This window comes from Sminthopsis crassicaudata, chromosome 6 (assembly GCF_048593235.1).
Source record: "Sminthopsis crassicaudata isolate SCR6 chromosome 6, ASM4859323v1, whole genome shotgun sequence".
Taxonomy (NCBI): domain Eukaryota; kingdom Metazoa; phylum Chordata; class Mammalia; order Dasyuromorphia; family Dasyuridae; genus Sminthopsis; species Sminthopsis crassicaudata.
In genome coordinates this window covers 163,142,855-163,431,212 of record NC_133622.1, presented here as the reverse complement: position 1 = coordinate 163,431,212, position 288,358 = coordinate 163,142,855, and the positions used below count along the sequence as shown (strand labels likewise).

Genomic DNA, 288,358 nt, shown 5'->3' with positions numbered 1-288,358 from the left:
TAATGAATGGGGGAACGATAAACACTTTTATAGCTTTTCAGACAAAGGAAAGGAAGAAGAGCGGGAAAAGTTAGAAGTGCTTGGTTCTGTCAGGATGGGGGGGGTAAGGCTGTAAATTTTTACTAAAAGCCAGAGTCAGAATGTTTGAATAACAGAAGTAAAGATGTCAGTGAAGTATTGGAGATAGTCTTATCTTTTGGAATATCTTAGAGGGGCAGTGTCATAAATTCTTGGGGGCAGAAGGAGCTAGGAGCCAGAAAGTCTGATTTGCTCCTCATCTCCCATTGACAATTATAACCTTAGAGCAAATGGTCCTCAGTCTTAATGAACCAGGGGGGGTTTACGACTTAAGGGACTGAGGCAGAACAGTTAAGGAAACTGAGATAGAACAATTCAGGGAAACTCAGTCAGGACAATGAGGGAAACTAGTGCAGGGAAACTGAGGTAGAACAGCTCGAGGAGACTGTGGCATAACACCTTCAGAGATCAACTCATGTACTGCCTCTTCTGCAGGCCTTTCTGCATTTTCGTCTTCACTTGTGTTTTCTTCCTATCCAAATGTTCTTCTAGTTATTTATGTCTCTCTATGTATAAATCCTTTGAGGGCAGAGTGGCCAGTTTTGTTTCTGTCTTTATATTCCCAATACCTATCACACTAGGCATTTTATAAATGTTTCTTGAATTGCACTGGATTTTGCTTTACTAAATCATATATATTTAAAAATAGTCAACCAAAATTATAATGGGAGTCTGTAGTATTTGTATAGGTCAGTAAAATTTCTTATTGTAAAGATGTGTTCTAAATCAGAATGTACTTTAGAAAGCCTGCTATTTCCTTTTTTAAAATTTCATCTTTGGCAGGGGTAGAGGGGAAGAGGAGGAGTGGTAAAAAAGGGAATTTCCATGATAACTTTGTTTAGTATTTAGATTTCCAGTTTCACACAAAATAATGTTTTTATTATACATAGTTATGGAAATGCTTGTTTTGTCCCATAAATTAAAACTTAAAAACATTAAAAAATAACTTTATCAAGTATATTCTTTATATATATATATATATTCATAATGATTTTGTAGTAGTGGGAAAAGTAAGCTTCTAGGGCAGTAGTTATTAAGATTTTTCCAATCATGTTTTTCGGCAATAATAATACTAATGATAGTTACCTTTTATATAGGGGAACTGGGTAACGTAATGGATAGAATGCCAGGTCTGGAGTCAGGAAGGTTCATCTTTATGAGTTCAAATCTGGCCTCAGATATGTCTACCTCAATTTTCTCATCTGGGAAATGAGCTGGAGAAGGTAAGTATTTTGATGTCTTTGCCAAGGAAAACCTAAATGGAATTATTTTGTTAGACATGGATAAAGTGACTGAATAACAACCAATCTTTTATATAGTCTGTTAAGGTTTGCAAAATGATTTTCAAATATAATCTCATTCGATTCCCCTCTACAACCTTAGGGGAATTTCCTAGGATCACACAATTAGTAAGTATGTGGGGCTGGATTTTATTTTCTGACTTGAGGATAATTCCAGTGTTCTTCCATTGTGCCAATTAGCTTCTATGATTAGCATTTTTACACTTTTCTTATTTTAAAAATTAATTCCTCAGCATCCTCAAAACTGCCACCTTTAGAATGAACCTTTTTCATTCTGGCTTTTTCTTCTCTTGCTTTTCTTGCTATTTTTGTTCCCTGTATTGGCATATATATTTCCCCATGCTGCACATGAGGTATTGCAATATTAGTATTCCATTATAGTGGCTTGCTGTATAATTGAGTTTGTTATATAATGCTACCAACTAGGTGGCAGATTAATCACTTTTTCCAATTTTTTCACAACCCTTGTACCCCTAAAACGAATTATTCAACAGAAAGAGAAAGGTAATACTGAACCCATAGTAGAAGATCAGAAACTCTCCAAAGTTGAATCTATTAGGAATTGATAATGGATAATTCTTAATGTTTAGAAAGATTACATTCAGCCCCCTAATGCACAAACTTGTCATATTGCTTGTATAAGGCCTCACATTTAGCTGCAATGTCCCTTTCCAAATATTTCTACACTTCCTCTATTCTGCAAGAAGAGGCAAAAGCTGATCTTGCCCAATCATCTTTTGAAGAAAATGGGAATGAAATCCATATAGGGTTAATTTTATACTTGTAAATTAGTTGGGCAGGGATCCAACTAATCCCTAGTGAACTAGGAGTAGTGCAGAAAAGTCCATATTATCTATTGGAAGTGACCGAAGTAGTCCCCATCCTGACCAGTCTGCAGAGTCTTTAGTATCAGTAAAGAGAAAGTGTCCAGAGACTGAATGGGAAAAGTAGAAATGCAGAATATATTTATCACGGGGCAAACACCTAGGACATAATAATACAAACCAACAGAGAAGGAAACATGAGCAAAACTGAAAAGAGAAGCTAAATCTAGTTAGCGAGTGTAATTCAGAAGAGAGTGAACTGGTTGAAAGAGAGAATGTGTCAGTTGAAAAGCAGAATCATGTGAATCTTTCCATAGATCATGAAAAAACTTGAAACTTCCAAAGAGAAACAAAAGAAACAAAAAAGTTCATAAAAAGAATAATTAGGAATTAATTTAAAAGTTAGAACTCTTAATGTAGAAATTACTGTATTTAATATAGGATTTAAAAACACAATTAGCAGTTTAGGAAAAATGGAATGCACAATGAAGAATTTCTCTAAAGAAGTAAAAGTGATATGTTAATGAAATAAGGAGTGGACTCAAGAAGAGAAAAAATTGATAGAAGAGAAATAAAAGGCAACAACATTAAGACAACATGGAGAATAGATAAACAGATTCTGGTATATAATTGTAATGGAATATTATTTTGTTCTAAGAAAGGATTATGAAGGCTGCTTCAGAGAATTCTGGGTATATGAGTTGATGCAGAGTGAAGTGAGTATAACTAAGTAAACAAATTATACAATGATAACAGCACTGTAATATTCTGTAATCACTTATCTTTTGGACGTTGGCTTTTGGAGTTATACATCTGCGTAAATTCCTTATATTTTTTCTGTAACAGAGTTTTGGTGATATTTCATAAGTATTTTCCCTATTTTATCACTTCTTTTTAAATATCTTTTCATTGTACAACTTCGGATAAAAAGAATAACTCCATCAAGCATCCAAAAGACCTATTATAAAAGATGCAAAAAGAGACATGGTTTTTAATATGACTGCTTTGTTTATTTTGCTTGATTATGATTATTTATTACAAGGGTCTTTCTTTTCCTTCCACTTTCACCTCCCCTTATATCTTTTGCTAAGAAAATATAATAATGTTTTCCCCTTAAAGGAGCAACCTTTTTGGTATGGCTACCCAAGATATCACTGCCATCTGGTGGCAGCTATCATAATTAAGAGCATACAATTCCTAGAGCAAATAAACATCCTTTAATCATATTTCAAACTCTCTTCATGAGAAGCAAATATTTTACCCTCTGCAATAAATGATCCCATATTCTTTCAGCAGCATTTTCAAAGTAGCTTTGTCATCACTTTTTCATTTGGGTTTTTATTATTTTATTATTATTCACTTTTAATTTTGAAATATATTAGTACCTATTTTAGAATAAGGAACTCATAACCCTAAATCTCATAGATTCTTAAAAGTCTACTAATTTTGCCCAACTTCAATCATCAAGTATTTGTTATATTTTTCGTATATTTTTAGTACTTTGAGAGGAATTGTGAGTGATGCTAAATATATCTAAGATATTGTTCCCACTCCAAAACTGTATACTGTCTTTTAGGAAATTTGAAACCTAGGAAATAATTAAAATATCTTCATAAGTAATAAAATGTCACTAGATAAAGTCTTAAATTATATTGGTGTAGACTATGTATGCAATAGGTAGTTGAAAAAAGGGAGTGGTGAATATGGGCAGAGATATTTAAAGAAGGCTTTATTTAAAATGGTTCAATCAATAAGCACTTACTTCATTCGGTTCTTTGTTGCCACAAGAAGAGCTATTATAAATATTTTATATATTGCACCCTTTTTCTGTCTTTTATTCCCTTAGGATATATGACCAATAGAGAAATTTCTGGGTCAGAGTATATGAGATATTTTAGACACTTTTCTTGCATAATCCCTAATTGAAATCCAGTATGGTTAGAACTCTTTAAAGTTCTAAAAGTAATTTCTGTTTCCTTAGTTCTTCCAGCATTGATTCAAAGACAATAAAAGATGCAGTTATCTTTTTTCATCTTTGTCAATTTACACAAAGTGAGACAAAATCTGAATAATTTTAATTTGTATTTCTTAATTATTTAATAATTAATTAATTTAAAATTTGCATAAAATAGTGTTTCAATTAGAGCTTGGCTTCATGTGTAAGATGGCCCTGTGAGTAAGAAGACCTTTGCACTCAAGTCAAGAAGAGCTGGATTCAAATTCCCCTTCAAACACTTAGCAGTTGCATAATCTCAGAGAAGTCAGCTATTTTCTTTCAATGTCTTTGCTTCTCTGTAAAATGGGACTTTCAGGTTGGGCTTTGTTTTTATAGGTTTATTATAAGGATCAAGTGAGATAAAGGAAGTAGAGGTTCTTGGAAAACCTTAAAGCACTGTAAACCCATATGTGTGTATACACACACACACATACACACACACAAATATATATATATATATATATATACATATATATGTATGATATTTATATATATGCACATATATAGATTATATAACATATATACATATATATATAATATATTGAATTCATGCTAGCTATTATTATTTTTAGTGTTGTAAATCTTGAAACCTGTTCATATTCTATAATCATTTATCTCTTGGAGGATGGTTTTTAGAGTTATACATCTGTCAGTTCCTTATATTTTTTTTCTGTAACAGAGTTTTAGTGATATTTCACAATTATTTTTCCTACTTTATCACTTCTTTTTAAATTTCTCTTAATCAATTTTATTCATACTTAAAAAAAATCAGATCACGGGAATTTGAAACTCTCAATTAGGAAACTCCTGCCTTTTATATGCTATTGCATCATTCAATATTCCTTTCAAGTATCACATGCCACATGAAGCCTTTCTCTAGCTCCCCACAGCTCCTAATGCATTCTTTCCAAAATTATATCATTTTCATTTTGGATATATTATGTATATATTAGTTTTCGTACCATCCTTATATTCTTGACTTTAGGAACTATTTAATTTCTTTCTTTGCATCTCCAGTGCTAAGTAGATGACTGACACATAGTGGGTGGTTAATAAATGCTTTTGAGCTGATGGATGGGGGGGTAGAATTTTGAAATCTTGAAATTATAAAGTTATTTGAAAAATTCACTTGTTTGATTTCACTAGCTTACAAATTCAGATCAGTTCCTAACTTCATGAAAAAAAACTATGGAAGGATAAGGTACAAAATTACTCTTTTCAAATCTGTCCCCTCTTACAATGAGAAGATAAATCTGAATTTATGTAGGATTTTTAGGTTTGCTCATCTCTTTACCCAGACAAATATATTCCATATATTTTAGTGAGATTTTTGGTAGGGCATTTCTTTGAGGGATGAGATTTTTGGAGGTCTAAAGAAAGAACAAAAGAAATGAGACTGAAGAGAAAAGAAAATGATTTATTTCTTTTCTAGCAATGAAGAGAGGCAATGGAACGAGAAAAAAAAAACTGGCAGAAAACACTTTTGTAATAGAAATAGCACCAAGGGTAGTGTTTACGTAGTATTTCCATGTCCATGTCTCACCGATGCTAAGGGTAGGAGAGATGTGAGAGAAGTGGCAAGGTATAAAATCACATTTCATTGTGGCTACTTGCATATATGGTTAGAATGTTTGTTAGAAGCAGGTGCATTGTGGGAAACATGGAGGAAGAGGCCATACTTTACACTTATCCTGTATAAAACTGAACAGGACTGGCATTCATTTTTATGATCATTTATTTCTCTTGTTATAAATTGTATTTTCTTACTAAATTTCCAAACATGTACATTTTCTTGCATTTGTTCACAATCTAAGTATTAATGGCAATAGAGCTTATAGTTATACGAAAAAGGCACTAGGGGAATTGATCTCCTGGTTCTAAACTTGGAATCTCAATTCCTGGTTCATTTTTAAAATCCTATCTACATGAGGACATATACCACAAACCATTTATCTTAAAATTTTTCAAAACATCATAAGCTAACAAAATCAGAACATCAAAAGGAAATTGCAAGTCATTCATTTCTTTAGCTGAAGAATTTAATTTTCATGGTTGTTGTGACACCTAGAGGTTGCAAATGGGAATTTTGGCTTAGGATCATCTATATTTAAAATTTTTTTTCTACAGTGAAATCCAATATCATTCAATTATTTTTCTTCCATTACATCTTTTGAATTGTATTGTTTTTATCACACTGTTCAACTATTCTAGAATTTGTTATCCCAATACTACCAGGGTTTTAATTCAGATCCTGATTTTTTTAATTTAAAAAAGCAATTCATATAATTTTTATAATTTGAACTTAAAGCTGAATTAAGCATGATAATAATTTTTGTGTGCATTTGTGCCTGGGTCACTATGTCTCACCCTGGTCAGAAATTCATTTTGCCTAGGATGGAATTGTTGGCCCCAATTCTATTACAGAACAATGGGGGAACTTTGACTTGATCAGTTTCTTACCTGGGATGGTTTGCTCCTTAGCAGCCTATTGATCAACACCCCGCAATCACCATAATCATCACCATATTTGTACTGGAGTTGTTGTGAAGTCTTATTGATGTTAGCTCCACTATATCTCAGAACATTCTGAGCTCATGCAATCCACCAGACTCAAGTGAAAAGAACAATAAATATGTACCATCATTCCTGACTTCAATGGCTAATTTTAAGGAGGATTATTTATATTTCATCATCTTTTGTTTTATACATATATATATATATATATTTGGGGTTTTTTGCTTATTTTTTCTGTTGTATTGAGATTTAAACTTATTTGGAAAATTCATTTGTTTCTGAATTTCACCAAATGTATCTCCATTGACCTAACTTCTATATTTGATTGCATATGAATATTAATAGTTATTAATCAATGATGAAAAATCTCAGCTATTATATATAAATGTTATTTTGGTATATCTGTGTTTTTATGTACCTGGATGAATGAACTAAATCATTTGGTCAGCTAATGAATTGTTGTTTAGTGATTGGCTAAATATTGGTATAATGAATTGAGATCATGAATCTTGGAGAATGATGTTTAGAAGACCATCATCACATACATGCTAATATTCTTAACTGGTTACTGATGCTAGGAATATACCCAGAGTAGGAGAATGAGAATTTTATGTTTTTAAGCATAATGCAAAAGAGTTGAGGAAAATTACAATATCTCAAGTAATAATATCAGTAGCATTGAACATTAATAATGTGTTTAAGATACAGATTCAATAAAAATACACTAATAGTCTAAGCAAAGTACAATGTGGGAACAATACTTGGATACTGTCTATGATAGGAAACATTAACAAATGAAGATCATGATCTTAAACAATGTGTGAGGTCTAAATCTGGAATTACCTTTGTGTTGTCCCCTATGCAGAAAGTTAAACCAAGATACCTAAGCAGAGGTTCTGATGATTCTAATTATCAGAAGCATACACTTCATGTATGAGTAATGCTAAATCTATATGCTCACTACCTTCTATGCCTAGGTATCCATGGAGGAAGATTTCCTTACTGCAAACAGCAGTGTATCATCAAGAAAATAATCCAAAGAAGGGAAAGAGAATAGAATCTTCTGAGCTGCACTGATAGGACACAATATGTATATATTGAAAAGAAAAAGGTACTATATTTTAAAAATTATCATTTAAATCTAAGTATTGCTACCATGAAGTATTTTTTTCTTTCTTTTTTTAAAAATTTTTATTTTATTTTATAATTATAACATTTTTTTGACAGTACATATGCATGGGTAATTTTTTACAACATTATCCCTTGCACTTACTTCTATTCAGATTTTTTCCCTTCCTCCCCCAACCCCCTCCCCCAGATGGCAAGCAGTCTTATATATGTTAAATATATTACAGTATATTCTAGATACAACATATGTGTGTAGAACCGAATTTTTTTTTGCACATGAAGAATTGGATTCAGAAGGTAAAAATAACAGTTTACATTCATTTCCCAGTGTTCCTTCTCTGGATGTAGCTGGTTCTGTCCATCATTAATCAATTGGAATTGGATTAGCTCTTCTCTATGTTGAAGAAATCCACTTCCATCAGCATACATCTTCGTACAGTATCATTGTTGAAGTGTATAATGATCTTCTGGTTCTGCTCGTTTCACTCAGCATCAGTTGATGTAAGTCTCTCCAAGCCTCTCTGTATTTCTCCTGTTGGTCATTTCTTATAGAACAATAATATTCCATAACATTCATATACCATAGTTTACCCAACCATTCTCCAATTGATGGACATCCATTCAACTTCCAGTTTCTAGCCATTATGAAAAGGGCTGCCACAAACATTTTGGCACATACAGGTCCCTTTCCCTTCTTTAGTAGTTCCTTGGGGTATAAGCCCAGTAGTAGTATGGCTGGGTCAAAGGGTATGCACATTTTGATAACTTTTTGGGCATAATTCCAGATTGCTCTCCAGAATGGTTGGATTCTTTCACAACTCCACCAACAATGCATCAGTGTCCCAGTTTTCCCACAGCCCCTCCAACATTCATCGTTATTTATTCCTGTCATCTTAGCCAATCTGACAGGTGTGTAATGATACCTCAGAGTTGTCTTAATTTGCATTTCTCTGATCAATAGTGATTTGGAACACTCTTTCATATGAGTGGAAATAGTTTTAATTTCATCATCTGAAAATTGTCTGTTCATATCCTTTGACCATTTATCAATTGGAGAATGGCTTGATTTCTTATAAATTAAAGTCAATTCTCTGTATATTTTGGAGATGAGGCCTTTATCAGAACCTTTAACTGTAAAAATTTTTCCCAATTTGTTACTTCCCTTCTAATCTTGTTTGCATTAGTTTTGTTTGTGCAGAAACTTTTTAATTTGGTGTAATCAAAATGTTCTATTTTGTGATCAATAATGGTCTCTAGTTCTCCCTTGGACACAAACTCCTTCCTCCTCCACAAGTCTGAGAGGTAAACCATCCCATGTTCCTCCAATTTATTTATGATTTCATTCTTTATGCCTAAATCTTGGACCCATTTTGATCTAATCTTAGTATGTGGTGTTAAATGTGGGTCCATGCCTAGTTTCTGCCACACTAATTTCCAGTTTTCCCAGCAGTTTTTGTCAAATAATGAATTCTTATCCCAAAATTTGGGATCTTTTGGTTTGTCAAAGATTAGATTGCTATTTTTATTCACTATCTTGCCCTGTGAACCTAACCTATGCCACTGATCAACTAGTCTATTTCTTAGCCAATACCAAATGGTTTTGGTGACTGTTGCTTTATAATATAGCTTTAAATCAGGTACACTTAGACCACCTTCCTCTGACTTTTTTTTTCATTAGTTCCCTTGCAATTCTCTACCTTTTATTCTTCCATATGAATTTTGTTATTATTTTTTCTAGGTCATTAAAATAGTTTCTTGGGAGTCTGATTGGTATAGCACTAAATAAATAGATTAGTTTGGGGAGTATTGTCATCTTTATTATATTCGCTCGGCCTATTCAAGAACACTGAATGTCTTTCCAATTATTTAAATCTGACTTTATTTTTGTGGCAAGTGTTTTGTAATTTTGCTCATATAATTCCTGACTCTCCTTTGGTAGATATATTCCCAAATATTTTATACTATCGACTGTTATTTTGAATGGAATTTCTCTTTGTATCTCTTGCTGCTGGATTGTGTTGGTAATGTATAAAAATCCTGAGGATTTATGTGGATTTATTTTGTATCCTGCGACTTTGCTAAAATTCTGAATTAATTCTAATACCATGAAGTATTTATTTAGCAAAGGCTACCAAAACAAACAAAAGTTCTAGAAGCACCAAAAATTTGCATTTGACATTTTTATATATACAGAAATTTGTTGATTCTATCCTGGAAAAGTACTATAAAGAATTATTAAATTTTGAGTTGCTTTGCATTTTTCTTTTACCCAAAGATAAGAATCTCAAATTTGTTGATGATGGCAAGTAGCTACTAATAATGCAATACTCAGCAGACATTAAAACACCAACATACTTAATTTATCTCTTCTAGGTAAAGGTATAATTTAAAAAAACTACTTTTGTTTCTCTCTTTTTCTATACAGAGAATTAGTCCTTATTTAAAAAAATAAAAGAGGAAATAAAAACCAATAAATATAATTAATTAATAGATCAATTAAATTTTATAGTATATGTAGAATTTCTACACCTATACTTCCCCTACATCTTCAAAGAAGGGTAGAAAATGTAATTTCATATCTCTTCTTTGGAGCAAATCTTCATTATTGAAATGAAAAGAAAGGGAGTTTTGATTTGGATTGTGTGGTTAATCTTTCTATTTACATTGTGATCATGTGAATATTATTTTGTTAGTTCTCATTTCTTTGTGTCAGTTCATATAAACCTTCCATGACTTCTTTTATTTTTCACATTCATTGTTTCCTCTAGTCCAGAAATATTCCATCACATCATGTACCACAATATTTTTTAGCCATTCCCAACTTTGGGTGTGATTTTTATTTCCAGGTCTACAAATAAAACTTATCTTTGTGATGTGAATATTTTAGTCATTGTTTTAATATCATTTAAATATGCTTTTCAGAATAGTTCAATGAATTTGAATCTCCATTAGCAGTGCATTAGTGTTCTTGACTTTTTACAACCTTTCCAAAATTGAGTGTTTTCATCTTTTGTCATTCTTGCTAATTTGCCAAGTGTTCTGTGAAACCTCAACATTTTAATATTAGTGATTTGGAGTTAACTTTCCCTGAATGGTCAATGGTCTCTTTTGAGAATGATTTTTTTTGACCAGGTATGCATTAAAGGATGACTTTTGATTTTATCAAATAAAATTATTTTCTTTATAATAAGTGGAAAAGTAACTGCTTATTAATTTGCTTTTCTCTAATTGGTAGTGATTTGGAGCATTTTTTTTCATTTGGCCATCGATTGCTTGCATTTCTTTCCTCAAGGTACACCTCTTCAAATCCTTAGAAAACACAAAGTAAATCAATTGAGAAATCTTTTCTTTTTAGAAATTTGAATACATTTTTTCATATTTGAAAATAATACCTTTATCGGGGAAACTAGATGAAAAAAATTCCCATTTACTTATTTATTTTTACATATGTATTTTATTAAGCATTTGTAAAAAAAAAAAATTGAACATTTAATGTAATTAAAATTTTCAATATTATATTTTTTTATATTTTCCATTCCATATTTGGTCATGAATTCTGATTCTATCCATCTATCTAAAGTAATTTTTCATAACATTTCTCTAATTTGTTGGTCATGTGACCTTTTATATCTAGATCACATGTCCATTTAGAACCTATTTTTGTAGAAGGAATGAGGTATCAGTCTATATAGAATTTCTTCTATACTGTTCTCCAATTTCCCCAATAGTTTTCACTAATAGTAAACCCTCAACCAAGAATTCAGGGCAGTTAAATTATATAGTGGATAGAATGCTAATCCTGGAGTCAAGATGACTTATCTTTCTGAATTCAGATTTGGCCTCAGACAATTACTTGTTAGCTGTGTGACCCTGGAGAAGATATTTAACTGTGTTTGCCTCAGTTTCCTCATCTATAAAATGAGTTGGAGAAAGAAATGGTAAACCACTTCAATATCTTTGTCAAGAAAACCCCAAATGAAGTCACAAAGAGACTGAAAAATGAATGAAATAAATGCAAGTAATAGGAGATTTTGTGTCTATAATTACTAGGGATCTTACATTTGTTTATTTCTGTATGTTGTATCCCTAACATGTTCTACTGATTAATCGCTTCATTTTAAAAATGTATTTTATTTTTCCCGAGTTACATACCAAGAAAAAATTTAGCATTCTTTCTCACAAGATTTTTTTTATCCATCCCTATCTCCCTTCCCCGCTTCCAAAATAGTAGGCTATAATTTATAGAAGTGCTATTATGTCACACACACACACACACACACACACACACACACACACACACATATATATTTATATATATTAGTCACAGTTGTAAAGAAGAAACAGAACAAAAGGAAAAAATAATATGAGAAAGGATAAAGTAAGTGAAAAAATATGCTTTGATCTTCATTGAGTCCAACAGTTCTTTAATTGTATATTGATAATGTTTTCCTTCTGGAGTCCTCTGTAATGACTTAGGTCATTTTGTTGTTGAGAAGAGCTGAGACATTCATAGTTAATCATCATAAAATTTGTTTATACTGTGTACAGTGTCTCCCTGGTTCTCTTCATATCACTTTGCATCAGTTCACAAAGGTCTTTTTAGATTGCATCTGATATTGCTCTATCTATTGATTGGTCATGAATTTTCACTTCCCATAGATAGGACAGGTAAACTCTTCTTTGCTCTTTTAATTTGCATAAGGTGTCGGTCTTTATGTCTAAATCATGCAACCTTTTAAAACTTATTTGGGTACACAGTTTGGGATGTTGAACTATCCTTACTTTGTGTCTCACTATTTTCTGGTTTTCAAAGCAGGTTTTGTCAAATAGTGAGCTTTTGGTTTATCAAATACTAAGTTATTATAGTCATTGACTACTGTGTCTTTTGTGCAAATATATTCCATTGATCTACCACAGTCAATATCAAATAGTTTTAAGGATTACTGCTTTATAATATAGTTTGAGATCTTGTATTGCTAGGCCACCTTTCTTAAATTTTTTTTCATTAATTCCCTTGATGTTTCTTACCTTTGATTCTTCCAGATGAATTTTGGTTTTTTTTTTTTTAGCTCTATTAGATAATTTTTGGTAGTTTGATTGGTATGGTTCTGAATAAGTAAATTAGTTTAGGCAAACTTGTCATTTTTATTATTTCAGCTCAGCCTTCCCATGAACAATTGATATTTTTCCTATAGTTTAGATCTGATTTTATTTGTATGAAAAGTATTTTGTAATTGTGTTTATATAGTTCCTAGATTTGTCTTGACAGGTATACTCCTAGATATTTTATGTTGTTTACAGTTATTTTAAATAAAATCTCACTATCTATTGCTGCTGCACTTTTTTGTGCCATATAAAGAAATAAAGAAGGCAGAGCCAAGATGGCTGTGTAAAGTCAGGAACTCATCCAACATCTCCCCTAAACTGCTCCAAATTCCTTTAAATAATGATTCCAACTTTCAGAGCATTTCAGAACATTCACAAAAACAGAGTAGAACATTTTCCATCTGAAGGCAACTTAGAAGGTTAGCAGAAAAAGTGGTACCAGGGTAGGAGTCAAGTGTGCAGTCCTGATGCAGACCATGCCAATGTAGCCCCAACTCTAGTTCTACCCCAGTAAAGTAGAAACGGGTCTAGAGACCTCTGAATAAGCAGAAGTACTGGCGACTTTCAGACCTTTCAATCAAGAGACCCCAAAGAAGACTTGAAAAGTCAGCAGAAAAGGTCTGTGGCAATAAGGTAGGAGTCCAAAACATAATCCCAGCACAAGATGCACCAACAGAGGTGCAGCCCCAGTCCCAGACTCAGTGTCAACAAAGTAGGACTCTGTTGCTTTAGCACACTAGATCTAACAGCTACAGTGAGGCAGGGATATTTCTAACATCTTCAGGGCAGAAAAGAGTGCTTGTGATCAGATACCTAGAAGCATCTCTGAAAAAATCTGTATAAAATCCCTGCAGATTGGTACAATGCACCCTCCACACTGGCAACAGAGCCCTACTTTAACAAATAGTTAAAAAGCAGAGTAGTAGACTAGGGAAAAGAGCAGACAACAGAAAAAGTTTCTGACCATAGAAAGTTACTATGGTGGCAAGGAAGATCAAAACACACACTCAGAAAATATAACAAAGGCAAAGCTCCAACATCCAAAGCCTCTCAGAAAAAGAAGAATTTGGTTCAGGCCATGGAAGAGCTCGCAAAGAATTTTGAAAATCAAGTAAAAAAGATAGAGGAAAATTTTGTGAAAAAATTGATAGTGCAAAAGGAAATACAAAAAGCTAATGAGGAAAAGAATGCTTTAAAAAACAAAATTGGACAATTGGGAATGATGGTACAAAAATTCATTGCAGATAACAATTCCTTAAAAATTAAAATTGAATAAATGAAAGCTAATGATTTTATGAGAAATCAAGATAAAATAAAGCAAAACCAAAAAAGTGAAAAGTAGAAAAATGTGAAATATGTTACTGGAAACACAACTGCCCTGGAAAATAGATCCTGGAGAGAGCACTTTAAAAATATTGGTCTATTTGAAAGACAAGATAAAAAAAAAAAGATCTTAAACATCATCTTTCAAAAATTTTTTCAAAGAAAACTGTCCTTATATTCTATGACCAGAAGCATGAGGAGGTAATCAGCAAAGTTATATCATAAGGGACTCAATAAGATTTATCTGTTCACATTCTTATATGGAAGGATGATTCTTGTAACTTTAGAATTTTCTCATGATTATGGTATAGATGGAGGGCATAAGTGTGAGTTGAATATGAAGGGATAATATTTTTAAATGATAAAATTAAAGGGTAAGAGATAAATGTACTGGGAGAAAAGGAAAGGGAAAAGTGGAATGTTGTAAATTATCTGCCAAAAAAAGAGGGTAGAGGAAGCTTTTTTCAGTGGAGGGAATAAGGGGAAGAGAGGGTGAGTAAGTGAATCTTACTTGCATTAGAATTGGCTTACTTGCATTAGAATTGGCTTAAAGATGGTCCAGTCCAATTCCAATGATCTTATAATGATGACAGCCATCTATACCCAGAGAGAGGACTGTGAGAACTGAAGATTTTTACTCTTTTTGTTGTGGTTTGCTTGAATTTTATTTTCTTTCTCATTTTTTTCCTTTTTGATCTGATTTTTTTTGTACAAGATAATTATATAAATATGCATGCTTATATTGGATTTAACATATATTTTTATCATGTTTTACATATATTGGATTACTTGCCATTTAGGGAAGCAGGTGGGGGAAAGGAGGGGAAAAATTGGAATGCAAGGTTTTTCAAAGGTCATTGTTGAAAAATCACACCCTTGCATATGTTTTGAAAATTAAAAAAAAAACTTCAATAATTTTTTTTAAAAAGAATTGGTTCAAAGAGGAAATAATATACACACTCATATGGATATAAAAATCTATCTTCCCCTATGTGAAAAAGAAGGGGAATAAAATACAGGAAGGAAGGAGAGTGATAAAAGATAGGGCATATTGAAAGAGGAAGTGGTCAGTACCAAAAAACTTTTGAAGATGGATAGGATGAAAGGAGAGAGAAAATTGTATAAATATGGGAAATAAAGTTAACAAAAATAATTGTAAAAAATAATTTTGAAGCAAGTTTCTTTGATAAGGCCTTTAAACACAAAGAGAACTGAGTCAAATTTATAAAAAATGAGATGCATGCCCCAATTAATAAATAATCAAAAGATATGATCTGTGCCCAAAGAGTTATAAATTCATGCATATCCTTTGACCTAATGTTTCCACAACTAAGCATGAATACCAAAAGATATATATTTTTAAAAATGAAAAGGATCTGTATGTACAGGGATATTTGAATCACTCTCTTCCCAAACCTGATATTAAATAAATCCACATAAATCATCAGCATTTCTATATGTTACAAACAAAGTCCAACAGCAAGAGATACAAAGAGGTATTCCATTTAAAATAACTGTAGATAATATAAAATATGTGGGAATCTACCTGCCAAGACAAAGTCAGCAACTCTATGAATATAATTACAAAACATTTTCCATACAAATGAAGTCAAATCTAGTTAATTGGAAGAATATGAAATGCTTATAGTTGGGTTGATCTATTATAACAAAAATGACAATTCTGCCTAAATCAATCTACTTATTCAGTACCATACAAACCAAAGTGCCAAGAAATTATTTTACTGAGGTAGAAAATATCATAACAAACTTCATCTGGAAGAACAAAAGGTCAAAATTTCAAGGAAATTAATGAAAAATGCAAATTAAGATGCCTTGCTATAAGAAACCTATAAGTGTATTATAAAGCTATGCTCCTCAAAGCCATTTGGTACTAGTTAAGTATAGAGTAGTTGATTAGTGGAATTGGTTAGGTTCCTAAGACACGATAGCCAATGACTATTTATCTTGTGTTTGACAAACCCAAAGATCCCAGCTTCTGGGATAAGAATTAACTATTTGACAAAAACTGCTGTGAAAATTAGAAAATAGTATAGCAGAAACTAGGCATTAACCAACACCCAACACCCTATACTAAGATAAGCTTGAAATAGGTTCATGATTTAGACATAAAGAATGATACTATAAGCAAACTAGAAGAACAAAGGATAGTCTATTTCTCAGATCTGTTGAGAAGGAAGAAATTTGTGAACAAAGAAAAAATAGAGTAAATTATAAAATACAAAATGGACTGTTTTGATTATATTAAGTTAAAAAGTTTTTGTGGGAAAAAGTTTTTATATCCAAGAGTTCTGAGAAAGGCCTTATTTCTAAAACAGATAGAGAATTGACTCTAATTTATGAGAATACAAGCCATTCTTTAATTGATAAATGGTATACAGATATGAGCAATTTCTAGTTACATAAAAAATGCTCCAAATCACCATTAATCAGAGGAATCCAAATTAAGACAATTCTGAGGTACCACTATACTATCTTTCAGATTAGCTAAGGTGACAGGAAAATATAATGATAAATGTTGAAGGGAATGTGGTAAAACTGGGACACTAATGCATTGTTGGTGGAGTTGTAAACTGATCCAACCATTATGGAGAGAATTATGAAGCTATATTCAAAGAGCTATCAAACTGTGCATACCCTTTGATCCAGTTGTATCACAAAAATATCAAAAAAAGGGATAAGGACCCACATGTGCAAAATGCACATTTTAGCAACCCTTTCTGTAGTGGCAAGAAACTGGAAACTGGATGGATGCCCATCAGTGGAGGATGGCTAAAAAGTTATGATATATGAATATTATGGAATATTATTGTTCTATAAGAAATGATCAGCAGGATGATTTTAGAAAGGTCTGGAGAGACTTACATGAACTAACCCTAAATGAAGTGAGTAGAACAAGAGAACATTGTTTTACTGGATAGGTGATTCTTGATTGTAATCCTAGCTGAATTGCTCTCCAGAATATCATATTTCAAGCCCTGTGGACCTTTAATGTAGAAGCTGCTAAATTTTGTGTTTTTCCATCTTGAATGCATGCAATATTTCATTGACCTAAGAGTTCTGGGATTTGGTTATAATATTCCTTTTTATTAAAGTTTTTTTTTTATTTACAAAACATATGCATGGGTAATTTTTCAACACTGACTCTTGCAAAATGTTATGTTCTAAATTTTCCTCTCCTTTCCCCTCCCCTCCCCTAGATGGCAGGCAATCCTATACATTTTAAATATGTTTAAATATATGTTAAATTCAACATATAGACACATATTTATGCAGTTATTTGCTGCACCAAAAAATTGAATCAAAAAGGAAGAAAAACTGAGAAAAATGCAAGCAAACAATAACAGAAAGAGTGAAAATGCTATTTTGTGGTCCATGCTCAGTTTCCACAGTCCTCTTTATGGGTGTAAATGACTGTCTTCATCACAAGATTATTGGAACTGATCTGAATCATCTCATTGTTGGAAAGAGCCATGTCCATCAGAATTAATTATCATATAATCTTTTTATTGCTATGTACAATGATCTCCTGGTTCTGCTCATTTCACTCAGCATTAGTTCATATAAGGCTCCCCAGGCCTTTCTGAAATCATCCTTCTGATCTTTTTTTATAGAACAATAATATTCCATAACATTCATATACCATAACTTATTCAGCCATTTTCCAACTGATGAGTATCCACTCAGTTTCCAGTTTCTTGCCACTACTAAAAGGGCTGACATAAACATTTTTGCACATGTGAGTCTCCTTTAAGATCTCTCTTGGATATATGACTATAATATTCCTGAAAGTATTTTGGGATCTCTTTCAGGAAATTATTGGTGGATTCTTTCAATTTCTATTTTACCTTTTGGTTCTAGAATATCAGGACAATTTTCTTTGACAAATTCTTGAAAGATGATGTCCACAATTTTTTTTTATTTTAACTTTCAAATAGACAAATAATTTTAAGTGATCACTCCTGGATCTATTTTCCAAGTCAATTGTTTTTTCCAATGAGATATTTTACTTTTTTCACTTTTATTTTATTGTATCTTGATTTCTCATAAAGCACCAGCTTATATTTATTCAGTTTTAATTTTTAAGGAATTATTTTCTTCAGTGAGTTTTTGTACCATCTTTCCCAGTTAGCCAATTTTGCTTTTTAAGAATTCTTCTCCTTTTTAGCTCTTTGTATTTTCTTTTGCACTACTCTCAATTATTTTCCTAATTTTCTCTCTATCTCTTTTAATTTATTTTCAAAATCCTTTTTGAGATCTTACATGGCCTGAGCCCTCTTTTAATTTTTTTTGGAGGCTTTGACTTTGTTATCATCTTTTGAGTGTGTGTTTTGATTTTCTTTGTCACCCTAATAACTTTTTATGTCAGAAAATGTTTTTGTTGTTTGCTCATTTTCCTAGCCTATTACTCCGTGTTTAACTCTTTGTTAAAGTAGAATTCTATATTTGGGTTGGAAGGTATATTGTCTCAAGCTTCAAGGGTTTTATGCAGCTCTTTTCAGAGATCCTTCTAGGTACCTGACCACAAGCACTCTTTTCTGCCCTGGAGCTCTTAGAAGTATACTGGCTCCACTGTAACTGTAAGATCTAATGTGCTCGCAGTCACCAAAATCATTTGGTATTGCCTAAGAAATAGACCGGTAGATCAGTGGAACAGATTAGATACAAAGGACAAAAAAGGGTACATCTATAGCAATCTAATCTTTGACAAACCCAAAGATACCAACATTAGGGATAAAAATTCATTATTTGGAAAAAACTGTTGGGAAAACTGGAAATTAATATGGCAGAAATTAGATATGGATCCACACTTAACACCATATACCAAGATAAGATCAAAATGGGTCCATGATTTAGGCATAAAGAATGAAATCATAAACAGATTAGAGGAACAGAGGATAGTCTACCTCTCAGACCTGTGGAGGAGGAAGGAATTTATGACCAGAGGAGAACTAGAGATCATTATTGATCACAAAATAGAAGATTTTGATTACATCAAACTAAAAAGTTTCTGTACAAATAATACTAATGCAAACAAGATTAGAAGGAAAGTAACAAATTGGGAAAATATTTTTAAAAGCAAAGGTTCTGACAAAGGTCTCATTTCCAAAATATATAGAGAACTGACCCTAATTTATAAGAAACCGAACCATTCTCCAATTGATAAATGGTCAAAGGATATGAACAGACAATTCTCAGATAATGAAATTGAAACTATATCCACTCCCATGAAAGAGTGTTCCAAATCACTACTGATCAGAGAAATGCAAATTAAGACAACTCTGAGATACCACTACACACCTGTCAGATTGGCTAAAATGACAGGAACAAATAATGATGAATGTTGGAGGGGATATGGGAAAATTGGGACACTAATACATTGCTGGTGGAGTTGTGAAAGAATCCAGCCATTCTGGAGAGTAATTTGGAACTATGCCCAAAAAGTTATCAAACTGTGCATACCCTTTGACCCAGCAGTGCTACTACTGGGCTTATATCCCAAAGAAATACTAAAGAGTGGAAAGAGACATATATGTGCCAAAATGTTTGTGGCAGCTCTTTTTGTTGTAGCTAGAAACTGGAAGATGAATGGATGTCCATCAGTTGGAGAATGGTTGGGTAAATTATGGTATATGAAGGTTATGGAATATTATTGCTCAGTAAGAAATGACCAGCAGGAGGAATACAGAGAGGCTTGGAGAGACTTACATCAACTGATGCTGAGTGAAATGAGCAAAACCAGAAGATCACTATACACTTCAACAACAATATTGTATGAGGATATATTCTGATGGTAGTGGAAATCTTCAACATAAAGAAGAGCCAACTCACTTCCAGTTGATCAATGATGGACAGAGGTAGCTACACCCAGAGAAGAAACACTGGGAAGTGAATGTAAATTGTTAGCACTAATATCTGTCTGCCCAGGTCACATGTACCTTTGGAATCTAATGCTTATTGTGCAACAAGAAAATGGTATTTACACACATGTATTGTATCTAGGTTATATTGTAACACATGTAAAATGTATGGGATTGCCTGTCATCGGGGGGAGGGAGTAGAGGGAGGGGGGGATAATTTGGAAAAATGAATACAAGGGATAATATTATAAAATATATATAATAAAAAATTATTAAAAAAAATTCTAAGCCCTGTTAAGATAGTATACTTCAGACCCTTATTGCCCATTGTGTCACTAATACATTGACTACATCTGGCATAAAATCTTGTACTCCAAGTACCCATGACTCAAATACCCATTTGGAGACTCACCTCCCATTCCTTGGACTAGAAACTATTGAAGGCAAAAAGTCAAAGCCCCAGTGATATTTCTGGTCATCTAGTTTGAATAAATAGAACTACTGATTAAAGAATGGAAAGAAAATATCTGGGAACTTAGGAGATACTTTAAGAACAAAAATAAAATACCCTTTGAAATGTCAAAACTTCATTTGGTTCTTAAAAGCCAAAACATATATTTTTTAATTTTATGTAAAGCAAGCATCTGATATATTTTTTCTTCAGGGAAAATAAATTTTCTTAATAAATAAATTAATTTCTTAATGTACAATGTAATTTATATTTTACTTCTTAATTCCGGAACTATTTATTTGAATGATTATTGCTTCTAACTATAAATATGACCAACTCCTGAAATGATGCTTATGAAATTCCAGCAGTACAATTTAAGATTAGGTGTCAGCTTTGTCACTTTATTGTCTGTCTGACTTGAGTAAGTAACTTAGTCCCTCAACCTCTCTTTTCTCATCTATAAAATGGGTAAATTAATATTCATATTAAAATCTTTACTATTTGGCGGCATTTGGGGGGAGTATATACCATGGTAATATACAAGGTTAAGCTATTCTGAACATATCATTAAGACCTTTGGAGACACTTTCCAGTATTTGCTAAGACAAATCAAATTGGAAATGGAGTTTAAAATGTATTTAATTGTGATTTTGTGACAGAAATGGAAATATCCATGTTTCTGCTGACACTAGGATGACTCAAAATGGTTGACTTTGAGCAGATAAAACTAGATTGAGCTTTTTAGTCTACTTTTTTATGAGTTTACTCAGTTGAATGGTGAATGTGCAATAGACGTGTATTTGTTCATTTCTACCATGTTTTTAGTTTTGCAGCATTTAACAAAGAATATTTCTCCAACAAAATAACCTAAAATTAAAAACTAATTTTTTCAAAAAAAAAAAAAAAGATCTAGTGTGCTCAAGCAACAGAGTCCTGCTTTGTTGAAGCCTTTAGCATGTTCTGTGCTGGGATTGCATCCTAGACTCTCTCTCCATTGTCACAGACTCTTTATACTGATCTTGCAGCCTTTTTTTGGTGTCCCCAAGCTGAGAAGTCCAGAAGACACCAGCACCACTGCCAATACAAAGGCTCTGTCTCACTGAAGCTGGGGCCTGGGCTGGGACAAATGTCAGGACTAAGTTGTGTTGGCTGGCTTGCACTGGGATTATGCACTGGGCTCCCACTCTAGTGTATAGATCTCTTCTGCTGACCTTCCAAGTTTACTCTGGGGTTTCTGAGCTGAGAGTCTGGAAGACACCAGTACTGCTGCTGATTCAGAGGTGGGGCTGGGGCTGGAGTCAGAAGCTGTCATGGAACCACCTGCATTAGGAGTGCATAGTAGACTCCAACTCTGGTGTCACAGATCTTTGTTGCTGACCATAACTGATTTAATGAGCCATTCGCAGTTTCACTATACCGGCCGTATGTACTTAGACATGCATGGCTTAATCTTTGAGACAAGCATATGCTACTGGCAGGATCAACCAGTTGCCTTCAGGTAGAAAATGTCCTACTCCATCTTTTTGGTTGTTCTGTTGTGCTAAAATTTGTTTAGAGTCATTATTTAAAGGAATTTGGAGCTGTTTGGGAGAGAGGTTGGGCAATTTCCTGCCTTTACTCCACCATCTTAGCTCTCAAATGAATCACTTTTTTGAAAAAAAAATACTATATAGAGAACATTTATAGAATGAATATGTATAAATATTTTACCATTATATTATTGTGTGATACTATGTTATGCAAATGTGTCATTTATTAAAATTTAACACTTTAAAACTTGGAGTCAAAATTCTTAAACTTGGTGATAAAATCATTTGCATTTGGATTTTGAACATATTTGCTGACTATATAAAGATGTAAAACCTTATTAGTGAGAAAGAATAAATGATTGATATCATGGAATATGGAAACTAGCTAGCTGCTTTTAAATAAAATCAAACTTTACATAACCGTTTAATGGAAAATTGGAAAATGAATGATTTAGTAAGAATGTTGTGCTTTTAAAGTCTGTGTATTGTTGTACTGTATTTCTTTTAATTTCTTTTGATATCAATGGGGTAAGAATAGTTTTATTTGAAGAAATATAAAACAAAATTCATCACCCACTCATTAATCTGATCTGTATATAGGTTAATGAATGTTATTAAATAATAATAATGAATAAATTCACTTATTTAATTAAAATTTTTAAACCCCTACATACAGAGGCATATGAAGGAGAATGAGAAGAAAAAAACTTATGGTAGATTCCCTCACAAATGTCAATCTTTTTTAAAAGAAAATTAAGCAATTAATTATTCTAAGGCTAAAAAAGTAGTTTATATGAGAAGCTTAATGCACCCCTTCCTCAGTTTCATAAAACCAATAGATTCCTTTTTAAGAATATTTTAATGAATAATAACAAAATACTTAGAATTACAAAGAAAAATCAATTTTATTAACATGAAGTTACCAAAATATTTTAGAAAAACGAAACAAGAAGTTCATGTGTTCCCTTACATTTCTAGGTTAAATACTCCTGGTTTAGAAGATAGAAGACAGGCCAGATTCAGGAAGACCTTCATTTAAGTCTTTCCTGTAACACATATATATATTCTTCACTTGACCTGAGCATCTGTAAATGAATGTAAACTTTTACTTGCTTAAAAACTGTCATTGACTTTGTTGTTGCTATTTATAACTGAAAACTGATTTGAACTTCCTCAAAGGAAAAAAAATAGAATGTTCTGTTGTTTCTGTTAAGAGCTTTATTTAGTCAGCGTTATAGATTTGGTCACATTACAGAACAAAATAAAGACCAAAATTTACAGTTCTTTGGGGAAAAATGTCCATTGACGTAAACTGGAACATTATTTTCTAAAGAGAAAACCAGCTGTTTATACAATTCACAATGTGATGTTTGCAGGTTAGAATTAACACTGCTTTAGAAATCAAAACAAGACTGAAATCATGCCCAGCAGTAAACAAACCAAAGGAAATGAATCACTTTAAATTATTTTTCTTTTTCTGCTTATGTCTTGGGTACAAGAAAAAGTATAAACAAATGAAAGTTAAGCAAATAAGTCTCCATATTACATTGGATAACATTTAACAACTGGTTATAAACTTTAACAGTGGCTTAGGAAGATTCCTCATTATGGAAGAGAAAGGACACAAAGTAGCCAGAACACACTCAGGGCAGGATACTTAAACTCAAGCAGTATCTACATTGATTCTGTCAAAAGGACTATTTGTTTAAGGCCAGATTAAGTACAAAGATGCTCATCACCAGTAACAGATGATGAATTATTTTTCCATGACTAGTCATGAAATGAAGGAAAATGTTCTCATTTCTGTGCGACTTTTCCCTTCTTTGGTGGAGATGGTATACTTACATGTTAATACTCTCAAAGTGAGATCCTTGATTAATGACCAATTAATCAATCAATAAGCATCTATGAAGCATCTGTTATATGCCAGGCACTATGTTGGATAATAGAGATACTATACAAGGAACAAAATAATTGCCATTAAGAAGGAGCTTCTATTTTTATTATTATAAAGTTTTTAAAATTACCATTTATTTTTCTCTCTATTTCCTTGTCCCCTAAAATAAGAAAAAAAGAAAAGAAAAATCATTGACTTGTAGCAAAAATGCATAATCAAGTAAGAAAATTACCACATTGGCCATGTCCAAAAATGTATCCCTTTTTCACTGACTCTATTACTTCTGTTAGATCCTATGAAATCATAGATGGCCATTGTGCTAAATAGAGTTCTTGGTTTTCAAAGGGGTGTGTGTGTGTGTGTGTGTGTGTGTGTGTGTTTGTGTGTGTGTGTGTGTGTGTGTGTGTGTGTTTGCAGAGACAATTGGGGTTAAGTGACTTGCCCAGGATCCCACAACTAGGAAGTGTTAAGTATCTGAGAGCAAATTTAAATTCAGGTCCTCCTGACTTCAGGGCTGGTACTCTATCCATTTCGCCATCTAGCTGTCCTGAAAGTTATGTTTTTGTAATATTTTGTCTTAGTTGTTCTCTAGTTATGCTTTCTTCACTCTGTATTAATTAATATGTCTTTCCTTGCCTCCTTTTATTTTTCACATTCATTGTTCCCTCTGATTCAGTTAATATTTCATCATATTCAAATCTTTGATGAAAAGAGAACATATACATATATAAGTATGTATAGAATAAAAATGTCAATAAATATAAGATAGTTTGGGAGGGAGGACATTCGAGGAATATTTTATGTTTGAGAAAGCAAGGGACTCTTTGAGGCAGAAGTGAAGGGAGAATACATTCCAGGCATGTAGAGTAGCCAAAGCAAAGACATTGAAATAAGAGGTTAAGTGACATGTCTGATGAAAAGAAAGAAGGGCAGTTTGGCTGCATCTTAGGGTGTGTGCAGGAAAGTAAAAGCATAATTAGGCTAGAGAGTTAGAACAGGATAAAGTTATGAAAAACCTTAAAATCTAAACTTGGAAATTTTTATTAGATCCTGCAGGCAATAAGGAATCATTGGCATTTATTTACTAGAAGAGTGATATTGTCAGATTTTCACTTAAGGAAAATTTTGGGTCAAAGGATATGAACACATAGTTTTTAGATGAAGAAATTAAAAAACATTTCTAGTTACATGAAAGATGCTTTAATTCACTATTGATCAGAAAAATCTAAATTAAGATAACTCTGAAGTTCTACCACACATCTTTCAGATTGACTAAGATAAACAGGAAAAGATAACGATAAATGTTGGAGGGGATATGGGAAAACTAGGACATTAATAAATTGTTGGTGAAGTTGTGAACTGATCCAGCCATTCTGGAGAGCAAATATTATACCCAAAGAGTTATCAAACTGCGCATACTGTTTTATCCATCAATGCTTCTACTGTGCTTGTATCCTAAAGAGATCACAAAAAGGGGAAAAGAACTTACATGTGCAAAAATATTTGTAACAGACAGCCCTTTTGGTAGTGGCAAAAAACTGGAAATTGAGTGGATACCCATCAGTTGAGGAATGGCTGAATAAGTTGTGGTATATGAATGTTATGGAATATTCTATCAACAGTATAATTTCAGAAAAGCCTAGAGAGACTAACATGAAATGATGCTACATGAAGCAAGTAGAACCAAGAGTACATTGTATATAGCAACAGCAAGATTATCTTATGATTAGTTCTGATAGATGTGATTCTTTTCCACAGCAAGGTGATTAAGGCCACTTTCAGTGGTCTTGTGATGCAGAGAGCCATCTTCATCCAGAAAGGGTATTATGGGGACTGAATGTGGATCACAACATAGTATTTTCACCTTTTTTCTTGTTTTTTGCTTACTTCTTTTTTCTTTCTCATTTTTTCTCTTTTTGATCTGGTTTTTCTTGTGCAGCAAGATAAATGTGGAAATATGTTTAGAAGAATTGCACATGTTTAACCTATATTGGGTTACTAGCTTTTTAGAGAGTGAAATGGAGGGAAGAGAGGGAGAAAAATTTGGAATGCAAAGTTTTTCAGGGTTGATTGATAAAAACTATCTTTACGTGAATTTTAAAAATGAAAAGATATTTTTATGGGAAAAATTTAGAATTTTAAATTCTCTCATCCATCCCATCACTCCCCTATGCACTGAGAAGGTAAGTGATATGTATAAAATAATGTAAAACATATTTCCATAGTAGTCATATTTTAAATGAGTCAAAAAATGTTATAATTATAAAATTAATTTTAAAAATATTTTAAATGAAAGAAAAAGTTTATCGCTTTCCTTCTAATCTTCTAATTTTGTCTTCATAGACTTTGTACAAAAACTTTTTAACAATATCAGAATTATCCATTTTGCATTCAACAATGTATTCAAGTTCTTCAGAATCATGAATCAAATCTAATCATGATTAATCAAATTGATTAGATTAATTAATAAGGAAGAATCAAATCTAATCATGAACCCATTTCGATCTTATCTTGGTATAGGAGCCTAGTTTCTGCCATATTAACTTACAATCTTCTCAGCAGTTTTTGTCAAACAGTAAGTTTTTATTCCAAAAACTGGGGTCTTTGGGTTTGTCAAACACTAGATTACTGTAGTCATTGACAGTTTTGCCCTGTGAACATAACCTATTCCACTGATCAACTACTTATTTCTTAGTCAGAACCAAATGATTTTGATGACCATTGCTTTATAGTCTGATACAGTTAGGCCACCTTTATTTGCATTATTTCATTAATTCCCTTCAAATTCTTGATCTTTTGTTCTTTCAGATGAATTTTGTTATTATTTTTTCTAGCTGTGTAAAGTAATTTCTTTGGAGTTTGGTTGGTATAGCACTTAATAAGTAGATTAATTTAGATAATATTGACATTTTTATTAGATCTGCTTGGCCTACACATGAGCACTTGATATTTTTCCAAGAGATTAAATCTGACTTTATTTGTGTGGAAAGTGTTTTGTAATTGTGTTCATATATAGTTCTCGACTTTGCCTTGGCAGGTAGGCTCCCAAATATTTTATATTTTCAACATTTATTTTAAATGGAATATCTCTTTGTATCTCTCACTGCTGGACTTTGTTGTTAATATATAAAAATGCTGATGCTTTATGTGGATTTATTTTATATTCTACAATTTTGCTAAAGTTGTGAATCGTTTCTAGTTTTTTAGTTGATTCTCTAGGGTTCTCTTAAGTATACTATCATATCATCTTCAAAGAGTACTAGTTTGGTTTCCTCATTATCTATTCTAATTTCTTTAATCTCTTTTTTCTTCTCTCATTGCCAAAGCTAACATTTCTAATGCAATATTGAATAGTAATGGTGATAATGGGCAAGCTTGTTTCACTCCTGATCTTATTGGGAATGTTTCCAGTTTATTCCCATTACATATGATGCTTCCTGGTGGCTTTAAATAAATGCTATTGATCGTTTTAAGGAAAACTCATTTATTTCCATACTATCTAATTTAAAAAAAAAATAGAAATGTGGGTGGGATTTTGTCAAATGCCTTTTCTGCATCTATTGAGATAATCATATGATTTTTGTTAGTTTACTGATGTAGTCGATTATGCTAATGGGTTTCCTAAAACTGAACTAGCCCTGCATTCCTGATATAAATCCTGCTTGGTCGTGATATATTATCTTGGAGACAACTTGCTGTAATCTCTTTACTTATATTTTATTTAAGATTTTTGCATTAATAGTAATTAGGGAAATTGTTCTATAATTTTATTTCTCTGTTTTGACCCTACCTGCACCATGTCTGTGAAATACACCTTTTTCTCTGCAGTACATGACTCTTACACAAAAATTGACCATGTTAATATATGGCATCAACCCCTCACAATCAAATACAGAAAGGCACGAATAGTAAATGGTTCTTTTTCAGATCACAATAAAAATTCTATTCAGTAAAGGGTTGGGAAAGATAGAATAAAAACCAATTGGAAATTAAATAATGTAATTCTAAAAAAATGAGTGGGTCAAACAACAAATCACAGAAACAATCCATAATTTCATTCAATAGGACAATAATGAGACAACATACCAAAACGAATGGGATACAGCTAAAGTAGTTCTTAGGGGACATTTTACATACCTAAATAACAACATGGAAAAAAATAGAGAAAGAAGAAATCAATTAATTGGGTGTGCAACTAAAAAACTTAGAAAAAGAACAAATATAAAACCCCTAATTAAATACCAAATTAGAAATTCTGAAATTCAAACAAGAGATTAATAAAATTCAAAGTAAGAAATCTATTAAAGTAATAAATAAAATTGAGTTGGTTTTATGGGGAAAAAAAACCCAAGAAATTAGATAAACTTTTGATTAATGAATAAGGTGAACTTTCAACCAAGGAAAAAGAAATTAAAGCAATAATTAGGAGCTATTTTGTCCAAATGTATGGCAGCAAGTCTGATAATCTAATCAAAATAGATGAATATTTTCAAAAATGTAAATTGTCCAGATTAACAGAAAAAGAAATAAATTATTTCAATAGTCACATTTTATAAAAATAAATTGAACAAGCCATCAATGAATTCCCTAAGGAAAAAAAATCTCCAGGGCCAGATGATTTTAGAAGTGAATTCTAATGAACATTTAAAGAACAGTTAATTCCATTACTATGTATGCTATTTGGAAAAATAGGTAAATAAGGAGTCCTGCACAATTCCTTCTCTGACACAAATATGGTACTAACATCTAAAGCAGAAAAAGCCAAAACAGAGAAAGAAAATTATAGACCTATCTCCTTGATGAATATTATGCAAAAATTTTAAATACAATATTAGGAAAAAGATTACAGAAACTTATCAGCAGGATAATATACTGTGACCAAGTGGGATTTATACCAGGAATGCAGGGCTGGTTCAATATCAGGAAAACTATTTCTATAATTGATCATAACAAAACCATCAGAAATCATGATAATCTCAATGGAAGCAGAAAAAGCTTTTAACAAAAAACAGCACTCGTTGCTACTAAAAACACTAGAGAACATAGGGATGAAAGTAGCTAATAATGTCGTAAATTTGTCATAGATCTACATCTCACACCCCAGACCAAAATAAAGTCAAAATGAATACATAATAAAACTTTGATTACATTAAATTAAAAAAGTTTTGCACAAACAAAACTAACAGAAACAAGATTAAAAAGGAATTATAAAGATGTGGGGGAAATTGTTACAGTCAGTATTTCTGAAAAAGGTCTCCTTTCTAAAATATATAAAAAAATAATATCAAATATATAAGAATACAAATCATTATCCAATTGATAAGTAGTCAATGGATATGAACAGACAATTTTCAGATGATGAAATTAAAGTCATCTATAGTTATATTAAAAAAAGTTCTGAATCACTATTAATTAGCTAAAAGCAAATTAAAACACCTCTGAGGTACCACGCCATACCTCTCAGAATGGGAAAAGATAATGATAAGTTGGAGGAGATGTGGGAAAACTGGGACACTAATGAATTGTTAGTAGAGTTGTGAAATGATCCAATCATCCTGGAGAGTAATTTGGAACTATGCCCAAAGGGCTATAAAACTGCACATACCCTTTGACTCAGCAATGCCATTATTGCGTCTGTAATCCAATGAGATCATAAAGGAGAGAAAAGGACGCACATGAGCAAAAGTGTTTCTAACAACATTTTTTTCTATTAGCAAAAAAAATGGAAAATGAATAGATATCTGCCCATCCATTGGGAAATGGCTGAACAAATTATGACAAAAGGAGATAATGGAATATTATTGTTCTGTAAAAATGGTGCACAAACCAATTTTAGAAAAACCTGGAAAGATTTATATGAACTGATGCTGAGTGAAACAAGTGAATCAGTAATACAATTTATAAAATAGCAGCAGGAATGTATGATGATCAGCTATGAAAGACTTGGTTCTTCTCAGTGGTTTCTGTCATCCAAAGCAATCCTAATAGATTTTGGCCAGACAATGTCATCTGCATCCAGAAAAAGAGGTATGGAAACTGAATGTAAATCAACACATGCTATGTTAACTTTTTTTTTCTACTTTTTTTTTCTCCCATGTTTTTTTTCCCCTTTTGTTCTAATTTTTCTCTTTCAACATGATTCATAAAACAATGTGTATTAAAAATAAATAAATTTAAAGTTAATAGCAGAGAACCAATGAAAATACACAAGAAGACAGAGAAAAACTGGGCAGCTTTGGAAACAATATATAGTATTTATTACATAGGTTTTCTTGAAAGGGAAATGTAGTGTTTTATACTGAATCCTCTCTAACATTTTGCTGCATACATAGTAATGTTTTTTTCTCATTTTCTATTGTTTAAATTAAAGTTCAAAAGAAAGAAGGAGGAGGAGGAGGAAAAGAAGAAAAAGAAGAAAGGAAATTGTCACACAATTTCCCACAATCTTAAGGAACTTTATATTAAATAATATTTACTATTAATATTTAATAATATAATTTAATAAAAATAAAAATTGGAAAAATTAATACATTTTAATTTTTCAAATTACTCAAATGATAGTTTTAGTAACTTTGGGAAATTGCCTCAATAACTGTTATTTTTTTTTTGGTCAAATGAAATACACATGTCAATTATGCCTTACTATTTGTTGTATAGCATCTCTAGTCAGAATCTTTTCTAAAATAAATAGCCTGATCTTATCCTATTAGCACATTATTGCTAATATTTCCTCAATATACCCGTTCTTTTAAGTCATTTCACATATTGCTCAGTGCCTTCGTAGAATAAAAATTCATGGGTTTAATATTACTATCTTTTTGCAGTTGTCAGTGTGGTTTTTTCAATACATAGTTATTTTAAAAGATCCCATGCATTGTTGAGAATTATGCATACTCACTTTTATTACCTTCATTTATTATCAGAAGTCTATACTGTCTAACTTCTAAAACCTTCATAATAATTTTTGATTTATTTTAAATTAGATTTCTCTGGTTCTTGGAGGAGTATTTTGAAGTTACTAAAGGCAAACATTTTAATGCATTACTGGTAGAATTGTGAGTTGGCTCAACCATTCTACATATCAGTCTGGAGCTATACAAAACAAAAAGTGTGGTACAAAAACATTACTAAAACTTAACAAAGGATAAATCAATGATGAACAACATAAGTTTATCATGGTGAATGAAATGATATTCTCGATGACTACGTACCATGTGGCAAAAGTAAGTTTAATTAACAAAAACATTGATTCAGTTGATGGCAACTCCCTTTACTTTTTCATTTTCCATGGTCACATAACTGGCCAGAAGAGTATGTCTGGTCTGAAGAGAACATGACTCCTTATAAACTCAGTTTTTAATCCTTAAACCAATTAAATTAGAATATGATTGCATTGCCTTTTGAGGAAAAACAAATAAACAAACAAAAAACTAGTTTAGCTAAATGGAGAAGACATTAATACTACTACATTTCCATCCCTTGATGGAAAAAATACTAAAAGATTTTTCTTCTTAAATAGTATTAAGATCAGAGAAGCAAAAAGTCTGGCATGAGTGATCCTGGAGGATGAGTATTCCTCAAAGAAAAAGAAAACAGAAAATAGAACAAAAGGACATTAAGAAATGACTGACTCATGGAGGAATGGAATTCATATGTTGGGGGGTAGCCAGAGTGGGTCTCATGATGTAAAATGTTAATGTTGAACAAGTGCCGTAGTACATATGGTAACACTTCTGGCACAATCACAGATTCTTAACACAAGTCATGGTAGTTTTCCTCTAGCAAATCTTTGCCTTCTGCCTTCTCAGAAATATCTGCCACAAGATTGCTCTTCTTCTTTCATTAGACCTCAGTAGCTATGCAGGGACATTTTCACCTCCTTTCTCTTTTTAGAAAGCAATACACTTACCAATAATTCTCTATCTTGGTCTTAGTTATGGACAATTATGAGTTTTACCTTAAGTATTATAATGGTATTAATGTGTAGGGGACTGATGACTTCAAGATTAAAATAAGCAAAAATAACACAGTGGGCCTGCCTATATTGCTCCTCATATTGGTACATTTTACACTGTAACTTGTCACTACCAACATGCTCTGTGCTACCTATCACTGAGACTATGGGCCACGATATCAGTGTCCTTAGCTAACCAACCATACCTCTAAGTTAAGAAATACACTAACTCATGCAGAATAATTCACACAACTCCAACAAACTCTCACCAGTCAGAATTAACATATTAAAAGAAGCATCTATTTGTTTCCATTGCATCTCTCTCTCTTCCCCCATTCCATTAAATACTTTATATCTACAGGAAATCAATATATTTGACAAATTTGTTCACATTTCCACTTCTGGAAAGATCTCTGGGATCCTGGAAATGTCTTTTCATTTCATGTCTTTGTCATTTCAAATGTCTTCCCCAGTGCCTTACATTAAATGCTCTTCCCAAAGTTCTTGTTTCCCAATTAGTGCTCTATTAAATTCTATAGAAAGAGTCCCAAGTAGTCCATTCAGCACAATTTTTAGATAATCCATAAATCAGTAGTCCTTCATGAGGGCCTATGTTACTAAAGATTATATTTGGCCCTACTTAACTAGGATTGAACTCCTAAGAGCTCATGGTGGTCTTGATTGGTAGATTTTCCCAACACTATCCATTAAAAACTGGGACATCATTGAGGATTCCATGGTATGCCAAATGGGATGGAGTCTTTTTATTTATTTAACATTTTATTTATCCATAGTTTGTCCTTGTAAAAACAATTTTTAACATTTATTTTTAAAATTCCAGATTTTTTTCCTTCTTTCCTCCCTAATTCTCCTCATTGAAAAGGCAAGCAATTTTATATAGCTTATGCATGAGCTGTCATACAAAACATGTCCATAACAGTCATGTTGTAAAACATAGACCAAACTCTCAAGAAAAGCAAACAAATAAAAAAGTATGTTTCAGTCTAAATTCAGACATCATCAGTTCTTTCTCTGGGGAAGGATAGTAGAGTATTTTAGGGATGCCTTAGATCTGGGTGGGGATAAAGAGCTTTTGTGGCTTCAATGATTGACAATAATATAATTTTACCAGCACCCCCATAAGCTAGTGATTGATTTTCTCTTTAACTCTATTTTCAGGGAAGATTATAATCACCTCTCTATACCAAATAAGACTATAAGATCGGTACCTAATTCCTACCCTCATATTTGAGCTGTATTTTATAACTGTCTCTAATACTGCTTCAAATTTTATGAGATGACCTGCTCATACCTGCATGGTAGTGTGATGGCAGAGGCCCATAGTTAAAGTTTTGGCAAGATTTGGATGCTCCAAAATTCTGTGGGGTCATGTTAGGGTGGCATAGATTTATTCTACCAAATTCATATCTTTTAGAAATTTCAATATCTCTTCCCTTGCTGAACCTCATCAGAGAACTATCTTCAAAAGCAGTTATCTTTATAGGATCAAGCATATGGAAGTCCCATCTTAGAAACCTTAAAAAGAATAATAGATTGACTCCATTCAGAGATACTAGCTTATTTAACTTGACTTCATAAAAGCAAGTGTTTAACGTAGATTCCATAAGCCTATGGAACTCTATGGCTCTACTGAATCACACTCACATCAAGTTCTAATAATTTATGAAGCTGTTGTTCAAACTTCTGTAATCTTTTAAGTTTCTAGGTGGTAAAAGCCTCTTCACCTGGAGGAAATGATCTCCCTTCACCCAGTAATGTAGTAAACCTAAAATTCTTTCTTATCACTGAGGCAGGTTCTAGTTTCTATCAACTTCTGCTCCCATTAAATTCTCTAATTTCAGTTGATTTCAGCACATTTTCCAGAGAGATTGCTAGATTCATAATCTGAACTCACACTTCCTGACTATGGCCAGATTTCTGCTTCCTATAATATCATTCTTTTCACTAATATTATTAATAAGTCCATGAGTTGTCCCTCTGCCCTCAGTACACATTATTTACAAACCAAGACCACCTGTATTTCTATTTATGGTTCATGAATATATGAGCCCATATTTGATAAGAATCACTGAATCTGTTAGTCACAAGTTCAGGTGAAATGATGACATAGAAGAAAGTGATCAAACTTTCTCCCAAATTCTCATATCTAGTAACAAACCCAAGTTTCAAAAATAGTCTCAACTCATAATCTCAAATCCAAAAAATAATAATAATTAAAGTAAAAAAGAAAGGCTCTCCCAAGAATTGACCAAAGAATGACACATTCCTGTCCTGACAAAGGATTCACCTAATCTCCTTGTATTGTGAAGATGTTTGTTAGGGCTCAGAGAAGTCAATTGACTTAGAATGCCTTGCTAGAGAAATAATACTAGTATATTTTAGATCTGAGGTAGTTTCCTTACTTCTGCAGAGAGAAAAGAGTATCTTGAATGAAAATGAGAGGAGAAACATAGAAGCATGTCCTATAAAGGGAAAAGCAAAGGTGAGTTCCTTTTCTATCTAGTTATTTTTGAAATAGGATCTGTTTTGTCACCAATTTCTAACCCAGTTATCTTGAGAACTGAGAGATATTTACAAAGAACTAGATAAACTAAATAATGTATAAAGCAATAGATTTTTATTGTGGCACATTTTGCTCCCATAAAAGAAAGCAGAAGTCCTACTTTAAGATCTTATTGTATAAAGAGGAGTATGGGGGGAAAGGGAGTTCAGGCAAAGGATTCTCTGGATCCCAACTAGATCCAGGGTAAAGATACAACTGGAATTCAGTTAATGAAGAACCAAGTCAATAGTGCTTGAGCATGAAACTTAAGATGAAGGTGTTTTGGAGTCCTTTTCATAAGGCTTTCTTAAGAAGCTTTACCTAAATATTTCTGTTATTCATTATTAAAGTATAGGTTCTATCCATTCTATCTCAGGATATCTATTAACTAATATGTGCTTAGAAGAAGAGACAAAACAGAAGCCAATTCATATTCTCTCACTGCCATTTTCAAGGATTCCAATAGTCACTATTTCTGTTGGATTCAACAATTTAGTGGAATTTACCTTGTAAAGGAAGAAAGAATTAATCCCATCCCTCCCTTATTTCAACATTAGGATCAGGGCAACTATTGAGCATCTGGTAAGAGTTTGATTTCCTTCTCTGAAGTCATAAATGTAGAATGATTTTTCCATAGGTCATGAATGGTTGCTAGGAATAATGAGAAAAGAATGTGTTTTCAGCTGAATTAACTTCATTTTTATTTCAGCAAACATTTATGAAGTGCCAACTATAGATTCAGCATTATCTATATGAAGACAAAAACTGAAATAGTTCCTGCTTACTTAGAACATATATTCTACTAAGTGAGATTGGGTCAATGGGTACATAGAAAAGCAAATAAAATATTTGAGTGGGATGTGGAAGCACAAACATTTGGGGAAATCAGGAAAGTCCAAATGTAGGAAGTGGGACTTGTCTCATGAGCTTTGAAGGAAAGGAAAGGATCTCAGGATGTGGAGATGAGGAGAGAGTATTCAAGTCACAAGATATAGCTTATGCAAATGCCTACAGAGGTAGGAGATGGAATGTTATGTTTAGCAAACAACATGGAAGATAGTCTGGCAAGAATTAGGAGTACTTGATGTATAATCAGCCTAAAAAGGTAGAGTACAGCCAGGTTGTGAAGGGTAGCAAAACAGAAGAATGTATGTTTTATCAAGCATGTTTATAAGTATATTATAAAGATGAAGAAAATATCTAAGAAAAGGGGGTAGACCTTACAGGAGGATCCACTCTTGGCCAATGTCTACTACAAATAAATCAGTTCCAATACTGACCAACTATCTAATCTATATTTTTCTCCTCAGCTTCCTGTAGAGTCTATTATGTCATGATGAATGTAGCACAATTTTGAGACTGATTTAGCAGGAAAGCAGAGATTTAAAAACACTTTCTGCCTGCATTTCCTTAATAATTCTCATAACAAATTTGAATAGCCAGTACCTAATAGATAGGATTTCTGACTGTCTATTGATCTTCTCCTGATAGCATATGTCAGCTAACAATACTATATTCTGTCAGAAATCAGTTACTCTTGAGGCAATTTTAATGTCTGACCCAAATGCAATACTCAGAGAATTGTAGAATATAAAGTGTTAGATGGGATTTCAGAAATCATCACTCCCTAGTTTTGTAGCTGGCAAAACCAAGGTTCAGAATATCAAAGTTTCTGGTGCAGTGTAATCATTAACTAGTAAGTCCTTCTGATCAGCAGAGATCATTGCAGAGGGCCTTATTCCAAGATTCAACTGTTATCACCATTTGCATTTTCAGTTATACTTAACTGGGAACATGTCTGAGGGAAGAGAATGGTAGCTTTATTATCATCTATGCCAAGCTGAGTTTATAATGAGTTAATACTAAATGCATAAGTATAATATAAAATATAATATATTTTATATATTTATTTATATTATATTATATTTATATATATTTATATTATATATATTTAATATATAATAATAAGTATAATATAAAATAATGTCCTGTCTTTCCTCAAACAATTGCAGTGAATGAAGAATTTCATCATAAATAAGGTATAATGACAATCAGTGAAAGCCATCTGAAGCTATGGTAGTGAGATCTAGGCATTTATGAGCCTCAGAATAGCAGAGCTGATAAGAAACTTAGAGGTTATATAATCTAATGCAAACAAGACACTCCATCTCAGAATTTAGGGCATTTTCTCTGGCTAACTCCCCCTCCCTCAAACTTAAATGCTCTTCCCCTTTATCTTCAGATTTCCAGGCTTCCCTAATTTCATTTAAGTGGCAACTAAAATTCCACCTTCTACAATAAGTCTTTCCCAAATACTCTTAATTCTAATAACCTTCTTCTGTTAATTGTTTCCTATTTTTGAGCTCACATTGGTCTGATCAGCCACAGTTGGACTCAATGTAACTCTATTCTAACATAGTGATGTCATTTTGGTCCTCCTTGAACCCAAAGGACAACAACCAACCATTTCTCCTCTATATGTTTTGTTTGTATATATGTTTTATTGCTATCTTCTCCCATTAGATTATTAACTCCTTGAGGATGGGAACTACACAATCATGATGGATTTCAACCCTACTCATTTTCATTTTTTAATGAGTTGCCTAAACTGTAACATTCATGAGTCACAGAAGGGTTCTTTAAAATGCTCAGGGGAATACTGTCATGTCTTATTATTTAGAATAATAACTCAAAGGCATCACAATTTTCCTGGGTGTTTTCACTTGAGCACCTTCAATGAGAAAATATAGCTGACTCATGCTTTTGCTAACTCCCCCCATATTATTTCCTCAGCATTTAGCACGCTATATCTTGGCACATAGTAGGTACTTTTAACTTATATTCTTTTAACTTATATTATATATATTATACATAACTTATATATAAAAAGCCTTTTAACTTATATTCTCATTTTACAAATGAGGAAAGTAAGGTGATAAAACAAGGTCATATAAAATACTCTCATTTTATAGACAAAGAAATGAGATTTAGCTGATAGGATCATTAATATGGGAATGAAAGGGAGCTGGGAAGTTATCTGATCGAGTATTCTCTTTTACTGTGAAGGAAATTGAAGTCCATAGAAATTACATAAATTACATAATTTATTCAGGATCATGCAACTACTTAACGGCAGATCCAAAATTTGAACACACATCTGGCTCCAATTTTATATATACATACATATATATATATATATATATATTTTAAACAAAGCTCTGTACCTTCCAAATCATCTCAGATCCAAGGTTTACTCATTTCAGTCAGCAGAAGTATGAGTCAACTGTATTTTCTTATTGAAGATACTGAAGTGAAAACACCCAAGAAAATTATGGTTTTCATGAGTTATTATTCTAAAAATTAAGTCCATGACATTATTCCCCCAAGCATTTTTAAGCCTTTTTGTGACTCATGAGTATTACACTTTAGGCACATCATGAAGCACAAAATGAAAATACGTAAAGATTTGAAGTTGACGTTCAGTTATGATGGTATAAGTCCATGGAGGTCCTTTTAAAATATCAACATCCCTGTGATAAATAGGTGCATTGAAGTTTTCCCCCACCACCTCACAGTTCCTAATGGAAGGATATTTACAATGAGAAAACTTCCTGTTTACAAAAAACTTTACTAACAGGAAATCCTTTCACTACAAAGAATGTGCTTGTTGCAGAATTTGTGAAACTTGGAAAACAAAGCACAAGATGAGTGGTTTAGCATAAAACTGACATAAATCAAATAAATACAAACTTAATCCATTGGATTAACACAAAGAAAATATTTCAAAGTCATATGACAAACACTGGCCTTTCTTATAATATGTAATAGTATCTTGTGCAATTTTAATGACCAAGCTAGTCTATGAACAAGAGATAAAAATTGTTACCTTGTCCCCCTTCTTTGCAGATTTTAGGGACTATTGCTATCACTTATTAATTACTTTTTCCTTTTTTCCCTCTCTTTTTTCTTCTTTGTCATAATCAATGGAATGCTGGAATATATTAGGAAGTAAAAGTCTAATCAAAACAAAATATATCAATATAATTTAATTATATATGTAAATGCATATGTATATATTATGTGTATGTATATATATATATATATTTATATTTAATTCAATAAAATATGTGGGTATATTTATGTATTTGATGCATAAACATATATGCACACACACACACATATATATATATATATATATATTTCTAAATTAAATTTAAACATATAAACATAAATTTAAAGCTAGTTGAACAAGTTAATAAATTACCAGGCAACTAGAAATTTCTGTTTTAAAAAGTCTGATTAGGCATTGTGTTGATGTTCATAGAAAAAACTTTTGAATCCTATCCAAAAACCATTTGGGGGTCTATTTTCAATTAGGTGAATTTGTCAATATCTTTCTTTCCTTTTCTCTATTTTATTTTATTTTTTGAATATTTATGTATTTAAAACCAAATACAAAATTAAAAAAAAAGAAAAAAATCTAAAAAGGAAAAACAACAACAATCAAAACATCACCATTTGCCCAGCAAAAAAAAAAAAATCAGGGAAGATTCAAAATATATAACAATCAATTTCCATTTCGAGAAAACATATATAATAAGATATTATATTCAGGGCTGTTCATCTTTTCTTTGATTCTTTGTGTTCTTTGCTGTCCACTCTTTATTCTTTTTTTTTTCTTTAAACATATGCATAAATGTTTTGTCAACAATGACTCTTGCATAGCCTTGTGTTTCAGACTTTTCTCCTTTTCCCCCCATTCCCTTCCCTAGATGGCAAGTAATCCAGCATAACGTTAAACATGTTAAAATGTATGTTAAATGTTAAATCCAATATGTGTAAACATATTTAAACATTTCTGCACAAGAAAACCAGACCAAAAGGGAAAGTAAATAAGTAAGAAAACAAAATGCAAGTGAACAACAACAAAAAGTGAGAATGTTATGTTGTAATCCACATTCAGTTCCCACAGACCTCTCTTGGAGCGTAGATGACTCTTTTCATCACAAGGTTATTTGGAACTGGCATCAGCCATTTCATTGGAAAGAGTCATACTCATCAGAATTGGTTGTCGTATAATATTGATGTTGCTGTACACAACAATCTCCTGCTTCTGCACATTCACTTAGCGTCAGTTTCTGTAAGTCTCCCTGGGCCTTTCTAAAATCATCCTCTGTTAAGGACCATGCTTAAATGAAGGGGCAGATCAATTCTCCAAGAGCCTCCACATCTGTGAATCATAACACTTGAAGGAGTTGCAAAGCAGCCTTCATATATGTTTCTTATGAATGGATTGGGAATGAAATAAATTGGAGGGAAGAGGAAGAGGAGAGAGGTCAGACAATACAACAGCCTCTCAGTGAAGAGGTCAGAGAACGCAAATGCCTCTCAGTCTCCTTGTGCCATCATCATCCTCTCACATGAAGAGATCCATTCTACAGGACTGATTAAACTTCTAGCAGCAGGTGGCTTCCGTATCACAACAACCCTCCTGATTATTTCTTATAGAACAAGAATATTCCATAACATTCATATATCATAATTTATTCAGCTGTTCTCCAACTGATGGGCATCTACTCAGTTTCCACTTTCTTGCCACTATGAAAAGGGCTACCACAAACATTTTTGTACATGTGGGTCTCTTTCCCTCTTTAAAATCTCTGGGAAATAAGCCCAGTAGAAACATAGCTTTATCAAAAAGTATGCACTGTTTGATAACTTTTTGAACATGGTTCCAAATTGCTCTCCAGAATGGCTAGATTCATTCACAGTTGCACCAAGAATATATTAGTGTTCCAATTTTCCACATCCCTTTCAATATTCATCATTATTTTTTTCATGTCATTTTAGCCAATTTGAGAGGTGTGTAGTGTTATCTCAGAGTTGCCTTCATTTGCATTTTTGATAAATAGCATCTTTTCATGACTAGAATTGGTTTTAATTTCTTCATCTGAAAATTGTCTGTTCATATCCTTTGACCATTTATCAATTGGAGGAATGACTTGAATTCTTATAAATTTGAATCAATTCTCTATATTTTTTTAGAAATGAGACTTTTATCACAACCCTTAAATGTAAAAATTGTTTCCCAATTTATTGCTGGAAGCAATATTATAGAAAGAATTTTTGTTCACATGAAGATTAGAAAGGGTGACTTTCAGAGACCCTTCCAACTCTCATATTCTACAATTCTATGTTGACTTTTCTCACCCTCTCATTAAACCCTAAGTTTTTCTTCTCTTCATTTTACAATCTTTGTTCCAGAGAATTCAATTCATCAAACGGGTTCAATTATCTCCTATATGTTAATCACTCCTGTCTGATTAATCTAGCTTCAATCCAGAATCTCCAATTTTTCTTCATGATTATATTATAAGCTCTTTAAGGACAGGCAGTACCCAATTTATTGCCTCTCCAACCTCACAAAATATTTATTTTGTCGTTCTGAGACATATGTAATATTGTGCATCATAGGTATCTGTGTTGATGCCTTAAGCTCCTATTAAGAGTATAAGTTCTATGAGGTTAAAGAACATGTCTTATTTAAACACTGTATTTCCACCAATACTTTTTAGTACCCTGAGCAATCTAGAAATGTTTGGGGAATGGATGAATGAATAGATGTGTTACATTTCTGTTCCATAACCACTACCATACCCTTTCAGTTGATGCAAAAAAAAAAAAAAAAAAAAAAAAAAAAAAAGGCAGGGGTAGAAATTATGATCTCAGACAAAGTTATAGCTAAAAATGATTTCATTAAAAGATAAATGTTTCTTTTAAAACATTTGAAAGCATTGGTGTACATGAATTTTTCCTTAAATTGATAAAAAAAAGCATTTATCTAAAACCATCGCAAACATTATATGTAATGGAGATAAGCTAGAAGCATTCTCAATATGACAAGGTATGGAACAAAGATATGCACTATCACCAATATTATTCAATATTGTGCTGGAAATACTATCAATATAAATAACAAAAAGAAAAAATCCTTCCTATTACATTTCTCCCAATGCATTTCTCTATGCACTCATTAATTTTATTTTTTAATATCATCACTTCCTATTTAACTCATATTTGTACTTTCTAACTGCCCTAATAATGAGAAAGTTATCATGAGTTTCATTTATTATCTTCCCATGATGGAATGTTAACAGTTTAATTTTATTAAGTCTCTTAGGATTTTTCTTTGCTGTTTGTTTATTCTTTTTTGCTTCCCTTGAATCTCATATAAGAAGGTCAAATTTTCTATCCAGTTGTGGATTTTTCATCAGGAATGCTTGAACATTCTCTATTTCACTGAATATCCAATTTTTCTTCTAAGTGATTATACTCAGTTTTGCTGGGTAGGTGATTCTTGCTTGCAATTCTAGCTCCATTGCTCTTTGGAATATTTCAAGCCTTCTGACCCTTTAATGCAGAAGCTGCTAAATCTTGTGTTTTCTGTGACTGTGTGATTCCATGATATTTAAATTGTTTCTTTCTGGCTGCTTGCAATATTTTTTCATTGACCTGGGATTTCTGGAATTTGGTTATAATATTTCTGGGAATTTTCATTCTAGGATCTCTTCTAGAATTTGATCTACAAATTCTTTCAATTTTGATTTAACCCTCTTGTTCTAGAATATCATTGAAGTTTTCCTTGACAATTTCTTGAAAGATCATGCCTAGGCCCTTTTTTCTGATCATGACCCTCAGGAAATCCAATGATTTTTAAATTATTTCTACTGGATCTGTTTTCCAGATCAGTTGTGTGTGTTTCTTTTTTTTAATTAGATATTTCACATATTTTTCCATCCCTTTGGTTTTATTCTTGATGTCTCATAGAACCATTAGCTTCCACTTGTTCAAATCTATTTTTTCAATTCTAATTTTAAAGGAACCATTTTCTTCAGGAAGCTTTTGTACCTTATTTTCCATTTGGCTATTTTACTTTTTAAAGAGTTTTTTTTTTTCAGTGAATTTTTGTACCACTTTTTCCATTTGGCCAATTCTGCTTTATAAGGAGTTATTTTGATGAATTTTTGTATGTCTCTTTCTATACGGTCACTTTTCAAGTCATTCTTCTCAACGGATTTTTGTATTTCTTTAATCATTTGGCCTATTCTGTTTTAAAGGTGATATTTTCTTCAGTTTTTTTGTGCCTTTACTACACAATTAATTCTTTACTTCATGATTTTCCTCATGTCACTCTCATTTCTCCTCCAAATTTTTTCCACTACCTCTTTTACTTTATTTGTGAAATTCTTCTTGAGTTTTTCCATAGTCTAGTCCTTCTTTTTTGAAACTATGGATGCAGGAACTTTGACTTCATTTCCTTGTAAGTGTATGTTTTAATTTTCCTTGTCACTAGTATTATTCTATAGTCAGATTTTTTTCTGTTATTTTCTCAATTTTATTATCTATTTTTTGATTTTTAACTTTTTGCTAAAGTGGGATTTTGCTTCCAGGGAGGAAGGTACACTATCCCAAGCTTAAAGAGTTTTATGTAGCTGTTTTCAGAAATACTTCTACATACATAGAAGTTTTTAGTTCTTCCAAGGTGGTATGATCTCAGGAGATGTGTGTTGACTACTTTACTGACCTGTGAATCTGTAAGTGATCACAAGCACTTTTTTTCTACCCTGGAATTATCATGAGGGTTCTGCTCTACTGTGGCTACAAGCTCTGGTATGTTAGTGCTCCTCCTCACCTTAGTACTGTTGCCCAAGACTCCAACCTGGATCTGAATATGGGCAAAGCAGCAGGGTCCTGCCCCCAGTGCTAGCAAAGAGATTTTTGTAATCTCCTTCTGACCAATAATTTCACCCTTTTATATTCTGTTGATTCTGGAAGCCACTGCTGCCATTACTCAGTGGCTCTCCAAGACTGCTCCTGATTTGTTGGGCTTGATCTGCACTGATAGTACTCCATTTTCATCCTAGTCCAGAAACCTTCTATGTTATCTTGAAAATACTTTCACCCTTTTGTGGGAATCTGTTTCTCCAGAATTTGTTTTAGAGCAATATTGAAAAGTATTTACAGAGATTTGGGAGAAAGGTCAATTTCACCATCTTCCCCACCCATTACCATTATTGTTTTAAGAACAACTTTAAGGAAGTCATTTTATCTATTGTTTAAAATATGTTAAAATATATGTTAAATACAATATATGTATACATATCCATACAGTTATTTGGCTGCACAAGGAAAGTCGGACTTAAACATAAGGTAAAAATAACCTGAGAAGGAAATCAAAAATGCAGGTGGACAAAAACAGAGGTGGTGGAAATGCTATGTTGTGGTTCATATTCATTTCCCATAGTTCTTTTGCTGGGTGTAGCTGGATTCTCTTCATTGTTGAACAAATGGAACTGATTTGATTCATCTCATTGTTGAAAAGAGCCATGTCCATCAGAATTGATCATCATATAGTATTGTTGTTGAAGTATATAATGATCTCTTGGTCCTGCTCATTTCACTCAGCATCAGTTCATGTCAGTCTCTCCAGGCCTTTATGAAATCATCCTGGTATTCATTTCTTACAGAACAATAATATTCTGTAACATTAATACACCACAATTTATTCAGCCATTCTCCAGTTAATAGGCATCCACCCAGTTTCCAGTTTCTGATCACTACAAAAAAAGCTGCCATGAACATTTTTGCACATTCAGGTCCCTTTCCCTTTTTTAAGATCTCTTTAGCATATAAGCCCAGTAGTAACACTGTGGACCAAAGGGTATGTACAGTTTGATAACTTTTTGAGTATAGTTCCTCTCTCTCCAGAAATGATTGGATTGCTCTCCAGAATGGTTGGATTCATTCACAAATCCACCAACAATGCATCAGTGTCCCAGTTTTCCCACATCTCCTCCAACATTGTGCATTATCTTTTCCTGTCATCCTAACCAATCTGACAGGTGTAGTAGTAGTAGTATCTCAGAGTTGTTTTAATTTGCATTTCTCTGATTAATAATGATTTGGAGCATCTTTTCATATGGTTAGAAATAGTTTCCATTTCTTCATCCAAACATTGTCTCTTCATATCGTTTGACCATTTATCATTTGGAGAATGGCTTGATTTCTTATAAATTAGAGTCAATTCTCTATATATTTTGGAAATGAGGCCTTTATCAGTACCTTTGACTGTAAAAAATGTTTTCACAGTTTATTGCTTCTCTTCTAATCTTTTCTGCATTAGTTTTGTTTGTACAAAAGCTTTTTAGTTTGATATATTCAAATTTTTCTATTTTGTGAACAATAATGACCTCTAATTCTTCTTTGGTCATAAATTTCTTCCTCCTCCACAAGTCTGAGAGGTAAACTATCCTATTTTCTTCTAATTTATTTATAATCTCATTCTTTATGCCTGGGTCATGAACCCATTTTGACCTTATCTTGGTGTATGGTGTTAAGTGTGGGTCAATGCCTAGTTTCTACTACACTAATATCCAACTTTCCCAGCAGTTTTTGTCAAACAGTGAATTCTTATTTCAAAAGCTGAGGCCTTTGGGTTTGTCAAACACTAGATTATTAAAATTATTGACTGTTTTGTCTTGTGAACCTAACTTATTCCACTGATCAATTAGTCTGTTTCTTAGTATCAAATATTTTTGATGACTGCTGCTTTATAATATATTCTTAGATCTGGTACAGCTAGGCCACCTTCATTGATTTTTCTTTCATTAGTTCCCTTGAAAGTCTTGACCTTTTATTCTTCCAGATAAATTTTGTGTTATTTTTTTTCTAGGTCATTAAAATAGTTTTTTGGGAGTCTGATTGGTATAGCACTAAATACATAGATTAGTTTAGGTAGTATTGTAATCTTTATCATATTCTCTCGACCTATCCAAGAGCATTTAATATTTTTTCAATTGGTTAGATCTGACTTTATTTGTGTGGAAAGTGCTTTGTAGTTTTGCTCAAATAGTTCCTGACTTTCCCTTGGTAGATAGATTCCTAAATATTTTATACTATCGGCAGTTGCTTTAAATGGAATTTCGCTTTGTGTCTTTAACTGTTGGATTTTTTTTTTAGTGATATATAAGAATGCTGATAGTTTATGTGGGTTTATTTTGTATCCTGCAACTTTGCTAAAGGTGTGGATTATTTCTAATAGCTTTTTAGTGGAATCTCTGGGGTTCTCTAAGTATGCCATTGTATCATCTACAAAGAGTGATAATTTGTTTTCCTCATTACCTACTCTAATTACTTTAATCTTTTTCGCAACTCTTATTGCTGAAGCTAGCATTTCTAATATAATATTGAATAGTAATAGTGATAGTGGACAACCTTGCTGCACTCCTGATCTGGGAATGGTTCCAGTTTATCTCCATTATGTATGATGCTTACTGATAATTTTAAATATATGCTACTGACTATTTTAAGAAGAAGCTCATTTATTCCTATACCCTCAAGTGTTTTTAATAGGAATGGATGTTGGATTTTATCAAATGCTTTTTCTGCATCTATTGAGATGATCATATGGTTTTTGTTAATTTGGTTATTGATATAGTCAATTATGCTAATACTTTTCCTAATATTGAACCAGCCCTGCATTCCTGGTGTAAATCCCACTTGGTCATGGTATATTATCCTGGGGATGATTTTCTGTAGTATTTTTGCTAATATTTTATTTAAGATTTTTGCATCAATATTCATTAGGGAGATTTGTCTATAATTTTCTTTCTCCATTTTCAACCTACCTGATTTAGGTATCAGTACCATGTCTATGTCATAAAAGGAATTTGGTAGAAGTCCTTCATTCCCTATTTTTTTCAAATAGTTTATATAACATTGGAGTTAATTGTTATTTAAATGTTTGGTAGAATTCACATGGAAATCCATCTTGTCCGGGATTTTTTCTTGGGGAGTTGGTTAATAGCTTTTTCTATTTCTTTTTCTGAAATGGTACTATTTAAGCAATTTACTTCCTCCTCTGTTAATCTGGGCACCTATATTTTTGAAGGCATCATCCATTTCACTTAGGTTCTCAAATTTATTGGCATAAAGTTGGGCAAAGTAACTCCTAATTATTGCTCTAATTTTTTCTTCATTGGTGGAAAGTTCTCCCTTTTCATTTTTAAGACTAACAATTTGATTTTCCTCTTTTCTAATCAGATTTACCAAAGGTTTATCTATTTTGTTGTGTTTTTTTTTTCAAAAAATGAACTCTTAATTTTATTTATGAATTCAATAAGTTTTTTTTTTACTTTCAATTTTAGAAATTTCTCCTTTTAATTTTAGAATTTCAGGTTTAATATTTGATTGGGGTTTTAAAATTTGTTCTTTTTCTAGCATTTTTAGTAAAAGATCTCATAAAACACAAAATGTTAGAACTGAAAAAAGATCTTAAATTCTTAATTCAATCAATGGAATTTTAAAGATAAGGATTCCAAGGCACCAACTGTAATTGATTTATTAAACATCTCAGAGATTAGAGGCAAAATCATAACCAGTGCTATATTTTTTCACTATATTTCCATTGTGGATATTTATGCCTCTGTATATATATATATATATGTGCAGATGCACATACATACAAGTATGTATGTATTTGTTGTTGTTGTATCATCATTTTGGGTGTGTCAAATTCTCTGTGGACCCATTTGGGATTTTGTTGGCAAAGAAAATAGAGTGGTTTACTATTGCCTTCTTTTACTTATTTTATAGATGATGAAACTGTAAAGTTGCACTTAGTAAAAAGTTATGGCTCATCTTAGCTGACATTTTTCAAGCTCTTTGTTACAAGATTAGGCCGAGTGATTTTAAGACGAATCTTTGCAGTGAAACTAATTTTATAAGATCAGGCCTGATAGTCTTGAGACCATCATAACAATCCCACCATAAGACAGACTGAAAGCTTATGGACTCTAGGCATAGAAAAATACTGGCAATAGTATTTTTAAGGTAAGTATAGCTGTGTGATCTAAAATAATATATTTTAGTAATTCTCTTGTTTTCTCTATATATCTGGGTACCCTCAAAATTCCCTGTGTTCCCTGAACTTTGACATGCAAATCTGCCAACTCCAAGTGGCCATTCAAAATCAAGGTATAAGTAAACCTGTCTCAAAAGGGTACCTGAAAAACAATTTTCCCAGTTGAATGGATTTGTATCTCTGTGCTGTCCAACATAGCACTTCATTTATATGAGTTTTACTCTCTGTCAGAGTGTGTGCCTGAGTAGTATATTGAGTCTCTTTTTCCTTCTCCCCTTCTTACTTTCTCTCTCTGGCTCTATCACTTGTCAAAAAGATAGCATCGAACTTGTTTTATACATTATGCCTCTATACCTGAACTCATTAAGGAATTTGTTTTCCTAATATATCTGAATGACTTAAAGGACTTTTTTTTTTACACATAAACAGAACATAGATCAACAGGGAAAGTATATCTCCTCCTGAGAGGGATTCCCTTATGTCAGAGGACTATCACAGAACAACTAGCAACACTTGGCAGAATGAACAGGATACCAGAATAATATGGGCATTATGGAGAGTTCAATGCAAAAAACAATCACAAGATAAAAGAAAAAAAATAAAATGGGGTAAAAGTTGTGTTTCTTATATATTTTAAATAGTTCATTTCCTATTTTGAATATCGTTGTGTTGTCAATGAGATGTGAGAAAAAGCTCCCCTTCCAGTTTACATACAGTGACACTGTTGATTTTGCTCACTTCACAATCAGTTCATTCAAGGCTTCCTAGAATTTCTGAAGCCATTCCTTTAATAATTTCATATCAAAATCATATGACTTACACACACATGTGAATATATATATATATATATATATATATATATATATATATATATATATATATATATATATATATATATATATATTCAAATAATGATTTTGTTCAACCAATCACCAATTGATGGGCACCCCTTTAGTTTCCAATTATTTACTACCACAAAAAGAGTGACTACAAATATTTGTGTGTGTGTGTATGTGGTTTTATATATATATATATATATATATATATATATATATATATATATATATAACCACATATATATATATATATAGATCTTTTATTTTTAATTTATTTATATATATATATATATATATATATATATATATATATATATATAGATAGATAGATAGATAGATCTTTTATCTCTTTCCTTCAGTTCTTTGGGGAATACACCTAGTACAAATATTCCTTGTTTGATGAATATACATAGTCTAATGGATTTTTTTTTTATATAATTGACTATTCTTTTGCTATTTATCTATTAGGGTAATAACTATTTCTTATTTATTTGAAATATTTCATTAATTATTTTGAAAATTGTTCCTTTGTCAGAGAGACTTGCTGCAAAGCTCTCCCTCCAGTTAATAGTTTTCCTTCTGATTTAAGTTGCACTGATTTTGTTTTGTTCAAAACTATTTCAATTTCATGTAATCAAAACTATTCATTTTTATCTTTGGTGATCTTTTCTATCCTATATTTGGTCATCATTTCATTCCTATCAATACTTGTGATTGAGAATAACAATAATAACAACATTCCTATTTTGTTCCTTGCTCCTTAATTTTTGTTTATGATCTTTAGCAGCTCATACATTTGGAACTTATCTTAGTACAAGATATGAGGTGTTGGTCTACACCTAACTTCTAATTTTGTCAGCAATTCTTCTGACAAGTGAGTACATTTGGAAGCACTTCTTATTAGTGGTGAGATCCAGTTGTTAAATTTTCAATGTGAGCATTTACACTTTAGAAATGAACAAATGTTATAAAATAGTCTCTCTCACTCTCACTCTCTCTTTCATTCTCTCTCTCAATCTCTGTCCTCTCAATCTCTTCTCTCTTTCACTCTGTCTTTCTGTCTGTCTGTCTCTCTCTCTCTCTCTCTCTCTCTCTCTCTCTCTCTCTCTCTCTCTGTCTCTCACACACACACACACACAATTCCTATGCTTTTTATTATACCTAATAAGAATAAATAGTCCAATTTATCAAAAGCTTGATATTCTGATATAATTTTTATATTAATATGATCTGTTATCATTATATTTGCCCTGATATTGAACAAACCATGAATTCCTTTTATAAAATAAACATAATTATATAATCCCTTTGATATTGCCTTTATTCTCTTTATTATTTTTTCATTTTAAATGTTTGCATCAAGATTTATTTTGATTTTCTTTCTTTGTTTTGTCTCTTCTTCATATGTAAAGACCATGTTTATATCATAGAAAGAATTGGTCAGAGCCAATTTTTTTGCAAATGGTTTATTTAATATTAAAATCAGTGGTTTTATTTATGTATAGACTATTGATATAAAAATCAAGAATTTTAGAGTCAATGTTAAACATTTACTAGAATGGTAACCTTGGGCAAGTCACTTAGCTTTTTTTTTTGGTCTCAGTTTTTTCCTCTGCAAAATGGGGATAATACTAACGTCTTTCCTTTTAGTGTTGTTAAGATAAAATAATTCTAAAGATTTTTGAAAACATTAAAGTATTATGGTAAATTCTTGCTGTTGTTACTGTCATCATCATCATCATTGTAACTATAAATCCATTTCATTCTAGACCTTTATATAAGTTACTAATTTATGACCTTATCTTTTTCTGAGACTGGATTATCTAAATTTTCATTTTCTCATTGTATTAATCTGGATATTTTGATATTTTTTGAAAATATTCATCCATTTCACTTAAGTGAAATTAGTTTTATTGACATATAATTAGACAAAAAGTGAATGTTTTTAGTAATTTATTTTCATTTATTATGAATTCTTTTTTATTTTGAGGACATTTTGTTTTCCTCATTTAAAAAAATCAACTAAAAAGAAAAAGAAAAAAATCAACTGGTTAATTTTTCTATTTCTTTTTTCCAATATAAACTAATAGTTAATTAGTTAATAGTAATATAATAGCTTTATTATTCATTTTTGAACAAATTTGGACAAAATTTTATCTTCTCTAATCTTGAAGTACCTCTCTTATTTTTTTTTCCTGAGGCATTGGGGTTAAATGACTTGCCCAGGGTCATATAGCTCACAAGTGTTAAGTGTCTGAGGATATTTCAAACATCAACAGAGCTCTGTAATCCCATCTGCCAGGATTTCTTTCAGAATATGAGGATATAATTCATCTAGGTCATGTGATTTGAATTCTTCAAGGGCTACTAAGTATTCTTGTTTTATTTCCTTATTAGTTTTAGGAATTAATTTACTTATACTCATTTTTGTCCTGTAATTTTCAATGTATAAGGTCAGTCATGCAAAAAGGTTTTATTAAATGATAAGTATGTGCCAAGTAATTTTCTAAAGTTAAAAAAGTTGCCTCAATATCCGTGATCAGATAATCATCAATGAATATTGTTATTTTTTTTTTCTCTATCTGCCCCTTATTGGATTATCTCTCACATGATAGCTTCTGTGGATCTGTTTTTAACATTCTTGAGCGTTTTAAATAGCTTACTCCTTCTTAGTGGATTCAACTCTCTTCTCTTAAGGAAGAACCTTATTTTTAAAGCCCTAATTGTACCATTGCACTTTTATTTCACTTTCTTCTCTAAGAGTTTTCCATTCTTCATCATTCTGACAAAGATCAAGCCTATTATTCTCCACCTATAATCCCTCCCATTTTTTTCATTAAAACCTAGCAACAGTTTCCTTTAGGAGTTCTTCATTCTATATAACAGCCTATTGTGTGAAATATTTTGAGTTCCTTTATCTTTTTCTGTAAGATGGGATAAAGTGTATAAATTGATCTGCTTTTTCTATTTTGTTGATTAAAGTATTCTTTTATGTGCTCTAATTGCTTGTATTTGATAAAATTATCCCCTGTTTCTATAATTAGTTCTTTCATTCATCAATTTTTAAAGATCAAATTATTTCATAGCCATTTAATTTTTATTTTGTTCTTCAATAATTCTTTATTGGATGTAATTTTATTATATTGTGGTCAGTAAAAAATGAGCTTAATATTTCTGCTTTTCTGAATTTGTTTGTGATGTTTTTATGTCCTAATGGTTCATTTTTATAAATGTCATATTTATCTGAGAAATATTTATACTTATTTTTATTACCATTATTAATTACCTGAGATTTACTATATCTAATTTTTTAAAAATTCTATTCATGTTCTTAATGTTTTCATATGTATGTGTGTGTGTTTTGTTAAATTTGTCTAAGTCTGAAAGAGGTAAATTGAGATGCTCAATTCTTATAGTTTTACCATTTCTCCTTATAGCTTATTTCAGTGTTTCTTTAAGCATTCAGATATCACTTCATCATTGACTAACATATTATGTATTGATATTAATTTGTTGCCTGACACCATAAACTTTCCCAGTTTATCTCCATTAAATAAATCTACTTTTGCCTTGTCTAAGGCCATGATTTTGCCATCCTGATTTTGAATTTACAACAACAAAGACTTTCCAGTCTCTTACTTCAATTTTGTGTTAATATTTGTGTTTAATATGTGTTTCTTATAAACAACATATTCTTGGATTACATTTTCTAAAGTAGTCTGTTATCCTCTTTTAGTATGTTTGTCTCATTAACATTCAGTTGTGATTATTAATTATATATATATATATGTATATATATATATATATATATATATATATATATTCTATCCCATGTACTTTTCATTCTATTTTCCCCATTCTCATTTTTACAAAGAATAAGAGGACAATGAAAGATAAAAGTATTTCTATCATTAGTGATCTTTTCTTGATGCAGTTTGCTTCATTCCTTTTCCCCTTTTCTTTCTCCCACACACAAGTCTCATACCAAATGTTTTTCCTTTTCAGCCTCTCTTTTCAAATCCACTGGAGCTTATTTTATTAATGCAAATTCTAACCTGAATATACCTACTTTCTAATCTGTCCTTTCTCTTCTCTCCATTTTCTCCCATTTCTCTGTTGAGCTGAATATATTTATACACCAAATTCTTATGTACTATTGTATGTGCTTATTTTCTACCTTCCTTTAATCAGTTCAAAAGAAAGTAATGTTTAAGGGTGATTCACTCTCATCAACCTTTCTTCTAGGTTTTATAATCTTCCTATGTACTCTTAATGTGTTAGTGAATTCTCCCTTCTCCCCTTTTTTGTTCTCTAGCACATTGCTTCTTTTGTTTCTTCTCTTCTCTTAAGGAAGAACCTGGATTTTGGCTATAATGTCACTGGAGATTTTCAATTTGGGGTTTCTTTTAAGAGTTAATCAAAGGGTCCTTTCTATTTTTACTTCATCCTCTGGTCCTAATATATCTAAGGAGTTTACATTTATGGCCTTCTTAAATATTGTTCCTGGGTTCTCTTTATTTGTGGCTTTCAAGTAGTTCAATGATTCCTAGATTTTTCTCTCTTCATTTTCCAGTTTTTGTACTACAAGAGAGATTTATCTTCTATTTTTTTCAACAGTTTAACTTTTAAAAAATAATTTTATTGTCTCATGGAACCATTTAGTCATTTTTCAATCCATTCTATTTTTTATGAAGTGTGTTACATTAAAAAAGTTTTGCACCTTTTATAATAATGTATTAATCCTTCTTTCAAGTCTATCCTCATGAATGCTCATGTTTTCCATTTTTTTTCTCCTTCTAGAGCTCTCATTTAATTTAAAATGTAATTAAATAACATTTAGATAGCATTTACTATGTGCCAGGGACCTTGCAAAAGCACTAAACAAGTATTTTCTTATTTGATCTTCACAATAATTCTGGAAGGTAGGTGCAATTGTTATATTTATTTTGAGTTGAGGAAGCCAAGGCAAACAGAAATTAAATTACTTGTCCAAGGTCACACAATTTCTAAATGTCTATGGTCAGATTTGAGCTAAGATGTTCTTGATGCCTGGCCCATTGCTTTTCCACTTTTCCACTTAACTGCATTTTAGTACAAGCTTTGTGTTTTTTTAGGAATTCTAATTAAGTTTATATCCAAACTATGTTCTGACTTAAGGCTTTGCTTATAGTTATATTGTCATTTTCTTTTACTGGATATATATCTGGGGCATTGGTTTCACCACATTTGTTTGTTGTTTAGTAATTTTTTCTAACTTTAGTTAGATTTTCTGTCAGTTCCGGATTCTGCATATTTGGGACTATCAAATTAATTAAATTAAACTATATTATATGGATTCCTGCTGCTACTGTGATTGGTATTGAGGATTGTGGTCCTCAAGTCTTCCAAAAGTGCAGGCTTCCAAGAGTTAGTATGTTTTATATAGTTCACAGATTGTGATCTGATTGCTCTTCTGTACTGACTTTTAGAAGCTTCTTATCTCAGTACAGGGTGTAGGTCACACAATTATGCATGTGACTTCTCAATAGAATGTAAGTTCTTTGAAGGCAGAGACTATTTTTGTTTTAGTATCCCTATACCTAGCTCCATACTTTGTAGGTATTTAATAGATATTTGTTTTCTGATTGATTGATAATTACTAATTATTTCTCAGTAATTTTTCCTTGGTAAGGATATGATATCCATTTCCTTACACACAAGAGTTTTTTAATTCTTTTCTTTGCTATACCTTGTACATTGTTTTCTTGAGGATTCTTTTTTTTTTTTTTTTTTTTTTAATTTTAGGCTGGGGTTAAGTGACTTGCCCAGGGTCACACAGCTAGGAAGTGTTAAGTGTCTGAGACTAGATTTGAACTTGGGTCCTCCTGAATTCAAGGCTGGTGCTCCATCCACTGCGCCACCTAGCTGCCCCGTCTTGAGGATTCTTAAAATTGTGTTGCCTCTAGCATGGATTTCTTCTGATTGTGCTTCGTCTGGCCATTCTTCTTAATTTTAATTTCTTGAGGGTCAGTCATTTCTACTTTTTCACACATGATGATGCTATTATGTTCTGTATTGCTAAAGACACACCACTGAATCAATTCCATTTCATCTCTGTTTTCGACCTCTTTCATTTAAAATATGAGCTAAGGTAATTTCTGTACTCTTCTAGCCTTCTGCATGGGTTAAATATTCTAAAGTTTAATTCTGATGTTTCATCACGGTATAGATCTGACTCCAAGCTTTTGGAGGCTCTGACAACAGGTTCTATGATGGTAGGGACAAAGTGGTGAAATAGATATCTTTCATCCAAGGGCCAATCTAATTAAATTAAAAAATACTTATTGTATTGCTTCCAGGTCACTAACTTTTAAATTATAGCAACTCTCAAAGAGCTTCTCAGTCTTAAAGGAACTGCATGTTATATGGGTCTCCTGCTTGAATGAAATCATAAGGATTAATGTACACTATAATGTCTATAAGATATGGTGATAGTGAGTCATTACTTTTCAGGATCAGTAACTTGTTTAAATGGGACAGGTAGGAACTTTTCAGTGTCAATCTTCTCATCTTCATCTTTTTTGGTGTTAAAATTTGCTGTTAAATTTCACTTTTGTCCTAATTTATCAGTGATCTTACTGCCTATATACAGCTTCTTTGAAAATGATCCCAATAAATCAGTCTGTTTTCTGTATATTAAGTAAGATATATTTACTTCACTTATTTTGTGATATTATTCAATGCTCACTTCATCCTACATTATTTTCATGAATAACTATACTTGTGTCCTCCATACCTAACAAATTGCTTGGCACTAAGTAGATACATAATAAATACTTGTCAGTTGATTAACTGATTGATATATAGGTATGAGGCCCCTGAAGAAATATACAAATTGTTGTTCCTTCTATTTCTTAGCCCTGACCCATGTTTGGCAACATATTTTTTTTTTTACCATCTACCTTCATTTCCACCTTCCCATTTCAGAATTATCAATGAATATATTGAGGCTTTCAGCATTTTATGAAGTTCTTCATACATTTTTTTCTGCTACTTTATCCAATTTTTGTGCACAAATACAACTATCTTTAAAGTGGATCTCTTGGTTACATTCAATAATGGCCATTGAAATTCAATATGTCCATATGTCCCAGGACATCTCGTGAATGGATAACTTGGGTGCAAAATGAAATCAACTGGACCAACTTTTTTATTACTCCTATTAATAAAATGTCACAAGCCATCCTTCTAGTTAGTCATGAGATTTTCATTACTTTTGTTTTGACTTTAATCAGGAAAGTATGTAGTTCATTTGAATATGATTTCTTTATTCTTGTTATTTGTCTGAAGTCATTGAACAGATGTCTCCTATTTAAAACATCATAAGTTAAGTTAATGTGAATAGATGGTCTAAAAATGATTTTCATCACTTTTTATTCACTGTTTCACCTCTTTCATCATTTCCATAGTGTATGAGAGACTGCATGACATTAATATGCATTTTGTACTTTTATCTGTTTCATGTGATGTCATGTATAAATAATTCATCCCCTATGATGAGATTTTACTTTTTACTTTGCTAGAATGGTCCCCAAACAACAAATCTGTCACTAGAACCATACTTTATAACTTTTCTACTAACTTGAAAAATAAATTAATAACGTGGTAAATGAATGTGAGGAAATTAATGATTTAAACAAGAAACAAAATATGAAAGTCAATATTTCTATGAATTTAAAGATTACCAAATATGCATGATGAAGCTTAAGGGGCTAGCTCTTTGAATATGTCACTTCCTAAATGCTATTACTATTTGTAAAGAAACAAAATCATGTTTCTAAGAGATGACTTGCCATCATAACACAGATGGAGTATGTTTCTGGTGTTTGAAAGAGACTTCATTCTATTGCATATGTGCATTTCTCCGTTTACACATAAGCCTAATAACCATCAGATTTTCTTTCTACCATAGACTTGAACTTAAGCATAACTTCACAGATGGAAGATGTATACATACATGCCAAATTACTTTTTAAGGTTTATGATTGTAATAGAATATTACTGTGGTATAAGAAATGACAAGCAGAATAATTTCAAAAAACTTGGAAAGATTCACATAGCCTGATGCATGGAAAAGTGAACAGAACCAGGAAAATATTGTACACAGTAAGAACAATGAACTGAAGAATTGTGATGATTTAGTGGTTCTCAACAAAACAAAGATCCAAGTTAATCCCAAAAGATAATGATGAAGCATATTATTCATCTCTAAAGAAGGAACTGATAATGATTGAATACAGATGAAAGCATGATATTTTCACTTTTTTGCTTTTATTGTTTTCCTTTTTTATTCAAGATTTCTTGTACAAAATGACTAATGTGAAAATATTCTACATAATTGAAATGTATGACTTATATCTGATTTCTTACCATTTTAGAGAGAGGTGGGAGGGAAAATTCGTACTTAAAATGTTTAAAAATTGGGGGGAAAGTGTAAATGTTACCTTTTATTACATTCTAAGGAGAGGAAGACTAAGAATATGAAAATAGTCTTCCACCTAAGGTTAAAAGGAAATTGTAGAGGTTCTTTCTCCAATTAAAAAAAAAATTTGTGTTGCAAGCTTTATTGATGTGTTTTATTTTTACATTACAAACATTTATACATTACTCCCACCTAATTACTCCCACTTTATTACAAGTCTTTTATAACGAAATAAACCAGTTGAGTAAAATAATACAGTGACCTCATCTGAAAGTGTGTGTAATAGTTCACTTCTGTTGCATACCCCTTTTCTGTTTAAAAAAAAAAATAACAAATCTATTTTTACCTCTCTTCTACCTCCTACACACCACTGGAAAAAGAAATAAAAGAAAGGAAAAAAAAGTGTTGTAATAAAAATTACATTATTAATAAAACCAAATTATACAAAAGTATATATGTGTTATTCCGTATCCTAAATCCAAAAGATTTCTGCAGTGGGTAACATATTTTATTTTCCATCCTTTGGAATCATGGCTGGTCATTATATATTAATTGTAGTTCTTACTGCTTTCAAAGTTAATTGTCTTTACAATTACTACACAATTTGTTTTCCTAGTTCTGCTCATTTCACTCTTCATTATTTTATAAAAATCTTCAAAATAGCTCTTTTTATCATCTTGATATCAGCCTTTGTTGTTTTGATTATATTCACTTCACTATGCACCAGTTCATATTTCTTTGTTTTTTGTTTAAATCATGAAATTCCTCACATTCATTTACCACAAGTCATTTTCAAGTATTGCATAAAATAGAACTCAAACATACATTCTTCCCTGGAGGTCATCCAAGTCTCTTGAATTGTTTCATTTTATTTTGTTTTTTAAAGGAAAAGTTACAAACAAAAGGTGGTTGATAATAATAGATAGTGTTAATACCTTGAGATAGAGTACAACAATTTAAAGATGGACTGGATTTATGACTTTACTGCTATAGGAAATTCCCCAGGTGAAGAAACTCCCTCTACCAATATAGAACAGTACCTGCTCTGCAACTTAAAGGCTTAGGATGCTGCTCATGGTATTGAGAGATGAAGTGCCTTGCCTACTAGTAGTCACATAACTAGTATGTGCTAGACGTAGACTTGAAACTAAATCTTCCTAATGAAGTTAAGACCATCTTTCCCCACCATACTGTGTTCCTTGGACTCTGATAGAATTGGACTTCTGATCTTACATTTCAGATTTTATAACTTGATCTTAGGCAAGATACCAAAAATTTCAAAACTCAAACTATAATAATAAAGTCCAATAATACATGTGAACAATTATGTATATTATTATTAAATGCCTTTATTAGAACTTTAAGATTTCAAAGTACTTTACATAGCTCATTGGATTTCAAGAAGCAACTAACAAGCCTTTATAATCAATTAAAGATTTAAATTCACATTCATTAACATGGTTATTTCCTAATAAAAATAACATTTTTTTTTACATTCCAAATTCCAGCTATAAGTGACCCTAGTATAATGAACCACCAAAACATTAAATGGGTCTTAGAAAGAAGAATTGTAGGATCTAATATAGTGATTTGGTGGAGGAGGTAAAGAGTGGTTATAGTTTTTGACTAGGAAATGTGATGATTTGCATACTTGTTACTGATAATCTGAATTCTAGCCTTATGTGACCTTGAATAACAAAATTTTCTTGGCTTTAAGCTCATTTGTCAAATGAGAGGGTTGAACTAGATCAAGATCTTAAAGTTGGTTCACAGACCCTTAAGGAGACCATGGATAGATTTCAAAGGATCTGTGAACATTTATGGACAATAAAATAACTTTATTTCAATATAATTGCTTTGCTTTCTAGTCCTATGTATTTTATTTTACATTATATGTTTAAAAATATTATTCTAGGAGGACTTCGCACTGAAATCTAAGAGCATACTCATAGCTCAAACCATTACTTTTTTTTTTTTTTAAACAGGCTGTATCCTTTTTCTAAATATTTTTGTTCAAGTATATTTATATTTATCCTGGTTTTTTTTTTCAAATATAATGCCAAAACTATTATGGGTTAGAAGAAGAATTTTTATTTCTAATTTCACATTCTTAAGAGAGTAGAGACCTAATTGTTGTTTCTTTTTATTTTTGTCTTTTTTTTTTTCTTATGAAGAACTCCATGTAATCGATTCATCAGATTGCTAAAGGGGTTTATGTCACAAAAAATAAGATTCCTGGGAGATGATCTTAAGGTCCCTCCAACTTCACCTTCCTTTTAATTTGAATCTCAAAAGTTCTTACACAATCATTTCTTAAAATATGTTTTGAATTCTTTAAGATTACCAAGATGATATTGCCTATGCATGTACGTGAATACAAATCTGTGCTTTATAGTTCTTGGCTTAAGAGGGAGAAAAAGCCTAAAAAGAATATGTAATAAGGAATACTAGTTCAGTCAGGGGCCAATGTGATTCTAAATGTGTTGTGAAGAAGCCATTCGTACAAGTTCATGACTAACAAATTGAGCAAATATAGAGCCCAAAAAAAGAAATGTTTCCTCACACCACATGAAATCAAACTGTGTTGTGAAAAATTTTGGAATCAAGGTTGCAATTCTTTTTCAAATAGATAAGTGCTATGTTTATAGGCAGATGAAATAATTCTTCTCTACAAATTAATATATCGACTAATTGCATCTTGAACCCATTCTCCTTATTTCCTCCTCTACCTCATCTTTCTCTTAAACATACAGCACTGTTTTAGTTGAACTAAAATGTATTCAAATCAAATACATTTTTCCTTCCTGTCGCTGCTTGTAAAGACTTGACAGACTTCACATTTGAAATCTAAGGATATGCAGCTCAGCCACACCATGCTTTTTATAGTATGTATCCTTTTCTCCCAAACAATTTTGTTTAAGGCTATGTATACTTTTTTTTTAATATAATACCAAAACCATCATGGAATAGTAGCATAATTTTATGTCTGATTTCACAAACCAGAGAGTTTTTTAAACAAATTTTAAAAAATCAATCCCTTGGATCTGTGATTTCATTGGTATGTAGGGAGTTCCTCTACCAGTGCAAATAGGTACCTTCTATATAATTTATGGTCTTAAGAGAGCTAGCTGGTGATAGGAAACTGAGAGGTTAAGTAATCTGCTTAGAGTCCCACATCTAAGACATGTCAAAGGGAAGACTTGTACCAAGTTCTACCTAACTCCAAATTTGACTTTCTAATAAATAAAAGAGAGAGAAAGGGAGACAGGCAGATAGACCCAGTCACAAACAACAGAGACAGAGGAACAGAATAACACACACACACACACACACACACACACACACACACACACACACACAGAGTCAGAAAGAAACAGAAAGACAGAGAAGAACAAAGAAGAGAGAGAAAAAGAAAGGGATAAGATTGATTCATTAAACAGTACTCCTTTGCCTCTAAGATGTCCCAATCTATTATACATCTCAGATTTATTGTTCTTGGATTTCATGTCACAAAAGAACATAGAATGATATAAGGATTTGATGACAAATCAGTTTGAAGGATTCCAAAGGGTGAGTTGAAAGACTTAAGCTTTAAATACAAATTCTATTTTTTTTTTACCGTTTTTGTTTACTGTGAGGAAATTTCTGGGATGGGAAAGAGATGTGAAAGAGGAAAATAAGAAATGGGAATCATCAATTTACTTATTCAATACATACTTATCGAAGGCTTTGAGAGGCACAAAGTTTCAGTTCTTGCCCTCATGAACTTTTTTCCCATCTAGATAGGAAAACAACATATACTCAAATGAAAAATTATATAGTACTAAAATCGTGTCTTAATAAAATTGTAAAATCTTACCATATGATTGGATCTCAAGTAATTTATATAGGCTATAAGTCTGGGAAGATTTTAACAAAGAAAAAGGCTATTGTAACAAGTTAAGAAATACTTTCTGAAGCTAAAACTAGCTATTTAAGAATGAATGATAATTTTTGTCAAATCTTATGCAAAAGAGGGGAATGTATTCAAGGGTACAGAGGTGAGAATGAACAAAGAAAAATGACCAAATATAATGAGTAAATGGACCAGTTTATGCTGCAGAGTTTGAGTTAAGGTTGGAAAAGGAGAATGGTTCTAAATAAAATATCAAGCTAAGGGGGAAGAATGATCTCTCCTTTTCTGCCTACTCTATCTCAATGACTTTACTAAGTTTATCTCATTTGATTCTTACAACAATCCTTATTACTCCAAGTTTATAGTTGAGGAAACAGGCAGCCAGCTTTGGTGACTTATTCAGGGTCACCCAGGCAATGCACGAGGACAAATTTGAACTCAGATCCTCTTGATTCCAGGACTTTATCCCCTGTTCTACCTAGGTTTTGAACATAGAAATGAGATGGTAAAACAACTTTTTGGAAGGTTATTTAACATTATATAACATATGTATATATATATATATATATATATATATAAATAGACATATATAAATATAAAAATTTAACATTAATATTTAATTTAATAACAGTATGCAAGATTAGATTGGAGTGGGAGAAAAAATGGATACAGGAAACACTTAGGAGATAACAATCGATCTCCTAGTTTGGAAGGGGACAGGGCAAAGAATAGGAAAAGATTAAAAACAGCTGCAGTGGTCTATGCTTGGATGATTGAAAAACTGATCAAATACCCACTGAACCCAAACACGGTGAGGTGTCTATTTTTGGTGGAACTCACAGGTAACTAACACCTACATGCAAAGGCTTTCTTTCTCGGGAACTTTGCCTCATTCCCTTGGATAGTCTAAATCTCCTTTAATTGTCCCACTGTTTTGTTTTGTTGTTGTTGTTGTTGTTGATTTTTATTTTTATTTTTTTAACCTTCCGATCCTTGAATACAGAAGCCCATCCAAAAAAGACTTGGACCTTCAGCGGGTCCCAACCACTGTTTCCTTTGCTCCTCCCACCAGCTCACTGAGTGCTCAGCTCTTTACAGCTTCACTTAGCGGCGGAATTCCGGACTTTTCCAGTACCTCGGCTGCGGTCCCTGCCCTTCTTTCCTAAATCGAGGAGAACGTTCCTGTCGGCGGAATTAGCCAAGCGGTCACCCTCCCCAAGGGGAGAAGCAGATTGTTTTCGCCTTAGACAGATCCCGGTGGGCGAGGATAGAGGGAGGAGCACACAAACGCCCTCCATCCTTACTTACAATGGCAGTGTCCGGGGCAGGATCCTCGGCCACTCCTCCCCCGGCCCCCACCCCAACCCAGCTGGGACACAGCGGCTGTCCCCAAAATGATTACGACATTTTGGGAAGTTTGTGTCAAATGTCCCTTGAGGTTTCTGCCGAAGCCCCTCCCACTGGACGTATAAAAACAAGGCACCGGTCGGGTCCACCTCACTGGTCGGACAGGATAGGCTGCATTGTCCCACACACTGTCCGAGGAAGGCACACCTGAGCCTGACCGTCCGTCGCGAGCCTGTCCGCCCCATAGCTACTCGGGATCGACCCTACCTACCAGCCGCGAAAAAGGCCGGTTGCTGGGATTGCCGGGTCAGCCAGGAGGTCACGAGGCGGGACCTCGCTCAGCTCCGACCAGCTAGCCCAGACTTGACGTCCCGATTGTCCCATTCATTCGCAGCCGAGGACGCTCCTCCGAGATGGACAGCTACTTCTGGAAGATCTCTATTGTGTTGCTCACCATCGGTAAGGCTACCTACCCTCTCTGCCTGGTCTCTTTGGTTCGGTTTGCTTTTGAAAATAGGTCACAAAATGATGGATCTAGGCTCGGAAGGGACAGTAGAGATCATCTAAGACAGTTCTCAGCACCCCTTTACTCTCCTGAAAATTACTGAGGACCCTACAGAGAAGTTTCATTTATGTGACTTCTATCTTCACTCACTATGTTGGAAAACTAAAATGTTTGAATTCATTGTTGTGAGTACAGTTTTAGACTAGAGGACTCCCAGGGGTTTTCAGATCTTTCTTATTTAAGGAAAAAAAAAAAAAAAAAAAAAACCGCGGATCTAGTTCGACCCTATCTTTTTAAAGAGAAAAAGTGAAGTTTATTTAGAGGACTGAAAGGACCTGTCTAAAGCCGATCAGGTAGAAGAGGCAGAATCGGTATTTGAACCCGGGTCTCCCAGATAAAGTGAAAAAATTAAAAAAAAAAAAAATTAAAAATTAAAAACCCGCTGATCTAGTTCGACCCTATCTTTTTAAAGAGAGAAAGTGAAGTTTAGAGGAATGAAAGGACCTGTCTAAAACCGATCGAGGAGAAGTGGCAGAATCGGTATTTGAACCTGGGTCTCCCAGATAAAGTAATCTCACTTTCTGTCTGTCCCTTGTCTCCATCTGAAGTAGCCTTTTGGGGGTAAAAATAGAACCAAGAAGGACAAACAAGAAAGATCTTTGCTTTCCGTTCTAATACTTGAAAAAAAAGAAAAGAAAGTCATTTATTAAACGTTGTGGGGGCGTGCCCTCTTTGCCTGCTTGCCAGAGTGGATGACAGTAAAAGAGTGGCTGGCATTCCCAAGCACGGGAGACCGAGAAGTGTGTAGGTTTTTCTCCCCACCTCCCACGCTTTCCTCTCTTGAGACTTCACTCGAGCTTCCTCCTCACCTGCGCTCGTCAGGTGTCTGCAGAGTCTCGTTCTGCTCCCCGCTTAGGCTCATTGCTTTCTCTACTATGTGGTCAGTAAATGTGTCGCTTCCAGTTAGGTTTTTCTCCAGTGGGTTTATGGGCTAATCTTCACTTATTAGAGCGTTGAGATGATAAGTCTATATCTCACAGAGCTCCTCGGGGGGGGGGGGCGGGGGAAATCAGACTTGTTGGGGTTCAGCTTTAGCAGAAGGCTGAAGTGTTTCCCAATAGTCCTGCTGAAAAGGAGAGCGATTGTTCTCGCCTTCTCTGAGATTCGAGTGAAATTCCACTGATGTTCCGAGCCCACATACTGCACTTAAATCATCCTTTGGCCACCTTGGCCTCAGAAGTAGGTAGACCAGTTGAAAAACATGCTATGCATATTTCCAATTTACATTACGAGGGCAGGGACTGCGTCTAAATCTTCGGGGAATTCTTCCTGAAGGAAACAAGTTATGATAATCACTCCGATTTTCTTCTGCTACATCTTAAGAAGAAAGAAAGAAAGAGGAAGGAAGAAAGGAAGAAAGGAAAGGAAGGAAGGAAGGAAAGGAAGGAAGGAAGGAAGGAAGGAAGGAAGGAAGGAAGGAAGGAAGGAAGGAAGGAAGGAAGGAAGGAAGGAAGGAAGGAAGGAAGGAAGGAAGGAAGGAAGGAAGGAAGGAAGGAAGGAAGGAAGGAAGGAAGGAAGGAAGGAAGGAAGGAAGGAAAGGAAGGAAGGAAGGAAGGAAGGAAGGAAGGAAGGAAGGAAGGAAGGAAGGAAGGAAGGAAGGAAGGAAGGAAGGAAGGAAGGAAGGAAGGAAGGAAGGAAGGAAGGAAGGAAGGAAGGAAGGAAGGAAGGAAGGAAGGAAGGAAGGAAGGAAGGAAGGAAGGAAGGAAGGAAGGAAGGAAGGAAGGAAGGAAGGAAGGAAGGGAAGGAAGGGGGAGGGAGGGAGGGGGAGAAGGAGGGAGGGAGAAGAGGAAGAAAGGGGGGAAAAACCAAATAGTTTGCCCTCTTGTATATTGGTAATCAGGACTGAGAGTTGGCATAGTAGAGAGAGCGTCAGACCAAATGTCAGGGAGAGTCATATTCCAGAGTTCAAATTGGGCCTCAGATACTGTGTGTGAACCTAAGGAAGTCATTTAACCCTGTTTGCCTCAGTTTCCTCATGTGTAAAATGAGCTGGAAAGGGAAACTGGCAAGCCATTATAGAATCTTCACTAAGAAAACCCCAAATGGGGTCACAAAAAAAGAAAACAAAACAACTCAACAACAGCATGTTGACAATCTTTTGTGAAGATGGGGGTTAGAAAAGAAAAATTTTCAATTATCAAGTTGTTTTTTTTTTTGTCTTTTTTTTTTTTTTAATGAACTTAGGAAATTATCTTCTCTTGGCACTACCTTTCCCCCTTACATGAAGGGGATGCTGTTCAGCAACTAAAAATTTAATATTTAAATTTGAAACTCTAAGATCTAAGAAACTACTGGTTAGTACCTGTGTAGTGTGTTTTTGTTTTTGTCATGAAAATACTTAACCACTTTATTGCTCTACTTAATTAATTATAGTTGACCTGTTTCATCAGCTACCCAAGCCTGTTTCCAAATAAGCCACTTCAGTTTCTGTTTTCCCAGTTTGTTTAGATATTTCTTTGCCTCTCAGAAAATTCTGATTTAAAGTTTAATTCTTTCTGTTCTAGTCATTTGTAGTAATCTGATTGCCAAAGTCAATAAATTAGGCAATGCCATCTAAGAATTAGAAATATTAGCTCTGTTTTTAATGTGATTATTTACATAGAAAGAGGGAGTAAAGGGATAGAAACATGGAATTAGAGTTGGAATGATTTTTAGAGATAAATCCCCACTATATCGTAACAACAACAACAAAAAAAAAGCACTTCTCAAATGTCAGGAGGAGATTACATTTCCTTGTTTTCTTTATGTGCTGGAATAAATTGCTGAATACTATAAAAATTTTCTTTTGAAAAGAAAGGCACATTTAGCTTTTTGGTATCACTTGTGAAAATTCCTTTGCTATTCTGGGGAAAAGGTACAGAATATTGTCAAGATAAATACAATATAAATCAATGCTTCTAGGTTTCAATTAGTGTTCCATTTTATCTGATATAGCTTTGTTACTTACTTTTGCAAAATGTAAGTGTGTGTGTATGTGTGTGTGTGTGTGTGTGTGTGTGTGTGTGTGTGTGTGTGTGTGTGTGTGTGTGTTCTGGCTATATACTTCGATTTCTCAACTATATAAATTGGAACATTGATTACCAGGGAAGTTACATAATTTATCTCAAGTCATAAAGTACAAAAATGGAAAGAGAACAGATTCCTTCGGTTTCATTTCTTTGAGCAACAAATGAAAGGATAAACAAGTATCTTAAAAAACTAAAAGATCAGAAATTGCTTCCTCAATTGGTCAAATCAGCTGTGTTTGAGCCAATGGTTCTTGGATGATAGTCTCAGAAATCTGAAGGAAATTCCTTCTCAATTCTTATTGATGCCATAAAGATAATAAACACAGTCCAAACTAAAAGAGTTTTGCCATGAGTTCTTTTAAAAAAGATGTATTCCATTTGAGAATCAATCAGAAGAAAGTTTTCTTAAAATTAAGAAGTTTCAGTATTTGTTGTCTTAATTTTCAGCATGACTCTAGAGCAGAGAGTTTCAGTTCAGGAGAGTGACAATCAAACATTGGGAGTATACTTAGGAACTTGCAAGAGAAAATTCTCCAAAGAATTATGCTATTTCTAAGAAGTACTCACTCTGTCATCCTCAGTTTACTTGGAATTATGTCCAGAGTCAGAGGGACTTAAAACATTCCCAACAAATCTACCTGAACCTTTGGTTGTTCTGATGTCAAATTAACATAAGAAGGTAGTTATGTTCCAGGAATCTAATCCATTTATGGAAAGAAGGATCATTGTAGAGTAGAATTGTCCTGTTTCAAGATAATCCTGGGCTTTGAGTTCATTTAATATTAAGCAACAAGAACCTTGCAGTTTTTTTCTTTGTGTTATATATTGTAATACTTGGTTGAAATGCATATGCTAAGAAAACAATATTTTCAACAAAAACATATTGCTAGCTAGTATGCATATGATGCTTTAAAGTTTTCAAAGTTTTTTTATAAATATTGTCTCATTTGATTCTAACAACAGTCTTAAGAGGTGATTCCCATTTTACAAACAAGAAAACTGAGCACAATAATAGTTAAGGGACTTGCTCAGACTCACAACAGTTATTAAAATTCTTAGGCAGGGTTTGAATTCAGGTCTTTAACTTCTTCTTAATTCAATTTATACCCAATAGATCTCTGTGACATCTCGTTAATTTATCATGCATTATAATAATTTGCATATATAATCTACCCCCCACTCCCAAGTGAACCAGGACTCCTCCTTTTCTCAATTTTGTATTTAGTACAAACTTTTTTCTTTTCTTTCTCAGTGCATAGTGAAATGCTTAGAATGCATTAGATGTATAATAATATTTTCTTAAGATGATTTTACATTAAATCATAAACAACTGCAGATATCTCTTTCCTAAGTGGTGTCAAACAGTTTAATACTGGTGAGAGATTGATGAGGTAATATGACATTATTTAGGATATTACTGAAGGAGATGATTTGAAATAAACACAACTTACTCAGAAAAAAAGCAATTTTCTCTAAAAATTGATTAATTAGGAAGTAATTTCTTAGACCCACAAATGAGAACAAATTTCCAAAAGGAAATTTCATGGTATATCTCTGATTATTACTTATAGATTTTCAGAATACTATCACTGACATTAATGAATTGTTTTATAATATGAAATAATATTTGAATAGAGATTTATAAATTCTTTTTCAGATGGAGGGAGGGAAGCCTGTATGCCACAAATTTTAATTAACATTTTCTAAACTTCTCTATTATGTTTAAAAGTTTTACTTTAGCAAATAACTTTTGGAAAGCAAGATTGTCTCTATATTTGACATGCTGAACACACAAAAATCAGATCAAAAGGAAAAGAAACAAGAAAAGAAAAAATAAATACAAGCAAACAAACAACAAAAAGGTGAAAATACAGTGTTTGGCCCCCTTTCATTCTCCATAGCTCTCTCTATGGATGTGGATAACACTCTCCATCACAAATCTATTTTTCAGCCCTGTTCTTTAGAAACAACAATTTGGAAATTTTGGACTGGGGAAAAGAGAAATGGGGTCCTCACAAAGATGATAAGGACTTGCTCATAATGGTGTAGATAGGAAAGAGGTAGATGGAAGATGTGTCTTTAGGAAGGTAACTATTGAGAAATAAAGTTAATATTAATGTCACTTCAGGAAGGATCTCTGATTTTACCATTATGGGAAATTCAGAGTACAGAAATTTCTTCCCCAAGTGCAGATACCAACCCATATATATCTTAGGAGCTTTATTAAACATCTCCCATGCAACCATCCCATAGGGTATAAAGACAAAAATGAAAGTGCCAGCACTGGAGAAACTTATATTTTACTATGGGGGAAACAAGGCTCATATAAATCAATAGATGTTAAGTATGACTCAGACTTTGGAGCAGGTCTGCAATGAATAAAATAGAAGTTTCTTTGTCCCCTGCCACTCGACAGGGAGTAAATTCCTTTGATTAGTTGGCTTTATCTTCCGCACTATTTGACACACTCTCTCTCACTATCCTCTTTCATCTTCATTCTTGTCAGAAGCTCTGATATTGTGGGATAGATGGAAGGTGGAATTCAGAAACTCCAATTTAGATGCCATAAACTGAACTAGGATTCTCCTTCATCTGCTACCTCTCAGTTTTGGAGAGGGGAAGGGCTTAATAATAGAGGAAATTGGGAAAATGGGAATAAATGATGCCATTTAAGCTGAGTCTTCAAGGGAAAGCTAAAAAGGAGAATTTTAGAGAAGTGATCCTTTCTATAATGGAATACATCATATCCAAACCCATTCAGGAGAAGGAATGTGATATATAGTAGGAGAAAGAAGGAGGTCAGTTGGTCAGAAGGGCTGTGGGGAAGTTGGGGGTAGGGATGGGGCTGTGTTCAGAAGGTACAATGGAAGCCAGTGTGGGAAAAATGGGGGAAAAGTTGGTAATTTTTCCCAAGAATCAATAGGGAGAAACAGTTTTTTTTTCATAGGAAGAGTGGCCTGGTCCAACTTGTGCTTTTTTTTTTAACAATATAAATTTGCCAGTTATTTGAAGGATGAATAAGAATAAAGAAGTTACATGCAGAAAGGCAACAAAACAAAACTGAAGAAGTATCCAAAATACAGAATTTAAATGGCATTGACTTAATTCAGCGGATAATTTTAAACCATGTTTTCTATCTCCAAGTGTTATGAGGGGAGCGGAAAAAGACATAGTCTTTGCCCTCAGGAAGCTTCTTGTAATCTAGTAGGAGGATAAGATTAAAACAGTCTATCCTTATGCCATAATCCATCTTTTAAAAATTATTTTATATTACATCTAATTAATATATAAGTAGATGAAGTTATACACATAATCCTTGGTGATATCTTGTATTTATTAAGGACATATAGGAAGTAGTTAAATTTGGTTCTCTCTCCTGAGCTGCTTTCTCTCATCACCAGCTGCTCATTGGAAAGCTCCACCTGAATATTCCATAAGCATCTCAAGTCTACAGGACCAATTCACTTTCTTCACCTTTGAACCTGAACTCTTCCTAACTTCCCCATTTTTTTATTGAGAGCACCACTATTTTTTCAGTCACCTAACTTAGCAACCCAAGAGTCATCAATTACTTTTCCTGGTCACCTTCTACCTTTCCAGTCTTCTAGATCTTACTCATCTCCAAATATTCTGTGACCCAGTGACTCTAGCCTCCTTGTTCTTCCTCAATCAAGATACTCCATTTCCTGACTACATCTATTTTCACTCTCTTGTCTGCACATTGAGAATTTTTCTTCTTTTTTTTCTGGATTTCCTGCCTTCCTTCTCATTTCAGCTGAAATCTCACCTTACCAAGTATCTTCTAGTCTTTTTCTGTGACTTCTTTATCATCTGTCCCCTTCCCATTATCCATATGGCCATTGTTCTAGTTCAAGTGCTTCTTACATTTCACATGGATTGCTCCAATAGCTTCTTCTTTTTCTCCTATACTTAATTTCTACCATCTCTAAATTGTTCTTCACATTTAGTAGCCTAAATAGTCTAGTCTTAAAGTTTTAAATAGTTTTAAATCCGGAATCTGGCATAGCACAGTGTTTAGAGATTTGGAGAAAGAGTTCAAAACCTGACTCAGTTACTAGCTGTCACCCAGGACAAATTCCAGGTTCTTAATCAGTAAAATGGAAGTAATAAAAGTGCTTGCTTTTCAGTATTATTGTGAGGACCAAATGAGATAATGACTATAAATGTTATCTTAGCAATTTTTTTTTTGAGAGCCAATTGGGCTTAAGAGATTATTGCTTAGGATAACACAGTTAGAGTGTTAAGTGTCTGAACTAGGATTTGAACTCAGAGTCCTCCTGATATGAGACCCGTGTACCATCTAGCTGCCCCTATCTTTGCAAATCTTAAAGTGCTATTTTAATAAGTATTAGAATTATGTTCACCTGCAATAGATACTATCCTTGGAGACAGGAAGACATGATCCATGTAAATTGGATAACCAAAGGCAACCCACTAAAAATTTTCCAATGCCCCAGGCAAAAGACTAAATTTCAGAGAAGACACCATTCTGGACTGATAGAGGAAGTTTCCTCATTTTTCATTGATAGAGGGATTTTCTCTATCTGGATATCTGTCTCCATTGAAAGAGCTAGAGAAAAATTCTCTTTCAATGAAAGAGATGAAAATATGTTGTTCCCAAAATCTCCATGCAGTTTTATATTGTAGAATGCAATAAAACTTGAAATTTCTCTAGTACTTTAGCATTTGCAAGGTATTTTACATACATCAAGCTTGTTTTATAAGTGATGTTAAGAGATTTGCCCTTGATCATAAAGCTAATGCATCAAAAGCAGAGTTGGAATCCCAGTTTTCCTGATCTAAGTCTAGTCCTCTATCATCTCATACCATATAACATTTCAGTGAGGATAGGAATTGCTTTTCCCTTTGTCTTTTTGTTTTATTTTCTCTTTTTTTGTTTTTACTTTTGGGGACTTGGGATTTGTGGAAAGAGAGGGAAATGATTTTTATCAGTATAGATAGCTTTCAGTGAAAAAAATTACTCTAACAATGTCGATCAGCCATTGTTCCATAAGTTGTCATTTTAGTCAGTTGTCTGGGGGCTTTGAGGGGTTGAGACTAGGCCCATCACACAACCAGCATGTGTCAAAGGTGGGATTTGAACCTTTTTTTACCTGCTCCAGAGCTGTTTTCTTATCCACTATGCCATGCTATTTTTAACCTTGAGCCTAAAAAGCATTTAAGAAGAGTTTGATGAAAGAAGGAAAAAAATTAAGGAAAAATTCATAAAATCCAACAACTAAAAAAAAGAAAACCTAATTAGGGCAGCTAGATGGCAAAGTTGATAGAATACTAAATTTGGAATCAGGAAGACTCATTCTTATGAGTGCAAATCCAGCCTCTGACACTTTGAACTCAAGTCATTTTGCCCTGATTGCCTCAATTTTCTCCTCTCTAAAATGAGCTAGAGAAGGAAATGGCAAACCATTCCAATATCTCTGCCAAGCAAACTCCAAATGAAATGACTCAACAACAACAGCAGCAATAACAATTAAATATGCATTTGAACCACACATTTTATACAACAGGGATTTTCTTCCCTCAGTGAATTATATTTCCATGAATCGTAGTTAACTACGATATAGCTTCACCTTTAAAAATGTGCTGGTGTTTTGTATGAATGTGTGTGCCCAACACTGCATTAAACTATAAAAATAAAAATACAACAAGGTTTTAATATACTGAGAAGTATTGTAAATTACTAGTAAAGCACAGTAATAAAGCATTATGTCTCAATGAGCCTCTTCAGGGTAATGCTATGCTACCTCTGAATGAAAGAACAATATATATTTATTGAGAGTTCTTGTCTTCTTACATAAGAACTATTTGAGGAGTTAGTTTTTAAAAGTAAATATCTGCAATTTCCTCTTATTCTTATCAAGATCTAGATTCATTTAAAATATTTCTTAGGGTTTTTTTGCATTTAACTTTTAATGAAACATAATTATATGTTTGTTGGCAGACGGTAGGAATAAGAATCATTTATAGCCAAATCAAAGCCTTGCAAAAACTCTTACATTTGCATTCTTCTATAAAAATAAACATGTTGCAAATTGAAAAGTGCTAGTAGAAAATAGCACTTATTCATATTAATACTAAAGTGAGATTATCAGTTTATAGTAGGCAAAGTATGACCTTATACTTGTAAATAGAATTTTATAACAAATTGAGGATTTAGACAGACTTATTCCCTTTATGTTAAAAAAAATGATATTTTGTGCAAATATAAAAATCCTAAAATGCCAAGGAAGAAATATTGTTAACAAGCAGTAAGTAAGGAGTTGATTAGTTTTCATAGAAGAGAAAAGATTTCGTGATTTTATGTGGTTGGGCTGGGTTTTAAATGTTTCTTACCTACTTGAATTCTCCTGGAATCTGTGGTGAGTATTCCCTCTATGGAAGTAGATCAGAGCTCTTCTGTGAGTATTGCTTCATAAATCCATGTGGGCAAAATGCATCGATCTAATGACCGGCCTTCTGATGACAAACCTCTCTAAATTGGGCTTGCTAGTTTTGAGGTGACATACATACATCTCTGGACCTGTAGGTGAAACTTTTCCAATTTGGGAGGACCTGCGGATGCTTGTACTGCACAGTCATGACAGTTGAGAATCTCCAAAACAGAATAAGGCAGCAGAGGAGGATCATGGTACTGGAATTTTTTGTTTTTGTTTTATTTTGTTCTTTGATGAAATCCAATTAGGTAAAATTAGAAAAATAAGACCCATTCCCCTTCCGTACCACAATTATTTCTGAGAAAGACAATTTTTCAACTGTGCCTGGTTTAACTCATCCCAATATTATTGTCTTTACTAATTGTGCTCCATAATGTATTTTTTTTTAAGAATAAAGCTAAAGAGAGTCATATACAATTAAGAATAGCATTTCCGACCCCCAGAATTCCTGTGAATGATGGGACTAGGACCTTCTGAAGTAGCGAATGCTCCAGGGAAGTCAGTGTTTAGTAATAGGGCTTTGCCCCCATTCCAAAGGATGGCACTCACGCCTCCCACACACCACAGCCCCTAGACCTGGGTAAAGGGTGTGGGTTGGATCCTGACTCAGAGGGAAGAGGTAGCTTGTCTACTCTGAGTCACCCACCACACTTCCTGCTCTTGGACCTGAGTTTTCACTGATGTAGAACCATTCAGAGTTTTGTACCCATCAGATTTTTGAGACCGGAAAAGTATAGGACCCAAGCATGCTTTCAACAGATTTATTATGTCTTTATGAAAAAAAAAAAAAGAGTGGGAGGTAGGTGGAGGAAAAGAGACATGCCAAACGAACTAGATTTTGAGAGAAACTTTGCTTAGCTTGGGCAAGAGTCTACACTCTAGTCGTTTTCTTTTTCATGCTGTAGAGACTCTTTCTGTCTGTCTGTCCATCTCTGTCTCTCTTTCTATCTCCATATCTCTCTTTTCCTCTCTCCCTTCCTCCTTTGCTCCTCCCTCCATCCCCTCTCTGTCTTTCCTCTACCTTCTCTTTCTCCTCCTCCTCTCTCTCCCTCCTTTCTTCCCTCTCTTTCTGTCTCTGTTCTCTGTCTCTCCTTCTCTCTCTCTCTTACTCTTTTGCACCCTGTTCCCCAACCCCCTCTCTCTTTTCTACCTTTTCTTCCTCCTCCTTCTCTTTTTTCTTCCTCCTTACCTCCCTCCCTCTCTTTCTCTATCTCTAATTTCTCTGTCTCTCTCTTACTCTATGACTTCACAGGTATAAATATGCATACACATATAGCTTTAAATACATACATACACATGATACTTTTATTTATTAGCTATCCCTAGAAGGCAGCAATGATATACTATATATCACAGGTATGACTTCTATTACCAGGAACAAGTACATGATCTCTCGGAGCCTCAGTTTCCTCATCTATATAATGAAATGTAGGTTTGGACTCAAAGGCCTCCAGAATTACTTCTATCCCTCAGTCTATGATTCTGGGACCCTATCAAACAGGTATAGCCTATCCCAACAAAGTAGAAGCTGGACCAGTGTGTAGAATCACAGTCTGTATACACCATTAGGGAAGAATGATCACAGTATAAGCTGTTTCAGTCAAGGATTGAAAGCTCTACCAGGATGTAAATAATTGAATGATAGAATGGTTCTTCTGTTCCCATAATCCAAAGGAACTGAACTATTCAGGAAATTCAAAGGCAAAGCATTTATACCACCCTTAATTGATTGAATTTTAGTTTAAGGCATTGTGGTGTCTTTGTAATGTAACATAACTGGTTCAGTTCCATGTTTATTAGGCATCTACTTGGAGATATAATGGAAGATGAGCTGGATTTGAACTCCAGGAGACCTAGATTTGAATCCCAGGTCAGCCACTTAGTCACTATGCGGACTCAGAAATTTGTTCCACCTCTCTAGGACTTAGTTTTGTCATCTGTAAAATGAGGGTACTACATCAGATGATTTCCAATGCTTCTACTAGCTCCAAAGACTGTGATTTTATATATTCTATGTATTTTTTTTAAATTTTGTCCTCATGTTGCCATTTTCTAATAATTACAGTCAACTAAATGAAAAATGGTAATCAATACAGATGATGAGAGGAGCTTTTGACATGAATTAAAATTAGATTTAAAATGAAATCTTTGCTGTATTATTAATCTAGCAATTCAGTGGCAAGTCTCTCTTGATCACTGGACTAGCTCCAAGGGAGGGCCACAGGTAAGGAAAGCCCAGTTCTCAGGCTGACACACCCTAAAGTGAACATTCTTTAATTAACAAAGACAAATATTTCACCTGTGGCCTGAATGAACTGGAACCAAGTTTCCGACAGTGGAAAAATTAACAACAGAAAGGCTAGTATCTGGTTTCCATAAAGTATAGAATCTACATACTCTGTGTGTGTGTGTGTGTGTGTGTGTGTGTGTGTGTGTGTGTGTTTTACAGAATTGTTATTTCTTGTGGGAACACTTGATAATAAACTCTTTTGGATTAATATAAGTTGTGGATAGATTGAATGAAAATAGGCAACAATATAGATAAGCATTAAATTTAAATACATATGACCATATGAGCTAACAAGAAGGGTACAAATCCATGAGAGTATTATATTAATAATACTAAACATTGAAAACATTGAAATGAGAATTGAAATTATCTCCTGCTATCAGCAATGAGGATTAGAGTCATTTTTTCTTCTTCTTCCCCTTAGTACATTTGGGTGAAAATAAAATAAGAAATAAAGATTATGTGTATGTATTTTGTCCTCAAATTAATTGTTTGCCATTTACAAGTTTTTGTTTTTGTTTTTGTTTTGAGGGAAGGGGGGGAATAAATTAGACAAATCAATGGGTGAAATATTTCAGTTCTCTGGACAACAGTTTCTTCCTTCATAAAAATGAAATTTTTGGCATAGATGCTTATATGGTTTCTGCTACCTTTGAAATTGTAGGAATCCAAGAAATGCATGGGACAGTAAAAGATAAACCAGTGTTCTATTATTCCTAACACTGTTTGGGTTCAGGAACTTGGACCTGATACATGTAGTTTTAGTAAGTGAAAAGCATAGTATTCAGTTTAACAAACATACCCACCTGGCATTTTAGGAAGAGAGAATATCCATCCACCAGTCATAGGCATGACTTTCAAAAATGCTAAATAGAATTCTGGATGGGCAAGGTTGGGGAATTATTTCCTCTTGAATGAGATGATATTAATTTTACTGTGTGACAGTAGAGGGCACTCTCAGCACACCCTGCCTATAAACAAACACATTTCAGCATCCTTATATATATTCTTGTATACATGCATGCATGCATGCATAAATACATACACAAATAGATATCTAAATTAATTAATTAATGAGTCATTAAGTAAACTAGCTAGATTCCTTGAGAAGGAAATCCCAATTATATACATACATACATACATATATATATATATATATATATATATATATATATATATATATATATATATATATATATATATATATGGTATTTTTTTAATTCTAAACTTCACATACACCAAATAAATAGTACTTCCATATACATTGAGAAACAGAAGGAAAGGATTGCATATAAAACTGAGAACTTCTATTGCATAGAGTTGGCTTTCCAACCTGTCTTGCTTGTTTGTGGTTATCTCTGATCTTTCTGCTTCCAGTTATAACTTCTGAGATCCTATTATCTGACCCTCCTTTAGTTTAGCTCATAGGATTTAGAGGCACAAGAGGTCTGGATGATTTTCTGAATCAAATACCTCATTTTCCAAATGAGCAGATTGAACCCTTAGAGTCTTAGACATTAAAATGACTGTTAAAAAAATCACAATTTTAACACAATTTGCTGATTCCAAATAGAATAGGAGAAGAAAATACCTTTGCCCATTTCCAATCTCTATGTCTATTATCTGATGGCTATTTCTGTGAAATGGAACTAGTCCCAGAGGTTAACATACAGGTCATCACTTTAACAGAAATGGTTTTATATTATTACCCGTATCCCCATTAAGTAAATATGCAGCAAGCCTCTTTTCCTGACCTTGCATTTTGCCACCTCCTTGAGTAGGATTTTATATGTCCTTTATTGGAAGACCCCAGGATTAAACAATGTCTTATGGAAACCGTTCAAGATTCAGGGAACTGTACCTTGTATTTCTACATGTGTTTCTCTAATTGAGGCTCAGGTAATGGAAGTTACCTGCCTTCTTGACTACCTGACAATTAAGATATAGTATTAGAAAGCTAGAACTGAGTATCAGAAGGCTTAAGTTTTACCTATCCAAAGTATCTAATCAGGCATTTCTTATATACAATAATCTATATATTGAATTTTACTTCAAGTTTATGGATTGTGTGTTTTTTAAATTTTAAATTATCTAAATGTAAAACAATATGAAATGTACTTTAAAAAAGAACATTGAAAATATTTTAAGGTTTAGTTTCCATATCAGTTGTCAGTGGGAGATCTGAGTTCAAATCCAACCTCAGACAGTTACTAGTTGTGTGACTCCATACAGGTCACTTGACCTCCATTTGCCACAATCACCTCAACTGCAAAATGGAGATAATATCAGCACTTACCTTGAAGCATTATTGAGAGATTCAAATGAGATAATATTTGTTAATCGCTTAGCACAAATCCTTGTACACAGTAGGTGCTTAATAAATGCTAATTCCTTTCCCTCAGTATACATAGCATACATAGTTTAGTCTTTCTTTAACACCCATCTTAGTTTTATGTCTCCAATAGACAGATATTTATTTTATTGCTGTCATTTTTCATTTTTGCCTGATTCTTTGTGACCCCATTTGGGGTTTTCTTGGCAAAGATAATGGACTGTCATTTCCTTCTCAAGCTCATTTTATAGATGAAGAAACTGAGGCAAACAGAATTAAGTGATTTGCCCAAGGTCACACAATTAGCAAGTGACTGAAACCAGATCTGAACTCGTAAAGATGAGTCTTTCTTACTGGACCATTTAACTTTCAAAAGCATTCATGTTATGGTAGAATTAACAGAGTTTCTGGAGTTGAATTTGCATATTAAGAATTCTACCCTCTATCCCTATAGCGGGGTAACATAAATCTTCAATTTATGTTCTTAATTTATTTAACTTGACTTGTATGACTTAATTTTCTTTCTTTGGAAAAGTTACTTATGACATATTAGTTAACAAAAGAATATATGCAACTACCTAAATATAATGAAGACTGCATTGCTTTAGTTTATGCTGAAATTGAATTCTTATTTTCATTAATTTTATTGATCTTGAGATGATACATATGTCCAAAAATGTTTGAAAAGCTTCTTTGAAAACTGTTATTATTTAAAAGACTATCCAAATTTTTCTTATACTTGAAATATTAATTGAAATCTCTTGTCTTTTGTTTTTTTGGAAATAGGTATGTACCTTTTGCAAAATGCTCATAGTACAACTGTGATTCCAACGTGTATCCCAGAAGAATCAAATGACAACTGCACTGCTTTAGGTATGGTCATCTTTCAAAAATATAATTTCTAGAATTATACATGTTTAATCTATACTGGGTTACTTGCTATTCTGGGGAGGGAGGAAGAGACGAGAGAGGGAGAAAAATGGAAAAATGTGAAACATAAGGTTTTGCAAGGGTGAATGTTGAAAACTATCTTTGCATGTATTCTGAAAAACAAAACACTATTATTAAAATGAATAAACATTATTTCTACATGCATTCATAAATAATCTCTCAATCCCACTACTCTTCTCCTATAGAACCAAAACAACTCTCCCTCCCCCCCCAAAATCTTCTCATTATAAGCACGAATAGTTCTGCAAAGTAAATTTTCACATTGTCCATCCCTGATAATATAGGTCTCTCTCTACATTTTAAGACTATTACCTCTCTGTCAGGGTTAAGTGTCACATTCCCTCTTCAGTCCTCAGGCAATCCTCTGGACTTTTATCTTCGCATTGATCAGAGCAGTAAAGGCTTTCATAATTACTTTTCTTTACAATGTTATTGTAATTGCTCATTTAGGTCTGAATTGATTAGTAAAAGAACTTCCCAGCTTCCTTTGAAATGTTCCTGTCTTTTATGGCACAATAATATTGCATTTATGTTCATATGGCATAATCTGTTCAGCCACTCTTTGATAGAAACCTGGTCTCTTAGTTTTCATATTTTAGTTCTTACCAAAAAAGCCATTATGAATGTCTGTCTACTTTCTGTTTCTTTGATCAATTTGGGATATAGACCAAGTAGTATCACTTGACAAAGTAAAGTACAGTATACTACATTTCTGAACACAATTCCAAATTGCTCTTCAAAATGGCTAGACCAATTCAATGTTTCACCAATAATGTACCTATATGGGGCAGCTAGGTGTGACCCTGAGCAAGTCACTTAAAACTATTTGCTTCATTTTCCTCATTTATAAAATGAGCTGGAAAAGGAAATGGAAAACCATTCCAGTAACTTGCCAATAAAATCCCAAATGGAGTCATGAGATGTCAGAGAAGATCAGAAATACTGAATAACAATAAAAACAAAAATTGCCCTATTTATATGTTCAACTCTAGTAATGTCATCTCTATGAATTAAACAGATTGAAAAACAACAAAAACTCAAAAATGTTAAACTTGTAATATAGATATATAACATCTCTTTATGTAGGTTTACATGTGTACCTTTTATACAACACATACTTACATATATGTATTTATACACATATATTCCTACATAGAGAGAAACAGAGACAGAAAGAAAGAGAGAGAAGTGTCAAAGAGAGAAAGACAGAGATACAGACATAGAAACAGAGACAGAGACAGAGACAGAGACAGAGGGGAAATGTACTGGAGCTCTGCATCAGAACTATTTTTAGCAAATATTCTCCTGAGAGAAGTAATCAATGAATTGGGCAAGGGAAGATCTGCACTTGGAATGTGTGTATGTATGTATGTGTACTTAGCCTTCCCCAAACTTATTTCTGTTTTCAACCTTTACCACATTTGGGACTCTCAAGTTTCATAAAGCTTGTCGTAACCTGACATGCCAGGAAATAAAAGGATTAAGGAGCCATGAAGATGATAATGAGGGAAGAGGTGATACCCACAGACACTGGGGTTACCGAATTGTCAGCAGCAAAAGCTTGGAGTTTGTGAAGTCTGGAAGCCAGGAAGTCCAACTGAAGCAGGAGAAAGGGGTCCAACGTTATAGATCAAGGATCAGAGTCAAGGAGAGAGGTTGAGAAAGTTTCTAACACAAAGTAGATGGGAATAATAGTAATCATATCTTCTTGCCCATCACATAATTTCCTAGAAGTGTAGGAGAGAGAATGGGAGGGACCTCAGAGGCCATCTGGTCTAACACCTTCAAATTACAGAGGAAACAAAGATGGGTGTATTAAGTTATTTGACCAAAGTCACCCAAAAGAGAGTTTTAGAACCTCTGAATAGAAAGCCAGTGTTTTTCCTACTGTACATACACTGTTTTCATTCCTGGACTCAGTTGCCTTATCTGTAAAATGAGGATAATAACAGCACCTATTTCCCAGGGTTATTATCTTCAATTATTATTTCTAATTTATCCTGTTTACATCTTGTTTGTATGTAGTTGTTTATGGGTCATCTCCCTCATTCGACTGTTCTACTTGAAGAAGAGGTAGCCAGGTGGCTCTGTAGTATGTAGAAAGCTGGGCCTGGAATCAGACCTGAATTTAAATCCAACCTCAGACATTTACTAGCTGTTTGACTTCTGTCTGACACAGTTTCTTCAACTGTAAAATAGAGACAATAATGGCGTCTATCTTGCTGGAGTAGTTATAAGGATTAAATGAAGTAATATTTTTAAAGGACTTAACAGGGACTTCATAAATTAAGCTTGTCTCCTTCCTTGAGAGCATAAACAATTCTCTGACCTTTTTTGTCTGACCAGACCATAGCACAGTCCCTGGCACATTGTTTTATCTTTGGTTAGTGTTTTCCAGTCCTGTCTGACTTTTTGTGACCCCATTTGGGGTTTTCTTGACATTGATATTGGAGTGGTTTTGCCATTTCCTTCTTCAGTTCATTTTACAAATTAGGAACCTGAGGCAAACAGGATTAAGTAACTTGCCCAGACTCACACAGCTAGTGACAGATTTGCACTTAGAAAGATGAGTCTTCCTTATTCCAGACACAGCACTCTATTTACTGGGACTATTTGCTGCTCCATGGAATATACTAGGCATTTGATAAATTGTTGTTGACTTGTGAGGATAAAACGAGATAATTCAAAAGATTTTATAAATTCTATTTTTCATTTTATCATCATCATTGTCTCTGAGGGTCCCCTACAAGTTTAGATATTGCTTTGTGAAAAAAAAATTTAATTTACAAAGCACTTGCTTCCCCCAACAATGCCTTTCTTACCTCATAACTGTCTTCTTCCAATATTTATTCTTGTTTTTAAAATGAGGAAATTGAGTCCCTAAGTAGGGAAGAGTAGAGAAAATCAGTCATTATTCCCCCATCCCACGCTTCCTTTTAGAACGGGTGCCAGACGTCTCTATCAGACAAAATTGGAAATGGAAATTGGGGCTTCCTTATATCACCTAATTCTTGAATTCCCTCTGGCCCTTGACTTGGACCTGACAAAAGTCCTACAGACCTTTCTTATGGTGCTATCCCAAAATGGACACCTTAAGGACAATTGGGCAGGTGGGCTTCAGTAAATCTTCCCTTGCTTGGGGATATCCACATACTTGTTGGAATATCTCACAATAGCAATGGTCATGGTGAAGGAAATGTCCCTGCAAGGTCTTCAAGCTCCTCTCCCCCACCCTCCCCCTACGCAGCAGCATCTAAGTACTAGCCTGCAACCACCTAGGTGCTGCATTGGAGAATCAGGTCCTTCCTGTTCTGCTTCATACCAGGCTACACCCAGGGCTCAGCACTTGGTAGCTGCTGGTAGGATCTCTTCATTGGGGATGACAATGGGAGAACTGCAAGGGGAATGGCAGCCCAAAGGCAATGTCTACAGGTCGTGGGAAGTCGTCTGCTCCTACATTCTCTTTTTAAAAATTAACTTTTGTGTCCAATGAATAAACACTTATTTTCTTTCTCTCCTACTGGGACAAATAAAAGAATAAAAAAAATCCTAATAATAAATTTCTACATTGACCATGTCCAAAAACATGTGTCTAATTCTGCATTTTGAATCTATCCCTCCTCTATCAGGATGTGGGCAGCATCTTTGTTCCTTGAAAGACGATTCCCATAGTCCAAAAGGGAGTGAATATTTGGAAGAATTCAAATGTTACCTGTCACACTAATAACTCACATTTCAATCGGGTTTTGTTCCTCTTCAAAGAGTAAGGATAAGCTAAAGTTAAAGGATAAGTTAAAAAGAGTGAGCCTGGTGATTTGAGAGAAAAATGGTTGTTGCATTCAAGTGTCTTTAAGGTTTGGAATCAGGAAGAAATTGGCATTAAATACCACCTCAGATACTTCCTACAAATGTTTGCTTCTATTTCCCTATCTGGCAAACAGGAATAAAATAGCACCTATCTTCCAGGGTTGTTGTGAGAATAAATAAAATAATTTTTGTTAAGCATTTTGCAAACTTTAAACTGATACAGTATTTAATTATATATTCACACATTAATTAATTAATATAGGTTATATATAATTGATAATATATTTTTAAATTGATAATATAGTAATACAGTATTATTATTAAGCTAAGAATAACAGGTAAAACATAAAGTATCATATAATTTCCATCATTATTATTAAACTAAGACTAACATGTAGAAATTTTACAAAGTGTAACAGTAACTACCAAGCAGAAGTTACATAAAGTGCTACAGAAATTCTAATATTACTAAGCAATGGTTTTGTAAAATGCTATATAAATACCATTTATTATTATTATTATTAAATTAGGAGTAATGGATGAAAGTTATATAAAGAATAAATTCTATCATCATCTTCATTTTAAACTAAGAGCAATGAATAACAATTATATAAAGTGCCATATAAATTCTACTATTATTAAGATTAGATTAATGGATGGACATTGCATAGAAATAGTCAAACTTAACATCAGATTGTTGTATTCTTTCAGCCTATCCAAGTTTTTGTGACCTCATTTAGGGTTTTCTTGGCAAAGATACTAGCCTGGCTTGCCATTGCCTTCTTCAGCTCATTTTACAAATGAGGAAACTGAGGCAAGCAGAGTTATGTGATTTGTCCAGGGTCACACAATGAGTAAGCATTTGAACTCACTAAGATGAATCTTCATGGTTCCAAGCACAGTGTGCCTTCCATTCTGCCATCTAGCTAACCTGCTTACCATCAGGAAAACCTTCCTAAAAATTAGATTAGGAAGAGCAGATTGTCTTGTCAGATGCCCTTTTATTTCCCATCAATACTGCTTTTCAGGAATAGCTAGATCACTACTTAGTGATCTTGGTAGCTATGAGAGTTTTTGCTCAGAGACAAATTGCAGTGGGGGCCCCTGAACAGGCCCATAATTGGCTATTCAAAAACTGTGCTTTCCTATCCCACAGTTATGACATTCTTGGCCCAGAGGATGGCTGCTTTGTATATTTTTCTATGTCTCTCTTTTGAGGATGACGTACCTAAAATTCTTCAATTTCCTCACTTTAATCACTCCCTCCACCTCAGAGATTCTCTGTTTCTGTACAAAACAAAAAGTCCAACAAGTCTGTCATCTTGGCAGATTCACCTGCTTGTAATAATGGCTTGATGACATGTATGATTGTAGTAACACTAACAGTTTTTAAAAGACTGAAACAAAATAACTCATCTGTTTTCCATTCTTTCCACAGTTCAGATAGAAAATAATCCTCCGGTGGGTCCAGTGGCAATTACAAAATGTGGCGAGGACATGCAAGGTTTCTGTTTTCATGGGCAATGCATCTACCTAGTGGATATGAGTCAACACGTCTGCAGGTGAGTGACCGTCATCGCCTCTTGCTTGGATAATTTATTTTTAATTGTTTTACTTGCTTTCGGACTCTCCTCTTCCCAATTCGTTCTTCACAGATCTTCACAGAAGATGGCCAAAGCCATCTTCTTAAGATTTTCCAAGTCTGCCCCTACCACATTCAACATTTCTCAATGTCTCTCAATGTCTGGCACATAGTAGGCTTGCTGGGTTGAATTGAACTAATGTGTATTTTATGTGTATTTTGTATGAATTTTTACAATTTCAGGCAATTAAAAAATAGAAAATGGGAATGTTTTCTAGAATTGCTGTTGAGGAGGATTCTAGAATTGTTGAGAATTTCAGTCATGTTCAACTCTTTCTGTGACTGTGATACTGGAATAATTTGCCATTTCCTTCTCTGGTTCAATTTACAAATGGGGAAACTGAGTTAAATAAAGCTAACTGACTTGTCCAGGAGTCACACAGCTAGTAAGTACTGAAGTTGGATTTGTACTTGGGTTTTCCTGATTCCAGGACTGACATTCTATCCACTATGTCACATAGTTGCCCTACTCTAGTATTCAGTTAATTACTCTGTTGAAAGAAGCCAATTATCTCCATAAAATCACCATTTATTTCAGAAATTGAAATAACACCTGAGAGGGTTTAAACATTCTACAGTATTTGTTCTTTTATTAAAAGCCAGCCTTTGTAAAGCACTTTAAAATTTGCAAAGTATTTTGCAAATACCTCATTTGAGCCTCTCAAAAATCTATAAACAACAATAAGGGCTGTAATTAACCCTATTTTACAAGTGAGAAAATTGAGGCAGACAACAGTGAAGTAACTTGTCTGCCCAGGATCACATAGTTAATAAGTGCCTGAAACCAGATATGAACTCAGATATTCCTGAATCTAACTCCACTATGTCATTTAGCTATCCCTAAGACTGCTGTATGAAATGTAACGCTCAGTTTTTGACATAAAATAATGGTTTCTTTTATAGCCATTCGTGTGCATGAGAAATTATTTTATTTCTTCCATTGTTTAATTTTGTGTGTTTGTTCTTTTAATTTAACAAATTAAGCAATTATTCTCTGCCAAGCACTAGAAATTCAAGTGCAAAACAACAACAACAACAAAAGAAAAAACAGCCCAAAATAATAATTAATAAAGCCCTGCCTTCAGGGAGCTTATATTTTAAGGGAGTGAGGAATATCTACAAGATCACAAGATTGTGGCTTCTGCATTTCCAAGCCTTCATGATTTCTTTTCCCTCCAAGATGACTTTTGTATGTGTGTATGAATGTACATATATGTGAGTGTACATATATATATATAGTATATATCTTATTTAATCATGTCTATTTTTTCTATTTTTTCTTAGGTGTGAAGTAGGCTACACAGGCAGCAGATGTGAGCATTTTTTGCTAACTGTTCATCAACCCTTAAGTAAAGAATATGTAGTATTGACTGTCATTCTGGTTTTTCTGTTCCTGATCATCATTGTTGGGGGCACATATTACTTCCTTAGATGGTAAGATACAATTTCATTACACAAGCTATTTATTTGTTTGTTTGTTTGTTTGTTTACTTATTTATTTTTAGTTAGGAATAATAGTTATGGTTTGGGTGAAAATCTAGACAAAACTTTCAACAAGTCTTAACAAACATAGGAGTTAATCCCTGAGGCTCAGTTTCTTCTTTCTTAAAAACTGGGGATGATTTAAAGCAGAGAGACCACAGAATTTTGAGTTCAGAGACTTAGGCTCAGAACTTGATTCTCCAAGTTATCTGCTGTGTTATTTTGAGCAAGTTGATAAACTTTTCTGAGCATTTAAGTTTCTTGTTTATAAAATAGCACAGACTTAATATTGAAAAAAGCATGTTTTTATTCTTCTAAATATTATATGATAGCTAGCTCTAATTATCCGACTCACATAGATTGTCGTGAAACAACAGGAAAAAAAAACAGAACGGGGGTTAGGTCCCAAGCTTGTGATGTTATTAGCATTAGGAACTCCCAGGTGAGGAAAGTTCCTCTCCTTAGGAAGGTTGACACTTTCTCTATAACTATAACTTAGATTCCTCCATGTTCTCCAGAGCACCCAGACATCAGGTAACTCCCTCAGGACTATGTATCCTGGCAAATCCAAGAGATAGTGAGTAAGGTCCTAAGTACATTAAGGTGACTTCATGGACAAGATGGAGCAAGCATGAATGGGTTATTATGAGCGTGACTGTATGAAACATCCAAATTATTGAGATTAGACATGAGTGTTTGAGATGAAAAGAGTGATATTTAGTAGTAGGGAGGGAGTAAGTACTGTGTACAAACATACCTAAAAGTCCTTTGAAAAGAGATTCCAAGTGTATTTGTGCAAGAGAACATAGAACTAAGGGCTCTGTCTCTTTTCTCTTATTTCTCTCTTTTGTTATAAGGGGAGAGATATATGGGGAAAGATGAGTGATGTCAAAAGAAATTATATCAAACATATATATATATATATATATATATATATATATATATATATATATATATATATATGTTCATATATATATGTTCATATATATGTATATCTCTATATATTAGCCAAAGAGACAGAAGAAGTAGGAGAGTGAATGTGAGAGAAAAAAGCAATAAATAAAATGATTGATTTTAACCTTCATTGATGATTAATGACATTACTTGATATAAATACTTGCTTCCAAGAAGTATATTATTATATAACTAATGAGAAAAAATAATATTGGTAGTAATTGAAAGTTCTAGCAACTGAATTGAAGGAATAAGGATGACCAAAGGATAATGGGGGAAATGCCCAGAATTTTGTATCCAAAGTCTTCTATTCACTGTCTATATATCCTTGGGCAAATCACTTAATCTATGTTGCCTCAATTTCCTCATCTGTAACATAAGGAAAGTGTACTAGATGACTTTTAAAGTCCATTCCAACTCTAAAACTAAAATCCCATAGCTTAAATGTGTTTTTTCATTTAAAAAAATTCATGCTATATGTCCCATCAAGCTTTGGATTCTTGAGATAAGGTCTGATGGGCATTTCTCTTTGTTATTCAACGGTATAGTTCTGGTTTTGATCATATAAAATCAACAGCATCAACAATTTAAAAAAAAAAAGTTATCCTGTACCCCTGACTGATGATTATCATCAGTCAAGCCCTAGCTATTTATCTTGAACTGAACTTGAACTGGAACTTGGTCAAGCCCATCTGTCTAAAGTCTGAAATAGATGATTGATAGCACTGATTATATGAGATGGGGGTCCATGCAGCTTTTGAGTCCACATAATTGTTTTTTGCTAACTATGGAAAACTTACTTTGCTCTAGCCTGTGCTGACTGAAGTATTAATAGTTTTCTTTTTCCATTTTGCATCTTCCCAGGTACAAAAACAGAAAAAGCAAAGAATCAAACAAGGAATATGAAAGAGTGACTTTGAATGATGAAAAGAACTCAATATTTTTACAAGTCTGAAAGAAGCAAATGGCACATCCTTACTACTTGCCTGGTGGCAATCTCTTAGTGTTACTAGTTTTGTTTTATTAATAATTATTAATAATATTTATGTTAAAAACAAAAAAGGGTCAAACCATATATTTTTTTCTTTTAAAAGAAGTCCATGGAGATTTTATTTTTATTTTTTATTTTATTATTTTTGTATGATGGAATGTTTGCTAGTGTATAAAGTGCATGTAGTATTTTATACATAAAATCAGTTTTTTTATAAGAAATACGAACTCCTGGGCTAAGTGCTTTATTGAAAGCCATAAAGCTTGCAAGCTTGTATAGGAATATTTTCCAAAGCCATCTCCTGTAATGTGTCCAGGATACTCAAGTGAATGATGACAAAAGACAGCAAATACATTTCTTAAGTTATAATTTGTTGGAAAGCATGGTTCACTGAAAACTGACATCAAAGGAATGGGATTGGAAGATGAAGATATAAATTGCCTTGGAGTCCTGTGGCAAGCAAAACATTAAAAAATGGAAAATATGGACAATGGGAATGATCTGGGAAAAGACTTTTTCCGTTTTCTAGTAACAACTGAATATTTATTTACCACAAGCAACTGTGCTCGTATTCCATTTTAGGACTTAACTGTAGAAATTCAAAAATCAAATATGCAACTAGGTCTCGATTAGTGTGAATAACAAATCCTGGTATTCAAATTCTCACTAACATTATAATTATGTAAAATCTGGTAATTGCTTCATTGTCTTGCAATGCAAAATTGAATAATGCAACAATTTCAGGAGATTCATTATTTACATTAATCAGGGGCCTAGATGCATTCTTCCCAATGAAGATTTTAAAGATGCTTTGCTATAATTTTAATTTTTGATTATCTTTTGTAACTAGAAGCAACTTAGAATCTTACCAGTTTTCTTCATTATATATTTGGATATTTCAAAAAGTTTGGAATTTCCTCACGGTGAATTTCTCCAACAACAGACAACATATTCTACACTTTCACAGTCAGTTATCATCAGTTACTACAACCAAAGTAATTCTTTACATGGGGCACCAGTTGTCAGCCTTTGGGTAGTGAATGTCTTGGAACTTGACTAGATAGCTCATTTATCAATCAATAGACATTTAGTAAATTTGCACCAAACTTGTGTTATAGCTAGACTCATATTTAGAAGTCTTTCTAGCCTGGTTACATATACTCTTCTGTAGACTATAAGTGCCCAGGTTGACCCTCCATTCCAATGAAAATTTGGAGTAGAATTTAATTTCAGTAATGATCCTATTTGAGTAATATTGTATTTACAAGAGTCTATAGATGCTCATCAACATATTTTGGTTATTTTTATGTTGCTGTTGTTGTTGAATTATCAGAGGTGAAAATCCCTTAACAAGAGAATATATTCCATGCCCCTTTCTCCAATGTTTATTTTCACTAAAACTTCATTTAAGTAGGATAAGAACTAGATCCTACATGATATACGGGCAGACAAATTTAATTTAATATTTCAAAGTATAATAGTGTTCAATTGTTGGTTTTATAATAAATAGAAAAGCAACGCAATGCAAAGTCAGTCTGAAATTATTTCCTACCAGCAGTGAACTAAAGTTACCATGAGGTATTAAATCACTGAATATATGTACATAACTTTGGTTTTCTTATTTACAAAATGAATGCTACCCTATTTCTATGTGCAGCATGATGAGATTCTTCAAGGTTTAATACTCCTTGATGCTAATGGAGCTAAGATGTCATCCTCTTGCAATGTCCTCCAGAGATGCAAATCATACCCTGTCCTATGCAACTCCTGTCCTGTCTTCCATAGTCTGCCACAGAGGGTTTTCCCAATGTGCTAGTGGCAAATGAGTATTATAAATAAATCCTTGATGAGAAGTGGCATTTTCCCAATTTAAAAACTTGATGACTACACAGGTACAACCATTAGCCAGATAAGGCAAACATAAAGCCAAATTGTCCCCTTTTTCCCAGTGGTTTAACTTAAAGCAATTTCACAGCCTTAGAGATGTAAGTCATGAGTTTTTATGATATATTGCTATGAAGGCTGCTCTTCACAAAGGGATATATGTAAAATAATAGATAACATTTTTCCATTGGATCTAGACTAATAGTTTATAGGGACTGCAAATCAGTTACTAGGAATAGTAACTTTTAGCAGCCCAATTCATTCAACAAATCTTAAAATTCAAAAATTATTAAATATGAGGAGAGGGCCACTCAGAACTATGTGTCAAGTGAATACCCTTCTTTTTTCTCTAAAATTTTATTTGCCTTGTGTTCAGAGGCATAGACCTCCAGGCCACAGGGTAGCAACACCAGTCATTAGATCCAGGAGCTTCAAAACTTTCTACCTTTGATAGCTATAAATTGGACCATGGTGTTTGTAAAAAAAAAAAAAAAAAAAAAAAAAAATTAAAGCACACAGCTGTACCTTGGATTTAGTGGAGTTTTTTTTTTCTTGTTGACTTACGTATGCATCATAATTTGAGTTTTGAGTGAGTTACTGTTTTTAAAAAATATATCTAAAAGATATAAAGGTAAAATTAAATAAAGTTAGGGTAATAAGAATCAGTGACATGCCAAATGGCATAATTGTATTTGGTTGCGCAAATTAAATCAAGTTGTGCTTCAATTATTTTAAACATTTCATTCATTCCACAGATTTGAACATCAACTATATAAACACTAAACACCATGTTTTCAGTCAGAGTCAATTTGCTTTCACCTATATTTCTGCCTTGGCAATTTTATCTATTGTTTTATTAAAATAATTGCTCAATGGCAATCCACTCATTTAACTTACAGACATGACCTCTATTGAATTCAGTACAGGAAAGTCAATTCAGAATAAAGCAAAAAATCAGTACTGCTTGATCTTGGTTCTGATTCTAACAGTTCCCATTCCATCCTTATCCCACCCTTTACTCCAGCTTTACAATACAGTTAAACAACTCACCTCCAAATGTAATTGGATCTTTTCTTGAGAAAACATATGAAAGAAAGAAATACAAATTGAAAGTGGTATTAGAAAAGAAAGTAAATCAACATGGCTAAGGATTTTATTTTCAAATAAAAGTCACTCATCACTTAGTAGCCACATTGGGAAGTTCCATTTTCACATTCTTCATACAGTTTCAAAGTATCCCACATTCAAGATGTCTATAAAATACCTTCTATATAACTTCAATAGTTACATTATTCACTATGGATGTCTTGTCTGTATCAAAGATATAACTTTAAAAGGACCTATATGTGTGGAAGATATGGATATATGAAAGGGGACAAGCTTTTAAAGCTTCATACTAAACACATGATTTCCCAGAAAGCTGTAATATAATCCACTATACATTCTAAAACTAAAAGAGAGAAAAAAATCCTAAAATAATCAAGATCTGTAATTGAATTAAAAGTTCTGAAAACTTATAACTAAATATTTAATCTTCACCAATTCCTATTTTAATACATTCTATTCTTATTTGCTTAAGTAATGTCACTCTTTGGACATTATTATTGAGTTCCCTAAAATCTCATGTCATCTCTCAAATGGCACCTTTTTTTATTGTAAGGATTATAGTTAACTAAATTCCAGCTGTTTGTTTTATGAAAGTAAGTTATACTTTCTGCAGTGACTACAGTGCTAATATCTCATTTCTCTTTAGTTCAAAGAATGCTATTTACCATGGAAGTAATGTTGAAATCTTACCCACTTTTCATTATTATTTTAAGGTCTATTTTGTTCATTAGTTTTAGAGTATCAAAACTTTGGCCTAAATATTTACTGTGTTTTCCCAATTTCATTGAGATTTGGGGAGAGAATAAGAGGATAAGCCACTATGTCTTTACAATATGTCTTAATATTTTCACTTCCTCCCCTCAAAAGAATCCTGAATAGTATCTGACTTTCAAATGTTATATTTTGTATATAAGATGTATATTTTTTCTCACTTGCCTTCAAATGATATAATTGTATATTTTAATTCTGTAAAACATTCTAAAATTCAGTTTACATTGAAAATCCTATTAAACATAAAATTGTATTGTATGCAATTTGTTGCTTATGATTGTCTGAACAGTAAGAACCTACTGAATTGTATCAATTTGTTGTTTATGTCCAGTATCAGCTTTGATAGTAATGTACCTTAACGTATTGAAGGAAAATGTCAAGACTACAAACAATTGCAATCTTAAACAAATCTATTGGGAGAAAAAATCTATTTACGTGAAAACAATATTGATTCATGGTGTTTATTCTAAATATTATTTTGTTCTTTGTTTTTATAAATTGTTTTGGATATTGAATGTGTTTTCCCATTGATATTGATAGATCCTTAGGTATTTGGGTTGAGAACACCAGTAAAAGACAGTTACAAGGGAGATCAGTTATTGTAGCGGTCTCCAACTGACAAATGGGAAAAAAATTGTAAATTGTAAAAACCTGAATAACAAAAAAGCAACCAGTGGGTTGTTGAGCATGGCAATATAACATCTTTACACCCAGGTGAATCTAGGATGGCACAAGACCCATTTATAGAGTGGGAAAGGGGGAGAAATAGCTGTAAAAGAGGGAAGAGAGCTCAAAGGAACACTTCAGTATAGTAAAGTGAGAGTAAAATCAAGAGGAATTAATTTGAGGGAAGATGGGTTAGCTAGAATTTTACATTAAGGAGATATCCCCAAGTGAGGAAATCCATGAACTTGAAGGGAAAAAGCTGGATGGAGAAAATAGATATCAAAATTAACCTGATCAGCAATAGAAGATCATAAAAGGATAGGACAATTAAGACTGAAAGTAGAAATGGTTCAGGAAAAAAGTCCCAAGTCTGTGATGAAAGTATGAGATGGTAGTGCTGGTAGATTTAAATTACTTGTATATCTGCCATATATATATATATATATCGCTTCTCTCTGAAGAGGCCAAAAACAAGATAGACAATACTAATTTGAATAACTTTGAAACTACTCAAATTAGTATTGTCTATCTTGTTTAAGAAGAAACTATAAAGGGGAATATCTATCCTGGTTCTGATTCTCACAAATAAGAAAGTATTGATTGTTGGCTTGTTGATTGGTTGTTGAATTAGAAGGGAGTAAAAAAAAGTGAATATTACATCTTAGAATTTGAGATAAAGATAATCTGACCACAATCTGATATGCACTCTAGTTTTACACAGATTAGATTTCAAAGTTTCCTAGGAAAGATAGGCAAATTCCTATGAAGTAACAACCTCCATAAAGAGGAAAAGAAAGTTCAAAAATGATGTTTATATACATGGAACTCAACAATCAAACAGGATTGTTTGTAGAAAAAAATAAAGCCAGAGCAGGAAATGGAGAATAGATACAAAAATATGACCAGGGAAATCAGGTTTGCTAAATCTCAGAATGACCAGACCAAAACAGCTAAAGACATCAATTTCATTGTTTTAAATTAGAGGGGAATCTAGCATGTATTTCAACATATTTAACATATATTGGACTACCTGCCAGCTAGAAGAAGGGATGGGGGGGTAGGAGAGGAAAATTTGGAACAAAAGGTTTTGCAAGAGTCAATGCTGGAAAAATTCCCCATGCATATGCTTTGTAAATAAAATGAACAAACAAACAAATGAATGAATGAATGTATGAATTACAGGGGAAAGGTAGGGGAAAGATGGAACAATTTGGTGGGTTAAATGAGTTTGGACTGACATTCGTTCATTCAGAATTAAGACAGCTCAACCTTGGAATGGATTTCCAGAGCTGCATTAATTTATTCATTCAGGGAACAGAGCAATATCTCTAAAGAATAGATCTTTAATTTCAATTCCAAATCATATGAAGGGGACATTAGAAGTGGAGATGGTGATATATCTCAGTTTCATGAGTTTAAAGCACACACACACACACACACACACACACACACACACACACACTTATTTTTTAAGACAAACTCCTAAGTAGCCATGCCTTCACCATCTGGACGTTTTGGAGCATATTTTCTAAACAAAAGTATGTGGCTTTGCATTATCTCTGTGGCATTTTATCTGATTACAGTCATTTCCCATCTCTTAGATTTTGAGATCTTCTTAGCTTCTGAATCCAGCACGTAGTGAGTTAGCTTTGTGTCCTTTGTCAATGTGATGTACGTGCCATCCAGGCCCCTCAAGGTATAACCTTTGATCCAGCAGTGTCTCTCCTGAACCTGTATCCCAAGATCTTAAAGGAGGGAAAGGGACCCACATGTGCAAATTTATTGTATAGGTTTTCTTAAAATTAAAATTTATTGTGTTACGTTTTGAATAGTCTCATGTTCTGTTGTGCACGTGGAAATTAATTTTTTTTCTATTTTGTATTTAAAACAAATAAATTTAATAATTAATAAAATGAAATTTCTTCCCTTCTCAATGATGGGGCAAGGGAGGTATGGTGAAAGATTTTGGAATTCAAAATTATAAAAAAGAAATGAAAAAAGACAAAAATTGTTTTTACATATAATTGGTAAAAATAAATATTAAGATTTTTTAAAGCCCTAGTTTATCATCAAGGCCAATTACCTACTGAATGATTAAGATATTCTGGCAGAAGGCTTATGTGATGATATTCATGAGACAACCTGCAGATGTGTTTATGTTTGTTTGGGAAAATGAGAGAAGAGAAAGCAACAAAAATCAATGAGAAGAAAACATTTAGGGGGAGAGAGATTTAAGAATGACTCCATTAAAACAAATACTACTATCTAAACTTCTATAAGAAAGTACTTCTCTTTTATTCCAAAACAAACAAAAACCAACCATGTTGATAATGAAAATCTGAAGCAAAGATAAATACTTGAAAAATCAAAAAGATGACTCTAAGAAAATATTTCTTCTTGATTTGATAAAGAAAAAGCTACTTCCTGCTTTTATTAATATCTTTAGATAATAAAATAATTTATGGGGCTTTGTTATAAAAATAAGCCTTATAGAACTCAAAATAAAATTTTATTTCATAATTAATCATAATTTTTCAAAATTATTTTCTTACTCATACTTAATGTAAGAATGTTGGACTTATAAGGAAAAGGTCTGGGTTTTACATAAATAATTTATTATTTCTGGACCTCAATATAATGAGAACATAGGGAGCACTTGAAAACACTTGAAGGATAAGATATCTTCTGGTAGTATCAAGTAACCTGTTTACTAAAAGTCACATTCTCTGGCTTTCTGAGAAGTCAGACATTAATATAAATTCATTGAACTTTTGATTCATAAATTCCCCTTTGAGGGTACAATGTATGAAACTGAGAACACTCCAAAAGTACCTATTCTTCCAGAGAAATATTATAGCTACTTTTAAGAAGCTAGTTATCATAAATATATTATACTTATAACCAAAGAGTTCCACAAACATGCCATGTATGTAAAGGACTCTTGCTCTTTATTTTTGTTTTTAATTAGAAAAATATTTTCCTCTCCTGACACTTATTACCTTTCCATTTTCTCTTACAATGGCTCAGCAGTTACATATCCTAATTTCTTCAGCATCTAGAATTCAACTGAATTTAGATCAGTACTAATAAGTGATCATGTTATTAAAATTCTTATTATAAATTTCCATTAATTTAGAATCAATCACAATATTTTATATGATTATAATAGCAAATAGTGAAAATTCAAATATAAATTAATTGATTAATTGATTTGAAGTCAGAGTTCTTCCCCATCGTATCTTAGGTAACTTTGAAAAATCAATTAACTTTTCTAGACCTTAATTTCATATCTGCCAAATGAAGGAAGATCCTCTTTGAGGTCTGAATCTATGGTCCCATGTCATCTTCGTCAGAATATATATCAGAAATTACTCTAAATCTGAATTTCAGGAGAGGAACTGGTGAATATGAATCATGAGCTTGCTTTAGATGAAGAAGATACTAAAGTGGGAAAAACTGGTATGAGAATATAAATAGATATAAATATAAATACCGTACCAGTAGACTTGTTCTTTCAATAAAATATTGACTATACTAGAAAACAGAATTTTGAACTGGAAAACTCATTCAAGAGCTATATCAAGAATGACATCCCTTCTCCACTTTAATTCCTGGTTCAGGTGTCATATAACTGCAAAGCCAGTGACATGCTATTATGGTAGGATGCTATGTACATTTTTTAAACCCATAACTTTAAGATTTGCATATATCAAACAGCTGACTTGTCACAGTACAGATTTGCCTTACCTTAATCTGAACTATGAGAAAATAACATCAGATTGAAACTGAAACCTTAGGTTAAGTCACAGTAATAGTTTTTGTCTCTTCATATATATCTTTGTAAAAGCTTCTGTAAAGAGACACTGATTGTTGCAAATGTTTAGCCTATTTTGCATTGCTTGCTATCTTGGGAAGAGGTGGAAAGAGCACAAGATTTTGCAAAGATGAATGTTGAAAACTTGTGGTTTGGGACTAGCAGCAACCCCCTTCTTTCCACCCCTAAGGCCAGAGATAAGGACCTTTACCTTCTTTTACAGATATCCTCGAAGGATAGCCTGATGGTGTAAAGATATTATACCTTACTCCCTCGTGGCAAAACACATTTTTAAAATTTAGCAAAATTCCTTGAGGCAAGAATAGAATGGTAATTATCAAGAGAACTGGATTTCTAAATTTAACCCATTAGAGGCTGGCTTGAATTCTGAACTAAATTCAAAGACAGGCAATTATAGGACATCAATTAATTGCAATTAGGATCAATAAGAAAACAATACAAGATCAATTTCAATTTTTTTCATGTTTCATTTTTCTTTATGTTCTTATCCTGTGACAGTCATCATGGCATAGTAGATTGAAGACTAACGTCAGAGTCAGAAATTGTTGAATACTCTTCTAACTATGTGACTATGGTCAAATAACTTAAACTCTCAGTGCTTCAGGCAATTATTTATATTTAAGCAAAAATTCTGATATTCATTGCTCTTTTTCTTTTCTCTCTATGCTCTCTCATTTGATGATCTTATTCCCTCTCATGGATTCAACCTTAAATTTTATGCAGATGATTCCCAGGTATAGATTGATCCAATCCTAGTATCTCTCTGGAGTTCTACTCCTACAAGACCATTGGACATCTTGAACTGGATATCTCATCTCAAACTTTGTATTCTCAAAACTAAACTCATTATCTTACATCCCCTCCCTTCCAAGAAACAAGCAAACAAACCAACCTTGATCAATTTACAAATTTCCCTATTATTATCAAGGGTGTTATCATTCTTCTAAGTCATCCAAGTCTGTAACTTCATTGACCATCCTTGGCCCATCTTGACCAATATCTGATAACTTGCCAAATCTTATAACTGATTTCCTTATCTCATATTTCTTCCCATTTCCATTCATCCTTCCTGATGCTGTAAAAGTGATTTTCTTAAAGCTCAAGTGTGCCTGTCTGAACTTCCTACTCAATAAAGTTCAGTGACTGCATATTACCTTCTAGGATCCAATAGAAAATTCTTTAGCCTTTAAGTCTTCACAACTTATTATATAAATTAGCTTATTTAAACAGGGACAACAGAATGCCCATAAGGTCCATATGCTTTTCACTTCTTCACCTTTAGGAAATTTGCTTTCTTAAATTTAAATTTAATTCCATTCATCCTATCTTAAGTCAAAATGCAATATTTTATAAAACTTCAGAACAATATATATTGACAGAAAATTTAAAAAGAATTATTAAATATGAAGAAACTTCAACATCAGAAGCTTTAAACTCTATCAGCAGTGGTCCATCAAAAGCCCCCACTTAAAAAAAAAAAAAAAGGTTCTGCTTACAGTGCATCAATCACATCTCCCATACACAAGTCTATACAGTTTTTACCTTGAAACTAGTAGTGAGTTGTTCTTGACTTTGTATTCTTATCAAAATCACCTTCATAGCTGCACAAAAAAAAAACATCTTTCCAGTAATATACTAATTTGTTCCTTATCCTCATCCTCAAAAATTATCCTTAAAAATTCCATTTTTCTTAGATCAAGCCTTTCTTTATACCTCCCTTGTTCTTGGCAAAATATGCTACAGTATTCTTTTCATATTTTTTTCCTTTTATTTAGCTATTCTTTTCTTGTCTTTGATTGTTTAGACTTCATAGTTCACTCAATTTGAAGTATGTCCAATAGGTGAGCTTGGATATTTGATATTTGTTCAATGTTTAGTATTCAATGTTTAGTGCAGAAGAGGAAATGGTGATCATTTTAGAGGCATTTGGATTGCTTTTCTTGTCCTTTTTGGGAGGAATATATATTTTCATTTTTTGGACATACTGAGCTTTGTCACCTTTTGCAAAGTCTTCAGAATTTGATTTTTTTAAATGTGGTTTTCCATTTCACAAAACACTTTTTTGCAGAACTCTGCAAAGTATACAAGGATGTCTTTGACCTGACTCTCATATTGTTCCTGATAGGTCTGCAAGAAGAAAGCATAAAAGTATTACTCTGCTTATGAGAATATTCTTTACTTATTCTGATTCATGCTTCTCTCCCCCCAATTATGGGAATTGATCTTCATTCCTCACTATGTATAGTTCCCACTTTCCCAGAGGCTCCTTCATCAAATTGGTTTCGCCACCATCCTTAACTGCACATGTAAGAATCCATTCTCAGTACTCATCTCTCTTGACCTTTCTGTAGCATTTAGCACTGATAATATCTCCCCAGCCCCTATGCATTCTTTTCCCTGGGGCTTCCTAGTTCTCTCCTATCTGATTCTTCTCACTCCCTTCTGCATGTTATATTTTGATGCATCCCAGGAGTCCAGGGCTCTATTTTTTCCTGTTTCTATTCAGTGCCAAAGCTCATCTATCTCTGTTGATTCTAAGAACTACATTTCACTAGGACATTTCCTATTATATGTCTCATAGATTTCTTGGATTAAACATGTTCAAAACAGAATTTATCATATACTTTTTTCTTAACTTGTCTATTTCTATCAAGGATAACATCGTTCTTCCAGTAATCCATGTTGTAAAACCTCAGAATAATTAATCAGCTGCCAAATCTTGTTGAGTCTAACATCTCTTGCATCTTTTCCCTTTATTCCACTCTCATAAACGCTAAACCTGACAAACAAGAAAAAGCTATCTTTTCTCACTCCTACCTCTCCCTCCTTTTGAGAAAAAAGAAAAGTAAAAAGATCTGGTGCAAATGAAATAAACCAATGAAAGAACTGCCTATATTGGCCATGTCCAAAAAATGTTTCAATGTGAACTCTAAACTATCACTTTTCTCTCTATGAGTCATTTATATTGATATTTAACCACTGCATTGATCATAGTTCCAAAGTCTTTCAGAATTGTTTGTTTTGTCCAACAGTATATCATTTTTTTCATCTGGTTCTTCTCACTTAACTTTGCATCACTTTATATATTTTTCTGGGTTTCTCTGAAATTACAACATAATAGTATTTCATCACATTTATATACCATATTTTGTTCAATCATTCCAATTGATGATCATATTTTTCTCCCTCCTCATCCCTCTTTAATCCTCAAGAGAGCAATTAATCTGATCAAGGTTATACATGTACAATCATGTTAAACAGATTTCCACCTTAGTCATCTTGTAGGAAAAGAAACAGAAAGGGGGAAAACACAAGTAACAAAAAAGTGAGAATACTATGCTTTAGTCTGCATTTAAATTCCATAGTTCTTTCTGTGAATGTGATCAGCATTTTTCATCAAGTCCCTTGGAATTCTATTGTGAGCGATCTTAATAGGCAAAAGCCATAACAAGAATTTCAGGAGTCACATTATTGGAGTAAAAGTCATTACAAGGACACAGAGTCCAGCAAATAACATTGTATGTCTGGGAACTTCCTTACCCTGACCAGAACACACAGCCTAACATCTAACCATCTGCATTAGCCTTGAACCTGAATTCTGCAACCAGGTCCAGTAATGAGAAATAAGTAAAAACTTTAGCTAATATATTCAGTGACTCTCAATAGTCCCTCCTCTCTGTTTGCTTTCTATAATTGCTATGGGATTTTGAGGGATCTATTTGGGGATCCACTAGATAATCTGACTGCTATCCCAGGCTTAAAATTTATCCCTTGATTGAGGGTACCTCTTGTTTGAGGGAGGCTCAGATTTCCCCTTGGTTGGGGAAGTCTGGAACTGATCACATGGCAGAGATCAGGATCCCTTGAATCATCTGGCAACCCTACAGACTGTGCCCCTCTGTAAGTAATCCATATCATTAAATGGATTGTATAATCATACTGGAGCTTCCAGACTCTTTGTTTAGTATATTGGCCCCTTTGCTGGAAGGGTTTCACTTGGGAAGACGGGCAAAGCTCAGGTCCCTTGGTTGGGGAACTCCAAACTCTACAAATGGCAGCGTAAGCAGGATATCAAAGAAATGGAGGAAGCAAGTGGGAAGTCAGGAGAAATTCTGGGATGGTCTGAGTGGAGCACCTTCTGGGTACAGGGAAATCCCCCAGCGCCAAAGGGCCTGGAGTCCTTCCTCCCAGAGATATGCTTCATGAGACTGGGCAATGAGGGAAAGAAGGCCGTGACTGATGTGGGATGGCTGTTGCTTACTGCATTAAGGGAAGCCATCAATAGCTGGCTTGACTTGGAGAGTGAAATCTAGAAGCAAGCGGAGGAAATGAAACTCCGCTAGAAACTAAAAACTAGAAAGAAATATGGGAAAAGTCACATCTGCTGGGGATTTAACAGGCAAGGTGGAAACTCTGGCTTGCTGGCTAACCTGGCTGAAGGAACGTACTGACTGAACGTACTGGCTGAAGAGACAGAAAGAGTAGAAAGATAGAGACAAGAGAGAGAGAGACAAAGAGAGAGACAAAGAGAAAGAAAGATAGAGAGAGACTATGCTCAGCGCAGTGAAGATTATTTGAGATACAATGATGAAAGCAAATAAAGAAGATAAAAGTGCAGTTTTCAAGGGGATTTGATTAAATTTCACTAAAGGGATATGACTGCAGAAGGTAAGGTGAGAAAGTTTAAGCATGTAGGAGTGAGAGGAGCAAGGGCAGAAAGAAAGTTGTAATTTGTACCCATAATGTAAACAGAGGACTTGAGAGTTTGGAAACTTGTGAGAAAAGAGAAAGTTTACTCTTACTTTAAGGTTCTGGAAGTAAATAGCCTGTATTTACATGATTATCAAGAGGCAGGTTCTGGGGCCTTGTCAGTGAATGTTTCCTGGTGAAATATAGGCCTACACTTTGGAACTGAATGGGCTCTTAATCCCTTCCTGGCTCACAAAAAGAGAAACAGTTTGTGTGGATCAGGACACCACCTAAAGGTAATTGAGTTTAATTGAAATATTTTGTTAAAATTTACTGAGTTTTACAAAGTAAAGTTAAATATTGGTCAATTTAAAAATAACGATTTTAATTGGCATGTATGTGTGTTAAAATTGGAAATTTGATTTTATATATATGAGACTCCTACCATTTCTGTAATAGATTATGTCTTATCTAAATTCTAAGACTTGCCTTGTTTCCTCTTTAAAATGAAAGAGAAGCCTATTTAAGGGAATAGGAGGGGCAAGCCCAAACCTTTTTGAGAACCTCCAGAGGTACAATAGTTTGGGAAAAGAAAATCTTACCAGTTGGGTCTATTACTGAGTGATGAGACTCGTAAATACTAGATGAACTATGGAAAAGGAAAGGTGGGGGAGGCATGTAATTACTATGTGTGGATTTGAGGAGATTAAATGAAAGCTCTTATTCAGAGCAGTTTGTCAGGTATATAAGGGTGGGCAGCAGGGTGTGTGGGGAAGAGTGATGGGGGGGAGGGGATCAGAGAGCATAGCCCATGGCAGCTCTAAGGGTAGATAGGTGAACTGGCAGGGTCAGCAGGCTCATCCCCTTCTCAAGGGTCCTTGTAGACTCCCCCTAATTTGTAAACTTGCCAGGTTTCTTGAAACCATATTGAGAGCAAGGTCATCAGCCCTGGGAAATCATATAGTTTGGATTATGGAGTTCTCAACCAAGTAATGGGTTTACCAAGAATTTACAAGTTAGTTTGTTATATTGAAGTGATTTTGAATGATTGATCTTCACACCAGGATTATTTTAAACTCAAGAAAAAAAGAAAAGAAAAACAAATTAAAGATATGAAATCTCTTAGGTGTATGAGTGCCAGTAAAATGGTATTGCTTGTTGCAAATCCATAAAAGTAAAAATAACTGTATCAGCCTTAACCTGTGATTAGTGAAATTGCTATCTTACATAAAATCTCTTAACTGATATTGTTTAGAGTCTTCATTTTAGGTATAATTGTCTGATGGATCATGAAGTCAGTAATTTAGTATTTCAGAGAAATGGCACAGGCTACTTAAAGAGAATGTGATATTGAATTGTTACAAGTCTGTGTCTGGGCAAAAGCCACGAGAGCAACTTTAGATCTTTCTGCCACAATTTCCCTATTGTGTTCCTCTAACCAAGAATGTTTCCCACCTGATTATTCTTGAGTCTGGCTATGAGATGGAATTGCATGTCTAGCTGTCAATTCTACAGTAAAACAGAGTGTATGCTGCTTGATTCTGCTAGATATGGGCCCTTAGGCTTAAGTGTGAACGACCAGTTGGATACTGTTATAAGCATGTCCCTGCTATTTTTTTTTCTTTTATAATAAATTTTTATAAACAGGGCAAATAGATGATACAAGCACAATGAATATACAAGAGCTTGCTATTTTCTTTTCTTTTTTTTTTTTTTTTTTTTTAGGCTGGGGTTAAGTGACTTGCCCAGGGTCACACAGCTAGGAAGTGTTAAGTGTCTGAGACCAGATTTGAACTCCGGTCCTCCTGAATTCAAGGCTGGTGCTCTATCCACTGCACCACCTAGCTGCCCCTAGAGTTGTCTATTTTCAATATGAATGTGTAGTCATTTCATATCCCAAATAATTAGGCAAATTAGTACTTATCCAAGTCATCTAGATATATATGTCTGTATGATATAATTTAAATGTTTCAAATGAATTGATACAAGTGTTTGATACAATACAATCGATACAATTCTATTGGTTACTGAAACTATATCAGAAAAATCCTCAGTCTGATTTGGAGAAGAGAATTTTAGTAAAATCAGTTTTCTTAAAGAATTTGTAATTTATGGAGTATTTTTGTAACACCCATGAAAAAGTCAATTGTATTCAAGTTTATTATTACTAATGTGGAAATACCATCTATTTGTACTATTTGTCCTGTAGTAGAGATGTATTTTCTTATAAGCAACTTATTTGATATGAATTGTTTTGGAATTAATTACTTAAGAACTCTCCCAAGTCTTTTATTATAATTTGAGTAAATTCAACCTTGTTAAATAAGTTCATTTGTATAATTATTGAATTTAGAGATAGAAAGCCTCTATCTGCAAGAGTATTGTTATCTATGTTTTCATGTAGAGGATTGAATCCTCAATAGCATCTTATCTTCTTCAAGGAATTTGAATCAAAGTTAAAAAAATTGAGAAACAATAAGATCAGTCAATCTTTTATGTCAAATATTCAAATATATGTGATTCTCATGGGACTTGTAAAGAGCTAAGTTCCCTGAAGCCAAGTGCTCTGAGTTTCTAATTTGGTGTTCCCCCTTTTAATGTTATTATCGATTAGATAGAACTATGAGTTCTAATTAGAACTGTGAGTTGGTTTTCCCAACATAAACTTGTTATTGGAGAAATAAAATTTGTGCCAACGTGTTAATATCTGTTTGGTAAGAGATCTTTGCAGGAACATCTGAAGAATGAGTCTACTAGTAATTTGGGACCAGAAAAACAATTCTATGGCAGAGTTGCCCCTAAAGAAGAACATTTTTCAGCCGTTCCAGAGAGCAGACAACTATTTGGGATGTTTGACTTTCATGATAAAATTTGCTAATTAAATAGACATTTGGAGTGGATTGATGGTCATTACTGTGATATCAAATGCCAATGGAATGGAAGAAAATTATAACAAATGCGTTAATTTTCTTATTGGTCATGTTATCCTGTTTGGGATTGCTTATATGGCTATACGCTTTCCTTATGGTAATACCAAGAAAGGGCCTTAAACCGCCCCCCCCCCTTGAGGTGAAAGCCATAACAAGGTGGAAAAACCATTACAAGGACACAGTGTCCAGAAAATAACATTGTTTGTGTCTAGGAACTTGCTCAAAACAATCTGCACATAGCTTTGAGTGTCTGAACATCTAACCACCTGCACTGGCCACAACCCAGGTTCTGCAAACAGACCCAGTACTGAGCAGTGCATCAAAACTCTAGCCAAAACCACACTAATGTATGAGAGGATGCTCTATAGCTCCCCCTCTCTTTGTTTGCTTTCTATAATTGTCATGGGGCTTTTGGGGGGCTTTGTGTAGATCCACAGAATAATCTGACTGCTGCTCTAGATTGCAAAATTGCCTCTTGATTGAGGGAGGCTCAAAGTTTTCTGGATTGGGGAACTCTGGACCTGACTGCATGGCAGAGATCCAGATCTATTGAATCATCTGGCAACCATCCCAGACTGTGCCCCTTTGTATGTAATGCAGATTACATAATTATATTAGAGCTCCCATCTCTTTCTTTGATATCAGTCTGCTCCTTTGCTAAATGAGTTCCTTTTGGGAGGGTATGGGTGGGCAGGGAAGCTCAGAGTTCCCTTGATTGAGGAACTCTGGACCCTCTATAAGTCCAAATTAGTTAATCATTACACAATGTTGCTGTAGAATGTTTTTCTGGTTCTGCTCACTTTACTCAGCATCAGTTCATGAAATTCTTCCCAGGTTTTTCTGAATTTTTTTCTGCTCATCATTTCTTATAAAATAATAATATTCCATTATATTCATATACCAAAACTTGTTCAACCATTTTCCATTTGATGGACATCTCAATTTTCAATTCTTTGTCACCACAAAAAGAGCTACTATGATTATTTTTGTATATAGGAATCCTTTTCAATTTTTTTTATCTCTTTGGGATACAGAGCTACTATGAATATTTTTGTACATAGGAATCCTTTTCCATTTTTTTGTCTCTTTGGGATACAGACCTAGTAGTGATATTGCTGGATCACAGGGGATGCACAATTTTATAGACCTTTGGGTATTGTTTCAAATTGCTCTCCACAATGGTTGGATCTGTTCACAACTCCACCAACAATGTATTAGTGTCCCAGTTGCATTTATCACATTCTTTTTCTGTCTTGTTAACCAATATGATAGTTGTAGTTCCTCAGACTTATTTTAATTTTAATTTCTCTAAGCAATAATGATTTACAACATGTTTATATGACTATAGATAACTAATTTCTTCATTTGAAAACTTCCTGTTTACATCCTCTGACCATTTATTAATTGGGTAATGACTTGTATTCTTATAAATTTGATTCAGTTTTCTGTGTAATTTAGAAATGAGGCCTTTATTAGAAACACTAACTTTAAAATTTGTTTCCCAGATTTCTGCTTTCCTTCTAAACTTGGTTGCATTGGTTTTGTTTATATAAAAAAAAATTAGCATGATGGTCTCTTTCTTGTTTAGTTATAATTAATTCTCTTCTCCATAGATCTGATGTGTAAATTTTGACCTTATCTTGGTATAGGATATGCGATATTGGTCTATACCTAATTTTTGCTCTATTGTTTTCCAGTTTTCCCAGAAGTTTTGTCAAATACTGAGTTCTTATCCCAATGGTTGGGGTCTTTGGGTTTATCAAACACTAATTTGCCATAGATATTTCTTAATTTGCTTTGTGTAACTAACCTATTTCCCTGATCCACCATTGTATTTCTTAGCAAGTATTAAATTGTTTTGAAGTTTGACACTGTATTATATAGTTTTAATCTGATATGGCTAGGCCCCCCCTTCCTTTACATTTTTCCCATTAATTTCTTTGATATTCTTAAGCTCTTGTTATTCCAGATCAATTTCATTATTTTTTAAAGCTCTATAAAATAAAATTTTAGTTCTTTGATTGGAATGGTATGATATGGTATGAGGAACTAGCAATATAGCGTACTTTGTGAATACTCTTTCCTATGCTAATGGAAGAGAAGATAAAGATAATATTGGAAAGAATAAGTAAGTTAATTTTGGTAAAATTGTCACTTTTGTTATATTAGCTCAGGGAACCCAGTGGCAATCTTTTTTTTCCCAATTTTCCAATTTGTGTGAAAAGTATTTTGTAATTGTATTCATATAGTTTCTGACTTATCATGGTGGATAGGCTTTCAAATATTTTGTATTGTGTACTGTTATTTTAAATGGAAATACTCTTTCTATCGCTTTTGCTCCTGGTCTTTTTTGTTGATATATAGAAATGGTGATGATTTATATGGGTTTATTTTATATCCTATAACTTCACAAAAGTTGTTAATTGTTTCAAGTAGATTTTAAGTTGATTCTCTAGGATTCTGTAAATATACCATCATGAAATCTGCAAAGAATGATAGTTTTGTTTCCTCTTTGACTATTCTAATTCCTTCAATTTCTATTTCTTTCCTTATTGCTAAATATTTCTTATTGCTAACATTTCTAGTACAATATTTAATAATAATAGTGATAATGGGCACACTTTGTTTCACTCTGATCTTATTGGAAATGCTTCTAGACTATTCCTATTACATATAATGCTAGCTGATGGTTTATATATGATATTGTATATCATTTAAAGGAAAAACTCCATTTATTCCTATGCTTTGGTGCTTTTAATAGGAATAAGTGTTGTGTTTTATCAAAAGATCTTTATGCATAAGGTTTTGCAAAGATGAATGTTGAAAATTTGGAAAAATATAAAGCTATTATAATAAAATAAAAGAATGATTTTGAACCAATTTACCTACACAAAGTTTTTATGTATCTATAAAGATGATCATATGATTTGTTAGTTTGCTTATTGATATGGTCAATTATGTTGATAGTTTTCCTAATATTGAACCAGCTCTGTATTCCTAGTGTAAATCTCCCTTGAGCACAGTGTGTTATCCTAATGATAAATTAATGTAAAGAATAAAGCTAACTAATTAGTTGGGGTCTCATTCCAGTTGTTAAAATCTCAGTTATTCAGTGAACTAGAACATCTTCCTTTAAATTAGTAATTTCTCCTATTTCTTTACATTTAAATAACAAAATCACAAAAATCTGATTAGTAAACAAATAAAATCTCCAATAAACATAGAGTTCCCCAAATTCCCACAGTCATTATGCTTAGTCCTCTGTGTATGTGTGTGTGTGTATACAAGTATAAATGTATGTACATGCTTACAGTAATTTGGCTATAATCTGTGTCATTGACACCCAGACATTCTAAATATGAGTAGTTGCCTCTATTTTGGTAACTCAGTCACAAATCATTCATTTCAGTTCAGATAATGAATAAAATCTATTAAATATATTCTTCATATTTATTTTCAATATTATCTTTATTTTCTCTTCCCATTAGCATAGGAAAGAGTATTCACAAAATACGCTACATTGCTAGTTCTTCATGAACTCTTCTTAAAATTATTTGTAAAATTGCTTTAGAATATAGTAATTGAAATAGATCCCAAAAGGAGATATTTCTCTTCACCTTTTTCCTGTCTTTCCCACAGTTTCTTCATATATCCTCCCAGTTAACAGATAAACTCATATAAGTTTTCCCAAAGTCTTAGTACAGTTTTAAACTAAAAAAAAATTAGATGACTTAAAGACTTGTAAATATACATGAATACAAATATATATTTATATTTATTATGGTCTTATATATGTTCGTGAATATGTAAATATAAAATGCAAAGCTTTTAATAGTAAAACTGCATTAAGATATTTGAGACAGTCTGTATGTATGGGTGAGTATGCATATGTATCACTTTATGGCACAAGGGCTTGTGCAGTTCAATGAAAATATAATCTATGCTATTCAGGCTTAACTAAAATGGATAGGTCATAGGGGAGAACTCTGACCAAAAAAAAAAAATGGTGATTCACTGGAAAAGGAAATAGGAAACCATTTTAGTATCTTTGACAAGAAAATCCCATGAACCAGAAAGGTTTGGAGTACTATGGTCCTTGGGATTGCAAAGAGTCTGAATTGCTGAACAGTAATAACAATGCGTATGTATACATTCTATAGAAATATACATAAGTTCTGTACTTTATATGAAGTGATGCTATAGACCCATTGCAATAAGATTGCTCGATTCTACTTGCCTATTCCATATAGACATTTTATCCAGTCTTTCATGTGATTAATAACATACCACAGTTAGGGAGCATTTTGTGTCCATGGAAAATGAGAAGCAGACTAAACTATTAGTCTGAATGAAGCCATAAGGAAAGATATAGTAGAAATCATTGCTGTAGTCTGAGAAATTATATTCTCCACTATCCATCTCACAGGGCTATACACATTCCTGAATAGCATCTGATGTTATAAACCAATTGGTAGTCTCAGTAAGAGGTAGGTAGGAGGGAAGTAGACAGACACAATCACCATTATATAATTCCATTCCACCCATTGAAATGATTTCTTGGCGTCCACAGAGGTCTAAACACAATGACTGTGGGAATTCTGAGAACTGCATGTGAAACATTGAGAAATATCTCTACTAGTTTAACCAGCTTTTGTTTGGTATAAAACCACTGTTATCCTTCCAAAGTAAGGTTGGGTAAACTCCTATCTCCTGTTGGAAAGGAAAAAAAAAAAAAGAACAAGAATTTGTAGGTCAGATAATGATATGGGAGGAGGAACATTCTTGCATGACATTGGGTAGGGCATGAGGATGTAATTGTTTGCCTCCTCCTGCCAATTTTTAATGGGCCAAAATCTCTTGGATGAGTAAGATACTCCTGGCATATAAACTAGGAACCTTTGGAGATACAAATATTCTGTAGAACTCCAGGGTAGATAATCAAGGGCAATAGTCCTAAGCTATGGATGCTGCAAATTAGTAACTAGTAATTAGTAACCTAATGGCATCATGTGAAATAGTCATTTGATTCAGTCTTCCTATAGGATCAATTCCAGACAGACTGGAATTTTCCACTATCTCAGTGTCTGTGTCAAATTACTTGTACTCTGATCAGCTGCAGAGTTTAGCCATCTTTTCAAAACATTGATCTATTAGGTATGGAAACCTTAACAAATCCAAAACAGAACTTAAATTTTCTCACCCTTCTTCTAATTCACGCTGTCTTTTCAGGGCACTTTCCAGTCTTCTAAATTTATAATTTCAATGTTATTCTTGCCTCTCAACATCCCTTAGCCAACAAGAGTTAGCTGCCAAATCCTATTGATTCACAACATCCTCTTCTTTCCATTCACAGAACCACTGTCATAGTTTATGTCCCCATCACCTCTGGTCTCAACTTTAGTAATATACCCTAAGTTCCCTTGATTCATTTTTCTTCTCTCCATTCCATTCTCTATTTATTTTTGGTCTTCTAAAAGCATAGGTCTTATTATGTCACCTCCCCAATGACTCCTCATTACTTTTAGATTCACATATGAATTTCTTTCAATACTTAAAAGTCTTTCATGATATGGATCCAACTCACTTTTCCAGACAATATATCCCCTTTCATGTACTCTTTAATCAAGCTACATTATTCCATACACATGACAGTCCTTCTCCTATCTCTGTGCCTTTCCACAATATGTCTTCCAAACCCAAATTGCACACCTTCCTCCTTACCAAATTTTTGCTATACTAATTTCCTTTCAACTTAAACTTAAAAATAACTTCCTTTGTGACATCCTTTCTGATTTCTGCAGCTGCTAGTGTCTACCCTCTAAATCACTTTATACTTTTGTATGTAGTTATTTATGCATGTATGTAGATATTCTCTTTCCTTGGCAGAACTCCCTCATTTTCATCTGTGTTTCTTCAACAACTAGCATAGTGCTTTATACAGGAGTTCAGTAAATAGTAGTCATTTGACTTATCTGAGAACTCATTGACATGAATATGTACATCAAAAGTTACAAGTTACATCATAATTTATATATACTAAGAAATAAATACTCCAAGAGGAGTTTCTTCAATATCCTGGATACCTTCCTAGGGAATATCTGCTGACATCTATTGAGTAAATATCCATACACATTGTTATTTCCCATGTCCTCTTACTATATAATAAATTCATTTCCCTTTCTGGTAATATTTCTAATTAAATCTTTTATGTGGTTTATTTAATTCCTCTTTGGAAATAAGGTACAATCTACTCACTAGCCACTAGAAACCTCTCCATTGTCTTTTAGGTGAATCTTTAAGTGTTTGGAGACAGTGAAATTTCATTACTTCTAGTCATAAAAGCTCTAAAAATATTGGTGTTTATAAGTTGTGTCTTTATGTCAAAGAGAAGCTTGGTACTTCAAAATTGATGTTGTTAACATAAACTTACCAGATATATATACACACAATCTAATCCATTGAATATAACTTTAGAAAATGTGACCTCAAAGCCATCAATTTAGTGACTCTGCATGATAAACACCTATTAAAATCCTCCTTTTTCTCAAAAGTGATATGATCTGAATTCATTATACCTCAATATTCTTCAGGTTCCATTTTTGATTATATGAAATATTTCTCCATGTTACTTTCAATAAATGAGAACACCAATACAAACACATTGGGAAGCATCTTAGCATTTTAAATTATCTTGGCATCAAATATGTTTTTATAACAAAAATGTCAACTAAAAAAAGAGAAATAAAAAACTACCACATATTTTTATTTAAGTTTTATTTGCTATTTAAGTCTGAAAAAGAAGATTAATCTTAAAAGTATTCTTAGTCCTTTCCAATGGTAGATGTGTAAGAAACAATTTTCCAAAGGTGAACAGCAGGTTTTCAACAATATGTGTGCTGTCTATCTCTTTGCCATTCACCTTGTGGCTGGTTCCTTCAAGTTAACCAGGTCTTATGTTCTCTATAATTTAATCTGTTTAGCTTTGGAATCACTCCTCCATAGTGAGTGGTTCTAATTGGTGAGTCAGCCTAAATCAATATACATGTCCAACTATACCTAGGCTAGCCCCAGAATTTAGACCATGCTTTGATCTCTATCCAACAATCTTTTCTAGCTTTCTTCATGCCATCTGCCTGTACTATACAATACTACTCCTTGCCTTCCATGTCTTACTCTTGAAGAGCCTTGAGACTACCACTGCTTCCAAAATGGACACAATAACTGACTCCCTGTGACTTCATTAACCAAAATAAACTTTTCTGGTCACTATTCCCTTATATATGTTTTCTTCTGCTGCTAGAATTTAAGATTATTGAACGAAGGAACTGTTTTTGCTTCTTAAAATTTATATCCTCAGTACTAAACATACAAAAAGTGTTTAATGTTCATTAATTAAATTAATGATTTAATGTTAATTAATTCATTAATTTCAATGAAAAGGCTAGGGGGAGATTAGGAGTTTAAAAGAGAAAAGGGATTGACAGTTTCTCTGAAGCAGTTAGAAATAGGACAGAATTGCAAAGTAACCATACTTTGTTGGAATTATGATTTTTATCAATCTTTTCCTCTCCATTGATAGAGATTTTATCCTTCTCATGCCTTCTTATCTGTTACAGTTCAAGTTCTTATCTTCCTATAAATTCTCTAGTAAGGATGAACTCTCCATTCTTTGTTTCATGGATACCATTGTCAAAATTGTGACATTCATCTCCCTATATGACCAGAATCTCCACCTTTTCTACCACGTATGGCAACAATGATATCTTCTACTGTGATTGTCACTTTATTAAGCAATACACTTTAGCCCACTTAAATTTATCATGACAATTGTTCTTTCAGCCTTCTATCATTTTAATGTTTTTAACAATGTCATATTCCATGACTTGCAGCCATATTCAAGTAAATTTCATTCAATTAGCATTTATTGAGAACTTGCTACGTGTGAATTGAGAGATAGCATGCTATAGCAATAAAGAGTTGTCCTTAGAGCCACAGGCTATTTCAAAACTTGTTTCAAAGTAGTTGTCAATCTTCAGTAGCAAAGATAATTTCTGCTCTGGAAACTATATTGATGAAATAAATGGAACTCTCAAAAATGTACAAGACTCTGACTAATTAAATCTTGTATTTTAATATTAATTCCAGTAACACTCAAAAAACCTATGATATTAGTAACGTAGAGAACTCCCAGCATTAGAATTCCCTTCAACAATGCAGATTGCAATTTATGATTCCTATAACTTAGATTTGATTGAGGCTTGCAAATGTTAAATTAATTTTCCAGAATCACATATTAAGTGTCTGAAGCAAAAATTTAATGCTATTTCTCCCAGGATCTAGTTTTAGCATTATGCCTTTGGGACCTAGGATATTAACTCATTATTTAATATTTTAATATCTGATCTTAGCACAATGTTTTATATATAGTAAGTGTTTAATAAATGCTTTTTCATTCATTCATCTAAATAAATTATACTTGAATTAATGAAATAAAACATGAACAAATTTTGTGTTTTCAATTAAGTTACATTTGGGTTTAGTAAATACGATAAGCAATGTTTCCTCTCATTTTTTCTTATTTCTTATTTTTTTCCTCTAATTATTTTTCAGATTTATTTTATTTGATCAAACAGAATAAGAAAAAAAAGAAAAACAGAAAACAATACAAAACAAAATGAAACAAAATAAAAAAGAACATTGTCATGAGCCCAGCAGAACATCAGGGAGAATTCAAAATATATAACAACAAATATCATATATATGTATAAGAAATTATATTCATGAATGTCCATCTTTTCTTTACTTCCTTGTAAATTGTTCTTTTGTTCTTTGCTGTGCCCCTTTTTTAACTTTATTCTTTTCCCTCCTTTCCCTTCCCTTCCCCAAGCAAGCTACAGTTAAGAAAATATATAATTATGTATACATGTGTAGATATATATGTACAGAGATACACCAGATACACACTCATGTCTTTCCTGTCCCTGCTGATTCATTAAATTCTACTCCATAATTTGGCTTACTATCACTTAAGTTCCCCCATCCTCTTAGAAATGGCTCTCTTGTCTTCTTTGGTTACCCTTTGCTTCTTCATCCATCTATCCCTTTCTCATTTTTTATAGATTTTGGAGGGTACTATACCCTTCATGGTATATACGTAGTGTTGCCTACTGATCCCATTCCTGATGTGAATAGGTTTTCAGAACTATGAGTCCTCCTCCCCCCTCTAATAATGGTCTATTCTTCCTTTGCACCTCATTTGTATAACATGATTACTATTTTTACACTTACTCTGCCAATCTTTATTTTGAGTTACACTATTGTTGACATAAATCTTGAGTATAAAGCATACATTTCCCATGTAAAAAACATAAACAATTTGTCCATGTTTAAATAGTTTGTCTATGTTGAGTTCCTTAAAATTGATCTTTAAAATTAACTCTTAAATTTTCTGTTAAGTTCAAGGCAAGTTTACTGAATGTCAATTTTTTTCTCATTCAAAATTATAATTTTGCTGAGTGTGATATTTTTGACTCCAGGACTAGTTCTTTTGCTTGTCTGTAAATATGATTCCAGGACCTGTGGTCTTTTACTGTAACTACTGATAAGTCTTGTACAATTTTAATGTATATTTGAATTTTTTTCCTTGCTTTTGGCAAAATTTTCTCTTTGATTTGGGGGGTTTTAAATTTGGCAATAATATTCCTGTGTATTTTCCACAAAGGATCTCTTTGAGGTAGTAATTGGTGGATTTTTTCTATTTTTACTTTCCCCTCATGTTCCATCATTCAAGGACAATTTTCTAAGATTATTTCCTGCATTATTGTGTGAAGGTTCTCTTTGTGGTCACAACTTTCTGGCAATCCAATTATTCTTATATTTTCTCTTCTAGATCTGTTCCCCAGATCTGTCATTTTTCTTATGTTTCACATTCTATTCTATTTTCTCATTTTTATAAAATGTTATTTCTTGTTAATTATTACTTCTTGGTCTCTCATAACTTCACTGGTTTCCCCTAAAGAATTATTTTCATCTCTGAGACTCTGTACCTCTCTTTCTAATTAGTTGACTTTTTTCCATAATCTTCTTATTTTTATTGGATGGTTTTAATTTTTCTTTTCTTTTTCTTCAATGCCTTTCATCTGATTTTTGAATTATTTTTTGAGTTCTATAATTTCTCTCTGGGAAGGGAGCCATTCACATTACCCTTTGAGGTAGAAACTTTTTTCTACCCTGGTCTTCCCTATTCCTACAATATATTTCTTTGCTGGTTCATTTTTAAAATAAGAGATATTAGTGTAAGCATCTCTAATTGTGGGGTAGGGGTGGTGCCTCAAGCTTTCCTTCTGCTCTCTACCCTAACCAGGAACCCCAAAGTAAGAGCTCCACCCTCCAGCAAGTTCCACAGCCAGCAGCAAAGCTGGGCCTGGTCTTCCCAATCAGCCAAGATTCTCTCAGTTTTCTGGTACACAAGTCCCCCCCTTGACAAACAGTCCAGAGAGGTGAAAGTGTCTGTGGTTCCTGCTGAAGCTCCTGCTACAACCAGCTAGCCCGAGGGAACCTCACTCGATGTTTCTATGGAGCTGGTCTAGAGGTGTTTGTACTTCAGACAGGTTAATCATGGCCCAGGGTCGGTCTTCAGATCTTCTCAAATCGTATTAGGAGGACCCCTGTTCTGCCCTAAGTCTTCCTTGATTTTTTTAACTAGTCTATGTTCACCTTGAGGTGCAAATTTGTTCTATTTGTGGGGGAAATAAGGAGAGCTTGAAATTTACCATCTCCCCAGAATTCTCTTTCTCTTCTGTTTTTTTTTTAAATTATGAAAATACACTCATGCTACATTAGTAATAAAACTAACAAAGGTTTATATTTGCTTTAAGTATATTTATTATCTATGTCTATTTATTATCTATGTGACCTTGGACCATTCACCTCTTGGATGAATTATTTCATCTCTTAAAAGATGAGGGAGGTGACCTAGAAGGTATATTAAGTTCTTTCTATGTGGAACATTCTTACAGTCTATGAAAGTTTAATTACTGGTTTTGAAAAAAGTTTATGTTTAAATTTTGTACCCATTTTTACCTTATCTTGCTATATAGTGTAAAATGTTGATCTATACATAGTTCCTGTTAAACTGCTTTCCAATTTTTCTGGCAATGTTTGTCAAACAATGCCTTTTTATCCCCAAAGCTGACGTCTTTGAGTTTATCAAATACTAGATTACTATGGTCATTTACTGTAATTATTGTGTACCTAATTTATTTCACTGCTCCATCACACTATTTATTCATTAGTAACAGATTGCCTTGATGATTACCACTTTATAATAAAAGACTTCTCCCTACTATTGTCCTTCCCTCCTAAATAGGAGCACCAAAGATAAATTATTTCAGAAGCACATAGTATGTGAGGATCACCTAAGATTTTACCTTATACGAGACCTTTTTCTAGTTCTCTTATAATATAGTTTGAGGTATGGTACAAATAGGCCATCTTCCTTGACATTTTTTTTCATTGATTCCCTTAATATTCTTGACTTTGTTCTCCCAAATTAGTTTTATTATTATTTTTTCTAGTTCTATAAGATATTTTTTTGATTTTGATTGGCATGGCATTGAAGTAGTATATTAACTTGGGAGGAATTTCACCTTCTATTAGTCTTTCTCCTTGTGTCTGGAATTGTGCCTCAGAATCATGTGTGGACAATGCCACAGAGTACAGTTCACAATGCCAGAAAAGGATCTCCTGTGATGTTTTTTGTCTGACCCCCCTTAGTCTGGCTGCTATTTCTGGTTGCTGACTATTCAGTCCCCTCCAGGCCTGTTACTGGCTTGCACTTGGCAGGACTTTCTGATAGCTTGCCAGTGGTACCCTGTACTGGATCGCACTCCATTCTCCCCAATGTGATAAACCCTTTTTAATCAAACTTCTAAGTTGTTTTAGGCTTACCCTTAGAGAATCATGTTTAGAAGGTTAAGAGAGTCCCCCGTCAAGAAGATAGGACACAGGGAACTTTCCCTTACTGACTGCAAAGTGGATATGATCTAGAACTATCAACTCATGAGGACCTGTTCTTTGACATTTCCCTTGAATCTACTTAGAGACCGAATAGAACTAGATTCATATTCTAGAGAGAAGCATGTCTTCTTCTTTGGCAAAAGATATCAGTGGTCCAGATGTTCCTCTATTTGACTATATTCCTATCAGGACAGTGGCTCTATCTCTCTCAGATTATCTGTCTGTCTGTCTGTCTGTCTATCTACCTATCTAACTATCTATCTACCTGTCTATCTATCTACATCCCAGGTTTAATGCATGCATTCCTTCATAATGAAAGCCTGAAACTTAACTTCTATCTGGCCAGCACCAAGGTGGAGAGTAATTTTGGTAAATGGGGAACTATGTAACAGACACTGTATTAAGCATCAAAGACAACTAAGGAGGAAAAAGAAAGCTACATCTGCCTTTAAGGAACTTTTATTCTAACACTGGAAGAAAACAATCCACAAAAAATAAGTGATAAAGAATATTTGAGGGAGAGGGCAAAGAGAAGAGAGCTGTTGAAGACCATGTTATTGGAATCAGAAGCACAGTTGGGCAGGGAGTAAAGCATTGCTGGTCTATGTCTGTACCCAAAATGGAAACCCCAAAAGGACCTCACCATTGGGAAAGAGGGATCATGTGCTAGAATGATATTGCAGGGGTAACAAAGTCCCAAGAATGGACCTTATGGAAATTCAAGGATGAGAGGGCAGCTGAATGTCATAAATAGGTCATTATACGATTGGGAAAAAAGAGGTGTAGAAATTGAGATGATATAGTTTGAAGAACAAAGCTTCCTTGTTTTTTGCTCATAATGTTTATTTAAGAAAAGCCCTGCCCTCCTCTTTCTTCTCAGAAATACTATATAGGAAGTATCTCTCTTGAGGTATAAAGATTAAAAAATGGTACAATGAAGCTTCAAGCTGTTGTCAAGGCAAAATGTAAAATATCTAATCTGTCTCACAAACTGATTTGTATTCTGATAAAGTTTAAGTATTATTTTTCTGAACAGGTTATATAATGGCTATGTGAAGTTACTGAATCTTGTTTTATTACTAGACACTTGGAAGCTCTTTGTTTATCCTTTTTTTGTGTGTATAGGAATAAAATGCCTGTTAAATACTCCATTCATATTATATATACAGTACGTTTTTTTTTTACTTAATCCTTTCTAGGGACTTCCAGAGTTGTAAGCCCTAATCTAATATACTACAAAATAAAATCATTCTCTAGTGGTTCTGGTATTAAAATTTAATGAGGCAAAAGGTTTGATTAAAAGGGATTCCCTTCTCATTAGAAGCAGGCTCCCCCAGGACTGAAACTGCTCTAATCCATCCAAACCACATTCTTGGGTAGATAACAAGGAGTGGCCTATCAGTTCATCAGTTAGATCATCATTGGCCACATGTTTTCTATTTCCTGAACTAAAAACTCAGATATCCTCTATTTTACTATATTTCCTATCAACCCATCCCCTCTTTATATCTCCCTCTCCCAGACCCAATTCTTCACTTTAAAAAAAAGACCTCCAAACCTTTTACCCTTCAATACAATTTTAGGACATTTCCCTCCTCTGGTTTCATTTTGCTCTTTTCCCAATGTTAAATCCCTTATCCCCAATCACCTTCTCATCTACCTTCTCTTTTCTAACTCATATGCACTGAACTGTAGGAAATAAAAAAAAAATGTGCTGACACTGTATTCCATAAATTTCAGTTTTTAACTCAAACTAAGACCTTACTGCAGAGCAAGCTCCCCCCAAAATAGCTAGTTCTAAACCACCTTTTTTCTCCTTAAATCTCCTATACTTCCCTCTTCCCACATCATTTTAGCCAAGAATTTCACTTCTAATTTTATCAAGAAAATTGACACTTCCTATTCACCTCAAAACCCCTTGCTATTATTTCCAACTATATCTTTCATTCAGTGCATGATAATGAGATGATCCTTCTCTTTACCAAGGACAACTCTATTATATGTACCTTTAGAACCATTTTCACTTCCCTGTTTCCTCCAGAAGATTGCCTCAATCATTCCATCTCTAATCTTTAATCCCTTTTGTCTACTAATTCTTTGATTTCTTCAAATATATACCTCACCCACATTCCTTAAAAGCAACAACCACAACCACAAAAACAAAATCTTTCATTATGCCCTTCCATCTCTTCCTGCTATCATCTTATATTTCTTCCTTTCTCAATGTAATTAGTAGGAAAAAAGTCACTTATGTTCACTGTCTTCACTTTGTTTCACTCTTATACCTCATCCTTTTTATGTAATTTGGCTTCTGGTTTCACTATTCCTCTGAAATTTCTCTCTTCAAGTTACCAGTGATCCTTAAATTGCAAATTAAATTGCAAAATCTACTTATCATTTCTCCATCTTCATTTTTCTTGAGCTATTTACTGAATTTGATACTGTTGACCACCCTACCTTCCAGGACTCTTTTTCCTCTCTGTTTTTCTGCCCTACTGTGTCCTGATTCTCCTCCTACCTGATTCACCTTTTTCAAGTTTCCTTTGCTGTAACTTTTATTGTTCTCAAGGGCTCTGTCCTGGTCCCTTCTCTTCTCTATTGAAACACTTTTTTCTTGATCTCATTAGCTACCATGAGTTTACATATAATTTCTATTGAAGTGAATCACAGATTTATTTATCTAGACCCAATCTCTTCCTTGAACCCCAGTTCCACATAATTATTTCCAAATGGATGTCTCATATGCATCTCAGATTCAATATGTTCAAAACAGAACTTTATATTTCACCTTAACTTCCCCCTCTACACATTTATATTACTTAGAAAGGACACTATTGTTGCAATTTTATGATCTCAATGTCATCCTTTATTCACTCTCCCTCCAAATCTTGCTCTTTCCTTCTTCACAACATTTTTCAAATACAAACTCTTCTTTCCATGTACACAGGTAACTTTCTCTAATTACCTCTAAGTTGTACTTTTACATATAAGTTCCTAATTGTTCTCTCTGACTCAAGTCTCTACCCATTTGAATATATCCTTCATAAAGCTGACAAAGTGATTTTCTTAGGGCATAGGTCTCATCATGTCACCCACTGATTCAATAAATTCCTAAAGCTTCTTATTACCTCCAGGATAAAATATAAAATTCTCCATTTGGCATTTTTAACCTTTTATAAACCCAACCTTAATTTATCTTTCCAGTATCCTTGCACACAATTACCTTCTCCTTATTCTATTGGCCTCCTTATTGTTCCTCAAACATACCTATCTATTTCTTTTCTCCTTACCTTTGCACTGTCTCTTCCCTATACTTGAAATTCATTGCATCTTCACTTCTGCCTTTTGGAATCCCCAATTTCCTTCAAAATTCAGCACAAGAACCACCTTCCACATTAAGACTACTGATATTCCCAGGTACTAGTGACCTCTATTCCCTGAACACACTTGGTATATGTTCTGTACATAGTTCTACAAGTTTAAGCTTTCATTATCATTAAAATCCAAGTTACCTGACAACAGGAATTGTTTTGCCTTTCTTTTTGTAACATCAATGCTTAGCAACGTACTTAGTAAATGTTTATGTATTGATTGATTTTATTTATTATGACAAGTCTTTGTTGAATGCTCAATGGGTACTTTGTAGTTTATTACACAACTCATATTCTAATGTGATTAATATTATGATTAATATATGAAGTAGGGGAGTATATATCTATGCCTCCAGATGATTAGATATATTGGTCTCCTTGATTGGAGGAATAAAAGGAGTTGCTTCAGTGAGGAGTTAAATAATACAAATTTATCCAGTACAGTGTTAGCACATTTTTTGGAAGTAGAGAGGTGGTATGGTTTTAAAAGCAAATGTAGTAGAGTTGTCCTTGGCAAAGAAAAGGATCACCTCATTATCAGTCCATTGGAATGGGCTGATCTAACTCATAAAATTACAAGTGCAATGCAAGTGTCAAATCAAGACGGAAGAGAAAAAGAGCCAAAGGGCAGGAGAAGAAATTTAGAGGCTACAAGGAATGATGTCACTCTAAGCACAATTATTTTCTTGCCTTAAGCAAGCAAACCCCTCCACTAGAAATGAACAAACCATGAAGAATGATCAGACTTGATAAAGTCCAGTCAATGAGTAACCTGAGAGAAATATGTGAAGAGTGGACTTAGAGGTATGTTCCAGTGACTTTTGGGGACAGGAATGAACTCTGGCTCCTGATTTCTGCAGCTGCTGATAATTTGGGGAAGCTAAGAATGGAAAAGGAGAGGGGAGACACTTAGGCCATAAATGGAAAAATAGGAAATCTCTGCTAATTTCTCATCAATATAAGGATTGAATCTAAGTACCTGAACTGTTTGGGAACTCTTGGGTTTGGGACATACCCTTAATCTAGTTTTTTTTTGGGGTTTGGGAATAATTATGAGAGGAGGCATGTACATGTGAGCTGAGATTTTTGAAGATACTTGCTCTATTCCTTGTGCTTTTTTGGTCATAAATAACAACTCTTTATAGTTAACCTTACTTGTGTGATTCAACACCAAATGCCATATTAATGTAATTAGGGTCCAATGAGAAACAGCACAAAAGAAAGAAGACAGTATTTCCCAGTGGGAAGGGCTTGAGTTGAAAAACTTATTGTCTAAACCTGCAGAGATCACAACCCTAGACTAATAAGACGAATACTGCCATCCACAAAAGGGGTATATGTGTATATGTATGTATAATATATATATATATATATATATATATATATATATATATATATATATATATATATATATATATATTTTGTTTTTACAAAAGTGATATATTACAAAAGAGGTCAGAAGTAGCCAGATGACTGGGAATCCTAATAAGCCTGGGATTTTCTTCAAGAGTTCTCCTGTTTTGGACGAACTAAATAATTGCCAGAGTGGATAGAAGATTGCCAAACCGTGGTGTTTACCACTCAAAAAAGTGGTAGATGTTTATTTTAGAAGGTTCTTTTGGTTGTTGAATGGGAAAATTAAAAAAAATGTGGGGATTCTCCAATCTTCATTCACCCACCTCCCTCACCTAGCACTCCACATCAAATATGACAACATGGTAAATTCTTTGATATTTTCTCATATTTCAGCCAGTCTCTGTGCCCTTATTAATCTTTAAGTCTTGGTTCTTCCCCTCACCCCTGTTTCTCTTAGTAATCTTTACTCTACTACTGTCTAAAGGAATTTAGGGAATTAAAGAGTCTTTTAGTGCTCTTGTAGCCCATGAATTATTGTCATTAAAAGTATTTGATCTCACTTCCTGCAACTCTTACTCTTTGTGGAAAATGTTCTTTAATGATTTAAACAAAGGTGATCAGATTTAATTCCCAGAGTTGAAAAGTTTGTTGTTTTTGTTTTTTCCTCTCTTTTCTTTTGAAGGCAATAGGGGTTAAGTGATTTGGCGAGGGTCAGCTATTAAGTGTCTGAAGCTGGATTTGAACTCAGGTCCTCCTAAGTCCAGGGCCACGTGCTCTATCCACTGAGCCATCTAACTTCTCCTTTTTATCTTTTTAAAATATGTAACAATCTATACATAAAAGCTACATATAGTCTCTAGGGAGGAAGATTTTTTTTATTTTAATAATAGATTTTATTTTCAAAAAATATATAGATAATTTATAACATTCGCCCTTGCAAAACCTTGTGTTTCAAATTTTTCTCCCTCCTTTCCCCCCCACCCCCTGCCTTAGATAGCAAGTAATCCAATATATGTTAAACATGTGCCATTCTTCTATACATAGTTCCACAATTATGCTGCATAAGAAAAATCAGATCAAAAAAGGGGGAAAATGAGAAAGAAAAAAAAGCAAGCAAGTTACAACAAAAAAGTGAAAATACTAGGTTGTAATCCACATTCAGTCTCCATAGTCTTCTTACTGAACGAAGATGACTCCCTCCATCACAACTCTATTGGAATTCTTCTGAATCATCTCATTGTTGAAAAGAGCCAAGTCCATCACAATTGATCATCTCACATCTTATTGTTGTTATGTACAATATTTTCTACTCACTTCACTTAGCATTAATTCATTATTTAGGACTTTCTGAAATCACCCTGCTGATCATTTCTTATAGAACAATAATATTACATTACTTGCATATATCATAACTTATCTATTCTCCAACTGATGGGCATCCACTCAGTTTCCCATTCCTTGCTACTGAAAAAGTTTTTGCACATGTGGGTCCTTTTCTTTCTTTTATGATCTTTTTGGGATACAGGCCCAGTAGAAACCATGCTGGATCAAAGGATATGCACAGTTTGATAGCCCTTTGGGCATAATTCCATATTGCTTTCCAGAATAGTTGGATCAATTCATAAATTTTCCCACATCCCCTCCAACATTTATCATCTTTTTCTGTCATCTTAGCCCATTTGAAAGGTGAATAGTAGTACCTCAGAGTTGTCTTAATTCACATTTTTTTTAATCAATGTGATTTGGAGCACTTTATATGACTAGAAATGGCATTGGTTTCTTCATCTAAAAACTGTTCACGTTCTTTGATTATTGATTGGAGAATGGAATGTATTCTTATAAATTTGAGTCAATCCTCTATGTATTTTAGAAATGAAGACTTTATCAGAACCCTTGGATATAAAATTTTTCTGGGAAAGAAAGTTGACTAGAAATTAAGCTTGAAAGAGAATAGGTCAATGGTTTGATTCATGGAACATTTTCCTCAAGAAGTGGGTTTTAAGTTGTCAAAATAAATGATAATGATGGGTTGTCTTTTTTTGGGGGGGGGTTTTGGTGAGAGACTTCTGGGCTTTGATGACATCTCATGTAATTTCCCTTGTAGAAATGGGGAAGAGTTGCATGTAAATGGATCTTAGTTAGTAAATGGGCCCTCTCAATCTACCCAAGAATAAAAGTAGAGGCTAGTTTGCAGCCTAGAGAGTATATTTCTGTAATATTTTTCTGAAATTTTGAAGTATTCTGGCCTTGAAAGAAAGCTTACATACAGAAGCCATCAAGTTTACCAGATATAACCCAAAGGCTTGTCCCATTCCATTGGCATCTTTAACTTTCTTTTTAATTTTTTTAAATTTATTTTATTTTTAACTTATGGAATAAAATAAGCATTTTCATAACAGTACATTTTAAAACATGATAGCTCATGAAATTGCAAAGCTATTATTCACAGTTTGTTATTCCTTTTAAATACAAAACAAAATTATCATGTAAATTCCTTTTTTTTCTTCTCCCCCTCCTATCCTAGAAATGGCTACCATTAGACACACATAAGGATTGTATATCTATGTATGTATATAAGTAAAATTAATCTATATATATTTCTATTTATCAATTCTTTCTTTGGATGCAGATAGCATCTTTCTTTGTATTACCTTTTTTAGTCAACTTGAGTATTTATAATATTCAAAATAGCTTATTCATTTGAAATTTATCTTTAAAAATTGCTGTTTCTATATATGACATTCTCTTGATGTTGCTCATTTCACTCTTCATTATTTTGTGCAAATTTTTTCATGTTTTTCTAAAATATTGAACTCATCATTTCTAATAGCACAGCAATATTCTATTACATTCATATACCACAATTATTGTCTCATTTTTAGTATCCTTGGGATTACTTCACAGGTGGGAAAGATAAATACTTTTTATAGCTAAATAAAATATAAGCCCATGTTCTTTAGAATCATAGAAAATACCCTTAGTAGGATTCCAATGATAGGCAGGGTGACAAGAATGAGATGGACTTTATATAGTTTCCATATAATCTTGATTTCTTTTGTAAGATTTTTAGAACATATGTTATTTTTTCTTTTTCCTTAATCATATTTGGAAACAATTCAAATTATTCCACATATCATCATTGGAATAATGACTTAGATTCATGGATCTAGCAAGGTCCTCTGGATAGCAATAAATTTCCAAGGTGGTATCACAAAAACATTACCAAAAGTAATGCTTGTTTGAATTTCTTTCCTTATTCTTGGAAAAGTCCTTTCATCAGTGAAGATCTGTGCAATCGTGAGCCTACAGTGACTTGTCAGCCTTTGTTTATTTGAAGTTGAGATTTTGTTAACATAGTTCAAAAAATGAGTCTTGGCAAAATTGACTGCCCCAAGCTACTGTTTGTGATTCATCTGAATGGAAACATGAAATTAATTAAGTACACAAGTAAAATCTCATATTGGGTAATATGAATAAAATGAATAAATGTCTGCGGATAAGGTAATGAGTCATTACTCTCCAAATGCGTACTAAATTCTTGCTGACATCAGTGAGTTTATCAGTAGTTCTAATGGCATTTTTTCTGCCTTAATCATCTTTCACTTCCAGTTCACACACTTGCTTTTTTTTTTTCCTTCTTTACTCCCTGTCTTAAATTGTTTGGTTAGGGCTTAAAATGTCCTAACTGCCAATGATTAGTGTAATTCCAATAAATCATCCATTGCACCACCTATATAGTGTAGCATTTAACACACTATATTTGGAGCCAGGAAGATTTAAGTTCACATCCTGCCCTGGGATACTTACTAGCCTGGGATCCTGGGAAAGTTACTTTATCTCTTTCAGCCTCAATTTTCTCATCTCAAAAATGGGGATGTAATAATAGTATATTCCTTTCAGTGTTATGAGGAGCAAATCAAATAATATATTGTGAGTACCTTTGTTAATTTTAAACTATTACATCTGTATTACCTATTTTTGTTAGCCACAGATGGACTTATTAAGAAAACTGTCTGGACACATTTGTTTCTAAAAGTGGATGAAATCTGGTTATTTAACTCAGGTATTCAGGCCTTGTTTAGGAAGTGTGTCCTTAACAAAAAATAAATGTTGCTTGGGCTTTGGGGGGCAAAAGAAGCTGAAGAACATTGACATCTCAAAAAGAACCCTTGCCTTGTCCAGTGAAATTTAAGAAGAGACAATAGAAATCATTATTCCCAACATTAATTAACAATATAAAATATTGACATGCTATTTATGTTCATAATATAAACCAAAGGCAGGCAATGAACTGGAGCTGAAAGAGTATCTGGCACAAAGTAAGAGGTCCTAGGTATAGCTCCTATTTCTGTTATTTATTTCCTGTGGGACCTAGGACAGATTACTTAGCCCCTCTGGGTCTTAGTTTCCTCATCTGTAAGATGAAAGCATCATTTGACTGGATCTCCACTCTAGGCCAATATACAGGTCAACTCGATAATCATACTTTTGGGTTTGTGCTCCCACTTATGGAGCTCCCACTGTCCTCCAGAATGTCTTAATTTAATTCATGTCTAGTTGTCTCTCCTTCTTTGTCTCTGTGTCTGTCTCTGTGCTTGTGTGTGTGTCTGTGTCTGTTTTTTTCCCTCTTTCTTTGTCTTTCTCTCTCTCTATTCTGTGTCTGTCTCTCTCTTCTCTCCTCTGTCTCTGTGTGTCTCTCTGTCTCTCTCTGTGTCTCTGTATCTCTTTCTGTCTCTCTGTCTCTCTCTCTCAAGTTCCCCTGAAGCTAATAAATCATGAAATATAGATGAAGCTTGTAGCACAAATAACATCAATAACAACAGTTCCTTCAGTTCATGGGATCTTACTCCAACAAAATTAGGAACACTTGAGTTGAAATCCTGTCTCAAATGCTCATTACACAAGTCTCTTAGCCTCTGTCTGCCTCAGTTTCCTCATAAGCAAAATAAGGATAATAACAGCATTTGCCTTCAGGGATTGCTGTGATGATAAGAGAAGATTATGTTATTAAAGTGCTTTTCAAATCATAAAGCACCGTATAAATGGTAATTTATTATAATTATGATTACTGACCACCACTACTACTACAACATAATCATCATCAAAATATCATTTGGACTCAAATAAGTGTAAAATTCCAAACATAAGCTAAGGAAGAATAAATGGAGAAAAGGCTTCAAGTTTGAATTCTAAGGGTACATTGAACCAATAGATGGGGGGTGATAGCAAGAAACATCTTTTTCTTTTCCAAGCAAGACACATTGTAAAATGATCAGAAACAAAGATATGGAGAAAGCTACAGGTTGATTATGTTAAGAGACTTACTGATTTTAGAAATCAAAGTCAAAAAGAAAGAACACATTTAAGGCAATTAGCATATACACCTTACCAGCCTAATGTACATTATCTGAATTATAAAATGGATCATAACAGATTTGGAAATCACCTTAACAAAGCTCCACAAAATATTTACAAAATACATCATCCTTAGGTTCCTAGAGAAAGATAAATACTTCAGTGCCAAAAAAAAGAAGAGGATTGATAGAAGTTCTTAAAGTACCAAACAATCCAATCAAAAAGTCACAGAAGCATATTTGAAATAAGCAGCCATCATTGCAATGAGCAATAGAAAAGGCTGGTAGCAGTTGCATATCATTATATCTGCCAAATGTTACTAAAAGTAAGTTATTTCAGAATGGAGTCAATGCAATTTTGACTGAGATTCAGGAATGGATTTAAAGGGTTCTCCTAGGTGACAATCACATGAACTTAATTTTTACAAGGTGATAATAGTTGAAGCATGAAGAACTAGCTAAGTTTTATAGAAATAAAATTGTTCATGGTGCCAATTTAGAATTAAATCATTGTCACCAGAAATTATAGAAGAGATGTCTTTAAGGAGCCTGGGAACAGTGATCACTGCAGATTATGCACAAAAATACTCCTCCTTCAGAGGAGCTAGCCCAGACCTTTGCATTTAAGGACTTATTCTGAGTCCTTCAGAGGAGCTAGACTGGACCATCGCAATTCTGGAAAGGTCAAACAGTAAATTCTACTAAAACCTGGCATTTGTTGCTGACCAAATTTGTCTATAGTAATATGTAGACATTACTGATATATGAAAACCTAAAATGATTTTAATAGCTGTTACCATCTCAAGTACTCATGATATTTAAGATAAATGGAGCAAAATATCTTCAAAATATAGATATTTTACAAAAGAAATCAAGATTATATGGAAACTATATAAAGTCCATCTCATTCTTGTCACCCTGCCTATCATTGGAATCCTACTAAGGGTATTTTCTATGATTCTAAAGAACATGGGCTTATATTTTATTTAGCTATAAAAAGTATTTATCTTTCCCACCTGTGAAGTAATCCCAAGGATACTAAAAATGAGACAATAATAGTAATTGGAGAGTCAGTGTGATATAGTAGGCTTAGAAGTCAGGAAGATTTGGCTTCTTGTTTTCCACCTTTGACACTTACTGGCTATATGTTCCCCCAAGCAAGACAATCACTTCGTGCTGTAGTGCTGTATTGTAGACAAAGTGCCATCCTGCATTGGTAGAGGGAACGTGAGATCCTCCAAAATTACAGGTCCAGTCCCAATTCCTGTACTAATAGCAATACAGAGGTTTGTTCCATGATTTTTCTCTTTTTTGTTGGTTATTTCCTTCAATTATGATCAAATTTTTGTGATCCTACTACGTATTTTCTTGGCAAGGACACTAGAGTGGTTTGCCATTTCCTTCTCCAGCTCATTTTACAGATGAGAAAACTGAGTCAAAGAGGATGAAGTGATTTGCTCAGTCAGCTCCTAAGTGCCCCTGTTGCTCCTAGGGCAAATTGAACTTCATTCCCTTCCTGGCTCTGTTCTTTACTTTCTGTACTTAAATACTATGTTCTTCTGCAGGCAATCTATCGCACCCTCCTTCATTTCTGTGTAAGTATGTGTATGTTGTCTTCCCTCATTAAAATATAAGCTCTTTGAGGGTAAGAGCTGTCTTCCTTTTTTTAAAAAAAAATATGTTAATGCTCACTGCCTGGTACACAGTATATCTTAATAAATACTTCTTTCCTTGAATGCCCCCCACACCAAGAAAAATTACTCAATGCCTATGGGTGTTTTCACATACTTTTGACACCCTTAAGTAACATACATTGGAAAACATAAATGCGTAGTCATTAAATCTGTGACTCAAATCCTAAACTTCAGTACCAGTTCATTCTCCCCTCCTTGCCTCTGCCTTTTTAACACTCTGTCATAGAAAATGCATGCCATAGCAAATCTTGATTGCCTGGTGAGAGTCACAAAGAATGAGATAGAAATGCCTTTCACTTTGCTAAGAGGAGATCAAGAGGCAGCCTGTCTCCTAATGTTGCAATCTTTCTAGCATAAGAGATGACCAATTTCCTATTACATGGAGCTACCTCCTTTCTGCCTTAGAAGGAACAATTGAAAGAATGCATGTATAAGGCTTAGCCCCAAAGTCTCAAGTTTTGAAGTTTTTGTCAATGCTCCTAGATGTTACTTAATCATATTTAAGTGAACCTTTGGAAAAACTATGCAAAAGGTTCCTCGTTGAGCCAGTGATTTTGACATGCAATATTGAAAGTGAATGTGGGTACCCTTAATAAAAGTCAAATAATTTTATATGCCTACATTTGTAACATTTTTATGAGAATGTCTGTGAAAATTGGAGGCATAGTTTCTTAACCTAAGAAGGCAAAAACTACTTTTAAAAATTCTCAAAAGATTAAAATTTAAAAGCAATATGCCAGTCACCCATCCATAATAATAATGACTCATATTTATAGGATATACTTTAATATTTATAAAGGGCTTTCTCTCCAGCAAATTTATCAGGTATTGCAAACATGATCCTCATTTCATAGAAGAAGAAATCAATACTTAGAGAGATTAAATGACTTTCCTATGGTCACATAATTGGTGTCAGAGATGAGAATTAAACTTGGACCTCCCATTCTCAGATTATTTTTTGAGGGAGAGTTCATATATTATTTAAGAATTGAGGCCCAAGAAATAAAATACCTCTGCTTTTCTGTTTTTCAGGTTACCCCAGGAAGTAATATAGGAGAACTGAAGATACGTATATAATCACCTCTATTTACTGATATTCCAACTCAAGCCATAAAAAAATAATTCTGGCCATAAAAAGTAAAAAAGGTACTATAGTGACAAGACAGATAAAAACACACATTTAGAAGAAGATAACAAAGTCAAAATTCCTGCATCCACACCCTTAAAGGAAGTTATGAAATGGTTTCAGACTATGAAAAAGCTCAAAAAAAAGATTTTTAAAATCAAGAGAGAGAGATAGAGGAAAACGTTAAAAGAGAAATGAAAGTGATGTAAGAAAATCATGAAAAAATAGTTAACAGCTTAATAAAGGAGACATAAAGAAATACTGAAAAATTTTTTTAAAAGAATAGAACAAATGGTAAAAGAAGCACAAAAATTCAAAGAGAATAATACCTTGAAAAATAGAATTAGCTAAGTGGAAAAAGATGCATAAAAATTCACTGAAGAGAAGAACTCAAAAAGTAGAATTAGTCACATGAAAAAGGAAGACAAAAGCTCACTAAAGAAAAAAAAATATTTAAAATTTAAAATTGGGCAAACAGAAGCTAATGACTTTTTGAGACATCAAGAAACAATCAACCAAAATCAAAAGAATGAAAAATAGAAGAAAATGTTAAATTTTATCTCATTGGAAAAGCAACCCATCTGTAAAATAGATCCAGGAATTACTTGAAAGTCATGATTAAAAAAAAAAAAAAACCTACACATTATCTTTCAAGAAATTATTGATATGATTCTGGAAAGATAACAGAGCAGGTTAGAAAATCCCAAACTCTCCATATTTCCTCCACAAACAACAATTGTACAGAACAGGGGTCCTCCCGAAACAACCAGAGAAGATCCAAAGAAAAACACAAGCACGGAGGTTCTGTGTGAAATGTAAAAATCTCCAGGATACTGAAATAGCAAGTAGTGAATCCTGGGACTGGCTTGGTTGGGAGGTCCCCTCAGCCTCACAGGAATTTTCATTTTTTGGGCAGTGTGAGGAATTGGGTGTCTGAGTAGGGGAAGATTTAGGAAATCTCTGAGGATAATAGCCCAACTCTGAGGCTGAGATGTAACTCTGGGCAGGAAGGAGCCAGGATATGCTTGGTGAGTTCAGAAACAGTGGGACAGAGATCTACTGGTTATATGCAAATATATAGGAGGTGAAGTTCTATGTTTTGGTTCCAACATGGAGGAGAGAACTGAAACAGAACCTGAGGCCAGAGGAGCCATCTCTGACACTCTAGGACTAGAGATGATTATAATAACCAGCTTATCTATCTATCTATCTGTCTGTCTACACACACACACACACACACACACACACACACACACACTCATACACACACACACACACACACACACACACACACAGACTTCAAAAGTTAAATGAGAGGGATTGAGGGGAAAACAAATTTAAAAAATAACAATCCAAGAAAAACATGGAAATTATGAAAAGAAAGTCAACCAACTGGAAAAAGAGAAAAAAATTCCCAAGAAAGTAGGATTTGTGATTTGGAAAAAGAAAATAACTCACTAAAAAAAATTAGTGAAATGGAAAAAAAATCAACAGAGCAAAATAATTCATTTAAAAACCCAATTGGGCATATACAAAAAGAACTAAAAATGTGAATGAAGAAAATAACTCATTAAAAATCAGGACTGGAACAAATAGAAATGAATGATTCATTGAGAAACCAAGAATCAGTCAAACAAAACAAAAAAAAAAAAAAAAATGAAAAGCTGGAGAATAACATCAAATATTTACTGGGAAAATCTATAGACCTGGAAAATAGATCTAGGAGAGATAATCTGAGGATCATTGGACTTCCCAAAAATTATGATAAAAAAAAGAGCCTAGATTCTATTTTACAGGAAATAATTAAAGAGAACTGTCCAGAGATAATAGAAATAGAAGGGAAAATAGGCATTGAAAGAATTCATCGAACACCCTCTGAAAAAGACCCTAAAAAAAAGAACTCCACGGAACATTGTGGCTAAGCTGCAGAACTACCAAACTAAGGAAAAAACATTGCAAGCAGCGAGGGAAAAAACAATTCAAATATCAAGGTGCCACAATAAGGGTCATGCAAGATCTGGCTGGAGGGGCCTGGCTTGAAGGGCCTGGAACCTGATATTACAAAAGGCAAAGGATTGCAACCAAGAATAAACTACCCAGCTAAGTTTAGCATTTTCTTCCATGGAAGAAGATGGTCATTTAATGAAACAGAGGAATTCCATTTGTTTCTAAGAAAAAAACCAGACAAACAAAAAAATTGATCTACAGCCACAAGAATGAAGAGAAGCAGAAAAAGGTAAAAAGAACTCTTGAGAACTGTATCTCTGTTGTGGATATACAGAAAGTCCATATGGATAATTTGATTTTACTGATATAACATAAAAAGGGAAGTAGTACAGGGAAGGGGACAGTATCAGATAAAGGGAGAGGAAAGATAAAAAGAGGCAAAACACATACCAAGAAGAGGCATAGAAAATCTACCACATCTGGGGGAATTTAGAGAAGGAGAGAAACATTGTGTGAATTTTACTCTCATTAGAGTAGGCTCAAAGAGTAAATAATTGACATATTTGTTTTTCAGAGAATTCTCTCTCATCTTATTATAATGGGGGAGAGGAAAAGGGAAAAGGAAAAGGGGAATAATGGAAGGGTACAAGAAAGGGGAAGGGACTTAAAAGGAGAGGGGAGGGATACTAAAAAGGGAGGGCTGCACATCACAAGTGGAGTCCATAAATTAAATACTGAGGAAGGGGTTCAGGGGGACAAGGGAAAAAAGCATAATCAGAGGATAATATGATGGCAGGAAATACAAAATTAGTCATTTTAACTGTAAATGTGAATGGGATAAACTCTCCCATTAAACGGAGGCAGATAGCAGGCTCAAAAGTCAGAACCCTACAATATGTTGTTTACAGGAAACACACTTAAAGCAGGGAGATACATACAGAGTGTAAAGGTAAAAGGCTGGAGCAGAATCTATTATGCTTCAGGTGAAGCCAAAAAAGCAGGGGTAGCCATCCTTATCTCATATCAAGCAAAGGCAAAAATTTATATAATTAAAAGAGATAAAGAAGGAAACTATATCCTGCTAAAAGGTAGCATAGACAATGAAGCCATATCAATACTAAACATATCTGCACCAAGTGGTATAGCATCTAACTTCCTAAAGGAAAAGAGAGTTGCAAGAAGAAATAGATAGCAAAACTATAATAGTGGGAGATCTCAACCTTGCACTCTCAGAATTAGATAAATCAAACCACAAAACAAATAAGAAAGAAATTAAAGAGGTAAATAGAGCATTAGAAAAATTAGGTAGATCTTTGGAGAAAACTGAATGGTGATAGAAAGGAATATACTTTCTTCTCAGCAGTTCATGGAACCTATACAAAAATTGACCATATATTGGGACATAAAGATCTCAAAATTAAATGCAGGAAGGGAGAAATAGTAAATGCCTTCTTCTCAGATCACAATGCAATAAAAACTACATTCAATAAGAAGTTATGGGTAAATAGACCAAAAAGTAATTGGAAACTACAGCAAATTCTAGGCACAATAATTTCACCAAAGATAATGACAACGATGAGACATCATACCAAAATTTGTGGGATGCAGCTAAAGTGGTAATAAGGGGAAATTCTATACCTTTAGAGGCTTATTTGAATAAAATAGAGAAAGAGATTAATGAATTGGGCCTGCAACTTAAAAAGCTAGAAAAAGACCAAATTAGAAACCCCAAACCAAAAACTAAACTTGAAATTCTAAAATTAAAAGAAGCCAATAATATTGAAAGTAAAAAAAAACTATTGAATTAATAAATAAAATCAAGAGTTGGTTTTATGAAAAAGCCAATAAAATAGATAAACCTTTGGTAAATCTGATCAGAAAAAGGAAAGAGGAAAATCAAATTGTTAGTCTTAAAAATGAAAAGGGGGAACTTTCCACCAATGAAGAGGAAATTAGAGAAATAATAAGGAGTTACTTTGCCCAACTTTATGCCAATAAATTTGATAACTTAAGTGAAATGGATGACTACCTCCAAAAATATAGACTTCCTAGGTTAACAGAGGAGGAGGTAAACTTAAATAGTCCCATTTCAGAAAAAGAAATAGAACAAGCTATTAATCAGCTCCCCAGGAAAAAATCCCCAGGAGCAGATGGATTTACATGTGAATTCTACCAAACATTTAAAGAACAATTAGCCCCAATGTTATATAAACTACTTGAAAAAATAGGGGATGAAGGAGTCCTACCAAACTCCTTTAATGACACAGACATGGTACTGATACCTGAACCAGGCAGATTGAAAACGAAGAAAGAAAACTATAGACCAATCTCCTTAATGAATATTGATGCTAAAATCTTAAATAAGATATTAGCAAAAAGGCTTCAGAAAATCATCCCCAGAATAATACACTATGATCAAGTAGGATTTATACCAGGAATGAAGGGCTGGTTTAATACTAGGAAAACTATTAGTATAATTGACCATATTAATAATCAAATTAATAAAAACCATATGATCATCTCAATAGATGCAAAAAAGCATTTGATAAAATACAACATCCATTCCTACTAAAAATGCTTGAGAGTATAGGAATAAATGGATTATTCCTTAAAATAGTTAGGAGCATATATTTAAGACAGTCAGTAAGCATAATATACAATGGAGATAAACTGGAACCTTTCCCAGTAAGATCAGGAGTGAAACAAGGTTGCCCACTATTCAATATTGTATTAGAAATGCTACCCTCGGCAATAAGACTCAAGAAAGAGATTAAAGGAGTAACAGTAGGTAATGAGGAAATCAAACTGTTACTCTTTGCAGATGATATGATGATAACCCCAGAGATTCTAATAAAAAGTTATTAGAAATAATTCACAACTTTAGCAAATTTTCTGGATACAAAATAAATCCACATAAATCCTCAGCATTTTTATACATCACCAACAAAATGTAACAGCAAGAGATACAAAGAGAAATTCCATTCAAAACAAATGTCGAGAGTATAAAATATTTGGAATCCATCTACCAAAGAAAAGACAGGAATTATATGAGAAAAATTACAAAACACTTGCCACAAAAATAAAGTCAGATTTAAATAATTGGAAAGACATCCAGTGCTCGTGGATAGGCTGAGTGAATATAATAAAGATGACAATACTCCCCAAACTAATCTATTTATTTAGTGCTATACCAATCAGACTACCAAAAAACTATTTCAGTGACCTAGAAAAAATAACAACAAAGTTCATATAAAAGAATAAAAGGTCGAGAATTTCAAGGGAATTAATGAAAAAAAAGTCAGATGAAGGTGGTCTAGCTGTACCTGATCTAAAGCTATATTATAAAGCAGCAGTCACCAAAACCATTTGGTATTGACTAAGAAATAGACTAGTCAATCACTGGAACAGATTAGGTACATAGGACAAAATAGGATACAACTATACCCAAAGATTTGACAAACCCAAAGATACCAACATTTGGGATAAGAATTCATTATTTGAAAAAAACTGTTGGGAAAACTAGAAATTTGTATGGCAGAAATTAGATATGGATCCACACTTAACACCATATACCAAGATAAGATCAAAATGGGTCCATGATTTAGGCATAAAGAATGAGATCATAAATAGATTAGAGGAACAGAGGATAATCTACCTCTCAGAGCTGTGGAGGAGGAAGGAATTTATGACCAAAGGAGAACTAGAGATCATTATTGATCACAAAATAGAAGATTTTGATTACATCAAATTAAAAAGCTTTTGTACAAACAAAACTAATGCAAACAAGATTAGAAGGGAAGTAACAAATTGGGAAAATATTTTTACAGTTAAAAGTTCTGATAAAGGCCTCATTTCCAAAATATATAGAGAACTGACCCTAATTTATAAGAAATCAAACCATTCTCCAAATGATAAATGGTCAAAGGATATGAACAGACAATTTTCAGATGATTAAATTGAAACTATATCCACTCATATGAAAGAGTGTTCCAAATCTCTACTGATCAGAGAAATGCAAATTAAGACAACTCTGAGATACCACTACTCACCTGTCAGATTGGCTAAGATGACAGGAACAAATAATGATGAATGTTGGAGGGGATGTGGGAAAACTAGGACACTAATGCATTGTTGGTGGAGTTGTGAAAGAATCCGGCCATTCTGGAGAGCAATTTGGAACTATGCCCAAAAAGTTATCCAACTGTGCATCTAGCAGTGCTACTACTGGGCTTATATCCCAAAGAAATACTAAAGATGAGAAAGGGACCTGTATGTGCCAAAATGTTTGTGGCAGCTCTTTTTGTAGTGGCTAGAAACTGGAAAATGAATGGATGTTCATCAATTGGAGAATGGTTGGGTAAATTATGGCATATGAATGTTATGGAATATTATTGCTCTGTAAGAAATGACCAGCAGGAGGAATACAGAGAGGCTTGGAGAGACTTACATGAACTGATACTGAATGAAATGAGCAGAACCAGAAGATCACTATACGCTTCAACAACAATACTGTATGAAGATATATTCTGATGGAAGTGGATATCTTCAACATAAAGAAGATCCAACAACTCACTTCCAGTTGATCAATGATGGACAGAAACAGCTACACTCAGAGGAGGAACACTGGGAAGTGAATGTAAACTGTTAGCACTACTGTCTTTCTACCAGGTTACTTATACCTTCGGAATCCAATTGTTAAAGTGCAACAAGAAAATTGGATTTACACACATATATTGTATCTAGGTTATACTGTAACACATTTAATATGTACAGGATTGCCTGTCATCTAGAGGAGGGAGTAGAGGAAGGGGAAAATTTGGAAAAAATGACTATAAGGGATAATGCTATAAAAAAAATTACTCATACATATGCACTGTCAAAAAATTATAAAATTAATTTTAAAAATGAATTAGATGTGGAAAAGAGAGCTGGTAGTTCTGGAATCTTACTATCACTGGGAATGGATTAAATAGAGAATACTCACACATATACAAACATAGACATATTTGAAAGGCTATCAAAGTCTGAATTCAGATAGAAATGAAAAGCCAAGAGGTAAGGGGTGAAGGAGAGGATAAGGGAAGACTCTTTGGAGGGGGATAAGTTAAGTAATAGGAGGGTAACATCACAAGTAATAAATCAGGATACTCTGGAGGAACACAACAAACAAAAAATAAAGATTAGGAGTTAATTTTATTATGTTAAAAAATAGGGGTCATCATGATCTCAGACAAAGTTAAAGCTAAAATGGATTTAATAAAAAGAGAAAAATAGGGAAACTATACTATATGTCAGCTATATTAATCAATATAGTTTGAAACTCTTTAAAATAACTAGACAGTATAAGGTTGGAATATTGCTGTGGAATAGAAATGATGAAAAAAATATGAAAATACTTGAACTTAGGATGAAAGATTCTTTCTACTTTCAGAGAGAGGACAAGAATGCATAGAACAGTCTTACATAGATACATATAAATAAATATGTATATGTATATATATATATATACACATATATATGTATGTATGTGTGTGTAATTATAGATAGCATATGTATGTGCATATGCATGTATTATATATTCTCATGTGTGTGAGAATATGGGTTACCTATTTAACCCATTCTCAGTAAGGGTAGAATTCTGGAATATAACACAAATATCTTATGATTAATTGTAGTCTTCTTGGGCAAGGGCAGGAGGTGAGACCGAGGGTGGGGGGGGAGGAAGGAGGGGAAAAGAATAAAATAAAAACAGCACAGCAGATAACAAAAGAAAATCTACAAGGAAGCAAAGAAAAGATGGACATATCTGAATATAATGTATAGTAATTATTTTATAGGCTTTCTTGAAATGGAAATTTATTGCTTTAGATTTTATGTCTTCTCATGTTCTACTGTACATATGGCAACTTTTCTCTAGCTTTTCTTTAAGTTTAAAATAAATAAATATCTTAAAAAGAAACAAAATTATCAAGGAAAACCGCTCTGATATTCTAGATCCAGAGAATAAAATAGAAATTGAAAGAATATGATTACATTATGAAAGAGAACCCAAAATGAAAACTCCCAGGAATATTATAGCCAAATTCCAGATCTCCCAGATCAAGAAAAAATACTGCAAGCAGTCAAAAAAAGAAACCATTCAAATATCATGGAGCCACAGTCAGTATAATACAAGATTTAGCAGCTTCTACATAGAAAGATTGGAGGGTTTGAAATATGAAATTCTAGAAGACAAAAAGACTAGAACTAGGATATAGACAAAACTGAGTATAATCCTTGGAGGAGAGGGGTGGAATGCACCCCATTGAAATAGAGAATTTTCAATCATTCTTGATGAAAAAACTAGAGCTGAATAGAAAAATTGACTCCCAGATATAAGATGCAAAAGAAGCATAAAAAGATAAACAGGAAAGAGAAATCATGATTCAATAAGTTTAAATTGTTTTAATTCCTAGATGGGAAATATTTATAATTGCTAAGATCTTTCTCATTATTAGGGCAGACAGCAGGAGTATACATAAAAAGAAATAAAAAATATAAGTGGGATATATGATGGTATGATTATATAAAAATAAAATGAAATTAAGAGATGAAAAAGAAAAGTGCAGTGGAAGAAGGGAAAGGGAGAGGTAGAATGAGATATAAATTATCTGGCATAAAAGAAGCTGAAAGATATTATATTAGAGGAGCAAATGGGGAAAAGTGATGAGAGGGTAGATAACATGAATCTTAATCTCAACAGAAATGGGTCTAAGAGGGTATAATATTCACACTAAGTTGTGAGAGGATATTTATCTTACTATACAGAAATATATAGTTGGCAATCATTACAGTGAAAAAAATATATATTGAGTTTCTCTGATAGACTTCTTAAACATATAGAAAACTAAATCTATAAAATAATAATAATCTATATCTAAATTTATAAAATAAGAGCCATTCTTGTCAAAAGACATCAATAGGCAGTTTTCAGACAAAGTTATCCATTTTCTATAGTCATATAAAAATGTTCTAAATCACTGAGAGTAATGCAAATTAAAACAATTCTGAGTCACTACCTTACACCTGTCAGATTAGCTGTTATGACAAAAAGGGAAATGACAAATGTTGGAGGGGATGTGGAAAAATTCAAATGCTAATGTACTATTGGTGAAGTAGTATACTGATTCAACCATTCGGAAGAGTAATTTGGAATTATGCCCAAAGGACTATAAAACCATACTTGACCTTTGACCAAGCCATATCACTGCTAGGTCTATATAGCAAAGAGATAACTAAAACAAAAAGGGAAAGGATCTGTGTGTACAAAAATATTTAGAGCAGCTCTTTCAATGGTGGCAAAAAATTGGAAATTAAAGTGAATGACCAAACAAGTTATTGTATATGTATAAGGTTGTGATGATTGTGATATGTGCTTTAGGAATGATGAGCATAATTCTCTTTTTTCATGTTAAACACAGTAGGAATATGTGTTAAATCCAATATATGCATACATATTTATACAATTAGCATGCCGCACAAGAAAAATCCAATCAAATGAGTTTTTTAAAAAAGGAGAAGCAAAATAAAATGTAAGCAAACATCAACAAAATAAGTGAAAATGCTATGTTGTGAATCACACTCAGTTCCCACGGTCCTCTCTCTGGGTGTAGATGGCTCGTTCCATGACTGAACAATTGGTTTGAATCATCTCATTGCTGAAGAGAGCCACGTTCATCAGAATTAATCATCATATAATCTTCTTGTTGCCAAGTATAATGATCTCCTGGGTCTGTTCACTTCACTCAGCACCAGTTCCTGAAAGTCTCTCCAGGCCTTTCTGAAATCATCCTGTTGATCATTTCTTATAGAATAATAATATTCCATAACATTTATATACCACAACTTATTCAGTCATTCTTTCTAGCCACTACAAGAAGAGTTGCCACAAACATTTTTGCACATTTTCCCTCCTTTAAGATCTCTTTAGGATATAAGCCCAGTAGAAACACTGCTGGATCAAAGGATCAAAGTTTGATAATTTTTTTAAGCATAGTTCCAAATCCTTCTCCAGAATGGTTATATATCCATTCACAACTCCAACAATGTATCATTGTCCCAGTTTTCCCACATCCCCTCCAACATTCATCATTATCTTTTCCTGTCATCTTAGCCAATGTGAGAGGTGTGTAGTGGTATCTCAGAGTTGTCTTAATTTGTATTTCTCTGATCAATAATGATTTGGAGCACCTTTTCATATGACTAAAAATAGTTTTAATTTCTTCTTCTGAAAATTGTCTGTTCATATCCTTTGACCATTTATCAATTGGAAAATGGCTTGAATTCTTCTAAATTTGATTCAACTCTCTATATATTTTAGAAATGAGGCCTTTATCAGAATGTTTGAATGTAAAAATGTACTCCCAGTTTATTGCTTCCCTTCTAATATTGTCTGCATTAGTTTTATTTGTAGAAAACCTTTTTAACTTAATATAATCAAAATTATCTACTTTGTCTTCAATAATGAGCTCCAGTTCTTGTTTGGAGACAAATTCCTTTCTCCTCCACAGATGTGAGAGGTAAACTATCCTATGTTCTTTTATTTTGTTTATAATATCATTCTTTATGTCTAGATCATGAACTCATTTTGACCTGATCTTGGTATACAGTGTTAAGGTGTGGGTCTTTGCCTACTTTCTGTCATACTAGTTTCCAATTTTCCCAGTAGTTTTTGTCAAATAGTGAATTCTTATCCCAAAAGCAATGAGCATAATTGTCTCAGAAAAACCTGGAAAGACATGAACTGATGCAAAGTGAGATGAGCAGAACCAGGAGAACATTGAACACAGTAACAGAAAAAAAAAATATATATATATATATATATGTATGTATGTATATGTGTGTGTGTGTATATATATATGTATGTATGTATGTATGTATGTATAATGATCTGCTATGAATAACTTAGCTTTTCTAGCCAATACAACTATACAAGACAATTCTATAAGACTTATGAAAAAAAGCTGCTGTACATGTCCAAACATGTGATAAAGCCAGAATGCAAATCAAGGATAATTTTCCTTTTTTTTTTTTCATGGAGTTTTGCGTTTTCTTTCACAGCATCACTTACATGGAAATGTATTTTGCATGACTACACATGTAAAACCTATGTCAAATTGCTTTCTCAATGAGAAGAGAGAGGAGGAGAAAGAATAATTAGAATAATTCAAAATTAGAAGTAAAAAATGTTAAAATTATTTTTATATGTAATTGGGAAAAATTTTTATTTTTATTTTTTAAATTTTTTTATTAAAACATTTTTGACAGTACATATGCACAGGTAATTTTTTTTAAAATTAAAGAGGAAAAAATTCCCACAAATAATATCCTATTTCTCAGCTATGATCTCACAGGGACTGGATAGCAATAAAGAAGAGTAAATTCCAGGAAAGGTTTCATATTCAAATAACTATCACTTTCATTAAAGAACTTTCATTGGCCCTATGACTCAAGGTGGCAAACTGACTAACAGGTTGTAAGATTCTGGGGCAGGAAGGTTGAGTAGAAGATAATGTTTGTTACTACCCAGTAATTAAATGAAAGGTGAAAGTAACAATGGGTCATTCACTGCATGTCATAAAAAAGGGAAATGAAGGATCAGAAAGAGTCAATGTCTGTCTGTTTCTCTTTCCCACCACCCATATCTCTTTCTCTTGATTTAGGGGAACAATCTTTTTTATGTGACAAATATTAGTATATAAAGAAAGAAATATTGTTAATGGATGTTCTTCTTCCCTTCATCAATTCAAGCTTTCTTATATCTCAAATTGAAAATCCAACATGAATCATATTAGCTCAGAATTCAATGAGATTTTAAAGGTTATCTCATCCAGCTCATAGGACAGAATAAATACATTATATGTGGATAGTCATAATGTCAACATTCTATCTCCACAGGATTCTGAAGAAATTTTAATGGATTTATTGTCGTAACAATGTGGGAAAGCCCTCCACAAACATAGATTACAAGCCAACCATGTTTTTCTCTATTTTTGTTTCTGTTTTTTTTTTCATTTAATGTAGGTAAAAAGGGGAGTTTCCTTTCTCCCTTCAGATTATAGTTACACAGGATGAGATTCTGATGTATAATCAACATGTGTATCTGCTCTATGATCCATTATTATGAGTTGCAATGCTCTTTCATTGCATCAAGAAGGAAGTAATGGCTGGGCAAACAAGCTTAGCCATACCTCTGGGGACTTTAAACCACTCTATTAATTTTAACCATTTTAATTTTTAAAAAATTGAAGATTTAAGTTTCAGGAATACTTTGTGGGGTGTAACCATTCAGTAGAAGTATGGAAGAGACTTTTTCACCATCCCTCCACCCACAAACCATTGTAATTAGGTTCACTAGACCAATAGGAGACGTGTCCCACTGGGATTAGACATTTATACAGACAATTACTCGAGAAAGAAAGCAGCTCCAAGTTAGTTATGGGATGAAGAAAATAAAAGCTCGTAGAAGTTCAGATGGTTGATCCTTCCTCCAAGCAGAGAGCTACATGCAACAGGACAATTTGCATGAAGATTCCTCAAAGAAAGAAATATTTCTAATACCAACAGTTAGTTGTAAGTTAATTTTCCCATACCTGAATCCTATAGGTACTTCACTACCATGATAATTTAAGTTTAAGCCCATTCCTTCCATGATTTCTGTCTTTACCAAAGGGAACGTTGAGCCAGCTTTTCTTATTTGGCAGCTAAATATCACAGTGGATAGAACACCAGTTCTGAAGTTGGGAAGACTTAAGATAAGTGGTACTAAAAATAATGGAAATTATGGCGAGGATACAGAATATACATACAAGGAGTAGTGGACAGAAAGGGGGTTTGGAACAGCCATGATGGAGAATGTGACAAAGATAATAATAATAATAATTATTATTATTATTATTATATTATCAATATGGGCTACCATCTAACATAGCATGCACAAATCCTAGACCCTGCCATCAATCAAAAAGGTTCTACTTTCAAAATACTGAACCCTGACAGTCACCTTCTTTGACCATATTTTTTGCTTTTACTTCCTCTTAATCACACAATGCTGATCAAGTTTCTATCCTCTCTGCAAGAGAGAAGAGAAAAAAGGGAATAAGAATTTATTAAGGTCCTATTATATGTCAGGCTCATATTAAGCACTTTGTAAATATTATCTAATTTAACTCATTTATTTGAGAGGGTAGAAGTAAGGGAAAGAAAAAACTACTTACTAGGTGGCAGCTAGATAACACAGTGGATAAGAGAGCTGGATGTGGAGTCAGGAATTCAAATTCAACTTCAGGCACTTGATAGTATTGCTTCAGTTTTTTTTCATCTGTAAAATAAGGATAATAATAGGACCTGCCTTCCAGGGTTGTAGTGAGGATCAAATGAGATAATAAAATGTTAGTAGATGCATAGTAGGAATATTGTAAGTGTTATATAAATGTTAGCTAATAGCAATGGTGGTGGTGATGGTGGTAATAGTAGTACTAGTACTAGTAGTAGTAGTAATAGTAATTAGTAGTAGGAGCAATAGTACTAGTAGTAGTAGTACTTAGTTGTAGTAGTAGTAGTTGTAAGTAGAAACTAGTAGTAGTTTAAGTAGTAGTAGTAGTAATAGTAGGAGTAGGAGTAGGAGTAATAGTAGGTAGTAGTAGTAGTATGTCAAGTTCTGATCATCTCTCAGTTGTAATCCTTCTCTGGGAGGAGGTTTCTTTTCTCTGTGAATCTTTTTCTCTGTCCTCTTCACTTGCGAATCCATGGCCGTCTTCTCCTGGATCCAATCCAGAACTGACTTTCCAGACTCTAACTTCTTCTTTTATCCTCCCAGAGAATGGGCATGGAATAACTCAGGGGCTTGTGGGAGAAATACTTCAATCAATGAACTTTCTCCACATAAGCTCCTCCCCAGAAGTTCAAAGGGTAAAACTTCCCTTAAAGGCCAGAACTAGAGAATTGTTAAGTACTGATTTAGCACTTAGTAAGAACCTAATATCTCATTATCTCATTAGCACTTAGTAAGAACCTAACATCTCCCCATTTCTTTTGATTTAGAACATAGGGTGGTCATGACCTTGAAACATAAATCCATCAATATGGGAGTTATTACACATAATTACATAGATTACATAAACACATAGTAACATAGTAACATAGTACATGCTAGAAGTATGTAACAAATAACATGATCAAATAATCATAAATTGAGAATTTATAAATGTCCATAAGTCCATTGTCCATTAGTCTCATCTTGTGTTAGGAAATCCAATGATTCCTGCTGCTTTTAAAGTTCTTTAATAGTCTTATTAGCCATGCTCTTTCAGTGTCACATGTTTCTTAGATTTTCTCCTTTGTTTTGAGGTCTTACTCTTTTTCTGTCTCTCTCTGATGGACAAGGCGAATAAGACTCATTGGCATCCATCTGATTCCTTCTCCTTCTGAAGAATTACAAGCAACCCTCTCCCCCAGGTAGTTAACCTATCTGGTCCCTTCCATTCACCACTTTCTGGATCTCTCCACATCACCTGGCAATTATCTAAGGACAGTGGAGCTGCCTGCATTGGACACTGCCCTTCTGGTAGGTTATAAAACCTGTCTGCCAGAGCCAGTGCATCTTTGTCAAAAATTAGAAAATTAATGATATAGAGAACTAAATTTAGAAGTTCTCTAAGGTTACCTGTGGCTCCCCTTTTCTTTTGTTTTTGGAGGAGTGTCTTAATGTCTCTGTTTCTTCTCTCTAGTATTGCCTGACCTTGTGGATTAAAAGGTATTCCAGTGGTGTGTAAAATCTTATACTGTGCACAAAAGTGTGCAAAATGTTTAGAAGAATATGCAGGTCCATTATCTGTTTTTATTTCTTGTGGCACACCCATAATTTGCAAATGCTTGGATAAGGAATTCAGTGACCACTTGGGCTGTCTCTTTTGATGTTGGCACTGCAAAAGTGAATCCTGAAAAGGTATCTTCTACCACGTGGATAAAAGACAGATGACCAAAAGATTTATAGTGGATCATATCCATTTGCCAGATTTCATTGGGTCTCAAACCACAAGGATTCTTCCCTGGAGGGAGTGTAGGAGTGTGAAAGGAAGGCAAGCTGTACAGCTTTTTACTATGCTCCTAGCTTCCTCTTGTTATTCCAAATTGTAAACGTAAAGCTCGAGCAGCCTGATGATATTTAGAATGAGATTCTTATGCTTCCTGAAATAAAGGAGTACTGGCTAACATAGTTAAAAGGCTATCTGCATTTGAATTTCCATCAAAAATAGGACCTGGAAGTCCACTATGTGAGTGGGCATGCAAGATATAAATCTTGCCTGGATGCTTTCTCACTTGCTCTTGAAGTTCCTTAAAGAGCTGATAAATATTAGAGGCTGCAAATTTTATTTGGGCTATGGCAATTCTTTGTACCACACCTACTGAATAGGCTGAATCAGTAATTATATTTACATCTCCTGGGTAATAAGAGCTAGCATGATAGCAAATAATTCATTCTGTTGAGTGGGCTGAAAAGGAGTCCTGACTACTCTATGGTTAAATCATGAGAGTATACAGCACAAATATTTTCTTTGGAGGCATCTGTAAAGATTGTTGGTCCTTTAAGAGGAACCTTAGAAACCTTTTCTTCAAAAATCCATCACCAATTATGTAGTAGCTGGGTTATCTTTAATGGAGACCCATGTGCAAAATTTGGAGCTGTGGCCAATAAAATTTGCCATTCTGGGATGGTCTCACAGCATACATTAATTTGTGCATTAGTATAGAATGTGTATATTTTTTCAGGACTTATCCCAGATAATTGTACTACTCTCTTAATGGCCTTTAATAAAATTCTAGCCACAAGCACTGGGTAGGAGTAAGGCTCTGTTCTGGTTGTGCTGGGAGGTTCACCCACTCAATCACACTGTTTCCTTGATGAAGGACTGCTGTGGGTGCCTCTTTTGTAGCAAAAACTGATATTTCTAAGGGTTTTTGAGTGACTCTTTCAACCGCATTGGATAAAGCCAGTTCAACTTCTCTCAAAGCCTCTTGTGCCCCTCTTATAAGCTGGCATGGTGAATTTAAAGCACTGTCTTCCCTTAAAATGTCATATAGAGGTTGCAGTTGATTTGGTAGTTAAGCCTAACACTGGATGCATCCATTGGATATCTCCTATTAATTTTTGGAAATCATTTAAGGTGTTCAACTTCTCTGTTCTTGAAGAAAGCTTTTGTACTGTGAGTGTCTTATGATATATTTCATATCCTAAATATTGAAAGGAGAATTTGAATTTTTTCTGTAGCTATATGCAGTTTGCAGTACTTTAGTGTTTCCATGGTCTTTTGTAGACATGCTTCTAACATTTGTTCCTCAGGTGCACATCCCAAAATATCATCCACATAATGTAACAATATTACTTTTGGAAATGCTTTTCTTACTGGAGCAAGAACAGCAGCAACATACATTTGGTACATAATAGGGCTGTTTTTCATTCCCTGTGGCAAAACTGTCCATTCATATCTTTTATAAGGCTCAGCCAAATTAACACTAGGCACTGAAAAAGCAAATCTTTTCATATCCTCCTTAACTAGAGGGATAGAATAGAAACAATCCTTAATGTCTATAACCTAAAGAGGCCAGGTTGAAGAGTTCCCATAGTTTCCATCTGTTCATTTACTCTTCTAAGATCAGTTAACATCCTCCATTTTCCAGATTTCTTTTTCACCACAAATACTGGGGAATTCCAAGGACTTAAGAGAAGGTCACAAGTGTCCTTGGTCAAGTTGTTCATTCACTATGTCTAATAAGGTTTGAATTGTATCACTTCTTAAGGACCACTGTTCTACCCACACTGGTGAATCAGTCTTCCACTGAATAGGAACTGGTGAAAGTGCAGGTAGGCCTTCAACAGCAGCCCTGCCTAAAAGCCAAAGTGCTTATTTGTAATCCTATCTGCTATAAAATGTCTCTTCCCCACAGATTGATGGGGATTTTTTCAACCACAAAAGGAGTAAAAACTCCTATTTCACCTTCAAATATCCATCTCAAAAGCATAGCACTAACTTCTGCTGCTATTGATCCTTCTACCCCAGAAATGTAGGTGCCTGCCTTAATCTTTGGCCAGTGACTGGGCCAGTTGGCCCCTCTAATAACTGTACGATCTGCACCCGTGTCTACCAATCCTTCAAATGGTATTCCATTTATATAAATAGTAAGCATAGATTGATCAGTTGTCACAGCTGCTGTCCAATATATTCCTGGATTTTGTTCATTGGAGTCAGAAGCTGGGCGACTTATTAGGTTGCTTATTAGGGATATGTAACAATAAGCCTGATGCTACTACTTCTCCTGGTTGATAAATCACACGTTGTCTACCTGTGTTAGTGACTGGGATATTAGCTACACGTTCTCCAGTTTCTCACATCAGTGTATGGATGAATATTGTTTTGTAAGCACTCTCAGAACATGAAATGGTCAAGCCTATTGTGCCTGGAGGCAAAGGATCCATAGGCTGAACAGGAATAGATTTCACTTTTCCAGGGAGTATCTCAGTAGTCTCTACTGCACACAACTCTACTTTTCCTAATTTCAATCCCTTTCTTCCATCTGATTGTCTTTTGGCTGATTGATCATGTCTTAAATTTCTCTGGATGTAACCTCAGCTACCATCATGCCCCACTTGGGGGGCTGAAGCTGGGCCCTGCCTCTCATTTCCCTGGGTCAATCTACATTCAGAGGCCCAGGGGAGACCCTTGTGGCATTTTGGATATGGCATTTTAGGTCTTCTCTCATCCTGTCTTCTCACTATATCTTCATATCTACACTGAGCTCTTAGATGCCCAATTTTTCCACATTGAAAACATTGACGAATTTCTCTAGAAATCCCTTGCCAGGAGGGACCCTGCCTTTCCACATTCATCATTGTCCGGATGTAAAAAGGATTTGTTCCCACTGTAGCACAGCATCTTATGATCTCCTCTAAAGGAGCATCTATGTCTAATCCCCATATAATTCTTTTGCAAATCTCATTGGCATTTTCCTTAGCCAGATGTCTGGTCATTATTTCTGTAGCTGCATTTTCTCCAATAGTTCTTTTGACAGCAGTTTGCAAACGTCCCACAAAATCCACAAAAGGTTCATTGGGACCTTGCTCTATTTAAGTAAAAGCCTCCCCCTGATCTTTCTGTCCAGGGAGGGAACCCCAAGCTTTTATTGCAGCCTTAGCAATTTGCTCATACTCTTTCATGGAATAATTAATTTGTTCTGAATTCTCTCCATACCGACCTTCACCAGCCAAGTGCTCAAAAGTGAATTGGGTGTTAACTCCTATTTCCAAATTGCATCTGACTTGGATTTTACATAATTCATGAAACTCCAAAAGCCATAATAAATTTTCTCCAGGTTCCAGGCATGTCCTTGCTATGGATTTCCAGTCATTCGGGGTTAGGACTTCATAAAACAAACCATCTAGTAACATTTTAACATAAGCTGATGTAGCCCCATAAAGGGTACAACCTTTTTTCAAATCTTTAATTTTATTGAAATCTAAAGGTGTATATCTTCTCCTTTTTTGACCTACAGAGTCAATATCTTCAATCACAGGATATGCATGTATAAAATCACTTATATCCTGTCCTTCTCTCTTAGCTTTAACCAATGCTTTTTCTAATCTTGTCATAGGCTGCTTCACATGCCATTCTGTTTGTATTTCTGCCTCTTCCCCTCCTCCTTCTTGCTCCACCCCTGAAGGGTTAATTGAGGGAGGAGATGGGAAATATTCTTGTTGCTCAGAATTGTACTTAACTTCATTGTTATCTGATTCATCCTTTTCACCTAGTTTAGTTGACACCTCCCCATTTTGCTCCTTCTTCTTTTCCTTTAGAATAACAATTTTTAAAGCCATTTGGATTAAATTGTAGGTATGAAATGTATCTTTGGAAATTAAGTTTGGTTTGGAATTGTAGTGTTTACTTAATTGCTCTCCTACTAATTTCCACTCATCTGGATCCAATTCTTTTTCCAGAGAAAAACAAGCACATATGACCTGCACAGTTTTTAAAAGTTCAGTAATCTTCTCCAAAATTATAATCAATCCTTGACTTTTCATAACCTTAATAATGCTCTCTAAACATTTTCCTTGAACAGACAGCATTTACCCCATTTCACTGAAATTCTACTTTAGCTCTTTAAACAAAGTTTAACAAAGTTTCCTTGTTACTCACACTTCTGGGTTAGAGAGACTATTCCACTGAGATCTGGATCCAAGGCTTTTTCACTAGAATCAGGATCTTATCTGTTCTTGTCTTGTCCCTGTTCGGCTCCAAAATGTGAAGGTCCAGGCTAGCTCCTCTGAAGGGCTCAGACTAAGTCCTTGTCAGGATAAGCAAAAGTCCTTACTGCAAGTTGTGGGTGCCAATATGTCAAGTTTTGATCGTCTCTCAGTTGTAATCCTTCTCTGGGAGGAGGTTTCTTTTCTCTGTGAATCTTTTTCTCTGTCCTCTTCACTTGCGAATCCATGGCCGTCTTCTCCTGGATCCAATCCAGAACTGACTTTCCAGACTCTAACTTCTTCTTTTATCCTCCCAGAGAATGGGCGTGGAATAACTCAGGGGCTTGTGGGAGAAATACTTCAACCAATGAACTTGCTCCACATAAGCTCCTCCCCAGAAGTTCAAAGAGTAAAACTTCCCTTAAAGGCCAGAACTAGAGAATTGTTAAGTACCAACTTAGCACTTAGTAAGAACCTAACTGTAGTAGTAGTAATAGTAGTAGTAGTAATTAATAGTAATTATAGTAGTAATAGTAGTTGTAAATAGTAACTAGTAGTAGTTTAAGTAGTAGTAGTAGTAGTAGTAGTAGTAGTAGTAGTAGTAGTAGTAGTAGTAATAGGAGTAGTAGAAACTAACAGCCTTGCTTCAAAAGTGAAGAAAATCCCAGTTCAGATAAATAAAATGGAATAAATAAAATAGACTTAATCTAAAAGCTGTATCAATAAACTGCACAGGTGAGCCTCCCTCACTCCCTGGGATTTTCTCTCTTTTATAATCCCCAGTATTTAGCACAGAGCTTGACAAATAATAAATAATAAATGGTTGTTGATATGATTTGATCATGGGCAAATCACTCTTCCCCTCTGAATCTTGGTTTGCTAATCTGTAAAATGGGAATGACTTTATGATAACTAAAAGTAGTACCTCACATTATAGGGAAGCTTTAAAAATGAATGTACTATGTAAATGTCAGCTAGTGTGAATTGATCAAGTATGACATCCTATAAAATTAATTTGCTTAAAATTCCATCAACAAACAATTATTAAGTGCCTATTGTGTGCCATGAACTGTGCTAAGTGCTAGAGATAAATCTCTGCTCTCAAAAAGCTCACAGCTCCATTTAATGATAGAGATAAGTGAATAAGACATGTATAAGATAGAGATTAGTTAACAGAGGGAAGGCCCCAGAAATGAACAAGGTTCAGAGAAGGCTGATGGAAGGTGGGATTTTATCTGGAATTTGAAGGAAGTTGGGAAAGCCAGATGAAAATTGGCACAACCGGTTAAAAAAAAAATGCCCCAAATCAGGAGATAATGTCTTCTTCAAAAAAAGAGAAGCTAGTGTCATTTAGTTGCAGGGTATATGGGGTAGAGGTGGGGGAGGCTGGTTGGGAGGTAAGGTATCAAACTTATGTTTGAAAAGGTTGATGAGGAGGCAGGTAATAAAGAAGATCAAATATCAAAGTTTACGTTTTATCTGGAAGGTGATAGGGGCACAATTGTTATTTCTTGAATAGGAACGGTGACATCATTAAATTGCATGGGATGCCTTAAAATATTGATTCTTGCCAAAAAGTTAAAATTGTATTACATTAAGAAGCTGCCAATCATGCTCAGATGGCTAGAACTGGTCATTCTTTTCCAATATTCAGCTAAAACACATCCCAGCAGGTAAAAACAACAAAACAAAAAACAATTCCTTCCTTCAGAGAGCTTACATTATAATGGAACAAAACAACATGTAAAAGAGGAGCTGAAAAGCCAGAGACGAGGCAGGAGAGGAACATGGGAGCTAAATCAGAAGGCTGCGAGATGACTGCTGTGAAGCCCTTCCTTAAAATGGAGGTTCTGGGAAGAACTTACCAGTGGAAGAAGGGCGCCTCGGGAATAGAATCAAAATAGAACACTTGGTTTGAAGGAGACTCTGCTTGTACTTTGTGATGGTATTGTTATTGTTGCTGCTGCGGTCGAATCATTTTTCAGTCATGTTCAACTCTTTTTGCCCCTATTTGGGGTTTTCTTGGCAAAGATCCTGGAGTAGTTTTCCATTTCTTTCTCCAGCTCATTTTACAGGTGAGGAAACTGAGGCAAACATGGTTAAGTGACATGCCCAGGGTCACACAGAGAAGATGAATCCAGGCCCTTTATTCTCTCAATTATACCTTCAGAGCTGCCTTTTTTTAAAACTTTGATCATTTATTAGAAGCATGAGACATTCAAGCCATTTAATGTCAATCAGTCAATCAGCAAGCATTTATTAAACATTTCCTATGTGTTGAACATTGAAGATACAAAGAAAAGAGCAAAACACTTCACGCCTTTAGGAAGTTACCCTTCTAATAAGGGTGATAGATAATATTATGTGTATATATGTATATTTATATGCACATGTTGTATACATATATAAATATATGCATGTACATGTATGTGAACACATACATGTGCATATGTATGCATGTGTGTATATAAGCTATTTATACAAATCTACTATTAGGTTACCTTAGGAGTTAAGAAATCAAGAAAGGTCTCCTTGCAATGGGTGATACAGGTATCTTGAAAAGATATAGGGATTCCAGGAATTGAGAAGGGAGAAACTGCAGGCATGAGGGAAAGCTGGGACAAAGGAACAGTAAATAACATCTTGTCAATTTTTTCATTTTTTTGTGAATTATAAACACTACCTCTAAAGAAAATGGTGCAAGAATTCATGTCTGTGGTATTCTGTGCTCCTAGGAATAAAGATGTTACATAAATTCAGAGAAATGTCAGCAATCAGAATATAAATATGATGAACAAGACATAGAAAATCAGAAAGTGAATCACCTAAGCTTTGTTGAAGCCTTGAGACACAAAGTCCATTGTTGTGGAAGAACAAAATGCTTCTTCCTCCTTCTTCATTCATCAAAAAATTAGAGTACCTTATTATAGATCAATATTTCTGGGCCAAATAATTGGAATTGTGATTTTAAAAAACAAATATTGATTTCCCTAGTTCTCAATTTTCTCATCCTATTTCACTCTGTTCTACATTCTCTTCTTTCCTCCTGCCTTTTCCTGGGACAAGTAGTTTAACAAATATTTGACTGAGTAGGATTGATATATGGACTGAATGGTCTTCTGTTAAGTTAAGAGTATCTTCACTTTATTGCTTTTCCTGCTTTCCTCACAGTCATGAACTTTGTACTACTTTCTTCCAATAACAAAGTTACTTCCTAAGTCTAATTTCCTGTGCTAAAGAAACATTTCTTCTTCTAGCTAACTGAATAAAATGGGTGTATGTGTGTGTGTGTGTGTGTGTGTGTGTGCAGGGTGCACAGGTGCACAGGTGTACAGGTGCACAGGTACATTTGTCTTATACATATGGTCTTACTGTTTAACCTTTGCCATTTCATTTTTCATCTTATTTTTTATTTATTATAGCTTTTTATTTACCAGATATATGCATGGATAATTTTTCAGCATTGATAATTGCAAAACCTTTTGTTCCAATTTTTTCCCCTCCTTCCCTTCACCCCCTCCCCCAGATGGCAAGTTGACCAATACATCCTTCTTCATCTTTAAAATTAGGGACTTAGACTTGATTATCTCTAAGCTTCATGATTCTGAGATCAGTTGTGCATTTGTGTATGTACGTATGTGGGAATTTGGAAGCCTATAGGACCATCATGATCCCCTTTCTTGGCTGCCTTTCCAGACATACACAGCTTGACTTTGCTGCTACACTGTCTGACTCATTCATCCACACTATGACCATAATTTGATTAAACACATAATTTATGCTCCTACTTCTGTTCCCTCCCTAGATTTATTTTTGTATCACCTTCATCTTATTGCCTCCTCTGAAAAGTTTTGTCCCTAAAGGTAGAGAAATGCTGAGTTAGAAAGATGAATGGCCCATACTCATTTGCACACATCTGTCTTCAAGGAAATTGCATTTTCACATGGGATTCCGTCCAACACAATGATGAGCCAGAGTTTACACCTTGGCATATTTCTGTGAACAGATAACCTGTGGAAAATTCTGAATGTCTCGGTCTGTGCACAGGCATAGATTACATTGGGTGTTTTCTTGTAATTAGAATGTTTTGTTCTTCAGGGAACTACAGAATATGCACATTGAAAATAACAAATATATACAAACTGATTATACTGAAGAATATGTTCATATAAAACACAAAACAACAAAAATGAACAACAAAGCTCTGCATATGATGATTCTCTGTCTCTCTTTCACTCTCTTTTCTTATCTTCCCCCTTCTCCTCATATCTTTGCCTTCTCTCTTTCTACATCTTATCCCATCCTTTGGCCATTTGCTGCTGCAAAACAGCACCACAATTTAAATTTTAAAGATTCTTCATGTAGTGTTGTCTCAGCTCTCTACCCCAATAGAGTAATTCTCTATTACAAATTATTCTAATATTCTCTTTCTTTTACTGGAAGAAACAAGGAAGTTTCTTCTAACCAAAGTTTTTCCTTCTTTGATCTGCTTACTTCCAACTCTGTTCCATTTTCAATTTAAAGTCTCAGATACTACTCTATTTAAAATCAGTCATGCACATTGCCCAGTTGCTGCATAGTGAAAGAATATGGACAAAGTTCTCAAAAGAAGAATTGCAAATTACCAGTAATGATATGAAAGAATTTTCCAAATTAGAGAAACAGAAACAGAGACTGAGACACAGAGATACAGAGAGAATGTAAAAAAAAAAAAATCTTGAGATTTCTCTTGTCATCAGATAAATTGGCAAATATGAAAAAAAATCAATGTTGGAGGGATTGTGAAAAGACAAATTCACACTGGTATATTGTTGGTGAGATTATGAACTAGTACAATCATTCTGGAAAGCAATTTGTAAAAACAAATAAAAGGACTAAAATGGCTTTATCTTTTGATCTAGAAACTTCACTACTAGACATATTCTCCAAGGTGATTGTTTATGAAAAAAGAAAAAAACTCCATATATATCAAAATATTTTAGTTGAACTTTTTTGTGATAACAAAGACTGGGAAAAATAGATGTCCATCAATTAGGAAATGACTAAATTGGTTGTGATACGTGAATGTAATGGCATATGCCTAAGTAAGAAATGATGAATTCAACACATTAAAGAGAGCTTGGAAAGATTTACATGAACTGATACAAAATAAAGTAAGCAGAAAAACCATATGGATGATGACAATAAAGTTAATGGAAAGAATAACAAAATAATTGAAAATCTTGTTATAAGATTACAGAGAACAAGTTTGGCCATCCTTTAATTCCTTTAGAGAAATGAGGGGCACAAAGATATGTATCATAACCATAAATCAGATTTTTAATGTCTTTGTTAATCTTGCTGATTTTTTTTCTTTTCTACCTCTTGTTTTCTTTTACTTTCAAAAATTATGCTAAAAATAACTTTAGGAGGGAAGAAAGATATAAGAGATCATTTAGGTGACTTAAAAAATTCAAATTCGCGAACAAACTATAAAAAGAAAAATCACTTATAAAAAGAAAAAATAGAAGATGATAGGTACTTTTCAAATTCAGGAATGGGAGGGAGCAGCCTCAATACCTTCTAAAAGCTGTTATAGTGGGAAAAGACAGCAGGGAAATTTAACATAGAGTGATCCAGGAGCAATGTATCAAGAGGAAAGTCGCAGGAAGAATCCAGTAAACAGAGCAGCCCTGGAGTCAGTGAAAGTAGTGGCCAAGTATTAGTCAACTCATTCTGGACCAGGCAGTGTCCAAAACATGCAAGAGTACAAGAGTTTCAAATAGCCAGCTTCACTCTATCACTAACCACTCCAAATCTCGATAATGAAGTTATTAGAAAATCAAAATCAGGGAAAACAGTGAAAATCATTTTTTAATTTTTATTTTTTTTCTTAATTCATAGAACAAAACAAGCAGTTCCACAATATAACACAACAATAACAACAAATAATTGCATATGAAAATCTACCATGCACAACTTGCTATTGCTCTTAATTATATAATTAAGTTATCAATTAAATTTCTTATACCCCCTTTTTCCCTTCCCTCCTGCACTCTTCACCCTAGAGATGGCTACCATAAGACACATATAACTCTGTGTATGTGTGTGTGTGTGGAAAATTATTCCATAAATACTTCTCATATTTCTGTTTGTTGGTTCTTTCTCTGGATTCAGATAGCATTTTTCTTCATAAATCCTTTACAATTAATTTGGGTATTTTTAGTTAAAATTACTTAGTGGCTCAAAAGTGTTCTTAAAACAATATTGCTGTTAGTATATCAACATTCTCTTGGTTCTGCTCATTCTGATTCTCATTATTTTGTGCAACTCTTTCCTTTTTTTCTAAGATCATTGAGCTCAACCTTTCTTATAGCACAGTAAGTAGTATTCCATCATAATCATATCTCCCAACTTGACCAGCCATTCAACATTTGAAACCCTCCAATTTCCAATTTTGGCCACCACAAAGAGAGCTGCTATAAACATTTTAGAATATTTAGGTTCTTTTCCTTTTTCCCTAATCATCTTTGGAAATAAACCTAGTGGTGGTGTTGCTGGTTCAAAGAGTACATAAGCAGGTTAATAACTATTTGAACATAATTTGAGATTGCTTTCCAAAATGGCAGGATCAATTCACAATTCCACAAATAATGAATCAATGTCCCAATTTTCCCACATCCTCTTCAACGTTTATTGCTTTCTTCGTCAAATGTTTTAGTCAATCTGATAGGTGTAAAATGATATCTCAATGTTGTTTTAATTAGCACTTCTATGATCAATAATGAATTAGAAATGTTTTTCATATTAATATAAATTGTTCTAATTTCAACAATAGGAGAGTGACTCGTGTTCTTATAAATTTGACATCATTCTTTCTATATTTGATACATGAAAACTTTATCTGAGAAACCACCTATGACATTTTCCTGATCAGTTTTGTGCTTTCTTTGTTTTAAATTACATCACTGCACTACTGTTATAACAATGATCAATTATGATGGATCAACAATGAGGTGATTCAGACCAGTTTTAATGATCTTGTGATGAAGAGAGCTATCTACACCCAAAGACAGGACGTTGGAACTGAATATGGACCACAACATAGTATTTTCACTTTTGCTGTTTTTTGCTTGCATTTTTTCTCACTTTTTTCCTTTTTAATCTGATTTTTCTTGTGCAGCATGATATTTGTGAAAATATGTTCAGAGGAATTGTATGCGTTTAACATTTATTGGATCACTTGCTGACTGGGAGAGGTTATAAGGGGAAGGGAGGGAAAATTAGAATACAGGGTTTTGTAGGGGTGAATGTCAAAAATTATCCATGTTTAGATTTTGAAAATAAAAAGGTTTAATTTTAAAAAGCTATCTGATGCTAATTAGTTAAATAAATGAAGAATGCAGAAATAAAATCTGTTAGAATTCCAACCAATGACAGAGAATAGAAGGCCCTTAAATCTTTTAGAATACTAGTAAACCTTGTAGAAACAAGGGATATAGAGAATGGTAATATGACAGAGGGCCTATGGGCAGTTTTTATCTCTTCTGATGGTCTCAGGAAAAGACAAAAAAAAAAAAACACTGAGAAACAAAACTATACTGAGGAAGAAAGTAAGAGTGAAACAAAAATCATTCTCATAGTACAAGTGCATGAGATGAAAAATGCTTAACTATTAAGGCGGGGGGAGAGTAAGCATCTCAAAAATCTCATTTTTATTTGTACTGAAAAAGGAAGATCAAACATAATTACATATATACATAACAATCTCAGTATAGAAACTCAAGGGAAAAGGACAAGGGAGAAGAGAGAAGTTTAAGAGAGAAGTCAGATTAGGTAAGGGAACATATTGTAGAGAAGGGGTCAAAAGGAAAGAAAGAAAAAGTAAAAATCTGGGGTCAGGGATGAGATGAGAAGAGAAGAGCTAAAATAAAGGGGAAATTTTAACTATTTCATTTTTTATCACAAATGCCAGGCAAAACACAACAATATGGTATTTAGGAGAAACACACTTGAAACCCAAAGGTTAAAAACAGTGTTAAAATGGGGACTGGAGCAAAATCTATTAGGCTTCAGCTGAACTTTTAAAAAATCAGAGAAGACAGCAATCATAATTTTACTAAGCTTACACTAAATGTAGACATTAACAAGAGATAAGCAAGGAAATTAAATAATGGTTTTAAAAGGCACCATAAATAAAAATATTTCCAAATTTTCAAAGGATATAAACAGACAATTTTCAGATGATGAAATTAAAACCATCTATAGTCATATGAAAAAATTATCTAAATCACTATTGATTAGAAAAATGCAAATTAAAACAAATTTGAAGTACCATTTCACATCTATCAGATTGGCGAAGATAATTGGTTAAGACAGGAAAAGATAATGATAAATTTTGGAGGGGATGTGGGAAAATTTAGACTAGGAAACTAATGCATTGTTGGTGAAGTTGTGAAATGATACAACCATTCTGGAGAGCAATTTGGGACTATGCCAAAGAATTATAAAACTGCATACCCTTTCATCCAACAGTTCTACTACTGGGCCCATATCCTAAGGAAATCATAAAGCAGGGAAAAGGACATACATGTACAAAAATGTTTGTGGCAGCTCTTTTTTGTGGTAGCAAAGAATTGGAAAATGAATAGATGCTCAGGAATGACTTACTAAGTTATGGTATAAGAAAGTAATGGAATATTATCATTCTATAAAAAATGATTAACAAGCTGATTTTAGAAAAGCCTGGAAAGATTTATATGAATTGATGCTGAGTGAAACAAGAAGCAACAGGAATACATTATATATAGTAACAGCAAAATTGTATGATGATCAGTTATGAAAGACTTGATTCTTCTTAGAGGTTCAATTTCCAAGGCAATCCCAATAAATTTTGGATGGAAAATGCCATCTGCATGCAGAGAGAGCGAGAGCTAAAGATTGAATATAAATCAAGACATGTTATGTTTATTTTTTCCTTTTTCTTCTGTTTTTTTCTCTTGTGGTATTTCTTTTTTGTTCTTATTTTTTTCCTCCAAAAATGATTAATGATTCATAAAGAAATGTGTCTTTTTAATTAATATGCATGTATAATCAGAAGAAAATGGAAAAATAATAATTCTTCTCTCTCTCTTTCTCTCTCTCTGTCACTCTGTCTCTGTCTTTCTCTACCTCCACTTTCATATATGTATGTAGATGTGATATATATGTGTATATGTGTATATATGTATATGCACATATATCTATCTGTGTACACACATATACCTATATGTAATATACATACCAGAGTATCAATACTTAAAGAAAGGGTTAATTAAAATGGAAAGAAAAAGAACATGAAAATAAAATAGTGAAGGATTCTCAATGCACCAAAAGATTACAAAATAGAGAAATTAAAGACCTGAACACCATGTTAGAATAGAGATTATTAATAAATAGGAATAGAGAGAAATTTACACATATCAAATGTACAAGATGCCTTGAGTAAAACAAATACTGAAAATTAAAGAAAAAAATACATAAGATTGAAATTGGATTGTTACATCTAGGAACTGTTTTTTAAAAACTAGACAGTAAACAATTATAATTTTTTTAAAAAGCAAAAACAAATCATTCTCATAAAATGAAAAAAGAGAATTCACAGTTGAAGAAGAAATAAAGGGAAATTATCAGAAACTCTTTGCCATTATTTGCTAACAAAATTAAAGATTTTGATGAAATAGTGAATAATTGAAAATATAAAATACCCATATCAATAAAAGAAAAGCTAATTACTTCAAAAGCCTAATGCAAGAAAAAAAAAGCAAAGACATTATTTCCTGAATTCCAAGAATTACCAAAGAAAAATAAATAACTTCAAGATCAGATGAATTTATTAGTTCATGCTATCTGAACACAAAGAATAACTAATTCTAACATTATACAAACTACTTAAACTAATAGTAAAAGAAGCCATTCTTCTGAAGTCTATAATACAACTATACTCTTGATACTGAAAACTAAACAAGACAAAGAAAAGGAAAATTATAAACCAATATCCTTAATGAATATTAATGCAAAATTATGTAAAATATTAACAAGTAGCCTACAAAAGTATATTAGAAAATATAGGGATGAACACAGTATAGTAAATAATATCAAACATTAAGAGGAACCAGTATATATAAGAAAGAAAATCTTAGAGGTTTTCCAATGAGATCAGGAGTAAAACAAGTCCATTCTCACTTCTGATTGACTTGATCATAGAAATGCTACCTATAGCACAGAGATATGAAGAAAGGCAAATTACATCCTTGCTATCAAGAAGCTCACAGTCTAAAGGAGAGACACTATGTAAACAACTATAGAAAAGGCTTCCTGTAAAAAGAGAGGTCAAGAATGTCAAAGGAAATAATGAAAAAGAGTAGGAAGAAACAGATTATATCAGTATAAGATTTCAAATGATACTCAAAGCAGTAATTATAAAAAATGACTTAGTATTGCTGAAAAAAATACAGGCCAATCAGTGGGACAAATTAGGAACAGAATATAGAGGAGGGAGAAATATTCTATCATGTTATTTCATTAAACCAAAACAAAAATGTCTCTCTTTGACAAAAATTTCTAGGAAAATTTGAAACTAATTTGGCAGGAATTTAAAATAGACTAATTTTTTACATTACACATCAAACTGAATTCAAAATAGATATATGATGTGACATAAAAAGTGACATCATAACTAAATCAAAGCTGTGAGAAAAAATTACCTTTCAGATCTATGGGTAGAAGAGTTCATGATGAAACAAGGGACAAAGAGGATCACAAAAAGTAAATGGGTAATTTAATTTTATTAAATTAAAAGTGTTTTTTACAAAAGCATCTAAGTACAAAAAGGAAAACAGGTAAGTGAAATAAATCTTTGCAGTAATTTTTTTGCATAAAGATCTCCTCTGTAATATATATATATGTGTGTGTGTGTGTACATATATGTATATGTATACATATATAATTGATCTAAATTTATAGGAAAAAAGGCCAATAGATAAATGGGTAAAGGATATGATTAGATAGCTTTCAAAAAAGAAATCCAAACTGATAGTCACATGAAAAATGCTCCAAATTAATAATAATGGACATGCTTCAAGTCATTTGCAGGATTTGTGGTGTCATCACTGTAGTTATTTCTTCTATTAGTTTAAAGCACAAGCTATAGTCCATGTTCCTATAATCTCAAGAAGCCATCAACATGGAGCAACTAGATGGCACAGTGGTAGAGCATTGGCCCTGAAGTCAAGAAGACTTGAGTTTAAATCCAGCTTCAGACATTTGACACTTATTAGCTATGTGACTCTGGGCAAATCAGTTAATCCCATTTGCCTCATACACAAAAAAAAAAGAAAAAAAAAAGAAAAAGAAAATCCATTAACAATTAAAGAATTCTAAGTTGAGAAAAAGACAAAGACAGAGACAGAAGGAGGAAAAGAGGGAGGGAAGGAGAGAAAGGGAGAAAGACAGCAAGCAAGAGAGAGAAAGGAGGAGGGAGAAAGGGAGTGAAAGAGAGAAGGGGAAAGAGACAGAGACAAAGACAGAAGGAGAGAAAGAGGAAGGGATGAGATAAGGAGGGAAGGAGAGAGATAGAGGAAGACAGAGCGAGCAAGAGAGAGGAAGGAGGAGGGAGAGAGGAAGAAGGAGGGAGAAAAGGAGGGAAGGAAAAAAGAAGAGAAGGAAATAGGAAAGGAGGGAGAGAGACAGAGACAGAGAGGTGTATATATTTCACATATGTGCATGTGTATACATAAAGATGTATAGGATGTTCAGAGAACTGGAAATGCCCCTGGTATGAGAGCTTGCCCCTTTTTCAAGACTGTTTATCCATCTTTGCTGTTCTCCTGATTCACCCAGTTCTCATAGGGGGCTCAAAGAAGCTATGGCATGTGCAACAGACATACCTTGACAAACCATCTCCATAGAGGAGCTAAACCAGGTTGACCCTCAGGCCACAAACCAGTCAGGAGTTGGGAATTGGGGGGAGGAATCATATAGCTTACCAGGAACTGTAATGTGTTAATACAAATGAGATGGTTCTATTGTGACTGATAGAGAAATGTTTGTCAAATAAAGCTTCACAGATTTCATTCATAGTGGCAGGCTGGGGAAGGGGTGATGAAGGGAGGAAGGCAGTGGGAGGGAAAAAAAGAAGCTCTACTTGTTGCATTCCTTGATTTGGCTTTATGCTGAACTTCCTATAATGTTAATTTTTTTCTCCATTTCTTCTAAATCAAGGTTTATTGTTACTGCTGTTGTTTTTAACTTGAGGTGTATAAAAATATTGGTTTTTAAAATATTTTATGACTATTTCAATATAATTTGTTTTCTTTGTAAATCTATGTATTTTATTTTATACATTAAAAACATTATTGTAAGAGGAGACCTGTAGACTTCATTAAACTAAGTAGTCTGCCAAAAGTGATTGGATTCAACGTTTTATGATGTGTGCTACTTCGAATTTTTCTTTACAAAATTTACAAAATCCAATATGAGCTTCTATTCTAAACAAGCAGTGTCTTTAAAAGTCTCAGCTGCTCTCAGAAATAGTCTCTGGACTGTTTTGTTCTCCACAATATGGTCCCTACAATCCGCATTACATTTTCCCTCTACCACAGAAAGTCATAATAATATGAAAAAAATACTTTCTACTCTAGATAGAATTACAATGAATAAAGTTCCCAAACCAAGGTTTGGCATTTCGATTTCTGCAAAGTGAAAATAGTGTCCATCTCATTGTTCCACTTAAATTCCATCCCTACACCTCACCTATCCCCCCTAAAAACTGACTCTTATTCATGTTATTACTGACCTTCTGTTTTCTCTGGCTAAAGTCCTTGCTCCTTCCCCTTCTTCAAGATAGCATCATGACCTTCACTTCTTGGATATTCTTCAAGGTCATTCTGCCATTGGGTTGCTGCTTCTGGACTGATTCAAACAGGTTACTTAAATCCTGGGCCCTTATAGGACATATAGCTTCTTTACTAAAGGAGTAAATGTACTAGAATCCTTTTGCATGGTCTTTGATAAATAGCTGTACTTCCCCTTACCTCCTACCTCTGGCTCAACTGGGTAATTTTGTGTTCTTTTCTATTGAAATGCTACTCTTTCAGCAAAGGCAGTGAGTGGTCCTTATTGTAGAAGCCTAGAAGTCTCCCCTTTTGGACTCTTCCAGTCCCTTGACTCTGAACTCAATCACCTCCAGTTGTAGACTCAGTTCTTTGACAATTTTTTTTCTAAGTCAGTTAGATCTCTCAGATTCCCATTGGGCATTATTGTAGATGAATGAATGAGGGCAAAGATATAAAAGTACTTGTTGATGAAAAGGCCACGAAAGGTACAAAGTATTTTTTAACTATAATTGAGCTATTTAAATCTCAAGCCATTTCCAAATATGGAATAGTTCTTTTATATCTAAAAGGTTTACTCTTTACAATTGAATGTCTCTGCTTTTGATCTTTCAGATCTTCAATTTTTCTGAAGTCTAAATGGAATAAACCATTACACTTTGTGCATCCTAAATTGGATGTCATATATTCTTTTTTATCACGCTTTTTTCTCTACGTTTTTAATGCCCATCATAGTACCATGATACATATTATCCATTTGATAAATATTATTGCATTAAATTTATTTATTCACCTTTTTCCTTTTTCCTTATTCACACTTAGATAATGATATACAAATTTCTGCTAATGGAGTGTCTGATAGTTTTTGCCTCCTAGCCAAAGCTTGGCTTTTCTTACTTTTCGGCTGCTTCACAGTCTGGATAGTCTACAAACTAAAAAAAAAAAGTCCTTGAATGATCAAGAATTGATTACTATGAATTAGTCAGAATAAAGGATAGAAAAATCACAAGTAATTACCTGATGTCATGTTATTGTTGCTATGCTGACAAAAATAGACAGTCCAACAAAAGCTATGACTCAAACTTAACTCATAATTTTCTTCTAAAAAGTCCAAGGTCAACTATCTCTTAAAGTCTCTGTTTCTAGTTGTTGTGGGCCAAGGCAATAAGAGAATTGGGTGATTTATAAATTCTACCCTTACATAATACCAACTAGAGCTATTGTGAGTTACAATACTGTGAATCAGACTTAGGGAAATTCAAGTTAATTTTTACCTCAGGGAAATTAAGTTGAGATTCATCTGTGGGTTCTTTGAGGAAAAGAGGATATAAAAACAGCTTTAAATCTCTTAAGGAGGGTCCCTAACTCCACAAAGAATTTCTGATGTGAAGGCTTATTCCCTTTTCAAGATTTCTCTTCCACCTTTGGTGTCCACCTAAATCATCTCACTCTCACCTGTGGCTCTAAAAAGCTGTAGCCTGCTCAGCAGCCACACCCTGATAAACTGTCCGCCAAGACGGGCTGAACCAGGTTGAGGGTAACCAACAGGTCTCACATCTTTTGATGAATTACTAGGGAAATGTCTACCCCAAGCAGGGGTAGGGAAAATGGGTGGATAAGGATGATTTGGTTCCAAAAGCTATGAAGGCTATAGCAGCTACTGTGTGGAGTGCTTAGAGTTTGGTCAGGTATCAAAACTGCCAAGGTCATTCACTGCATCCAGGATATCACCTTCTGTACTGAACTTTGATATTCTTGAAGCGTTTGGCTGACTTTATGCCTCACTTAAATTCAATTTACAGGCAAATCAAGACATCACTTTGTGATGCCATTGGTCTTTTCTAAAAATGAAGGACACCATAATGTATTTAGAAATTAAATTATTAGAATTAAAACATATCATTCTATTATTGTTCTGTAAGAAATGGCCAATAGGATGATTTCAGAAAGGCCTGGAGAGATTTATAGGAACTTATGCTGAGTGAAATGAGCAGAACCAGGAGATCATTATATACTTCAACAACAATACTATATGATGATCAATTCTGATGGATGTGGCCCTCTTCAACAATGAGATGAACCAAATCAGTTCCAGTAGAGCAGTAAAGAATTCAACCAGCTACACCCAGTGAAAGAACTCTGGGAAATGACTATGAACCACTACATAGAATTCCCAATCCCTCTATTTTTGTCCACCTGCATTTTTTATTTCCTTCACAGGCTAATTGTACACTATTTCAAAGTCTGATTCTTTTTGCACAGCAAAACAACTGTTTGGACATATATACACATATTGTATTTAATTTATACTTTAACATATTTAACATGTATTGGTCAACCTGCCATCGAAGGGGGGGGGAGAGAAGGGGAAAAATTAGAACAAAAGGTTTGGCAATTGTCAATGTTGTAAAATTACCCATGCATATATCTGGTAAATAAAAACTATTAATAAAAAACATATCATTCTTCTGATTTGTGTATGAGTAATTTGGGGAGAGGGGCTTATAGGTGATGCAGTAGAGAGCGCACTGGGCCTAAAGTCAGGAAGACTCATTTTCTGAATTCAAATCTAGCCTTTGACATTAGCTGTGTAACCCTGAACAAGTCACTTAACCCTATTCACCAAAGTTCTATCTTTGCCAAGAAAACCCCAAATGGGCTCACAAAGAGAAGCAACAATTTTTTAAACTAGAACTATGATTTCATGGGCATAAAGAAATCTTAGTGATGGAAACTTTATCAATGCAAATGAACATTTATCTTTAATTCATATGACATATAAGTAATCAGAGGAAAGAGCAGATAAGTAAAGGTTAAATGAGATAGATAAGTAAAGGTTAAATGAGATAATATTTATAAAAAATGCTTATCATTTCAGGTATCAGGATGATGGCAATTTTAAAGAAGAGAAGAACACAGAGATGTGTAAAGTATATATGTGTATATGTACATATACAGATATGTATGAGTTATTAATAGGAAGAGAAGATGGTTTGGGGGAAAAGAGAATGCTGTTTTATATATATTAAGTTTAAAATAAGTTCATTCAGTTTGAAATGTCCAATAGGCAATTGGTGATGTGAGACTTAGAGGTCAATAGAGTAGATTTGAGAATCATCTCATAGAGATGAATATTCAATGCATAGTGCCTGTTGAAATCACCAAGTACAGAGGAAGCAGAGATGAGAGCATCGAATAAAACCTTGGAGGACACCAATAATAATAAAGGGGTATGGCCTAGATCAAAATTTCTTAACTCTAAGTTATAACTTCATATAGAGTAGCATAAATGAATGTCATGAAATCATGATTTGTTTTATATATGTGTGTGTGTGTATAATATTATCAGTAAATGTTTGATTTGTATACATATTTTATACACTTATATACACTCATGTAAAAATTTCTCAGGATAAAGGGGTCACGTTGAAAAAGTTTTAAGAAGCCCTGATCTAGATGAAGATCTAGCAAAGGAGACTGAGAATGATCAAATGGATAAAAGAAGAAGCAGGAGAAAGCAGCATTATGAAAACCTAAAGAGAAAAATGTTTCAAGGAGGAAAGAATAATCTATAGGGTGTTAAAGAGATGAAAAAGAGAAGGACTAAGAAAAGCTTTAGATTTGAAATGACCATTGGTGATTTTTGAGGGAATATTTTCAACTGAATAATGAGAAAGTTAAGAAGACAGAGTCTATTCTAAACTACATGCCTAGCTAAGGAATGTGGAGTAATTAATACTTATCTGTTATTCTTTATTTGTCCCATTACTCCTTATTTGCCCCCATCCTGACTTTTTAAATTTATATTTATAAAAGCTCTTACTTGTTTCCTTCCCTAAATTACAATCTTCTTTTTTTTAATTTACATTCTTGGAGGATATTAGCTTGTTATTTAAGTCCCAAACTTACAGTTTATAAAGAACTCACAAATTTCTTCTAATTTCCAGACTCCCTTAGAGACTAATCCATCATTTTGGAGTTTAATAAAGTTTTTGTGACTACAAGAGAATCTCTTTGAATTCTGTCAATCTGACTATGAACCAAGACTAAAATGCTTCCACATTTGTAGTACATGATTTTCTCAAAGAGTTTAACCATGAAAGGGAGATGATATAGGATAAGGATAAGATCATGTGAAGGTTTTGTTTTTGCTTTCAAAGATATAATGATATGGCATGTCTGCAAGCAATAAGGAAACAACCAATAGATAGAGAAAAGATTTAAGATAAGTGAGAAAGTGGGAGGGATGGGGCAATCTGGTGGATGAGATGGAATGGGATGCACATACATATAAAAGTGTTTTCTGGAGTAAGGAGTAAGATCATCTCTTCTTGTGAGAAAGAGGTGAAGAAGTTAGTGGAGAAAGGTATCTTAATGACATGAGATGAGGAGAAAGGGAGAAAACGGAGTTCTCATCAAATGGCCTCCATTTTTTTTTTCAGTGAAATATAAACCCGTATCTTCAGCTGAGTAGATAGGGAGACAAATAGCCATGGGAGAGCCATAAAATGGTTTATAAAAGCTGCTACAGTGAGTGAGACATCGAATCAATTAAAGAGGACATTTAAGAAAAGAGTTGAAATAATATTCCCGATCCCTGAAGAGTCTTAGCTCTGGGATCTGCCATTTCCCTAAAAGGACTTTTAGCTCTGGGCAGTAGACATTTGACTCTGCATCTCTATTTGTTCAACTGAATTCTGACATATGTTTCTTTTTGTATTAAAGCTTTATTTTCAAAACATAGGCATAGATAATTTTCAACATTCACTCTTGCAAGTGTTCCAAATCACTACTGATCAGAGAAATGCAAATTAAGACAACTCTGAGATACCACTACACACCTGTCAGTTTGGCTAAGATGACAGGAACAAATAATGATGAATGTTGGAGGGGATGTGGGAAAACTGGGACACTGATACATTGTTGGTGGAGTTGTGAAAGAATCCAGCCATTCTGGAGAGCAATTTGGAACTATGCCCAAAAAGTTGTCAAACTGTGCATACCCTTTGACCCAGCATTGCTGTTATTGGGATTATATCCCAAAGAAATACTAAAGAGTGGAAAGGGACCTGTATGTGCCAAAATGTTTGTGGCAGCTCTTTTCGTAGTGGCTAGAAACTGGAAGTTGAATGGATGCCCATCAATTGGAGAATGGTTGGGTAAATTATGGTATATGAAGGTTATGGAATATTATTGCTCTGTAAGAAATGACCAGCAGGAGGAATACAGAGAGGCTTGGAGAGACTTACATCAACTGTTGCTGAGTGAAATGAGCAGAACCAGAAGATCACTGTACACTTCAACAACAATGCTGTATGAAGATGTATTCTGATGGAAGTGGATATCTTCAACATAAAGAAGAGCCAACTCACTTCCAGTTGATCAATGATGGACAGAGGTAGCTACACCCAGAGAAGAAACACTGGGAGGGGAATGTAAATTGTTAGCACTACTGTCTTTCTACCCAGGTTACTTATACCTTCGGAAGCTAATAATTAATGTGCAACAAGAAAATGGTATTTACACACAAATATTGTATCTAGGTTATATTGTAACACATGTAAAATGTATGGGATTACCTGCCATGGGGGGGGGGGGAGGGAGTGGAGGGAGGGAGGGGATAATTTGGAAAAATGAATAAAAAAATAAAAAATTTTAAAAAAATTAAAAAAACATTCACTCTTGCAAAACCTTATGTTCCAAATGATTAAATTTTATATTAAATTAAATGGTTATCATTTGTTATCATTTAATGATAGTATTTTTGGTTGTTAGGAAACAATAATATGGTCCTTAAAACAAAGGTGTGTCCCCATGTAGCTTTTTCCAGGATATGAAAGATTATTACATTTGGGTTTGCCAGTTATGTTATTTTGGGCTTTATTCCCAGTGGGCAGTTTTGAGTATAACAGAATCCAAATGGAAAACATCCAAGAAGTCTGAAAAATTCCTTCAAGAGATGCTAAATGGTAGGCAATGCTACATGGCTAATCCTTCTGTTTTCTAGGGTAACAACCTAGATTCATCCCTTAAGCAATGGTGCAAATAAGTGAATTTTCCAGTATGAATAGTGTTATATAAAGAATTTATCAATACCATCTTATTGACCACCATCAAACCTCAAAAACTCTCTGCAAGCTTTCTTCTTTGGGCAAGCCAATCAACAGCTCTTACAGAATAATGTCTTTTCCACAATGAATCCAATTCACAGACAGTGAAACCTTTGAAAACTCAAAATGAAAGGTTGTTATTTAAGTACATGCTATGGAATGACTCACATTTAGCCGAATTGTCAGAACCACCTAACTTTGTTCTCTTGGTAGGTCTTTCTCAAAACATAAAAAAACAATGAAAAATGATGTCATGAAGCCCTGTGTCCAGAAGAACCACCGAAACTGCTTGTCCTTTGGCTGTGGGCCTGTTTCTGTGGTTTATGGGAAAGAAATCGAGGAAGAGAAATCTTTGTTATTCAAAGGGTGAGACTCCAATCATGTTTTTAGAAACAGATCTATTTCCCTTTACTCAATAGGGAGACTAATAAGAGACTCAGTCAGCTTTTGGTTAGTACTCAAGTCAGAACTAACCCTACACTTTTGCCAGGTGTCCTAGCCCTTTGATATATTCAGTTTTGTTCCACGTGCTTCCCCATCTCATTAGGAGACCGTTTGAGAACCTGTGTTTTTCACCCCCTGGATTTGAATGCTCCCAGAGTACTAATCAAAATCTAACTGGGTCTCTGTCTGGAGCAAAGTAGGCATTTTGTACCTTAAAATCTCCCTTCACAATCTGGTTCAAATCACTTTTCTGATTTTAGAACTTTCAATGCACTCAGTGATCTGGCCAAATGTTTTTTTTTCTCTTGCTGTTCTTCATATACCACATTCTATCCCATGTCTCCATGTATATGCACATTCTCCATGACTGGAACACAAAAAGAATTTTCACCTCTTTAAGAATTCCTGTTTTCAGGAGCTAGCCAGGTAGTATATACAGCACCAGCCCTGAAGTCAGGAGAACCTGAGTTCAAATCTGACCTCAGAACTTAACACTTCTAGTGATGCGACCCTGGGGAAGTCACTTAACCTCAATTGCCTCAGAAAAAAAAAAAAAAAAAAAAAAAAAAGAACTAAAGAATCAATTTGGGAGGGAAAGACTCTCAAGAGTTTCTGACCAGAACTGCTATTTACATTCATTCAAAGGCTTCCTTCACATGCTTTTTAGCATATTTTAGCCAAATTGCAAAAGCCTTCATTGAGGACATGTATGGCACCAAAGTCAGCTACCTTACTGATAATAAATTCAACTTAAAAAGGCCAAAAGTCAAAATGAAAATGCATGAGTTTTTGTTTGCAGATAATTATGTACTCAAAGCAGCTTCTGAAGCCATCTGAAGTATGAATCCATTCTCTATTACTTGTGCTAATTTCAGCCTAGCAATTAACACCAAGAAAGCACAGGTACTTCATCAACCAGCACCATGCCATCCATAAGTGGAGCCATCAGTTACAGCAAATGGAAAAGTTTTGAATGCTGTGGATAAATTCACTTACCTTGGCAGTATACTTTCGAGGGATGTCCACGTTGATAATGAGGATGATGAATGCCAGAAAGCTCAGTGTTTGGAAGAATCTGAAGGAAAGCATGGGAAACAAGAGGTATTCAACCGAATATTCAATTGTAGGTCACAGAGCCATTGTACCCGAGTATGAAAGGATGCCAGTGTCATGCTAAGAAACTGAATTGCTTCCATTTGAATTGTGTTAGGAAGATTCTGAGATCACCTGGCAGGATGAGATATCAGACACTGAGGTCCTTTCTCAAACTAAAATGCCAAGAATTCCAACTCTACTGCAAAAGAGTACAGCTCCTTTGGGCTGGTCCAATGTTCAAATGCCATGTGCATGCTTGCCAAAAAGACCATTTATGGAAAATTCACAGAAGACAAGCACTCATAAGGTGGCCAGAAAAAGTAATTCAAGGACACTCTCAAAATCTCTCTTAAGAATTTTAGAATATATTATATATCATGGGACATACTGGCATGCTCCCATCAGAGAAAGTGCTGTGCTCTATGAGCAAAGGAGAATTAAATTAGCTCAGAAGAAACATGAGATGCACAAAATTAGGGGGCTGAGCCATTCTTTGCCTGGTGATTTCAACTTGATATCAGGTGGCCTCCATCCACTGTGTTCTTTAGCAATGTGAAGGAGCAAGTTCATTGGTTGAAGTAATTTTTTCCCAGAAGCCCTTGCGTTATTCCACACCCATTCTCTGGGAGGATAAAAGAGAGTGGCACTCGAGAGATAGTCTTATCTGGACCAGACTTGAGGCGGCTCTCTGAAGGAAGGGAAGTCACTACTCTGGACCAGAGCTGACGGCAACTCTCTGGAGACAACCACTCTCTACAAGAAGAAGAATCTGAGAGATTTGAGTTGACACAGCAGATCTCCTCCCAGAGAGCAATTGGCAGTCTCTGGAGACAACAGAACTTTACATATTGGTGTCCACAACGTGGGGCAAGGACTTTTGCTTATCCTGACAAGGACTTATTCTGAGCTCTTCAGAGGAGCTAGACCAGACCATTGCAATTTGGCACCCAAACAGGGACAGACAGGATCCTGATTCCAGTGGAAAAGTCTCCAATCCAGATCTCAGTCTCTCTGACCCAGAACCGTGAGTAACAAGGAAACTTTGTTAAAGATTAAGTGAGCGTTCTAATAGACAAATAAGGAACTTAACTTGTTAAGGGCTAAACCAGCAATCTCTTATAGTGAAATGGGGCAAATGCCTTTTGTTCAATGAAAATGTTTAGAGAGCATCATCAAGGTTATGAAAAGCCAAGGATTGATTATAATTTTGGAGGATATTACAGAACTTTTAAAAACTGTGAAGGTCATATGTCCTTGTTTTTTCTCTGGAAGAATAATTGGATCTAGATGAATGGGAATAAAGGTAGAATGCATGTCATATGAAGAAGGCCCAGGTGTAATGTGCTGTTGTCTCCAGAAACTGCAGATCGCTCTTTGGTCTAGAGGAGAGATGACTTCCTCCAGAGAGCCGCCTCAACTCTGGCCTAGAACAGAGACTCTTCTTTCCTCCAGAGAGCCACCTCAAGTCTGCTCAAGACTCTATCTCTCAAGTGCCACCCTCTTTTATCCTCCCAGACAATGGGCGTGGGATAACGCAAGGGCTTCTGGGGAAAATTACTTCAACCAATGAACTTGCTCCTCCTAAGCATGCAAGCTCCTCCTCAGGAGGTCACAGAAGTAAAACTCCAAGTAAAGGCTGGAACTAGAGAATTGTCAGGTACCGACTTAGCACTTAGTAAGAACCTAATATCTCATTATCTCATTAGCACTTAGTAAGAACCTAACAGGGGAGGGTGACTCTCACTGTGTCATGAGCTGAAGCAATTTGTGATAAAAAGAAGCCAAGCTTGCAATGGATTGTTCTGAAAATTATTGTTCAGTGATATCTGATTCTTGATGACTCCATTTGGGATTTTCTTGACACACTAGTTTGTCATCTCCTTCTTCAGCTCATTTTACAGAAAAGGAAACTGAGGAAAGAAGAGTTAAGTGAAAGTGTCCAGGGTCACACTGCTAGTTAGTGTCTAAGATCAGATATGAACTCTGAAAGAGAAGTCCTCCTAACTTCAGGTGCTCTATCCACTGAGCCATCTACCTGTTGTTTTGGAGATACTGAATGCTAAATCACCAAGCAAGAAGGCAAGTTGTTCACCAAACAATTCAGATGGCTTTCCAGATTCCCTCACTTAATAGTGCCCTGCCCCTCTTTCCATTCACTGTGTATTTATTTTTTTATTTGCTTCTCTGTAAACATATATCACCATATAGAATGTAGCATCTTAAAAGCAGGGGCCACTTCTTTGTGTCTCCAAAATCTCCAATAGAATCAGGCACATAGTCACTGAATTTATTATTTATTGATTGATTGATGGATTGATTAAAGTGGAAACATAATTACATTGTAAGAAGCTTCAGGTCTTTGTTTTGTTTTGTTTTAATAACTGTAGAAAATAGATTCAGCAACATACACTACTTGAAATAGGCTCATAATAACAAGGCCCAACTTTCTGCTACTGACATTCTAAACAGGATATGAATTCTCAAAATCTTATTATCCAGAGCAAAGAGAGGCAGTCAATATAATGAAATAAAGTATAACCATATTTATCTGCTATCTCATTCCACAAAAAAAAAAAAAAATTAAAAGGAAATTTCTTTTTTATTTGCTCTCTGATGCCCTTTTCATTGGTACGTGTAACAAAGAAAAAGGAGTTACCAAAACAGTAGAGTTTAAAAATGCTGAAACTCAAAGGAAAAATACCAATGATCTCAATAGAATAGAAGAAAAAAAGAAAAATGATTTCTATTTGAAATATATTGTTCAAATACTCAAAACAAAACAAAAAATTTTTCCATGCTTTGCTTTTCACTTTTGACTAATAAATAAGAACCTAAGGGGAAAACAGTGCTTTGCCTCTCCTTCAAAAACAAAAACAAAAACAAAAATATGCAAGCAAAGGCAAAATTTGTCCCACATATTTTGGAAACCATGTTTCCTAACTAAGATTTTGATCTTTGCATATTATATGTAAAACAATATGTTTCTGCTGATCCCCTTCCTACTTAAGTGTATATGTATGTATGTGGGGTATGGCTGTGGATAGGTTTACCAAAATGGGAAGCATTATAGCAACTAACTTCCAGGATTATTGTGAGATACATCCCAAAATATCAGGCTAACTGAGTTTCTGATTTGTACCTTTTCCACTTATTATAGTTAAGCATTTGGGTAAAAATCTTATCTTTACTAAAAACTGAATAGAAAAAAAAAAGTTAATTATGTGCCTGCCATTTTTTGAAGTGATGATTATATAAATTTTAAAATGAGACAGTCCCTAATCTGAAGGAATTTACATTCTAATAGAGGGAGATCTAAATTCAAATCTGCCTTGAAACAGTCCTAGCCACGTGACCCTGGGATAAGTCATTTGCTTCAGTTTACTTTATTCCCTTTAGTTTTCTTATCTGCCAATAGGGATAATACTAGCATTTATCTCCCAGGACAGTTGTGAGGATCAAATGATTGACTTAAAAGGCTAAAATACTTTTCCTTGGTCTCACACACATACACACACATACACACACACACACACACACACACACACACACATACACAATAATTAGTTGCAATAATGCTTCCCATTTTAAATTGGGGAAACTGAGACAGAAGTTAAGTGACTTGCTCAGCATTGAACAGTGTCTGAGGCTAGGTTTGAATTCATGGCAGCACTCTGTACAATACATGATGTTAACACTACTTTTGTCTACATAAATGGATAAAATAGTCAAAAGTGAGTTTTTCAGCAATAAAATTGAGCTCTGAAGTTTAATAAAATTGAGACTTGGGGATAGTTTAAAGTCCATCTTTATACTTTCAATTCCTCTACCTTGGTTGGTTGGTTGGTTGATGTCCAAAATTATATCACTATGTTAGAACTGAGTTATAGTGGCTGTGATCAGCCAGCCACTATGGCTGATCAGACCAATAGCAGCTCAGAAGGCTCTACCACAAATCAGATACAAATAGTCCCACATTTGGATACATTCTCTAACTTTGTTTGTAGCTCCTGCTCTAGGCTATATAACATGATGCAAGTAACAAATTACTGCTTCTGTCCAATTTGAAATCATCAACTTTCATTCCTCCAAGGAATTCTTAGTTAATGCCCATATTTTGTAATTAAAATTAAAAATCCCAACTATTGGCACAGCATCATTTCACTATATATATATATATATATATATATATATATATATATATATATACTCAGTATTTTGCAGCATGGAGACCTATATTCTCAGAAAACTTTAAAATAAATGCCATAAGCAATTAAGAGAATCAAATGGTTTTTTCAATGAGAATGACTTACATGAATTTTGCGAAGTTTTAATGTTGTAATAAAACTGTGGTAATGAAGAAAGGATAAAAGTATTCATTAAATAAATATAATTTATTTACAAATAGAATGTGACTTTTAGAGATATGCATATGTACATGTATATTTATATATACATATATGTTTATATATATGATAAAATTGTAAAACGATATTAGAATCAAGGATCTATTAACTAAAACTGAATAATGAAATTTCCCTTGAGTCCAGCAGTCTTAGCCCAGTAACTTGAATATGCAACACAATTGAAGGGTTTATTAAAATCTAGTAACAAAAGTTCAGGTGTATGCTAGAGACTACTCAAATAATAGTCTACTTACTTATTTTTCAGTGCAAATATTTATACCTTGGAAATTGGTAAATGTTACATTTCAGAGCTTGTTTTGTTGATTTGTTGATTGTCTAGACTTAAAGTGATAGGTGGAGAAAATATTAATAATGTAAATTACACTTAAAAATATCACACATATTTTTTTCCAGATATCCAGCCATCAAATGTAAAATAACTGATAATTATATATGATATTTTAATATTTAAAATGTAAATGGTGTCCCAGCATCAACCTCTGGATTTATACATGCTACCTTTAATTTTAGCAGTGTCTGAGGAATCTCTAGAAGTTGATTCATTTTTGAAATTATGAGCTCAATGATTTTAGACTTTAGAAAACCATGGAAAGACTTGCATGAAATAATGAAAAATGAAATGGGCAGAATCAAGAGAACATTGTATACGGTAAGAGCAATTTTATTTTAAGAACAACTTTGAGCAAATAAGTTATTTTGTCTATTATAAATATCCAAATTAACTATAATGGATATATGAAGAAAGATGTTGTCCACATAAAGAAAAAGAACTCATAAATAGCAGTTTGTCTAGAATAATTATATATCTATGTAGAATAATTTTATATGTATATAATTATTTTATACAGACTCCTATTTATCAATTCTTATGTAGATGTGTGCATGAATATATATATATATATATATATACACATACACACCCAACCCTATTCATATCTAATGGTAGCCATCTTTAGCATGGGGAGAAGAAAAAAAGAATAAATTTGCATGATACCTTTATTGTATCTTTTTAAAATTTATATATGTATTTTTGTATATTTGTATAAAAATTTATATTGTACTATACATAGAAAGTATGTAAAGTAATGTGTAGCTCCAAGTTACAACAATTATTTTTATTTTACTGTGTAATGAAAATGCTTGTTTTAGTCCATAAATAAAAATTAAAATTTAAAACTCCCTTTGTCTTCCACAATTATACTATTATAGACAGCTTAATTAGCAATCCTAACTGTGAATATGAGTGGGATGAGCTCACCCACAAAACGAAGCAGATTGTAGAATGGATTAGAAAACAGAATTTGACAATACATTGTTAACAAGAGGCATACTTGAAACAGAGACATATACACAGAGTTTGAATAAAGGGCTGAAGCAAAGTAGAAATAGGATAGATAGCAATCATGATCTCAGACAAAAAAAAAGATCTAGTTAAAAGAGTCAGAGAAATTGCATTTTGCTAAAAGGAATATAAACTATGAGGAAATATCAAAAATTGTTACAGTTTCTCTGATAAAGGCCTAATTTCTCAAATACATAGGAGACTAGTTAAATTTATAAAAATTAAAGTCTTTTCCCCAATTAATAAAATGATCAAAGGATATGAACTGAGAGTTTTCAGAAGAATCAAAATATTTATAGTCATATGGAAAAAATTCTTTAAACCACTATTGGTTAGAGAAATATAATTTAAAACAATCTCATACCTATTAGGAATGAAAAACGCTCATTGAGGATAAGGGAAAATAGATATATTGATAAATTGTTGGTAGAGTTGTGAACTAGTTCATCCAATCATTCTGGAGAACAATTTGGAACTATGTCCAAAGGGCTATAAAACTGCATATACCCTTTTCTTTAACAATACCACCATTAGGTCCATTATAAGAGATCAGTGGAAAAGGAAAAGGACCTACAAGTACAAAACTATTTTAGTAGCTTTTACTGTTCAATTGAACATTGAAAGGATACTCATCAGTTGGAGTATGGCTGAACAAGCTGTGTCATGTGTTTATGATGAAGTACTATTGTGCAGTAAGAAAAGATGTGAGATGTGGGTTCAGAAAAAATATAGCAAGTCCTATATGATGTGAAGAAAACTGAAGTGAGAAGAACTATTAGACCATTGTGCACACAATATTATGATCAACAACTGTAAGAGGCTTGGCTAGTATGATCAATCCAATGATATAAGACAATTCCAAAGGGTTCTTGATAAAAAAATGTTAACAACCTCCAAAAAAAAGTATAAACAGAATTTTAATTTTCATGTCTTCTTTTTGTGCTTTTTTTGTGATATGGCTAATATGGAAATATGTTTTTCATGGTTTTAATGTATAATTAATAATCAAATTCTACTGATAATAAAAGTATCATTATTATTAATAAATTAATAAATAAATAATAATAAATAATTTTGCCTTCTCAGTGGGGAGGGGGATGGATAGAAAAGAGGGAAAGAATTTGGAACTCTAAATTTTAAAAAATAAATGTTTCAATATGAATGTTCAAGTGTTTAAATGAATGTTTAAAATAAACAAATAATGGATTTGCCTAAAAATTTTTTTGATTGATTTAATCATGTTTGTCTTAGTTCCTCATCTGTAAAATGAGCTGGAAAAGGGAATGGCAAAATATTCCAGTATGTTTCTCAAGAAAACCCCAAATAGTTTCACAAAGAGTTGGACACAACTGAACAATAACAACAAAGAGTTAACCATGACAAAAGTTAACCTAGTCAAAGGATAAATAGTTTCTCAACAATGTCTAAAATTCCAGGATTGACTTTACCAGACTTTTCCAGAAACCATCCTCTTCACAACATACTATATCTGGGTAGCTAGGTGGGCTCAGTGAATAGAATGAAGGACTTTGATGAGGAAGACCCAAATTTATATTTCCACCTCAGATACCAGCTGTGTAACCCCAAACATAATGTTCATTTTTCTCAGTCCCTTGTGTGTATAACAAGGATAATAGCAGCACTTCTCTGAATTGCTGTGAGGGTCAAATGAGATAATATTTGATTACTTTGCAAACCTTAATGCACCTATAACACTAGCTATTATTAGTCACATGCATTTCTCATTTAATCCCCACAGCATCTCTATGGCATTAGAAGTATTCGCTATTTTAAGCTATTAAAGCTTAAAACTGCACTAAAACTTTTGGGATACCCTGGATAAATGTCATTATCCCCATTTTGCTAAGGAGGAAACTGAGGTTTGGAAAAATTCAGCAATTTGGCCCATAATCACGTAATTGTTCGGTATCAGTGATAAGACTGGCATCTCCAAGTTTCCTGACTCTAAGCCCTGGTGTTTTTTGTTTTTTCTCTATTTTCCATTGTTTTAGCAATACCACATAAACATGGCAGATATACTTATTTACAGATTACATGCTTTACACTAAAAGTTTCTTATTCACTTATTCATTTATTCTCTAACCATTTATTAAGTACCTGTTATCGATGAACACCTTACTAGGAACAGGGGGGGAAAGAAAGATAACTTAAGATATAATCTTGACTTCTTCTCTATTGCTTAATAAATAACCAAACACCTTACAAACTGGCTCAAATTTACCTTAACGACGTTACTTTCGGGAATGACCTTTAACTTTGTGTTGTAACCAAATTGGACAACTAAGTCTGGATTAATGAACCCCCACAAAAGTGCTTATGTTATTTGAATTTGAACTGGATATTTCTATTGAATATGAATCCATGACCATATTTTACGTAATTTAAAATAGTCGGAATTTGAATACATGATGATAATAGCTAATATATAACTTCTAGTGGCTCCTTTTTACCTCCAGAAGCAAATACAAAATGCTCTGCTTAGCATTCAAAGCCCTTCATAACTTACCCCACTCTTGCCTTTCCAGAATTATTTCACCTTACTCTCCAACAGGTACTCCTTAAAATCCAAGAACAACTAGATGGTGCAGTGGATAGATCTGAACTGAAATAGGGCCTTAGACACTTTACACTTCTTAATGTGTGACCCTGGGCAAGTCCCTAAATTCCAATTATCTCACTAATAATAATAAAATAATAATAATAATAATAATAGTAATAGTAATAATAAGATAAAATCCAAGGGCTTTGTCTTCCTAGTTGTTCTATGAACAAGACTCTCCATCTCTTGGCTTCTTACATTCTCATAAGCTGTCCCTGAAATACTCTCCCTCCTCATCTCTGAGTTAAGTGATCTTTCTGGCTTTTTTTTAAGTCCCAACTAAAATCCTATCTTCTACAGGAAGCCTTCCCTAACTCCTGTGTCTTCCCTCTGCTAATTATCTCCTATTTATCTTTTATATACCTTGTTTTCTACATACTATCCTTAGTTTATATATATATTATCATTAGAGTGTAAGCTCCTTGAGGGCAGAGATTTTTTTTTGCTTATTTTACCCCCCAGGCCTTAGCACAGTTGCAGACACATAGTAAGTATTTAATAAATGTTTATTGGCTAATTGCTTTATTTGAAATAAGTCTTGTTTGTACCTAGTGAAAAATACTTTATTTACAGCTATTCTACAAACATCACAGTGAAATAGTCTCACATAGCATAGATGGGAAACATGGGATCCCCAGAGTTAAAACTTTAGAATTCCCTTTACTACCCAGGTAATTTTGTACAAGTTATTTTGTGCAAGTCATTTAATGGGACTCAGTTTCCTCATCTGTGAAATGAGGGGTTTGGACAAAATGAGTTCTAAGATCCCTTCCAACTCTAAAATTGAAATGAAATTAAATATGAAATATGTCCCTCTCATGTCAGACTTGTCAGTACTTTGAAATTGTCCTGTCCTGTGTTGTGTTGACCATCCATCACATGTGTCACCATTCCAGGACGACAAAACGGCTATAACATTCATCTTCTCCAATAATCAGTTTGAATAATCCTGTAATACCTCCGAAGAAAGATCACTCCTGTTCCAAGTTTTCTAGATATTTCTGTAGCAACCTTAAAGATGTCACTAATTGCCTACACCCTACATATTAAGTCCTTCTGAGTGGTACACTGTAAGCAAATTTGCTTATTTCTTGATGAGCAGGATACTCTCAGAATAACCTGGAAAGTCCCACATGAATTCATGCAAAATGAAATGTACTGTGTGCAAAGTAATAGCATGTTGTGGAAATGATCAGCTGTGAATGACTTTGCTATTCTCAGCAATACAATGATACAAGACTACTCTGAGGACATATGATGAAAAAGAACTGATTGTGTCTGAATATAGATTAACACATACTTTTTTAAACTTTATTTTTCTTACGGGTTTTTTTTTGAGGGATGGAGGAATCTATGCTTTCTTTTGTAACATGACTTTTATGAAAATGTTTTGTATAACTTCTTATGTGCTTTCTCAATGGGGAAAGGGTAAAGGAGGGAAAAAGAAAAAATCTGAAACTCAATGTTTTAAAAAACAAATATTTAAAATTATTTTATATGTACCTAGAAAAATAAATTATTAAAATATGCTTATTTTTATTTTTAATACCAGTATGTCTGTTTATCTATCTATATCTATCTGCCTGCCTATTTGTATGTCCATCTGTCCATCCATCCGCCCATCCATTTGTTGATCAACTGATCTATTCTTTTTTGGCCATATATTCTAGAATGAAATGGAAAGTTATAGAGCTCCATAGAATCTAAATAATGGAATGTGCTATCTAGGAAAACCTATAAGCATTATAGAGAAATATTTAAGACTGGAGCCAGACAGGGACTATCTAGGTCTATTCCTCCCCTTTTTGAAAACGGTTACCAAAACCCATAAACTTGAAGGACTTGCCTGACAGTGTCACACAACAGGTGATCCCTAGGAATAATTTTATACATAATACCATTTAGAGACAAGCATGGGGTCTTTGGTGGGTGCTACATTGACAAGCAAATGGCAGCTAGATAACACTGGATAGAACACTACGCTTGAAATCAAGAAGGCTCATCTTCCTGACTTAAAATCTGGCCTCAGACATTTACCAGCTGTGAGATCTTGGGCAAGTTATTAACCCTTTTTGCCTCAATTTCCTCATCTGCAAAATAAAAAAAGGAAATAGAGAAAATGGAGAAAAAAATAGCAAATCACTCCATTGTCTCTGCCAAGAAAACAATGGGGTCACAAAAAGTCTGACATGACTGGAAAATAACCTACCAACAACACTAACAAATAAAAATAATTATAATGTATTCCTCAAATCTGGATCCTGGCATTACCTTCTCAAATAATAAATTTGTGAAACTTTGTCAATGAATACTAATATAGTCAAAATTACCTCTTACTACATACAGAATATTGCCAAAAAGAATTACATTGTTCACCCCAAATACATCTTGTTAAGAAGTGTTTATCCCCTGGGATCCCTTAACCTGATATACTAGGAAAGGAATCATCAATTTCTTAAAATGAAGAGTTGTTATTCTTCTTGAATTTCTTGAAATTGTCCTTCCTCTAAGCTTAGCAAGTAGAATGCAAAGAATTCCAAATTTGTTTGGAGAAGATTTCCTATTCATGAATATTTTTAAAATGCCTTAAAATGGGATGCTACATTATGATGTAATGCAATGAGAACATAATGCCTCAGTGCTATTCTATAGGTTGAATGTACTAAATCCCCTCAATGGTCAGCCCTCATGTAAAGGAACTCCAGTTTTATGAAGTTTTTAAGAAGTAGAAAGCAATTATTCTCGGTGTGGTAATATATGCCCAATTCCCCCTTTGTTCTTCAAATTTAGTCAATTTGGATTTCTAGAGTAGTCAGTATTAACATTCACCACATAGATTTAGGGCTGAAGGAGACTTCAGAGGCCATCAAGTCCATTTTATAGGTGAGGAAAGAGGCTGACATAAGTTATGTGACTTGCCCAGAATCACAAAGCTAAGAATTGTAAGATGCAAGATCTGAATTTCAGACTTGCTTGTGGCAAGTCTAGTATGGCAAATCTAATATTCTATCTCCTATTAAGATGCTTTGCCACTCTAGAATCTGGAAAACAAATGGATGCCCATCAATTGGAGAATGGTTGGGTAAATTATGGTATATGAATGTTATGGAATATTATTGTTCTGTAAGAAATGACCAACAGGATGAATACAGAGAGGCTTGGAGCGACTTACATCAACTGATGCTGAGTGAAACGAGCAGAACTAGGAGATCATTATACACTTCAACAATGATACTGTATGAGGATGTATTCTGATGGAAGTGGATATCTTCAACATAGAGAAGAGCTAATCCAATTCCAATTGATCAATGATGGATAGAATCAGCTACACCCAGAGAAGAAACACTGGGAAAGGAGGGTAAACTGTTAGCATTTTTTGTTTTTCTTCCCAGGTTATTTTTATCTTCCAAATCCAATTCTTCCTTTGCAGCAACAACAACAAAATTCAGTTCTGCACATATATATTGTATCTAGGATATACTGTTATAAAAAATTACCTATGCATACGTACTGAGAAAAATGTTATAATTATAAAATTAATTTTTAAAAAAGATACTTTACCACTGAAAAGAACCTAATTTTAGTTATTGTGTAGCACCAGATCCTGAAGGTCACCATCTTTTACCCAAACCAATTACAGCAAAGATTTCATGACCCATAAAGACATAGAATATCAGCAATTAGCAAACCTGAAAGATAATTTAAACCCAAATTTTTAATTTAATAGATGGAAAAACTGAGGACCAGAGAAAAGTAGCGGGGTAAACCAAGAGGAATGCATTATTTTCTGGAAACAGAAATTTTCAAACAGCACATTCTTTATAGTGCTAAGGAGGAAACTTATTTTAGTTTTTACTCTACAATGAAATACAGTGTTTCTCTATCCTTTTAAAGTCATCCAGGGACTCTGTGAATAAAGCAGTAGACCTGGAGTCATGAAGAACTCAATCCAGCATCAGACTCTTACTAATTGAGTCACTTCTGATTACCTGATAAAATGGATCCATGGAAAAATGAAAGAGCAAACCACTTCAGTATCTTTGCCAAGTAAAACTCTATTAGGGATACTAAGGGTGGGACACAATTAAAATAACTGAATGATAGCAATTCAATCTCAGTTTTCTCAAAAGTTAAAAGGGAATCACAATATATGTCCCCAATTCACCTTTCTGAATTGTTCCTAAAGGAAGGACTGTTAAATTCAAAGAATTCCTCATTTATTTCATTTCATACAAAACTGTTGAAGTATTTAGCCTACTCCCTAGAAGAGACCATTTGAAAAGAAGTAAGTAGCTTGGAAAGTTTCACAAAAATACAAGGAGATGCACTGTGGCCCACATTCCTGAAAAAGTTGTTTTACTGGAATAATTAGGAGTAGATATGGATCTTCAGGTCAAGGAAACAATCTGAAAAAAGAAAACAATGCAATTATTGAAGAACAATCCAAATTTGGGGTTTAGTCACATAGCCAAAATGTCAAATTCAATTTCATTCCTTTTTTCCTCTTAGTGGATTGAAATATTTACTATTGGGCAGATGGCAAGAGTTACAGTTAAAGACCCTGTACACTCTAAATTCATCAGTAGAAATGACTATAGGTAAAAACAGTGTGAAAAGTTTCCTACTCCTTGGGTGTGATTTGAAAATCCCTAGGAAAACGTTGACCCTAAAAGATCCTTCCTATTTAGGTGCCAGCATAATTTAAAGTCACCAATAGGGAATTGGAATGTACTGGTGGTCTATATTTATAGCTGTGCAACTGGAAATTAATTTAAATGGTCATTTAGATTAGAATAGGCAATGAGGAGATAAAACTATCACTCTTTCTAGATGATATTGATGGTATACTTAAGAGAATCTTGGAGAATCATCTAAAAACCTACTTGAAACATTAAGAGTTTTAGCAAAGTTGAAGGATATTTGACCAACACAAATCATCAGCAATTCTATACATTGGTAACAAAGCCTCGCAGCAAATCATAAGAAAGAGAAATTCCTTTTAAAATAACCATAGATAAAATAAGTATTTGAATATCTACCTCTTAAGACAAACCCAGGAAATATATGAATATAATTATAAAACACTTTTTATACAAATAAAGTCAGATCTAAACAATTGGAAAAATATCAATTGCTCATAGGTAGGCCAAGCTAATATAATAAAAATGACAATTCTACCTAAGTTGGTTTACTTGTTCAAGGGCATACCAGTCAAACTGCCAAAAATTATTTTATAGAGCTAGAAAAATAGCAAAATTCATCTAGAAGAACAAAAAATCAAGATTATGAAGAGAATTAATGGGGGGGAAACTATAAAGGTTGGTGGCCTAGCAGTACCAGACCTAAAACTCTTGTTATAAAGCAGCAGTCAACAAAACCATATGGCTAAGAAATAGAGTAGTGGATCAGTGAAATATGTTATATTCACATGATACAATAATTTTTTTTACATTTTTTTACAACTAATTTTATAACTAACTTTTTTTTCACAGTACATATGCATGGGTAATTTTTTACATTATCCCTTGCACTCACTTCTATTCCGAATTTTCCCTCCTTCCCTCCACCCCCTCCCCTAGACGACAGGCAGTCCCATATGTGTTAAATGTGTTATAGTATATCCTAGGTACAATATATGTGTGCAGAACCGAATTTCTTGTTGCACAGGAAGAATTGGATTCAGAAGGTAAAAATAACCTGGGAACAAAAACAAAAATGCAAACAGTTTACACTCATTTCCCAGTGTTCCTTCCTGGGTATAGCTGATTCTGTCTATCAAATGGAACTGTTATAGATCTTCTCTTTGTTGAAGATATCCACTTCCATCAGAATACATCCTTATACAGTATTGTTGTTGAAGTGTATAATGATCTCCTGGTTCTGCACATGATACAATAAATAATGACTATAGCAATCTAATACTGGATAAACCCCCAAGCTCCAACTCCAGCTTCTGCAATAAGAACTCACTATTTCACAAAAATTACTGGGAAAACTGAAAAATAATATATCAGAATCTCAGATAGACCTATATCTCACACTCCTCACCAAAATAAAGTCATAATGGGTACGTGATTTAGGCATAAAGAGTGATAACTATAAGAAAATTAGGAGAGCAAAGGATAGTTTACCTTTCAGATCTTTGGAAAAGGGAGGTATTTATGCTCAAAGAACCAGACAACCCTATGAAATTCAAAGTGAACAAGTTTGTTTGTATTAAAAGGTTTTTACACAAAAGCAACACAGACAAGATTAGAAGGGAAGTACAGTGCTGGGAAATTTTTTTTTAATACCAGTATTTCTGACAAAGGCCTCATTTCTAAAATATATAAAGAACTGAATTTTTAGGAATACAAGTCATTCCCCAATTGATAAATGGTCAAAGGATAGGAAGAGACAATTTTCAGATGATGAAATTAAAGCCATTTATAGTCATATGAAAAAATGCTCTAAATCCTTATTGATTAGAGAATACAAATTAAAATAATTCTGAGGTACCACCTCATACCTCTTAAATTGTCTAAAATTACAGGAAAAGATAATGATAAACTTTGGAGAAGATATGGGAAAACTGAAACACTAATGCATTATTCGTGAAGTTGTGAAATAATACAACTATTCTAGAGAGCAATTTGGAAGTATGCATAAAGGGCTATAAAACTGTGCATACCCTTTGACCCAGCAGTGTCACTACTGGATGTGTATCCCAAGGATATTATAAAAGAGGAAAAAGGACCTACATGTGCAAAAATGTTTGAAGCAGCTCTTTGTGTGGTGGCAAAGAATTTGAAAATGAGATGATGATCATCAATTGGGAAATGGCTGAATAAGTTATGGTGTATGAAATAACAGAATATTGCTGTTCCATAAATCTGAACAAGCAGATTTTAAGGCCTAGAAAGATTTATATGAACTGATGCTGAGCAAAACAACCACAACCAGAAATACATTGTGTCATGATCAACTATAACAGACTTGGTCCTTCTCAGTGGTTCAGTGATCCAAGGCAATCCCAATAAACTTTGGATGGAAAACCCCGCTTGCATCCAGAAAACAAACCAAATGCAAAACAACACATGCTATGTTTACTTTTTTCTTCCTTTTCTTCAAATAAAAATAATTATAATATATTCTTCAATTCTGGACACTGGCATTATCTTCTAAAATAATAAGTTTGTAAAACTTTGTCAATGAATAGGAATATAGCCAAAATTACCTCGTATCTATATACAGAATACTGTCAAAAAGAATTGCATTATACACCCCGAATACATCTTGCTAAGAAGTGTGTATCCCCTGGGATGCTTTAACCTGATATACTGGGAAGGGAATCATCAATTTCTTCTTGAATTTCTTGAAATTGTCCTTCCTCTAAGCTTAGCAAGCAGAATGCAAAGAATTCCATACATGTAATGTAGGAAATGAAAAGTTGGTAATTTAGAAAAATATGAAAAGACTTGTACTTTGAAGGAAGGTGTTTGCTACCTTCAGAGAACTGAACAAGAATAATTTAATCTATGTATATATATATATGTATGTATATCTATGTGTGTAGGATTTAAAATATTTATGTGTATATGCGTATCTTTGCTTATTGTAGTCTTCTTGGAGGAAGAGGGAAGAAGAGGGAAAAAAGAATAAAGTTAAAAGTACATAGCAGAAAACAAAAGAAAACCTATGAGGAAATAAAGATGGATCATTTTGAACACAATGTGTAGTATTTATTATTTAGCTTTCTTGAAATGGAAATTTATTGCTTTAGATTTTGAATCCTCTCGTGTTCTGCTGTAGTCATTGCAAAGTTTGTTTTTCTTTTTTTGTTTTGTATTTTTAATGTGGGGCAAAAGAAAATCAGTCATATATTTGGAGACTCCCTTTTCAATGGAAAGATGTGTTAGAATCACAATGACAAAATTGAAAGGAACTCTGGGAATTGTCTAGTCAAGCAGTCCTGTAAGTGGGGTAGGAAATCTCTGAGAGTCCCTAAAACCCTTCCAGGGTGTCCGCAAGGCTTAAATTATTTTTATAATAACCTTTGAAATAACCAATATTTCAATTTTCATCTCTAATGTGTTAAATATAGTTAACCTCACATAAGTGAAAACTCACTTGTGTGTACAACTAGAAGTTCTCAAAAAATTTTAAGATTGTAAAAGATCATAAACAGAAAAAACTGGAGAACTAATTAGTCTTTTTTTGAGAACCATTAGTCTCAATCCATAAATCATAAAACTCAATCTTCAAACCATAAAAATGATCCCCTATTTCTTCTTTGAGCATCTCTAATTTAGTGAACCCATAACAAACTCATCTCCTTGTTAAGAGTCACTTATTTTTAAAGTACTTTGAATTTTTTTAGTAAAATGTTAGTAGAGCATTTCCTCCTAATAATTACAGGAAAATAATTTGATAGGGGTTTCAAAAGTCACCTCATTGTTAAGTCACTTATTTTTTTTATATTTAATAGTTTTTATTTACCAGATATATGCATGGGTAATTTTACAGCATTGACAACTGCCAAACTTTTTGTTCTAATTTTTCCTCTCCTCCCCCCTCTCCATGACAGGTCGACCAACCCCTGTTAAATATGTTAAAGTATAAATGAAATACAATATATGTATACATGTCCAAACAGTTGTTTTGCTGTACAAAAAGATCGGTAAGTCACTTATTTTTAAAGAACTTTGAATTTTTTTAGTAAAATATTAGTAGAGCATTTCCTATTAATAATTACAGGAAATTAGTGTGATAGGGGTTTCAAAAGTCATAGGATAAATAATAAAATCATGATAGATTTCAAAATTTTATATTTTATTTACATCTATATTACACATTATAAATAGTTATAGATTTATAGGTAAGAGCTGGAAGAAGGGACCATAGAAGCCATCAAATCCAATGCTAACTTTCGTTATTCAGATAAGGAAACTGAGGCACAAAGATAAGGGACTTGCCTAGGATCACACGGTTAAGGAGGGAGCTGAGACCGGATCTTCCCTCCTCCAAGTCCAGCGCCCCAGGAGTAACTGGGGCCCGGAGCCCTTTGGGACCACTCTGAGAAAATAACAAGTGAATTAACATATTTAAGTAAAGCGTCCTCCCCACTTGGAAACGCTCTTCTCCGTGTCTGTGGCTCCCTACAATACAAGGCTTGACTGTCTGTGCGGTTTTGGGGTGCAACCTTTCTCTTGGGACAGGCCTCCCGGCCCCACCCACCCACTGGAGCCTCAGTGACGTCAGGGCCCACCCCTCTCCTATGACCCGGCCTGTCCCGGCTCGGGACTTATAAAGCCGCGGATGCGTTAGCACCTCTGCTATGCGAGCACCTCTCCAGTGCCGCTGCTCCCGCCGCCGCTGCTATTGCCGCCGCTTGTCTCGCTGCTATTGCCGCCGCTTGTCTCGGTGCTGTTGCCGCTGTCGGGGATCCGGCCGTCCGGGGAGCCTCGGCTCTCGGCTCTCGGACGGGAACCTGCCCGGAAGGCCGCCGCTCCTTCCCCTAGTTCAGACGGAGCCCTGTCACGGAGTCAACTGCACCCCCTCTGCCCCGCTGTCCCCCAGACTGAGCCGCCGCCCCGAGAGGCCAATGAGAGCTCAGCCGCCGCCGCCCCCACGGACGACGTCGCTTCTATTCCTGTATCTCCTGGTTCTGAGCGCAGGTGAGCGGCTGGGTGCGGGGCGCGGCAGCCGCCGCCTTCTTCCCACGGGCCAGTCCCTAACGCGGTCTCTCCTCGGGAGCGCAGCTCGGAAGGGAGAGGCGGCTCTGGAGGCGAGCGCGCCCACTGCAGCAGGTGGCAGCCGGCTGAGGAGCGCTCGGGAGGCTTACCTGTAGCCTTAGCCCAACCTGCGCCCGCTGCTTCCCAGCGCTACCTGAAGCCTTCCTTAAAAGCTCCCAGATAATGACTAGGAAACATAGTCAATTTCTACATAGAGCGTTAGGATGGGCAGCATCCCCCTTGAACAGGTGGAAAACTGAGGTGACCTGGTCCAGTGAAACAAGTCCTACTGGTGCTGGAGTCGGGATGTGACTTATCTGTGTGACCTGGGAGAGAGAAGTTGCTTAAGGTCCCGGGGCCTGTTTCCTTGTGATTGTTATTAAAATGGCAATGAGCGCATTAATGTTCCAAAAATGCCTTTATGTATATTATCAGCTTTATGATCCTCACAACGATTGTGTGAGGTAGGTGCTATTGTTATCCCCATTTTACAGATGAGGAAAACTGAGCCTGAGAGGTGGAAGTGACTTAAGGGTCACACAGCTACTAAGTATCTGAGACAGGATTTGAATTTGTTTTCCTGGATCCAAATTCATTACTATCACTTTACAAAATGCCACACTGTAACATAAAAGTAATAGAAATCCCTTTTATATGATTTTAGATTCAATATGAGTCTATTATCTTATGAGGGTGACAGGATGTTGAAAGTCACAGGAAGAGCAAGTGTGTCTGATGAAGTCTTGTAACTTACATTGCCATTGCTTTTTATACTACTCAAATTTACCTGTTACCTGGAAGATCACATTTCCCCACAAAACTAGGAGGAGGATTGGTCTAACATGTAAGAGCCAGGGCCCACTATATGATCCATTGGAAAGCAAATATAGTCATTCCCTGTGGCAGTTTCATTTGGAATCAAACAATTCAGTGTTATATATGGAAGCATTTCCTTCCATAAAAAGAGGGGAAATAATGTTATGTCAGGTAATAGTTTTTGTGTGTATCATTATGATCTTATTACTGAAAGCTAGCAGTGCTACTTACTGTGTTACAGTCTCAGTTTTCTCATCTAGAATAAAAATTGAAAGGTTAGATTATATATGATCTCTAAGGTGTCTTCCAGTTAAATGTACTATGATAACTCATATTTGAATAGTACTTCATAGTTTATAGAACCCTTTCTTCCCTAGGAAGTAGCTAGTGGTAGTAAGACTCTTGATTCCAGTTTATATGACACAGGTTCATATGAAACTGAGCCTCAAGATGAAATCTGTAAGGAAACCTAGGCTTAAAGTAATAGCTTTTTTGCACATATCCTGTAAGTGACTTCCAAATTCCAAGAATTGTAACTTTCAAACTAGTGTTCTCTTTACTATACTATGTGGCAAAAAGGAAAGTACTAATAAAAGAATTAACACTGAAGCATCCAAATTTACGTCAATCTGCTTTCCCAAATGACTTAGTCTGCAGTCAGTGTACATGCTGTGACTTGGGTAGAAAGAAGCTCACAGCTGTTTTCTACTGGATGTGGCCAATCCACCAAAAATTCCTGCTTCACTTTCTTGTTCTGTTCCGTAGTGTGCCATCATGTTGCAGCATCAGATGCCAAAGGTACTTCTTATCCTGAGAAAAATGATTTGTTTTCTGGGGACCATAGCCCAGATAGACTTGAGTTATCTACAGTGAGTGAAATATCCTCAACAAGTGAAATATCCTCAGGGACTGAATATGACTACTATGAAGAGTATGAGGAAGACCCACAGATATCAGGATATGTCCTAGATGACTCAATCAGAGGTGAGTAAAAAAAAAAAAATCAAGTGAAAGGTGGCACAGGAATACAGGGATTTGCCAAACATCGTCTTAAGGGGAACTACCTTCCAGGTTTTCTAGTGGATCTCCTGCAAACACACAGCTATTTCTAATGCTTGGTATAGAAGTTAGTCATTAAGCATTCATTAAATATTGACTAATGTGCTAAGCACTTGCTAGCTGTGTGATCTTGGATAAGTCATATTAGCTCTGTTTGCTTCAGTTTCCAAGGAAATGATGGGATAGGGGGTACAGGAGATCTTCAAAAGCCAACCAAAGATCATAGAATTTAAGTCTTGAAGGAAGTTAGGGCAGCCAGTAAGCAGAAGTGAGGAAGGAGAACATTCCAGGGGGGTAAGCTAGTGAGAGCAAAGGTACAATCCGGAGAGGAGGGTGCCCCTTGGAAAGAATCTAAGAAAGCAGGTGTTGCTGGGCCATGAAGTAGGGGAAGGGGGGGAAGGGGAGAGGGAAGGAGTAAAGTGTGAGAAAACTGGACAGTCAGTAAGGGGCCAGGTTGTGGAGCATTGTTTGTTTGATCCTGAAGCTTTTTTCCTTTGATAGTTGCAAAGTGCATCAGGAATGTCTTAGAAATTAGTACTCAGTGGGTACCACTACACACTTTTGAGACTGGCTAAGATGACAATCTTAGCCAGATAATGATAACTGTTGGAGGGGATCTGGGAAAACTGGAATACTAATGCATTGCTAGTGGAGTTATGAAATCATAAAACCATTCTGGAGAGCACTCTGGAACTATGCCCATAGAGTTATCATACTGTGTGTACTCTTTGACCCAGCAGTGTCTCTACTGGATCTACATCCCAAAGAGATCATTAAAAAGAGAAGAGGATTACCTACATGTGCAAAAGTATTTGTAGAGGCCCTTTTTGTAGCAAGAACTGGAAATTGAGTAGATGCCCATCACTTGTGGAATGACTAATGAGACTGAAATATGAATATAATGGAATACTCTTAGAATCATCCTGCTGATCGTTTCTTAATAGAACAAGTTTTTGTTTTATTAAACAATCAACAGGATGATTTCAGAGAGGCCTAGAGAGACTTAACATGAACTGATGCTGAGTGAAATGAGCAGAAGCAGGAGATCATTATACACAACAATAAACAAGATTATGCAATAAGATCAATTCTTTAAAAAGCAGCTTTTTTCAACAATGAGATGATTCAGGCCAATTCCAATGATCTTGTGATGGAGAGAGCCATCTGTACCCAGAAAGAAGACTATGGGGATTGAATGTAGATCATAACATAGCATATTCACCTTTTCTGATGTTGTTTGCTTTTTTTTCTTTCATTTTTCCCTTTTGTGATCTGCTTTTGCTTGTGCATAATGATAATTGTGGAAATAGGTAGAATTGCACATGTTTGACATATATTGGATTGTTTGCTGTCCGAGAGAGGGGATGGAGGAAAGGGAAGGAGAAGGATTTGGGGAGCACAGGGTTTTACAAGAGTGGATGTGTTGTCCCTTTTGAAGATAGAAAGCTATTATTAAAAAAAGAAATTAGCACTCAGTGTAATATAGTATCCAGAACCCCCTCCAAACTGTGGTATGGTCAGGGAACTCATGTCTTGACTGCACCTGTTCATTATAGGCAAAATGTTTCGTATGTAAAATGAGAAACTTGGACTAAAATGATCTCTTTAAAAACCCCTTCCCTTCTTTGAATCCCTTAATCTGACTCATGGCTTTATTTACTAGATTATGAATAGCATTGAGGTCTTTCAGAAAGAAAAAATAATTTTGGAATGGGAAAACTTGACTTTGTCTTGTGTCCATGGTATGTACTTAGTTGTATGACTTTGGCAAGCCTATTCATATGTCCCAGTCTTGTTGTCCAGTGTTAAGTACAATAACAGTCTTTATTAGCAAAGAATTCCTAGGTAAATGTGAACTATTTTCTTTCTTTCGCTTTTTTGCACTTTTTTCTGAAAGTAATTATGTTGTTCCTAAACAATGAAAGGATCAGACTCCAAGAGATGTTGAGAAAATAGGTCTGGAGAAAAAAAAAAGTGTCAAAGAACAGATAATTGCTACAATAGTCATAGCTACAAAAGATTTTAAACTTTTAATGAGTTAAAAATCAGTCTTGTAAATAGTTTAAAGATAAAAAGTAGATCTTCATATATGAATTTATATCTTGATATATAGGTAAATGAATACATGGATGGACAAATGGATTGATATACAAAGAAAAAAGAAAGAAAAAAGAAAGATAGATAGATAGATCAATTGATCATCACAAATTGCTACAATTGCATTATATCTCTAGGATGCTGACTCTTGACTTCTTTTTCTAAATCAAAGAAACAAAGTTAAAAAGATAAAATACTGACTAAAACACTTTTACATTCCCTAAGAAAAGGGACTCATGAAATTACATCTGATATTTCAATATAAAAATGAGTACTCAATTTTTAAAATTAAAAAGTACCTCAGTAATTGCTTTAATTAATGTCTACCTAAAACATGGATCTGGCAAGAATCATCCTCCCTTTTCTTGAATGTCTCTTGGTCACAGTAGACTATGTCATCACAGTTCATCCTAGGGGTAGAAGGTTGGGCAAATAAGGGGAAGAGAAAAAGAAATTTAATAGGAATTTAAGTTGAAAAGAGTAAAAGGGGGCAGAATTTGTTTTTAATTTGTATAAAATTTAATTGAGAAGAAATGATATCAGAATAATTATAACAAAATAATCTGCCTTTATATATGACAGTTTGCTTCCATCTTAACTGCCTAGGCTAAATATTAGCAGAGAAAGAGTATTGAAGTGTATTATGAATTGGAAGTGTTTATCATAGAAAGTATGATCTATTTATTTTTCTGAACACCTCTGAAAAGCTATTAAGTTGAATTTCCATGAGGTTAGCCATCCATTGCATTTCAGTGACTCACATATTGTTTGTGAATGTACTTCTTTCCTTTCACCTATGAGATAAATAGAATAACGTTCACTGATTTTGATTTCTGTATATGGGTCCTAAAACCTGATCTGTGTATCTGGTTCTCTCCTCATCTATAGTCAGAGATTTTAGGATTGAATTCTTAGCTTGTGGTTTTTTATTGTTTACTTTTTATGTTAGATCACCAACACTTCAATTTGTCATCCCCTGTAAGTCTAGGTTTGCTTCAGTTTTCTGAGAATAATTCCCAACATGCTTTATCTAATTCTTTGTATGTCATGGGCTTTGGTGAAAGTTATTGACTGTAGGGGTGGGGATTTTTTTTTTTCTTTTCATTGTTCCCATATGATTTGCTAATAGCTTTTACAAATAAATTCATCCTGGAACTAAGAGAAATATGATTTATATTGCTTCCTCATTTCCCCCTCCTACCCTACTCCTAATCATCTTACCCTCTATTTTTGCATTATAAGTAAAGCAGTGTGCTGGCAAGCAAGAAACGCACACTCATGATATGCTTACCTCTGTTCCAAGAATTGCCCAGCCCCAGAGAGCTTACATCCTGGTGGGGGAAGACAAATCATAAAATAAAGGTGAAAAGTGTAGGGGGGAGTTTAGGGGGCCCCTACATGAAGACATGGGGGGCAGCAAAGTCCAGAGGATCATACACCATGGCAGAATTTATGTTGGATATAGTTAGGAAAAGTATTTGGAAGTAAACTTTTACACAAAGCTGATTAATGGAAGGTAAAGGGGGAAAAAAATCAACCTGAACTATTTAGCATCATAAAGATACAGAGAAATGAAATTCATTGACAATTGTAGAGGGCTAGTATTGAATAAGTCCATGTATAGGAAGGAGTGGTTCACCATCTCCCTTAACAGTTTTAATTTTGGTCATTGTTGAAATTTCTCTCCTGTCACATTTTTTAAAAAAAATCTCAACTCTTGGCAAGTGACAAAATTAATTACTCTGGGTCTCATTATTTGTTGCTTTAGGTACTGGTAAGAAAACTGACTTTAGTAACACTTATATCTAAAGCAATTTAAGTCTTGATCATAATGAACAAGTTCTAATTTTATTTCCTGGTTCATTTAATCCTAAATTTTCTTCATTTTATCATAAAATAGAAATGTATAGGAGCAAAAGCACTGAACAAAAACCCAGAGAGACTTAGATTAGTTTCATCTTTGCCACTTTTTGTCACATTTTAGCTATGTGAGCTTGGGAAAACTACTTGTCTCTTTTCTCAAATGTAAAATGAGTTGAACTCCATGATGATGACTTAGAAATCGTTCATTTGAAAGAACCATATTACAATATTTTCCTTCTTAAACATCAAAATGGAAACATTCCCATTAACAAAAATACTCTCTCTTTTCTCCAGTTGGACATTTGGTTAAACCCAAGAAAAATAGAACAGAAAGTGAAAAAAATTCTAACAAGACTGGAAGAAAAAAATCTAAAGGCAGAAAAAGGAAGCAAAAAAAGAATCCATGTAATGGAGAATACAAAAATTATTGTATTCATGGTGAATGCAAATACATAGAAAGCCTAGAAGCAGTGACTTGCAAGTAAGTATTCTATGCCATATTAATGTTTTCATTTCCTATAAACCAAGTCAGAGATCCTTGACCTTGCTTTTCAGAGCAATCCACCACTTTAATGTGTTATTTTTCCTTTAAAAAAAAAAAAAACAAACTTCTTTTTTCATGCTTTTCAATGAAAAAATAGTCCTCTTCTTGCTTTTTCATGCTTTTTTTTTAATGGGCAAGCTCTGCTACAAAAGCCTAATTTGGAATCAATTGAAAAATTATCTGTCACATAAATTAAGTGATAGTATGATTTTAAAGCTGTATAACAATCATTGAACTCATCAGTGGGTCATAAAATAGAACATAAAGAATAAAAAGGTGTGCCTTCTTGAAATATCACACCCAAACTAATCTCAACTTGTTTTACTACTGACAGACATTCTAATACACAAAATGGCATTGTAGGGTAGCAACATATTTTCCCTTCTACACTACAGTTGAATTCATATTTCCAAAACTTGAGATACTTTGTAGATAATATGTATGATAATAATTGACTTTTCAGTTTGAATTTCATTGTTTATCTGTGGGTCATTTGTAGGTGTCATCAGGATTTCTTTGGTGAACGATGTGGGGAACAATCAATGAAGACCCACAGTTTAGGGGATGGAGGTAATTCCATGACTGCACTGGCCATTGTAGCTGCTCTCCTTTCCGTGTTTTGCTTCTCAGCAATTGTCCTCATTTCCAAACAGTAAGTACAGCAAGATGCAAATCCCTGTTTCAGAACTTTTAGAATAGGAAGCAATTTTCCCAAGGCCACTCCCAGGATTTACTGTTGATTGTGTCAGAAATGTGCTTATGAGTAAGTTGTAGTGGTTAAATACTGTTTTATGACTTTGGATATAAAGGTGAAGCATGTATTGATAGCAGCTGCATAAATTGTAATGAAATTTGAACCATCATGAAAATTTAGTATAGATGATGTTATTTGGAGAAAATATAGAAACTTGATTGGCTATTGGTGCACACCTGTCCCCTCACCCCCGAATCAAAAAGGTTTTCAGTAATGGAAAAACGAATCCTGCTTCCATGAATCGAGATTTTTCTCCTGTGCAGAATCAAATCAACAAACATTTATTGAGCACTTAGTATTGGACAGAGATTTTATTAATGGCTTGAGCTACAAAGAAAGTCTAAAAGAATCCCTGCTCTCAAGAAGCTCACAGTCTAATTGTGGAGGAAGGGATAAAGAGACAACATGAAAACTCTGTTGTTGAATCATTTTCCACTTACATTTGACTCTGTGGGATGCCATTCAGAGATTTCTTAGAAGAGATGCTGGAGTAGTTTTTAGTGAGCCACCTCTGATTTCCTTGTGAAATACCGTATCTTTTTTTTTTTTTATATTTGATAATTTCAGAAGGGAATCAAATCTCCTTCACTCTGAGGAAGGAGTGGGGAGGTAAGGAACAAATTCAATGGAAAATAACCTGTCTTCTTGGATTTCCCTGTCCCCGTTACTCTATGCTTGACTCAGTCAGAAAAATCTGAGTTCAAATAACGCTTACTAGGTGGTCCTGGACAAGTCCCTTAAATTATCTAGATCTAGTTTCCTAACCTGTAAATAAAATTAAGGGGCTGAACTTGGCTTTTAAAGTCTTATCTGATTTTAAATCAACTGTAGTACAGTAGAATGAGTACTAACTCAAAACCTGGTTTCAAGTCTCATTTATGGTACTTATTGCTTGTATGACTTTGATTTCTTCATCTTTAAAATGATAAAAATGATAAAGTTGGACTGACATATAGCTTTCTGAGGTGTCCCTCATGCAAGTGGATATATAATGCAGTAACTGACAATAACAAAAGATAAGAGATTTGCTTTAAGAAGTGGTCCTTTTCTTCACAATTGATTAATAACTCTTAGAATACTCAGCAGCCCAGCTGGATGAGTACCAGACTTCAAATCTAACTTCAAATCCTTATCTGTATGATCCTTAAAAAGTCACTTAATCCTATTTGCCTCAGTCTCATCTGTACAATGGGCTGGAGAAAGAAATGTTGAAACTACTCTAGTATCTTTGCCAAGAAAATCCCAAATGGGATCATGATCAGGCACAACTGAAAAACAACTGAAGAACAAAAGTCAGGGTCCCATACTCTTAGAATCTAGATAATTTTAAGAATACCACCATTTTTTTATTCTAACCAAGGGAAGTTACTATCAGGGAAGATAAAGTGCTAAATATTCAACAATGGGATTCATAATCTTACTAAAGGAACTTGGGAAACATTATGGATATGTGAGCCTAAATTTTAAGTCTCAGAAATTACTCTGACAAAGGGAATTGTGTATATATGTACCATACCAGTCCTGCAATTCAGGAAATGAAGCTCTTTTTTTGTGGTCATTACTATTATTACTGCCTATGCAAATCTTGATTTGATTACAAAGAATGATGAAATATGACATCCAATGTTGTTTTATTATTCACATCAAACCAGAGGTTAAGTCTCAGGTTGCATATACAGCTAGAATCTATTTTTTCTGCTAATATTTCAAAGTAGATGGAGAGAAATCTTTAGGCAAGGTGCACTTAAGCAATTAGTTTTATTTGAATGAGAAAACTAGAGGGGGGAAAAATCTTACCTTTTCCTTAAAAATGACTATTACCCCCTTATTCTCTTCATCATTAGCAAAAGACATTTATAATTCAATCTGAGGAAAATAGGGGTTCAGAAGGAGAAAATATTTACTTTGGGAAATTGTTATGGAAGCAATTTTTATCTGGATCTTAAAGATGATATGTAGAAAAAAACATTTTTCAAACATTATATGCAGACACTATACTAAGTGCTTTGTGTATTTGATACTTACACTCTGGGAGGTAAGTGCTGTTAGTATCCCTATTTTATAGATGAGGAAATTGAGGCAAAAGGGATTATGTGGGTCACACACCTAATAAATATCTAAGACCTGGCTTGAATTCATGAAGATGAGTTTTCCTGATTTCTAGGTCAGTTCTCTTATGTATTGAGCCACCTAGCTGACTAAAATAACTCTGTAGAACAAACCCTTGATTACAATGAATTCTTTCCCCACAGGATTTGGAAAGCACGGTACAGGATTCATGACCAAAGAAATGAAGAAAGAAAACAGCTCAAGAGAGAAAATAAAAATGGGATCATTGATGTATAGCTGAATGTAGTTTTCCAGGTCTGTGTTTTTACATGGGATTAATTGTAATAACATTCATTTGTTTGAAGGTGGGAAATAACTAATATGAGGAGGGGGGGTCATTTAAACAAAGAAATATTCTTGTATACAGGTAGACAAAGCTGACCATGGTAAATTAGTCAAATCTAGTTTCTGTGCTGAAGCATCCCATGATGGGTTGGGTGAAGTTTCCATCTGGTCTCATTCACAATTTCAAGAGGCAACACAGTTGCTTTGGTTATTTATACTTGAGACAGATTCTGCAGATGTAATGATTCTCATCTACTGGAAGTAAGAGCATTATTGTCGATAGCCGAAGTTTTGAAAGAAAGCTCTTAACTATGTGATATTGAATTGAATACAAGATAAATTTCTATAAATAAGACATAGAATTAATGGCTGTAGGAAAGGAGGCCTGCCATTTTAGCTTTGAACACTGTTTTGTAGGGAGGAATTTCATACAAACTTGCCACTAACATTCAGGACTGTTTCAGGGGTTTTTCTCCTGATTCTATGCTACTAAATTAGATATGTTTCCTTGAGAAAAGTGAAAATTAATATTTTGTTACCAATGCTCTATACTTCTAATTGATCATATAAACACATGCAATTCTTTGATTGAAGCTATAAAATAACAAAGATAGCTGTGATTGTAGGACTGAAATCAGAATGCAGGATGTTCCTCTAGTCAGAAATTGTATGTAATCCTTTTTTTTCCACTTTTTTTTTTCTTAATCTTGATTGGGAAAGAAATTCATAGATTTCTCATGGATAACACATATATTTTGTTTCTTAACAGACTATTCAGCTACCTGCTACATCATAGACTGCCACATCACAGCCACAAATATAAAGCCTTTTTCTTGAATGTCATCTTGCTTTATTTTTGATGTTTTTTTTTTTAATTTTAAAATGTCAACTTTTATGCTGAAAGATTTAGTATTTCTGTACATACAGAAGCATGGAAAAACAAAATATGTTTCCATTTGTAAATAGTTTATTTATTATTTAATGGAAGTATATTTATTTTATAGTTCATTAAACTTTTTTTAAAAATTAAATTGAAAGTTCTAAGTATCATTCTTTGGTATCTCAAGAATTCCGGAAATTTTCTCCATTAAAACAGTTTTATCATCCTTCTATGTTACTTTTATTTGTTTCTATAATGTCAGAAGACATTCTTTAATTGGTAAAATATAAATGGAAATGCAATTAGACTTATTTAGTCAATTTTGCAGACGTCTCCTTAGTATTAAGTCTCATAGATGTTCTCAGGAAGCTCACATTCTAGTGGGGAAGACAAATATATATCCAAACCAATTTAATGAACATTTTATTGTTAAATGTAAATACCATGAGTCTCAGGTATTAAGTTCTGGGGATATATTTTATTCATTTAATTTAAATGCAAAACAAGAAAAAAATTTCCATGCACACAGGAAAACCTGAAAAGAGGATTCAATATAAAACAAAAAAAAATCCATTTCATGAAAACTTATATAATAAATCTGAGAATACAATTAGTAAAAAGTAAGGCAGATTTTACCCTCAAAGAGCTTACAATCTAAAGAGGGAAACAATACAGAAAAAGGCAAGAAAATGGGAGGGAAACAGGGTACTATGGAGATTTGGGGACATCTTTTCTGAGAAGTTGATAGTAGGCAAAGCAGCATACACAAAGTAGAGTGAAAAGACATGAGAGTCCACCTTCTGGCCTCTGTAAAAGAAATGTATTGGGAGAAATTTGTTAATCTGATCCCTGGTCCTTCAAAAATAGGAAAAGCTCAGAAAAGTGGTATCTTTGAGGCATAATTAGCAGCACAATGGTAAGCTTAATAGTTATAAGCTTTCTTGGTAGAGGGTCTCTTTCTGTGGAAATGAAAGTAGGAGGGCAACAGATGCAGAATGGAGTTAAGAAATGTGAGTTTCATCTGAAACATAACTGCAAGTCAGATGGAAAGCTCCCATGAATCACATAGATGGTATTTTCTAATGTAATTTCCACCAAGAAAACCATATCCATTTTCTTGATGTTGAATTAATTGATATCAAAGGCTTTGATAAAAAATTTATTTTCTAGTGACTATTGAAGAGGCAATTGTCTACTCCAATTTCTGCAAGAGCTAATTTCCTAAATGATAGCTGTAAATGCAAGGTCAATGTTCTGGAGATGGGTTTGGGCAGGAGAAAGAGAGAGACAGATAGACAGACAGATACAGAGAGACTTCTATTTTCAGGGCTCCTAGCTTCAAAGTTCTCGTTTGTCTCCATTGGAATTTGAAGTGTTAGTAAAGATGGCAGCAGTTGTTTGAGTTACCTGGCACATATCATCTTCTGACTCTCCCTTTAGGGTACCTTGTTCCTCAAGTTAGCATTCATTTTATTTTATTTCTTGAAATATTATTTTTAATTCCAAACTTAAGCCAAAAAGATAATTTTTATAGACAAAGAACTAGGAAAGAGGATTGCAAATAAAACAATATATGGGGGAATATAGGGGGAAAGGAAAGATAAAATTATAACTTGGGGAAAATAAGATGGTGAGAAATACAGAATTAGTCATTTTAACTGTAAGTGTGAATGGGATGAACTCCCATAAAACAGAAGCAGATAGAAGACTGGAGTAACAGCCAGAATCCTACAATATGTTGTTTACAAGAATTCACTTCATCTACATTACACTCTTCACTCTACATCTTGCTTCTTAAGATTCTTTGAAATCATCTCTTTCATCACTTCTTATAGCACAATAATATTCCAACATACTCATACTACCATCTGATGGGCACCCTCTTTAATTTGCAAGATGTTGCTAATTTTCCCAAATAAGGAGAACAATGAAGAGCATTTCCCAGATCACACCCAGTAAGAAGTAATTGAACCTATGCTCTGAACTAATGCTGAACAGATTGATACCTAGCATATTTGGACTCGTCACCAAAAATTGGGGATAGAAATAGAGGAGTAAATCCATTGAAGATGGTCAGAATTGCCACAGAGACTAGGAATAGAACTCTTGAAAATAGATGCATAACTATTACAATTGAAGAAAGGTCCTTTGTTACAACATGGAAGAATAATAAGTGTAGATAAAAGAAGGGGGGGATAACAGTGAAATGAGTTCTACGAAGGTTTGTGGGAAATTATTCACTCATCTCACCTTGTTTCTACCCAGAGTTTCTACCACTGTGACAGGTTTTTTGAATCTGAAAAGAATTGTTCAAAACCACTTAGCAATTGCTTTTCATTAATGGTAATCCTCTTAATATTATGCACAGAGCAACCAAAAAATTCCCCACTAAAGGAGATACTTTTCTTTTTAAGAGGATTTATAGTTTTATTTTTATTTGAATGCCAATTATATATTTCACATGAATGAATCTTATTCATAAGTAATTTCCTATTTCCTTAATTCACTTTGACATGGGAAACACTCATTCAATAGATGTTTATTAAATACCTAAAATATATGAAGGGATGTTGAGAAATACAAGCATATGGGTCAGTATATACACCCCTGCTCAACAGAAGACTGACTCTTATACCTCTAGGATAGCAGATGAAAAACTCAGTTTGAAAATTTCTTCACAAGAAATTTAAATTTCTACACAACTATCTTTCTAGATTTAGTACACATGCCATCTTCTAGTCAAACTGGTATTATTTTTGTTCCTCCCCAAACACAATATTTTCCCATTTATGTTTTTGAACAAGCTATCTAAAATCTACTAGTGTCCCCCTCCCTCCACAAGAATTAGGAAAGGACAAAACTAGGACTTGATCAGACTAGGGATGAAGCAAGTTCCAAGCTGTGCCTCCCTTGATGCACCATCCCGGTGGCCTCTTATTGTGTTGATATGGCTTCCTGGTCATGAAGTTGTATAAAAGATCCCACCCATGAAAGTCAGGCTTCTCCAACTAAGTGGATGTCTGAAGATCAGGTTTAAGTCAGTACACCCTGCCTTACTTAGCTGACATTTCCAAATAGAGATGAAGGAGATTAGGCTTTAGAAGCTGTGTCACTGTACATCCTTCATATCTTTACTATATTAGAGCAAGATAAATCTTTATTAACTATTTTATGACTTAAGTCATTTAATAGCAACATCCAACCTGAACCTATAGTATCCAGCCAACAAGACCACCTCAGACAAGGACTGAGCCTCCTATGGCGGTGCTTCCACAATCAACAGTTATCATATCTGAGGACAAGTAGCTATCACAACAATGGCTGAAACTCTCTGCTTAATGTGTTCTTGCCTAATCTATTTTCCATGAGATGGAGATCTTGGCAGAAAAAAAGGAAGTACCATAGCAGGAATGGCATGAGCAATAGGAAGAGGGACTCTTATGACACCCTCTTGAAAAGTGAATAAGTGGAATGCATTTTAAAAAATATTTTCCTCTATTTTTATTCATTCTTCTGAACTTTGTGTCTTATTTAGTCCTTTAGGGACCTGTATAATATATTAAGTATCTTTATCAGGAGAGAATAAATTACCAATGAAGAAGGGATTGTGTAGCCAATATAAGGAATCAACTTTCTCTTTGTCTGTCTGTCTTTCTGCCTCTCTTTCTGTCTCTCTCCTTCCCTATCTGTCTCTCCATGTTTCACTCAAGGGTTGTTCTTTATATTTCCATATTATTTTTTAAAATTACAACATTGTTCTTATCTGTCTCTCCTTCCCTCTCTGTGTCTCCATGTTTCACTAACTCAATATTTTCTTATATTTCCACATTAATTTTTAAAATTATAACATTGTTCTTATTAATTATATAGTATATATATGTATAATATGTATTATATATTAAATCTAGTATATTATATATATATTATATCTAGTATATATATATTATATATAGTATATATTGTATATAGTATAATTATATAGTATATATATGGTATATAAATTTATATAGTATATAAGCATATAAGAGTTTCTGCTCAAGTTTATTAAATATTATTTAATAATATTTAGAAAACTTTTTTCCTATATGTTTTTGCTCATCTATCAAATGCCCTAATCTCAGTATATTAAATAATTAAGATTTCATACTAATATTACTTATCAATAGTGCAACAAACAATAGAACAAAAAATATAATTATTTTCAATGAATCATCTTTGAAAAAGATCACAGCCAAAATTGCTTTAAACCATCACTATAGCTTCTTACCTTCTCAATTCTGGCAATAGTCTCATTCAATACCAATTAAAGTCTCTTCTCATGTTTTTTCATAAGAAAGGTGTCAAATTCAGTTGTCTCAGAACATAAATTCTCTTAATCCTTTTTCTTTGTCCTATCTTTAAATGTCACAAATGATAGTCTACCCAGAATGTCAAACTCTCAGCCTATACTCAGATTCTTCAAATTGTCATTGCAGAATTCCATTGCATCTTAAGATGCAATAATGATATCTATACTCTGTAGAAGATTCTACCAAAGCTGGTTTTACACTAACATTTAAGGAAATTAAATAACTCACCTACATTACAAAAAGATTTCTTTTGAGCTTTACTTCAGAAAAAGAATATAAAAATAAACACATTCTGTTTCTTCTGGTGTTAGGCTTCTCAGGATTGAATCCAATTCATGTGGTCCCCAAATCCCTTGGGAAACTGCTGAGATATGGGGTACACTGCTCCAGTGATTTGGATCAGGCTCTATTTTCTAATGTTTACTTCTGAGGCTGCCTTTTGGACTGATCATTCCTAGCTGTTTAGCCTAAAGAAGAAATTGAGCAAAATACTTCATCATGACTAGGGTTGGAACAACTGTGATGAGGATATCCATTGCAATGGCTCCATGGTTGTAATGTCAAGCAGACACTGACCAAATGTTCAGCTTAGCACTCCATGCAGCATCCCTGACCAATGTTGCCACAGCCACGGACATTCCGATTTAAACTTTGGCCCCACACCAGGATAGTAGCAAGAGTCTCCAAATTATGGGCTATCTAAAGTAGTGGCTGAAATTATTGGATGTCTTGGATATCATAACCACATCTATGATTTTCAATGAAAACAAATAACAAATACAAGACCAAGAAGCTGAACAAACTTCAGATGATGCTGGATGTAACAGAGTGATTATTTAATATATTTAACAAATTTCTTACACGTGTCATTAATAAGAGTCAGAAGTTAAACTTGAGAAATGCTGCTACTTGCAGCTACTGATATGATTGTTGAATCATTTTCAAAATAATTTCTAATGCTTCAATTTATAGATTATAATTTGGGAAATAGTTACCTATATATATGAAGACATGATTTAAAAAAATTAAAAACGGGTATCTTCAGAGTTTAGGCAATCTCAAGGCACAACCCCTTTATAAAGGTCACTAATATTCAAATTATGTAAGTGAACATGACACGGAGTATATCATTTTCATTTAGCAATAGAAACCTCTACTCTCTACCCATAATAGACAATTCTGTAGATTTTGGAGCCTCTTATAAACAAGGTCCTGGAAGAAACTGGAAGCATAGAGAGAAGCACTCTCTCCACACCCACATCACACACTCAAATAAAAGTCCTTCAGTACAGTTGAGGTGTTCTTCTAAGGTCTTAAGATAGTATCTTCATTCTAAGTGGATGAACCAGTAGGAGTGGCAGAGCTGGTAAGGCGCCAAGAAAGTTTCAGGGATGAAGATTCTAAACCATGTCTGCTATTAACAAAAAAAAAGAGTAGAATAGAAAAGTCACACTTAATCTTCAAGGGACATAATCACATCAACAGGGAAAGGTGAGTTATTAAGGAGAGCAAATTCCAAGCTTGGGCAATGAGTCAAAGGTGCTGCCAAGGAGCATACCAGGAGTATGACGACATTCCACTGATTTCACAGAAGATGAAAACTGAAAATGACATTTAAAACAGAAGCAAAAGACTAAACTTCACACACCATCCAAAGGTGATAACTGAAAGGATAAGGCAAGTCACTAGAATGGTTCCTTCTTTTCTGGGCTTGACACATTTTGGAAATCTTTTATGATATATATATATATATATAAAATAGTTATATATTTTTGTTTTATATATATATAGTTATACATATATTATATATATAATATATTAGTTGTTATTAGTATTGCTATTATACATTATCATTTTGAAATGTTGCACCATTCTGGTTGTCATTCTCTGGTTGCAACTTGGCCCAGGAGTTCAGTAATAGTGATTTTTCAATTAGCTTCAAAATTCTGTGTAGTCCCCAATATATATATAGCAAGGAATAGAAGAAAAAGTACTAGACTCACCATCAGGAGCCTCCTTTCTACTTGATAATTTTGCTGGTAACATGCTGTAGACAAACCACCTAATCTCTTTATTTCTCAATTTATTCATTCAAAGAATGAAGGGATTAGACTAAATGAGCTATCAGATCTTTTCTACTTCTAATACTATATATTCCATAACTTGATGGATGAAAAATATTTATTAAGCATTTACTATGTGACACTCTCTTAACTTCTGGAGAGGTTCTGTTTATTCTTTTTGTTACCCTACTTGTTTTTTTGTTTTGTTTTTTTGTTTTGTTTTTTTGCCAAAAGTTGGTCATTTCCTTTTCCAGTTCATTTTATAGATGAGTAGCTGAGGCAAATAAGTTTAAGTGATTTGACCAGAGTTGAATAACTAGGAATTAATCATCTGAGGTGAGATTTGAACTAAGGGAGAAGAGAAGTCTTCCTGACTATGGATCTACTGCATGCACCACCTAGCCCCCTAAACTCTACAGACACCAACACAAAACTTAAGGCAACTCCTTCCTTTAGAGATCTTAATGTCTAATAGAAAAAGCCAACACAAAGCATGGTAGCTCTGGAGAGATGTTACATACAGGAATTTCACAGGGATAAGGAGTGAAGTTATGGGACAATCAACTAATATTTACTTTCCAAGAATAGATTTGATTACTGTTCCCAGAGATAGAGGTAGAAGGAGTGGAAAAAATTCAGTAATGGTCATATGGTATGAATATAACCAGAGAGCAGCACCTTGATGGCACTAGGAAAAGGGTGTGCTGGAGCACTAGCTTCCTTCCACTGGCTCACAATGGTTCCTAAGAGCCAATTGTTAAATTTTAAATGTGAACATTTACACCTTGGAAATTGGCAGACACTACAAATCAGGGTGTAATTTATTGTCTTGATTGGCTAGACAAGAAAATGATAGACACAATGTTATTTATGCAAGTTAAACTTAAAAGCATGTTGTGTGTATAACCCTGACTCCCTCCTGAAAGCTCCTTGTTTTATGAGCACACCCCACAGCTAAGGTCAAGACTTATTATGTTGAACACTTTGCCAGTTTGAAGTCTGGAGTCACAAAGGATGGATTTGGAAGAGAGCTGAAAATGGAGGCTAGAACCAGCACGGTGGCCTTTGTACCTGTAGCAAAAGTCCTGTGTCTGCTCAGCTGGAACAATGTTCTCTTTCACTCACAACAGAAATGAGGTTGTTTATTATCTTTTAAGTCTACGGAAATGGGCTTGGCCTGGGATGTGGGAGTGGGTGAAGGTAGAATAGTCAGTGGAGAAATTGGGATGATTCTTCTCTCCAACAGTTACACTGAGGTTGTGTCTGCACACCCAGTTGTCATTTGAGTTGGTTAATAAATCCATCCACTTAATAAAAACAAAAATCTAATGTGACTTTTAACATTGATTTAATTGTCTTAGCAGTGGAACTGGAGTGTGAGAGAGGTACCTGATGGGTAGAGAAGGAAATATGTCACTTGATTTGGGAGAGGAGGTTGTTATCTAAATAGACTAATGTATATCTATAGAAAATTCACCAACCAACCTAGATTTTTAAAAGATACATATGAAAGATAAAAGCCAGGATAGATAATGAAGCCCCAAGATACTCTCAAGGGGTCTATAAGATCAAAATTATACCCATAATAATATTAAGGTATTTTCATTCTAAATACAGAAATATCGGTAACCCTTGGCTCACATGGAGCCATTTGCATGGCATTATCTTTATTGCTGGAGATTGGCTATTCAATGTTCCTTGCCTGAGAGGAGAAGGAGGAGGAGGAAGAGGAGGAAGAGGAGGAGGAGAAGAGAAGAAGAAGGAGGAGGAGGAAGAGGAGGGAGGAGGAGAAGGAGGAGGAGGAAGAGGAGAAAAAAGGAGAAGAAAAAAGAGGTAAAGGAGAAAGAAGGAAAAGAGACATTGGATTGAATATATGGGACAAAATATAACAAAATAAATGTAAAGCCTTATCTTTGAATTTTAAAAACTAGTTTCATAAGTAAAGGATAGAGAAAGGCATGATTCAGAAACACTTTACATAAAAAATATCTGGGGAGGGAAGGGTTAGTGGACTACAAGTTCAAGATGAGTCCAGGGAAGGATGGTAAGCCAGCTACCAGAGAGCTAATGAAAATTTAGCCTGCTCTAAGAGAGACTGTGTCTAGGACTAAGGAGGTGATAGTCCTCATCTGTTCTGACCAGTCAAATTATATTTTAAGGATTGTACTGTCTGAAGTACTGCCTCTTAATGTAAAGTGACCACTTCTAGATCAAGTCTCAGTTCCTTCCTTTATGTACTCTTATCATACTGAGTTATCTAGCAGTATACTTGTATATTTCACCACTAATTAATAAAATTGGAACATCTTTTAACTAAGGTAAATTCTCCACTTTTTTGACCAATTACTATCTAATCAATAAACTGGAAAAGCCTTTTTTCTTATCTTCATATATTAATCCCTTGATCTCTTAGAATTAAATAAATATTAAAATTACTGAGAAGGAATATAATTAAAATGATAAATTATTATATTGTTTATTATTATCATCACAATTGATATCATTATTATTACTATTATCAATTATGTGGATGCTGTAAGAACCAAAGATAAAAAATTAATACAATATCTACATTATTGGTAATTATGTATAATACTTTGGGTTTTGGGGGGAAAGGTTATATTAGCATATATAAACAGATGAGTGTATTACATATGTATGTGTATCTGTACATAATAGGGGGAGTGTAGAAGATAAAGCACTGAGTTTGGAATCAGAAAGACTTATCTTTCTGAGTTTAAATGCCCAGTCTCAAATACTTACCAGCTGTTTGACACTGAGCAAGACATCATTCTGTCTCAGTTTCCTCATCTATAAAATGAGCTGGAGAAAGAAATGGAAAACTACCCCCAGTATCTTTGTCAAGAAAACTTCAAATGGGGTCATAAAGAGCTGGACAAGACCGAAATGACATATATACATAGACATATATAATGTGTATATATATATATACATATATATAATGCATATACATACACACATATCTATCTCTATATATAGAGAGAGAGATAGATAAATAGATATACATATATATATATATACACATATGTACACACACACATATATATATACACACACAGACACAGTATTTTAAAGTTTCCAGAGGACAACCAGAATGGTGCAACATTTCAAAATGATAATGTATAATAGCAATACTAATAACAACTAATATATTTGTAAAACACTTTCTGTACATTGTTGTATCCCATTTGATCCTCACAATAATCCTGTGAGATTAAAAATCATGAGTATCATTATTCTCAGGCTCAGGGTATACGGGCTTTGCCTTTGCTCTGATTGTTCTGAGACATGCCTGGGGACGACTTCTCACCACATCTGGCTCCTTGGGATTCCTTATTCTGTCAAGACCTTCAGATAGCCCTTTCTAGGGGAAGCCTTTCCTGATCACTTCAGCTGATTGGTCACAAGTCACACATAGGTAAATGTTCAACATTCTAGCCACTACTTGATTTGTTGACTACTCAAGGAATATAGTTGAGATAAGACCTAAGACTGTCTTGATAATTGCCTTCAAATGGCTTTCTTGCAGAAAAAGAATTAAATTTGTTCTGTAATCAGAAATAACAATGATGGGTACAAGTTGTAAAAAGGCAGATTAGATTTACTATCAGGAAACTTCCTAACAATTAACATTTATTCAAAAACTGCTAGTCCATCTGAGGATTTGGTGGGATCCTTCTCACTTGAAGTCTTTAAGTAAAGGCTAAAAAGACCATTTGTGGATTAAATTATTCAACTATATTCAAGGGATAGCTAGGTGCATTGCATAGAAGACCTGGTCTGGAATAAAAGAGTCTCATCTTCATGAGTTTAAATCTAGTTTCAAACAATTACTAGCTCTGTAATCCTGAATAAATCACTCAGTTTCCTCTTCTGTAAAATGAGCTGAAGGAAATGGCAAACCATTGCATTATCTTTTCCAAGAAAATATAAATGGGGTCATGAAGAGGCAGACATAACTGAAAAGACTGAACAAAGATTGGGGCCTAAATTGGAAAAATGGCCCTTGAGGTTCTTTTCAACTCTGAGATTCAGTATGTAGTCAGTCTCACATAATTAGCCTGAGGTAAGTTTTCTGTTACATGTTTATATATAATCATCCTTGGAGAAAAAGATTATGATTAATATAATGATCCCTCATGATTCCAGAGAACTGAGGATGAAATATTCTATCCACTATTGAGAGATGCTCAATTTAGGGCATAGAGATGTGTGTGTGTATGTGTGTGTGTGTATATGAGAAAGACAGACTGACTGACAGACAGACACACAGAGATAGAAACAGAGAGAGAGAGAGAGAGAGAGAGAGAGAGAGAGAGAGAGAGAGAGAGACTATATATTGAGAAAATTTGTTTTACTTGTATATGCATATTTATTAAAAATTTTCTGTTCAATGGTATGGGGAATCTAACAGAGATGGATCTACTAATTAAAAGACTATAGTTGAAGGGGCAGTGTTCTACAAATGTGAATTCTATAGGCACTTTCAAATGAGTTCACTGCATTTAGTTTTAGTTAAGTTTTTTGCTTTATGACAAAAAAGCTCTTATGATATGAGGAATATGTAAATATTTGTAATATAAAAATAAAGCATATCAATAAGTCTTTAAAGAAAACATCATATGCGTGAAAGGAGAAGAGAATGCTGATTAGAAAGGGAAGGTACTGGATAGTCTATTTCTCCTGGAAGTACATTTTCCTACTGTCTAAAATCTAACGTAGATCTTTACCCATCAATAAATGGTGAGTTCCCTGAGGGTAGGGACCTCTTAGCATAGCATTTAATAAATGTTTGCTGACTGACTGAATGACTATTGTAGCTCCCAGAAAAAAAAAAGTGTAACATAATCTAAGTTGTCAATAACATAAATAAGATGTGTTTTATATAGAATCAATTTTATAATCCATCAGTCCCTGCCTCCATGATATACATAAGGTATCCAGTTTTAAGCTTCAACAGCCTGAAGTGTACTCAGATTTGGGGGATATATTGTATGTAGTAGGTAGTTAATAAATATTTGATGAAATTTTATTTGAATTGTCCTTTGAACCTAGTGAAGAGGATGTCTAAGAGCAATGAAAAGGATTTAATATTTGGGTTGGGATTTGCGATGTGTTTTCTTTGTAAATAAAAGTGAGAATTTTACATTGTATGAGCATGTAGATGTGTTGGAAATGTAGCCAGTGTATCAGAAGCGGAAGAAGTACCATTCAGTTCCCAAGGTGTGATGTTCTTGCCTTAATCCTTCATATATCGGTGCAAATATTCTCAAACCTCTGGTAAGCCTATATTTACAATGACATATTTGAAGTCCAAGCAGGTCAGATTAGGGCAACTTTCTGTCTTTCCATGGCACAGAGCTGTCACATCCACCTGACACTTGCTATTATCCCCAATTCTTCCTAAACAAAACACCCCCAAAATAAATCAGTCCTTTCTGCCTTCTTCGGTCCCCTCTGCATAGAGTCCCATCAAGATTTCTGGAATCTTGTGGTAAAATCTTCAGAGTCCAAGTAAGCTCTGAGCATATAGTCTCATGTTACTCAATTAGCTTGGCACAGTTTTAAAGCATTAAACACTCTCTTTCCAGGCAACTCCTTGTTTCACTCCCTTTCCAGTCAGCGGGCCCCTCCTCTAGCCCCAACCCCCTGGGGACAGGCCCTTGCTTGTTTAATTTACTTCTCAGTCTTAGCCTGACTACTATCTTTTAGCCTCTTAGATTCCTGAAAAAAGTAGAGTTCTACTGTGTGGGGTACCAGCTTAGACCATCTGATTTTGGTCTAAACAATTCTTCCATGGCCCATCAAGTATCCAGGGTCTTCTGGGCTCTGAAAGTAGACTTGTCTTGTCTCTATTTGTCTCCTAGATTTCCCAGAACAGAATCTCCCAAATTTAATGATTTTGAGTTTTCTCTTTTATCTCTGCTTGTAATACAGTTACCTTTTCCACATCACTTCTCTGTGATCTGGAAAATCTGCGCAAAATTTTTTGGTTTTCCCTTCATATCTAGATAAGCAGACTGAATTATTATGGTATTAAAAGGTAAAATATCTTCGTAATTTACAAGATTACATGTATATTTTATGCATTTCTGAGTTTCTAAACTTTTTTTCTGTGTCCTTTGTTGGCCTTCTCTTGTTGTTTGTGGCTTCCACAAAACTTCCTAAAAATCCCCCTTTAATTTCTTATGCTGACCCATGGTATATCAAAACCATGAAGGGGACAATTGTGATGTGGAAGGGATAACTTCCTTAAAATCAGGAATTGTCTCCAGTTTCTCAGTTCTGGATCAAACTATATTGAATGAAGATTTTTCCTAAAAATAAAACAATCATACTCTTAAGATTCTTTTCTAGGAATCCCCAAAGTGCCTTGTTTTTTGGAACCCCATCTCCTCTCATCTGAGGATCATGAACTCAGTTCAAAACTAGAGCTCCCATTCTCTTAATCAAGGAACAAGAAACAAGGAACACGGCCCTTGGACAGAAAATGCCATCAGAAAAAGATCTAAGAAGACTGAATGTAAATCAATGCATGCTATGTTCACTTCTTTTAAATTTTTTTTTAAATCTCTCCCATGGTTTTTCCCTTTTGCCCTAATTTTTCTCTCCCCAAGTGATTCATAAAGCAATGTGTCTTAAAAATGAACTTATTACAATTAAAAAAAAAACACTCAATACAATTGCCTTGCTTTCAAATGAGAAATCTAAGACTCTCCAGATAAGCAATATCTTCTTCTCAGCACTCACTTGGTTAAGTCTTGATCATCCTATCCCCATCACTGACTCTTCCTAAATGAAGCATGAGAAAAACATGACCTGCCCTTTTGCTTTTCTATAGCTGTCTCTGCCTAGAGCAACAAGAGACTTCAGAAAAGACTCTTTGTAGCTTCAGGTAGCACTGGTCCAGTCTTGGGATGCTCTGCCTTCGGGATATTATTTAACATGGAGTTCCCAACCAGAGTTTCTGTTATAGGAATAACTGTCCAAAAAGTGAAACATAGGAGACCATATAAGATGGATGTTTTACAGAACTGGTCTGGATTAGGTTTCTCAACCCTGACTTTTCCTTGGAAATTGGAGAAGTCCTTCAAATATGCTTATTGTAGCCAGCCTTAAACTCTTAACTAGTTAGGTAATCCTGATCAAATCATTTGACCTCTGTTTGCCTCAGTTTCCTCATCTGTAAAATTGGAATAATAATAGCTCCTACTTCCCAGGATTGAAGAAAGATTTGAATTTGAGTAAGGGAAGGATTGAAAATCCAATGAAATAATATTTATTAAGCATTTTTACAAACTCCAAAACACTATACAAATTCTGTAATACTGACATATTAAATAAAATGTTAATTATTTAAAATGGAATATCTTCCTGTTTGTGTTGATATTTCATTGAGAACAAATATAGGTTGAAGCTAGGGAAGAAAGTCAGCAGAGAGTGACATTGTATGGTCTTGGATTTAGAAAGATTTGTATAAATAATCTGTGACCTTGCTCTAGTCATTTAATAATAAAATATTAACTTTTACATAGTGCTCACTCTATGCCAGACGTTATCTCCAGTTTTTGTTTTTCCAAAATTTAATCTTTTAGTTTAATCCAAGAATCTCTCTATATTACATACCAAGTACTGCACATTAGAAGAGAAAGTGTCTTTGCTTAGAAGTCCTTACACCATGAAATCACAGTTTTGAGTCAAAAAAGAAAAAAGAAAAACCGAAGTAGATGAAACCTCAAAGGTCATTGATAACTTTAGGACACATATTTTCCAAAGCTTCTTGAGGAGGATGTATCTCTATTTACCTAAAGTAGAGAAGGAAGGCTTAGAATATAGGCTTTAATTTATAACTCCCCCCCCCCCCATTATTTGATCTTTAAATCACAAATGAAGTATCTGAGGCCCAAGGAAGGGAAGTTCCTTGGTCAAGGTCAAGAGTGAGGTATGAAGATTAGAATCTGTGTTTCACAACAAAGGGTGTGCTAGAGTCGGCTAGTTCTAAAGAGTTCTAAGTTAGACTTAGGAATTGGATTCTAACTTAGAAACACAGTGACCAAATGCAGTTTTAGAGGATTCATGGTTTAATATGCTACCCCCCTTAAGAGAGAGAGGTCAATAACTCAGAGTGCAGATTGAGACATATATGTGTATATGCATATATATATATGTAATATATATATATGTATTTCTATATGCACATACACATATTGCATATAACCAATGTAGAAATTTGTTTTGCCTGACTATATATGTCTTTGCAACAGGTTTTGTTTTTCTTGCTTTGTAAATGGGGTAGGGGTGGGGACTGGAGGTGTTAGAGAATATGGATCTGAAAATGAAATAAAATTGAATCAAGAAATAAAATTGGTCAAGATATATCTATATCTATCTATATGTGTCTATGGGTATATGGTTGCTATTATCATCATTAGGTAAATTATTTTCCTAGTGCAATTCACTTCAATTTGGATCAGTACATAAGAAGTTCAGTTTCCTCTGAAACTATACATTTGTTATTTCTTATGATTCAATCATATTTTAGTGCATTACATTTTTATATATTTGATACATTACACTACCATTTAATAGAAAAATTTGTTTAGGCATCCCTCAACAGATGGATACCCTCTTAGTTCCTAGTTTGAGGCTATTACAAAAAGAGTTGCAATAAATATTTTTATAACCATTGGCCCTTTTCAATTTTCTTTGATCTCTTTAGAGTTAGACCTAAAAATGTATATATAGCTGGTTAAGTGATAGTCCCTATTCTTAACAAACTCAAGTCAAGATGACATGAAAACAGTTATGTAGAAGACAAGATGTGTACAGGATAAATTGAAGATAATATCAAACGGGGGAGACACGAGTGTCATGAAGGAATCAGACTTCATGTGGAAGGTTGTATTTTAACTAGGATCTGAAGACAGCCATGTAAGAAAAGAAGCAGAGATGAAGAGGGAAAAAATTCCAAGTAGAAGGGGAAAAACAAAACGAAGAAAATCCAAGGGATTGTTTCTCTTCTGAGGAACAAGGAGGCTCACGCTACTGTATATACAGGTAAATGAGGCTAATTATAATGGTTTTTGAAAGCAAAACAGAGGATTTTATATTTGATACTGGGGGGGATAGGGAACCACTGAAGTCTTTTAAGAAGGGAGGTGACATGGTCAGTTTTAGACTTTGGGAAGATTACTTTTAGTCAAGCATGAATTGTAGTAGTAAGAGACCTGAGGCGAGGAACCTAAGAAGAGGGTTATTGCAATAGTCCAGGTATAAGGTGACAAAAATCTATACCAGGCTGGTAACCATTTCAAAGGAGATAAAGGACATATATAAAATATGTTCTAGAGTTAGAATAGACAGGAGTTGGCAACAGATATGAAGTATAGGGAATGAAAGAGAATGGGAATTATGGATGTCACTTAGATTTTAAGGTTAAATGACTGGGATGATGGTGTTTATATTTTTAAAAAATAGAGACATTAGAAAATGGGAATGGTTTGGGGGATGCTGGGGAAGTAGATAATGAATTCAATTTTGGACACTATTAAGTTTGATATTTCTATGAAACCTGTAATTTGAAATGTCCAGAATGGAAATGAGACTACCTTGATCCTTTCATTAATAATGAGATCTTTTATATTTAGGTAACTTTCTTGGTATATGATATCCCAGTTCAGAAACATGAAAACCAGGATAGACCTATATATCTTTGGAGGCATTTTCTATGACCTCCTGCTGTGTTCTCTCATATCTCCTGGATGGACCATTTATTACTTTTGTGCTCTGAGGAAAATCACTGTATCTTCTGGGCCTTAGTTTCCCCATTTGTAAAATAAAGTGGGTGGAACTATTATTGCTAAATTCCTTTTAATCTCTAAAGTTTTATGAATGCCATTGAGTTCATTAACACTTTGGCCAAAATAATGAAGATGAGGAGGAAGAAGAAGAAGAGGAGGAAAAGGAAAAGGAGACAGAAGAGGTGGAAAAGGAAGAAGGAGGAGGAGGAAGAAGAAGTTACATCTTCAACAAAGGTACTGTGGTATTACAAAAACAGGTTTAAAGATATTCTTATGGCCTTCCTCCCCATCCCTACCCACCAGTTCCTCATAGGATGTATTGTAGCTTCAAACACCCAAGCAGTTTTTCCACCTTCTTGGGTCTGAGTGAATCATGAAAGGAACAAAGAACGCTTCTTCCCTTAACATCTCTGCTGTTGGCATTGGGAATATCCACCCAAGCATCCCAACTGCTAGTCTGACCCATAATTCAAGGTATTTCCATAAATTCTGGGAACTGATGTCAGGCGGAAATACATTCCTAAACATCAAAAAAGTCAGTCTCTTTACAGGCTTGACTATGTAATTCATGCTTCCTAAATTCTGGGCACCTTGACAGCTCGACAGCTCATGTGTGTATACCTGTGTGTGTGTATACATATATATATAGCATGTATGTATGTATATTCAGTGATTCCCACTGAGATGTTGACAGATTCTTCAAGTGGGCAATGTGCCTTCAACTGATGGAACTTGAGAGGAATTCCTCATTTATTGCCCTTACCGTGCCAAGGATAGGTGTGCCTTTGCTGAAGGAAAGGGCACTGAGTTTATCACCTTGAAGTCATAGACAAATAGAGATCAAAGGAAACTTCTCTCCTATAAAAGTACTCATTAAGCCTTCTCCTGAATGATTTCAGCAGGGCCCAGCACTGGGCAATGTGCCCGTTGTGTCTTGTATAAACATGATGAGGCTCAGGAGGCTGTGGCCAGGATAGGAGAAACCAGGTGAGAATTCCAAGAGAATATTGCCATCTGGTTGGAGCTTAAGAATGACTGGGCAGCAAAGGAACACATTGGGCTTGAAAGAGGGCAGGAAGGAAGTCTGTAGGTGGTACAGTCATTATTTAGTTTGAAAAGGAGAAAGGATGACACCAAATTTATGAGGTTCTATAGTCTAGTGGTTAGGCAAATTCTACAGACTCTCAGAGGGCACAGAGCTTGTCAGGTCAGTGGGAGTCCTCCCTGCTCCCCTGAAAAGATCCCTCCCCTCAGTGTGAGCCAAATATGGGACTTTTCACTCTCAGATCACAATGGAAACTAGAAAGGCACAAAGGATGTCCTAAATACCATTTGGTATTTTCTATTGGCTACTAATCCTCCTACTTGTGTTCTCAGTTATCATGTGAACTTCTTGAGAGGAGCATATGTCTCCTTTTTTCTATTCATATTTCTAGGATTATATTATAACAGAACTACACTAAATTCCCTACAATTATTTTACATAATTCTATAAATGTTTGCTATAGTGATAAAAGAACAAAACAACAAAAATAACAGTATGAATATTAGCCACATTCCCAATTTTCACTCATAGGTTGTCAGATTGTGTACGCAAGAGAATGACTACTTTATTTCAAAAGGAAAGGGTAATTTTGGGGTGTCTAGTCCTAGCACCATAGTTCACAAGCCCCCACTAGTGTGCTCCTATTAAGGAGCACCAGACAATTAGCTTTTATCAAAAGTGTTTACTCAAATGTCATATCAGGAACAGTAGTTACAAAATACTTCTCCCATTAGCTTGGGGCACATTCTCCCATGAGTAGCCACAAGAATGAGCTCAAATTTAGCAGAAGATCATAGTGATATACATATATAGGATAAACTTGTGGCAAAAGTAACTCATAATTCCTAACATTAAAAGAGTGATTGTGACGAATTTCCAAGATCTCTCCTCATGTTGATTGTTAATTGCTAGGGATCTCATTCCTTCCCTCAGGTGACTTACTCTCTGTATCCATGTCCATCCTGAAAATTCATCTCTCTGGGGCAACAGGTATAGTGGATAGAGCACTAGCTCTCAAATATTTAAATCCAGTCTCAGACACTTAACTGTGCTGTGTGACCCTAGACAAGTCACTTAACCCCAACTGTTTCACCAAAAGAAAAGCAAGAGAGAGCATCTTTCTACTCCTGGCTGAATTCAGCATCTCCTACTGGTCCAGTAGCTCCCCTTCAAAGTTATATGACTGATGGGGGTGGGAAGGTTGAATAAAAGCAAATTTTTCTCCATCTTCCCTCCCAAGATCCTACATAAGCAATTTATGACTAGCAATATCTTCAAATCTAGAACTAGAATTCATCCAACCCAGAGCTACTTTCAGTTAGTTTAACATATCAACACTCTCTAATTACATTTTGGGCCTTTCATGACTATATCATCTGAGCTAGAGAAGATAATACTCTCCCTCACACAGACAACATTATGACATGCTTATAAAACTCCATAGAATAAGCAACAAAATTAATTAAGCCCCTTAACAATTTCAATAAAGTAAAATAATTGAAAATAAATATACGAAATCATAACCATTTTACATAATGCTAATAAAAACCAGGAAGAAATAAGTGGAGACATTATATTCAAAATAACAAAGATGCATAATATCTTGGAGTTCACCTACAAATTAAGACAAAAATATGTATAAATTAAGCAATTGAGTTCCCCTTTCTCCTTTTCTCTTTAATTCAAAACCTCTAGACGTTATCCCCACTCTTTTCTCCTTAATCTCTAGTATCTGATAATGAAGTCATCCTTTTCTTTGCTGAAATCAAGTCCTTCACATGAATTTTTGATCCCATCTCTATCAAACCTATCCAGAAGATTGTCCCCTTAATCATCCTTTCTCCCTCTCTAGATTTCAGCTTCTGCCCATCTACTGATTCTTTCTCTGCTGCTTTTTGTGACTCCATCTTCTGCTTCTCTTCCTGCTTCTTCTCATTTTCCTTTGTTGGCTCAGCTATCAAAGTGATCTTTCTAAAGGGCAGATCTGTCATGTCAGACTCTGGTGGCTCCCAGATCTAATAAAAAATTATATTTGGCTTTTAAATCTCTTCATAATCTTCTACTTTCTTTGTGCTCCCAACAATAATTTCAATGCCAGGCACATATTGGGTACTTAGTAAAGATTTGCTGCATTGCATGCATTGTTGCGTTTGGTTTTTTTTATCCATTTTCCCATCTTCCAATCAATCACTTGCATCTCCCTTTTGTTATTGGAAGTATTTAGAGGTACACATTTTTCCCCAATGACTGCTATGGCTACATCCTACAGGTTTTGATGTGTTGTTTCATTGTTTTTATTTTTCATTAAATCATTTATTATTTCTATTTTTTATTCTTTGACCCACATGCATTTCAAATGATACCATTTATTCTTTTTAGAAATATAACTTGGTAGAGGTTACTCTAAAATATTTGTTTTCCTGCTCCTCAAGAGCTGCAAGTATATTTTTATCTCTTGTTTCATTTCTTTCATCCACCTTTGTAATCTTGACTAAACTTTTTTTTCCAGAGGTTTTACTTCCACTTATTCTAGGGTAATTCTCTGGATTTGTCTCCTCCTATGACTACAAATAGGAGGAAGTGTTTTAGGCTTCTTGGAGGGGCCCAAAGTAGGCTCATTCCCCAGTCACTTCTCCCATCTACCAGGGCCTACCTCTACCACTCACTGTAGCTCTGAGACTATAGGACTCAGATTCCACTGGCTGGGAGCCAACAGCATCAATAGCTGTTGAGTCATTTTTCAGTTTTGTCCAACTCTTCTTGATTTCATTTGGAGATCCCATTTGACAAACATCCTGGACAAACTGCCAACTCCAATAGTCTTTTTTCTTCTTATCCTTTTTGACATTTTTTGCTGAATTTGATACTGTTAGATACTTTTCATCTTCCACCTAGTTATTCAGTCGTGTCTGACTATTTGTGCCCTCATTTGGGGTTTTCTTAGCAAAAATACTGGAAGTGGTTTTCCACTCCCTTCTCTAGTTCATTTTATAGATAAGGAACTGAGAAAACAGGATTAAGTTACATGCCCAGGATCAGAGCTAGTAAATGTGTGAAGCCAGATTTGAACTCATGAAAGTGAGTCTTTCAGATTCCAGACCAAGCATTCTATCCACTATAACACTTAGTTGCCCTGTGGTATTTATTAGATGTTTGACCATATTTACTGAAGATCTAATTGATGGCAGATCCTGCTGGACCATCTGCTTATGTGATACAAGCAGATGTCTGGTTATTTTATTATATAGTCCTTATATAGGATGGAATAGCTTCCTAATATTTCTGTTTGTTTTTATCAGTCATTGGGCCCTCTGATATTCTTGTCAATATTTACTAGCATGTTTCTCAGTGGACTTGGGCTGGGATCTAGGACCTTTCATGTCGCTCTCAGAAGTTTTTAAATACACAGTCACAATCTCTGAAAAATTCATTATATTAATAGGTAAAGTCTTTAGTTTCATGAGCTGTGCTGGGGATATTGTTGAAGTATTGAAGTATGAAGAAGGTATCTTGGGGCTCATTTAGGGAATTTCTCTGCTCATGTGCTTCCCTATGGGGTCTTGCCTCCCTTCCTCCCTCACTTCAACAACAATCCAAGTAATCTGCTTTTTGCCTCAGCTTCTTGTCCTATATCTCTTCAGTTTTCTCTCCAAGACCACTGGATAAGATTGGCTGATACAATTCCAGGCTTAGCTCAAGAACATTTTACCCATTTTTCTGAAAGCCACTGATTCCAGTTCCTAGATATAGGTTCAAGGTTTTCGTTGATACCCACACTGAAAACTCCACTCATCTTCCTTGTGGTTTCTCTTTTCTGAGTGCCCTCTCTCTCTATCTCCTTTATTCGGGGACCTTTGGCTTATAACTCTAAAATAAATTATCTTTGTAGTCTCTTGCATTTTCTTCCAGCCATCATACACAGGAAGGTCTGCCCCACTAGGTTGTTACCAGGAAATGTTTCTGTGTCCTATCATATAATATGTTGCTGTATATTACTAAAAATGACTCACATGGGAAAACTGGCATAAAAGCACTCTGCTAAGTGCTAAGAATACAAAGACAAAAATTCAAATAGCTCTAAATTTCCTCAGGGAGGGCAACATAGACATAAAGACAAAATAAATATGAGGTAATTATTGGAGAAGGGCACAAGCTGGTGAGATTTATGAATAACCTTCTCTAGGTTATAATGCTTGACCCTAGAAGGAAACTAGAAATTCTAAGATGTAAAGGTGAAGGAGAGCATTTCAGAGATGAAGGATCTGTATCTTAGAAAAGGTATAATATGGAAGAAAGTATGTGAGGGATAGAAAGGAGACTGATTTGACTGGACAATATGGTAAATGGTGGGCAGTGACATATAATCATCTTAGAAATGTAAAATAGAATATGATTTTGAATGGTTTAAATGAAAATAGAAGCAATGGGAATCCGCATTGCTTACTGAGCAAGAGCAGGGAAGAATGGATAAAATGGGGAGATTTTTGATTTAGGAAAATTACTTTAGAAGCATAGATAAGAAGAAGTAAAATCACCTCTTTTTGCAGATGGTATGATGATTTACTTGGAATTCCCTAAGAAATCAAATAAAGCAATTATAATGAATTTACCAAAGATTCAGAATATAAAATGAATACAAGTAAATTATCAGTATTTTTTGTACATTAACCAAAACTGAGGAAAGCAATTACTACAGAACATAAAAAAATATTTGTGAGCCTGTTAACACATGAAGAAAATGTATTAATCTAATCACAAAACATGCTTTATAATAATAAAGACAGACTTAAATAAGTGGAGAAATATTCATTGCTCATGAGTAGGGTTTCCCAGTTTGATAAACATTAGAATCCCACTTAAATTAACAGTACCATATTAATCAAACTACTTAACAAATATTTTTTTAAAAACTAGAAAAAAATAATAAAATTCATCTGGAAGGACAAAAGATTGAGAAACAAAAAGAAAGTGATATAAAAAAGTGGGAAAGGAGAGGTCTAGTCATATCAGATCTACACATTATGCTGCAGTAATCATCAAAATTATTTTATACTGGCTAAAAAAAAAAAGAAGTTATTCAGTAGAACATAACACACAGAAGCAAAACAAAAAACAAAACAAACCCAATAGCATAGTCTGATAAACCCCAAACCCCAATTACTTGGAGGAAAATTCACCAAGACTTACTGAGAAAAATGGAAGCAACCCAATAGAAATTAGGTATAGACCAATATCTCATATTATATACTAAGTAAACTCTCATTGTATGTATAACTTAGACATAAATGGTGATATTCTAAACAAATAGAGAAGAAAGGAAGAAATTACCTTTCAAACCTATGTAGAGGGCAAGAATTCATAACCAAACAGTGAACAGAGAGTATCTCAGAAGACAAATTTTTCATTATATAAAGTTTAAAAGGTTCTGCACAAACAAATTCTATGTAGTTAAAATCATAAAAGAAACAATCAAATGTATGAAATATTTGCATTAGTTAATTGATAAAAATTTCATTTCTCAAAATATATGAGTAAGAGTCTTCTTCCAATTAATAATTATTAAAATGTTAATAGTTTTCAAAACTAGAAACCTAAGTTATCAACAACCTGATATGAAAAACATTTTCCAAATCACTAATAATTAAATTAATAATTAAAGCAATTCTGAGATTGTACCTTACATCCATTAAATTTGAAAGAACAACAAAAATGAAGATAACAATGCTGAAGGTATCCTAATGCAGTATTGGCAAAGCTGTGAATTATCCATTCTGGAAAGTAATATTGACCTAAGTCCCAAAATTTATAGACTATGCATAGTCTTGGATGTGATGATATCACTAGGAGGTATGTATTTAAAGAAATCAATAAATAGGGGGGGGGAAACTCATACAGATGAAGATATTTATGACAATTCTTTTCATGATAAAAAATGACTAAAACATTACAACATATTAATGTGATAAAATATGATTGTACCATAAGAAATTATGAAATTCCTGGGAAAATAAGAATACCTCTATGAATGCATGCGAAGAAAATTGAGCAGAACTAGAAGAATTTTGTTTTGTTTGATTATACATTTTTGCTGTGTGGATTTTTTAATGTTCCATGGGGAAGAAGAATGGAAAGCAAATAAAATAAATACTTGCTAATTGGGAAAAAATGCATTTCAAAAAAGAAAATTATCTTGGCAGCTGAGTGGAGGATGTGTAGAAAAGAAGAAATGAGTTTAGGAGTTCAATTAGGAGGCTAATGTAATAATATAGGTGAGAAGTGATGAAGTCCTGAACAAGGGTGGAGATAATGGGATAAAATGAGATATTATGGAGACACAACTGTAATTGGCAATTGATGGTCAATGTTCTCATTTAGCATATTTATTGGAAGTTTGAGAACTGGTGTTTGAATTTGAGTTTTCTAAGGTACCATTTAATCTTAGCTAACTTACTTAACCTTTCAGTGAAGTTTTCTTCTCTATAAATTGATGGAATTGGATTACATTGATCAATCAATAAAAATTTATTAGGAAAGTCAGACTAGCTGAATCACTAAGACACTCTGAGGATAAAGAGGTAATGTGTTTCAAGTGACTAAAATTAACCTCTCCTTTCACCTCTCCTTTCACCCAAGTAAAGTCCTCTCAGGGCTAGAATCCAAGAACCCCAGAAATAGCAGCACCTTCTCTCCCAAACTAGTGCTGCCAGGTCAGACTCTACAGCCATCAGTTAAGGGAGCAAGCCCTGTGTAGATTCAACCTGGCAATTGTTTCTGTAGTTCCTAACTCCTCCAATGCCATAGCTCTCAAAAACGCAAGAGGAAAGAAGAAGATTCTTGTCACCCAAGTTCTTAATGAGGTTAAATTGTTCAGCATCAGAAACTGATATTTTATCAATAAAAATGACATCAAGAAGAAGCATCCCCATCTGCTTTGCTGCTGCCCCTTGAAAACCATGGGACCTTTCCATGTAGCTGGCAGCTGAAACCTTCCCTACATATTGGTTAGAATATGAGCTTCTCAAAAGTAATGGCTGATTTATTTTTCTATTTGTATCTCTAAAGTTTAGTATAGTGCTTTATACACGGGAAAGGCTTAATAAATGCTGTTTCATCCATTTACTCACACATTACATGAATGAGTTCCAGTTCTATCATGTATTTAACAAAAATGAGAAACTATATACAACCTATTGTTCCATTCAATTTTTTTTAAAAAGTCTTTTACCATATTTCACAGGTTATTTTAGGATTATCTTTATGAAAAGGCTTGAAGAGGAGATGTGATGAGTATGATCAAAATAAGTGACAATAGAGCCCACATTTATGAAGCCATAAATTTCTTAAAAGTCAACTATGTCACTTAAAAGTCAATCATGCTATAGAGGATAGACTTCTGGACCTGGAATTAGGAAAGAATTCAAATGTAATTTCAGATACTCATGAGCTGTGTATTCCTGAGTAAGTCACTTTAATTTTTGTCTACTTCAGTTTCCTCATCTGTAAAATGAGGATAATAATAACACCTATTTCCCCTGGATTATTGTCAGGACCCAATGAGATTATAATTATAAAGCACTTTACAAACTTTAAGATACTATATAAATGTTAGCTATTAGTTATTGTAGATTATTTTATTAAGAGAATTTAGAAAAATGGCTTCATTGACTTTCTGAGCTAGCTCTTTCCTCTAGCACTCTGTTTATCCCCAATCCTGCTTATTTTACTCTTGCCATTCCCTTAAATTCCTAGAAGCAAAGAATGTCAAAAATGAAAGAACCATTGTTTATTAGAATACTAAAATTAGAGCTGAAAAGGACATTAGACATCATCTAGACTAATATTCTCATTTTACAGAAAAAGAAAAGTGCCAGAGGTAACTAGCATCAGGTGTAGAATTTGAACTCACATTCTTTCATTTTCAATCCATTGTTTGAAAAGGTGAGAAGACATTCCATCAGATTCAGATTTCTCATTTTTACAGATGAGAAAGGAAAGATTAAAAAACTGATCCCAGCCACAAATGACAGGACAAAAACCACAATCATAGATTTCCTGATACTAAATTCAATACTCTCTTATTCTGCTCAGCTTTATTACAGATAAAAATTAAAACACCCCAAAGTTTTTTTAACCAATTTGCAAACTTTTAAAAAGCATTTAACTGATTTTTGTGTGTGCACATGCCTATGTGCATATGTTTGCTTAAAACCCAGTCTGTTGTAATATGTAGGAGGAGAAGCTCCTAGGTCCTCCAAATTCTTTGCCTTTGTGAGGCAACAGATATAATGTAGCATCAAAAATGTAGCTAAAGCTATTCATATGTAAAATTCCTGTTGGCAGTCTGGGGGGAGAAATCCAGTTAGATTTCTGCAGATACTAGCAGTGAAAAGAAAAGTCTTGTTATCTCCAGATACTACAAATCCTACTATTAGGACTGTTTGTTCAGTAGCCCCAAGGCAGTGCAAATGGAGCCAGTTTTTCAAACCCTTCATAATCTAGTCCTTTCCTTGTCCCTCTCTCAACATGTATCCTGTGATCCAGTGGCACTGACCTACTTGCTCTACTTCAAACATAATAGCAGCTTTGTAGGCACAACATGAACACATCCTCAACTCAGAGGACTAAAACTGATATGTCAAAAACCCATGGAGAAAGAGGCAGCTACTCAAGGATTTACATGAATAAATGAAAGAATGAATTAAAAAGTATTTAAACTCTTGCTATACATCAAATACTAAATTCTAGGGAGTTTAGTTTGTAGGGGTACAAACAGAAAAGTAAAATCATCCCTATCCTCAAGGACAACAACAATAGGAGAAAGTTGGAGCTGTCAGTTAAATGGAAAGGTCCACTGATTCTCAGCATCAGCAGATGATAATACATCAGCTAAACTCATCTGTCTACCCTACTGGGAGCAACTGGTGATAAAAGTGATGGAGAGCTCCTTCTTTTCATGGGTGCTGTCCTAGAGGATAGATTGGAGACTAAACTGGAAATAAGGATTGTAGTAACTAATATAGAAATATAGTTTACATATTTGCATATACATAATCTACATCAAATTGCTTACTGTCTTAGAGGAGTAGGAGAGGAAAGGAGGGAGGGAGAAAATTTGGAATAAAAATTTTTATTTAGAAATGAATGTTAACAAAATAAATCAAGGATGGAGGAGTGTTGGGGGGAGGGTTGTTCCCAGGGTTCTTGGGAATCAGTCCCTATAGGTAACACTTGATTTGGGTCACCACCGGGTTGCAAAAAGAAATTTCAGAAAGCTATATAAGACTCTGGGAAATTTTGTTTTCCCTATTTAGAATAAAAATGGCTGTTTTCAGGTCCATTTCTAGAGATTTGTGTGCTCAGGGTAGAAATGACCCTCAATGTGGCTGCCAAGCCCTCAGGGTTTATTAAACAGGTTCTGGTCATGAAAGCCTTTTTAAGAACTTGCAGATGTAGCTAAAAATTGTTTATAATGATAGCTATAGCCCTTAAGCAAAGGAAGTAATAGGTCCATCACTTAGCCAGCAAGATGAGTTCTATGTGAAGGCCCATCAGAAATTTTTCTGATGTTGCTAAGCAACTAGCCAGACCTGAAGAGATCTTTGCTGAATCCCTGCAGGGCTTCGGAGTTGGGTGCTGTCTTTCAGAGACTGGTGATTCAAAAAGCAGCATTATTCCTGAATTATTGACACAAACAATAGCAGGGTTTCTTCTTCATGCACCTGATATAATCATTAATGTATAGGGGTGTTGTTGTTGAAAAAGAGTACTATTCCTTTAAATTCTGAGATAAACTCAAAAAAGCTCTGGGTTGAAAGGGTGGGGGTGGCAAGTATGCCTTTTGGATATTTAGAAGAGACTACAATCTTAGTAATTTCATGCAGCTTTGTGGGCACAAACATGTACAGGCAGGAATATGAAGGTCCTTTGGAACACTGTTTTTCCAAAGGATGCCAAGTTACACTGACATTTGTATTTATTGAAATGCAACCATGAATAAACAATGCCCCCCAAAAATAAACAAACAAATCCAAGCACAATCAGCTTTATCTTTTAGACTCTGTCTATCCAGAAAAACAGAGTTCAGACATGGAAACCTAACATCAAAAAGGAATCCTCAATATAAGAAGAACAAGAGTTTTGGGAAAGGACTCTCATTCTCAATGATAAGCAAAAATTGCAGATAATTGGAGCACCTTTAGATTTGATAACAAGGCTGGATAATGAGTGGTTCAATGGTAAGAAGTGAGATCTAACTCTCCCACATTATCTAGAGTGGCCTGTGCCATATAAAGCATGGGTTTATGAAACCCTTCCTGCCAGCCCTAATTTCTCATTTTTTTTCCTTATAAATAACTCTTCAGTGGCCTAGCTGTACCTGATCTAGAACTATATTATAAAGCAGCAGTCACCAAAACCATTTGGTATTGACTAAAAAATAGACTAGTGGATCAGTGGCATAGGTTAGGTTCACAGGGCAAGATAGTGAATAAAAATAGCAATCTAGTGTTTGACAAACCCAAAGATCCCAACTTCTGAGATAAGAATTCATTATTTGACAAAAACTGCTGGGAAAACTGGAAATTAGTATGGCAGAAACTAGGCATGGACCCACACAACACCATATACTAAGATAAGATCAAAATGAGTCCATGATTTAGGCATAAAGAACGAGATCATAAATAAACTAGAGGAACATAGGATAGTTTACATCTCAGACTTGTGAAGGAAGAAGGAATTTGTGTCCAAAGGAGAACTAGAGATCATTATTGATCACAAAATAGAAAATTTTGATTACATCAAATTAAAAAGCTTTTGTACAAACAAAACTAATGCAAATAAGATTAGAAGGGAAGTAACAAATTGGGAAAATATTTTTACAATTAAAGATTATGATAAAGGCCTCATCTCCAAAATATACAGAGAATTGACTCTAATTTATAAGAAATCAAGCCATTCCCCAATTGATAAATGGTCAAAGGATATGAACAGACAATTTTCAGATGATGAAATTGAAACTATTTCTACTCATATGAAAGAGTGTTCCAAATCTCTACTGATCAGAGAAATGCAAATTAAGACAACTCTGAGATATCATTACACACCTGTCAGATTGGCTAAGATGACAGCTACAAATAATGATGAATGTTGGAGGGGATGTGGGAAAACTGGGACACTGATGCATTGTCGGTGGAGTTGTGAAAGAATTCAACCATTCTGGAGAGCAGTCTGGAATTATGCCCAAAAAGTTATCAAAATGTGCATACCTTTTGATCCAGCAGTGCTACTACTGGGCTTATATCCCAAGGAAATAATAAAGAAGGGAAAGGGACCTGTATGTGCCAAAATGTTTGTGGCAGTCCTTTTTGTAGTGGCTAGAAACTGGAAAATGAATGGATGTCCATCAATTGGAGAATGGTTGGGTAAATTATGGTATATGAATGTTATGGAATATTATTGTTCTGTAAGAAATGACCAACAGGATGAATACAGAGAGGCTTGGGGAGACTTATATGAACTGATGCTGAGTGAAATGAGCAGAACTAGGAGATCATTATACACTTCAACAATGATACGGTATGAGGATGTATTCTGATGGAAGTGGATATCTTCAACATAGAGAAGAGCTAATCCAATTCCAATTGATCAATGATGGACAGAATCAGCTACACCCAGAAAAGGAACACTGGGAAATGAGTGTAAACTGTTAGCATTTTTTGTTTTTCTCCCCAGATTATTTTTACCTTCCGAATATAATCCTTCCTTTGCAACAACAACAACAACAAAATTCGGTTCTGCATACATATATTGTACCTAAGATATACTATAACATATTTAATTTTATGGGAATGCCTGCCATCTACGGGAGGGGGTGGAGGGAAGGAGGGGAAAAATTTGGAACAGAAGGGAGTACAAGGGATAATGTTGTAAAAAATTACCTATGCATATGTACTGTCAAAAAAAAGTTATAATTATAAAATTAATTATATATATATATATATATGTATGTATATATATATATATATGTGTATGTATGTATATATAAATAGCTCTTCAACTTAGGGTAGAAAATGCCATTCGCATTAGGAGAGAGAACTATGGAGGCTGAATGTAATGAGGGAAAGGAAAGGGGGAACCCCATTTCTTGGCTCATAGGTAATCCCATGAGGTGCAATGTCCCCTGTAAAATGAATTTACAGGCCCGAAAACCTAGATTGTTAAATAAAAGGTTTATTGTAGGAATTTGGAAGTAAAGTTCAGTTACAAAGACGCCAGGGCCAGAGGTGGCCACTTGGTGGGCAGGAACCCCTACATGGCTGGAAGGATACCATGTGTTGGCTGGGAGGGCTCCTGCAATGAGGGAGTTCTGGCTCACCTCTTTCATACCCAAAAGATGATGGGCAGTACCAAGTTCTGGTGGGCTTTTCAGTTAGCTCAGATCAGGTGAGGGCTGGAGGAAGCTGAGCAGATAGTGGGGGCTGGGCCCAGATATTCAAAGGGTGCCTTTGACCAGGATTTGTGATCAAGGTCAGCCATGGGTTGGGCAATTAGAAAGGAATCTTTCAACCCCCATCAGTTCCCCCCTTAAACAGTTGAGACTTAAATTCATTTAAAAAAAAGAAAATTTGGGGCAGTGTCCTTCATTTAAGGCAAGATAGACGATTTTCTCCAAAGATCTTCAGAGTAGCAGGGTCCCCTCGTCTTGTTCCCCCCTCAAACCATCGCCTCCAGATGCATGTGGGAAAAGGGGCGTCGATCTCCTCTTTAACTGCTTCGAGCTGACAAGGGTCATAGAGATTTGGGGTTCCATGCCAGGAGGTGAGGCATGAGGTGTGGGGGATGGCAACAGGCATCAAGGAGGTGTCCCACTCAGTTGTCCCCAGTCAATGTTCTCCAGGCTGAGAGGCCAGCTGAGAATCCAAAGTGTGAAGCCTAGAGAAAACAGATCTCAGGAACAGATTAAAAGTGGGGTGTCATCCAGGGTGGAGATGGTGATATTCAGGAGAATGGGGCCTTTACCAAGAAATGCATCAGGTCCCTTCTGTGGGCTGCTTGTCTGATGGCCCATATAATTATCAAAGAGAAATAGGAGAAAATGCTGAGAGAAAAAGATTATTTGTAGCCTAGCTCTTTCACCCTTAATTTCCAGGAAAGCTAATTTCTCCTGGGGTTGGGATTAAAGGGTATGGAGATTTAATGAACTCTTGTAAGTCAGGGTCTAGGGATGGGTATATATCCCCAGTTGTCAGAGCTGCAGATCAAGATAAGAATGTGGTTTAAGCTTTTGGAAATGTTGGAAAAACTGTGCTGTTCTTGAAGAGAGTTAGTTATTCAATATGCAAAGATCCTGAATCTTTTCCTTCTTAGTTTCCCCACTTTTTATGGGGGAGGGGTGAAAGGAGTCAGGGTGCACAGTATCAGCATAGCCTACCCAGCTTACCAGCCCTTGGGGTATTAGGGCTGTCCTGAGATAAAAGGGAAACAGGGCCAGACCTCAAATTCCTACCAGGGAGCAGGACACTGGGGCTAATTCAACCCTTGTGGTGTTCTGTGGTGGTGAGAAGGCAGTTCCTCCTGCTCGAATTCAAGACAGAGACTGGGGTCTTCTAAGGCTTAAGTCTAGCAGAGATTTGCATTAAAAGAGTATCTCTGCTTCTTTCTGAGTGTCTGGAGACAAGTGTTGCCCTGAGAAGAGAACTGAGAATCTCAGGTTAAAGAGATAAAGGAAACCAACAGGTGTTAGAAATCAGTTTTGGTCTTACAGACCTCTATTAGTTGTCCAGTAGCAGACAGATGACCAGGATAAATACTTATTTTGCCAAGCATTTAGGGTACAATGATTACATATAATCAGGCTAGACACAGCAAGGTATGACATAATTGAATTGCATTAACAATTTCTATTGACTATTGCTCTGATCTTAAAATCAGTTACATGAGGGAAAAAATGCAAGAACATAAATTCTAAACAAATATTTATCATAACCTTATATTGATAACAATAAGGAATTTGTCTCAATGAGTTCATATCCAAGTAGATATAAATCAGTTTGCTTTAAAAAAAATACAATCATATACAGAATGTCTAATTCCACATAAGAGAATTCAAGAAGTTAGCAGTTAAACTTTTAGAAATAAATCCTACCGAAGTATGGATGGCATTCACAGAAACCCAGGCTAAGTTTGAATATTGCTCTTTTCCCAACCTTTTCGATTCAAAGGGGTTAGCTTCCTAACAGCAGGGAAGTCCTGTTAAAGTGGGTGTAGAGAGATTAGTTCAGTGGAGTTTATTGAGAGGCAGTAACCAGACCAACTCTATAGCTTTCATTCCCTTTAGGCATCCCTAAGAGAGAGAGATACGACAAAAAGTTTTAATTTCACCAGAGCTGTGCCATGACTCTCAATGAGTAATGCTTGGCTTGAGCGTAGAGCTCCAGACAGCATCAATCAAGTCCCGGGAAATTGAGTTGTCCCACCTCGCTGATAGAGTGTAGGGGGTTTGTGTTACCTAATAGAGGCGAGAGCAATATTGGAATAGGTTTCTAGAGAGATGACATAATCAGTGGAGACAGCATCTTGATAAGGCATTCCCATAGCTTGGGATGGGAGAGGCATTCTGCTATTCTGAAACAAGATCTTATCAAGTATTCTGATAAAGAGGCAGGGGGAGGTTTTGCCAAACTAAGAGGCAGGGAAACTGAGGCAGGACTGAGTCAGGACAATAAAACAAACCAGACTAAAACTAGAAAGTGCAAAGACTTGTGGCAAGGACCAGTTTCTCCCCGATAACCCCAGAATTATTAGCATAGAACAGCACTCCTTATTCAGAGAGACACACACCTCCCTGTTTGAATCTCTGCAGTTGGGGGGCATCTCAGCCAGAGATGGACAGTCTTTAGGTCTATGGTCATTTGTGCATTTAACTTAGCCTCTGCTGTGTAGCAGTGCTCAAGGCGGTCCCACTGCCCTGAGAAGGCACCCCAAGTCAGGGGCTCCAAGAGAGAGACAAAAAATGGAGTTTGAGAGCTTCATCTCTCTCTCTCTCTCTCTAGGAAGGAGAGATTTCTGAGTAAATTATGCAATTAGACCAAGACGGGCCACCCCAACCATTAGAGTTCTGATCTCAAAATGCTGAAATAATAATTAAGGAAATGGGGTAACAGGGGTGGAGAAACAGATCAGAGAGACTGCCAGTCCCAGGACAGGTGTCTGATTTTGGTTGTTTCTAAAGGATAATCCCAAAGACTGAATAAGGGATTTCAAAGTTAAAACAAAAGCCAGCCAATCATAGTCTAGTAAATTTTAAGCAAAGAGTAAAATAGTTTCCAATTCAGTCTGAACTGAAATAAGACATCAGTTTTTCCCAATTTCCTGACCAGCTGAAATTTCAGTTTCCTTCCCCCCCATTTACAGAAATTATCAGATTATACATAACAGACTAGTAAATTTCCTGAAATAGCAATAGTCAAACAGTTTTATGCAGCAATAGTTAAACAGGTTTATATAGAGCAATAGTTAAACAGGTTTATACAGTAATAGTTAAAAGTTTCTCATACAGAGTCAAACAGTTTTATACAAGTCCCCCAGTTTCAAGGAGTCTTAAAAAAACAGATCAATTAATTTGAAAGCCGGCCTATCTCACTCAGAGCCTTTTCGGTGAAAGGTGGGTGGAGAATCCCATGTGACCACTCCCTACTCTGTTAGAAGAGGCAGAGGGAGGGGAAGGCAGCTAGCCTTAATGTAGAGAATAGTGAGTCGAAGACAAAAGACCCTGCCCCCACCCTTCTTCTAGTGATTAGGGTGTGGGGGCGTTTGGGGCATTTAGAAAGGCCAGGCCCTAATTGGAGATAAGCGACTCCTGAAGCAAGTTGGGGTTTGAGCCAGTAGAGAGAGATTGGAACTCTACATAGAATTCAGGTGTTAATATAGCCATTCTCTAAAAGGCAGCTTGAGGGAGAGTCTATTCTTATTCTATATCCCTGGCTTCCTGAACTGAAGCCAGAGAAGTTCAGTCAAGAAAGAGACAGTTTAAGGAAACTGAGGCAGTAAAAAAATAATTGTTGCACACCAGAACAGAGAAAGATTCTAGCGAGGTGCCAAATTAAAAGTAGCTAAGAAGTGTTTTTTTTTTTTTTAAATAGTTTCAATTTCTTAATTCTCCTCCCGCTGCAGTCAGGATGAGAGAAAGATAAAAGAAACTATTTTCACTCTCTTAACAATTAATTTACCTGGATTCAGAATTTTGTTCCCCAGCCCAAATTACAAAGATGTCCTTTCTGAAGCTCTAGCCTGGCCAGGACCAGAACTTAGAAAGGGTATCTTTTAATTGTTGGGAGAGGACATAGGATACCAATGCTTGAAAAATAGAGAGTGCCCTAGGAACTAAAAGTCCTGGACCAAGAGAAAAGTCAGGAGTTCCCACCTGCAAGGTTACTGAGACATAGAAAGGCTTGAGCAGCTAGTTTAAATTCTGTCTAGACTTTAGAAAGCAGGTAAGTATTCCCTGAGGCTTAGAAAGAAAATGGGCAGTTTTAAAATCCAGCGTAGAGAGAGTGGTTTAATGCAGGAAACCAAGTCCCATTTTAAAAGGTATGGGACAAGCTAGTTCTCTGAGAGTGCTGGAAGCCTTGGCTCCTTTAAGAGCCAGTAGAAGCTATGAGAGGGGCATTTCTAGAGATCTTGAAAAGAGTCCCCAAATATCTCCACTGTACCCTGAGAAGGTGACAGGATGGGAGCATTTAAATGGCAGGTTAAGCCACAAGGGAGGGGTTGGAAAAGAGAGAGGATGGGGGAAGGGGGAGATGTTATCTTACCCAGTGCTTCTTGGGTGGCAAAGGTGAAGGCTCACGCAGTTGGGTAGAGACACATCTCCAAATTCACCCAATCCATTGACTGTCTCCTCATGGCTACAGTGGAGTGCGAGAGGGGCTCAAACATAGATATCTCCCCCAAAAGAGATCAAGGAGACTGCCGGCCTGGGACCAGAGAAGGTTGGCCACGTGGTGAGGGGAGGGGTGAAGAAGAGACAGAGAAGGTTGGCCACGTGGTGAGGGGAGGGGTGAAGAAGAGTGTCTCCGGCCTGTGGGCAGGCTTTTCTGGCGGATAAAGGGATTAGAAATGCCTTGGAAAAAGGTCTTTTGTCTCTAGAAGAAGTGGCCTGTAGAGACAGAGTGAGACAAAAAGAGAACTTTTTTTCCTGAAAAGTAGTCTCCACAGGAGACTTTGCTCACACCCCAAACCTGGTCTGGGTGCCCCATGTTTTAGAGATAGAGTGAGACGAGGGTAGGAACACAGATATTCTTCCCAGAGGCTGCTCGAAACTGCTAAGGACGAAAATTGGTTCTGAGAGACATGAAAAGCTTAAGGTTAGTTTTGGGGATAACAGTTTTTGGGGTCCCCGTGTGGGCCACCAACTAATGAGGGAAAGGAAAGGGGGAACCCCATTTCTTGGCGCATAGATAATCCCATGAGGCGCAGTGTCCCCTGTAAAATGAATTTACAGGCCCGAAAACCTAGATTGATAAATAAAAAGATTTATTGTAGGAATTTGGAAGTAAAGTTCAGTTACAAAGACGCCAGGGCCAGAGGTGGCCGCTTGGTGGGCAGGAACCCCTACATGGCTGGAAGGATACCATGTGTTGGCTGAGAGGGCTCCTGCAATGAGGGAGTTCTGGCTCACCTCTTTATACCCAAAAGATGATGGGCAGTACCAAGTTCTGGCGGGCTTTTCAGTTAGCTTAGATCAGGTGAGGTCTGGGGGAAGCTGAGCAGATAGTGGGGGCTGGGCCCAGATATTCAAAGGGTGCCTTTGACCAGGATTTGTGAATCAAGGTCAGCCATGGGTTGGGCAATTAGAAAGGAATCTTTCAACCCCCATCAAATGTGCATCAAAATGTAGTATTTTTAGCTTTTTGTTGTTGCTTGTTTGCTTGTTCCCTTTTGATTTGATTTGTCTTGTATACTATAACAAATATGGGAATATGTTTAAACAAATTGCACGTTTAACCTATATCAGATTGATTATTGTCTTGGGGAAGGGGAAAAGAAGGAGGGAGGAAGGGAGGGAAATATGTTAAGTATGATAATTTTTTATAAAGTTTTACAAATATGAATGTTAAAGATTATCTTTTCATGTATTTAAAATTTTTAAATAACTCTCTAAAAAAGGGAAAGGAAAAGAAATGTATGGTTTTTTTCCCCCCATATGCTAGAGGTTCTCAAGGTGTGATGTATTTACCTCAAAGGTTCCCCTGTGATCTTTTCAGGGAATACCCAAGGTCAAAACCATTTTCTTAATAATGCTAAGATGCTATTTGCCTATTAAATTATGCACCCCTTTCCAACTACATATCTTTGTGAGACTATATTTCTTCATATAAATCAACCAAAACAATATGACAGATTGAATGTGGGAGCATTTATGAGAATCCAGATGTCTTCTAATAATTCAGACATTTAAAAGATTTGCAAAAATATATAAAACAGTGCCACACTTTTTATAATTTTTTTTGTTTTGGAAAACATTTGCTTTTTATAAAAAATATCTTATGTTCATGTGAAATGAGTCTGTTATTTTTCTTTTAAATGAATTAACAGATAAATATTTTAAAATTTTATCCATTTTAATTGCTAATGCTATAAATATCAATTGACATATCTCACACAAACAAAAGGTCTCTAAGATCCTTAAAATTTTTTAATAATATAAAGAGGTCCTGAGAACAAAAGGTTTGAGGACTATTCATATAGATAAAAGATTGAGGACAAATCATATAATAATATATGGGGAAATAAAGTATCAGTATCTAGTAACTATTGATTGTCAGACTACCATGACCTTTGATACAGTCATAATTGAGAAAGTAGGGAAGGACTTATAAAATATTATACATAACAGTTTCTAGTAATCCCATGATATATTCATCATTATAATATTCTTTTATTTTCTTCTTTTACTCTTTCTCTCTCTCTTTCTCTCTCTCTTTCTCTCTCTTTCCTCTCTTTCTTCTCTTTCTCTTTTTCTTTCTACCCTCTCTCTCTCTCTTTACTTTTACTTTTACTCTCTTCATCTTTGCCTCTTAGAATCATTCTCATCCTTTAAGATGTTTCTCTTAGCTCTGGCTTTTTCCTCTGGATTTTCCATAAGTCTATAATGCTCTACCTCCTCATCTCTAACTTCTGGCTTTCCTGCTTGCTTCAAGTCACAGGTAAATTTCACTTCTATAAGAGGTATTTCTCAATCCCTTTTATTAATTCTTCCCTCTGCTAATTATTTCCTATTTATTTTATATTTGACTTGCTTATAAATGGCAGTTTATATGTTGTCTCTTCCAGTAGACTGTAAACTCCTTAAAAGCAGAGATGATTTTTTCCCTTTTTTTGTATATATAAAGGTTCATAATAAGCATTTATTGATTGTCCTTCATTCTTGAAGAGGACTATGACAGCAGGGAAATGATGCTATAGCATATGTTAGATTTAAGTGAGTGATGGCTGAACAAAGTCACCATTTAATAATTAATAGATTGAATTTAAACCTTTTTATTGTCCATCAAGAGTTAATTGCTTCTAATTGACTTGGCCAATCTAAGTTTTAAGATGTAATAACTTTGGTAGTAAAAATTTTTGCAGGTCAGTCAAATTTATCTATAGACTATTACTGACTCCTCCAGAGCCATCGGGATGCAGTGGTAAGATACATTGTAAATGATTAGATGAGGACAAGTGGAAATGATCCTGGGTGCAGTAAAAGACCTTAGGTTTTTTATGCACATTTTTATTAACAATGTATTTAACCATTCCCCAATCAATAGAAATGCAAATAATTCTTCAAAGACAATTATAAAAATAATCTTTACCATTTCATTTTAAGTAATTTTTGTTTAATAATCACTGATTAATTTTCTAATGTTTAATATTTTATGTTCAAATGTAGATAAAATTGCCCTGATTTTATGCCTTCATGCAGCAAAATATCCCAACAAAACATATGCTATAGTCTAGATGTATTCACCTTTGATCTAGGCTAAATAATACCAGTCATTTAAAAATCAGGTTTATTGTTTGACCTAAATCAAAGAGGAATTTAGTAAGACTACCAAGCATGTTTTGTTAGGGTGTTTTATAAGAACGATCTACTTCATTTCATTTTACTGTCACTTATTATTTGTAAATTTTAAGCATAGGATGGAGTACTGCTATTTTATTGGCAAAACAAAACAATATTCTTTGGAATTTGTTTATTCACTTCTAAATTGTTTTTTTTTATTTCATCAGTATGTATGTTAATCAAAATATCCAAACTTCACTACCTCAGTAATCTGTGATTTCTTCAATTTAAGTATTACTCTATCAATTCACATTTTGCTCACCTTTGAGTTCCTTTCCTCCCCTCTCCACCCAGAATGTAGTAGACAGTCTTCAAGTGAACATCTAAAAGAATTTATCAGCTCATGGATAGGCTCTTGATGATTCCCTCCAAACTTGAGTAGACTAGTCCTCAAGTGAAAGTCATTACTTGGACTGTATTTTCAGTCTACCTAGCTTGAGGGGACTGGTTAGAGATATAACCATTAGAATTACCATCACATCTGAATAGAAGATCAGAAGAATACACTAAAGAAATCTTTAAATATAAGAACCTATTAATTAGAACAACTGAATGAAGTGAGAAAATTTGAGTATTTCCTATTACCATTGATGATTGAATATAATACAGAAGAGAGGATTATGGTTCATGTATTTATATATAAATATATATATGTATATATATATATATACATATATATATATATACATCATGGTGATTAACTCAGCTCATTGACAGGCTCTTGATAATGATTCCCTTCAAACTTGAGTAGACTAGTAATGACTTATGTTTTTCTTTCCCATTCAAAAGACTTTAGCTTAAAAAGATCAGAGTCTTTCACTGCATCCAAGGCCATCATTACTCATCCTGACCTATATCTTGCCAATGGAATCCAGTGATTCTGAAGGAGAGAGTGAGGCTGCTGACTTTGTACAGCTCTGTCTCACTTCAATCCAATTCAATTATAAATCAAGACATCACTCTCCTGATGCCATTGATCCTCTTCAAGAATGTAGAATGAACTACAGTCTTTTTTAGTCCCTGTATCTTTTTTTCCTGTCTATCACTCTTTGATGTCAATAGTAGCTCTAAACAATTAAGATAGTGCAATTAAGGATAAGAATCAAGTCTGGGATGAAGAGCAGATATATATTTAAATAAGTCTTTTCAAGATTAACAAATGCCAGGTAATGGACAAAATTGGAAAAGTCTCAGTGTTAGAGAATTTCTCAGATGGCATAAAGGATTTTGAATAAAAAATATGTTCCTCCTTCCCTTTTCTCCAAATTTTTGTTCTTGGATCTTGTAGCATTCAAAAATGGAGATTAAGTAATTGTCTGGGTGGTCAAAATACATTCAGTTTGTCTTCCATTTATTTCCACCACAGATTTCCTTCATCTTCATGCATGTGAACCCTTTGACTCCTTAAGAAACCACTCCAAGAAACATTCAAATGAATGTTGGATAATTTCCTTATCTTGCAAGGTTATCTGAAACTCAGCATTCTCACTCCCTCACCCATTCTGCATACAATTATAAGCAGATGTGCCAAGTATGCGCTTGGGGCCAACCATCTGCTCCCTTTAGGCTGGGCCACATCCTGATGTATCTTATTATCTAACTTGCAGAATTAGACAATGTAGTCCAATAAAAAAAGCAATGGATTTGGATTTAAATATTGAGTAATTCTATTCCTTATTAGCTATATAGCTTCATTTCTTTCCTCATCTATAAATGAGGCAGTTGGGCAAGCTGATCTCTAAAGTCTAGTAGACAAGGGGAATGCTGTCAATAATGTTGACCTATATTATAACAAAGCTTTTTATTTTTTAAATATTCCTTTTAAGAAAATCTCAATCAGTTCCAAATTCTCTTTTTCCCTTCATCCCCTCTTCCATCCTTAGAGAAAGCAAGCAATATAATAACCATTATACATAGTAAAGCTTTTAATAAAATATCTCATGCTGCTGTTTGTGCTGCTGCTCTTGTTGTTCCTTTGTTTTGGAAAAATACTAATGACATCAGGAGAGTGAAGTCTTGACTTGCAAGTGAATTGGATGTAAGTAAGGCAGAGCTATACAATTCAGGCTCACCCTGAATCCTTGGAGTCCAATGGGAAGAAATAAGTAAGGATTACTGAGGATGGATGATTAGACTCAAAGAGTAGTTGTTAATGGTTCAGTATCTATGAAGAAGGAATTCTCTAGTGGAGTACCTGTGGGCTAATTCCTTGGTCATATGCAATTTGATATTTGACTATCACTGATTTGGAATAAAGTCATAAGTAATAAGTCAAATCAATAATCATTTATTCAGCAATTCCCACATGCCAAGCATTGTGTTAAATTCTAAGCATATTAATACGGGCAAAAAGAAAGACAATACCTGACCTCAAGGAAGGAGACAGCACAAATTAAATATGTATAATGCAATTTCTTGGGGAAGATACGGACTAAATATGCAGGTCAATTTTTGTCCCTACAACACAAAGGAGGGACCAAAGGGCACAATGGAAGAATAGAGTAAGGTGGTACTGAAGGATAGGAATAACACGGAAAGGTCATAGGTCTAGGGAGGGATCCCAAGGAAGAAAATTTTAGTTTAGACAACCTAGAATTGAAGAGCAGAAGGATTCTGAGTAGAACCATAGGAAAAAAGAGCTTCATCTGCTTCATGGAAGAAATATTGATGTTGACTTTCTACAGCATCACAGCTATGGAATCCCTGGCTTATGATGACAACATGGAGCACTGGAATCCTAAAACCTAACTGGTTGTAGTGTGTAAGGGGTGTGTGAGGCACTCATTTTCTATTCCTCAGCCAGGTTGGCTCTGTGAGTTAGAGAATGAAAATATAGTCATTTTATGGACAAGTAGACAAACTCTGAGAGATTAATTGACTTATGAATACACAGTCAGTTTCTATGTCCAGACAATGTAAAGTCCATCAACATACTCTCTGAATACTAAAAACCTCATCTTTTTTTTAAAGGCTATCTTAAAGCAATTCTATGAAACTGATGCTAAGTGAAATGAGCAGAACCAGGAGATCATTGTACATGACATCAATATTATATGATGATCAATTCTGAAGAACATGACTATTTCCAACAATGAGATGATTGATGCCAGTTCCACTGATCAAAGAGCTACCTATACCCAGAGAGAGAGAGCCCTCTCTCACAATATAACATTCTCACTCTTTTTGTTGTTGTTCATTTGCAGTTTGTTTTCTTACTCATTTACTTTCTTTTTTGATCTGATTGTTCTTGTGCAACAAGAGAATTGTATAAATATGTTTACACATAAAAAAGCAGTTCTGTGTTTGCCCCTTTATGAATATGTTGTTCTTTCTGTCCTTGGTTGCTGCATTCTTCCCTTAAATAAACAAAAAGAAGCTCATTGTTGAGGACCCTGTCATTAAACACCAACTACAGTACTTAAATAAACAAAGGATTATTTGAAGAGGAGCCAGAGAATCCAGTCTTTATTAATCACTTTGTCATAACCATGTTTATTATCTCAGGGTTTATTCTTGCAAGACTTTTAAATTTAATTTATAGTTATATCTAGTGGTTTCTTAATACAGAAGCAAAGGTGAACACTAGTAACTTAAAGGGCACAATTAGTTCACATTCTATTTTTTTTCAATGAATACCTTGTGGCTCTCCTTCCTCATTTACTCCTACACAGCTAAATTCTCTATTCCTGAGATGCTCACTGGATCTCACATATGAGATGCTCCTAAGGGGAAGAATGGATGCTCCTAAGGGGAAGCATGAACTCTCAACACAGGCTACTTTTTTTTTTACTAAGACATTGCTTCTTATCTCATCAATCACATAAACACACCCCATATTCCTCAGTCACATTATATTTTTCTTTACCAATATGCCTTCGAGTCATCCTCATTAGAAATCTCAGATATTCAGAGACTTTGACTCCAGAGAAAGGTTTTCCCAGCCTACAGTTTTCCCTAGCAAAAGTCATTTAGCTAACTCAAGAAACAAAAGCAAAACACACAAACAAAAGAAACACAATACATACACAAAACTGATTCATAACTTTTAATGAAATTTTCAGGAAATCTCTGAGATGTCGATATAGGACAGAAGAATGATGTACTTAGAACTTTGATTATAGATTGTTAGTAAATACACCCTCCCAGTCAACCCAGTTTGAAGTATGATTGCCCTCCTTATAGTATAAAGCTTAGAAATATGATTTACTTAATTAAAACCTGATAATATTAGTTGTATCTTTTTATGTAGTTTGGTAGATGAGCACTAAAGATCCCATTTTTCTTTTTCCAAAATTTTATTGATTTTCATTTTCTTAAAACATTAGTCAGTCAACAAGCATTTATTGGTACTGTGCCAAATCCTGGGGACACAAAAAAAGGTCCCTGTTCTCCAGGAATTGGAAGTCTAATGGAGGTGGGGGAAATAATATGCAGATAACTATGTGCACCAACAAGATTTAAACAGGATAAATTGGAAATAATTAACAGAGAGAAGACTTTAGCTGTGAAGGGAATTAGGAAAAAAAATTCTTAAAGGAGATGGGATTTTATCTGGGATTTAAAGGAAATTTTCACTGTTTCTCCCTTCACTACTCTCCTCCCTTATTAAATATTGACATAATTAAGCAAAACAAATCATCCTCTTACTCATTTCTGAAAGAATATGCTTCATTTCCCATCTCTACCCCACTACCTCTATGCCCCAAGTGCAGCCTGTCCCTCTTAAGTTAAAATACTCCTTAAACAAAGCTTTGGAGATTGACTTGAATCTAAAGTTATCTATTTACAATTGTTAAACTCATGGCCCAGCTGGATCTAGTACCCCCAAAAGTCACTAGAGTCATCCTCAACTGGTAGTTAAATATAGAAGTGCATAAGGGGCAGAAAGATGAGTTCTAAATTGCCTCACACTAGTTGTATGACAATGGACAAATCAGTTTTACCTCTGTCTGCCTCAATTTCCTTATCTTAGTGAATTGCCTATGGTCATACAGCTAGTGTCTGAGGTTGGATTTAAATTCAGGTCTTTCCAACTCCAGGTTTGGAACTTTATCCATTATACCACCCAATTGCTTCTTACCAAAAGTGCCTACTATACACCAAGCATTGTGCTAAGAGCTGATGATATAATAAGACAGTCCTTTCTGTCAAGGAGCAACGGAACTTGTTTACAAACTATATACAAAAAAAGATGTTGTTTTCTACTCTTCATGACCCTATTTAAGATTTTCTTGTCAAAGCTACTAGAGTAGTTCATCATTTCCTTCTCCAGCTCAATTTACAGATGAGGAAACTGAGGAAATAGGGTTAAGAGAATTGTCCAAACTCACACTGATAGTAGGTATCTGATGATAGATTTGAATTCAGGGCTTCTGACTTCAGACCTGGTGCTCTAGTCATTGGGCTATACAAACAAGATATATATGGAATAAATTGGGAATGGTCTCCGTTAAAAAAAGACATTCTAGACAAACTATTAGGACTGGAAAAATTCATGAAATCTCCATGTGATATGCTTAAAAGAGAGGAATAGAGTGATACGGATTTTTTCTCTTCAATTCATCTTATAGTCTATTGAGCAGGATGATCTCTCTATAAGTCTATCTACCATTGTGTTCAGCAGACAATCTCTTTCACATAAAATCCAGTTCCAGTGACAGAGTATCATTTAAGTAAAACGAAGCCCTTGTTCCTCAACAAGAAACCAGTACCAAACAAAGGAAGATCACATCTTTCATGGAATTACCCCTGTTAGATTGAGATGAACTAATTTAGTTATTCTGATTTCCAAATATGCTTTTTCTCCCCAATTTCATTTAGGCTCAGGAAAGCTGAATTGTTCTCATAGTCATAACATCAACCTTAATTTAGGTTTGGTAAAGGAGGGGAATGGATATGGATCCCTAAACTTAATTCAGGAGACTCAATCTCAAATAATACCAAAGACTTTCACAACCTGAAAACAAATGAATTATCCTTTTCGATTTTTAACTGAAAACAAAATTTCATTTTACAGAATAATAATATAATAATATGACTGAAAGAAAAGCTGCTAAAATAATCAATCAAGCCAGTTCATGAGAAAACAAATTCATTTTGCTGCTGATCAAAGGGATTTCTTTGGCTATAAAATTAGGTTCATTCAGGTCAGCCTCTGGTCTACTATTGAATTCTTCACTTATATCTCATTCCATTAGATCACTTGAGACTCATTTTACCATTCTAAATATTACTTTCTTCAGAAGCATGACATTCAACACAAATTTATATTTATAACTTATTTACAAATTACCAGATCTTTTTTGTGTAATGTCAGATGTGTGAAGCATTTCAGAGGAAGTGAAGCCATTATTAATGTCCTGTCAGTTTCTGACAACAAACCTCAGAGTGACTTTATGTCCCAGACAGAGCTGCAGGACCACAATTGTTCAGACTTCAAAACCCACTACTAATCTCTACACATTCCACTGACTAACCCTTCCATCCTTTCATGTTAAAAGCCATGAAGAAAAATCAGATAATGGCAAAACTGGGATAAACATGTTTGTTCTTGGTGATTTGTACAATGACACATTTTCCCTTGAGAGGCTTGACTTTTTCTTGAGTATGATAGCAGTACAGACTACTTTTCTGAGAAAATTTAATTTAATTTGTAACTTAATTTTAATTCTTTTAAATTATAAAGATCTGTTTTACTTCCTTGCTGTCCTTCATCTTGAGGAAGGGTAGAAAAAAGAAAAAGAAAAGCCTTGTAATAAATATGTAGAGCCAAACAAAGAAAATTCTCATTTGGGGCACATCCAAAAACTCAACACTCTACTTATTGAGTTATTTTCTATCAACAGGTTCCACCATGGGTCCTCTCATACATCATATCTCTGATCAGAGTTCTTACATATTCAAAGTTGTCTTTTAAATAATTGTAAATTTTTTCCTGCTACCTCCATTCTGCATCAGTTTTTAAAAATCTTCATTGGGCAAATTTTCTTCTTAAGTAACACATAAGAATACTAATAATAGATGATATTTAAAGAGTGCTTACTAAATGATGAGCATTGTTCCAAGTGCTTTCAAATAGGATCTCAATGAATTCTCATGACAGCCTTGGGAGGGAAGTGCCATTATTATCCTCATTTTACAAATGAGGAAGTAGAAGCACACAGGGGTTAAATGACTTGGCCAGAGTCACACAATTAGTAAATGCCACATTTGAATTCAAGTCTTTTTGATTAGAGGACCAGTGTTCTATCCACTGTGTCACCTAGCAGCTGAGGTAGTAAGTTGAGACATGTGGGAGCGGGGGCTGGGTTAATTAAGAAAGGGTGATATTTTTAAGCAAAAAAATAATAAATAGTTTCACATAACTTCACAATAGAACAACTAGAGTCAGAAAAAAATACTTTAAAGTTCATAGATTTTGTAGAATTTCTGAAGAAATCAAGACACTTAAGACCAGAAGCTAAAAAACATGGAGACAATGGGAGTTAATGTCTCAGACACAATGCAGGAATATGTTTTTGGCTCTTTCTGTTGGCCAGAAGTAAGTCACTTTTAACAGCTAGGGCACAATATATAGAGCACTAGACTTGGAATCAAGAAGACTCCTCTTTCTAGTTCAAATCTAGCCTTGGACACTCACTAGCTATAGGACCTTGTGCAAGTCTCTTAACCCTATTTGTCTCAGTTTATTTATCTGTAAAATGAATTGTAGAAGAAAATGTCAAAGCACTCCGGAATTTCTGCCAAGACAATTCCAAATGGAACTACAAGGAGTGGACATGACCAAAACACAAATCACTTTACCTCTTGCTAACTATAAACACAAAATTCAAACAATTCTGATCCATAATCTCAAATATTTAAGTCTGTTCTTTGGAAAGATGCCAGATAAAAAAAAATTTAGAAACCGCAAATTTTTCTTTCATTTTTTAAGAGAAAGCTAAGGAGGTTCCTATGGAAACTCTACATAACAGATAATGTTAACGTCTTTCTTGTTGACTTGACAATGCCGTACGCAAAGTTTGTTGCCTTCCTAATGGTTTCAATACAGTATTAAAATTGATCCAATATTCTCAGAGTATTCACTAATTAAATAGACACTCTCTGGGACTAAATATTTACTGAAAAGTCAATGCATAATCAATATGGAAATAATTGAAACCATTTTAAATGGTTGATTCTGAACATGTCTGAGACTTAAAAACAAACATTTTATATGTAGCATCAATAACTAAATCTTATTATCCTGTTTTAAACCTAGGTTAACCAGAAGTTGCACAGAAAACTAGAGTTGCCTGGCTCTTTTTAACCAACAACATGTGCTAGCTCATCATTTGAGTGCCTTGGGGATGACTAAACTCTTGGCTTCTTTTGCCAACTGTGTGTGTGACTCAGCACTTAAGGAGCTTGGTACTTTGGGGATGATGAAACAATCTTCATATTGGCTACTGAGCCAGAAAAGCTGATGATTCAGTAGATTATTAAAAATTCATTATCTGTCCAAGAGCCAAGATGGTGGAGTAAGCAGTAAATCACCATAACTCTCACATACTCACCTCCAAACAATCATAAAATAGCACCCCAAAACAAATCCTGGAAAAGAAGAATAAGCAAAAAAGATGGAATGAAACAATCTTTGAGCCCAAGAAACTTGGAAGATCAGCAGGCAAGGTATGTGTTACTCAGGTAATAGGGGAATGCAAACCAAGGCAGAAGCATCTTAGCGAGTCAGCAGTGAGCCTCACTTCAGCAAACTAGCTGTAATCCCTGAATTATAGTGTGATAGAGCAGGCAAACATGAACATCACACACACACACACACACACACACACACACACACACGCGCACACACACACACGCACACACACACGTGCCTCAATATAGCCAGGGGAATTGGCAGATTTCAACTTTTAGAACCATTAGATATGTCAGCATAGTCCATGGCAAACAAGCAAACTCCAGCAATAAGACCTTAATGTGCTTCTGTGTAGCCCTAGGCAAACAAGTAGATGCTAAACCTATGGGTGTCTATGCAAAACAGGCAACCACTAGTAGAGTCCCCCATGTATTTTAGCACAGACCTAGAAAACAAGTAGTCTTTAGAAACCAGACTATCAGTGTATTTACAGTGCTTCAGTGTATCCCAAAGCAATACAGAAACACCCCACCAGCCTAAGCATATGCCAGACACCAGTACTAGGCCCAACTACCCAATACCTATAGTCTCTAGCAGCATCCCCCACCTCCCATCCTAACTTACCCTCTCACTACAGCACCAGACATAAGGGTCCCCCAAGCATCACTAGGCAAACAGCCAGAGCTTACAGCCCCAACACAAGAAATCTGAGACAGAGCCCCTTGCATACTGGGAGGAGGGTTCAAATTTAAAAGAAAAGAAAACGTCAAAATAAGATGAGCAAAAAAACAACAAAAATCTGAACATAGAAAGATATTAGGGTGACAGGGAAGATCAAAGCATAAATTCAGAAGAGGATAATAATGTCAAAACATCTATGGGTAAAACTGAAAAAAAAATGGGAAGTGATTTAAAGCCTAGAAAAAACTCATGAAAAAGTTCAAAAAGGAGCTTAAAAATCACATAAGAGAGGTAGAAGAAAAATTGGGAGGAAAAATGAGAGTGATGCAAGAGAACATCTTGAAAAAAGAAAACAACTGTTTAAAAAGTAGAATTGGGAAAATGAAAAAAGGAAGTACAAATGGAAAAGGAAGAAAGCAACTCCTTAAAAAGTACAATTGGACAAATAGAAAGAAAGTATAAAAATTAATTGAAGAAAACAATTCCTTCAAAAGCTAATGATTCTATGAGATATTAAGAGTAAATCAAACAAATTCAAAAGAATAAAAAAAAATGGAAGAAAATGTAAAATATCTCATGGGAAAAATAACTGACCTGGAAAATAGATCCAAGATAAACAATGTCAGAGTCATTGGACTACCTGAAGCCATAATCAAAAAAGAGGACCTAGACAACATTTTTCAAGAAATTTTTGAGGAACACTGCCTTGTTATCCTGGAACCAGAGGGGAAAATAGGTTTTGAAAAAATCCACCAATCACCTCAAATAAGAAATCCCAAAATTAAAAGCCCAAAGAACATTAGAGTCAAGTTCAGAATTATCAGATCAAGGAAGAAAATACTATAAGTGGCCAAAAAGAAATAATTCAGCTATCAGAATACACAAAACTTATCAGCTGCAAAATTTAAAAATTGAAAATCATGGAATATGATATTTGGAAAGACAAAGAAGCTAGGATTATAGCCAAGAATAACTTACCTGATGAAAGTAAGCATAATATTTTAAGGGGGGAAATGGTCATTCAATGAAATAGAAGTATTTCAAACTTTCATAAGGAAAATATCAGAATTAAACCAAAAATTTGATCTCCAAAAACAAAACCTATGAGAAACATAAATAAGTAAAAAGGGAAAAGAAAACAAATAGGATTCAATAGAGATAAACTGTTTACACTTCTGCATAGGAAAATTATATTTGTAATTCTTTTAAAAATGTATCACTAATAGTACAGTTAAAAAGAATATTCATAACTAGAAGGTACAAGTATATTTGAGGGAATCACATAAAAAATTAAGGAATGAGAAAGGATTATACACTGAGTACAAAAGTAAGGGAGAGGTATAATAGGGTAAATTATTTCACATGAAGAGGCACAAAAGACCTATTACAGTGGAGGGAAAGATAAGAGGATGGGAAATGGGTATTGATCAAACTTTGCTCTAATAAGATTGGCCTCAAAAAGAAAATAATGTAAACAATGAGTTGAATATATAAATCTATCTTACACAACAAAGAGGTAGAAATAGAAGAAATTAAATAAAGGGAAACGGAAATAACAGAAGGAAGGGCAAATCGAGGGATGTCATAGACACTGGTGAGAAGGGGAAAGGAAAAGAGAGAAAACAAATAATAGGAAAAATATGATGGAGAGAAATACAGTTAGTAATCATAGCTGTGAATGTAAATGGGATGAATTCTCCCATAAAATGGAAGCAGCTAACAGTGTAGATCAAAAAACAGAATCCTACAATATATTTATTCACAAGAAACATGCTTGAAGCAAAGAGATACACATAGAGTAAAGGTAATGGGGTGGAGCAGAATCTATTATACTTTAGCAGAAGTTGAAAAAAAAAAAAAACAATACTAGCAATCCTGATCTTAGGATAACAATCCTAATTAAAAGAACTAATGAAGAAAACTACATTTAGTTAAAAGGTACCATAGACAATAAAACAATATAAATACTAAGCATATATGGACCAAGTGGAATAGCATCCAAATTCCCCCCCCCCCCAGGCTGACTTGCCCAGGGTCACACAGCTAGGAAGTATTAAGTGTCTGAGACCAGATGTGAACTCAGGTCATCCTGAATTCAGGGCTGGTGCTCTATCCACCTCGCCTCCTAGCTGCCTCAGCATCCAAATTCTTAAAAGAAAAGTTAAGTGAATTACAAAAAGGAAGAAACAGCAAAACCAGACTAGTGGGGTATTTCAATTGTCCCTCTCAGAATTCTATAAATGCTGCCAAAAAAAAAAAGAAATAAAAAAGAAATTAAGAAAGCAAATAGAATACTAGAAAAATAAAATGTACAGACCTTTGGAGATAACATTTGAAGAAAGTACCATTTTTGTCTCAGCAGTACATGGCACCTAAAAAAATTTGATCATATTTTAGGGCATTAAGACTTCAAAAATCAAATGTAGAAAGTCAGATATAATAAATGTATTCTTTTCAAATCATAATGTCAGAAAAATTATATCCAACAAAAGACAGTGGATTAAAATAATAATAATTAAATAATTAAAAAGATATAGATTAAAAAAAAATTGGAAACTAAATAACTTAATCCTAAAGAATAAGGGAGTAAAAGAAACAATAATTTCATTAAAGAGAATGACACCAATAAGAAAACACATCACAGTTTAAATAAAGAAAGATCAATTGGTTATGACTAGGTCAAGTCAATATAAGAAAAATGACAATTCTGCCTCAACTAATTTTCTTATTCTGTGCCATACCAATCAAACTTCCAAAAAACTATTTGATAGAGCTTGAAAAAAAACAATGAAATCCATCTGGAAGAACAGAAGATCAAGAATATGAAGGGAAGCGATGAATAGTCACATTTCAGGAAAAACCTGGAAAACCTTGTTATGAACTGATGCAAAATGAAATGAGCAGAACTAAGAAAATCAGCAGCATTGTGTGATCAACTATAAATAACTCAGCTTTTCTAAGCCAACACCTTTATCCAAGAAAAGCACAAAGGGTCCACAAAGGAAAATACCATCTATAACCAGATAAAGAACTAATGGATCCTGAAAGAAGATCTAAGAATATTATTCTAATTTTATTATTTTTCATGTTTTTATTCATTTTGCTGTATTTCTTTTTTCATCACAATGACTAATATGGAAATGTTCTACATGATAGCATATGTATAACCTATGTCAAATTGCCTACCATTTTTATGGTAGATAAGTAGAGAAGGAGGGAGAGAGAAAAATTTGGAACTCAAAATCCCATAAAAATGTATGATAAAAATTGTTTTGACATGTAAAAAATAAAATATTATTTTTAAAATGCATTGTCTATTTTCTGCTGCATTCTTTCTTTTCTTTCAGGCTATGGATTGCAGCAGAACTGTTTTCATTCATTCATGAAGAAAAAAAATAGGGATGATAATATGGTTGTATTATCCATACATAATGGTTGCATTGTTGTAAGGATCAAATGGGGTAATATTTGCAAAATGCTTAGCATACTACCAGGCACATAGTATGTGTTTAATAAATGGCTGATTTCTTCTTCCAAAATTTTTACTTTATATTAGTATAATCATCAATTAGCATCTTGATTTTGCTTATTCTGCAACAATTCACACTTGTCTCTCCAGGGTTATCTAAATGTAGGTGCTCTTCTGGCTATAATACCTGGCTATGTAACTGGTGTTACAAAGGATTGAGTGCTGGATTTGGATTTAGGAAGACCTTTTAATACTCCCTCAAGGATTATGTAGCTGTGTGATATTAGACAAGTCATTTAATGTCACTCTGAGTCTCAGTAAGCCTATACATGATAGGGTTGCTGTGAAGACCAAATGTTCACATGCTTAGTTCATATAATATTACTTTACTGAAATACAGCTTTAATTTTTAGATGAATTTCTAGACCTCTCTAAAAATATCTATCATATAAAATGTAAAAATGATTTTGTTTAATCTTTGCATATATTTATTCATTTTATTTTATTATATAAAATAAAAATGGTTACAATAGGCCTTTCTTTATGCCTTATCTTACTAGAAATGCCTACAGTTTTTTTCTGTTCTTAACATATAATATTAGTTTTCGAGTTTTTATTAATACTATTTGCTATATTAAGAAAAGTATGCTTTATTAGTTTTTCTCTATATTTTGTTATCAATATGTTGTCATTTTCATAATACAGAAATTCATTTAGATGCTTAAAATGAATACAAAGGGAAATAAAGATCACAAAATTATACATACTACAACAGTATTCTAGATAGTATAATGAATACACCATATTGGTGTGTAACTAAATTTAAAACTAACTATCCAAAATGCAGCAGCAAAATTTGTTGTGTGATATTAGACAAGTCATTTAATGTCACTCTGAGTCTCAGTAAGCCTATACATGATAGGGTTGCTGTGAAGACCAAATGTTCACATGCTTAGTTCATATAATATTACTTTACTGAAATACAGCTTTAATTTTTAGATGAATTTCTAGACCTCTCTAAAAATATCTATCATATAAAATGTAAAAATTCTATTCTAGATAGTATAATGAATACACCATATTGGTGTGTAACTAAATTTAAAACTAACTATCCAAAATGCAGCAGCAAAATTTGTTTGCTGCCTCAACACAATACATTTTACCCTAGTCTAAAAGGTGTTAAAATTAGCTGCAAATATGTTTCTTGCATATGATTTTAATTAAAAAGATATCAGAAAATGGATTTGAAATGCCAGTTTGTTGGCTGTAATTTTGAGGATATTCGAAACAAGAAAATTCTACAATACAATAGAGTCTAGATATAACTTTTTAATGTGCTAGCCTCTGGTTTGAGATAGTACAAGATTATATGCAAAAATTAAATCTGTCAAAAGTTCATACTATAGCATGTTTAAGCTTTTAGTAAATAAATTAGATATAACATTTATTACACTTCAGGGCAACATTAAAAAAGAGAAACAAATCTATGACGGGTACACAAAACCAATATTGTAAGCATCACTTGAATAGGTATAAAAGGCTGTACAAAAAAAATCTGAAATTTATTCAGAATGATAAATAAAAAAAATCAATTTCCCCCAAGGTCTATATTGAACTGGTAACTAATAAGCTGGCTGGACCTATACTAAAGATACTGAGAATATAAGAGTGAAATAAATGTTGAGAATACAGATAAAATAAGTCTCTTTTTCTTCATGTGCATCCCAGAGCCACCAGTACATTGTTTTTTTTTCATATTAAATTACCATGCTTGACCCAGCAGATTCTAAAGCAAGATTAGCCAACAGCATATTCAGAAATGCATGCTGTCGTATTTATAGGCACATTTTGGACTTACTCTCCCAACCTACATGCATACTAGTAGGCCAGATCCTCAGCTGCTAACTCCCCTCTAAGAGTTCTAAGGGACAATGACACTCATTTGATGTTATTGATTCCCATTTGGGTGCATTGTCTCCTATATCAATCACCAGTGCTTATTAATATATTTTCAATATCATTAAACCAGTGAGTATCGAATTAACATGACATATTTTATAAAGGGCATGAGAAGACATAGGAAGATCCATAATATAAAAGTTTCTTCCTAGTTTCTTAGTCCTTGGGGGAAATTGGCTCAAACTAAACTGATTGCTATGATTTGCCCCAACAAGTTCACTTGTTAATTGGTTAGAGCTGGTTTCTGGAGGGATAAGAGGTGATACGTTGGCTATTGAGCTGACCCATTGCTAGAGCTGGTTCATCATAGTTCCTTCATTCCCAGGCTTGGAGGCACTGGATCTCTGGAATTTCATCTGTGCCTTCAAGATCTTGCAAGACCCTGTACCAAAGGAGAGAAATCACAAATAGGAGATGACCCTGTCCCATTTGGGGGTCACCTGCTCCCTGAGGTTCCCTGAGCTTTGCTCCCCAGAACATAGAAGGTCACCACTATATCTTATAGCCAGAATGAAGAAAAAAGGTTTGAGCTCATCTGCAAGACCCTCTTGCACATTATCTCAGATCTAACTTAGCAGTCAAGTAAAAAGCTTTTCTTTCATCACATTCTCTTCCTTGTATTGCATCAGGCAGTACTCCTTATGCATGTTCCTAGGTCTCATCCATCATTGGCAGTTCCTCCATTATATATTTATAGATTTCTTAATATTCAATCTACCTTGAATTTCTGGTATAGAACCAACCTTTTTATTTTTATGAAGTTGTTTATTTTTTATTTTCAAAACATATGTATAGATACTTTTCAACATTCACCCTTGCAAAACCTTGTTTCAAATTTTTCTCCCTCTCTCCCCCCCACCCCTCATCTAGACAACATGTAATCCAATATATATTAAATATATGCAATTCTTCTATAGTTTACAATTATATATAATTCTATACACAATTATCATGCTACACACAAAAAAAAAGATCAAAAGAGAAAAAAAAAAACAAGAAAACAAAATGCAAGCAAACAACAACAAAAGGGAAAATACTATATTATGTCACACTCATCCCCCACAGTTCTCTCCCTAGGTGTAGATGGCTCTATCCATCTTCACAAGTCTATTGGAACTGACCTGAATCACCTCATTGTTGAAATGAGCTACTTTCATCAAAATTGATCATCACATGAATGAGTCACCTGATGTTGTGGACATAGTTCCTTCATCATTAGAATGAGAAGAGAGGAGGTGACATGGAAAGGTAAGAGTTGTCACTGAACCACTTGGCCAAAGCAATGGCTTCTCTCTCCAAGGTCAAGACTCCCTCAGCTGACTCCTACTGGGAACTGAGGAATTCTAATTGCTAGAACCTGAGCTACTTGAAGCCCTCCAGAGCTGCCTTCAATTCTCCTCAAGCTCCAGCATCAGGTTTTTTAATCTATCATTTCTTCTTCCAAATTCTCATACATTACAGGAGAGACTCCAAATATTAATGGAATCATGTTTTCTGCACATATTCACAACTTCCCCAACTTTTCCTGTTAACTCAATAGTCCTTTAAAAAATATACTTCAGTTGCAAAAAAAAAAAAAAATTGATCATCACATAGTTTTATTGTTTCTGTGTACAATGATCTCCTGCTTCTGCTCATTTCACTCAGCATCAGTTCACATAAGTCTCTCCAGGTCTTTCTGAAATCATCCTCCCGATCATTTCTTATAGAATAATAATATTCCTTTACATTCATATACCATAACTTATTTACTCATTCCCCAATTGATGGGCATCCGCTCAGTTTCCAGTTCCTTGCTGCTCCAAACATTGTGCACATGGGCTTCTTTTCCTTTTTTATGATCTCTTTGGGATACAGACCCAGTAGAGACACTGCAGTGCAGTGGATAGAGTGCTAGACTTGGAGTCCAAATGACCCAAGTTCAAATATGACCTCAGACACTTACTAACTATAGGATCCCAAGCAAATCACTTAACCTCTGTTTGTGTCAGTGTCCTCATCTGTAAAATGGGGAGTATAACAGCATTTACTACTTAAGGTTGTTGCAAGAATCAAATGAAATAATAATTGTTAAAGAGCTGAGCAAGGTGAATGGCATATAGTAAGTGCTTTATGAATATGAGCTATTATTACTCTTATATAAATAAATATTCATTAGAGAGATTAGTCTTAGTTTTCTTTGATTTCTCCTTTGTTTAGTTATCAAAATGATGTTTGTTTTGTAAAAAGAATTATGACTTCTCTATTTTTGCAAACAACTTATGTAGTACTGGAGTTAATTATTCTTTGAATGTTTGATAGAATCAGTTTGTAAATATATCTCATTTTGGATTGTTATCTTTCCTTCCTTAGGGAATTCACTTATGGCTTATTTAATTTCTTTGAATTATCAATTTATTCGTATGTGAGGCAATTGAGTTTAAGTGACTTGCCCAGGGTCACACAACTAATGAGTGTTGTGTCTGAAGCTGGATTTGAACTCAAGTCCTCCTGACTTCAGGGCCAGTATTCCATACACTGAGCCATCTAACTGCCCCTAAATTATGTATTTTTAATTATTTTAATCTGAGTGTTTAATATTTTTGAAACTATTCATCTGTTTCATTTAAATAATTAGTTTCATTGGAAAATAATTGATAGATTAATTTGGAACTATGTCCAAAGGATAACCAAACTGTGTGTATGTACCCTTTGATCCAACAATATCACTACTATATCTGTATCCCAAAGAGAATATAAAAAGGGGGAAATGCAAGAAAATATTTTAGCCATTCTTTTTTATGCTGGTAAAATATTGGAAAGTAAGAGGAAGCCCATCAATTAGGGAATAGCTAAATAAGCTGTGGTATATGAATGTGATAGAATATTATTGTGCAATAAGAAATGATGAGAAGGCAGATTTCATAAAAACTTGGAAAGACTTGTATGAACGGATGCAAAGTGAAATAAGCAGGAGGAAAGCATTGTACATAGAAACAGCAACATTGTGTGAAGATAAATGAATGATTCAGTTCTTCTCAGCAATACAATGATCCAAGACAGCTACAAAGGTTTCATGATGGAAAATGCTACCTACATCTAGATAAAGAGCTGATAGATGCTGAATGCATTTTCACTTTATTCTTTTATTTTATTATTTTAGTGAGATTTTTTTCCCTTTGGGTCTTTCTTCTTTCACACTTGTGACCAACATGGAAATAAGTTTTACATGATTGTCATATACATGACATATATCGAATTGTTTAAAATTTTAGAAGAAGGGGAGGAAGGAAGAAAAATTTGGAACTCAAAAGTCTTATAAAACAATGCTAAAAGTTGTATTTTACATATAATTGAGGGAAATAAAATATAAAATGACCAGGAAAATTGGCAAAATAATTTCTAGAAATGTCTTTTATACCCTTTTCATTTGTTGTAAATTCTCTTATTTTTCATATTTTATGTTAGTAATTTGTCCTCTCTACTGATATGTTTATTTTATTAATCCTTTGAAGGGGAGGGAAACAGAAAGTTGTTTTAATGAGTTTCAATAAGATTTTAAAATGTGTTTCAGTTTTTACAATTTTGATTTTTGTGTTTAGTTGGAATTTTGTAATTTATTGCATTTCTAGTTCTTTCCCTTCCTCATCCTTCTTTCCTCCCACCTTCCTCTAGTCCTCCTCCTCCTTTTCCCCATCCCTTCTTTCTTTTCTCCCTCCTCTCATGCCCCCTTTTCTCTTCTTTCTTCTCCTTTCTTTCTCCTCCTCCTCCTTCTTTTCCTCCTCCTCTCCTCCTCTTCCTCCTCTTTCTTCCTCTTCTTCTTTTACTATAGACCACATAATACCAAGAAATACGGGCATTTTATCTGGATGATTATCTGGATGATTTACCTGGATAATTATCTGGATAATTTATATGGATAATAAATCAAATTTCTTTCTTTTTCTTGATTCCAAGCATCAGGAAAAGTCACAGGTTTGTGTTCCAGTAGGAATATTGAGTGGGCTCTAAAACAGAAACTAAGCTTTTACATATTCTTCAAGAGCATTGTGACTCAATGGAATCAAAGACTCACCAGGTTGAAGATTTCTTTGGAAGGCTTATAGTTCAAACTGTAGCTGAGAAGGACTCCCCTTTGTAAATATATGACCACATTACAATAGACTCATCTTCAAGTCAATTTTTTCAGAAAACCAAATCCTCTCTTCATTTTTTCGCTTAATCCCGTGGTTACAAATATGTAAGCAAAGTTCCCATTACTCACAAAAAGTAATACCTAGATATAACTCTAGTCTCTACTGCTTAGTATTATCATAATCTGGCCAGACACGTTGTCGGGAAAATTAACCTCAATACTAAATACTTTAGGAGTATTTGCCTTTTGGCATTTAAATCACAACAGAACTATTTTTTTTTCTTTTTATAAGAATAATTCTGATATGTAGAATGTAAGCTCCCTGAGGACAAAAACTGTTTCACATTTTATTTACAAGTGCATCCAGAATCCAGGGTAAAATAGTCTCAAACCAAAAGTAATTGTAACTTCTTGGATGCATCCCTTGGGATTGGTATTGCTTTCTATTGGGCTCTTTCCAATCCTGTAATTGCCTTTTCCTCACTATGTCTTGTTTGTCCTTGTCTCCTTATGTAAATACTACCATCAGTCATCGCTATTCTGAGAATGCTCCTAGGACAACCATGTGAAAACCAAAATGGGACCATTTAAAATCACAAAGTGAAGAATAAGAAAGGTTCTCTCCTCTCCTTCCTGGCCCCTCAGGTTCTTAGCTGGGATTCCCTTAGGGTAACTCTTCTGGAAGGTCAGATTCCAAACTGACTACTATTTTTAAATTTATATAGACAAACCCTCAGTCTCTCCCAATACACCGTCTATGTGCTAAAGAGAAGAGGGATTTGCATTATGGGAGGGGGAATAAAAGGCTATGCTTTTGCTTCAAGAATGAACCTACTAGTTTAGACACTTTCTTTTGCAAGAATTTAAAATAAAATCTTTTCTGGATTCATCATTAGTCAGTAGAGTTAAAATGCTTTTTTCTTACATTTCCACAAGCATTAAACTGCACTTCAGCTTTGGAATTGTTTAACAGAATAAGTCCTAATCTAACCAAAAGCCTTTGCTTCCATGATCTACTCAGCTCTCTTTAAATAGGATCTTTGGGAAATTTGCCAAAAAAAAAAAAAAAAAAGCTTCCAGAAGTCCACATTTCCATGGATGTAGGGCCCTCCTAAAAGAGTGCTCCCTAAAATCTTCAAACCAAATATGCTTTAAAAAATAATATGCTTCCCAGAGATAAAATTCCCAGGACAGGATAATGCTTTTTTTCACACCATTGGTGAACTTGAGTCATAATTGTCATCCTCATCCAATTACTTCTGTTTAGCAGCAGATAATTCAGGTACAAATTATGCGAATTTTGTATTTCAGTCTATTGAACATATCCTAGAGATTATAATTTCCTCTTTCTACCAGAGGATTTTGCATTGAACAAGAGGGTATAGATTATCTGTAACCAATTTTTCTATTTGACTCCTTTTTTTTTTTTTTGAGGGACCTGTCTGCTGATATTCCCTAGGATGGTTATTTTAGTCCCTAATACAACTTCTAACATCCCAGTAAAATTGCTGAGCTAAGAAATGGGAAGTTCCTCCATCACTAGAGCAATCATTGTGTAGGTAAACCTGAGGCATGTAAAAGTGAATTCCATAGAATTCGGCCATTATATAGCACTCCAATTCATGTCTTCTTAACAGTATTTTCTACCCATTAAGCCACACTGCCTCTCCTTAACATAATTCTTTCTTAAATTCTACACTGAACATAGTGTTTAGGAAATTATATAACAAAAGGAACTTTTTGAGTTCATCAGCATCTGGTAATATCAGTCATCTGCCCTACTTATGATCATCTCCTTCATCAACTTCATTCAAGGGGTATAATAATAAATAATAATTTATAGTGTGCTTATTCTATGTGTCAGGCACTATACTAGGCATCCTACAATGATTATCTCATTTAATCATCACAACAACGCTGGGAGGGAGGTGCCAGTATTATCCCCATTTTACTGATGAGGAAATAGGCAAACAGGGTTAAGTGACTTGCCCAGGAGCACACAGCTAGTCAATGTCTGAGGCCAGACTTAAACAGGTTTTCCTGACTCCAGGCTGGGTCTCTAAATGCACAAGGAAAGTAGAGATAATTAACTGCAACAAGGATTTCTTAATAATGATGGTTGTTGTAATTTGTCCTTCCTTCTCAAAACCACCATGACCTGCAAGTGAGTTGGATTTCAATGAGGGAGGGCTGCACAAGTTCACCTGCCTCACTTTCCCCTTTAGAGCCATCTGGGGCTAGTCAAAGATCAAGGCAATTGAGGTGGCCCTGGATAAAAAGGGAAACCTTGGCCTTTTTAAACTAAAAAGATCTTAGTGTGACTGGGGCTATACCCATTGAGTGATTAAAGATAAGTTTGGTTTTTTTTGGTTTTTTTTTTATATTTATTTTTTTATTTATAATTTTTTCACAGTATATATGCATGAGTAATTTTTTTATAATATTATCCCTTGTATTCATTTTTCTAAATTATCCCCTCCCTCCCTCTACTCCCTCCCCCTCATGACAGGCAATCCCATACATTTTACATGTGTTACAGTATAACCTAGATACAATATATGTGTGTAAATACCATTTTCTTGTTGCACGTTAAGGATTAGATTCCGAAGGTATAAGTAACCTGGGTAGATAGATAGTAGTGCTAACAATTTACATTCACTTCCCAGTGTTCCTTCTCTGGGTGTAGTTGTTTCTGTCCAAAAGATAAGTTTTTGATGGAGGAAAAGAATCAACTCTTTAGTCCACTCCCAAAAAATGAAGGATTTCCCTCCCAGATTCATTCATTCAATCAATCATTTATTTATTTATATGGCTGTAGTGCTTTTGAATATATATGTATATATTTTTAGACAGACTGGATTTTTATCAGTCTAAGTTTGGTTCTGTTTAAAGTACAGTATAAAATACAGAATTAAGTTTCCTCAGAGAGGTCCTATCTCTGTGGGCCTCAAGTTGGTTTGGTGAAGTAGGATTTTCAAAGCAACAGACTTCAGAATAATGTCAGAGAAGATCTTGGTGGCCTTCTAATCCTGGAAGATGGGAAGAGGAGAAAGGGCAAGAGAAATCCTGGGGGTTGGAGTTATTAGCCATTTTAGGGGGGCCTATTTTGTCTATGTTCTCTTTAAAATTTTTGTTTTTTCATTCCAAGCTTCAACAACAACAACAAAAGCCTTTCCACACTAAATGATAGGAATCTCCACTTCACCCAATATACATTTGACACATTACTTTCAAAAGTGTTATGCACATCCTTCTGAAATTCCTTCTGTTCTCTTCTACATTTTTCAGATGTTACAATGGAGTAGATCTATTCTCCAAGAGATCAAAGGAAAGATTCTTATATGTACAAAAATATTCCTAACAACTGTTTTTGTAGTAGCAAAATCAGAGAATTGCTGAGCAAATTATGGTATTTGAATGTAATGAAATACCAGTGTGCCGTTAAAAAAAATAACAGTGATACAGGAGATGGTTTCAGAGGAACCTGGAAAGACTTGTGTGAAATGATGCAATGTAAAATGAGAAGAAACAGCATAAAAAATACTAAACTATCAATATTGTGACAACTGCTGAGATCTATTCAATGACCAGCCATGTTTTCAGAAGTCCAGGGACACTGCCTATCTCCTGACAGAACGGTGATGGACTAAGAGATATAATTTCTGGACATGGCAAATATAGAAATTTGTCTTCCTCTGAAGTTCTTTGTTCTAATCTAACGATACTTATTTTTACATAGGTTTGTTTTACAAGAGTTTGTCTCCGCCTTCTCCTCCTCTCCTTCTCTTCCTTCTTCTTGAAGGGGGTAGTAGTAAAAATGCCTGGAAAAAAAAATTTAAGTGTTACAAATTTCTTCTCTGGGGAAGCATCATGATTGTACATATCTCTTTTCTCAAACTCTACCGGATTAATACAAAGAATTATGGAAGGAAGACGTTTTAACCAAACCAGGGAAAACAAATACAGTGCCTTGCCCAAAATTAAATGTCTGCCCTTTCCCTTCCCACCCCTATCCCCACTAGTATCCCCGTAGAATTTTATGAAAAGCATTTCTTTTTTTTTTTTAATTTTTTATTTTATTTTATAATTATAACATTTTTGACAGTACATATGCATGGGTAATTTTTTACAACATTATCCCTTGCACTTACTTCTATTCAGATTTTTTCCCTTCCTCCCCGAACCCCCTCCCCCAGATGGCAAGCAGTCTTATATATGTTAAATATATTACAGTATAATTTAGATACAATATATGTGTGTAGAACCGAATTTCTTGTTGCACAGGAAGAATTGGATTCAGAAGGTAGAAATAACAGTTTACATTCATTTCCCAGTGTTCCTTTTCTGGATTCTGTCCATCTGTAGCTGGTTCTGTCCATCATTAATCAATTGGAATTGGATTAGCTCTTCTCTATGTTGAAGAAATCCACTTCCATCAGCATACATCCTCGTACAGTATCATTGTTGAAGTGTATAATGATCTCCTGGTCCTGCTCGTTTCACTCAGCATCAGTTGATGTAAGTCTCTCCAAGCCTCTCTGTATTTCTCCTGTTGGTCATTTCTTATAGAACAATAATATTCCATAACATTCATATACCATAGTTTACCCAACCATTCTCCAATTGATGGACATCCATTCATCTTCCAGCTTCTAGCCACTATGAAAAGGGCTGCCACAAACATTTTGGCACATACAGGACCCTTTCCCTTCTCTAGTAGTTCCTTGGGGTATAAGCCCAGTAGTAGTATGGCTGGGTCAAAGGGTATACACATTTTGATAACTTTTTGGGCATAATTCCAGATTGCTCTCCAGAATCGTTGGATTCTTTCACAACTCCACCAACAATGCATCAGTGTCCCAGTTTTCCCACAGCCCCTCCAACATTCATCGTTATTTGTTCCTGTCATCTTAGCCAATCTGACAGGTGTGTAATGATACCTCAGAGTTGTCTTAATTTGCATTTCTCTGATCAATAGTGATTTGGAACACTCTTTCATATGAGTGGAAATAGTTTTAATTTCATCATCTGAAAATTGTCTGTTCATATCCTTTGACCATTTATCAATTGGAGAATGGCTTGATTTCTTATAAATTAAAGTCAATTCTCTGTATATTTTGGAGATGAGGCCTTTATCAGACCCTTTAACTGTAAAAATGTTTTCCCAATTTGTTACTTCCCTTCTAATCTTGTTTGCATTAGTTTTGTTTGTGCAGAAACTTTTTAATTTGGTGTAATCAAAATGTTCTATTTTGTGATCAATAATGATCTCTAGTTCTCCCTTGGACACAAACTCCTTCCTCCTCCACAAGTCTGAGAGGTAAACCATCCCATGTTCCTCTAATTTATTTACTAAGATTAGATCAAAATGGGTCCAAGATTTAGGCATAAAGAACGAAATCATAAATAAATATGAAAAGCATTTCTACAGCAAGTGTATCCCTCCTTTGTCTATTTCGGACAAGCGTAGGGGCCAGCGGTCACCACGTCTTCCTCCATGATTACAGACTCTTCTTCTTCACCCAAACTGTAAGGGATTGCGAGTTCCCCGGCCCCTTCCACTGTGTATCCCCTTTCCCGGCTGGTTCTCCTTTTAGCGCCCGCTGCTCACACCCCTCGAAACACAACCTTGCCACCTCAGACACTGCAGACAGGCAGGGAGCTGGGGTGGGATGGGGACGGTGGTTCTATTCCACCGCCCTCAACCCTGTCTCTTTGCCCCCGTGGCGGGGACATCCTCTGCCTTGAGCCTTCTCTGCAGAAGAATTCAGCCAGCGGGAATGGCAGAGGGCCAGGAGGGTTGCGCAGCCATTTACTGCAATATCTCCCTTAATAGCACGCTTTCCCTTCCTCCCCTCCTCTTTCTCCTTCCCCCCACCCCAGTCACTGCACCTAGGGCAGACCCTTCCCTCCAAATAAAAACAACAAACTGGAAGTTTGTGGCAGAGCATAGGCGACAGAAGCCGCAGTCTCCCTCCGCTACCTCCCCCTTTTTTTCCCTTCTCCTCGGTCCTACTCTCCCCCTCCCCAGGGTCTCTTCACCACCAACCAAGGGCATCACGGTGGATCCCACCCCGGAAGGCTCTGTCCCTCCACTCAGCTACCGGGAATAGGGTCAGTGACCTTTCCTCCCCCACCTCCCCACTTTCCTCTGCATCCTCACTCCCGCAATGCGGGCGGTTCCCATCTCCGAGAGGTCTGCAGCTTCTCCAACTCCTCCCCTCTTTCCCCTCCCCGCTTCCCTCTTCCCTCCATTCTCCTGTCAGTCCTGGAGTCTGCACCGCCCCCATTCGCAGTCCGGCGTGGGTGGACGCCACCCCTGGAAGACCCGAAGACCAGAGTACGCAGCAGAGCTTCGCAGATACCAGAGCCGCAGCTTCCCTTCCTCTCTCCTTCTTCCCCTCCCCTTCCCCCTTCCCTTTCCCCTTCCCCTTTCCCGTCCCTGCCACCCACTTCCATCCCCCATGTCCTGCGTGGCTGGTTCCCACCCTGAAAGACCAGAGTTCGCAACAGAGCTTCAGAGAGACTCGCCACTGCATTCTCCCTTTATGGTCTCCCCCTTTCTCCCCCTCCTTTCTCATCCCTTCCCCAGTCCTGTGTGGGCAGACCCCCACCCCTGGAAGACCCGTCCCTCCACTGAGATACTAGGCTCTCTCCTCCCTCCCTCCCTCACGTCCCTCTGAACCCCCTCTCCCACTACCCGCAGTATTGGGGGACCCCTCCCCTGGGAAAATCCCAGCCCCCAAGAGCTGCGGATGCTGTGGTCCAACTTGCCCTCTTGGAGGGTAGCTCTTCCCCCCGGCTCCAGCTTTCGCTTTTCTTTAGGCTTCTTCTAGGAGAAAAGACCTGGGACAGCGACCGGACTGGGCCGCTGTTGTCCCTGCGGAAAAGGCTCAACACCTGAAAGATGCTCATGGCCAGCCCTTTGTCAAGCGGGGAGCCAGCGCCTTTTTCACCCTAGAGGAACGGAGGTCCCCCTGTGATCTATCTGGTAAGAAACTGTTTCATTGACGTCTTATCTGATAGAGAAATTGGATTCTGGTTCTTTCCACCCTGACAGCGCCAGGATTGAGGGCCTCCCTCCTTAGCTGCGGCTAAGCCAGACCTGATCCCCACCCTCCCCCCACCCAAAGCTAGCAGCCTTAGTGAGATGTTGGGGCAGGTGCTGAGCAAGCTTAAGACAAAAGGAGTGCCCGATATAGCGGCGTTTTCTGCCATGGGGCCTTGAAGGTAGTCGGGATGTGTCTGTCTCTGGGGGGGCTGGGGCAGCAGCTGCTGGGGAAGGTGCCAGCCTGGGGACCACCCCCGCCACCAGTGAGCTGACATAACTCGGAGCAGGAATCCTGTTCTGGCCCAGGTAAGTCTATGGAGGCTATGATGCTCAGACTAGACACCAGACCTGTAGCCCAGATGTTAATTTAGAGGCTCCAGCTGGAGTGACTTGATAGCCTGTTTATGCTGATTATCAATTCCTGGTTCCTCCCTGACAGTTGGCCAGCCATTTCTGCTCAGAGCAGAGCAGAAGCTCCTTCCCTGAGAATGGGCGTCCAGACCCACAGCAAGCCTTCTTCTCACAAGCCCCAGCTTCCAGAGGAGTCTCCCCATACTTCCCTCTGGTTGCTCTCCTTGGCTCCTGACGTTCCAGGATTTCTCCATCCAGGTCTTCATTCTGTGTTGTGGAATTGTCTCCTGTGCCAGTGACTGCAGCAGCCTTCTCCCCAGCCTCTTGATGGGGGCCATCTTCTCTCTCTCCTTATTCTCCTTTTCTACTTTCCTTCAGACTACATTAATGTTTCCTCCTTAAGACCATGAGCAATTTTGATGACCATGGGGGAAACAGCTTCTCTGTGTCCTTCATAGAGCGACTCCAAAAGGATTGTACAAATGTTTAGATTTTTATTTCCTTCCTTCCTACCCTCCCAGAAGGCTCTACTACCCCTTTGTGTGTCTAGGATTCCCTGTTTGTCTTTAGTATCAAGTATTCCCTATGTATATATATATATGTGTGTGTGTATATATATATGTCATTCTATCTCTTTTCCTTTCCATTTAATACAATTCAGCAAGTATTTAGTAAGTGCCTCCTATGTGCCCATTGTTAGTGTCACAGAAACAAAAAGAGATATCTACATAGAGAGCAGGAGTTGGTTGTTTTGCTTTCCCTTCCTCTTACTCCTTGAAGAAAATCTATAGAGAAGGTTCATTGATCTGGAGTTGAGGGGAACCTTACCGAGCCATCTCATCTAAAGCCCCACTCCCACCACCACTTTTACAGATGAGGAATCCGAAGTGATTACACGGCTTGCACAAAGTCATGGGAATACTTTCAAAGGACAGAGATAGAGTTTGAATCCAGGTCCTCTGATTCTAAAAGCAGTACATTTTCCCCAACCCATTGGACTACATTGGATCAATCTCCCTCTTTTTCTTTCCTAGGACAAATACCTCAGAGAAAGTTGAGAGAAAACGCAGACGACCGCTTAGATCTGGACTTTGGGGATACAGTTCCCCCAACCCCATTCACTGGCACTTAAAAGATCAGCCTCCCATTCCATTACACTCCCAGCTCTCAGTTCTGATCCAATACATACATCCCATATGTATATAAAACGCCTCATTTTGAAAAAGGAAGGGACCAACAAAAGGGACTTCAAAAGTTCCTCCCTCTCCCTCTGGTCTAGCCATGGCTACCTTCTGTCAATACTGTTTTTCTCACTTTAGAAAAAATACCTTATAATATACCTTTATTGCTGTTTCTTTGTATCCTAGCATTTAGTTTAGTGTAGTGTCTGATATACAGGGAGGCCTGAATAAATATTTGCTGGTTGTAATGGAATCCCTAACACTTTCCTCTGAGCCAAAAGAGCTCAGTAGGATCTGATAGTTAACAAGGGCTATCTTCCTTCTAGCTGTGAACCATGTAGACTGGTTCCAGCTGGTTCCCCAGAGTCGGGTGGGAGAAGGGGACAATTTCCCCATCTTCTACCTGGCCCCCATGTGACCACAAGGTCACCCCTATATTTTTTGTGTATTTGTGTATCTTTCGTGTTTGTAGATGAATAATTATTCTATAGTGCATGTGACCAAGACTAGTAGTGAATTCCTGAATCCCAAAAGATCTGAAAATCCCTGTAGCCAAGCAAATGTGATGACTACAGCAACGCCTGAGCAGCTGTGGTCGATGGCAGAAGTTGTGTCTATGTGACTTCTGCGGAGTGGTTGAACAATACAATTCGAGATGAAATTTAAAACACGAATAGCAAGTTTTGCAAAACTGCTTTATTTTCCAATGAAGTGTAAATACTAGCTTTCCAGCTTCTTGTAATGGTAGTTAAAAGTTAAATTACTGAATCTTGTTAGTCCTACTAACTGGTTTAATTCTGTTAAGGTAATGAAAATTGTGATTCTTTCATGATTAACATTTCTTTCTGTATAGATAACAACTACCTATTCCTTACCTATAAAAAACACTCAGAAAAAAAACAAACAAACAAAAAAAAAAAAAAAAACCAGAATGGAATCTATCTATGTCCAGGAAATCTGGTTTTGTTTCTTACTGAACTCTTTTGATATCTTTTGAAGGCAATACGATTCTGAATGAACACTTGTTTCTTCTCTCCCTATAAAATATTGTCATTTCATCATTATCCAGCTCTTCCTAGTTACTTAAATAAATATACCTTTCTGTGTTTCTCTGGACTCATGATTGTAGTTCTACTCAATTTATACTCATCCCAAGCTATTTCATTAGTTATGCTTAAAAGTAGATTAAAGCTCAATTTTTTTCTTATGAAATTATGCCTAAGACATAAGCTTATATCTTTTGCCTTTTGGAATATTATCCTCCAATATTTTCTTCATTTTTAGTAGACATGCAAGATCTTCTGTGAACTTGATTTGTAATTTCTTGTTTTTTGAAGTTCCTTCATATGAACATGAAACATAAAAATATTTTTTATGATTGCAGTGAGGGAGGGGGTGAGGAGAGGGAAAAGGAAAGGGATAGAATTTAGAAGTTAAAACTTTAAAAAAATAATTTAAATTATTTTAACATGTAATTGGGGAAATATATATGCACCTTGCTTTTTACTCACTGGAGATTTTAAAGCCCTCGCCCTAGAATTTACCGCCCTGGAACTCTTGAGGAGATCTCTCCAGTCTCACTGCTTTTAGATTGTTGCCTCCAAGAAGCTCTTGTTATTTGTCCTTTATTCTCAAAGAGGACCATGACATCAGGAAGGTGATGCCATGACTAGCAAATGAATTACATTTAAGTGAGGCAGGACTGTACAAAGTCACCAGCCTCTCTGTCTCCTCCAGAACCATCTGGGTCCAGTGGCAAGAAATAGATCAGGAGGCTTGGAGATAGCCCCAAATGCAGTGGAGATCTTGGCCTTTTAAAACTATAACAGGTCTCAGTTTGCCTGAGGCAATGCCCAATAACTAACTGATTAAGGCTAAATAAAATTTGAAATATTTAGCTTCAATTTATTCAAGGAGATATACATCCTTTGTTTACACTAAGTTCTGATAGGATGATTCAATCAATAATCAGTAGCATTCATTTGCTACTTTGAGAGTTGTAAGGGCAGACATAGGCATTCATCCAATAAAAATAAAAAATTTAATAACATTAGCTAACATTTAAATAATGCTTATCCCATGTCAGACCTACACTTAATAATTATTACATCATTTGTTCACTGATTGTAATATGGTTGCTATGATTATCCCCATTTTCCAACTGAGGAAATTGAGGCAAAGAAGTTAAGTGACTTACACAATGAACTAAGTATGTAGGTAGAGTCCGAATTCAGGGCTTCCTGACTATAAGTCAGAAATTCTATCTACTATGCTTTTAGAAGCTTAATTAAAAAGTGTCCTTTAAAAAGTGAAAGTAGGGTGGCCATCATCATCACTATTATCTATGATATTCAAAGACAAAAGGAATAATTCATCATTATATTGGTCATGTTACCCACTTAAAAGAATGTTCTTCATTGTGTGTGTGTGTGTGTGTGTGTGATGGACCCATTTGACAGAAACTTAAGGAACTCTCCTTAAAATAATGTTTTTAAATTAAAAAAATAAAAACACAGGAAAACAAAGGAACAACCTATTTGAAATATTTCTAGTTAACAAACTATATTTAAAAAAAAAACCCTCAAGGTACCCAAGAAAGGTCCTCAAGGCCAAAGATTGTCTTATTTTTATTTTTGAATTACCAGAATCTGGCATGTTGACTGGCACATAATTAGCACTTAATAAACATGTATTAAATTTAGTTAAATTTAAATACTCATTGATAAATTCTTTTTAAAATTCCATATAAAATAACTGCAGATGGCATAAAATACTTGAGTATCCACTTGCCAAGATATGCATAGGAACTATATGAATACAACTACAAAATTACAATCACAAAATATTTTACACAAATAAAGACATCTATTTAGATTGTGCCAAATATTAAAGAAATTGGGGAAAACATTTAAAATTGTAGAAATATGAATTGTTCATGGGTAGGCTGAGTTAATATAATGAAAATGATAATATTACCTAAATTGATTTACTTATTCAATGCCATACCAGTGAAACGATCAAAGAATTACTTTATAGAGCTAGAAAAAATTAACAAAATTCATATTGAGAAACAAGATGTCACTTTAACCTTCCCCTCTTAGAATCAGATAAATGTAACCACAAAATAAACAATTAAGAAACTGAAGAGTTTAATAGGATGCTAAAAAACCTAGATATGATAGACCTCTGGAAAAAAATTGAATAGGGACAGAAAGGAATATACCTTTTTCTTGGCAGTAGATACACCTATACAAAAATTGACCTTGTATTAGGGCATAATTTGATGCTCTAAATGCAAAAAGGCAGAAATTGTAAATGCTTCCTTTCCAGACCACAATGCAATAAAAATTATATTCAATAAAGGGCCAGGGAAAGATAGACTAAAAACCAATTGGAAATTAAATAATCTAATTCCAAAGAACGAGTGGGTCATACAACAAATCATCGAAACAATCCATGATTTGATCCAAGAAAATGACAATAATGAGATAACAAACCAAAGCCTATGGGATGCAGCCAAAGCAGTCTTAAGGGAAATTTTGTATTTCTAAATAGCTATGTAAATAAAATAGAGAGAGAACAATGAATTAGGTATGCAACTAAAAAAGTTAGAAAAATACATTTAAAACCTCTAATTAAATACCAAATTAGACTTTTAGAAACTCAAATGAGAGATTAATAAAATAAAATTAAGTAAACTATTGAACTAATAAACAAAACTAAGAGTTGGTTTTATGAAAAACTAACAAAATAGATAAATCTTTGGTTAATTTGATTAGAAAAAGGGGGAAAAAATCACCAGCATCAAAAATGAAAGGGGGAAATTTACCGCCAATGAGAAAGAAATTAAAGAAAAATTGGGAGATATTTTGCCCAGCTCTATGGAAGCAAGTCTGACAATCTAACTAAAATGGATGAATATTTACAAAAATATGAACTGCCCAAGTTAACAGAAGAGAAAATAAAATACTTAAATAGTTCCATTTTAGAGAAAGAAATTGAAAAAGTCATCACTGAAGTCCCTTAGAAAACATCTTCAAGGCCAGATGGATTCACAAGTGAATTCTACCAAATATTTAAAGAATAATTAATTCCAATACTATGTAAAATATTTGGAAAAATAAGCATAAAAAGAGTACTGCCAAATTCCTTCTATGACACAAATAAGGTACTGCTACCTAAATCAGGAAGGACCAAAATAGAGAAAGAAATTTACAGACCAATCTCCTTAATGAATATTATTGCAAAAATTTTAAATAAAATATTAGCAAAGAGATTACAACAACTTATTAGCAGGATAATACACTATGACCAAATGTGACTTATACCAAGAATGCAGGGCTGGCTCAGTATCAAGAAAACTATCACCATAATCGACCTTATCAATAACAAAACCAACAGAAATCATGTGATAATCTCAATAGATGCAGAAAAAGCTTTTGACAAAATACAGCACCCATTTCTATTAAAAAATACTAGAGAGCATAATTTCCTTAAATTTTCCTTAAATATAAGCTGTCTAAAACCTACAACAAGCATTTTTTGTAATGTAGAGAAGCTGGATGCATTCCCAAGAAGATTGGGGTGAAACAAGGATGCTCATATCACCACTATTATTCAACATTGTACTAGAAATGTTGACTTTTAACAATAAGAAAATAAAAAGAAATTAAAGGTATTAGAATAGACAATGAGGAAATAAAACCATCATTCTTTGCAGATATGATGATATACTTAGAGGATCCCAGAAATCATCCAAAAATCTACTGGAAACAATTCACAGCTTTAACAGAGTTGCAGGATATAAAATAAACCCACACAAATCATCTGCATTTCTATATGTTACTGACAAAGGCCATCAGCAAAGAGAAATTCAATTTAAAATTATCATAGACAAAATAAAATACTTGGGGGTTTATCTGCCAAGACAAACCAAAGAACTATATGAATACAATTACAAAATACTTCTCACACAAATAAAATCAGATCTAAACAATTGGAGAAACAAAATGTCAAGAATATCAAGAAAATCAAAGAAAAAAATATGAAAGAAGGTTGCCTAGCCATATCAGATCGCAAACTACATCCCAAAGTGATCATAATCAATACAATTTGGTACTGAAAAGGAAATAGAATGACTGATCTATGGAATATATTAGATACACAATAGACAGAGGCAAATAAGCATACTAATTTACTATTTGACCAACCCAAAGATCCCAGCTGTTGAAGCAAGGACTCACTATTTGACAGAAAAACAAAAAATTTACTGGGAAACTGGAAAAAAGTCTGACAGAAACCAATATTTTACATCATATACCAAGATAAACTTTAAAACGGGTATATAATCAGATGTAAAGAATGATAGCATAAGTAAATTAAGGGAGCATGAAAAATATTACCTGTTAACTCTATGCATAAGAAAAAAGTTTGTACAAACAAGGGACAAAGAAATTTATGGGAGGGAAAACAAGTGTGATTACTTAATATTAAAAAGTTTTTGAACAAATGCAACCAAAATTAGAAGAAAAGCAGAAAACTAGAGTGAAATTTTATGGCCAGTTTCTCTGATAAAGGTCTCATTTCTTAAATATGTAAGGGAACTGAGTCAAAGTTATAAAAATAAGAGCTATTAGTTGATAAATAGTCAAAAGACACAAACAGGCAGTTTTCAGAGAGAAAAAAATAAGCTGAATAAACACAACACTTTAAGTCATTAATAATTCGAGAAAAGCAAATTATAACTCTAGGATATCATCTCACACCCAGCAGATTGCCTAACATGACAGAAAAGGAAAATGACAAATGCTTAAGGGAATAAGAGAACAGGCATATACATTTATGCATTGTTGATAGAGTTGTAAATTTGTCAATCATTCTGCATAACAGTTAGTAACTGTGTCCAAAAAAGGTATAAAACTGTAAAATGACCTAGCAATGAACCTTTGACCCTAAAATATACAGACCTACTTATACAGCATTAGGTTAACTCTGATTTTATCTTAATACGAGCTTCTAAAAGAATATATATGGAAGAAAAGAATGATATAAAATGTGAAATTTAAAAGAAAAGAGAAATTTTGGAGCAAGTATATGCTTTCTCTGGCAAGGAGAGATTTTCACCCATTGAGAAAGCAATAAAAATAAAGAGATAGTCATGTAAAATATATATTCACATTAATCATGTTCTCCAAAAGAAAGGCAAGAAAGTAAAGAAAATCATGTTTAACATATATTGGACTATTTGCCATCTAGGGGAGGAGATGGGGGAAAGAGAGGGGGAGGGCATTGGAACACAAGGCTTTGTAAAGCTAAATGTTGAAGAATTATCCATTCATATGTTTTGAAAATAAAAAATGCATTAATAAAAAAAGAAAGTAAAGAAAAATATCTGGAGGAGGTCAACATTTTTCATAAAGATCCTTTGGAATTATCTTGAATCATTGTAGTGATTAGTTACTAAGTCTTTCATAGATAAGTATCTTTGCAATAGTACTGATATTCTGTAGGGTTCTGACGATGCTCACTTCACTTTGTAACTTCATATAAGTCCAGATTTTTCTGAAACCATCCCTTTCATAGTTTCTTATAGCACAATTGTATTCCCTCACATTCATATGCCATAAGTTGTCAATCAGTTTTTCAATTGGTGGACATCCATTTAATTTCTGATTCTTTTCCATCATGAAAAGAACTGCTATAAATATTTTTGTACATAAGGATTCTTTTTCTTTTCCTTTGATCCCTTCAAGATAGGGACATAGAAGTATATTTTTGTTTGCTTGAGACAGTAGAAGAGAGGGGGTATAGATGGTCACACATAGAGTCTTTCCATAGAAGCCCATGAAATTGTTTCTTCCCTTTCTTTCTTCCTGCATCTCATTTTTCCTCTTCACTTCAAGAACTTCCTGAAATCTACCTCCCCACCCACCCTCAAACCTGCTTCTTCTGCCTTCAGGGGAAAAAAAATAATAAAGAAAGAACAGTCCAGGCTGCCTTAGAGAACTGGGTAATTTTGAAATAATTGGGGAGTCGGGTATTGGAAAACAGGATCCTCAGCTCTACCAGGACGCCATGGATTCCACATCAAAAGGACACCTAAGTTACATACTCCTGAACCCCATCAAGGAAAACAAATGTTTTCTTTTGTGGGAACCTGCACAGTGAACATCATTTACCATAAGAGACAGCTGTCACATTCCTTCTGTTTTGGTTAAACTCGGTACTCAGTTTATAGGAATGAGGTCATGTTAAGGAAGGAAGGACTTGTCATTTTGGTCAAAATTTTTTTTCAGTTGGGCCATGATGTTTCCTGATATACCTAAAGCACTTAAATTCAGACATACAAGGAAGAGATAATTGTCTGAAGCATCTTTTAAAAATTGTTCATTTATTTTTAACATTAATTTTTTTTAAATTTTAGTTCCAAATTCTTCCTTCCAAACCCCCTTCCCCAATGAGAAAGCAAACAATATGGTACTGATTATACATATGAAGTCATGCAAAACATTTCTATATGAGCCGTATCCTCCCCCTCCAAGAAGCAAAAAAAAAATAAAGTAGAAAAATTTAAGCCTTAATTTATAATCAGAGTTCATCAATTCTTTCCTTGAAAGTAGATAACATTTTTTCATAATGAATCTTTTGAAATTGTCTTGCATCTTTGTATTGATTGGAGTAACCAAGTCTTTCACATTGTTGTTACTATGCACAATGATCTCCCAGTTCTTCTCACTTCACTTTTCATCAGTTCACTTAGGTCTCTCCAGGTGTTCTTGAAACCAACCTCCCTCACAAAAAACCAGTACTTTGTCACAATAATATGTCACAGCTTGTTCGACCATTCCTGAATTAATGAGCATCCCCTTTATTTCCAATTCTTTGTCACCACAAAAAAAACTGCTCTATTTTTGTGTATACATAATTCATTTTCCTTTTTCTTTGATTTTGTTGGAATACAGAGCTAGAATTGGCATTGCTGGGGCAAAGGATATGCACAACGTCCCTCATTCCCTCTAGCATTTGTAGTATCTGATAAGTATGAGATGATGCCTGAGAGTTGTTTTTTCCCCCAAGAGTTGTTTTAATTTTCATTTTTCTAATCCATAGTGATGCAGAACATTTTATATAACTATATATAGCTTTAATTTCTTCTGAAAATTGCCTTTTCATATGCTCTGATCATTTATCAATTGGGGAAAGGCTTTTATGTACATAACTTTGACTCGTCTCTATATTCAGTACATATTTGTGAAATGAGGTCTTTTTTGGAGAAAAGCTATACAATTTTTTGATATTATTTTATTGTCCATGGTATCTTTTAGCAAACTCTGATTTCCTTGATTATCTATTGTAATTAGGTCTATTTTTGCTTTTGCTTTGTCCAAGATCCTGATTCTATGCCTGCCTTTTTTTTATGTTTTTACTAAAGCATACTAGACTCGGCTTCCAGACTTAAATGCTTAGTAGCTGTGTAATCCTGCATATGTCACTTAATCTATTTGCCTCAGTTTCCTCATCCATAAAATAAGAATAATAATAGTATCTCTCTGCCAAGGCTGTTTTTAGGGTAAAATGAGATAATGTAAAGTACTGTAATTATGACATCTAGGAAAGTTGAATAAACTAGCTCTTAAATCAGCCTCTGTAAATGTGACAGAGAGAAATTCCCAGGACCCCATTTCCCAGGAGGCTGTTAATCAATCTGGACATAGAGGTTGAATCATGAGAAAGTACTCTCAGTGGTCAAATGTTATATGAGAAATATCTCCACTTTGAATTCAAGTAGTAGGTAATTGCTACAGAAATCAATGTACTACAACACAAAAACTATAAAGATAACAAAAGTCTAAGTTTATTATTATGCTACAGCATAGGTTAGACAAAAATAAAATAAATCTGAACCCTAATTAGAATTCTAACAAAGCCCCTTACAAATAAAATTACGTCAGAGTAACAAATAAATCATCCTTTTACAATTGCAATCTTATGCATTTTCTTTCGTTATAAAGGTTAAAGACATTCATAATCTTTTACTTCTTTCAGTGTCTTAAAAGCTGAACAAACTTAATAAATCTTAATCTCATATATAAATAAACCTAGTTGAACAGATTCTAAAGGTAAACTAAGTTGGGTTATAGATTAAACAACATTTTGACGGCTCCTGCAGACTAATTGAGGGGAAAGATTTATATATTATCAAGATAATATATACTCTAATATCAAGGAGATCTTTCCTTACATGGTTAGCTAGGGGAGCTAACAAATATCTAAATCATTTTAGGGAGCTCAAACTCTCCTTTGGCTCTTATTAAAAGAAATGTCAACTCATTTTCCCTTAATATTTTTATTCTGGGAATTAAATTTTGGTGAGGTAAAATCATTATTAATAAAAGGACTTTTGTTAACCAGAAAATGCAAGAAGAAATACCCTAAGTCCCAAGTAATAAAAATTAATAAAAGAACATTTTAAAATTCCCATATCATAAATCAAGAAGCATTGATTAAATACCTACTGGATTTTCAGCACCATGCTGTGCTCTGGGGATAAAGAATGGTCAAAAAAATGGTTCCTCCTCTCAAGGAACTCACTGTCTAATAGGCAATAAGGGGAAAGATAATATGCAAACAACAATATTTGAACAGATAAATGAGAAGGCAAATTGAAGATTAACTCAGGAAAAAAACCACTAAGATTAATGGGGACAAAGAAAGACTTTTGCTGAAGGTAAGTCTTCTGAGGAGTGAGAAAGTGATGTGGCCTCTGTCTAGGAGATGGTGGAGTTTAAGAGTATAAATTGGGGTATTGTTGTTTGCCCTTCATTCTCCAAGAGGACCAATGATATCACAAAGGTGGTATTTGATTTTGAATGAATTTGATTTAATTTAATTGAAGCAGAGCAGTATAAAGCCATCAGCCTTTGTCTCTCCTCTAGAGTCATTTAAGTTCAGTGGTGAAACAAAGGTCAAGACAACTTGTGATGACCCAAGATGCAGTGAGTGACCAAGGACATTTTCTAAATTAAGGTTTTTCCCCCAGATCTCAGCTTGTCTGAGGCTACATCCATTCAATGACAAGGGGTAAGTAAGAGCTGAGACCAAAGATAGCTCAATTGACTATATAGCTCAATTGACTATCACATCGATATCAGTCTGGGAGGGGAAAACCTCTGAGTTTCTGGCCAGAACAAAAAATAATTGCTTTTTACACTCTTCCTAAGTCATCATGATCTAAACAATGAGCTACTGGACTTTTTAAAGCCTGTCATTTCATAGCTATAATTCAAGAAATCAAAAAGAGATAACTGTGCATGACAAGAATTAAATTGTCTCAGATTTTTGAAAAAATAAAGAGAAGAAAAAGAGAAGAGAGAAGGAGGAGAAAGAGAAAAAACAAGGAGAAAAATGAAGAAGAAGAAGAAGAAGAAGAAGAAGAAGAAGAAGAAGAAGAAAAGAAAAGAAAAGAAAAGAAGAAGAAAAGAAGAAGAAAAGAAGAAGAAAAGAAGAAGAGAAGAAGAAAAGACAAAGAAGAAGAAGAAGAAGAAGAAGAAGAAGAAGAAGAAGAAGAAAGAAGAAGAAGAAGAAGAAGAAGAAGAAGAAGAAGAAGAAGAAGAAGAAGAAGAAGGAAGAAGAAGAAGAAGAAGAAGAAGAAGGAAGAAGAAGAAGAAGAAGAAGAAGAAGAAGAAGAAGAAGAAGAAGAAGAAGAAGAAGAAGAAGAAGAAGAAGAAGAAGAAGAAGAAGAAGAAGAAGAAGAAGAAGAAGAAGAAGAAGAAGAAGAAGAAGAAGAAGAAGAAGAAGAAGAAGAAGAAGAAGAAGAAGAAGAAGAAATAACAACAGTAGCAACCTGTTCTTAAAGTCTCAGGTTGGGTACCCAGAGGCCAGCTATTACTACTCTCAGAAAACAGGGTAAGGATAATTAATACAAGATATTCTCCTAAAAACTTCAAACCCAGGAAACCACAGAAGTTTTGTTTAACATGGCCATGCTTCTTCCCCCCCTCACACCCAATCCCAGCTTGAGTCCTCTTGATCTTTGTCTTGCTACTAAACTTTGATACTCTGTAAGAAAGAATGAGGTTCATTCAGCTCTGTCTTATTTAAATTAAGCCCAACTTAATGTGCAAATCAAGATACCACTCTCATGATGTCTAGGTCCTCTTTGAAAATGAAAAATGAACAACAACAAACCTTGTAAAAGATATTTCTTATGGGTGTGCTTCCCTGTTATAAAGGCTGCTGGGTGTATTTGTGACAAAGAGTGAACCAAATTTTTAGGAGAAATATTTTGTATTAATTATCTTTACCCTGTATCTTGAAAGAACTTAAAAATGCAGAAACCATTTGTCAACCCAAAGAGCCTTAAGCAAGACAGATGGTACTAAAAATCAAGGGTTTTTTTTCTTCCTTTGGCACAAAGTTATGTTCTCACTTTCTATTATACTGGGAGGATTAGGGATAGTTAGGGATTATATTCATAGGGAGCTGAGAGGAGAATATGTTCACTTATGTCTAGGACTGGGAGGGGGAAAAGATTAGAGATTGATTCCAGTGCCTAATTTTTATTTGTTATCTTATTATTCAGTTTTGTTATTTAATTTAAATTGGTTTGGGAGGTGAAAATAAACTAGAAGGGGGGGAGGGTGATCTTTCATTTTTTTGTATACATATGATTCCCAAAATGACTCACAATGAATCTAGAGAGCAAGAAGTTCCAGAGTTCAACAAGACATCTGTTGTACTTAAATCAAGCCTAAATGAAACTTTGGCAACTTCTACCTATTACTCCTACTTTTGCCCTTTGGGACCAAGCAGAACAAGACTTCCCTTTTCTATTTAACAGCCTTACACCTACCTAAAGTTAGTCTTAATCCCACTCCCACCTTCCTCCTCCCACCAGCCTTCTCCCGGCCAAAATTACCAGTTCCTTCAAGTCATCTTCCTATGACATGATTTCAAGGTCCAACCCCATCTTAGCTAGCTGACAGCTTATCAATAGCCTCCCTAAAATCTAGGACCCAGAATAGAATGCAACACTATAGGTGTGGTCTGAACAGTTTCTATCAGTGGAATTATCATTTCTCCGGTCTTGGATAGTGTGCCTCTTTCAATGTTGTCCAAGATCCCATTAAATTTGTTGGCTGCCATAATGTAATTTTGACTCATCTTGAAGTTTCAGTCTTCCAAAACCCTCAGATTTTTTTCAGATGGACTATGTCTTTGGAATACTCCATTATAGACCTCTCTTGCAGGTGGCCAGTTGGGAAATAGAATAAACATTTATATAGTGTTTACTCTAGACCAAGTACTTTTATAGATATTATTTCATTTAATCTATATAACAATCCTGAAAGGTAGGTGCTGTTATAATCATCTCCATTTACCGTTGAGAATAGTGTAAATGTCATCTAGCAAGTGTGTAAGGATAGATTTGCAATCAGGTTTTCCTGATTCCAAGCCCAGCACTCTATCCAGGAAGCCACCAATTACTTCTGTGAATAACACATTAGAAAGAATCTTTGATCCAAGGCAATCCCAATAAACTTTGGCTAGAAAACTCCATCTGTACCTAGAAAAAGAATTATGGAAATTGAATATAAATTAGCACATACTATGTTCACTTCTTTTTTTCTTTTTTCTTTTCCTCTCCCATGGTTTTTCCCTCTTGTTCTGATTTCTCTCTCCCAACATGATTCATAAAGAAATATGTTTAAAAAGTTAATATACATACATATAAATTTAATAAAGGGGAAAAAAGAAACTATCCAAAAAAGTAATTGTGAAAATATTTCACTACATTTATTAAACTTATTTTAATTAATAAAATATTATTATTAAACACTTTAAAAAAAGAAGAAAGAAGAAGGAAGAAGGAAGAAGAAGAAGAAGAAGAAGAAGAAGAAGAAGAAGAAGAAGAAGAAGAAGAAGAAGAAGAAGAAGAAGAAGAAGAAGAAGAAGAAGAAGAAGAAGAAGAAGAAGAAGAAGAAGAAGAAGAAGGAGGAGGAGGAGGAGGAGGAGGAAGAGGAGGAGGAGGAAGAGGAGGAGGAGGAGGAGGAGAAGAGGAGGAGGAGGAGGAGAAGAGGAAGAAGAAGGAGAAGAAGAAGAAGAAGAAGAAGAAGAAGAAGAAGAAGAAGAAGAAGAAGAAGAAGAAGAAGAAGAAGAAGAAGAAGAAGAAGAAGAAGAAGAAGAAGAAGAAGAAGAAGAAGAAGAAGAAGAAGAAGAAGAAGAAGAAGAAGAAACAAAGAAACAAAGAAACAAAGAAAGAAAAGAAAAGAAAAGAAAGAGTCCTTGGCCAGGATCCAGAACGATCTGGGTTCAAATTCAGAAACTAGCTGTGTGACTTTGAGCAAGTCACTTAATCCGTTCAACTCAGCTTCCTCAACTCTAAAATGGGGGTAATAGCAGAACCTACCTCACAAGATTGTAAAAATCAAATAAGCTTGGCACATAGTAGGCACTTAAATGTTTATTTGTTTTAGTCTTTATTCTTCCAGGTTATATTAACCCATTAACAACTACTCTTTTTTTATCTGATTATTTAATTAGTATATAAGTGATCTCTAGGCTTATTCATCTTATACCATGCTTTCATAAAAGGGGACCTTTGTGTCAATACAAATCAACCTATTAAGGGTAACCTGGGATAGAGGTTAATTAGATTCAAACAACCAAGATTTGTTTGTTTGTATGTGTGTGTGTGTGATTTTTTTCCAGAGGAAGGAGTTGAATTCTATTAAACAATAGTTATTAACTAGTTGCTGATTGATTCATTTTCCTTCCTCCCACAACCAATTCTTCAGAACTTTGCATCCTTTCAGTCAACCAAGTTCACAACCTCGATGTCATCCTCAACTCTTCACCTATCCAAACAAATTGCAAATCTCATCATTTCTATCTCTACCACATAGAGTGCATCTCTGTTCCATCCATTCAAAGACCCCTAGTCCTTCATCACTTCTTGCCTACTCTGTTGTAATATCCTCCTATTCTGTCTTCCTGTGTGGAGTCTTTCCCCACTCACATCCCTCCTACAAACAGCTGCAAAAAAGAGTTTTTCCTAAAGTTCACCTCTGTGGGTGTCAATCAGTCAACAAACCCCATTCAGTAACATCCAGTGCCTCCTTTAGGCTTCTAGAATCAAATGCAAACATCTCTATTTGACATTTTAAAATCTTCATACCCTATCTAGCTCCTCCTTTCTGGTCTAATCCATTATTTCATTCACTGTGTTCCAGCTATACTGAGCTATTTGTTGCTGTTCCATATATATAATATCTCATCTCTCTTCTCCGTGGCTTTGCAGCGGCTTTTCCTCCCACCCAGAATGTTTTTCATTCTCATTTCCACTTCTCAAAATCTCTGGTTTTCTTCAAAACTCAATTTAAGAGCCAGCATCTACCTTCATCCTTCCTAAACCTCTGATCTATTAGTATTAACCCTTCCTACCCAAATATTCATTTTGCCTATCTATATTCCATACATATTTTTATGTGTCTCCCCTTTATTAAACAGCACATGTTAAAATCTTGTGACTCAATGCCATGTAACAAAAGTTCACATTGCATATAATTTTTAAGCTGTTAAGAGCTATAAGTTTATGTCAATAAATTTAATTACCTTTCTTTGTCCCTATTAATTCACATTTCACCGTAAGAATGTGACAAAGAAGCAGTTTCTTCATTTTTGCTCTGTTATTTTCTTAAACCTTTTCATCTTCAATAAGACAGTGTATTTCTGTGTCTTTTTTTTTTGTTTTATTTTTAATTTATGGATAAAACAAGCCTTTCCATAATATAGTAAAATAAAAAAGATAATTGCACATGAAACTTCAAATCTGTTATGTACAACTTGCTATTCCTTTTAAATATATAATAAAGTTATCGTGTAAATTTATTTTTCTTCCCTCCACGTCCTAGAAATGACTACTAGTAGATACATGGGTGCACATGCTCACACACACACTATTATTTTATACCTACTTCTATTTTTTAGTTTTTTCTTTTTTTCTTGGAATCTTACCTGCAATAAAAACAAAAACTTCCTTTCCTAGAGCATCTTATGTGTATATTTAGTTAAGATTGTGATTTGTTTGGGCCACATACAGTTTGGGACTATGGAAATTGAAAGGATACTGCAGCCTTGAGAATTTGAAGGATAAAAAAAAATGATTTTGGTAAATAAGGACTTTTCATGAACTCTGTCTTTTGACTTTGCTACCTTAAAAATAATCATTTAGGGGCAACTGGGTAGCACAGTGGATAGAGCACCAGCCCTAACATCAGGAGGACCCGAGTTCAAATCTAGCCTCAGACATTTAACACTTCCTGGCTGTGTAACCTTGGGCAAGTCAGTTAACCCCAATTGCCTCAGGGGAAAAAATCATTTATGTTCATCACCTTCATTCCTGAATGCAACCCTTCCCTCTCCTTTAAGCCATTCATTCCTTATAAGGAAGATTTTTTTTTTTTTTAACAGAGAAAAGCACTATACTGCTCAAGTTAAACAGTGTACCAACTTTTATATGAAATATTTCACACCTGTGGGCTTCCCCCTCAAAAAAGGAGCTTTTATGCTTTCCCTTCTTCTTCATGAATAAGTGTGCCTGTGTGTGTCTGTGTGTGCATGGGAAGAGAATAAAGTCATTGATTTAAAATTTTCTCTATTCATAATAAAGCTGAATAACAGATATACAAAGGGGAAAAGAAAGCCTGCCCATATATCCACTCAGTGTATAAGCCTTCTAAAGTACCTAATAAGAAGGGCTGGGTTTCAATGGGGATTATTTTAATAAATAATTCATCCATACCAGTACCATTGACCTGGTGGCTCCTACTATAAACTAAATTAAGATGGGAACACCCTTTATTCAGCCTAATGGATTTGTATGTAATGTATTTGTCATGGATTTGGATTTATACTATCTATCATCCCATAAATTAAAGGCTGGGACACCTGAGAGAGAGCTCCACCCTGCTCACACACTGGGGTGTGAGGCTGCTCACTGCTCCACAGATTCCAGACTAAAGAATGCAGTGAGGGGGAGGACTTTCTGGGGAAAGATTGAGGAATATTTGGTATGAGTCTGGCCAGCACATGGCAGGGTTTAAGACTTGCATTATCTTTGCATTTATTTCCCAGAGCCAAACTTAAGCAAATTGAAATTTGAAACTAGACTTTTGCAAGCCCAACTCAGATCTTTACATGAATTTCTGCTGTTGATCCTTCCTCCATCTTTGGAAAAGACCACCTGTGACTTTTTCCTTGACTTTTTCCAGCAAGTTAACCTGTTCATCTGGTTACTGGTATTAGCAGGCTACACTGTGTTTCTGACCTCCAGCTCTCCTGGAAATCCCCCATGTTGCCTTCCTAGAACAACATGGGCATTAGCCAACCATGACACTTGCCAGACCCCAACCTGGGCTTTGCACAATGTCTGCTCCATACGAGCCAGTACTCTATTCCCTTTCCAACATTTATAAGCAAGATTTAAATGTGTACGAATCAAATTTTGGTGAAATTTAGGTCATATTGGCTTTCAGTAAGTACAGCCAAAATAAAAATAATTCTAATAGCATTCATATAAACTTTTACAAATATTATTTCATTTTATCCTTATTAATGACCCTGGGAGATAGGTGCTATTGTTACCATCATACTGGTGAGGAAGGCAGATATTAAATGATGTGTCTGCTCAAAAAACTACAATCTGAAGGGCAGATTTGAACTCATATCTTCTTGATTCCAAGTCTAGTGCTCTATTTCTGCACCATCTAGCAGCTAGCCATTTTTTTTCCCCCAGTTTTATTATCATGCTAAGGAAGTGCTAACAACTTTCCTTCCATCATCCACATTGTAGCTTTCAGGGGAAAGATATTGAAGTCTTCCCTGTTGATATTCCAGAACTGGGTAACAATTATAGCCAGGATTTAGTCCAAAAGTAATAATAAAAACAATGTCAAACAAATCAATCAAGAGAACAATTAACAATTGGGATTTGATTACCTGGATGGGGAAATACAAATAGAGGAAATGAGCACAACTAAGATAAAGGAGATAAAGGAATAGGAGGTCAGAATTAGGGGTTACTGAGGAATCCCTCAAGGATTGTCTAGACAAAGATAGAACAAGAAAGACACATCACAATTTCAGAGAAAAATTGTCTTGGGTTCCTAAATGTTTGGTCATCCTATATGCTGCTAGCATATCCTATCCTATGAGGCTGCTAGGTGACACAGAAGAGAGAGCGCCAGAACCCGAGTTTAAATCCAGACTCAGACACTTAGTAGCTGGGTGATCCTGGGCAAGTCACTTAATCTTGTTTGCCTCAGTTTCCTCATCTGTAAAATGAGCTGAAAAGAATATAGCAAACCACTACAGTATCTTTGCCAAGGAAAACCCCAAATGGGATCATGAAGAGGTGGACTCAACATATTTACTAAGCACTTATGATCAGAAAACCAGGATAAGGGGGTAGAAAATTAGGGGAACTAATTAAGGATCTCATCGATTAATGGGGAAGACAATAAAATTCAACTACATACAAGCAAACCATAGTCAGAATAAATTAGTAATGATCAACTATGATTTCACTGGCAGAGAACTCCCAAATAGGGAAATTTCCTCTATCCACCTTCTCTGTGGTTTATATTTTTAGAATTGCCCAAAACAATGAGCATTTGTATAAGAGACATGACTGGAGGCCAGATCTTCCAAGCTTAGAGATCAGCTCTTTTTCCCCCCCAATCATACCAAGCTGCCTCTCACAAAGGAAAACACTCTAAAAAATTTTTCACCATCCTGTGATGGAAGAATCCAAGGTACAGGGGACAGGCAACAGAGAGAATCTTATTGGAAAGTTACAAAGATTCAGACCTTTCATTATTTATAAATGTGAAAGGCTAGAGAATAAGCCCAGTGTCCTGGAAAGATTGTGCTTTGTGTGTTTTTTCCTTTGGAAAAATCAGTAATTCTTTATACAAAATTCAAGGAGAACGTTATTGAGTTGGTGAAAGACCTTTCTATTCTAAAGAATATGAAGAAAAATTCAGTATTCCCTGGTAGGATGGAAGACTTATTGCAAAAGAAAAGCAAAGTCAATTTCTTTGGAAGTTGAAAGGATACTCCAAAGCAATATTAGGAGAATGGAGGATGAAAGACTGAAGTAGTAGAACTCTTCTTCTGCATTTTTGGGAGAAAAAGTGTATTGTCATGATCCATGGAAGATAAGATATAATATACATTTGCTTCTGGAGAACTTGAAGTAGAAAGTGCCATTCACTAATGACCTCATTAGCATTTTCATAGAAATGATAAGCATAACCAGTAGGTTCAACCAGTAAATCACAGAATGGCAATATATTACTGTGGTAAGTCACCCCTTGTGAAGTGTATAAGGGGAGCCAACTGTCCATCAAGCATGGCCAACTTGGAGAAATAATATTTAAGCTCCTGTCTGAAGACACTTTTCCCCATCCCCAGCTTAAACTCATGATCTCCATTTGGGAATTCAGAAGGTGGCTACTACTCCTATCACAAGTTGTAAGGTAAATCTGAGCATCTAGATTTCTAGTACTGTCTCTGAGTTCCCATTAGCATTCTTGCCTTCAATAATCAGCCAGTAGAAAAGAGTATTTACTAAGATTATATAGTAAGAATCATCGATGCAAAATATCCCTCTCAAAACCTGAAATATAGTATTCCACCATGAAGAGTGCAATAATTTGCTGTTGTATTCCCAAAAACAAGCATCCAAAATATGATACAATGTTTTCCAAAATTTGTTAAACAAAGGTTACATGTTTCTGGTGATTCATGTGAGAATAAACACTATTGCTGAACTGGAAATCATTTCCAGGGAAGCAGTTCTGAAAAGAAAAGAAGGACTTGATTGTAAAGTGGTATTCTCTTTGTTGCTGCTAATTAAAAATAGAAGCATGAAAAGATAAAAGAGGGCATGAGAAGATAATATTAACAAATAATTGTTATAATAAGAAGTTGGCTTTCTATGTATGGATAAGATTAATAAAGGGGAATTATGAAATTTTGGTGAAATATTAAATAATGACTGAGAAGAATATATTTTTATTATAGCTTTTTATTTACAAGATATATGCATAGTAATTTTTCAGCATTGACAATTGCAAAACCTTTTGTTCCAACTTTTCCCCTCCTTTCCCCCACCCCCTCCCCCAGATGGCAGGTTGACCAATACATGTTAAATATGTTAAAGTATAAGTTAAATATAATATATGTATACACGTCCAAACAGTTGTTTTGCTGTACAAAAAGAATGGGACTTTGAAATAGTGTACCATTAGCCTGTGAAGGAAATAAAAATGCAGGCAGAAAAAATAGAGGGATTGGGAATGCTATGTAGTGGTTCATAGTCATCTCCCAGAGTTCTTTCGCTGGGTGTAGCTGGTTCAGTTCATTACTGCTCTATTGGAATTGATTTGGCTCATCTCATTGTTAAAGAGGGCCTTGTTCATCAGAATTGATCATCATACAGTATTGTTGTTGAAGTATATAATGATTGAGAAGAATATATTTCCATGAAAGTATCATTACATCTCCTGGATAAATGACCCAATCCATCTAAAACATATCTATATAATAGAGGGAGGAAGGGAAGAAATAAACATGTATATAGCACCTATGATGTGCCAATTGCTTTACAATTATTGTCTCATTTGTTCCTCTCAACAATCCTAAAAGGTGGGTGCTATTATTATCATACCTATTTTAAAAATGAGAAAACTAAGGCACAGTAGACCCAGAGTCACCCAACTAGAAAGTGTCTGAATCCATATTTGACCTCAGGTCTTTCTGACTTCACACCCATTATTCTATCCACTGACCCACCTAGATGCTTCAGAGACACAATGGTATTGAGAGAAAACCATAGATGTGGACTTGAAGACTGTAGAGATGAACACTAGTACCTTTTAGCCTCAATTTCCTTATCAGCATTGTTGTTTAGTCATTTCAATCATGTCTAACTCTTCATGACCCCATTTGACATTTTCTTAGCAAAGATACTGGAGTGTCACTTTTTTTTTTTTACAGAAGAAATTGAGGCAAACATTGAACCTTGTCCAAAGTCACATAGCTAATAAGTGTCTAAGGCCAGATTTGAACTCATGAAGATGAGTCTCTGCAGTAAGATGGATAATCATACTTCCACTTCTTGCTTTATGGGGATGGTTATTCCAGCAATTGTATAAAGATGGATCATGTGGGACAATGGATATGAAAAGATCTGTGAGGAGACTATAATGGAAATATTTTAGTACCTAAAATTTTACCTGCTTATCCATGTCATATATACAACTCTGGCAAACTTAAAATTTTTAGCAGGAAAGGAGTTACAATAAAGATGTGAACACTTTGATTCTTCATTGAATTGGTTAAAATTTAAGTAAATTGCTATGGAGTGAAATTCATGGAGTGCTGCTGATCTAATCCAAAGGGGGTCACTGGAAAGAGGAATGGAGGGAGAAAAGTGCCCTGATCACACAGGCAAAGAAGATAGTAAAACAAAAGGTATATATATACATATATATATATATGTATATATGTATATATGTATATATATATATATGTATATATGTATATATGTATATATGTATATATGTATATGTAGGTGCCGGAGATGGCACACAGTCCATATTGGACCATCCCTGCCCTCGTGGACTTTTCAAGATAATGAGGAGACACAAGACATAAACACAGTTAACTATAATCACCATTTCACATGTTCGTGCCTCCAGGAATTATAAAACTGTTATGTCGGTTCAAAGGTGAAGGGATTAATGCCCAGGTGATCAAAGGAAGCTTCCTAGAGGAGTGAGGAGGAATTTAAATGGGAAGAGGGAAAGGGGGAGGTTTTCTAGGCATAGGAAAGTGTGAGCAAAGGCATGGAGATGGGAAAAACAGTGTATTTACAAGTTAAAATCAATTTGGGTGAAGTGGGATTCTAGAAAGTGGAAAGGAATACATGCAATGTACTGGAAACACAAGGCAGACAAACTTTGCAGGACTTGAACATCAGGAAAGAAGTTTGAAATTTACTAAGCAGGAAAGTGGGAGCCATTGAAGGTTTTTTGGATGGAGCAATATGATCAGATTTATGCCTAAGAAGCTGGTGTAGTAGTGTCAGGCTTGGATGCAGGAAGAATCACATTTGTGACTTCAATTCCAGCCTCAGTCACTTATTAGCTATGTGAGGCTCTAAGCAAGTCACTTAACCTTGTATACTTCATCTATAAAATCCTGGAGAAGAAAATATCTAAGTATCTTTGCTAAGAAAACTCCATACAGTCAGAAACAACTGAAAAAATGACTGAACAACATCTCCGAAAAGTTATTCCATCAATGGGTTCTGTCCTGGGTCCTCTTCTCTCCTCCCTTCATTCTAGTTCACTTGGTGATCTCATCAACTGCCATTAATTCAATTATCATCTCTTTGTTGATGATTCTCAAATTACTTATCAGTCTTAACTACTTCCCTTACCCCCAGCCTTAATTGTCTATTAGTCATCTGGAATTGTACCTCATGTCAACATCTTGATCTTGACATGTTCAAAACTGAAATAATTATCTTTCCCTTTCCCTTCCAAACTTCCCAGATATCATAGAAAGAACCACCATTCTCCTAGTCCTCCAGACTTGAAAAGTGAAGGACATCCTCAAATTATCACCCTCCTCCACCACCACCACCCCAGGAATATATAACCTGTTGCCGAGACCTGTTGAGTTTATCTTTTCTATATGTCTTACATTTGCCACTTTATCTCCTTTGGCACTTCCATCACCCTGGTATAGACCATCACTACATATGGCAATAACCTGGTTGGTTTCATAATACAAGTCTCTCCCCACTCCAGTTTATCCTTTATTCAGCGATTAAAATGATCTTCCTAAAATACAGGTATATGACTGCCTCTTCTTACTCAATAAACTCCAGTAGCTCCCATTCACCTCCAGGATCAAATATAAAATTTCTCTAGTAGATCATAAAGGAGAGAAAGGGACACATGTGTGCAAAAATGTTGAAGAGAGACATTTTTTATTTGCTAGCATTATGTTTTCTTTCTCATTCTTTTCCTCTTTGATCTCATTTTTTCTTGTGCAGCATGATGATGTGTAGAAAAATTGTACATGTTTAACATATTACTTGCTGTCTAGTGGAAGGGTTGGGAGGAAGGGAGGGAAAAAATTTGGGACACAAAGTTTTGCAAAAGTCAATATTGAAAATTGTGGGTGCATTTTGAAAATCAAAAGCTTTGATTAAAAAATTGAAAAAAGCAAAAAATAAAAAAATAAAATTCCTCATGTTCAAAGCTCTGCCTAACTACCCTCCCTTTATAGCTTATACTCTTCCATGTACTCTGATCCAGTAACACTGACTACCCCCCCCAGCCCCATTCCTCTCCCATGTCTAAAATGCTCTCCCTCCTCATCTCCGCCTCTTAATTTTTCTGGATTCTTTCAAGTCCCAGATAAAATCTGACCTTTTGCAAGAAGCCTTTCCCTGACCTTAATCTTAATGCCTTCCTTGAGATTACTCTTATTTTTCTTGTCTATATGTAGCTGTTTGCATGTGGTCTCCCACATTGGAAGGTGAGCCCTTGAAAGTAGGGATTATCTTTTACTTTGTATTGGTAGCAATGTCTGACACATAGTAGGCAATTTTTGACTATTGACATCAGAAATAGGAGCTTCCCTCACGATTATAGGAATTATGGGTAAAAGGGACTTCAGTTACCCTAGTCTAACCTCATTTTATAAATGAGAAAATTAAATTCTTGAGGGGAAATCACAAAAGCAGAAAGGGGGAGAGCCAATGTTAGAATCCAGTTTCTCTGGCTCCAGATACGGCATTTTCTCCCATATACCTCATATATCAGTTTGCATTAGGAAGAAAGTAGTTCAACTGTCTTCAGTCACATCCAACTCTTCATGACCCCATTTTATTGGCAGAGATACTGAAGTAGTTAGCCATTTTCTCCAACTCATTTTACAGATGGGGAAACTGAGGCAAACAGTGTTAAGTGACTTACACAGGGTCACACAGTTAGCAAAGTATCTGACATCAGATTTGGATTCAGGAAGAGTCTTTCTCACTCCCAGCACTCTCCACTGCCCCATTTGTGGAGCGCTATCTCACAGAGTCATCTGGGGAAGCTGCTGCTAGCTTGGCACAGGTGGTTGGCAAGGACTCCCTTTACAAGCCCAGACAAGGACACGTTTTCCACTCTAGGAGTGCCTGAGAGAAAACCACAGCACCTGTGTGCTTCAGTTCTTGCTTCTTCATCCAAGACCCAGCCTGCTGGGATATCCGTCAGGAAACTTCGCTGTAACATCCAAATATTGTGTGCGAGGTATTGTTTTGTTTCCCTCGCGTCCTAGCAGACTTATCACTTAGACCACTCATTTGAATATCATTTGCTAATTGTGATATGAGAGAATGGTGATCATTTCTGCTTCGAAAGTAGTCTGTAAGTATTTAAGTACCTACTATGTTCCAGAGAATGTATTTCCTCGGGCCAAATGGGTTGTACAGTACAAATATAAAGAAAGAAAAAGATGCAAAGAAATATTATGAAAAGCAAGAACCTGTTAAGACATCAAGGAAATCTGAAGGCTTCAAACGTGGGGGGTTGGGTAAATGGTATTATAGACAGACATAGTGAGGTTAGAAACAGTAATAGACCATTAAACGGTTGTCTTTTGTCTGGTAGTCTATTTCCATTACAATTTCATAATTTTCTTCTCATTTTTGTGTGTTCTCTAGTATGTTTTTTCTCTCAAATATGTGGATTTCTACATCATCAAGTCAAATCTTTTATTAAGTACCTACTATATGCCAGACACTGTTAAGAGCTAGGGATACAAAGAAAGGGATACAAAAAAATTTTGAAGTCTCTTCTCAAGGAGTTCACAGTCTAATAGACATCTTTTTGATATAAAATGTTACTTTGACATCTTCTTTAACCAATATATTATGCTAATAGGGCAACTAGCTGACATAGTGGAAGGAGCTCTGGGTCTAGAGTTCCTATCCAGCTTCAGTCACTCACTAGCTATGTGACCCTAGGTATGGGTCACTTATCCCCGTTTGCCTCAGTTTCCTTATCTGTAAAATGAGGTAGAGAAGGAAATAGTAAATCCCTCAGTGTCTGTGCCAGGAAAACCCCAAATGGGGTCATGAAGAGTCAGACATGTTTGAAATGACTGAACAACAACCACTGCTAATATATTAATGAGCATATTCTGTTCATGAATCACATCTGGCTACTTTTCAGTCATCCCTACAAAATTACATTGACCTCCTTGTGTTAAGAACTCTTAATCTGCCTGGTTTCTTGCACATATTCTGCAATTCATATACAGGTATCTGGGGTTGTGATTAATTTTCTGTCTTTCTTGCCTGTTATTAGTTAAGAACTTTTCCATGATTATTCTAAAACTTTGGTGCTATCTGGCATTGGCTTCCTCAGCCACCTCCCCTATTTGTCAAAATGTCTTCATCATCGTATTTTTTTTCCTCTTTCCCACTGGTAACAGAAGCATCACAGGCCCTCAATAAGATTAATTTCTCTATCTGCACCCTTGATCCCTACCTTTCTCTCATTCATATTCTAGGATCATGTGTTAACAGTCATTCTCTCTACAACATCTTTTTGTCCTTCAACATCTACCTACAAATATACTCAATCAGTCTATAAACATGATTAGCTCTCCCTAATCCAAAAATTTTTAAAGACATATTGTATAAAAAAAGTCTTTTTATTCCCATTAAACTACTATGGCATCTCTATTTTCCCTTTCACTATTAAATTTCCTGGGGCTGGGAAGAAATATCCATACCTTTATTTTTTACGTTCTCTCTATGAACCCTTTACCATGTGGCTTTTGCTCATACAATTTGCAAATTGTTGTCCTTAAGAACACTAACGAACTTCTAATTGCTGAATCAGATCTTTTTTTCTTTTTTTCTTCATTTTCTTCTTTTTTCCTTCCTTTTTTCTTCCCTCTTTCCCTCTCTGTCCCTTCCTTTCTCTCTCTTTCTGTGTCTCTCTTTTTTCCTTTCTTCCTCCTTCCCTCCCTCCTTCTCTCCCGTCTTCCTTCCTTCCTTCCATCCTTCCTACCTTCCTTTCTTCTTTCTTTCTTTCTTTTTATTTTTCCTTCCTTCCTCTTTTCTTTCTTTCTTTCTTCCTCCCTCCTTTCCTTTCTTTTTCTTTCTTCCTCCCTCCTTTCCTTTCTCTTTCTTCCTCCCTCCCTTCCTTTCTTTTTTTCTTTCTTTCCTTCTTTCTTTCTTTTCTTTTCTTTCTTTCTTTTTCTTTCTTTCTTTCTTTCTTTCTTTCTTTCTTTCTTTCTTTCTTTCTTTCTTTCTTTCTTTCTTTCTTTCTTTCTTTCTTTCTTTCTTTCTTTCTTTCTTTCTTTCTTTCTTTCTTTCTTTCTTTCTTTCTTTCTTTCTTTCTTTCTTTCTTTCTTTCTTTCTTTCTTTCTTTCTTTCTTTCTCTCTCTTTCTTTCCTACGTGGCTTCCCTCCAAATTCTAACATTATCAAGCACTCCCTCCTCTTAGATTCTCCTCCTCCCTTAACTTTAAAGACCTTACAGTCACCCACACAAGTTTATTTCTCCTTTATTTCTTCCTCATTTTCTTCCCTTCTATTTGATGGGGTGAAAGGTAGGAAAAGATGAGCCTAAATCCTACAGGTTGCCATTTGGGCTTGTTTTCTTAAGCTATTTTAAAGTTACCTTACTTTCTTACTGAGCTTTCAATGAAGCTCATGCATATTGCTGAATTTTATGAACAAAAAAGGAAAAGCTTTTAAATGTGGAAACTGGAAAGTGAGAGTACAGATAAGGGAAATTCCCTCTTTTCTGGTATATTTCAGATCATGAGAGGATGGACTGAAGGATGGGAAAACAGGTTATCCCTATAGTCAGAATATCATCTGGATAACCCTGAAGGAGGATACAGCCATTTGGAAAGGGTCGCTACCCTCTGATGCAGCCCTTGGGTTGGTGGCCCCAAGGTAGCGCCACCTGCTGTCCAAGTTTTGGACTACTTCCCTAGATGGTTGGCTAATGAATTATTTAACAGCTCAGGACACTCTGTAGATAGTCAAAAGCAGCAGAAGGAGTCAGGTGTGGGTGAATATAACTCTGGTGTCACCATCATATGCACAGATCACTTTTCTGGGAGTGACTTTGAACTCAGATCTCACTGATTCAAGTCTCCAATGATTCTGGAAGAGAGGAAGACTGACTATTTTGCCCTGTCTCATTTAAATCTATTTCATTGAAGACTCCATCAATGAACTCCCTAAGAAAAAATCTCCAGAGCCTGATGTATTTACAAGTGAATTCTACCAAACATTTAAAGAAAAATTAATTCCAATACTATATAATTTGGAAAAATAGGGAAAAAAGGAATCCTACCAAATTCCTTTTATGATAGAGACATATGCTGATAACTAAACCAGGAAAAATTATAGACCAATTTCCCTAATGAATATTGATGCAAATTCTTAAATAAAATATTAGTAAAGAGATTGCAATAATTTATCATCAGAATAATCCACTATGGCCAAGTAGGATCTATACCAGGAATTCAGGACTGGTTCAATACCAAGAAAACTATCAGCATTATTGATCATATCAATAACGAAACTAACAAAAACCATAGGTTTATATCAGTAGATGCAGAAAAACATTTAAATCCATTTCACCTACAAGTCCTTTTCAAGAACAAAAGACAAACAACAATAACAACAAAACAACCCATTGCTCTATCTGCCTCCAGGCAATCCAAAACAGGATTGTTGTTTGAATCTGTGGTTGAGGGATTATGCTGGGCTCAGAAGGGAACAGATCCCATCCATGAGGAATGAGAATGTGTATGGACTGTTGTCCATCGATCAAAAATAACAAAGACTTCCTAGAAGGACAGGGGACTTAAGAATACCTTGAGAGACCAAGTTATGGTCAAATAAAATAGGACAATTTTTAAAAATTGTAATTTCTGAGTAAAATTAACATATCTAAGTGTGATGTCATAAGCAAATTAAAAGAACAAGGAATAGTCTTCCTACCAAAACTATGGAGAAGGGAAGAATTCATGACCAAACAAGAGACACATTACAAAATGTAAAATACATAATTTTGACCATGTTAAAATATAAAGGTTTTCTACAAACAAAGCCATTGCAACCAAGATTAGAAGGAAAGCAGAAAGCTGGAAAACATTCTTTACAGCAAGCATCTTTGATAAAAGTCTCATTTCTCAAATATTGAGATAGATTTATAATAATGCAAGTCATTCTCCAATTGATAACTGATTAGGTTATGAACAGTGGTTTATAAAATGAGGAAATCAAAGCTATCTATAGGCATAAGAAGAAGTATGCTAAATCATTTTTTATTATAGAAATACACAATAAAACAACTCTGATGTACCACCTCACATTAGTGGCTATGATAAAAATAAAATGAAAATAATAAATGTGGGAGAGAATTGGGAAAATTGGGTAACTAATGCATTGTTGGGGGAGTTGTGAATTCTGGAGAGCAATTTGGAATTGGTTGGCTTGATTGTTGTCCTTTTTTCTCAAAGAGAACCACAATAGGGACCCATGTGTGCAAAAATATTTGTGGTAGCCCTCTTTGTGGGCTGACTGGATGCCCATCAGTTAGAGAATGACTGAATAAATTGTGGTATATGAATATTATGGAATGTTATTGTTCTGTAAGAAATGACCAGCGGGATGATTTCAGAAAGGCCTGGAGAGACTTACATGAACTGATGCTGAGTGAAGTGAGCAGAACCAGGAGATCATTATACATGGCAACAACAAGACTATATGATGATTAATTCTGATGGACGTGGCTCTCTTCAAACATTGAGATGATTCAAACCAGTTCTGCTTGTGCAGTGATGAAGAGAGCCATCTAGCCCCGGAGAGAGAACCATGGGAACAGAGTGTGGAATACA

General features: G+C 34.5%; 2 protein-coding genes and 1 long non-coding RNA gene across 3 annotated transcripts; 2 read left to right on the top strand and 1 right to left on the bottom strand.

Moving 5' to 3' along the window:
* The first annotated feature begins 62,027 nt into the window (after nt 1-62,027).
* On the top strand, nt 62,028-88,025 carry EREG (epiregulin). The gene is made up of 5 exons (XM_074273030.1): nt 62,028-62,463; nt 77,462-77,548; nt 82,872-82,995; nt 84,360-84,509; nt 86,376-88,025. The coding sequence occupies exons 1-5, from the start codon at nt 62,418-62,420 to the stop codon at nt 86,464-86,466; spliced, it is 498 nt and encodes a 165-aa protein (XP_074129131.1). The 5' UTR covers nt 62,028-62,417; the 3' UTR covers nt 86,467-88,025.
* Nucleotides 63,168-184,555, bottom strand: LOC141545772 (uncharacterized). The gene is made up of 8 exons (XR_012483134.1): nt 184,366-184,555; nt 166,927-167,005; nt 166,142-166,297; nt 140,506-140,609; nt 81,359-81,400; nt 80,449-80,506; nt 75,150-75,314; nt 63,168-63,838 (listed from the first exon to the last, which is right to left on the bottom strand). It is a non-coding gene; the product is annotated as an uncharacterized LOC141545772 (long non-coding RNA).
* A 166-nt stretch (nt 184,556-184,721) lies between these two features.
* On the top strand, nt 184,722-195,757 carry AREG (amphiregulin). The gene is made up of 6 exons (XM_074272524.1): nt 184,722-185,067; nt 186,706-186,924; nt 191,254-191,440; nt 192,003-192,155; nt 194,510-194,621; nt 195,421-195,757. The coding sequence occupies exons 1-5, from the start codon at nt 184,728-184,730 to the stop codon at nt 194,601-194,603; spliced, it is 993 nt and encodes a 330-aa protein (XP_074128625.1). The 5' UTR covers nt 184,722-184,727; the 3' UTR covers nt 194,604-194,621; nt 195,421-195,757.
* Nucleotides 195,758-288,358: the final 92,601 nt, after the last annotated feature.

Bases quoted from the DNA above. Each gene is read 5' to 3' on its own strand.
- EREG (XM_074273030.1), top strand. From the start codon at position 62,418: ATGGACAGCTACTTCTGGAAGATCTCTATTGTGTTGCTCACCATCG. The intron at 62,464-77,461 runs GTAAGGCTACCT...TTTTGGAAATAG, and splicing joins TATTGTGTTGCTCACCATCG to GTATGTACCTTTTGCAAAAT. The intron at 82,996-84,359 runs GTGAGTGACCGT...ATTTTTTCTTAG, and splicing joins ATGAGTCAACACGTCTGCAG to GTGTGAAGTAGGCTACACAG.
- AREG (XM_074272524.1), top strand. From the start codon at position 184,728: ATGCGAGCACCTCTCCAGTGCCGCTGCTCCCGCCGCCGCTGCTATTGC. The intron at 185,068-186,705 runs GTGAGCGGCTGG...TCTGTTCCGTAG, and splicing joins TCTCCTGGTTCTGAGCGCAG to TGTGCCATCATGTTGCAGCA. The intron at 192,156-194,509 runs GTAAGTACAGCA...CTTTCCCCACAG, and splicing joins ATTGTCCTCATTTCCAAACA to GATTTGGAAAGCACGGTACA.